This window comes from Molothrus ater, chromosome 14, assembly GCF_012460135.2.
Source record: "Molothrus ater isolate BHLD 08-10-18 breed brown headed cowbird chromosome 14, BPBGC_Mater_1.1, whole genome shotgun sequence".
Lineage (NCBI taxonomy): Eukaryota > Metazoa > Chordata > Aves > Passeriformes > Icteridae > Molothrus > Molothrus ater.
The window spans coordinates 10,770,238-11,023,119 of NC_050491.2; the positions used below are offsets into that span (position 1 = coordinate 10,770,238).

Below are 252,882 nucleotides of genomic sequence, written 5' to 3' on the forward strand. Positions count from 1 at the left end.
TACTCTCTATGAATACAAGGAGTGCATGTTTTAATACAAAACTAACGCAGTGATCTTAGAGGAGTCAGTTCTCCTGGTTCATTCCTACAATGTGACTGAACATTTCCCTTGACTTTCCTCACTTAACTTTCATGTTAGGGCTGGCCCTTTCTCAGTTACAAGATTTGGTTGGTTCCCAGCCAATGGCAGAGTCACTTCAAATACTTGAATAGTTCAAATCCCCTGAAGTTCTTAAGAATAATTTCATGTAGTAATTTGAGATGGATAGTTACAGGACTACATGTGAGTCTAAATGAGCTCCAAAATACTTCACAATTGTTGTTGGGAGACCTTATGCATTACTATGGCATTTTAGTCTTTTTAACACCAATCAACAACTTCAGAAGCCAGAGAGTCTCTCCGGGTTCGTAGCATGCTTTCCATACTGCTCAGACTTTCTCTTCACTGATCTACTGCTGGATAAAAGCAATGTTGAAAAGACATTAAAGCAACAGTCGAGATCTGTAGCTACATTAGTCATTCTGTCAGAGACCTGGAAAGAACCTCACTGAAGTTAGGCAGGAAAACAATTTGCTGAAGCATCTGCTGAAGCAGTGAGTCGCAACTCATTCAAATCTCTCTAAAGTACCTGATCAAGCAACTGCTGAAGCCCTGAAAGCAACAATTAATTCTGCAAAGAGGAGATACTAAAAAAAGCTTTGAACTCATCTCTAGTCTCTAGTATATGATAAAAACCTGACTGTCCACATATTTATTCCTTTAAAGCAGTCAGGTGGGGAAATACAGGATGAGTGGCGTTCCCCTAGTGCAGCAACAGAACAACCTGTACAAGCTGACAGTGCTCTCCTATCACTGTGTGTAACTGGCATTAGTTCCACTGAACTGAGCCATTTTGGACATGCACTGACCCAACCAAAGGAATTATTTTGTAACAGTTTTACCTGAACCTCAACCAATTGTTCCCCAGGCCCAGAAGACCAAAGCAATCAATCATCTCACAGGTCTTTTTGCCACATATAACATTGTTAAGCATTGAATTCTACAGTAGAGCCTAAAAAAAACCCTTACCAAATAACTGAGGCATCTGAGGCACCCAGACAGGTGCCATAAAATCCCAAGCACCTCAATTGTAAATTGACTAATATAAAACCTGCTAAATTCATCCAATCAGGATATTTACAAGATAGGGAAAACTGTATAGGGCTTTATCCTAATCAATGTCTTGGCTTAAGGGTACAGTTTATCAGCTAACAAAGAGATAAATTTTGTAAAACCTCTTTCTTTTTTTTTTTTTTTCCCAAGAGGCAGGTGGAAAAAGGGAGCAAACTGTTGTTCTGTAATGCTTGTTCAAATCAGGTGTCAATTCCAAGTTCTTGACAGTTGATGAAAGAGATTCTGACAATCTGGAGATCAGAACAATTATCGCTGAAGGAAATAAAAGGTTATATCAGTTGTAAATAAGGCTTTTGGTTTATACTAAATATTAACTAACTTTGTGTGTGTTGTGCTCTCTGACAGAGAGGCAAAGGAACAAGTGAAATGTACCATGCTTTAAGCACAGTTTATTGTATCGGTTAGGAAATTTATGGCAGAATCTCCAGGATTTGACCCTGGATATACCTGAAATACAGATATACTTGATATATATTTGACCCTACATATACTTAGATATATTTGATTTGATCCTGGATACAGTTTAAGGCCAGTTCTGCCTTTCCAGGTGCTAGTGAGGTGGATGGACAGAGAGACTGGGGCAGGGGACTGAGGAGGGAGAGTGACACTTGTGGGAGGGGGCACTGTGACGGGATGAAAGCCCAGGGATTGCTCAACTGGGATTCTCCTCGGAGGCACCAGCTCGAGATGTTTAGGTGTTGCTGTGCCGGGAACAATGAGTGCAGTGTGTGGGGAGCCAAGTGGGGCACCCGTGATGTCCCTGGGGCCGCCATGAAGAGGCTTCTGTCCCAGCAGCGACTGTTCCTGGCGCTGGGAGCGTGACTGCCAAGGGTGAGACCGGTCCGAGTGGGAAGGTTCTCGAACGCCTGCGGTGGCACAGCAGGGCCCGCGGCTGCTCCCTTCCCTGAGGCGGGCTGAGGGAGGCAGGGCCGCGCGCGCACCGCCAGGCGGCGCCCCCGCCCCGCCGAGCGCGCGGAGCCCGGGGCGGCCGCGCGGCGCTTCCGGCGGCGCAGGAAGGGGCGGCGCGCGCGGCTCCGGTGAGCGGCGGGAGCGGCGGGGCCGCGGTCGGGGAGCTGCGGCGGGAGCGGCGGTACCGCCGGGGCCGCGGGTCGGGGAGTGTGGGGAGCTGCGGCGGCTCCGGCACCGAGCGCCGTGGAGCGGGGCAGGCGGGGACCGGGCTCCGGGAGGGCTCCCCGCCGGCCGCGTCAGCGCCCGAGCCCGTCCCGCCGCCTCTCGGTGCTGCGGGCGAGGATACGGCGGGGCCGGGGCCGTGCGGTCACGGCAGCGGAGAGGGGCCGGGGCACAGGGCTCGTGTCGTACCGTTACCGAGAGCTCCGACCGGGAACCTGGATGTCGCCACCGCTTACACCAGCCTTGTCCCGGTGCGGGAGATAAGGGAACTGCAGCTGGGTTTAGAGATTGAGGACTACATTAGAACCGTATGGAACCTGCACTAGTGCGCTTATTCCTGTGAGTTCTTACAGTGCGTCTCTTTTCTAGGAAAAATGATTTCTGAAAGCAGCTCCTTCATCAAGGGTGTGGTGCTTGGAGGAGTCTTCTGCATGTTGGTTACGCTCCTCGGACACATTAAGGTGGGCCATGGGACCAAAGCACATCACCACGAGCATCATCACATCCAGGCTCCCAACAAGGAAGATGTCTTAAACCTCTCAGAAGGGGAACGTGTGGAGCTTAGTAAAAACATCAATGTTTACTGTATCATCCTTGTCAAACCAAAAGATCTGGGGCACTGGGCTGCAGCAAGGGAGACCTGGAGCAAGCACTGTGACAAGGCAGAATTCTACAGCTCGGAAAAGGTCAAAGTGTTCGATTCTGTGGCCGTCAACACAAACGATATGTGGGCGATGATGCGGAAAGCTTACAAGATCACGTACGAACGCTATAAGGATCAATTCAGCTGGTTCTTCCTTGCATATCCAACAACATTTGCTATAATTGAAAATCTCAAGTATTTCTTACTGAAAAAAGACCCCTTTCAGCCTTTTTACATAGGCCACACTGTGAAATCTGGTGACCTTGAGTATGTAGATGGCGAGGGAGGGATCGTCTTAAGCATTGAGTCGCTAAGACGACTCTCCCGTGTTCTTGAAGACCCTGACAAGTGCCCAGAGCAGGGAGGTATGATCTGGAAACTGGCAGAGGACAAACAGCTGGCAATCTGCCTGAAGTACGGCGGCGTGTTTGCCGAAAACGCTGAAGATTCCGAAGGGAAAGACGTCTTCAACACTAAATCCGTGGGGGCCCTCATCAAGGAGGCCATGTCCACGCACCCGCAGCAGGTGGTGGACGGCTGCTGCTCCGACATGGCCATCACCTTCAGCGGGCTGGCCCCCAACCACATGCACGTGATGATGTACGGCGTGTACCGGCTCCGGCCCTACGGCCACTCCTACAGCGATGCCCTGGTCTTCCTGCCCCCTCCAAGCTCAGACAATGACTGATGGGGCCTCAGGGAAGGCCTGGAACCATGGGGTTGGCTCTTCTCACAACACACAGTTGTACTGACACACTCTGGTACTGGTGTACAGGTTCTTTTGCACACTGAGGGTTGGTAAAGCTCTTCATTTTAAAAGTGGAAGGAGAATTTTTTTCTAAATCTTTTCTAGAGAAATGCTTCTGGCTTTTGACAGTGCTGGAATGAAAATGATAAAAAGATGTTAATGTTTATTATAAAAGGAAATTAAGTTTATAGGGGGGGTTTGTACATGTAAATATTTATTAATGAAAACTGAAATGAACTTTAGTCTACTCTTAAAAATATATTTTTGCAAGACTTTGATTATTTCAGTTCTTCCAGGCATTTCTAGAATGTCTTTATATCTTTCTAAGTTGTACCAATAAAACTGACTACAGATTCAGTCTCAAAGACTGTAACTTTATGCTGTTTCTTTTACACTCAATACACACTCAATATCTTGAGCTTATATAGCACCTTCCACCTCATGTACAGCCTTCTAACAGCAGGAAGCAAGGTGACAAGAAATCTTGCAGCAGAGTAATATCAAGTGCCCTTTGGACTACTGTTTCTAAGCAGACAAAAGAAAAAGATAAACTGTATTTGAATAGGTATTAACATGGTCAGGGAATCTGTTAGCACAAGATTAACTACTCATTTAAAATTTCACTCCATCTATAAGCATGTTAGAATAAAGGGTCAGTATTATTTTTACTCCTGTTAGTGGATGCTAATAGTGTTCACAAGGAAGAAGTTGATAAATTGTCAGTACAATTTGGTGTTTGGTTTGGGGTTTTTTCATGCTCTTTTTTTTTTTTTTTAACAATAGAGGGCACTCAATTTTACACAAGTTCCTGGGTACCACTCCTACCCACCCACAGCCTGTGCAAACAGCACTTCAGTACTTACTCCATTTAGAATTCAGTGACCTGACATGGGTGTTTCAAGACTTGAGGAAGGTATTACATCCATCTGTTACATCTGTCACTGTCACAGGCTTTGTTGGTATTACAATATTCATAAAACACAGGAGCAGACTGTTCTCCCAGCTTTAACCAACCAGTTGTAACACCCTACCCTGAGCTGCAAGTGGGCAGGTGGGGAAGTGAAACAGCTGCTTCAGAGCTGATGAGAAAATCCATCTTGGGTTTTTTGTTTTAAGCATCAGATTTTTCACAAGGTAAGACTACTGCTCAGACTCCCATACAGGCTCCCACAGCTCAGCTGCTGTTTGAAAGGTGAGACAAGAAGCACCTTCTCATCCCCCCATCAGTCAGAGCTCAGCTGACAGCAACACAATTGCTGCCAAATCCTAGGTAAAACTTGTACCTTTGATGTTTTGCTCATCTGGTATATAAATTAAGCCTGATTTGACTTGTATCTCCTTACAGAATAATACAGCTGCAAAAACTTAGACAAAACCAGATAAAGCAAGCAAAACTTTCAGTATTTCTGATAATTAAAAACAGTTCTGACCCCCCTGCAGCAACAGCAGTCATAGGAGAATGAGTGAACAATTCCAACAAGAAAAAAATCTCATTTGTCACAGATTTGGGTGCTGTAGGACAACAGGAAGAGATAAGATGGAAGCAAACCACAAAAGGCAAGACTAGCTCATTTTACATGAAAAAAAAAACCCACCAGCACTGAAGCATTAACTGATTTCCCATAGTACGAGAAATCAATACATTTACAATGAAATCTTTAAGATGCACTGAAATGTTCACCAGCATTCTCAAGTTCTGAGGTATGATCAAAACTCTTTCTGCAACACTGCCTAAATTTTGTCTTCCTACATTGATAAATAGTTTCAGATTTACTCTGTCATTTTCAGAAGTACAGTCTTGTTAATAATTTTACAGAATTTTAAAAGCAGCATTCCTTCTGCCATGTCTTAACTTGGCTTTAGAATCAGATGGGGAACACCTTGGCTACTATCATCTGTAAAGGTCCAGGGTGGGCAAACCAAGCCTGCAGAACAGCACCACAAGGCACTGGCACACAAAGTTACATTCTGCTGCTGTAAAATGCATGTGTTAGAATAAAAACTTGAAATATTAATAAATGCTTCCAGAGACAGTTATGAGTGGTAGACCTTAAAAGTTTCCTTAATTTATTACAGTATTCCATTTTTCCATAGGCATAGCTTTGGGTATGCTGAACAAAGGACTGGGTTATCCAGACAGACACACAGTGCTCCTGAACCCATTCTGTAGCTGTACAGAGACATGTGGCAGTGTGCACAAGATGAGAGCTCTTCAAGTTCCACCTGAAAAAGTTGCTCCTGGCTACACTGAAAAACATGTTTTGCTGTCATGCCTTTATTTAACAGTGATTTTGTTTCTGCTCCTAAAATAAGGCGGCACACAGGGAGTAGAGAGCATCAGGCACCAGGGTGGCACACTCTTCACTGGCAGTGTGCCCACCAGTACTACAGACTCCTCTAGAAGGAGAGCAGTATCAAAGTGTTGGCAGGTAGAAATCTGAATGTACATACAGTCTTCAGATATGAGCCACCATAAAAGAATTTCTAATCCACATATCAGTCTGAGTTCATAAATCCTATACAGATAAATGCATATTAAAAAGAGAAAATCCTTAAGTAAAATGAAGTTAATGCTCTTAATAAGTTAAAAAATAATGTCAAAAAACCTGATTTCTCCACATTCAAGAAACTAGGTAGACTAACAAGATGTCAAGAAAAAATCTGAAATGCTTCAGAGGTTTTGTAAACCATATTTATATTTCACACACACTTTATATTATGCTTTTAGAAGAGCACAAAAATGTAAACATTTCTTGGCTTTTTACTCCTTTCCACTTGAAATAGTCTACTCACAGTCCATGCAGAATCTTTCATCAAATATCTTCAGTCACTGAAGACTCAGGTTTGAGACAAAACAAAATAACTGTAATAAAAAGAAATCTAGAAAACTATTGTAGCCTAACAGTACTTTTGCATTCAACTGATTTATTTAGCATAGCCACAGAACAAAATAATTTGTACATTCAGTCACATTAAAAACAAGGAATTACAAAGCAGTCCACATTTAATCTAAGTGCATTCCTTTGGAGTAACAGTTCCTGTTGTTTCACTTGTATGTCTTCATATGCCAAAGGCCATCATTTAAATAGTGGATATTCTCAATACCGATCCCTTTGTTGACCTTCTCACTGTAGGAGCAAAAACATACAGAAGTATTAGCTAGGTTAAATATGAGAGCACTACAAAATACATTATTTCAAGTAGAAACTGCAACATTTGTCAACTGGAAGGGGAAAGCTACCAATCACAAAGTCATTATCTTCCACAGCAGGTGGACAAGAAACAATATTTGTTATTACATGTGCCCACATTGATAAGAGGACAGTATTTGCCTTCCACATTTTTTCAACAGCTTTCCACAGTGCTTTTACTACTTCTTTGTGGGACACAGTTCTTCAGACAACACTTCTGCTACTTTTCTCCATTTTCACCATTTCTCCATCAAAGTAGCACAGCAATTGTGCACCTCCAATCCAACAAGATGACTGGAATGTGGAATCTAACAAGTTCTGGTTCCAAGTGTGCCAATGGCACAATCAAATGCAGGTGAGCTGCCTCACTTCTAGTTGCAGGTCATCTACCCACTTAATAAGGAATTAAAAATGCTAAATTTATGTGCCAAGGACTTTCAGCTTGTTTAGAGACATGCTATCCTCCATAGTATTGACTATCTTTTGAGTTATGTCATCTTTTAAAAATTACTGGTTTATGTCTGTGTTTATTTTTCCAGTTAAAAAAAAACCACAAATTAACTACTTTTGCCACAATAAACAAGACAAATCTCTTTCTGAGAGTGAGAACAAGTTTCATTCCCCTGGAGAATATAATTTACTCTATTTACACCAAGTGTTCCATTACTTACACAACCTATCCAAAAGTAATCAGGGAGGGAAATGCTACAAAGACGGTATTAACAAATTATATGTAGTAATTACACAAAGAGATTGAAATCCCACTGCCTAAACCAGAAAATTGTGGAAAAATGTTACACAAAATGAGCAGCTAACAGGCTGCAGAGAGGAGTATCATTTCATTTTCCTCTCCAGTTCATGTTGCTTTTCACAGGAACAGGATATTCAGCTGCAAGGCTGGTGGATTTGAAATTAGGTATACAAAGGACCTTGGTTTGCAATGATCAGTGTGACACTGCTCTCTTAGGACTGGGACACAGGTAGCTTTTCTTTCCACTTACTCTTGGAGTCTTTTGAAGCACCACAAAGAATCCTGAAGAATAGAATTCCTCAACAGCTACAGCAGGTCCAAATCCAGGTTTCTGCAGTCCCACTCTATCCCTGTCCTCCAAGACATTCCCCCCCTCTCTGCCTTGTGCTACTATTATGACTTAGGACAGGCTTGTTGAGAATTAACCACACAAAGAGTGACTTGTTTTCACCAAAAAAGCTTCCTCACTGCCCCAAGTGACAGGTCTGGAAACCAACACAGCCCAAACCTGCTGGGTGCACCTCACATCCTGCAAGATGTTAATAGAACTTAAAATGACAAAGTGATTTAGCTACTTATAATTTAGCACTATCTGAAAGCCAAGAACAACTAACATCCATTTCCATTTTCTGTATCTCTTTTCCTTCTCAAATAGTTTTCTGTTTATCCCAAGCAGAACTCTAAATTTCACAAGAGGCTCAGCTAAGTTAGTCAGCACATCAAGCAGGAGTGCTGGGCTGCATGTGGGTACACAAAGAAAAAGAGCAGGCCACAGAGAAAAAAACAAGCCTGGACAGGCAACCAAGATCCAGCAGGACTTGAGTCTCTGCTGTCCCTGCAGACAAAAATCTCTTCAATGTTTTCAATCCTCTCAAATCCAAATTACACCTCTTGCCTAGCCCAGGAGGTACTCAGTACTCAACACGTGCTGCAACAGCAATGCAGTAACCTTGACAGTGGTGCTTTTACTCCAAACTAACATAAGAATAATAACATGGGACAGGTTATATTTCAGCTTTTAAAACACTTACATGTCCTCAGCTGACATCTTCATTACTCCCACACATAATGCATGTTGTTTCCCCTCTGCCATAATTGCCTACAAATTACTGCTAAGGAAAAGAGAGTTCCTTTTAAACTATTTCAGAAAAGTCAAAGCAATATGAAGAAATTACTTCCAAAAACACTTTCAAAAGCCAGTGTTGAACTTTTAATCCTTTAGTAATTCTAGAGTTCCAGTTCTTAAAGATAAGCAAAACAATGCACTGAATTTAACAATTGAATCAGTGTGTAGAACAAAGCATGCATTTATGAACTTGGAACAGCAATTACAGAAAAAATCTCACAGCGCTAAATTTCTTCCTTTGTGTTTAATACAGAGATGACAGTCTCTGCCTTTCTGGAACAAAACAGCACATGTTTGTGGGGCCATTTTAGATTCCAAGGCACAGAAGAATTGAGACACCAATTTAAAAACCACAAGTACTGAAATCACAGGTGTCCTTTTCAGAGTTTAGCAACACGTGATGTTAACTGCTGATCTTGTCCAATGGCATCCAACTAACAACAAAAGCAGCACAGCTTGGTGTTATAAATGCTGTATTTGTTCAGGGTTCTTTTCTCAGTAGTATAAGGAGTGAATTAGCACACTTTCCTCATTTTACGTACACTAACTTCAGACACAGAGAGCAAGTCCTGATTGCAGTAAAGCTGATCCTACTCACCTTTACTAATTCCCTAAGAACAGGAGAGAATTCTTCTGAAGGGAATACAAGATTGACTAAGGAGGCAGGGCACAAATTGCACTGCACCTCATCTACTTTCACCATTCTGCATAAAATTACTAAGGAGCTCCACTTACCAATGAGATTAATGGAACAGCAGCCCACCCAACAGTACAGCAGGAATAGTTATGTGGTTTGGAACATACAGTAAGTGAAAAAATATGAACAACTTTAACCTTGCCAAGCAATATCTAAACCTCTGCAGCTCCTTTCTGATTACTAGTTATTTCATGAAATCCAATTAAAACACAAAGTAATACAGATAATAACCAACTGAGAACACAAGAACAGAAATGTAACTCATCTCACAGTGAGCAATAATTCATATTTAAGAAGGATACAACAACAGTGTCAACAGCAGCAGGGTAAAGCTTTGCTCCAGGAGATGTCAGGCCAGGGCACATTATATTAGCTCCACTCAGGACGAATTTAATGGCACCTTTATCAACCTGCTGATGCGGGAGAATAAATGGGTCTAGGAGGGGAAAGACACAGCATTGCCATTAATACAGCACCAGGACAACTTGAACAGCTCGCTGTAAAGTCAGTTTAAACAGGGCAATCAGACATAGAGTGTCCTGCAAGGGTAGGAAGTTTGAGAAACAATTACCAGAGCTCCTGCTGGGTGGTACCATCCCAAAAGGACACAAATACTGACCCAAAAGGACACAGGCACTGTCCTCCCAGACCACATCTTTATCTAAGAACCAAAGGTAATCCAGCACTTCAGGCTATGGCTCCTGCACACTCTCAGACCCATAGACTGAGCAACAATTTTCCCCTAGGGAAAACAACCACACAAGTTCCCATCCTAAGAGATCTTAAAACCAAGGGGTCTTAAATGCTGCAAACTCCATGTACTCTTACAAATTACTCCAACATGAAAGAAAAACAGTTTAATGTTAACAGAACAAAAAAGGCAAACACAGACAAAATTCATGAAAGCTGTCAGCTCTCCAAGCCATCCTTCAAGTGCAGGCACACTTGAAGCATTTCCAACACCAAGATCTGACTGAGTAACGTTCTTTGGGATTCAAAACAGAGTAACACAATCAAGCAGAACAGCAAGAAAAAAATTGCAAGAGTAAATTGTGAAAAGTAAAAAGCATGCAGCCCAAGTTCCTACAGGAGACAGATACTACCATTAAACTCAGGAATAGTTTTCTAGTAAGAACTTACAAGTATTTGTATAACAACAAGACTTGAAAGAAAAAAGATAGGGACCAACAATAGCAAACTTATATCTCTGTTCTAAGAGAGCCTCTCAAGATTTTTTTACAGAGCTTTACACAATTTAATTCTTAGTTATCAAAGTTCAGATTGCTTAGCATATAGCATGGAAGCAATTAACACAGACACGTGAAATAGAAAATAAATTCAAGTTAAGAAAGTATACTGTGTCTTTAACATCTATTCTGGAATATGCATATGCATGGAATACATGGAATAGAAGCTCTTTTTAATTTGTTTCTACAGATGTCCTGTGGAATCACACTGTCACCCTTCTCTTCCCAGCACAGCCACCCTCAGGAAACTTACATTTGTGAAGCAACCTTAGCGTTGGGTAAAAAATCCCTTCTCTTTGCCTGAAGAACAGCAACTCCCCATTCACAGTGAGGATTTCTATATGTTCATGACTGCAAGATTAAAAAAAAAGAAAATCCAAGAGCTACTTAACCCTTCTACACTTTAAATACAGTATTTTACTTAATGGAGCCTGGTCTATCTTAGCATCTGAGAATAAAAACAGTCAATTAGGAACAAAATTTAAAATAAAAACATTATCTTTTTGTATGACTTGTTCTTCAGCAGTGATCTCCTTCTTCCCCCTTTGAGAAAAAAGAAACCTACTGACCAAATACACAAACTGCATTTCCTTGGCATTGCTTTTTAAATGCAATACAAAGAGTAAATAATGAGGATTCAGCAAAAATATACTACCCTCTATTAAAAAAAAGGGAAAATAATCAAGGTAATACATGGGAGCCCAAAAATAGTACAAAATGTTACTGACAGGAATCCAAATAATTTTGAGCTTCCATGTGCATAAAGCTGAATGCTTCCCTTCAACAACAGGCTAATACTTGGAGAGACCCTGAGTACACTGCACATTAGCTACTAGGAAGCATTTTTAAGTTCCTCAAGCATCCTACCAGCATGTGCCTTTAAAGCACAATGAGCACATGCCAGCTTTCTAATCTGGCCATTACAAGGACTACTACCTATTAAGAGATGATGGATGCCTATCAAAAGTGGTAGGTTTATTTACTGTACAAAGGAAACATACAAAGGAGGCAGTCCTAGCACCCTGAAAGCAAAGTTTAACAGAAGAGATACTTACCATCTTACTATTTTGACTGGATCTTTCTTTGGCATGATTTGGTTTAGCCATGGTTCAATAACAGGAAATTGGTCTATCAGTTGATTCTTGATACCTTTAATAACTGAAGTCTTCAGCTGGATACAGTTTGATACATTCTCCTTTTCATCAAATCTGTCAAGTGAAAGTATTTTAGAAATGCACAATTCGCTGCACAAAATATGTATTTTCAGGAGCTGTCCTCAAAAGTGTTTATAAATTAACTACAGAAGTCTAATAGCAGACTGACTGTCCAGCTTTCAAATGTAGGATATTATTAATCTTAAATTTGTCCCCGGGAAACACTTGGGCTGGGGGAAGGCAAGGGGGTCCCCCCTTAGTAGCCTGTCTTCATCCCTAAACTTTTTGTACGGCCACAGCCCGTGTTCAGTCTCACAGATAAACCCTGGCCCACGGCGCTATTTTATCCAACTCCAAGAGTACTCTGCTGGCAACACAAACACCCACAGCCCTGCTCCTATGCGAACCCTTCACGTCCACCACGGAAACACGACCGGCGCTCTGTACCACCCGAAGTTGGGATAAGTTAATGACTCAGCTCCATTTACCGAGCGAGTGCCCAGGGCAAAGCCGAGGGCTGCGGGCGGCGCTGCCCGAGGAGGCCGCGGGGCCGCTCCCGCCAGCGCAGCGCCGAGCCCGGGGCTGAGGGGGCGCCGGGCCCCTTCCCTTCCCTTCCCCTCCCCTCCCTTCCCTTCCCTTCCCTTCCGCCGCGCCCCCAGCCCGGCCGCACTCACTTCTTGAACATCCTGCGGGCGGGCAGGCCGGGGCCGGCGGCGGGCGGGCGGCCACAGCCTCGGCGCTGCTCACACGCGGCTCCGGCCGGGCCGTGCCTCGCTCCGCGCCCGCCGGAAGCGCCGCTCCATCCCCGCGGAACGGGCGGGGCCTGCCGGCAGCGCCGGGGCGGTGCCTGTGCCGCCCGCCTCGGCATCGCCCCCTGCCCACCGCTGCCCCTCGCACAGCACAGTATCATTGTTGTTATTATTGGGCTTTCACAACCACCGGGTGCCTGGTACTTACAGGCACGGCGCTGTTTTCCCAGGTAATAGATCGATTTTTGGTAAAATGAGAAGAGCAAAGTGCTAATAGCTACTGGCATCATTTAAACACAAAATATGTTTCAAGGGGGAAAAACACAGCCATCTTCAAACTAGCAGAGCAGAAACTATCCTCCAGTCAGCTTCAGAGAGGAACACAAGATACTGCCAACAGCATTCTGTGGGAGGGGAAATAGAGTTCTTGTCAAACAGCAGATACTGGAGCCAGGCAGGGAATCAGGCCCAGGTGACAGTGCCACATCTCCAGCGTGGGGAGGGAACAGAAGCCTGGATTGCAGAGATCTTGAGTGCCAGGCAGACAGATGGATTCTGGTGGGGAGAGCCATCCACAGTGTTTATTAGAATCAAATTAGGTTTTGCCATCACGATGCAGCAATTATGAATAGAAAGCCATAGGCAGACAGAATTTATCACACTGCTTTTTCACTCTTTGAGGAGCAGACCTGTGTTTGTTCTTTAGGCTGCTAACTGCTATACAAACAGACGTGCAGGTGATTACCCAGTTTCTTTTTAGAGTCATGGAAATGCTACCACTGGCATAAAGGGGAGGGAGGAGAGGACATAAAACACCAGGTTACCATTGTGCTAACAACCGAGTTCTTTTTTCTATATAAAGCAATTTAATCACCTTTGATACTATAACACATAATTAAAACCTAATACTTAAGAGTTACATTAGCCAAACAAAGTAAAATCAAGCTTTATACATGGTATCATTTAAATAGTGCACTACAGCTTTGGGAACAACCACACTAATAACTTTTTAAAAGGATAAGAATTAACTATAGCATTACATAAATAGTCAAGCATTTCATTCATGAATGCCACCTTCATCTACTTTGTAGCATCATTAAAAATGCTGACTGATGATCAAGAATTTAACTTTAACTGAAACACAGTGACACTGCTCATCCCCAGGATTAGAAAATGAGAATGGGAGTTAATCACACTGAAAAACTATTCCATATGTTCTGGTGATCCTCAGAAAAATTTTCATCAACTAATACTTTGCTATGCAAACAACGACTTTTTTTTTAAATGTAATGAAAAGTTCATCATATTCTATCTCAAATTATAGAAACAAAAGGTAAACTTCTACTCTTCTTGAGAAAGCACATCTCACTGAAGTCACCTGAGCCACTGTTTTCACCCCTGCCTAAAACAGCAAGATTAGGCCCAAATTTTCAAAAATTGCCTTTGTCAAGAGGAAGGTCTTACCTCTACACTTCTGCTACCTTAAAGCACTGTTACTGTTCAGCCTCAACACCAAAAGGCTGGAGACATTTGCTCTGGTTGCAGGGTCATTTTAAGTACCACAATTTTAAAAGCATGGTACCTGGATAAGAGTGACAAAGCAAGGGGAACATCCAGCAACGGCTCTGAGAGAAACCACCCCTCAGGATCACATGCTAAATAGAAAGGACTTAGAATTTCACCCCCCATAAATTTTGGTCGAAAAGGGGGGAAATCCATCACATCTGGCTCCTTCCTGGATCTCCAGAATGTTACCTTGCCTCCACCTGCTCTCTCATATCCAAAAGCTGAATATTCTAACTGATGGGATAAAGTCATTGACTGTCCTGCCCCTGAATGATTGCACAGACAGCAACTTCAGGAAAAGGGACTCTTACTCATGTCTTTTTTATAAATCCAATCCTTTCAATGAACCAAGAATGTGTAGAAATTTGCCATCTCCTACATCTCTAGACCACTTATCTAATTTTGCATAAGTGAACATGACAGTTACTGAGGAACAGAGGAAAACTTTAGGCATACTCACCTAAGTTTTATTTACTTAGCAAACCTATTTCTTTCTGCTACATCTGACTTGGATTGTAATTCAGTAGCCTTGGGAACCATAGGCTGTTCTATGGCCAGTCAAAACCAGACTGAAGCTTTGTTTTGCTGGGTTTTTTTCAAATGTACTTTTCTGCACATCACAAGCATGACCTTCCTGGCCTCAGGAGTTATCTGACAGGGACTCAGTCATAAAACCTACTCCAGAAGAGCCTCAGTAACATGACATTCCTATCTCTATGTACCAGTTTCCATCAAGACAAGTTAGCCCATCTTTGCCCATCTTTCCCTATCCAACATAAAAGTGCCACTAGACTTGCCCTGCTGTCTGCTGTACGAGGTGTATGCTCTCGGCTGAATCTCCTGCAACAAAACCTCATCACTTGGTTTGTTACTTTTTCCACAGCCGTTCGTCAACAGTGTTTGAATCCTAACAACGTTCCTGGGGAGTTTACAGTCCCTTTGGTAACGGATCCACCAACATCCAAAAAGAGACTCTAAAGGCCTACGATTTCTGTTCTTGTTTGTAAAAGTTACAAATAAATAAACAAAACAAAAGCAAACCATAGACTGTAGCCCTGTACAAGCCTGTATGTATTAAAATCATATCAAAAAGCTGACGCTAAATTACTGTTTATAAATGAGTGTAAGAAAAATCATTTCCAAACCAAGCTAACAGGCCTCGGCCTAAGCCGCAGGCTCCGGGGGAACGAGCTGCTGCGAACGCCGCCGTGCACCGCACGGAGCGCGGCCGGAGCCTGCGGCGAGCCTGAGGCGGGGACGGGACGGGCCCGGTGAGACAGGGCGGGACCCAACTCCCCGGTACGGAACTCCCGCCCCAGGGGGCGGCCGCACGCCGGCGCGGGGGGCACGGAGCCACGATCAGTTCCGGTGGGGCCGAGGGCGCCGGCGGGCCGGGGGCGGGTCCCGGGGAGGATCCCGGGGCGGTCCCAGCGCTTCCCGGCAGCGCTTCCGTGCGCCGCGCCCCGTCATGCACGGCGGGCGGATGCGCCGCCATTTTTGCGCTCCCTCTGCCGTGCAGTGACAATAACAACCCGGCCGGGCCGTCCCCCCTCAGGGAGCGCGGGCACAGGCGGAGAGGGGGGAGCGGGGCCCGAGCGGAGCGGCCGCGGGGCGGAGCGGGAGCCGTGTGGGGCGAGGGGCTGGAGCCGAGGCGAGAGAGAGCCGCGCTCAGCCCTCCCCGCTGCTGCTCTGCGGAGACGAGGCGGCCGGAGCAGGAGGGGAGCGCAAGGAGAAGCCGGGGCAGCGGGCGGCTTTCCGTGGGGAATTCTGCGGCTGGAGAGGAGAATTGAAAGGAACTGGTGGGCGGCGAGAGGCAGGAAGGGAAACGCTCCGCTGGGAAAGGAGTAAAAGCAGAAAGGCAACGACAAACTACGAGAAGAACCAAAGTAATAAAGAAAAGGGGAAGAGGAGATAAAGTGATTGCTCCGATAAAGAAGAACGCGAAGGAGAAGGAATACGGAAGGACTCCGCTGATGAGAAGGAGGAGTTGAAAGCCCCCCCCCAGAGACAGCAAACAGAGACTGACTCTAAAACTCTCCCCCTCTCTTTGTCACACCACAAGGATTTGATGCCCCTCAGCCTGTTCACTTCTGTGTGTTCATGTTTCCCACAGGTTTCTCTTCCCCCAACCCCCCAGCTGCAGCCCAGGAGGTCAGACCTGCCACTGATGGTAACACTAGCAGCAGCTCCTCCTGCAAGAAGAGAAAGTTAAATAACAGCAGCAACAGTAATTCCGAAAAAGAAGAATTTGATTCCATTTCCTCCTGCACCTCTTCTCCTTCCAAAAACACCTCCTCATCATCTTCCTCTGTCATCACCACTTCCTCGTGCTCCTCCTCAGGGGTTGCTTCCTCCAACCATCACCTCCAGAAGAAGCTGCGCTTTGAGGACTCCGTGGATTTTATTGGACTCGATGTGAAGATGGCTGAAGAGTCTTCTTCCTCCTCCTCTCCTGCTGCCTCTTCTCAGCAGCAGCACCAGCAACAGCTTAAAAATAAAAGCCTTTTAATTTCGTCAGTGGCTGTGGGGCACCATGCAAATGGCCTGACCAAAGCTGCCTCCTCTACTGTTTCCAGTTTCGCCAACAGTAAACCTGGCTCTGCCAAGAAATTAGTGATCAAGAACTTTAAAGGTAACAGGCCATAATTTGTCACAACCTGTGGGGATCTGACACTCGACTTTGTGTTTTGTTTTCAGCCTGGAAACCGGTTCCTTTCAAATAGCCCCAGGTTTTGTGGGAATTGCTTTTCTGTGGTGAACATTTCTATACTTATGTAAAGGGGAATCATGATTTCTGGTGTGTGCTTGTCTGGTCATGTACACATCCTGGGCTACACTTTGCTGCTCGGAATTATTTTCCAGACTCCCTTCACTCTGTCTCTTGAGAAGGTCTTAATTTGCATGTTAGGTGTAAGGTTTTACTGCCTAAGTGTGTAAATCGCCTTTGTTTAAACTTTTAACATTTGATACCCCTTTTCTAGTAATCCTGATTCAGAACTTAGTGTATATTTTAGTCCAATTTATGATAAGTCTTTGCATAGAATGTGGATTTTTTTTTAATTGGCCTTGAATCGGCATGCCTTGTCTCTATCCCTGTTGTCTGTTTATAGGATAATCTGCCTGTGCTTAGTTTTAAATGTTGAAACTAAGGTGATTATCGGGCTATTATGGTGGATTTCCTTTCTGGTTTCCCCACTTGCCTTTAAAGTAGGTAGTTCAAATTTTTGCAGAGTTTTTTCCTTATAATGTCCTCGCTGTAATTTTTAACTGTAGTATCTTTTCTCTGTCTTAGCTTACTCTTACTTTATAAATTTACATTATTTTATAAATTCTCTCCAAACAAGTGTCCGAGATTTTTGAGTAGTGTTACTAGAGACCAAGGTAGAGAAATTAAACTTTTCTGATGTGATGCTGCTTCATTTTCTAGTAAATAAAAATACAAATAGGTAGGCAGAAAGCTTAGCTCCAATGCTGCCATTTTTTTTTTTCTATAACGATGAGGCTGTCATGGGCTTTTTTTATTTCCTGCTTGCTGTCTTCCACAATAGTCTACTACCTTGCTTTCTTGGGTTGCTTCTTTCTCCTCATGTGTATTGGTTTGTGGAGGGGTAAAAGATATTACCGAAATTAAAATTAATTTTTAAATACACGATTGACAGAAATGTTCTGTAGACATATTGCATTAGGTAAGGATTAGGACCCACTGTAATGTTTTGTCATGATCACAGTGTAACTCTTTGCTTTAAGGTTCCAATTCTCAAAAATGTTCTCTGCCCATCAAAGCATCATCATATCATTTGACTGATTATTTTAAAATAGAAACCTATGATGCATTATAGGCTGCTCTTCAGTTGCTTGTGCACTGTTATCTTTAAGGGAAGTTAACTTCTCACCTTTAAAATACCTGTTAAATGTCATGGATTGCATGGTGCTGTGATCATCACTGCTTATGAATTGGTATTTGAACCTTGCTTAAAAGGGATGTCTTGGTATTCTGACAGCCTTGCTTTTTATTTACTCACCGATACTAAACTGAATAATGATCTTAAGATTTTTGTCTTTATCTTAGTGTGATAGCAATAATATCCTTTACAAGTTAAATAGCTTCCTAAAATCCATAACCTTGGTGTTGCCTGCTGAGCAGCATAGTCAGGAGCTGCTAGTGAAAATAGGCAAGTCCATGGTCAGATCCAGATCAGGCAGCTAATGTTGGGATATTGCCAAAATTGTAGGGAAATGCTTGGAAGAACAAAATAATTACTTCTCTCTGTTAGTTATTTCTAAGGAAATCATAAAGCTTTAAAATTTGTTTTTTACTTTTAGGTGTGTAAAAGTCAATTTTAATAGAGTATAAACTCTGGGCCAGTTTCACCTGTTGGTAGCATGAATGTGCATGTGTCATCTTCCTCCTCAGATTTTCTTCTTCTGTCTTCTCCATTTAGGAATGTCCTTATTAGAAGAAAAATGGTCACTTTAGGTAGTTACAATAATATAACATTTTTGAATAGTCCTTATATTCTGAGGATGTGACTTGGGGAATATCTTAGCATGTTGTAAATGCTGTGGTCTTGCTGAAGGTGCTGCAGAGCAGGGACATCTCGAGAAAAGAGACAGAAAAAATAACTGAGAGGGTCAGATCTGGAGCTGTTTGAACATTAAAAGAGGCTTAGCTCTAAAAAATATCCACTGGCCAAACCCAAGAGAGACATAAATGGATTCCTTTAAAATTGGAAGGTTTTCCTTGGGACCATAAAGCCTGTACAATAATTACAGTGTTTCCATGAGTGTTTCTTGAGGAGTTCTTTCCAACTGGTAATACGGAGCAGAATTAATGGGCAGTAAATAAAAAACTGAGATACACACAACTGTGTATCTTTTAATGCATCATTTTTGCCTTTGATGTTCCTTTCTTTTGGCTCTGCTGTCCTAGTAATGAGAGTTTAAGGAAGGTATAGATCATTCTTGCTGCTTTTAGCCCTTCTTGAGCTGCTCAGGCCCAGGATTGTGATTTTTGTAAACCACAGATACTGTTTGGGCTACAAGTGCTGTGGTGTGTATATCAAGAGCAATGCTGAGTTTCTTCAATATGTTACTCTTTCAAATGTGAATAAGATACTGCTTTTACACAAATGCTTTCTTTCCATGTAAGTATAAATTAAAAGCTGGACCATCAGCCCATACCTCTTTCCCCTCAAAGCTACATCCTTTTAATTTCTGTTAAAAGTTCTGCTTTATTTAAATACATTCTCAAACATTATATAATTTATTTTAAAGATAAACCCAAATTGCCTGAAAACTACACAGATGAAACCTGGCAAAAACTGAAAGAAGCTGTAGAAGCTATCCAGAACAGTACTTCAATTAAGTACAATTTAGAAGAGCTCTATCAGGTAAGTGCATTAAATAAAAGTAATGGGTTAGGGCTTTTCTGTTTTGTTCTCAGATGTTTTTGCTTAAAACACTTGATATGGTGGTAAGAATATGGCATTTTGCTTGGTAGCTGCTTTTGTCATTGAAAAACTTGTCACCAAATAGTTTCTTCATTTTTCAGTCGTGAGTTAGAATTTCACAAGACCTAGCATCAAACTCATGTTCTGTTTTGTTTTTTTTACTTGTCTCAACAAAACCCAAGGTATAGTTTCCCTTGCAGCAGTTGATGAGAATTAACAAAGGCAAGGAGCTATATTCCCTTTTCTTTTTAGGGGTTATGGTGTTTATCTGCTAAAGATTAAGAGGTTAATCTGCTAAAGATTAAATCCTCAAATATTGGTGTTTAAGAATAAGGTGATTTACAATAAAATACAATTTCTTTTCTGAAGAAAGTATCTGTTCACAATCAAGTATCACAAATCACTCAAAACCTGAAACTTTCTATTGGCTTCTAGTAGGTAAATAGAACACCATTTTTCCTTCATGAATTGTATTATTTTGGTTTGATTGTAATTTTCAGTCATTCTAGCATTCATTCTATTCTAACAATTGAGAATCCAACTTTATTGCCAGCAACAACTCTGATTGTGTTTTCTTAAATACTTTAGGAAGTGATCAGATTGAACTGCATTTCCTAATGTTTTTTATAAGCTCCACTTCTGCTTTTTCAGCTGAGTGTGCTGGGGAGATTTCCCCTGCTTACCTTTTCCCTACTAACGTCACTTGCAGTTTTAGCAGCATAGCAGTGGTGCTGCTTTAGCTGGGCATTAAGAAGCACTTGAACTTTTTCCTCTTCTTCTAAAGCCTTTATTACCTGGTTAGTTGTTTAATTTGTTCCTCTGTGTGTGTATATAGCCTTCTCACCACTTCTTTTTAGTGTCTCTTCTTCCCCTGCCCTCCCCTTTTCAACAAAAGCTGCATTTTGTATATGAGGCAAAAATCCTGTTTGTACAAGGCTTGGGGACAGATTTAAGGAAGAATTAATTGCTTTTCCTCAGTCCACAACATTCTTAAGATTACTATAGTCTTTTGAAATGTTCAATTAATTAACTAAAAAAACTGTTTTTAACAGTTTGTCAGAATAATAGATAGTATTGTTATTTTTGCAAAACTTGGTGCAAGTGATAGCAAATTACAACCAATCGTACTGGGTGGTAGTGTAAATTTCTTACTCTAGACTAATGGGGCAAATAACTGTTAATTAAGAGCTTGAAGGCTATCCAAAATTGTTAAAAAATACAGAGTTCTATTGAAATACTTGCTTCTGTTTAACAGTGTTGCTTAAATTTTTGCTCAATCTTACCACAAGCTTAATTTAATATTACTTGTGACCAGAAAACAAAAAATAAGCTTTTTTTGTTTTAAATCTCAGTGTTTCAACATTGTTATTACTTAAATACTTCTCAGTGAAATAGAGTGCAATGAAGTATGATTTTTTTAAATATAAATCTAAAAATAAATGTCTTGATTTAAAAATAGTAATAGGAATCACTAGTGTTTTTAGATGCTAACTAAACTAATGTCATTTCTGAACAGCTGCTTGGTAAAAGGATCTGATCCCAAATATGCCTTGGCAGACACCATTATCCATCATAGAGGGGAATTAGAAAAGAGTCTGCAAAAGTTCTGCTGTGCACCTCAGAAGAGGATAATTATTTTTTTAATGGAGTTAAACTTCTTGCTTTTGGTTTAACTCTTGTCTCTGCTAGAAAAATCCCACTAGGCAAACATTTTGAAGCTTTATTTCTTTGCAGGACCCAAGCTTCTTACTTGCTTTGTTCTCCCTCAGCAAACAAAATTATTCCCATCTTGGAGTAGCTGAAGTACTACAGAATTGAATGCTTCTTTCATAGAATAATTTTCCTTATATTATCTTTGGTACCTGATACATAGCTATTTTTTTTAATCAATCAGATTCAAGTACTTCAAGAAAGTTCTGATTTTCTCTCATCAGAGTTGTGTTCAGTTCTTTTTCCGTACCACAGACACCCAGGTGTGGATGCTGCAGTTAAAAGGGGAAAAAAAACAACCAAAAAAAACCCAAAGAAAACCAGAAAACCACATCTTACTGCATATGTTACACAAAGGAAGTAGGGCTCTTCAGATTTTCTCACCATCATTAGGTGAGATTCCCTTAACAGAAGCATTTTTTCCACTAATTCAGAACAGGATAATTTTGTGAACTAGTGGCCCTAAAGTTTTCACATGTGTTGATGTTGATACATTTTAGATACAATCAGTATTGTCTAGCACTAGTAATTAAGCAAAGCATAATATTGCAGTAGGGGGTTAATCTCTTAAAAATTAAAGCATTTCTGTATATGTCATCAACAAATATGCAGAAGTTTTGTACTTTGTTCAAATACCCAATCCTAGCAGCCATGTTTAACACTTTGGAATTTCTGGTAGACAAATGTAAAAGCTGAGCTTTATGTGAACACTCCATAAAAGTAGGTGTATGTTAATACATGCTTATCTCCCTCAGAGTTAATTGTATGCATTTGTCCATCTACAGTGCAGAAGCTAATTCTTTTAAGGATTTAGAGCAGCAGTACTTGTTTGATAGCAGCAGTTGTAACAGTGTTGGGGTGAGCTGACCAGAAGTCCAGGACAGAGGCTGCTGGTGTCCTGAGCTGGTGGGTTGAAGGCAGAGTAGTGCTGGTTCTGCAGGTAACAGGCAAGTTCCATCCAAAACATCCCTCCCAGCTCTCAGTTGGCTTCTCCAAAGTGGAAGAAATGAAGAAGCCTAGGAAGATGGCACTTGCTGAATTTCTAATCAGGCTCTTCAAGCTCAGTGTTTTCCATCCCCTTGGTGTACTGAATTAAGTATCAGGTTATATCCTGGTTTGCTGCCTGATCCTGCTTGTCCAATAGGAGGATAGAGTTGAGCAGTGCTCATATTCTCCTCTGACCAGTGAGCTATAGAACACATTTTCCTATCACTTTATTCTATGTTTGGTGTTTCTTAAGTGTTGAGGCTGAGTCAAACCTGTTGCTGTTTCCAAACATTAAGATGTGTATACTTGGGTGTTAATTCTGGCTTTCCTTATTTCTTCATTCAGACCTGTTTTGGTTAATTGGCACTTTCACTCTCTTGCTATACCTGTTTACTCCTGATACTAAGCTCATGCAGGTTTGGGGAGTTTTGTGGTTATTGTGTGGGATGGTTTTGTTGTGGGGTTTTGGTTTTCATGAAGGTTTGGTTTGTGTTTGGTTGGGGTTTTTTTAACTCCTCTGTATGCTAGAGCCAGTATTAGATGTAGTGCACTTGCACTCAGAGTCATTCCTATTGGTATTCTGGGATGAACCCAAGAACTCTTGTTTAGCTGTTTGGATTGTTGCTGTGCTTTCAGTGGTGTCTGCTCACTGTGCTTCCATTTGGACTGTTGGGAAATATTCTGGGGTAATGACATAGAGCTGCTCTATGTCTGAGCTGTGCTGTCCCTCCATGGTTGCCTGCAGGTGCTGGGAAGCAAACTTTACCTTCCAGTCCTTTTTTTCCCAAGGAGATGGTTGTACTAGCAACTGAAATCTTTTCCAATAAGTAAATAATAGCACAAAGCATTAATTGAAAATCAAGTATGCTTTTCCTCTAGCTTCTACAGGTGTTTTACAGAATAATCTCTTACTGTGTGTTTCACCAGCCTGCAAAGAGTTAAAGTTGTTTAGTTGCTTTTGAATTCTGGACAATGGGTTTGAATTTTAGAAGTCTTGAGATACACTAATGGACTTAAGAATGATTGTTTTCTTGATCAGTCTCCAAGACATGGCCCCATTAAACTTCTTTTCATTTCTTACTGTGAGCACAGTGGTAATTCTTCTAATACTTGATGAGATCTAGAAATCTGGGATTGTCTCTTTAAATGTAGTCATGCTACTAATATTCAGGATTATAATTAAACTTACTCAGGCAGGGAGTTGGTGGAAGGATAGATAAGATAGATAACATATGTATACATATGTACTTTTGGGGATGAGGGAAGCTTAATCAAGGAAAGGACTGCAAAAGGAAATTAATCTGGCAGTGCTTTTCCACTAATATCAGTGTGACTTGCAGAGCACAGCAGTTAATAAAATTATACCTTAAGTGACTGCTTTGAGGTATGAAACCCAGCTACTGGAAGATATTAAAGTACCATCCTTGATTTTAGAGATGCCAGTCCTGCAGTTCCATGGGAGAGACTGACACTGCAGCTAAATTGATGGTCTGTGAGCTGTTCAGGGCACAGCCTGCCTTTATCTCCTGTTACATTGCAGTGCCATGTCTGTCTCTGGTGTTTGTATGCAGCAGTTAACTGGGTTAAAAGCTGGGAGAAGCAGAATTCTTTTCTGGGAAGGGATGTCCTCCTTTCTTGTAAAACCACATGTAAGAATATAGCAAGATTTGTTTGTTTCTCTTTCTCTTTACTTCAGGCTGTTGAAAATCTCTGCTCCTACAAGATCTCTGCAAATTTGTACAAACAATTGAGGCAGATCTGCGAAGACCACATTAAAGCACAAATTCACCAATTCAGAGAATATCCTTTTCTTAGCTGTTGACAAGCCAAAATTGTTTTACCTGCAAGTATGTAGTGATTTCTTTGACATTAGGCCATGATAATCTGAATTCCTTGGCTTTGTGTAATTGGTTTTGCTTTTATTTCTTTGTGGGACCTAGGAGAACACTACTTGTTCCTTTATGCTTGTAACCACTGAGAAATTTCTGACAAAACTTCACTGGTATTTTTGAAATGCTTTGACATCTTACAGAAATCTGTGTTAGATTTGCAGCAAGGCTTAAAAAGCCTTTATTGGCTCTATCATGTCTGCCTTTTTCATATTGAACTTGCCAAGGTTAGATAAAATTAAAAGTCTTCCAACAAATAACTGTTGGGTTTTTTGGAAAAATAATGGTGATCTGGCAGCATGTCAGGTTTTGAGGATCAGGATGTTTTATTTTCAGAAATTTGGAGTTGCATCAGGTTGACGTCCTGTTAAGTGGATATTAATTAGTACCAGAACTATACAGTTAGCTGAATAAAAGATGAATTTGAAGGATAGAATTTATTTCTTAATGTTAACTCTTAACATGAGCTGAAATTACATTGTAGTGGTAAGCCCTTACATGTATTGGGTACTATTGGGTTTTGAGGTATGGGGATATGTATGTTTGTTCCATTCCCCAGGGATGGGGATTAAACAAAATATTCAAAATTATTTAGATAATTTTTTTAATTTGTTCAGATAATTTTGATTTCTCATTATTAACACAAAGACTCTCATTAAAAATAAAAATAAATGTGTTGCCAGGAATTACCTGGTAGTTCTTTCTGAGAGTAGGTGAGTTTGTTGTGCTCCCTGCTAAGTGTCTTTAAAAAATAATAAAGTTGGTTCATTTCATTGTTTACACCATCTATTAATCTTGATTTTCTTAATGATTTCTTCACGGATTCATTGGATAGTGTCCTTTTTCTAAAGAAAATAGACAAATGTTGGCAAGATCACTGCAGACAAATGGTAAGTTTATCTTTTTAAGGAAAGCCAGTTGCTTTGTCAGCCTGTTTTGCTTAACTTTGATTTTTTTTTTTTTTTCAAACTTCTGAAATGTCTTAAATTTATGTAAGGTTTCTTTGTGATATACAGCTGTATCTAGTTTGTTAGAAATCAAGCCTTGAAAATAACTTGCCTGTAGTGTGTTTCCTGGCATATGGGTCTGATCTTGGACACAAAGACACCCTAATTTCTCATTGTCAGTTTTATGCAAACCTTTCTCCTTTATACCTATTTTTAAAGGAGCTGCTCTGTAATACAGAAATATGCAAAGTGTCACATTGATCACCTTGCAGGGATTGGCAGAAGATGTTAAATAAATCAACAGCATCCAAGAAAGCACTGCCTGAAACCAACTGGTGGGATTTCTAGTTGTTGTTGAGCATAATTGGTGTTGCTCTTCAGTTTCAAGAGTAAAATGATTGTGGCTGTTTTATTCCTTCTCGTGACAGATTATGATTAGAAGTATCTTTCTGTTCTTGGATCGAACTTATGTCCTTCAGAATTCAATGCTGCCATCTATTTGGTAAGGGCACAAAGAATTAAATTATTTGGGGGGGCAGAAATAAAATTATTTGGGGATGTGTTTCAACTATTGCTTATATCTTGCTGATTTTCAGATGGATTTTTTTAAATATAAGCCTCATAGTGACCTTTAAATTACATGGTGAATGCATGAGTGCTTGTTGCAAAGAGGTTTTTAATTTACTTGCCATAAATTATAGGATTGTTCTGGAACAGCTGTGATCCCAAATTTCAGTGAAGTAGATATCAGCCTCCAGTTTGTGCAGTTAAAGGAAGGGATCTGGTCCACAACTGAAGTGCAAGGGTTTGGGGTGCCCAGTAACTGCCTTAGCAGGCACAGTATTTCAAGTTGGAAAGAGTTATTTAAAATAGAAGCAAGATATGCTTTTTTGGACCTCAACTTCTGCTCCTCTTATTATTAATAATTAGTATTTGCCTTACTGTTCTTTGGTGCCTGAATTACTTTGGAAGAGGTTGATGGAGGGCCTGACTTTTCCTAAGCGTGACCGTACCCATAGTTTCAAATTCATGGAAAGTTTTAACTGGGATGGTCATTGCAGAGATCCTTGTCTGTCACATCACTGAGTTCTTCTAAGCTGTGCCTAAGAATTAGAGATGAGTAAGTGATGGACAAAAAAGGGATATTGTCCAGCACCATAACCATGGAATTGGAACCCAGGATGATATTTTTCTTTTCTCATGAAGGTTGGTGTTCCAACATCCTGTCAACCAACTGAAAAATAAGGATGTTGCAAAAGTTACATGGCTATTTTGCATTGGTGCTTAAAATGTGTAGCTTCATGGTGGTGCAGTGTCATGGTTTATTCTAGTGTTCATATATTTGTTCATCTTGAGTGATTTGGAGGCAGAGGAATGAGGAATTGGAAGAATGCTGGTATTGGCCTCTTTATTAGATTTAGATCATGTTTTAATAAGAGATATCTGGGATTTATTCTTAAACCATTTATTGAACAGTCTTTGCTTTCTTTGTAGGGATATGGGACTAGAATTGTTCAGAACTCATATAATCAGTGATCAGAAGGTTCAGAACAAAACCATTGATGGCATTCTGCTGCTGATTGAGAGGGAAAGAAATGGTGAGGCTATCGACAGGAGTTTACTGCGAAGCCTTCTGAGCATGCTTTCTGACTTGCAGGTGAGTACACCTGTTTCACCTTTAAACCAGTAAATAGCTCAAATTCTTACTTGGTGCTCAGTAAGCTTTACCCTGGGTTTGTGTCATGTTGTTTCCCCAGATTTATCAGGACTCTTTCGAACACAGATTCTTGGAAGAGACCAATCGCCTGTATGCAGCAGAGGGACAGAGGCTTATGCAGGAGCGAGAGGTATTTGGGATGTTTGCAGTGTTTGTTGTGCCTATTGCCAAAGCACTGTCAGGGAGTAGAAATACTCTGCTGCCTCAGTGTACAAGGCAGTAATGAGACCTTTGTTTTTAGTATTCTGAAAAAGGAAATGCACGTGCAGTTGCCTTCAGTCACAGTGCCAATGATTTTTGACTAAAACTGGAGCTGCTACTTCTGTCAGACCAGTACTGTCTCTTTTTCCCTTCTTGTTGTTTGTTTTCTTTAACATACAAAACTACTCTGGCATTTTCAGGTTCCAGAATATCTTCACCATGTCAACAAGCGCTTGGAAGAAGAAGCAGACAGAATAATCACTTACTTAGATCAGAGCACACAGTAAGTGCAGTTTCTCTTTGCCTGGTGGTATGAGCTGTTTGGCTCCTCTTCTGCTGAGGGCCATTTAAGTATCTGCAATTTATTTCTGTTATTGACTGACCATCAAATGCTTTTCACTTCCCACGGTTCCATGTTTACAATGAAGCACTGTCTTGGCTCACACAGCTAATAGCATTTTCTTCTTCTAAGTCACTGTTATTTTGGCATAAATGTTGTTAAGTATTTGCATGAAGAAGAATAGGCTGCCTCTCCCAGCCCAGATGTCTCTTTCCTGGTCAAATGTAATTAGTCAACTGTTGTCCTACCTGAAAAAGATAAGACTTGGCATAGAATATTCTTAAGCTAAAGCCTCTGAATATTTGCAAAAATTTGCATGTTGAGTCTGGGAAATTTTTAAATAATGTCATTCTCCAATCTTTTGTACTTAGAAGCAGGATTTCCTCCAACACAGTCAGGTGGAGGCCTTCTAACATAAAGCTACAGCTGTTGTGTCTGAGAGAAAATGTAGGTCACTGATATCAAAACCTTTCTGAGAGAGAGGTGTTTTATTGCTGCTGTCATACATTTTGATTTCCTTCCTCTTTCAGCTGTTAAAAGCATTTAGCTTGTTCAGTGGCTTTCTTCTTCCACACCAGTATTAGTGGCCAATTCCCTGTTTTGTTTTAATACCTCTTGACTTGAGATCTGTCCTTGGTTTGTCTCCCAAGACATGAATGTCCTCCCACAACACAGGATTGGGCACATTATTGGATGAATTCTCCCCAACTTCTTAACTGATGGAATCATTGTCCAGCTGCCTGCAGGTCATGTACAGCAGGCTTATTGTGTGAATTAAAATCATTAGTCAACAAACAGAAGAAAATATTGTTTACTGGGGAGAAAAAGGATAAATGTGTATAATCATTTTAGGTCTTTGGCCACAGATAATTAGAGCACTCCCAATGATAATGTAATTAACATAATCTCAAAAGAAGGATTTAAAACTTTCAGTAATGGAAAAAAGAAAAGTAATTCTAAACATTTCTTCTGTAGGAAGCCACTAATTGCTACTGTAGAAAAGCAACTTCTAGGTGAACATTTAACAGCCATTCTTCAGAAAGGTAATCTTTCTTCTTTATGGAAATGTTTCTAATTACTGCTTTGGGGCTTTCAGCTCCTGTGCTGAAAGAAAGCCATGGTTGCTGGGGGAGGACAAGCTGCACCATTCCTTAACTCCCTTTGCTCCTCAGTGCCCAAAATAGCACTGGCCATTCTGGTTGCAGATAAGGGGACACTGTGCTGTCTTCTGATAACACAGCAAAGCAAAAGGAAAATTAGAACAGGAGACTCAAGCTCAATGTATTGAGTGGCATTTTGAAGTCTTGGAGGTAAAGAAAGGAGTACACTTTGAATTATGGCTGTAACAGAAAAGGGAGATACTGAGTACTTGCTGCTGACAAAAAGCAGCTTATTTTAAAAATGTAGTATAATTTGAGCTGTGGAATAGATTGCCTCAGTTCTACAATAGTCTCTGTGGAGTCAAGTGACCCTCTGGTGATCTCAGAGATACTCTGGAAATAGAAACAGATGCAGCAAGAGTTGAATAATAAACAATCAGGTCCTTAGTAGCCAGATTCTGAATGAAGCAGGTATGTGAGCATCTTCCTGCAAATGTGTAACAAACTCTTCATTGAGTGGAGTATCAATGTTTACCCATTTGAACCTTGCTCTAGAGCATCAGACTGTCTCCAGAAAGTGAAAAACTGAATGGTGAAGATATTTTTTGAAGCTGATTGCCTTCAGGCATCTGTAAGATTTATTTTACAGCTGGAGTTGAAACTCAGAGCTGTCTTGCCAAGGAATTTTTCCTGCTGATCAGTACAGTGTAAACTTTTCAAGTCTTTAGGGAATAGTAAAGCAGTAAGCAAAGATGTAGTGATAAGGTTGTTATATAAAGTACATGTATCCTAAGTGCAATAAAATCATGTGCAGTAATAAGATTCTTAAGGTTTCAGCCAGATATTTCGTGTTTCACTGTTAAATTAGGTACTTTAAAATAAAATAAAAACCCAAAAACCACCACTACTAATGGTTTGATTAAAAAAACTAGTTTTGAAGAGGCCTCACTGTGGTAATAAGCTGTGCTTTCTTTGGGTTACTCTGGTTTTAATTTCTATTGAAATTCTCCCATTTGCAGGTCTAAATCACCTTCTTGATGAAAACCGAATTCAGGACCTGTCTCTTCTCTATCAGTTATTCAGTCGTGTGAGAGGTGGAGTACAGGTTCTCTTGCAGCACTGGATTGAATACATAAAGGTACTGTTCTAGAGCTCTGGAACAGATACCACTGCTGTATCACTGGGGTTTATACACACATACCTGAGTCATCTCTAAACTATTGCATTTTTCTAAAAATTGAAGATATTTGCTTATGTATTTAATAGACAGCTTTTGAAACATCCCAGGAAAGGTACAATAACTGTTCTAGCTCTCTTGAAGAAAACAGTGAATATTCAGTTCCAAATACATTTGAATTTTATAATCTTGCTTTTAGTTAGTTTGGGACAGCCATATTTCTTCAGTAGTTATTTGGGTAATGGCAGAATGTTTGTTCTTCCTAATAAAATTTCCTGTGAGAATGAGTGGTTGTTTAAGTTACCAACCAGATGAGGTACAAAAAGCACTTGAATATCAGTTAGGATGATTCATTTTATTTCTCAGTGAAAAATGCCACAGAAAATTTGGTTGTTGTGAAGGAAGAGTACTATAAAATAAAACTCAGTTTAGTGGGAGCATTACCTATGTAAAAGCTGAGGATATAGATGATTAAAAACGATGTGTTAATTTTGTCATGCAAAACTTAATTTCTTTAGACAGAAGTTCTGAATCCATTCACTTTTTCATCAGTTGGTTTTGAATCAATATGCAAGGCCTAGGGATGATTATATTGTAAATACTTCATAATACAGTAATACATAATAAAGTAATACTTTTGCTGTTACTGGAATAATATGAGTACCAGAAACAACACATTACAAAGGTAACTTAAGATTTTAGAACTCTTGTCATTTAAATTAATTATTCAGGCTAATTGAAAGATATGTTTTATTTTGCAGGCATTTGGTAGCACCATAGTAATTAATCCTGAAAAAGACAAAACCATGGTCCAAGAACTTCTTGATTTTAAAGACAAAGTTGACCATATTATTGATGTTTGCTTTCTCAAGAATGAGAAGTTTGTAAATGCCATGAAAGAAGCCTTTGAAACATTCATTAACAAAAGACCAAATAAGCCAGCTGAACTCATAGGTATTTTTCTTCAATTTCTTTCCTGTGAGAATTTGGGTGCTGAGTTGCTGATGCACTTACAGATGGGATATGCTGGAATTTTGTGTTAATACATGCACAGTGCACATCAGCCTGGGGATCTGCTGTGCCACCTGATGCAAGGGATTGTTTGGGAGGGTAGCATCAAACATTAAAAGCAATCTGGTCATCACTTAACTGGCTAGGCTATAAAAAAAAGGGCAGAATATCAGAATTTGGGCATTCCAGCAATTGGCTGGTGTCCAGACATGAGAATACTGCTAATAATTAGAATTTTTCAGAAGCTTACATAACTGTGCCACCAGCATGTGTGCACAGGGCTGTCAGGGCTTTAATACATGAAGGGAAGAGAGCTGAGGATGCACTGAAACTCTCATGGTGTGTGGACAGAGTCTCTGGTTTGCAAAGAATGTTACTTACAGATTTGTGCATTACATTCCTGATACTCTGCATTGGAATCATTTCCCCACACAATGAATAATAAGTAAATAAAAACCTGCTTTGCAATTGGTTGTGCTGTTAGGCTTGTGGACTGATGATTTCTGCCCTCCTTTTTTATATTAATTCCCTAACTGTAATGTGCTTACCAGCCCATTTGAAATTAAAACAAACAATCTAGTTCGATTGAAACTGGAAATTAAAACAAAATAATGATATGCTAGAGAAATTCAGCAGTATAGTCAACACATTTAAATAACTGATTTACATATTTTTATCTGATTTTTTTGTTTCTATTACAGCCATGTCAATCTGCAACAGCAGTGACTCTACTTTGAGATCACAACATAAACCAAGATTTTTTTCCATAGACAAAATGTTTTTTAGTTAAGATGCAGTCATTGCTTATCTGAAAAAAGATACTAGGCTGTAATGTTTGTATAACTTTATAACCTCTATGAAAAAGTATCAAGGTAGCTATTATGAGGCTGATAGACAGTGATTTCAGGATCCTTTCCATTTTCAAGATTTCATAATGTTAGATTTAGAGGTTTTGTTTCACTGTGATATTAAGCATGTGCTAAACTCTATTCTTCAACACTCTTTTAGCTAAATATGTAGATTCAAAGCTTCGTGCAGGCAACAAAGAAGCTACTGATGAAGAACTTGAAAAAATGCTGGATAAAATTATGATCATATTTAGATTCATATATGGTAAGTATTGGACTTTTTTGGTGGGGATACAGTTGTTTATCCAGTAACATGAAGGTACTTTGAAATTATTTTTACAATCTGGTTACATTTTCAGGTGTTTGTTCTCTGTGGATGTGTTTTGTTGGTGTAGTGCTGTTTAACTACTTTGCCTGTCAAATTGCAAATAACAAAACCTGTGGAGATCTTCATATGAAGGCCCTTTTTGTTTTTCTGAGCTTTGAATCGGGTCTGTTGTAGGTAATGTTTGTTTAAAACCAGCAGTGCTTTGTGTTCACTTTCAAATCTCATCTCTTACAGGAAAAGATGTCTTTGAGGCCTTTTATAAAAAAGATCTAGCAAAGAGACTATTAGTTGGGAAGAGTGCATCAGTAGATGCTGAAAAATCTATGCTTTCAAAACTCAAACATGGTAAATATCTATCTATCTATCTATCTATCTATCTATCTATCTATCTATCTATCTATCTATCATTTCTATCCATCAGCTCTTTTTTAAAAGTAGTATTTTTAACAAGCTTTCACAGAAGCACTGTTGATATTTCCCCTTTCCATGAGGGCAAAAGCCACCGTGCAGGTCCTGAATGACTGGTGGGTTTTGAGGAGATTCATTTGTTTTTAGTTTTGTAATCATAACAGGAAAAGCCAAAACCCAGGAACTTTAAAGTGCACAGTGTATCTTAGCCTGTGGGATAGAGTTGAGGTTCCCTGCTGATTAAATCAGTGATGTGCTCAGAGAAAAGATGACTTCCAGTTGTTATTCACTGCCAGCTAGTTCTTCTCTAGTCTGGTCTTCATTGTTTCATTGGATGGAGCCTTTGGGTGGTAAGGGTGAGATTTTTAGAGCTTGATCTAATTCTGCCATCAGGACACAGTTTGAAAGGCAGCTGATAGGGATTAGAATTTCATCTGTGTGACCAGTGGCCACCATAGTAAAAGGATGAACAGTCAGGTCCATGTGGTAAAACAACTGGGTTGCAAAATAGCTACCACATCAAAACATCTTCCTTTTTCTTCTTTGTAACCTTATTCTGTTCCTTAATTAGAATCCAGGTCTTTATGTAAGAAAATCTGGTGGAAAACGTCATCTTGCTTAGAAGTACATTCTGGCACTGAGAATAAGTACTCTGAGGTGTTGAAAATAAACAGATTAATTTCTTATATTTATATTTTCTCTTTTATAGAATGTGGAGCTGCTTTCACCAGCAAACTTGAAGGAATGTTTAAAGATATGGAGCTTTCAAAAGACATAATGATACAATTCAAACAGGTACTGAGGGAAAGCCCTGTCTTGTCTGTGCTTTTGAAAATATTACTGAATTTATTAAAGGTTTTTCCTTTACAAGGAAGGAAGCTTCTCCACAAGGAGACAAGCTTCTTCAAACAAACAAACAACCCACAACAATAAGAGAATTGTAAACTTACAAAACATTTTAACACCACTGTATTCTGGTGCCTGGTTTGGAAGTTTTTGCACATTTAGTTCTGGTGATTTTGTAATGTTTTGATTACAAACAGTTTTTAACATTCTTTCCTCTATTCACACTTAATTAGATCTTCACCTCAGTCTGCTAAAACACTACAATTGCTGTTTTCTTCCTCTGTGGAAGTGTCTTTTGAACTTCAGAAAAGTGCTTGTTCTTACCTGCATTTTCTTGTATGTAACTTGCAGTTTATACAGCAAACACTTCGTGTGGTCACTTGTCTTCTCTGCTCTTGCAATCCCTGTTCTAACTTTTCAGTTCTACCTGAAATATGTATAATTAACATAGCTCTATTTCAATTTATTTTGTTTCTCTTTGCAGTATATGCAAAATCAGAATGTCCCTGGCAACATTGAACTAACAGTGAATATTCTGACTATGGGTTACTGGCCAACCTATGTGCCTATGGAGGTCCACCTGCCCCCAGAGGTAATGAACTTCATGGGTTATACAACTATTGGCCTGTCAGAAATGCATCTTGGGGTCCACTGACACTTGGTTTTCAATATGCATAGAGAAGGAAATGCAAGAACTATCTTTTTAAAATGAAATTTGTTTTCTTGCAATTCCCTTTATCATTCTAAGCCTTGATTTAAGGCTTAATTGATTGTGGAGGAGGGAAGGATGCTTTTAAAGTAGAAATTGTGTTTCAGTGTTTTGGGATTTTTCTTTCTTTAGATGGTAAAACTGCAGGAGATTTTCAAGACCTTTTATTTAGGAAAACACAGTGGTAGGAAACTTCAGTGGCAGTCAACACTAGGACACTGTGTGCTAAAAGCAGAATTTAAAGAGGTGAGTCTATTGTTTCTATTGCTCCTGTTGTGTTGTTGATTGCAAGTCTGGGTTGTACCTTAGGGATGTATGGGGAAGCTTTTTTGTGCTGTGATGGAAAACTTAACACTGTTTCTGCAATTACTTTTAACCTCCTGCTATCTTTTCCAGATATTGGTAGTTTCTGAAACAGATGTGTTAATGTCTAAGAAAATTCACTCAATTTCTGTATTGGTGGGGAAAGAAAAACCTGTTGGGGAAAATATCCACTGGCTTTAGCTCCAAATTAAAAACTGCCCTCATTTTTATAGTAGGGAGAAAAAAAAAAGGAGGCCATGCTTCTTCAATGGCCTTACTTCATCTGATAGCATTAAACATCTTCACAGTAAGCTTTTCAGTACTGAAATACAAAAAATTTCTGGATTGTACAAGAACACAACTGTTTTTAAAGGGTTTCCAGTTATTCCCCTTCAGCATTTCTTCATGGACACAAGATTCTCATGAAATAGCAATGCTTACCACAACAATTTTCAGAAAAAGTTAATGGTAAAACAAGTATTATCAAACTTGGTTGTTTCAAAGATTCTATGGTTCTTTACACTGTGTTCCTTAAACTAATGTTTGTGTTAGATTTTGACTTAAAGGCCTTCCAAATTGTAATTTTAAGCACTCAGTGCTTTAAGTCATCTGATGCATGTCTTGGGTGAGTTATGTCACTGATAGAATAGTCCAGCCTTGTGGCCTCAAGCTTGTGCTGCATTTCACAGTAAATACAAGTGACCAGTACCTTCTATTCTTCCATATTCTCAAGTGAATAAAATAACACCCTGTTAGTGAAATAACTGACATTCAAGAGTGACTTGTTTCTCATGTTCCCCTCATTCCTTTCCCTCCACCCCCCAGAAAAAACAGCCTAGTGATGTCTGTTTATTTCCCTTGTGACAGGGCAAAAAAGAACTTCAGGTCTCCCTGTTCCAGACACTGGTGCTGCTCATGTTTAATGAAGGAGAGGAGTTCAGTTTAGAGGAGATAAAGCAAGCCACTGGGATAGGTTGGTATCAAAAACAGCCAAGTACTTCCAAGTGTTCTTACTAAAAAAACCTAAACAACTTGTTTCTGCTTTAGAGGATGGAGAGCTGAGAAGGACACTTCAATCTCTGGCTTGTGGCAAAGCCAGAGTACTGACTAAAAGCCCCAAAGGCAAAGATGTGGAAGATGGTGATAAATTCACATGTAATGATGATTTCAGACATAAGCTCTTCAGGATAAAAATCAACCAAATTCAGATGAAAGAAACGGTATATTTTTTTTTAATCTCTGGGGTTTAGATCCTTGGGTTAAGAATTTGTTGCCTGCCCTTTTACAAGCTTTTTTCCTCCTGGTTGTCATGTACATACTGATATCTCTGTCAGAGTTACACGTGTAATTTGGATGACAGCACATACCTAACAGTGATTTAAATGTGTGCCTCTGTACTAAGACACCAGTGATGCTGGATGTCTCTAAGTAAGGTTAGAGTTCCAATTCTGAAATGCTCTTTTCATCCTTTATCATTCCATGGAGCTTTACTGACCATTTGTGAACATGGAAAATTCACTGTGGACTTGTTTCTCTGACAGCTGTCCAATGTAAAATCTGAGCAAAAGTTTAAATCTTGGTACAAGTGTGTTTTTCAATAGACAATCAGTCTTCGTATTTGTATAGGTTTTATGTCAGATATTTGACAGCAGGCATTTCGCTGTCTTGCACTGAGAATTGTCTTGGAGACTGAAAGAATTGTTTTGACAGTGCTGGTGTTGTCATTAAAGCTGTTCTGAATGGGTCCTTCAGGTGGAGGAACAGGCAAGCACTACAGAGAGGGTGTTCCAGGACCGGCAGTACCAGATTGACGCCGCCATTGTGCGGATCATGAAGATGCGCAAGACGCTGAGTCACAACCTGCTCGTGTCAGAGGTCTACAACCAGCTGAAATTCCCAGTCAAGGTGCTGTGCTGATTTTAATACTTCTAAAACTCTATCAGTTCTTTTTATCTTCCCTGGCCTGGCCTCAGTTGAACAGTGCTTCTAAAATATGCATCTTTTTAGTATTAGAAAGGGCAAATAGTCACTTTCAGGAGGTTTTAAAGTGCCAGTTGTTACTAAAATCTATTTCCAAAGGATTTCAGCCCTGAAGTTTGTTAGCAGTAAGGGAGCAGCTGGCTCTCCTTGTAGGCTGTTCCACTGTTTGCAGTGTTCTGGCAAGGTACTCTTGGGCAAAGGAGAAAATGCTTCAGATCTCAAAACCAATTCTGTGTTGCAATCTTAACTTGGTTGATGCTTTTGAAGTACAGTGGTTTTTCTGGATGGATTATACTGGTTAATATATATACTCACATGTATAGGAATAAAAGTAAAATTGGTGAATGTCTCAAAGCTGAAGAAGCCCACAGTTGAGATATAAAATGACTGGCTTATTGTGTACAAATGGAAATGGGATTTCAAACAGACAGTGATGCATTGTTGGAATTCAAATATATGGTGCTTTCTATCAGTGGAATTGTAAAACAAAAGATCCTGCTATTTAATTCCATTGTATTACCATGTTGAGTGCCTGCAGGTCTGTAAGTATTACATAAATTGCAGTTGGGCTGTGTAAGATTATAGCAGATCATTTAAATAATTTTCCTCACTTGTTATCATGAGGCATTTTTATAAAGTTCCTCCCCCAACAAAATCACAGGGCACACAAACTATTGCACAACTCATTTGCTTCAAGAGGAAATGAAACTTGTACTTTTACTGGCTAAAAGTCCAAAATAGAAACACTTTGGTACATGATGCACAAACTGCACTTATTTAGAGTTCAGTTCAAACAGCAGCAAGTATCTTCCCTTCCTGTAAAAATCTGTTTAGCTGCAGGTGATAGCTAACTTTGTAACTTTCTCTTCTATCAGTTATACATTGCAGACTTTAGAAGCTCTGATACTTTAAAGGATTTTAAGTGGGATTTCTGTTTCCTCAGCCATATCAAACAATATAGATATTTGGCTCAAGTGGAAAGAAAAGAACCAAGAAGCATTGACTGCAAAGTAATAATGCTGACATGTGCTTTGTTTTACAGCCTGCTGACCTTAAGAAGAGAATAGAATCCTTGATTGACAGGGACTACATGGAAAGAGATAAAGAAAACCCGAATCAGTACAACTATATTGCATAAACATATGTTGGCCTTTGTTTTACTGCACACTTGGTGTCCTACACAGTTGCCAGTGGATAAAGTAGCCTCTTGATCCCATTAATTGACTTTTTATACTACCGATGATTGAATGAAAGCAGTGTAATGGAAAAGTATAGTAGAGTGGACTTCTTTCAGTGGTTAACATGCCCATTTAAAGAGTAATATTTACATTTTAAGAAGAATGCTGTTGAACTCTTTGCATGTTATTTAGTAAGATGTGCAGAAAGCTGAAAGAAAGTACCTGGTCTTTCTGATTCCATTTGTCTCTGGGTCTGAAGAGGAGTCCCTTGATATATGACAGATATCTTTCACATCTTTAAATGGAAACAGAAGGTTCATTAATATAAGAAAATAGCCTTTAAAATGCTTAAACTGCATGCAAACTTTTAATTTACTGTACAGAATGCATTTCAGTTATACATACCATTGGTTTGGTTGATGCCCACACTTGGATTTGTTTCTCTTGATGGGGGAAAATGGGGAATAAGCCAAGCTATGCTTATTGCTGATCTAATGGCAAATATTCTTGGTTGCAATTAAGACAAAATGGTGCCATTATAAAAGGATGTATAAAGTTTGCAGTGTGGGCATATATACTGTATATACAAACACCATTCTTAAATAACTGCTACAACAAAACAAGTTCAGATTAGATTTATATGGCTTGCCTATGAGACTTGGTGTTCACCTTTGGAATTTTAAGCATAAAACAGCCATAATGGAAGAAGTGACAGTTTTTACTAGTCATGGGTAGAGGAGGCCTTCACCTCTTGGCAGCAATACTCTAGAATAAAGATAATCTATTAACAGATGAAAAGCCACACTGTTACTGTGGTAAAGCTGTAAGAACAAAAATTGCAAGTGGATTTTAATACTTGTTTTGCTTTGCAACATTCTAAACTTGAACTAACCTCAAGGTTTAGACAGGGCAGCTCTTCTAAGACTGCCCTGCTTTGGATTGCTTTAACTTAAAGCTTTAAGAACTCAGCCCTAGAGCCTAGCAGGCCTCCTAGAACCCAGAAGCCTACCTCTCATATAGTAAGTTAAGTATTGCTACAAGGCATCTAAAATATATTTTCTTAGATGACCAGAGAGCATTCTTTGCATCTTTATAAGACATGGGAGAGTAAGTCACTTGAATGTAGAGCTTTGTTTCAACAAAATACATTTTTTATTGCTTATAGCAGCATGTACCAGGAATATATGGAAAAAAAAAAGACGTCAGCAGAAAAGGAACTCCTCCACGTACCAGTTCTTCCTTACCCAGCCAGGCTTTGTACCTATGATCAGCTGTGTTGCAGAGCACAATGAAAAACCTCATCCTCTTTCAGGCACTGATAGTCCTGGGGAATACCAGATATCTCTTGAAAGCAAGATGTTACTTTTGTTTAGTGGCAGTGTAACTTAGCTCTCTCTGACTCTAACTTCTATCACTGTGATCCCACATTCAGGGGTGTGCATGTGAGAGTGTGTGTGTGTTTTCTATCTGACACATCCCATCCTTAGTGCTTTTTTTTATCTGCTGTTTAATTCCATATATTCTCCAGCCATGTTTTCTCTCAGGCTCTTTTGTATGCAGTCCTCAGCTGACAGATTAAACAAATGTGGGTGCTTTTTTCCCTACTAAATTATTTGCAGTCACCCTCAACTAACCATCATACAGCTCTGTGTGATCTGCAGAAAATCTGCCTTGCCCCTTGACACTATTGCAGCATAACCACTGGTAGACATCCAGGGCCACCCCTGCCTCTGTGAGACAAATACTGACAGTAGAGTTATGTGGGAAGAACCTTGGAGACTCCTCCTGCAAATCTTCAAGTACTAGCTCAAATTGAGATCCACTGGGGAGGAAAGAATGCCTCCCACCATAAAAAAAACTTCTGTGTTTTGCATTCAATGTTCCTTTTCTTGTATGTGTTTTGTATCTTCAGCCAATAAAAGATTCCTTTTAAAGAGAAATGGAGAAGAAGCATAAGACTTAACTCTTTGGGAGACAGGAGCTGATGCATTGAGCTGGTTCCATTCAGTCTGTTGTAGCATATAAATCTACACCACTACACGTGTGAACACCCATTGTGGCAAAACCCTCCCTCATTACACAAGTGTCACATTCACTCAAACAAACTGCAAAGGACTGTAGGTTTATTTCATTTTTATCCTGTCTAATGCAGAAAATATTATACAGAAAATGTCCTGAAATCTCATCAGAATTCACAATCTGAGGCAGACCCTAAGCTCAATCCAGTTAAAGCAACCCAAAGAATGGACTTTGAGAACCCTGGCCAGACCAGGAGAGGGGTGAGCGAGGGGAGGGGAGAAGGCTTCTCCTTGTAGCTTCGTGGGTTTTCCCCAAGAACTTGTTCATCTCTTCTGCTAAGGTCTGGCTCATTCCTGGTTCATGACAAAGCTGCAGCCAAGATTTGTCGTCGTACAACTCCGCAAATTCTTGCTGGGATCATGTGCCTGCTTCTTGAGCCATATATATCTCTGTAAGAAAAAACTGAAATGGGCTTGGACCACAACTCATCTGGCTAGAACACAGCTTGTCTTTTGGCCACACATTTTTAATCTTGACTCTTGCATGCAGTTTATAGCACCTTGTTCATAAGAAATTGCAGTTTATTCTTAGAAATATATATTTTAGGTTTTTTAATCTTTATACCCATAAATGGACTATTTTTTTGTCTTGGCTGGTTTCAAAAGTGACCATTTTGTTTAAATGCTGTAATTGCAAATGTGTTGTAAACGTTGTTTTGTTCTATAGTTTACACAAAGGTGCCAAAGTAAATAGTTAATAAAAAAAAAAAAAAAACAAACCCTAGCAAATTGTTAAGTTGCTTTAGCTGTTCTTCATATTTTGGTCTCAGCTTTTTTTTTTTTTTGTCAGCCTTTCATTTTTTCCTAGACATATCACTTGCCCTAATGCTTTCTTTTAAAACAAAAAAAAAAGTGCATCTAAAAAAATGTTCAAATACCACTCTTTTTTTAGTGCTCTCATATAGTAGGAAGAACATTTTCTTTGAAACGTTACACTAAAATTGTAAGAGTACAGCAGCATTCAAAAATGTAATATACTTTTTGTATAACAGTCTTGAGAGTGTGTCTGGAGTGGGGGGGAAAAACTAACCCTGTTACTTTTCAGAAGCCTCTTCCCTCAGCTACCAGAATATGAAAATGTGCTTTTTCACAGCATCAAAAACTTATAGTTTATGCAGACTTGCAAACAGGGCATGTATCACCGTTGCATCCTTCGATGCAAAAAGCAGCAAAACCTTTTTTATGTTTCATAAGTCTGATATGGGTACAGAGAGTCTTTCTTAAGTTGGTAAATAATGTAAATACATGTCCTTTCAGAGAGTGAGTCTGTTATCTAGGTATTTTGTGTCATTTAATAAATATTAAACAGTTTTGTGTTGATAAACTCTTGTGTGTAAAATGCCTTCTTACTCCAAGTTCTGTATGTTGGGCTTACTAATGTTTATGGCTTCTTTAAATTCTTTAGCTTGTGCTTTGATAGCAAAATACTTGTTTGCTACTTAAATATAATAAGTAGTTCTTTATTCATTCAGTCATTAAAATCCCTTGAGTTTTCTAAGTGGCTTCCATTCCTGAATTTTTATTATTTTGGGTTTTTTGCTAAGTCTTCTATGGTTCTTGGAGGGGAAGGAAATAAGCATCCTCATAGACCCTGAATTGGAATTAGAATGTGTACAAGTGGCAGAATTACACAAAAACACCAGAGGTGGTGCCTTGTTGCTCCTGAAGGAGGCAAGTGAATATGCTGTGACTATTCCTTGTCTCCCACTTTATCATTATTTTAATGACTCTGGAATGATTATTGAAGCGTGAAGGACAGAGCGTTCCCTCATTCTCCAAAATACAGAATTTGCTTCTCATATTAAGAATGGCGAATTGGCCATTTCTTGATTTTTCTCCTTTGCCCTGAGCAGCTGGGTTAAATCTGAGCAGAAGGGCTGTGTCCAGCCTGGCCCTTCCCAGCTTAGGAGCTCTGAGGACTTGGTGGAGGGAGGAGATGGAGTGTTTTGGATTTTCTATTTTAATCCTGGAAACTGGGATAGCTGCAGCAGAGCAGGAGCTGATCCTGTGAGCTGTTCTGGGAAGGCTGGCAGTTCCCTGCACTGCTGGAACCACACAAAGGCCTGAGGCAGGTGGGTTTAGATGCGTCTGGGAAGCATCTGCCACCAATCTTGCTCAGCTGCTTCCTTCCTGTCTTACAGCCTGGAGGTATCTAAATGCACGGGAGGGTTTTTCCACCAACACTTTCTCCTTAAGGAGAATATTTCCTACATTCTTCAACAAAAAAAAAAAAAAAGTCCTACAGGAACAGATTATTGCTTGGAGACTGACAGGTTATCTGTCTACTCTGAGAAAAACAAAAAAACCGGAGCAGTAAATTCTTTCATTCCTTTTCCTGTGTGAGGTGCAATATATGCCACTGTACTTTCTCCTGATTGAGAAAAACTGATGACAAATCAAATTTATGATGGTAGTTTTGGATTTGCCTTTTTTGTTCCCCCTTAAAGAGGCCAGGGCCTGTAGACATACTGTGGAATTTAAACAATTGACACCTCAAAACTTACTGGAGTGGTGGAGAGGCACTGAACTTTGTGCAAAGGGTATCTTGTAATACATGGAATTAACTGGGAAGAGAAACAATGGATGTTGGTTAATCTACAAAGGAGTAGGTTTTTCTCCTGGTTAAGTAATTGTTTCCTGGTACAAGGTCACCTTTCAAATGACTCACAGTTTGTCCTGCTGCTGCTTATAGAAAATTAGCATTAGGATATAAATTAAACAAAAAAAGTAACTTTGAAAGTGAATTTTCTAGAATCAGTAGGACATTGCAGCACTGCAAATAAACCTCTTAAGCTGAGGAAAAGTAGTTCACATCCAGCAAATACTAAATTTTTATCAATTGCTAGAGATTTACACAGACCAGTCACAGTAACTGTGTCTGACCCTAGGACCCCACTAAGAATGCCAAGTCCAAGTGAATGTTTCCAGTTAGTCTCCTGTCACTTCTTTGGTTGCAGCTCAAACTGGTGCCTCTGGAGAGGGACCCCTACCCCAATTCACACCTCAGTTATATCCCTGACACTCACCACCCAGGCCAAATCAAACACAGAATTCTGGTCGGTGGATTCTTGATTTCTTGCTGGGTTCCATTGTTGCTAGGCTGGCCACCTTCTCATGTAGCTTTTTCTCTTGGAATTGTCTTCCTATCAAATCCCTTCTGCTTGTATCTGCTGAATTCCAAGAGACCTTCTGCTCCCAGCATTGTTACATTTGTTAGATCAAAAGTTTGGTCAGCTCTTGCAGCCTAAGGAGACTATTCAGACAGGAGAATACAAATAACATAATTTTCTCTGTAACTGTTGATAGATCCTTATCTTACTACTTAAAACAATCAGTTGTTTGTCTGCTTGCAATACCTGTATGTTAGAGCTAGAGGAAAACATGATGGTACCAGGTGCTTCTGTGTTAAAATGCCTGAGTAATCATAACTTGGTATGAAATTCTGTCTTTTCAAAAAGATAAATCTACAGATTCTGTTCCTTCTAATGATATTTACAGTAACAAGGAAGTTGCAGTAACTGCTTTCAGTAGATCCAACATTTAGATGTGTTATGCAATTAAGGAGTGTAGAGGGTCACTGCCCAGGCCTTTGCAGGGCTCAAGGGCTCCTGTGCTGCTTTGCAAAGCTTAGTCACTATGACTTTGCAGAAAGGGGCTAGCATGCAAGTGAATTGCATCTGAAACAATAAGGAATAGATTGCTTATTACTATTTGGAGCAATAGTAGTTTTAATTCAGTGTGAAATATCAGGGCTAGATTATTAGCAACATGTTCACTTAATATATAGCTTTATTTTCCCCTTCCTGAACTTCCTAGGAAATTATCACTTTGCCTGCTCTGTTTCACCCTTGTGTAGTCTCTGAAGTTTGAGGTATAGCTGAAAAAATTCATTATCATGGCCAAAACCAGATACCTTTCTCAAAAGCAGGCCCTTAATTACATCCACAAAGCCCTTCAGCTGGTGCTAGTTTTAGGCTCAAGGCAAAGCTGCTCTTTAATTAATTAATTTTCAGTGAAGGCTGGGCAGGGCACTGCACAGGCCAAGTTCTGCCATCTGCATGCTGGGGAGAAGGTGCAGCTCTCAAGCATGAGACAGGAACAAAAATTACAAAACAGCCTCTGCAGAAGTGAGCTGAACCTTGTCACTGCACAGGTAGAGCTGGTTTGTAGGATGTGGCTGGGGAGTAGGTCAGAACCGGTTCTGCAACCACAGGGCTGCGATTCTGTCACTTGCAGAACTGGCACTGTGTGTGTATCCCTTCAGTTTCTCCCTTTCTATTGCTACAGCAGCAGTGGCTGCTTCAAATCCCCCTCTAAAAGCACAAAGCAAACACAGAACATCAAACTGGAGAGGGATCATTCCCCAAAGAGCTCTGTTTCAGGACAATGCAGTGAACAGGCATTAGCCTGGTGTGTGCCAGACCCGGTTTCTGATCTCTGTCAGAGCTGGAAACTATAGACTAGCTACAAATATCATTATGTTCTCTGTAAAAGGGATGAAATGTTATTCTAGGTCACAAGGGATCCTGGAGCACTGAAGTCCTGCAGTTAAAATATCCAGTTAATGACTGTATAATATCCAGTTTCCCTCCCTGCCTTGTATTTTGGATGTAACTTCTTTTCCTGCTGAAATCTCTCAGAAAATGTTACAGCCAACACATCTTTCATAAGAGCTGGAAGTGGGCGGTGCCTTCTGTGCAGAGCCGTTTTCACACAATAAATTCTGCTCTGAAGCTGACAGATGTATCTCCAGCAAGTTAGCACTGTGTGCCGATCAAACCACAAAAGCCAGAGTATTGACACACCTCTACTTTGCTGGAACAAGCCCAAAGAACATGTTGTCAGTCAAACAAGTTCTTTTTTTTTTCTCCACATTAAACAGAGCTACATCTACAAGCAGCTTGGTCTGACTCACAAAATGCATCAATCTCATCTGCTGCCACATGTTAACCCAGCTGCAGCACACACACATCACATCCAGCAGCAGCTGGAAAGGCTTTCAGCACCGCGGGGCATCCCAACACCTGCACCCCGCAGCGCCGAGGGGCAGCGAAGGGAAGGGAAGGGAAGGGAAGGGAAGGGAAGGGAAGGGAAGGGAAGGGAAGGGAAGGGAAGGGAAGGGAAGGGAAGGGAAGGGAAACCATTGGGACAGCGAAGGAACACCAGTGGTACAGCAAAGGGATACCAGTGGGACAGCGAAGGGCCAGCAAAGGGACAGCACGGTGCCAAGGCCCAGCACGGTGCCAAGGCCCAGCTCCTGCCCTGCTCGCCCCCCTGAGCTCCATGCAGCCCCGCCGAACCGAGCTGGGTTTCTGTACCAGCCCGTGCCCATCGCCGCTGCCGCCGCCCCCAGCCCGCCCCGGGAATGTTTTTCCAGCTGCGTCGCGACACGAGCGGTTTTACAGGAAATTTCGCAGCTCTCTGCTGCAACCTGCTCTCTGATCCCTTCACCTCCCCAGCGAGGTTTCTTTTTTTGGCTTTTCACGTGATTTCCCCGGTCTTGACTCAGCAGTTTCCCGCAGAGCCTTTATTGGTTTGGTTTCCCAGCGCCACCTCCCCGCAAAGGGCTGCCGGCCGCTCGGAGCCTGCGCACGGCTTAGATAAGAAGGGTTCGGGGTTTTTTCGGAGCGGTCCCTGCTCCCGAGCAGAGTCACACACGCAGCTGAGGCCCTGCAGATGTCACCCTGTGCTGGACGCTCCATGGTTTTCATTGCGGTGGCCGGAGCCCCAGTGCTCAGTGCCCAGGCTGCTAAACCGGGCTGTGTGAGAAGAACTCGTGAATAACGCTCAGCTGTTGGCACAGCCCCAGGAAGGTCCCTGTGGTTCATCCCTCTCTGGCCAGCATTAATACATTCCTCTTTCCACCCCTTCCATTGAAATGGAACCAAATCCTTTCCCTGCCTCCTGGGAAGGAATAATTGTTCTGCCATAATCTTTTCCCTGAAAAAAAACCCAGGAGTTGCCCTTTTGTTTAGAGATATCTAAAAGAATAAATAAAAATACATTGGAATAAAGCCATGATTACTACATGTCCTAGGAATTATCTCTTTCTTCTTTTTATCACAACCTCTACTTTTCTGCACCAGGAATCAGAAACATTAAGTTACTCAGTGCTTCATTAAACAGTGGACACTTTGCTTCTGACCACACACATCCATCAATTCTGGCAAGTCCCAGGGCTAAGGAAAGTTTGATTACAGAAATAGCATCTAAACTGCTGAAACTGCTAAAGGATTCACGAAGGATTAAGCATATGATGCAAATGAAATTAGGCATGAAATTATATTCCTCAATGAACTAAAGCTTTAAAAAGAAATTATAATATTTTGATATTTGCTCTCATTACATGTCAATACCTTCTTAAAACAACTGATGTCAGGCAGTATAACATGCAGTAAAACTGTAATGCTGTACAGAAACATTACAGTCCTCCTTCTCACATCCAGCAATAAACATAAGGAATGTGAATGTCTTAGAAAACCAGGATCAGCTAAATTAATAAACTATACTGCTCTTTTAATCCCACATTGCTTGCTATTTTTCTTGTGTTATTACACAGAAAAGGATTTGCTTGTTATGTTTGCTGCCATTAGATTTCATTTCAAGCTTCACTAAATTGGCATAAAGGAAACAAGTTAATCAGCCTTCCCATTATGTCTGCAGAACATCCACTTGGTTCAGAGCCCATTTCCTACCGTGCAAGCAAGAGATCCAAACACTCAGAATTCTGAACAAGGGAGTGTTGGAACATATCAATTTATATTCATAAGTCCAGAAGTAAATATTCCAGCAGATGCAAAGGGTGCCATTCCACTGCATGAACTACCTGAAAAGACCAATCATTTTCTCCTCTTCCAATTAATTAACACTTAATTCAATGTGTGTGTCCTAATAGTCAAATCCTCCTAATTTGATTGCTCCTAACTCCTTGTGAGATCACTTTTCAAAAAAAGTACTTTGTCCTGAAGGAGTGAAGCCTGAGGAAATACAAAATCCCTAAAGCAGGACTCTCCCTAGCCTCTGAAATGCCCCACTCTTTGTGGTGGAGCTGAGAAAGACTTGCTGCTTTCAGAATTCGTGGTTTCATCTGTGCTGCTGTTACTGACATTTCCCTCCAGCCTACAGCAAGTCAGTTATTAAATATAAAGTTTATTTCTTCAAATAAATATTTGGTAATTAAGCCTTAAGGATAAATATAAATTTACTGTGTTTTGAAATTATGTGAATCTGAGAGTCACATGCAACCATACTTAGACAAGTGCATGTGCAGGTATGTAACACACGTGCTGAGTGGGCTCTAGGTGTAGTTACTAAGCACAAAAAGAAATGCAAAGAAGCAGTGAACTTCTCTGAGCACAAAAGCCCTTGTGTAGGACCCTCATTTGATTGATGCCCTGATTTCTGTGGTGGCCCTGACACACCAGTGTTGGTTCTGTGACACTCTATGGGAAAGTACAGGATTGCAAGCATGCAGCTGAGAGAAATTAACTGCCCTTTGATAACAAATTATTTCCACTTCCTCCAGACTGCATAACTGCTCCCCTATCAACCATCTACACTCCAACTGTCCCATTATCAGGTCAATGTGTTTTATTGTCTTCTTCAGACTTCATCTCCCCCCATGGCTGGGGATGTCTCAGAGCCCGACCATTGAAAATCCTCAGTTCTTCCACAGCATCACAGACAGGAATATGCCATTCCATTAGGCTCTTCCCTGCTGAGCACAGAGCTCCTGTCTCCTCGGGCCATCTCCTGGCTGTCTCCCAGCCTCAATGCCTTCTTCATTTCCCCTTTCTCTACCAAGCCAGCCTTTCTGACTTGTTTTCATCGGCTATGGGGTTTTGCGGGTTTTTTCCCCCTAATCAATAGTGTCCATCAATCCAGCATCCATCACACTTTATACACACTTTATTCCACCTTCCAGACCCAAATCCACCGAATTTTTTCTCCAGCCGTCTTCTCCCCGCTTTGCACCGCAGGCTCTTCTCTCCCTCATTCGCACCAAACTCCTGTCACCTCCCATCGTTTCCTGCCCCACTTTCTGCCTTTCAGCACCCGCAGAAAACGCATTAAAGCTCGGGGTGCAGGGTGCCAATCCCTCCCGCCGCAGGGGCCGGTCTGGAGGGGGTTTCTGCCCGGCCACCGGAGGCACCGAGCGGCCCTCATGGCAGAGTGGATGGACAGCAGCGACAGCCATGGCAGGACAGGGGCACTGAGAGCCCACTAACCCTTTCTATTTATTGCAAACACGGGCAATATCTTTATTCTTTATTTGTTTTTCTCAGTGAAAGCCTCTGTATTAAACTTCCCTGGATGTGCACCTCTTGTAAGGTACCTCTTCCCAGACTGGAACAGCGCCAGGGCACACCGCAAACACTGCCGAGGGCCAGAACAAGCCGCCGCTACCCTGCCCCTGCAGAGGCCATCGCTGCTGTCCCCGCTGCCGGTGCCGCCGCCGGATCGGGGCTGGGACAGGAGCGGATGAGACAAGACCAGACCCGCCCGCCCGAGGCAGCGCGCGGCGAGCGGCCCGTCCGCGATCCACGGAATCGAGCGGCGGCGCCGAGCGGCGATTGGCGGCGCGCGGGCGGCCCCGCCCCGCCCCTCACATGACCGCTAGCGAGGTTTTTGTCGCGCCCGCTCGCCCCGGCCGCTCGCCGTGCCCCGGTGTCCCCGCCGCCGCCGGCAGCAGCAGCACCGCCACCGCCATGGGCCCGCGCCGCTCCGCCGCCTCCTCCTCCCGCGGCCGCCTCCTCCTGCCGCTGCTGCTGCTCGGCGTCTCTGGTGAGCGGGGCAGCGCCGGGGCCCGGGGGAGGGGAGTGGGTCTCGGGTGTTCCCGCAGGCTCGCGCCGCTCCCCGCCCCGTCACGCGCGTGACGCGGCGCGCGGGCACCGGGGGTCCCGGGGGGATCCTGGGGCCGCCTCGGCCCCGCGGCACCTTCAGGGGGCGGCCCCGGGGCGGAGGCGCCGCTGCCGCCCCCCCGCGCCGCCACCCACGGGAGGGGAGGGGACAGCGGCGGGGCCGGGGAGGCCGGGAGCCTCGGGGCGCTTCCGCCCAGGGCCGGGGCCCGGCGGCCGGCACCGCGGGCCCACCCGCGCGGCCCGGCCCGGCCCGGCCCGGCCCGGCCCGGCCCGGCCGTTCTGTCAGCGCTGCTCGGCGTGGGGCCGCGGGCACGGCAGCGTCCGTGCCGGGAGTCACCGCGTCGGGAACACAACAGCTGGGAAAAGTTCTCTTGAAAGGCAGAGGGGATTTAACGCCCGTGTGTCTCGAGATGGGAATGGTGGAAGCGCAGTGAAGGCACTGCCGAGCCCATGTCTTGGGGGTCAGCTTGAGCCGTAATCACGGATACAACACGTAAAATAATAAAAATAATAGACCCCGGTCTACAAGCAGCACATTGTTCAGGTGCTGTGTTCATGCCCTTTGGTTTACCCACTGTGTCACCAGAAAGCTGATGCTTACTTCAGAGAGTCAGAATTCTAGGTTGGAAGGGGCCTCAAGGTTCAGCTGGTCCAGCCTTTCTTGGCAAAGACACGGTCTAGACAAGATGGCCCAACACCCTGTACAGCCAAATCTTAAAAGTGCCCAGTGTTGGGCAGTCAACACTTTGCGATTATTAGTTTGTCAAGTAAATAGATTATAAAACATTCTGTCAATTTTTGCCAGCTTTGACAGCTTTGTGGTGTGCTTCTATTTTTGATGCTTTTTAGAAATCTAGCTATTCTTTTCACTCTCTGGTAAATTGGATATGGTCCTGACATAATTTACTGCTTTGTGATGAGCTGTCCTCTAAGTGGTTCTCGAAAATTAAGAAAAATCAATGTCTTAATAGCTGATAATCATATCTTACAGGTTTTTTCCAGTCCTATGCAGTTGAAGTAGATATAAAGGATGCTTCTAATGCTACATGCCTGTATGCAAATTGGATGATGAGTTTCTTGATAACATATGAATCAAACAATGGTGATTATGTAAGTATTTAGGAGTAACTCTTGCTGAGAACTGGATTTTGACCTGGATTAAAATTTAAGCTCTTTTACCTAGGGTGTTTGATTTCTTACTTTTTTTTTTTTTTTACTAAGTCGGTTGAGAGGAATATTCCTATGTAGTCCTTATAAAGTAAAGAATAAGTTCTCAGTCATACAAATTACTGAAAGTACTCTGTTGCTCTTACTTAAATGATGTACACAAACTCACCAAGTCTAACCAGTATCAGTGTAGTTATGTTCTTAACCCAAGCAGTAAATGTAATTGCAGCTCAACATAATCAAGATTTACAGCCAAGTTGGAATTGTACTTTTGTACTTGAATCTGATACAGCTCCTTTCTCAGGCAGGTGTCAAGGAGTCTTTACCATAATTTTCCAGAATAACCTAAAATAAACTCACTTATCTTGTGCAAGGTTTCAGCTAACTCCAGCAAGTTTATAAAGTTGTCATGGGGAAGAGCTGCATGTGAATGCGTTTTTAATTCCCCTTTTCTTCTAGAAAAACACAACCCTGAATTTGTCACCCAATGCGACACACAATGGAAGCGTCTGTGGCAATGACACACAGGCTGCCCTTCTGGCAGTGCAGTTTGGAGAAGGTCATTCTTGGAGCATTAACATCACAAAAACCAATGAAACTTACCAGGGAGACTTCATCACACTGACCTACAACACCAATGACACAGCTGTGTTTCCTGATGCTAAGAGAAAAGGTAACATTCAGTTCAGAATCTGACTTGCAAAGCAATCTCAGCCAGAAGTGTCAGACCTTGTGTACCTGACCTGGCTTGGCTCTTTCGAAGTAAGGAGCAATCCAGGAGTTAGTAATGAATGTAATGAGTTCTGTACCACGTGCTGCCAGCTGCTGTTCCTTGTACCTGCCTGCTGGGTAACAGTGCAGGCCAAATGGCTTCACTGGATGTGTAATTCCTGTAAGTGGAAGAGAAAGAGAAGGATAAACAGCTTTGATCAATGAGGTGGACAGCAAGCTCATGGAAGATTAATTTTAGTGGGCACTGCTTGACCTTCTACCTTGCTAAGCAATACAATGTTAGGCTGTGTATTAATGCCTACTAATAATAGAACTATTTTCTCCTTACAAACTTAAGTAAAAGGGTTCACCTTTATTATGGCTTGTCTAGTTCTGTAAGCTTGGTTACTCCTAGCTTTACTCCTAGCATTACCTATCACTTCAGGTCAGGACATACAGGGAGAACATTCAGGAGAGCTTAAGATTGTTAAGCTTAATTATCGCTTAGTCTTTGTCTTATGAAATTATAGAAAATGTAACACTACCTCTAAGTTCTTGTAGTTCATAATGCATTAAAATATTTGTGCTTATTTGTAGGACCAGTTACTGTTCTTATGAAGGATCCTGCAGGTCCAGTTCAGCTGAATACTGTCTTCGTGTGTCACAATTACTTTGTTATTGAAGCAGAAAATATAAAACAGATTTTCTGGAATGTTACTGTGCAGGCTTTTGTTCAGAATGGCACAGTCAGTAAAAAAGGTGAGCATTTCAGTTTGTGAAAGAGCTTTTTTGTATTGCACCTTAGTGCAGGGAGCAAAGTCCCATAATAAAAAATCCACCAATTATAAGATGTGTTGTATTTAATAATATCCATGTAAATATCCTCTAGTATTTCTTTCCTTGTTCCTGGAAAAATAGCTTAGGAGAACGGATTTAGTAGTGTGCTGTACTATTGATTGTTTGCCTGCCAAGGTGGGATTCTTCTCAAGTGTGTATTCCAGTAATTGGGGTATTAAAAATAAGCACTTCAGAGCTACTGTTGCTGAGTAAATCATTTGGGTTTGAGGGGTTTTAGCTGACTGCCTTCCACTTGCAGTGGTGGCCTCTGCTGTTGCATTTGAGTAGTCCAGAGCCTGATGTCTCATCTCATAGCTCAGGAAAGAGACAAGCACAGCATCCTGCTGCATGTAGCCTAATAGGGTCACTTACTTGGCTGACAGCAAATACACATCACACTTTTAAAACAACTGAACTGTCTTTGTGTTTTGCTTCCATGTGTCAGAGGCAAGTGGTACTGAGTGTGGATTTAAAACTGAGTGTTACAGGATTTCTGAGAATAAGTGGCAACTGTACTTTGAGTAATGGGACTTCAATAAAATTTCAGTAATGAGATGGTGATTAAAATGTCTTTTCAGAGACTAGATGTCCTGCTGATAGACCTACTTCTGCACCTACTGTTCCACCTACTATTGCCAATGTAACTACTGCACCTACTGTTCCACCTACTATTGCCAATGTAACTACTGCACCTACCACTACTGCGTCTCCTGCTCCAACTCCTCCCAAGCCTGTAGAGAATCCAGACACAGGAAACTATTCTCTTAAAAGTGGAAATAAAACGTGTTTCCTGGCAACTGTGGGGCTGCAACTGAATGTTTCCCAAGACAAGGTGCTTATTTTTTCTTTTGAAGAGTAAAAGTTGCCGTAGTTATTTGGTGTGAAATCTGAATGCAGGGTATTGCTGTGTGCACTGCTGGCTGTCTAGAACTGCTTCTAAGTATTATATGTAGCACCTCTCTGACATCAGAATGGTTTTGTTGCATAATACAGGTATTCAAAAACCTTACATGGATTCAACAGATCTTTTTATTTGGAATACTTCTAACATGATTAAAAGTCTGGAACTTCCTTAGCTGTTATGGCTCTTATTCCCTGCAGATATTGTCTTTCCCCTCAGAGGGTAGCCTCTTGTGTTTGGGAACGAAGTAACACTTCTCGAGGAATTTGTTTGTTTCAGTACTGCCAGCATGTAAATTTAACTCAAACAGCCTTGGTTCCACAGCAGCCAAGCTCAGCTCTCCCTGCTGTCATATTTATGACAAGCTCTTCTAACCCAAAACTGTTCCTGACTGAGACAATGTATTCCGAAGGCAGCTGAATGTCTTTGATGTGCTTTGTCTGTATTTCAGCCTCTTCTGATCAACATCAATCCAAAGACAACTGTCGCAGATGGTGCCTGTGGTAACACAACAGCCACTCTGAAATTGAATGATGGAAATAGCACACTGATTGGTTTCACATTTGCTGTTGTAAGTAACTTCTTTTATTTTAAACTAAATTTATCATTTAACAGCATGCATGGTGATCACTTACAGTAAAATCCTCCTGTTGCTTGCTGGTGGTTGGCTGTTCCCATATGGGAAGTGTAGCTGGCCAGCTGAGTGCCTCAGGACAAATGGAGAACTGGGTTAAAGTGGTAGAAAATATAAGACTGGTAAATGTGTTGGCTTTTGTAAAGCATGTGTTCTTAAAATTTACAAATGCAAAATTGCACACTAACACTTGGTTCTTGCTTCTTGAACAGAAAAATGCGAGTGCAAGTGTACAGAAATTTTATCTGAGGGAGGTGAATGTTACTCTGCTCAACCGTCTGAATGGTTCTGGTAAGAAACAGTATCTGCCTTAAACAAGGGTAATACTTTATTCACTATCTGCATCAAATAATTCTGGCTTTTCTTCAGTGTTGCTCATGCTTACTGTTAGCTCCTACTCTATGTCTAGAAGTTGGTATGAGCAAAAATAATAAGCAGAAAGAGCTGTAAGAGTTACTTTAAACAGTGTGGGAGCACTCTACGATTTCTGAAACTTCTGCTAATGGAGTCACTGTAAATCAGGAGGGCTTCTTTATAAGTCTTTTCAGTAATGTAATTTTTTGTGGTGTGAAATCTAATTGTACCAACTTCAAAGCTTTTTTCCTAAACCAGTTGTTGTCTTCTTTGTTTTAAGATGCTGCTGTATCTTCCAACCACTTGTACTCTCACTAAAAAAAGGCCAGTCCTTCAGAAGCTAAAGTATACCTTTTCCCCAACAAACATATGTTTTCTTTTTTTTTAAATTGCTTGTCAGAGCTACAGCAATTAAAGAGCATTAAAGCTAAAGCACTTGCAACCCTGCAGCACTGAGATCAGTGGAGGTATAAGGAAAGCCTGATGTCATGTACATGTGAAAGAGAGGTTACTGTAATAACTTCAGGTTTTGATTTCTGGTTAAGCTGATCATTCCCACTTTGCACTACTTTGTTTTTCAGACTAGTCAGTGTTGAAGTGTTGGCCCCTCTAGATTCAGCTACTCAGTCTTATTATATTAGCAACTGTCTTGCATCTTAAGTGAACATGCAAATTCTTTCTTTTTTTTTCCTTCTTTGTTTAGTCATTTCAAGTGCAGATAACAACAACTTAAGCAAGTGGGATGCTTTCCTTGGTAGCTCTTACATGTGCCGAAAAGAGCAGACCCTTCAGATTAATGAAAATGTTCAAGTACATACTTTTAATCTATGGATTCAGCCATTCCTTGTGGAGGCAAATAAGTTTGCTACAGGTAAGAGTTATGGTTTTTTTTAGTGATGCTTGCAAAATTCTCACTTGCTAAAAAGCACCAGCATTAGGTACAAGCACTTTATCTCAGAAGCTCTTGTTCCAATTTTTTAAACTATGTTTAGATATACATGGAATGAAGAGAAGTTCTGAGAGTGACATTCAAGTTCAAGCAAAGCTTTGTTCTCACTTAAAAAATGTCTGCTAACTGTGTGGTTCTTCTTCACAAAACTTGAGTGAACTAGAAACACTGAATAGGGACTTAAGGGTTGCTGTGCAGAATAGGTTAGAAGTTACTTGATAACATCTTGACTTACAGCATTTGTAGCTCAGATATGTAAGAAAATTGGACAGAACTTTTGCAGAAGTTGACTTTGGGAATACTGTTAGGTGTTTTGTTTCTTTTTACCTGTCAGTCTGAGGAATAGGAGTGTTGGGGAAGAATGAACTGTCAGGACTTCCTTCAGAGGCAGTCTTGAGTATCCAGAACGAAAGAGATCCTGAAAAGTTTGTTTGCTGCAATATCTTGATCTTGTCTGGAGAAAACTGAAATGTCTTAAATTACCTCTTAATATTTAGTGCAAACTGGTCTTTTTGCTTAATGCTAATACTTGCAGCACAGTCTTATTGGACTAGACTGATCTGTCGACACATAGATTGAAAAGTTCTGGTTTTAGACAGAAGTAAGATAACTCCAGATGTGTGTAGGATAAACAGTTTAGTCTTTCTAAAGAATTAGGGACCCATTTCACTCTGTAGTTAAAGTTGCAGCTAGCTTTCTTCTAGTTATTTTATCTGTGTAACATGTATTTTTTCTGGATAGAGTTTTGATACCAAATCTAGGTCACTTTTTATCCTTAATGAGTGAAAGTACCAACCAGACTTGCTTTAAGTATGAAATAGATAAGCCTGGTTTGTGAATGTAGAAGAATGGCTGCTCCCTTGCCTGATACAGATCTTGTGGACAGGAAAACTTGTACACCCTTAACTTGCTGTAGGTTATCAATGCTTAAATTAATTAAAATGTTTAAATATGCTAAATGTATTGATGAGACCTCTGCAGTTCTTTCTCTCTTAGTTTAAATAATACTTGATTTTTTAACACCTTCATATTAAGGAAAACAGATTTTTATACCACACTTGGCAAGTGTTCTGTCTTTATTCATTCCTTATTGCAACCTTTTTCTCACCTACAGCCCAGGAGTGTTCGCTGGATGATGACAGCATTCTAATCCCAATTGTAGTTGGTGCTGCACTTGCTGTCTTGATTGCCATTATAGTGGTTGCTTACATAATTGGCAGAAGAAAAAGCTATGCTGGATATCAAACTTTGTGAATCTAAGTGTGATTCCTGTTACAATTTCACTCTAAACAAAGCAAGTGCAAGTTCTGAAGTCCAAAAAAGACCCAAAACTTAGGAGTAATTACTAGCCACAGCTAATTGGAGTTGAGAATAAAGGGAGAATGTTTATCTCAGATGAAGCAGAATTACACTTTGTTTTCCTGCCCTAAGAAGACCATGTGGGTTTCATAGCTGTCTTGAAGATGTCAAATCCTGGATGAGTTGCTAGGCTAAGGATTTTAGCTTGCAAAAGTCCTAAAGCTTTTAGGATTTATTTCTGCTTTTTACAAATACTAGCCTGAAACAATAACACGTTCTGAACTGATGTGCATTGGGCATCTCCCAGAATAGCATAGAATTTGTACTTGCTTCTCTCCTCTGCGTTCCTTAGTTGTTGTTGTAATTGTGGGTTAAGCTGGCAGCATTAGTCACTCTGTTGACTTGTACAGTATTTAACAAGGATTGTCTAATGCCCAATAGCAACTTCGTTTTCCATAGGATTGAACTTCAGGCTGGTGATTAAGCGATCTCTGGAAGTGGCAGCAGTAACTTACTTGCCTTTGTTAGGATTTCAGTAATTTACTCCTGCCTTGGTGTAATTTCAGGAATCATTCCTATACAGTGGCTGTACAAACAAAATGGGTAATTTGCCAAATGGTGAATATATGGGAAGACTTCAGTGCCGTTTCCAGATGCTTTCAAAAAAAAACCTGTTAGGCACTGAATTCTTTGTTATACCTTGGCAATCATCTAAAATACTCACCTAAGGCAGACTTCTGCTAAATTAATGCAAGCTTTTTTTTTGCTGGCATCAGTTTAAAGGGAATAACCTTTCTAAATATTCCAGAACTTTAAAGTGCACTTAACTTCATACCATACTCTGCACAGAACTGGTCTGTCTTGTTGCTTTGAATGACCTTTAAAGATGCTTTCATTTAATGAGCCAGTATCTGTTGTTGCAGCTTGAGCTGTTTTTAAATCTTCATCTTGAATGGTTCTCTGCCAGTCAAAGTTCACATTGTAGCTGCCCGCCATTGGCACTCTGAATGTTGAATGTTTGTGTTGGGTTGTTTGCAGTGTAGCATTTATTAATGTTAAGAATGCAAAAGCCAAACAAGTCTGAGATGGACCCACAACACCTGTTTTTCCTTGCTGTATGAAAAGAATAGGTAGGTTAAAAAAGTGCAGTGCAACTGGAGTGTTCTTTAACTGCAGCTCTGTAGAGACTAACCCTTGATGCACAACTTTGCTCTGGGCTCCTTGTGCATATTCTTACTGCATGGAAAAAAAAAAAAGTCTTTTAGACTTTTAGATAATTGTGGCTTTTTTGCATATGTCATAACATGAGCTGCCTAAGCTAGTTATTTAATGAACATAACATTGTCTCCCCATTTAGAATGAGTTTAGCCTGCATCAAAGCTTCTCTAGTGTTTTATTAGTGTTCTCTAGGGTTGTAGAGATGTCTGTGGCATGTTTGTATACAAATCATAAAATACACTTCTTTCAGTAATGGTTTCGTTTGGTTTTTTTTTTTTTTTTGTAAAGACAGTTTACTCTTGACACTAGCCAAGGAAGCATGTATGGGTGGATAATGCTTACTATAGCTTGTAGTCTACAGCTTGAATTTTGCATCAGTTACTGAAATGCATTTTAATGAAAGTGGGGAACTGCTATAAGTTTAATCATGAAACAAGCTTCAAGACTTACCATTTTAATTTTTAAAAATGGATCTAATGACTTTCATATTAATATATCCTCAAATGCAGAAGTTCATATAGATTTTTTAGCCTTTTTTTTTGTGAGTGATGTTCAGTGGCACCAGTTAAACATGCATCTCTGTTAAGGAGTAATCATCACACTATTCTTCTGACCTTGCAAATTTTTGAACTGTACAAAATTTCCAAGTGATAAAATAGAAGATTCATGCAAACTGCTTCCTAAAATCAGCACTAGAAATACCATTGCAAAAACCTGTAAGTACATTGGCTCAGAGTTTTAAGTACTCCTAGACTGATGTGCAGGTAACTGGTTCAAAAAACATCAGTTTCACCTGACTTCCTGTTGTTATAAAACCACTAGTTTTCCTGTATGTATTGCTCCATAGGGAACTGTCAATCTGTTTAACCTGTGCTCTAAAAAATAAAGATTGTTCTATTTCTTAAGGAAACTTGTTCACATTTTTTAACTGATTTGAAAACAGACGTCTTGTATTGTCTTTTTTTAAAGAAAATAAACTCAATGAGTAAGGTGAACTCTAATCAGTCTGTATCTGAGATTCTGTTACATAGCTGGTTTTGTTCTGGTCTGTGGAAACAGCATTTAAGTTGTGGATGTATTTAACGCCTGTGGATGTGGAATATTAATGTGTGTAATCTATTACAGAGTGTGGTTGGTTTTGTACCTTATACACAGTTTACTAAATATTGTATTCTAATGTCAGGGTTTCTGATATTTTAGATTAAAGATGTCATGCTAATAGTCTCAAAAGCACCATTTCTAGCCAGTGAATGATGGGATTTAGGTTTTGGAAGGGGCATTTTGTTTCTTCATTTGTTCCTTGTTTTGGTTTTTTCTTTGGCTGGTTTTTAAATTTTTTTTTTTTTTTTATTTACCACAGTGTTCTCTCTTCCTTAGCATATGTTAATAAAACACAAACTCTGGGGCTGTTAGTTGAATCTCATGATTGGAATTAAAAGGGAAGGCAGCTTTTGTACTGGGCCTAAAAAAAATTTGGGCCAAAAATTTCTGACTTTTTTGAATGGAGACACATTCAGCCACGTCAGTCGAAAAAGCTGTTCCTGCTGGCCCTGCTCTGTGTTGGGCTGCAGTTACCAATTCTGCACCTGAAGACACCTCTGAAGCTTCTAACCACTGTACGGTAACCATACCTGGATAGATGTGTGCCAGCAAGGATGGAATGTTCCTGGTATGAAGCCTTAACCCCTTTTTCACCCTGGGAATTGCCTGTAATGGTGCCACAGTGTGATGTGTGCTGCAGCCATCTCCTTCCTTTGAAGAAGAGAGGGAATTTCTGTCACTCCTGCTGGGCACCTTCATCCTTAGCAAATCCATTCATATTTAGTGTTAGTGTTTAGTGACCCATTATCCAACATCTAGCAAATTGTCTTGTTAATATTTAGTGAACAAGATGACTAAATATCAAATGTATGTCTCTCTTTAAGGTGTTTAAATATTTTCTCGATCAGAATTTCTTGAAGTAGCTGTATAAGGTACATAGTTCCTTTCTCTTGTTTTTTTTCTTTTCCTTCCAAGTGTTGCTCTACTTGGCATTAGGTGCTCTCAGATAATCTGAGTTCAGTATTTTCAGCTGTTGAGCCTCCACGTGTTGTTCTCCTTGCTCTTAGTCAAAGGCTTGGTATGGTATTTCAGGGAGGGGCCATGGCAAGTGTGTGCTGGACTGTCATAAGCTAAAGCAGGACAATGCATTTCCCATAATTAATGCTGATTCAGTGAAAAACAGCAGCCAACTTTTGAGGAAGCGTTGACTCTGTGTGTGATGCTGTGTCCTCATTAAAAACTCAAACAAAATCATTTTACCAGGGGTGCTGCCTTATGAAATGCATCTAAAGCAGGCACTGTTCCAGTGCTGGAGAGCCAGGCACGGCCTCCTGCCTCACCCCACCTCTCCTGGCGCAGGCAGGTGGAGCTCTGCTCTCCTTGCAAACAGCTGCGGTGCCAAGCCCTGCCCCCGAGTTGGAACCTGGTTCCCAGCATGGTTTGCTAATCATCGATGGGTGTTTGTACCAGCAAGGAGCTCCTCACCTTTTACAAGCTGTGTGTTAAAAACCACTGTCGTGTTACAGATGTCTCTTCCATTTTCCCCTCTGGTGTGGATTTCAGTGAGGTTTGTCTAGTTCTCAGCTGAAACTAATAACCCTTTTACATGGAAAATAAAGTTACCCACCCCAACAGAGCCTTCCAGTGTTTTCCACGCAGTGCCCAGAGGCACATTTATCTTGGCTGTCTCTTGCAGGTCTCAGTAAGTTTCTGCTTTGTTACTTGGGTTGTCCCTTATGCCTTCATGTCTAGAACTCAGAGCAGTACTGGTGACTCCAGGGTTGGGAAGACCCCTGGACAAGGCAGCACTACAGCAGTGTGGGGTTTTTGTTGCTTTATTGCTGCTAACTCTGAGGTGTGATCAACTAATGCATGCTCAGACTGCTGGTTTGTCCTCACATTTCTAATCTATCCTCTGCTTACTAGAGGAAGCTGAAATTAAATGTACAAATCAGAAGTATATTACCAATATAAAGGATGTGTGAAGTAGGATGTATTTAAAGAAATCAATCTTTCCATCAATTCTTTACTCAATACTGATTTTACTTTACATGCATTATTTTATCTAATACAATGTAATTTCTCAGAAATGCCTGTTTGCTCCTTGCTTTCTTTGGTTTCTAATGCTTGATTTCCCTTACTAATTTATTCTCCCTTGCTTTTTTTTTGTTTTGTTTTTCCTCTTTCTGCAGCTGAAGAATGCATTGCTGATTCTGACCTGAACTTTCTTATTCCCATCGCAGTGGGCGTGGCGCTTGGATTCCTTATCATTCTTGTCTTTATCTCTTACATCATTGGAAGAAGAAAAAGTCGTACTGGCTATCAGTCTGTATAATCTCTTCATTCCATCTCTGTTGCCCACCTTCCCTGTTCTTTTCCCTTTCCCAGACTTCCTGGCCTGCTCCTTAAAAAACAAGAAAAAAAACCAAATTAATTCAAGGTTTCTTTATTTAAAAAAGTTCAAATCACTTCATGGCAGAATAACAATCACTTCATGACAGACTAACATGCCATGAGTCTGAAGATGAGTTGCAGAAGCTACTGTATGACTTTGGAGAAAGTAAGTGTTCTGAGGACCAGAGAATTGAACAGAGTTGGTGTGTCCCTGTGGGAAATGTGATTATTTTTAGTAAAGAAGACATCTACAAAACTTTCTGTCGTTTAATCTTTTTGTACAAGAAAATTTCTAGATGCCTACAGCTTGTCTTGGCTAATGCTACAGCTAAAACTATAATTAAAGGTGTGAATGCTGTGTCAAAAGGGACTGTACATGCAGTGGGAAAATGAATACCCAGCTCTCAACAGACTTCTGTTGGGAGCTTGGCATATGGCTGTTCTTATGAATCAGCCTGAATTTCCTATTCCTTCTGAATGTAAAAGTAGTACCTGATCTCACTAATACCCTGACATAATATGAGAAGAACATCTGATTCTTCTCGTGAATTACTTTGTTTAACATCCTATGGAGAAGCTGACTGCTAATGTAAGTTGAACAGCTTTGCACTACCCTGGTGTCTAATTTGCCAAGATAAGGTTCAGGTCTGGAGAACTTCAGCTACTCAGAAAAGGCAACAGTCTGCTGAAGGAAATGTCTCCTGTGCTATTTTGTTGAGCTCCATTTTCCTTTTGTTCCGAGCTCAATTGTGAGATGAGGGTGGGAGGCTGGAATTTCACTGGCTGCAGTTTCTCTCAGCTTTGATTCTGAACATAAAAGAAACTACACAGCGTTGGTCCATGTGAGGACCAAAAGTATTTTGAGAGCACTCAGGCTGGCTGAGAACACAGGTTGCTCAGAGATTCCTGCAGTTCCTTTGGACAGCTTGCATAGGTTAACAGGGCATCACTGAAAAACTGTGATCTCTGAAAGCAAGTGGAGATATGAAACCTTTCAGGTCTGATAGAATTAATCTGCTTTTAACCTCCTCATTATTGCTGTCTCAGTGTAAGAGCACAAAATTTCTAGCATGAAGAATGCTGATCATAAAGCAGGAATGAATATATGTGTAGTGAAGAAAGTGACTTCCAAAGGAATAAGAGCATCTTTTCTGTTTGAAGATGCTTTCTTTGTTATTAGTGCCATACCTTTGCAATTCTATGTTCCATATCTAACCTGTATCAAAATCTAATTTAGTCATTGTGGTTGTGTTCTGCTTCGTTCCCATCGGGTCCGTGTTGATGGAATGAAAGAAGCCTCTTGCTCTTCAGACCTTCTTGGTCCATCTTGGCAAAAGCCTTTTGTAGCCAATAAACCCTGAGGGCACACAAAGTTTTTCCTCTGCAGCAAGTGTTTACTAAAGCTGCTTCAATATTTAATCTCCCTGTACATTGACCCTGTATCCATGTTGTGGGGGAAGCACCTTCAGTAATTCACACACACAAAGGTGACAGTCAGCGCTGATGTTTAAGTAACTCACAATAGCTGTGTATCCAGGAAAGGGAGTTTTCCAAAGAGTTAGTTCTGATGTTTGAGAAATACCTGTGTATTCAATTATTCTTGTCCTCACAGTGACCAAAGATACACTCTACCTGATTCTGACAAAAGTGATTCCATAGTACAAATGGGCTCTTGGAACAAGTTGTCCTATTTTTATTTTTTTTTTTAGGAATGTAAATCAATGCTGCTGGACTGTATGCTTTAGGTTTGGTTGTCTTGGTCTCTTGTATCGTACCTTTGCTCTTGCAATACTTGATTTCTCTGCCAGTGTTAAATGGAGTTATTTCAGGTGGCATTTTATGAGTACACCCACTTGCCAGTGTGGTGCTTCTCTGCCACCAGCAGATGGATCACAGCTATGTTTTCATGCTGAGATTGCAGACTGAAGTATTTAATATCACTTTTGCTAGGCTATCTTAGTGAAATGTGGTCATTTCCTAGATGCAAACACATACATACATATATATATATATATTGTATATACATAGAAAGTATTATTTTGAGCTTCAACAGAAGTCAAAAATTGATCCAGCACTTTAAGGTTGTTGCAGCATGAAGAGTGGTGTGTAAAATTTTCCAGATCTTAAAATGACTGTACAAATATGCTGACAGCAGAATATGTGTATGGAAAATAAAGTTAATTAATATGTTTATTAAGCTTTGTTTCAGTGTAAGTAGACATGAATGCCATTTCTGAGAGCTTTTCCAGAGGGATTGTCAATGTGCTTGGATCTGGATGTTTGTGGAGAACCAGAAGCTTTTGTTTCTAAGCTATTCACACATTTACATCCAAATCAGTTGATTTTTGTGTTGATTTGGTCAAAGCATGGGTCTAGCATCTGCTAAAGGACCTCCTCTTCCGTCAGAATCCTTCCAACAGACAGATAGGGAATAAATATTAAATAAAGCTTTATCTTGGTGCTAGTGTGAAGGCTGTTAATTTGATAGCATGAGACACAGTGAGTTTGGTTTCCTTTCAAGACCCCACAAATACAAATGCTTTAAAAGAGCTAAAGGAATTGGCAGACAGAGAAATGCTTGTGGGTTTAACTTATTTCTGATGTCAAAAGCAGAGCCACTCCCCCAGCAGCATCCTCCTTGGCAGAAGCCAGTTTCTGCTGGTCAGAAGATGCCCTTGCAGATAATTTGTGCAGGCAGAATGAATACATTGCCCTGGTTCTATCAGTGCCATCTGGATAACAACAACTGAACAGAATTAGTTCCTAAACTACCTCTGGTTCAGGTATTTAATAGTTCTTAATAAATCCTTTTTGCCAGATGGTTGTGATGCTTGGTGAAGAGTGAGTCTTACTGTACTGAACTCTTTGGCCTGGGAAAGTTTATCAAGTGCTGAGAATTCCAGGATATTGTTACATGCTGCTTGGAAATTCAGTCCCTAACTGGCAGCACAAACTGCATCTCTTAACACCGGTGTTTCAAGAGTGCCACCATAGAGTTAATTTTACTGTAGTCACTTTATTTTAAATAGAAAAAAATCACTTCTTAGAGACTGATATAGATCAGGAAATGACAGCAGATGAAGTTCCTTGGCTATGGATGTAGGACAAGCATACCATAATGCCCCTGCTCAGGCAGTAATTTTAGTAAGTGTGCTTTCCCAGTAGTGCTTTACCCCAAGGTGTCCTGTCCTGCTGTGTTTGTAGCTCCTTGCAAGCAGAGTGCAGCTGGTCTGTCCCATCGAGGGAGGCTCAGGCTGCTCAGGGCAGTGCACCCTGTGCTTCATCAGCCTTTGGGGGTGACAGACTGATGCCTTCACTCACCCCATAACTGACCCCTTTACTGTGAGAGGACTGAGCATTTCCCTGCATTTTGCTGCAGCATTACAGCTGGGACCTCTCTGGAATGGGGAAGAACAGGTCTGAGAGCTTTGGGCACTTCTATGCCCGACCAGGAGGCACTGCCAACCTATGAGGTGTGACAGGAGAGCCCCTCTCACTCATCCCTGCCCAAGAGACGGGGTGAGGATTCCTGGGGCAGAGAGGAGTACTGGAGTGAGGAGGGGGGAGGGAGAAATGCATTCATCTTCCCACTTCAGAAAGGAACAGCTGGAAGGGTTCAAGGGCAAACGATTTTCTGTGGCCTTTGCTCAACACCTTGGGTGTGATCAACAAGCTGTGTAAAATGCTGCACTCAAGATGCTTCTGGGGCTGGAGATCCTAAAATGCATTTTGAGAGCTGACATTTTCACTTTTCCACTCTGTTATTGCAGGAATAATCCAGAATTTTTGCTGTTTATTATTTTAACAAGAATGGTGCTAATAAACTGCCTCCTTTTTAGCTTTTGCCTGAGAAATGTATATAAAACTATTCTAAAAAAATAAAATTTAAAGCCAGGAAAGATGCATTCCACAGAGATCACTCATAAAAGACCTTATGAAAGTAGCATTTGGATACCAGAGGTTTTTTTCAATCAAAAGTGAAATATTTTGAAGGTTCTCTCCCCAGAGGAAAACTTCTAATATTTACTAATAATGATTTACATCAGAAGATGAAAAATGTGGATCCACGCTCCATTGTATCTTATTGGTTTCCTAACTATGAACAAAAATAAATTAACAATAATCTCCATGTGCCTGTTTTTCCTAGCAGAAAAAATGCTGTCTTGATGCTTTAAAAAGGAAAAAGCCTCTGATTGACTTATCCTAAGTGCCTGGAGTTGGCAGGGGCTACTTCCCAATGCTGAGTGTGAAGATGATTCGGCCCAGGAAGCGGTCGCTGTTCAGGTCGTTGATAATTCCTTTCCCATTCAGACTGCACTGGATGGGGACCAAGTAATTCCTCTGCACATCTGTAAAGTGCATAGCCACCAGTGGGGAGGTGTAGTTGACCTGGAAAGAAAGGAGATTTAAGTGTAATTTTTGAGGGAGCAGACAAACAAGCAGGGCTTTTATGTTCAGTAAAATAATTTGTAAATGGTTCATGGTTCCAGCACGCTGAGCCTTTCTGTGCCTGTGCCTTAGCAAGATGGATCACTGCACATTGCCTCTTGGGGTCATTGCCCAGGACAGCACCACACCATGGGACTCACAAACGCTTTCTGCTGTCCTAAAAACCACACACACACTCACACACTCTTACACACTCACACACACACAGAGTTACACACACATTTAGTTACACACTCACACACTGTTACACACACGCACAGTTTGTCAGAGACAGAAATAGAGCTCTGTAATCCCACAGCCCGTGGCCTCTGTCCTGCCCACATCTGCCCAAAATAGCCTGACAGCACATCTGGAGCCTGTGCAGCAGCTCCTGCCCTCCCATTCCCAAGGAAGCAGAAAGAGATGCCAGCCCCTCACTCACGTGGGTGAACTTGCCATAGTAGGGATAATACATGAGGTCAAATGTCCCATTCCCAGGGTAGAAATCCACTGACCTGAGGTGAGTCTCATTGCCTTTCTGTGAACAGCAAAAAAACAGAGGCACACACACACATAGGACACAAAATACAGCTCCCCTCAGAGCTTGTCTCAGAGCAAATGTCCCTTGCCAGCCCCTGGCAGTCACTGCCCTGCTTCCAGCCAGGGGAGAGTGGAGCTGTGGAGCCATGGGCAGGGTTGCAGTTTGCTGCCTGCTGATTCTCTGCTGTGCCTTTGCTCTCCAAGGCAGTGATCCAGGAGCTGCCTGAGCAGGGGGAACCCTTCCTTCATCCCATTGCTGTTGGCTTGCAGGGTGCCCCCAGGACTGAGGATGCTGCAGAGCAGCTGGAGACAGAAATGAGGAGTTCCCACATCTTCCCACTGAGCTCCAGGCTCCAGCTGGGAGCTGGCACCCAGCCCACAGGCTGCCCCAGGGGCTGAGCTTGGTGGTGCCCATGAGGCTGCAGGAGCAGAGTGGGAAGCAGGAGAGTGGTGACCTCTGTCACTGTCAGCAGATTGGCCTCCGGTTGTGCCCAGACACATGGGCAGCTCTGGGTCCCGTGGGTGTTTGGGGCTATTATGAGGACAAGCTGTGCTGAGGTGAGGTCCCTCAGGAGGAGATGTTTGTCCTTGTCCCCAGCAGGCTGCAGGGCACAGAGGAAAGCAGTACCTGCACTTTGCACTCCACGCTCACGGGGACACCGGCACCAGGGCGGTAGCCTATGATCTGCAACAGCAAAAAACATCCATGCTGGTGTGAAATGCAGTGCCAAGCACGTGCTGCCTCCCTTCTCCAGAGCTTAAACCTTTCTGGGTGCCAGCCACATTGCTCAGGACAGGAGCTGTGTGTCCCTGCAGCAGGGTCTGCACCCCACACCATGCAACCTGCCCATGGCTGAGGGCCAGATTGCTGCCTGAGAGCAGGGGCAGAGCAGAGGACACAGAGAGGGTCTAGACCCCCTGGAGTAACACAGCCTCTTCCCCATACAGTTCACATCCTCCCCATGCTTATTTTCCCAGCAGTGAGCACTGAACCACCATGATATTAAATTAAATTCTAAGAACATTCCCATTGTAAAGCATCTGGGGTCTGGGGTGTTCCCCTAAAGCTCAGTTCCTCATGAAGAAGGGACTGGCAGAAGACCCCCCAAGCACTAAGGCCTCAGCAAATCAAATAGAACAAGTTTTATAGAGTTTTTTTTTTCATGTTTTCTAGCAGATATGGCCTGCAGGTTTGGGGATTCTAGTTCCCTTTCCCCCTGGGCCTGAAAAGTGAAGGAGTTTCAGTCCCTGTGTGGTGTTCATCATACTGGAATGCCCCAAAGGAAGGAATGAAAAGAAGCAGCTTTCTCTGTACCCTGTTCATCTTCAGCAGGATGCAGGGCTGGCCTCTGGAGTAGCCAAACGTTGGGTCCTGGATGCCAGAGCAGTTCTGCAGCAGCGAGCGCTTGAACTGGCAGGCCTTCTTCTCCTCACTGTCACTCCCCCCTTGGATGAAGTACTGGCCTGGGACACACTCAATATTCTTCTCCTCCTGAACTTTGTCATCATAAGCTGGTGGAGACCAACAGTGTTGTATTTGTGGGGTTCCCAGACGAAGGAAGGAATGATGAATCTGAATCCATGTTCTTAGAAGGCTAATTTATTATTTTATGATACTATATTATATAATAGAATGCTATACTAAACTATACTAAAGAACAGACAAAGGATACTTACAGAAGGCTAAAGGATAATAATGAAAAACTCATGACTTGCTCTTCAGAGTCCAGCACAGCTTGGCCATGATTGGCCATTAAGTAAAAACAATTCACATTAAACCAATGAAACAACCACCTGTTGTAAACAATGTCCAAACACATTCCAAAGCAGCAAAACACAGGAGAAGCAAATCAGATAATTATTGTTTTAATTTTTCTCTGAGGCTTCTCAGCTTCCTAGGAGAAAATCCTGGGCAAAGAAATTTTTCAGAAAATGTGACGGTAACACAACACACTTGTTAAAACCCCCTGAGACCTGCACAGACCCAAACTCTCAGAGAACATCCACATGTCAAGGGCATTAGGAATACCGTGGAAAGGCAAAGCTCCCATGACCTTGTGAGCGTCTTTTTCCAGATATGGCTCATGAGGTGCCCAGGCAGGAGACCCCTGCACTGTGTGCATGTATCCATGGATAAAAACACCCTCCCCAAGTCTCCCAGGGTGACACAGAGCTCACCTGCTAGGAAGTGGTGCATGTTGTCCACGTAGGGCTGCCACGTGCTGGGCTGGGAGACGTTGAAGGCAATGGTGAAGCCATTCAAGTATGGTCTGATCATCACTCCTGAAGAAGGAGACAGACCCTGGTAAGGCAGATGCAGGTGCAGCATTCATGGGCTTGGGCTGTGTGCTGCAGGGCTGGTTCATGTGACTGGGCTTGGGCTGGGCACAGGCATGAGAGGCAGTACCAGATCACAGATCATCTCTCTCCTCAACCCGCTGATCCCTCACCTTCATTTCACCCCCAGAGAACACCATACACATCAAAATATCCCAGAAAACGTGGCAGATGTGGAGAGCCTCAGTAGTGTTGTGGCTTGGTGATGGGCTTGGGGTTGCACAGAGTGGCTGCTGGTCCCCTGTGTCCCCAGTGGGCAGTTCCAGACAAGGAGCAGGGCAAGGAGCCCTCTTCCCCACCAACACAAAAACATGGGGAAAATGCTGTGTCTGACACAGGGAAAGGATTTGCTGAACATTCTCTTGCCAGAACTCCCCCAAATAATAATGCATAAAAGCAACTCTCAATTTGCATTTTATTTTGAAGGCATGAGGTATAAAGAGCCAGCAGCTGAAATGCATCAGCATCACCTATGAAATACCTAAACTTGGCTTTTGCCTTAAGAATAATGATAACAATAAGCAGTGCAATGAGAATAACAATTAGTATCATCAGGGTGAATGCTTCTCATGGGGCTTTTTAGGATGTCTGCTCCTGTGCAGAGAACCTGCAGCTCTGCCAGTGCCCTGAGGTGAGAACACCCTGTGCTAGGGAGGGCTGGGTGACTGTAGGAGGGCACAGCTCCAGCAGGGCTTTGCCTGAGGTGCTGGCCATGCCATTTCGGTAGGACATGGGTGGCAGAGGTGCCATCTGGCTGGGGTACATACCTGGTGGGGACACACGGTCCCGGTACCTGGGCGTGTAGGGGCTCAGCGTGAGCAGCATCACATACAGGCAGAAGGCAAACATTCCCGCCAGGCACGTGTAGAAGATGAAGTAAAACAGTAAGATCAAGCCTGCAAAACAGACAGGCATGCTGCTGTTAAGGCAAGCAGAGCACATCCCGTGGGATGTGTCCCACAGGGATGCACAGACGTGCTCAGCACGGCGTCCTCTGCAGCCCTCAGTCCGTGCTGGAGGTGGGAGCTTGCAGCCCAGCCCTGCACACACACTCTGCTGTCTGTGGCTGCAGCACTGCCTGCTGCTCCAGTGCTGGGGTAGCTGCTGTTTGGGTCTGTGTCCCTTTTGCTGCATGGCCCTTCCCAGAGCTGTGTCAGGAGCAGGTCTGTGTGCCCGCCTGCCTCAGCTCTCTCCAACAGATGAATCCAACATTCCCTCCTGCCCTTCCCACCCCCTCCTGGCACGGTAACATGCAAAGGTACCCAGTGGCTTCAGCCGAACTCCTGATGGGGCTGTGGGGTGATGCTCCTGCCCTGGTTCCTGCCCCCTGCACGGGAGGGACCCTGTGCAGGCAGCATGGCTCAGGGCTGCAGCACCACTCACTGTTTCGTGGCCCAGACGTTCAGGGAATGGGTTTGTTTTTCCTCTGGACCAGGCTGTTGGCTGAGGATGTCTCAAGAGGCCAGAGCCTATGAATAAAACCCAGCAGCTCAGAAAGCAAAGCGAAGCCCTAACCCAAATATTTCCCAGGAGAAACGTTGCGGCAGCTTGGAGGGAGCCCTGGGAACACAGATGTGCTCTCCTGCAGTGCCTCTGCCAGGGCCACCGTGCTGGGAACTGCTGGGGCTGTGTCCTGCTGGGGGCTGAGCTGGGGCAGATGGGCCAGCACCGTGCTGGTGGCACAGAGGGGACAATGTCCAGCCCTGCCAGAGGGATGCTGGATGGTCCCTCTGCCCCAGCCTGGAAGCAGAGCTGGTGCTTGTTGGGACATCTTCCCACTATTGCTCCCATTTTCGTGTTTCCTGCAGTGCAGCAGGGAGGAAAGCAGCCTTTCCTTCACCAGCAGAGAGGGGGTGCAGCCTTTCCCAGGGGCTGGGGCCTGCAGTGATGACCTTGTGGCCAGTTGTGTCCCTGCAGTTGGTGAGTGCAAGTCCCCTGAGGCACCCATTTCAGGGGACACCTTTAAAGCCAGCACAGGGGAGCAGCCCCAGGCTGGGCAAATTCCCTCCTCTCCACCCATGAAATGAGAGTGGAAAAGTTCAGCTCCACTCACCTCCAAATGCTCTCACTTTAAAATAAATTTTGATTTTGGTAGTAGCTTCTCCTGCCCCCATGTAGAGACAAGTGAGCACACGTGTGTGCACCAAGGGCACGTGGGGGTCACATAGCACAGCACAGTGACCCCAGGGGACAGGAGGACGCTGCACCCACCCCAGTGCTGCCAGCACTGCCAGCAGTAGCCTGCCAGGGTCACAACCACACCACACTGAGCAAATCCTCTCACAAGGATCTTCTCAGGACCTGAGGAGCCTCCAGAAAACCAAACCTACACCACTAAGGACTCACCCTGCTGCTCCCACACTTTGGTCTGTGCCTTCCCATCCAGCAAAGAAGCAGAAAAACTGCCCTGCCTCTGTGGCCAGCAAAGGGCACAGGAGTGCAAACATGAATGTCAAGGTCTGTCCCAGACTCATGCTGGCAGGTTTTCAAACTCCTCTGGTGCTGGTGGGCAGCTTCCTTTGTTTCTCCCAGTTGCCACCACAGGCTTTGCAGAAGACCCAGAGCTCTTGGCAGGGGCATGGGAGGGCTGTGGGGTTTGTGGTGCATTGCCAGTGCCAGCCAAGGGCTGCAAGCACCCAGCAGCAGCCCCTGGTAGTTCACAGCCTTACACTGATGGATGTGCAGGTGCCTCTGGATCAGGCTGGGATTTTCCCTCTGCCAAGGGGGCTGGGTGCTGGCAGCACAGGGCTGCAAAGATGGGTGGCACCATGTGTGCTTATGGCACCTTGATTTTGGATCAAGCCTGCAGCAGCACTGACCCCACAGGCTGCTCTTAACCACCCTGGGCACCTCCAGACTCAGCAATAATTTTTGCAGGGCACGTGGATGTGGATAAAGCAGACAGGGCACTCAGAACCATCAGAGCTGGCACATCCCAGTGCACTGGCTCTGGCAGCACTGTGGGCCCTGCTGTGGGCACCCTGTCACTCCCTGGGGGCCGTGGGGTGACAGTGCTGACCAGCCCTTCCCTTCCATTCCCTTTCTAGAGCCGGGCTCGTTCAGGCAGGGAGGGCTGCTCTGCCCCAGGGTGTGCACCCTGCACACAACACCTGCCACAGCCCAGGCACTCTTCCCCACCAACCTGATGGCACCAAAGCCACTGTCCCAGGGGTCCCTGATTACACAGGCAGGGGCAGGAGTGCTGGTGGCAGCAGGGTGCACAGCTGCAGCACACTGACCTGCAGCTCCCCTGCTTCCTCAGGCTCTACACTTCTTTCTGGGACACAGTCTGGGCAGCCTGAAATCTTTGCTTTCACACTCTCCCTCAACATTCACCTCCTTCTGCATGGTTTTCTGCTTGTCCTCCTCACTGGTTATTTATTGCACTAGTTAGAAACATTTAACACTAAAGAAATGGGCAGGGGTGGTCAGTCCAAGCTATCAAGGACACTGACAGGCAGGTGAATCTGTTGTGAAGCAGAAAAGGCAACAACCCCCAGAAGAGGGGCTTGAGCAAGGACCTACCCCAGCTCTTGGCTGTTCTCCCCAAGCATGTTCTCTCCTCCGGGTTCCACAAGAATATCTTCATCTCCCCAGCCAGGTCTGCCCAGGTTTTGCTCCCCATGTCTGCCTTGGGCTCGTCCTTCTCTCTGTCAGGATCCTGGACCTTCTCCTCATGCTTATTTTCCTGGAAGAGTTGCAGAACACAACCCCCACAGGCAAGCTGAACTTCTCATTGGCCAAAAATAAATGCAAAAGCACTTAATATCTGGAAATGTTTCAAATTTCCATTTTCCCATCATCACTCTTGAGTTAAAGAGAGGCAGTTTTGGCTGTTCCAACTTAAGATCACTTAGAACCCAGCATCCATTTTTCCATTACATGTACGTCACTGCTGTCACACTGGGCACTGTCTCCTTGTGCTGGCACTTACAGAAACTCATCTTTTTCCACCTGCATGAACATGACCAGAGAAAACCTGTGGTCTGGGAAGGCTGGGACAGTTCCCACACTTCTGCAACATCTCTGAGTTCAAGTGCACGTTCTCTGTGCTGCCACAGATGATAGCAGGCAGCATTATTCAAGAGATCAACCAGCTTGTTTTCCTTGGCGTGTGAGCAAGAATTCAGCCTTTGAAGAAATCCCTGTGTTGTTACTCTTTTAATTACACCGCGTTCCAGGGAAAAGCATCTCCCCAGGTTGCAAGACTTTGTATTTTGCCTAAGGGGTGAAAACTTGTTTGTCCAGAACTCGGGAACTCAAATCCTGTGCCTGGGCCAGAGCCATTTGAGACACGGAAGCCGTCCCTAATTCCCTTGGATCCGGGCAGGTCTCCAAACGCAGGCGGGTGGGAGAAGGTGCTGACCTTGCTGCCAGCCCGGGGCAGGGCAGGCCCGGCCGGGGAGAGGGCGATGCTGTCCCCGGGACGGCCTCGGCACCTCCGGCGTTTCGGGGCGTTCTGCTGCCGGCGGGGCTCAGCGCCCGGGCCGGGCCCCGGCCGGACCCGCGGCCGCTCCGGGGCTGCTGACCGGGCACGGAGCCGCCGCTCCGCGGGACCGCCCCGGGGTCTGCGCTCCGGCACCGGCACCGGCACCGGGCATCTCCCGGAGCACGACCCACGGCTGTGCGACATTTGCAAGCCGTGGGCTGCCCCGGGAGAGCCGGGATGTGGCCGGCAGCTTGGCGAAAGCCTTGCTTGGAAACGCCTTTGAATTGGGGACGAGAAATTGAGCTCTGCTCAGACACACAAATACTGCAGCACAGTGAGAATGGGGGAAAATAGTGCCCCCAAAACGTGTACCCTGGAGAGCCTGGGCAGAGCTGGGGGTTGTAAAGCCTCCCCATCCCGCTGGCTGCCCTGATGGGCCGAGCGAAGCTCGGTGGGGCTCTCTGGGAGCGCTGCTGGCAGAAAACGCCCCCGGCTGCCGGCAGGGCCGGGGCAGCGTCGGGCACAGCCCCACAGCCCGAGCTGGAGCCCGAGCCGAGCAGCTCCTGCCTGGCCCGAGGGGCAGGGAACACGGGGTACAGGGCCGAGAGCAGCGGGGTTTGGAGCTGGGGAGCAGCAGCCCCAGAGCAAGGACGTGGGACAGGAGGTGTGGGGGCTGTGTCTGCCAGGACATGCACAAGGGAACAAGTGACCAGCAAAGACGGGGAAGAGGAGGTGTTCTTCTTCCCACTCTCCCCATTAAATAAAAGAGCTACCAGGAGATGTTTTGGAAACATTTCTTCAGGCTTCCAGGGCAGGGGACACTGCCCAGATGAACTCCACACTGGTGCTTTGTGCTGCACTGGGGAAAGGCCTTTGAGTCTCATACCAGCTTCTCCTGGAGGCAGCAAGAGCCCACACTCAGGAGATGCTGCCCATGCTCAGGGCTGGGGGGGATATGGGGACAGCTTCCCCTGTCATGGGGCCTCCCTCTGGGAACTGAAGGACGCTTTTGTAAGGAGAGAAGTTTCCAGCTCTCCTGGCTCTGTGCTGTGTGATCCTTCACCAAGTGAAGGGTCCTGTCCTGCTGGCTGGAAAGGCCATGAGGGCTCCATGGCAGCCCAGGGAGGCTGAGGAAGCCCCAGGCTCACCCTGTGGGGCAGCTGGGCAGGATGGGATGATCCCAGTACCAGGTCCCTGGCAGACGTCTCTCAGCTCAGGAGCTAGGTCAGGTCTGGAATGGAGCACAGGATGGTTTCTCTTTGCAGCCCAGGACAGAGATGGTCTTGGAACAATCCCTTGCACCTGGACAAGGGGCAGAAGGAGTGGCAGGAGCTGGGACAGGAGTGCAGTGGGGCAGGGAGAAGGCAGAGCCACAGCAGGCTGTGTTGGGACACTGGGCAGCCCTGAGTCACTGCCTGCTGTGACAGCTTGGGAAGCAAATGTGGGGCTCATCTCTGGCAAAATCATTCTGTGCTGGCTGTTGTGGGTGGCCTGGGGGAGGCCAGGAGCTTTTCCCCATTCTCTCCTCAGACCAGGTCAACTCTCAGTGTTGGATTCCTCCTGCTGAAATCCAGGTATGCAGAGGGTCACCCTGCCCAGTGTTCCTGTCCCTTCTAGTCCCCCTCACCACCCAGCACCACTGGCCAGAGCTGGCACAGCCCTTTACCCCCCCTCCCATACAAAGTGCTTTGCCTAAGAGACAAAGCAGCATTTCCTAAAGCAAAGTAGTTATAAATCTGTCAGCCACAAAGCAGGTCCTTGCAGCAGCTCCCACCTCACCTTGTGAAATGAGGCCAGTAGCCCCCAAAATACTCACCACCGTCTGCCTGGGGCTCCTGAGCTGGCCCTCCACATCACTGGTGCTGGCGTTGCTGGCCATTCTTGGGTGGGAAACACAAAAAAATGTGAGTGTTAGCACAGCAGCACTGTGGGTGTGGGTGCTGTGTTGTGCTGGCTCTGAGAGACTCACAGACAGCCAGAGCCCCCTCCCCAGCACTGCTCCCCAGCCCTACAGCACCCCCTAAAACAGCAGCTGTGCCGAGACTGTGGCGAGCAATTCTGCTTTCCCTCCCTACCCTGCAGAACCTTGCTGTCCAGGAGTGGATCAAAAAATAACTTGTTTTCCTAACGGGGGTAAGCTCAACGCAGCAGGATCCTATCTTGAGTCCTCTGGCATCTGGTGCCCTTTGCAGCACCCTCACCGCATCCTGCCTCATATTTGAGCTCCCATCTCTGCCAGCCAACGCCCTACATGGGGAAGCCAGGCTGTTCCCCCAGGAGACCGAGGAGCTGTGAATAAACATTAACAAATCGCTGGGGCTTCCGATGGGAGAAGCGTCGGTCAATGTGTGCCTGTCAGTCACAGTGGGGCCGGGTTAAATTGCGAAATCTCTTTTGCGGTGGAAGGGGTAGTGAGAGGAGAGGGGCAGGCAGGTCTATATTTATCCCCGAGAGCAGACAGGAGTTCACAGCCCCAGGTTTAAGAGCTACCCACAGCCTGTCAGACACAATCCAGAGGCACACCTTGCCGTGCCACCCTCAGGCCGGGGCTGGGGAGGCTCAGATTTTCCTCCGTCAGTGAATCTCAGGCAGGAGATGATGCACTGGGGAATCGGGGTGGGTGCTGCGCTCCTGCTGCTGGAGCAGCTCCAGCGTGCGGGGCCGCCCTTCCCTGGCCGTGTCCACGCAGCTCTCGAGGAACAGTGGGGCTCGTTTTACACCTCTGTCCCAGCCTGAGCTCGGCACCATCCACCTGCTGAATCTCCTGGCCCCTTTCCAATGGGAGCGGTGACCCTTCCTTTGCCAGAGAGCCGGGCCCCGTTCAAGGCCGGGGAAAGGCTGCCTTGCCCCGGGCTGGGACCGTGCCCGAAGCACGGGGACATGGGGACATGTGTGCCAGCCCCCGCAGGGCTGCACGGTGGCGAGGCACCGTTCCTCCCTCTCCTCTCCTGAGCGTGGCTGAAAGCCGCTCACCGGCTGTGCTGATAAATGGGCGCAGCGGGAGACAGAGAGCTCTGGCAGCTGCCCCGGGCTGGCCGGGGCTGCCGCTCGGTACCGGTGCCCGTGGCCGCCGCAGCCAGCCCGCCGGCAGCTGTGCCCACAGCTGTGCCCACAGCTGGATCTCCGGGCCAGGCTGGCGCCCTGGGGCGAGGGTCCTCTTCCCGAAGTTCGGCAGGTGGAATGGGATGCAGCCAGGCTCTCGCAATGCTGTCAGTGTACACTTTCCCTTCTCTCCTGGGAGAAGCTGGTCATTATGCTCTTATCCAGTGAAAGTGTGGGGGGTTTAAAGCAGAGATAGTATTCGTTTCTTTTAAGTTGATGAAATATGGTTGAAATTATTACACGACTCGTACTTAGCACCTCTCAGCCCAGGGCATTAGAGTGATTTACAAGCAATTACGAAGCCTGCTGGGAAGATGCTTTTATCCTCATTTTGCGGATGGGATGTGGAAACAGAGGTTGAAGGCCTGTTCTTGCTCCTTGGCCATGGAGATTGCAGATGATTGCTGTCTCCATGGAGTAGGGCACAGACAGCAACAGGCATTGCCGCCGGAGCGGAGATCTCGAAGTGCCGAGAAATGCAGCGCTGGGCCGGGGCGGTGTCGGGGTGGCTGCCCGGGACTGTCACTTGCACCTCAGGGAGGAGGGAGATGGGGAGAACGGGGCAACAGAGACGTGCCAGGGAGATTTTGCGAAGGACAGAATGTCCTGGAGCCGCTGGACTGGAGGAGGGTGGGAGCTGCTGAAGGCAAAGGGATGGTGAAAGATGGGGACAGAGATGGGGAGCCGCTCTGGCCGAGCTGTCGGTGCGCGTGCCGGATCTCCCAGAGGCGGGACGGGACCTCTGCCCTCTCGGAGCCGGGGCGGGAGCTCCGTCCGTCCCTCCCCGAGCCCCCCTGGGGACCGGGCTCTGCGCTGGTCCCGGCGGCGGCCCCGGCTCCAGGCAGCCGCTCCGGCCGGAGCCGCTGACCGCTGCTCGCTCGCGGGGAGCCGGGGCGGCCGCGGGCGGAGCGGAGCGAGGCGCAGGCGCGGCGGGGCCGGTGCCGGTGCCGGTGCCGGGGCTGTGCCGCCGCCGTGGCCCGGCGGGCTGCGGCGGGAGCGGCGGCAGCATGCGGCAGTCCCTGACTCAGCAGCGCCCGGCCGGCGTGGCCCTGCCCGACTCCGTGGGTGAGTGCCGGACCGGGGGGGATCTCGGGGGACGCGGGGTTGGCCGCGGGGCCGTGCGGGGCGCCGGGATCCCGGGGACCCCTCCGGGGCTGCGGCGGCCGGGCCGGCCCCGCCGTTCCCCCCGCCGTTCCCGCCGGCCGAGCGCGGCTCCGGCCGGGTGTCCCCGCAGCCCCGGGCGCTGCGGCGGGACCCGCGGCGGGGCATCCCGCACGGAGGCGGCTGCGGCCCCGCGGAGCATCCTCCGGAGCGGGGCGGAGCGCGGCCGCTGCCCCCCGCAGCCCCAGTGCGGTCGGGGACCCCCCGTCCCTCCCCGCGATTCCCCCTCCCTCCCAGCGGCCCCGAGCCCCGCAGCCCCCGCCCGGGCCAGCCGGGCCCGCAGCCGGAGCCGGGGGTCACAGTGAGCCGAGTGACGCGATCGTGGCAGAAAAATGGGACGAAAGGAGAGGGGCTGGGAAGAGGGAGGCTCGGTGCCATCAGCCCCCAGCTCTCCCGGGCTAAAAGTTGGAGCTGGCTTCTTCCTTGAGCTGCTACTCTGTGCCTATTCTTCGCTTCTGGCTCTTCCCCCAAAGAACAAGATGGAGAAGTCGGTCGTGTTTCTGTGCCATCTTGTCCATTTTCTTCTAATAATCGTGGGGAAAAAAAAAAAAAAAAAGTGACTCAAGGGCAGTTCAAAGATATACATTAATGCAAACTTTTAAAGTAATCTGGAAAAACCTGCTTCAGCCTTATCTTTAGAGTGGCTTATAGGGCAAATAGAACAAGAGGATGTTTCTGACGCTTAAAAGAAAAACGATCATTCTAAAACCAGTGCCCGTTTGGAGTGCCATTTTAGCAAAAGCAATAGCCAGGCTATGGATGGCATAAATTTCTTTACAGCTCCCTAACAGAGCTCAGTACAGTGTTTTGGATCACCTTGTCTACTTATGTTGTGGTAAGCACTGTAAGTTTTGGGGTATCTGTTTGGGATAAATCCCAGAGAAAAGGCTATTGCTGCCTCTTAAAAGCAGAGATGGCAAAGCTGCCGTAGCTCAGCTTCTGTGGAAAGAACTATATCAAGCTCAGGAGCACACAGGAAGATGATCTGATGGGGAATATTTTCAGCAGAAATTACTGTTGAGGGAGAGGATTTTGTCAGCAGCTATTAGAGATATACTGGGTATGAGTCTGTATGCTGAAGCAGCTGCAGGCATCCTTACAGAAGTACAAAACCACTTCCTCTCTACACGCATAGCAAGGTGTTTTCAGAGAAGGAAAAAATGTAACTAATATCCCAATACAGAGGAGGTAGTCACCTTATCTCCTCAGTTTCACATCTCTTTTCAATATCAAGTTAGAAGATTATGGCTGTTTTTGTCTGAACTTGAAATAAGAGCTTTTAATTTTTTTATTTTTTGGTAATCTATGAGAAATATTGAAAAGCTTTGAGAAAATTTCCAGTTGAAACCTTATGTTTCTGTTCTCTATTGAATATTGGTGTGAGCCAGTCCTAAACTGGGAAACAACATAGAAATTAAGAGTGAAAAACACAATGGCGCTGAAACAAATACAGCATCTGTACATATTGGTGTTTCAAGACGCTCCTTTTAGAGTGGTTTTCATGGTAACTTTTGGCAGCATTTGTGGTGGCAGTACAGGAGCACTGGCTGGGGTGTGCAAGTGGCACCCCCCAGCCCGACCCTGCCCACTGGAGCTGTGTGAGGAGCACCTGGCTGGGCTGATTTACCCTCTGCTCATCTGCCAGCCAAACCACAGCAGTAATCACAAATTCGGTGATTCTGTGGAAGCAAGATGAATTCATCCTTTCTCGCCTTTCAGAACTCATCTATGTAAGAAACAGCAAATTTTCTCCAGGTTTGGCCCCACTGTTATGGATTTTTTAAGATGTTTATGGGACACTTGCATTTAAATGGTTACATTGAAACTGAAGTGTAGCACAATGATAGCATTTGTGAGGCAGTACATACAGAATGGCTTCATCTCTTAATGATTTTGAGTGATTTAGAAGCCTACATTTTCTATTATTAACTTATTTGGCAGATGTAGGAGAATAACCCCAAATGTGACCTGCAGCAAACAGTCACGTACCTTTATCTCCAGCCTGTAAAACATGGCTTGAAAGACTAAGGATCATTGATAAAATACCCAGCCTGAATCTTGGGGTTCTTGAGCAGTTATTTAATTTGTTTGTTTGTTTGTTTGAAATTAACAACTACCTAGCTATTTAATTTAGCTATTAGCAACTATCTAGCTATTTTTTTTGTTTGAAATTAGCAACTATCTAGCCAGTTGTCAGGCTCCTTGCTCTTAGGACCAGTGATGTCCCAGTGGTGCAGTCAGACCTGTGCTCTGGAACATGAGCAGAATGTTTGTGGGTGGAGAGCTTTCCTTCCAGAGACACCAGGTCAGTCAAAAAGGATGCTGCTTTATTTTGTTTTACAAACCTCTCTTGCCTTTCAGGTAGAGCAGGCAGGTTGGACTAGATGACCTCCAGTGGTCTTTTCCAACCTTACCCTTCTGGGATTTTGTGCTCTCCTTCTGTTGGGCTTTTAAGGCCCAAGTTTGGCCCTTGTCTGTGATTTCAAGCTCATCTGTGGGTGAAATGATCCAGCCCCGTGCCCATGGCAGCCCAGAGCATGGAGAGGGATCCCTGCTGCCAGCAGCACAGCCCCTGGAGCTGGAGCTGGTGTGGAGGAGCAGGGGAGCTGCTGGCTTTTTCCCTGTGCAGAGCTGTCCCTGGGGAAGAAGGGAGATCATTTGTAGCAGCCTGTGTGGGCTGGTGCGGCTGCATCATTGTTGGGGTGAAAGGATCTGCTGGGCATAAATACAGGGATCCTACAGAAGGGCCTGGGGGCACCTGGGCTGTGCATCTGTGAGACAGAAAGCTGCCCAGCAGGGCCTGGTGTGCTCCTCTTTCTGGAGAGTTTGGACCAGGAGGTTGTGCTTGGCTTGACCAAGTTTTCCCCCAGGGCCTTTCCGCAGCTGTTTTACTTTTACCTCGCTGTGCCCAGGCTGCCAGGGAGCCCATGGGGATTCCCAGGGTGGTTTCTTTAGGGAATGCCACCATTTCACCACTCTGCAGTGGTGAAAGCTGCTCCTTGCCCTTGGAACATGTTCCTGCCCTTCTCTGAAACTCCCAGAGAAGTGCTGGGAGCTGGGAATGCCCTTGCCTGCTCCCAGGGCCTGCTGGAGAGCCCCAGGCTCTGGGAATGGGATCAGGGTGGCCCCAGCAGCCCACAGGCAAGGACCCCTACAATCCATTATCCTCCCAGCCATCCTTGCAGGTGCTGGGTAGTATCTACGTAATAAATGGAATATGATCAAAAGGATTGTTCCACAAAGTGACAGAAAGATGGCAAAGCACATACAGACCAAACACACCCCTGAAGATGTTGCTGAGTGTAGTGTCACAGCCAGCTTTCCTCTTGGCTGGTGGAATCACTCTTATATGTTTATGCTCATTTGGGAGATCTATAAATATAGAAAAGAAAAAAAAAAACCCTCATCATCAGGCAGCTGTAGATGAGTTTTACTAATCCACAAATTCATTATTCAAGCATCTAAAAATACCTGGTCCTTGCTGAAAGTAGAGGAGAAGTGGCTGTTACTGGTGATGTCTTATTTGCATGGAAAACTGTGGATGCCTTATGATTACAGTCAAAATTCCCCTCTCAGAACAAGCAGCATGCAGTGGGGTTATTTAGCTTGATGCAAGTAGACAGATCAGAAAGTATATAAATGTCTAATGTGAATATTTCTCATTAGCTCAATTGCTCCAGGCTAGAGGGGCTGGGAGACTCCAGTGTGTCTAAATGAGCTTTGCAGAGCTGCAGTTCTTAAGGCTCTCTTCATCTACGTCAGAGCAATGTTAGTGAAGGTGAAAAGTGACAGGCAAACCCAAAAATATTCTCGAGCCAGTAGAAGGGAAATTCACCGTGGCGTGGTTGGCAGTGGGAGGAGAAATTTGTGGTGCCGTGACTCTCCCCAGATGGAATCAGCAAATTCTGTTGTGTGTGTGTGTTTTTAGGGTCATTCAATAGAAGAAAAAGAAATTCCCTCTACGTAACTGTGACTCTCCTCATTGTGTCAGTGTTGATTCTAACGGTGGGCCTAGCTGCTACAACAAGAACCCAAAATGTGACTGTTGGAGGTTATTACCCAGGGGTTATTGTAAGTATAGAACTCCTAGGTAGGTCTAGAAAACTTATTGCCTACAAAGTCCCTCGTAATGCTGAAAATATTATAAAGGGTGATTTTGTCCTGAATATTTTGCTCAGCTACTTCATTACCATTTGATTTATTTGTTTTGTTATTATTTTGCACCTGCTGCACATTCCCATGCAAAAATCCCATCCAAGTGGCAGCTTCCTCTGAGCTTAGGTAATAACTTGATTTTGAGCTAGTGGGGAGACAGATAAATAGATTTTATGTCAGTTGAAGCAACTTTAGAACTTCTTTGTTTACATAGATCACACTAAGCAGAAGTAAGGCAAAGAGGGACCTTACTGCCAAAAGCAGTTGAGAGACCAGGTTTTGAAATACTAGTAACATGAACTTGTGGTCATAAAGTTTACTTGCAGAAGTGTTTAACAAATTGGAGTCCCTGGATGAGGAGCTGTGGCAGCTTGCCAGGGGAGCCCGTACATCAAAGCCACAAGCACATCCATTTCTTCTTTTTTGTTACCAGCAGCTGAAAATGGGAAAGAACCATCTTTTAGCTTCACATGGCTTAATTCAGAGAAGACCACTGGTGTCCAGCCTTCCTGCCATTAGATCTATGCTCTCTTACAGAAGCATGAGGGGCAGGTATGTCACAACCCTCCTGGCATGGGCAGAGGTCTAACATGAGCTGGACAGCAAGTCCTGCTCTGTTCCTGTGCATGTCTGAGACATGCTGAAAAAGAAGCACTGAACTGCAATCAAATTAGGTGCCTCAGTAGATTAAATGCAGCCAGTAGCCCCAGCTAGAGGCTCCTGGTGTAACAGCTGTAGGATGCTGTACATTTGATTTGGAGCCTTGAATTTGGAGGTTTGAAACCATTCCAGAAGACCAGGTGGAGGCTTGTTCTTGTCTTATTGCTGTTTGATTTATTTGCCATGCATTGCTGATCTCAGGGAGGTTTATACTTTCTGTGCCCATGTTCTCTTCTACAGGTGAAGAAAGCCCCTTTACAGCCATTGCAGTGTGGAACATTGTTACAGATTATGTTGGGCCTCTTTGGTTTAGAGTTTCTGGCTTGTCCCAGTATCTCCTGCATTTAGGCCTGATCTTTTTTGAAGAGAAGTATAGAAGGAAGGTGTTGAGAAAGATGACAGACCAGCTCCAGACTCTCCCCACCTACTCTGCACTGTGCCAGCCCGAGCTGAGCCTCGTGCTCCAGAGCAGGTCCTGCAGATGATGCAAATGTGCAGAGTCTGCTGCTCACGTCCCCTTGACATCTCTGAGCTATTTATGGCCCAGGAACGTCAGCATCCCTTTTGCTTTTCTAAGGCTTTGTCTGCTCAAGGAATTAATGAAGTCCTGGGCTTGGGAAGGGCGTTGAGTTTCTTTATTCAGAGGCACCCTGGCAATTGATGTTTGTCACCAAATTCCCAGCTTGGTTCATTAATCTGCTCTGTGGAAATGTGTGATGACCTCACCTGTCTCGCTGCACATTTCTGTGTGCTGCTGGGTGCTTCAGAAGGTGCTTAAAATAGCTGATGTTTCATAACAAGCTGGGATTTCTCCCTTTACTGGGGAAAAAGGGCTGGCTGCAGTGAATGAGTGTTCCATGAGCTGTCCTCAAGCAGATAGAGCCAGAAGTCTCTTTGTGTGCTGGGTGACTTCTCTGTGTGTGGAGCAGTTCCATGGCTGGAATCATCTTATGGAACATAGAATCATAAAGTCATAGGATACTCTGAGCTGGAAGACACCCATCAGAATCATCAAGTCCAACTCCAGGACAACCCCAGGAATCACAGCATGTGCTTGAGGGCATTGTCCAAATTCTTCTTGAGCTCAGACATCAAATGTCTCATTGCTGCCATGCCTAAACCACCCTTCTTTCCTCCTTCAGCTTGTGTTTCTTGGGCAAGCACCTCTTGTGAGAGGAGGAGATGCAAAGATGTGTCCTTCAATGCAGTGGATTATCTTCCCAGGCCTTTGCTTCCAAGGAAGGACAGAACCAGGCACTGGAGACCTTCCACACATCAGTAGGATTTTGTTTGGTTGGGTTTTTTGAGGGTTTGAAGTTGTTTTTTCTCAAGCAGCTCAATTCCTCATTGATAGAACTGGAGAAGCTGAAGCAGAGGGTTCCATGACGTCCTGTAGCCAGGGTGCCTTCACTCTCCTCCATGACCACCCACACCTTCCCAGCTGCATCAGGGAATACCTGAGCTGTGTCTGTGTGGGAAACGTCCTCACCTGTGGCTGGATGAGCGAGCTGGCACAGGGGAGCCCAGAGCACAGCAGTGGTGTTCAGCAGACAAGAGTAATGCTCAGGTGCAGAAGACAAGGAGCCCTGTGGAAGTGAGACTGAGATCTGTGTGTGTTGTCTCCAAGTTACAGCAGCTGCCAGAATCTGTGTGAATTACTGACCTTTCTTGCGCTTGCACTGGCAAACCTCTTCTGTGATGGTTCCTTGCCAAGGATGTTGGCTTGGGGCTTTACTCTGGAGAAGCACATTCACTTTGTGTCCTGTCCTCCTTTCAGAGAAATATCCCAGGGGATCACATCCACCAGCAAATAAATGATGTAACTGAGGAACATTACTGAGATCTCTTTGTCCCATCCATGGAAAAATGAGTAGCTCTTCCATTAGTGCAATGAGAATTCCTGTTAATTAGAATCCATCCATTTATTTGGTCTTCACCTGCTGGATGTACAGACTTGTTCTAATTTCTTCTTTTTGAATTATCTTAAATTATCTAAAGCATTTCACTTTTTGTTTTGAGGCTGCTCTGAAGCACCATGTGGCTATTTCTCTTAAAGCTCCAAGGACACAAAACATTTTTCTTGAGCATTTGCCTTAGGTGTGTGTTACCACACAAGTTCCTTCTGCTAAATATCACCAGACTGAAAATTACACCTGAATCCACATCACTGTTAATGCCTGGATCTCCCAATTTTTTTTGCTTGGACTTGAACTATAAATCTGTTACTTTAGGAAGGTGGGGGTGTTGTTTGCCTGAGCTAAATAATAAGCCCAGAAGCACTGGCAGGTCAGTGTGGGGCAGTTCAGCAGTGCCCTGGGTCTCTGCCCACCCCAGTAGTAAGCAGACCCTGGCTTCACTGCAGTGCTTCCCACCATGGCAGCTTGTGCCTGGCATGGGGACAGGGGTCTCAGGGGCTCAGAGTGCCAGCCAGGCAGGGGGGCAGCAGCAGCCTGATCAGCTGCTCCACTTTAATCCCTGCTGCTCAGCCAGCTGCCCTCCCTGCCTGCAGCACTGCACCAAAGGTTGCTGGGCTCAAGCAGGGCAAGGGGAGACTGAAGCCCAAGTTTACATCCCATCTGTGTCTGCTGATCTCTGCACGTGCCTCTGCCCGTTAGTACTGGATTCATCAAACCTTTGTTTGCTATTCCTGCATCTCAAAGTATCGATTCCAGGTTAGTTGACTCATTTTTAATCTCCACAGCTTGTCTCATGCCTTGTTTTTCTTCCTGGGGAGTTGGCCAGTTATTGGGCAGTCTCCCATGGATCTTCACTGGCCCTTGCTCTGTTGTCTGGATTTGCACCTCCTTAGTATGACAGATCCAGCTGCAGGACTTTTCCAGTATTTCTCATTTTGCCAGCCCATGGAAGTGGGGTTGAATGTCCTCTACACCAACCAGTGTGACACAATTCTATTTTTGCATCTCCCTTCTTAGTCCATGGTTCCTGCTTGAATTCCCTGATTCTGTCCTGGCTGAGGTGTGCTCTGTCCTAGAAACTTCTTAGTGTAGCTTAAGGCTATGGAGAAAGGAGGGGGGGAATTGCTCTCCTGGCTGACTTCACTGAGCTGAAATGAGTGTTGTGAGTCACAGCAGCCAGAAAAGATGATATTTTTGCTGCAGTGCCTTATTCTGTTGGGCCAGTGTGAGCTCTTCTGGTAGAACACCCTGGTTGATGCATCCTCATCCCTGGAAATGAGGGAGGAGTAAGAGAAGACAGAAAACTGCTACAACTTCCAAAGTATAAATGTCCTTTATTTCATGCTTCACATTGAGGAACTCTCTGAGTTGAGAGCTGAGGTGGTTGCTCACAAGCTCAGTCACAGAATCCTGGTCCTGGGGTTTTAGTGCACTGGTCCTGCTAGGTTTGCATCTGGAGGCTACTGAGTGTTTGCAGGGTTGCTCCAAGACAGCAATGCACATCCTCATCCACCAGCCATTCCTCAGCACCACTGGGGGCATGGAATTCAGAACTCATCCTTTTGGTTTTACACACGCTTTTAGCGTCATATGTGGGTTACACCTGATAGTTCCTGCTAGTGGGAGACTCCACTGATTTCTTGCTGAAGGAAAAGAGCTCACACATGGGCAGAATGTTCTTTTGCTGCTTCTGGATTTAATTGTGTTCTGTCTGTTTGTAAAATATGTTGGGTATCATCCTGAACTAAATGCTAACACTACATTGTTTTTCAGCTTGGTTTTGGGTCGTTCCTTGGAATAATCGGATCAAACTTGATAGAAAACAAAAGACAAATGGTAAGTTCTTTATAAAAACTTTTCTAAAAAAATGGCAGTAACTCAAATACTGTGTGTAAAGAGTATTATTTTAGGTTTTCCTAACTCTTCCAGGGTAGTGTTGCATACCTCCTGAGAGCTGGGCTGGTTCCTGGCAGCCCAGGAGCAGCCCCTGAGGGCACTGTGCCTCCTGTCTCACTCTGGGGAGCAGCTGCAGCCCCCCTGGTGGGTGCCTGCCCCAGGCCCTGGCAGTGAGATCCCTCCAGCCTTGCTGCCCTGGGGCTGCAGAGGGCCCAGGGGCTGGGGCTGTGCCTGCAGCCTGTCCTGCTGAGCTGCTGGGGCAGGGCTGGAGGGGGCTCAGGGCTCAGGTTAACCCCTTGTGCTGCTGACCAAGGCCAAGGCAGGTTCTGCAAAGGCAGATGGGGGAAATTCCTGTCCAAACCCAGAGTCTGCCTCGGCGCTGCCTTTGCTTTGCACATAGCATGCTCCCTGCAGGGCAGGAGGAGAGGGTGAGGCAGGAGACCCTGCAGGAGATGACATTTGCCTTTCCCACAGTCAGACAGGGTGCAGGGGAGGTGGGTTTCCCAGTGGGTATTTTTGTTGTTTTCACCCTGGCTCTGCAAGAGCAACATACCCCTTTTCTTTCTGTCCTAGCAGGGTTTCAGCCTCTTGCTCATCGTGTATTAGCAGCATGGCAGTGTCTGGTTGAGCAATGACCACATTGTGCCAGTCCTGGACTCTTCACAGGAGTGCCCACGAGTGACAGTGTGGCTCTGACTTGTTTGATTATTCTGAAGAGCCCTGGGTGGCCTGAGCTTATTCTTTTAATCTCTCTGTCATTTTGTGTCCTAAAAAACATTCATGACCCAGCTTTGCAGGGATTGCATCACTGCTGCCTGGGCTGGCAGCGAGCTGTCTCCACTCTGATGGCAGAGAGGACATGCAGTAGCTGTCACTTATTGTCCCTGTGCTTTAGTCACATGTCCTCCTTACCCAGGAGCACTTCACAGTGGCAGCTTTGTCCATTGCATGTTTCTGTGATACCACTGGCTGCGGAGGATTTATTTTTTTCAACCTCTCTGCATTTCCCCTGTGTCCTGGTTTGCTAAAAGGCAGCCTTGGCCTGGCTTGTTGTGCAGCTGAAGGCAGAAAAGCCACAAGCAGCTTGTGCAGCTGTGTTCTGGTGCAGGTTCCTGTCTGTGAGGTGACAGAACATCTGTCTGACTCTGGTGGGTGTGAGGAGTGGAGCCAGCCAGTGTGGCTGATGGGAGAGCTCCCCTGCAGGAGCACTCCTCACTCCCCCAGGCTGTGACAGTGCAGACCTCTCTGGGTTTTCTCTGCTTTTTCCCACCCAGGTGCACTGACTTCCATGCCATGGCCCAGAAGGGAAGGGAAGGGAGAGAGCTTTTGTGCCCAGGCAGCTCTGGCACACAGAGCAGTGTGGTAGACAGAGCCACTGCCCACTCAGCAGCTTCCACGTGAGGAGTCAGCAGTTTACACACCTTCATGGCAGTCAGCTGTGCCATGGAAGAGTAAGAACCAGCCCCTTCACAGCTCATCTGGGGCTGTACCATCACCTAAAGGGAACCTCAGCCCAGGACACTCCTGCCCTGTCCAAACCAAGTTTGTCTTTTGTTGTCTGAGTGCTGCTTGGTGTGGCCGACCTCATCTGGAGTTACACAAGTGAGGATCAGTCAATAACATCTCACAGCTTAGAGAGGGACTTCTGCTTGCTACTGTAACAGTATTATCAACCCCTAATCAAAAATAATAATCTTGTTGACAAGTTCAAAACTGGGATTTTTAAAATTAATTTTGTCAACAAAATTAATCCACAAACACTAGGGATTTATGTCCAAAAGGAGACAGAGGAGTCCTGTAGCTTTATTGAATAAAAGGAGAGGCCATGGGTCATTTCTCCTGGAGTCTCTCAAATTTTTTAGGGGATGCGGCCTCTTTTTTATCCTCATTTCCCTCTCTTTTTCCCCATTGGCTGAGGTACATGAGAGGTACAGACTTCCTGAAACACCTAATAATCCCTTCTAATGTATACCCCCCCTGTTTTTCTTTTTCTTGTGTCTCTGTTCTTTCTCTCTAAATCCAGAGATTCAGCACAGTCTCCAGTGAGTAACAGTCTGTGTCAATTAGTGGAATTCCTATGGAATTTATGCTTCTCCCCATTGCTTCTTTCTCCTCTCCATATCTGGCCTTATCTACCATCAGGCCTACAGTTTGTTTGTAAAAACATTCTTTTTAAAGACATTTCTTCTTTTTCATTCCTTTCCATTTGTATGTTTCTATTTGCTGTTTGATTTTTTCCTCTGCCATAAATTTGCAGCATTTGGTTTTCAGGCTTTTCTTTCTACATCTGAGAGGGAGAAAACTGTGTGTAAATAAAGTGAGCATCAGATACCTCTTGGTAGGGCTGTTATGAAAGTATCATTACCTTTGTATTTATTTTAAACCACCATATTAGCAGCTCCTGTCTGTGAGCAGAGATGACTGACAAATTCCCTAATTGTATATATTTTGTGTTTGGCTCGCTTCCCATCTCTAAGGCTCATGCTATTTAGGGCAAATATCCTCTTTCATGTGTGTATGAAACAAAAGACAGTAAACCCCATGTCTTCCACCAAAAGTGGACTTTCTGTGCCTGTGTGGTTTCCCTGGTTTGGTAGTGAGACAGTGTGACCCTGTAGTGGATGGTGTGAGTTGGGATCCAGACATGCAAAGGGTGGGGCTGAGTGGGGAAGAAATGCAGGAGTTCACAGCTGACAGAAACGGGGTCAGTGTGGGATCTGGTCCTGGAAAACTTGTCACCTGCTGCCATCTGCAAGTACTTTGTAGCACAGCATCTGATATTGCAGGAACAGCCTGTTGTGGTCCTGGCACCTTCACGGGGTCCCTGGGATCCTTCCACAGCCTGCTCTCTCTGCTGCTGCAGGTCCAATGAATGTTGTGCCTTGAATGCTTGTCTCATCTAGAAAACCATTTTATCTTCTCTCATTTTTAAATAAACCATTTCCACTGCCCCAAGTGAGCCCTCTGGGGTCTCCAGTCATTGTCCAACTGATCTGGTCTGTACATGAGGTTACTGGAACAAGATCTGTTTTTACCTAGGGAGATGTAGATAACACCGGTGTGATTAACCTAAAAATCCTGAGGTACTTTAAAAACACACATAGGATCCTTCTGGATTGTATTTGCCTGGGGGGTCGGCTCTTTTTTCTGAGAGCTGGAGCCTTGGGCAGTGGCAAGAGCCAAGGTTTTCAAGCAAACTTAGTACCTGGCTCTTTAAAACAAACATCCTCAAGTCAGGAGACCTGAGGTATCTGTCAGTGCTGGCAGGGATAACTGTTGGCTTTGTATTTGGACTGTAAAGATATTTGCTATTGCTTACAGCTCCCCTATGACCAGAGTCACCTTTGTTCTCATGGAGAAACAGTTCTTACAGCTGCCAGCAGCTGACACTTGAAGGTTTCAGTCACCAGAGTTGGAAAGCCACCAGGGAGCTTCCCATTCTTTACACCGAAATACTGTCAATATATTGAAATAACATATTTCAATATATGTGAAGTAATATTGAAAGCTGTTCCCCAAGCTGCATTTGGTGACCCTGGCTGTCTGAATGCTGTGCTTGCCCTCCCCCTGCAGCCCTGCTGATACCCCCAGTGTACTTTGGCAGAGGGGACGGGGATCAGTGCTGGGAGCTCTGTGTGTGCAGAGCTGCTCAGGAGCCCAGGGACAGCAGCTGAGCCGAGTCCAGGTGTGACAGAGGCTGTGTCAGCACTGGGGCAGGCTCCCCCAGCTGAGCAGGGCTCTTATCAGAGGTGGTGTTTGAAGTGGCATTGTGGGAATAGACTCTGTTTCTCATACCTGGATTGGAGATTATTTCTGCTTTACCTGCTGAATGCTTTCACCCTAATTTTAAGAACGGGCAGGATGGGGCCACTGGAAAAGGATCATGCCTGTCTGACTGCCCTTGTCGAGCTGCAGGTGGAGGGAAGTGTCTCTGCAGTGGGAGCTGGATGCACTGTGCTTGGCACAGCCTGGCACCAGGAGCCCAGCCAGGCTGCTGTGAGGGAGTGCAGCACCCACGGCACTGGGCACTGCCCTCTGCTCTCTCTGTGCTCGTGCCTCATCCAGGTGCTGCTCCCTGAAGGCACAGTGCCAGCAGAGAGGTTCACACACTGCGGTCTCCTGCATCCTCACAGCTCGGGAAGTGCCCACAGGAGCAGCTCCCCACAGCACTGCAGGGTGAGGAGAGGAGAACTCCTCTGTCTCTCCAGGGGAGAGTTAAGGACAGCAGCAGCCAGAAGAGGAGCTGTATCCTCAGCCCAAGTTTAGCCTATTGGCGTGATGAAAAAACCTGCATTACTCCACCAAGTCCCCAGAGAGCCAGTCTGGCACAATGCTCTTCTGCTGCCACTCTGCCAGGGCAGACACACACCCCGTGCCTTCAGCCAGGGCAGGCTGTGCAGCCCGGGCCAGCCTCTGGGTCACTGATGGCTCCAGGGCTCATGGACTGTGCTCTCCACAGCCCTGTGCAGAGGGCACTGATCACTCGGTTGTGGAGAGGCAGGTGATACTTTGCTTTGTTTTCCTTTCTCAGCTGGTTGCATCGATCGTCTTCATCAGCTTTGGTGTGATCGCCGCGTTCTGCTGTGCCATTGTGGACGGCGTCTTTGCTGCCAGACACATCGTAAGTGCTGCCAGGGAAACACAGTCCTGCAGTGCTTGCACTCTGAGAAAACAACTGATGGGTCTGCAAGCCTGTATCAGCCCACACCAAACCCTGCAAATATGTATCATGTGCTGAATGCTGCTTTAAATCACGAGCTTTAGAAAATTTGTATCATTTTTTTAAAAATAGTTTTAAATTAGTGGAAAGCACTAAGATCTTAAAGCTTTGCTTTGGGGTTTTTTTTTGGCTTTATGTGTTTATTGAGTATCAGAACACTTAAGATGTAATGTGAATTACAGCTATTGCCAAGGGACAAGATATGAGCAGTAGCATTTATTTTGTTTTAAATGTTGGCAGAGCTGGTTCTTAATGCAGAGGGAATCACTGGATGCTGTAGTAGAATGAAGCAATTTGATACGAAGCTCACTGAAGCATTACAGTATAAACAGGAAACATTTGCAGTAGGTTCTCAGTTTCCATTTGGTGAATTAAAAAATTAGGAGCTACTGCTGTCATGACCAATCCCTAGTACAGTAGGATGTGCAGAAGCTTTAGTTATTATTATAGAAATAAAAAGACACAATTCCATTTCAGCTTTTTGATTGAAATTTGTAACTGCAAACAGTTTTTTGTCCTGCAACTCTGCAGTTTGATGACTTTTTTTGAAATTTTTGGCAAAAGGGGGTTGAAAAGACAGATTTGGAGTTTATTTGTATCAGAATGGAAAGGAATCTCAGAAGGTCAGAGTTACCCATGAGATGGAAACTCCCTGTGTCAGCTGGCTGGTTATGCTCCTTGTGAAGCTGGCTCTCCTTTCCTGCCCCTGAGTATTCCAGTGTGGAAAGGTTGGATGGCAGGATTTGCTGGCAGAGCAAAGGGCAGCTCCTCTCACGTGTGTGATGGGTGTCCGTGTGTCTGTCTGAATGAAACCAGCAAGTCTGGGCCATCTCTGACCCCCTTTGGGAGGGTGTGCCCTCCTGGGTTGGTTTGTGGCATGAGCTGGCAGCTCCTCCCGGCTGGCTCTGGGGGTGGCTGCGTCTCTGAGGCCAGAGCTGAGCAGCTGTGGTGACAGAGAGAGGCTTTGGTTTCTGCCTCTTGATGAACAGGTGGGCTTTTGGCCTCACTGTACCACCTGACAGTCCTAAAATGTCACCACCTTGCTGAAACGTGCTCCTGCCATGCCAGCACAAAGGATTCTTCCTGTTGCCAGCTGCTGCCACTGCCCTGCCAGCCTGAGCTTTGGCTCAGACACCTGGAGAGCCAGTCTGGCTGCTCCTGGGAAGGGCTGGCTGATGTGGGTACACGTCTGACATTGCTTTCCATGAGGTCTTGCCTTGGAGATAAAGCTGCCACAAAGGGGGACATTAATGCGTGTTTGCAGGCTGGAATGTTGATAATCCTCCAGAGCTTTCCCACAAAACACTGAAGAGCACAGGAAGGACAAATTTGTGAGGAATTAATAATAAATTGCTGATTCAGCAAGAAGAGCCCTCAGAAATAGGTCAAACACACTAGGGATGTGTCTGTTCAGGTCAGGATGGCCACTGTCACCCAAAGAGCCCAGCTTAAGAGACTGCATCTCCCATGCTGGCTATAACAATTCCATGCCTCCAAGGTCCAGGGTTAAACATCACCCAGGGCACTGGGGTGGAGGCTGCAGGGCTGTTGCTGCATTAGGGTGCTGGTGTGAGATCAGGGTCCCTCTAAAGTGTGTTCCCTTTCCCAGCCCCTCTGGTGAGTTTGGTTTTGCTGCAGGGCTGAGCCTGGTGCTTTCTCTCTGGCAGGACCTGCGGCCGCTGTACGCGGGGCGCTGTCAGTACTACTCCAAGAGCACCACCCCACCTGAGGTGAGAGCAGCTCCTGCTGTGCCCTGCCAAGGGCCCAGCTGCTTGGAGCAGGGGCAGGAACCTGCTCCAGTGTCCTGGAGGTCTGCACAGTGAGGAGGGGGTGAGAGGCTGGGCCTGGGGTGGGAGCAGGGTGCTGGAGCACTCGGGACTTGGGTTCTCCCTGTACTGCCCAGTAGTGACAGAGCAGATGGACAGAAGGGGGTGTAGGATAGGAAAATTCACCAGTTTCTCTAGGTCTTCAGCTGTGCACCCATAGAAGCTGGGTGGTGGGTTAAGGTTTCAGACAGCAATAATTTCTGTGTACTTGAGCAACAAGTACCAGCACCTCTCCTGTTGTCTTCTCCAAAGAGAAGCCTGCTGGGGATGGATGATCCTGCCACATACTGGTGGTGTATATGGATGTCTGCTGCCTTTGCTGAGCACTGATTGTCTCTCAGAGCTTTCCTCACAAGTCCACAGGTAGTTAAGTAGTTCTGAATAGCCATTATATACCAAATAAGAAGGCCTGCTTGAGGGTGCAAAGCTAAATGCTACACAGCAGCGTGGGAGTGGTCCACTCTCTTTGCAGGCTGATAACTGTCCATGCGGACTCGGGTGTTACCACCCTCAGACATGCACAATTAACACTTTGGTCAGTTCTGCACCACTATTGGAATCTGCTCTCAGTTTGGGCCCATGCTGTTGACAGCTCTTTGCTCTGCCTTGCCCTGGGGTGAGGTGGGTTAGCTCAGCAAGGCCCTGGCTGCTTGCAGGAGTTGCAGAACCTCCTTCCTCTGCAGGTACGTGCTTGTCTGTGAGCTCCCCATAGCAAAAGGAAACTGCTCTGCTCCAGCCGAGAGCATCTCTGTTCCCATAGGAGGGCTTTGTGGGAGCAAGATAAGGAAAGAAAAATCTGCCTGGGGCTAATGTGGAGATCACTGAGAATTCTACATGTAGAGCAGGCCAAATAGCAGCAGAAACTGTCTTTGGGGATTGTCGTTCTGCGCTTTATGTGGTTTTTTTTCTGTATTCACACAGGCGGTCTGTCACCCACAGCGCCGTGCCCCCTGCACACCGAAAATAAAAACCAACACCTGCTTCTGCTGTGACCTGTACAACTGTGGGAAGTAAGCCAAAAATGCCACTCCTGGCAGTGGGAAGGGGAGCAGTGGTCATACTCCTGGCAATAGCTTGCAGCTCGTTTGCAGGATAGTATCAGTTAATGGCAGTGGCTGTGGGAAGGGACCTTGAACTGTGTTTGTTAGCAAGGGGGAGTCCCAGACAAAAGCTAACCAAGTAAAGGTGGGTGTGAAATACACCAAGGCCATCCCGGCTATGGGTGAGCCCAGCTGGAAAAATGAGAGCACAGGAATTTCCATTACTTTCATGCTTGGTGTCCTCCTCAAGTTTTCCACCTGTTGAGTGTTGCTTAACACCTCCCTTCTCTGTTGGCACTGGGTTTTGGTTTTTTCTTTGACAATATCGAAGGTGCAAAAAACCTGGGACACTGTTCTTCTTTACCTTGCCACCATTCCATCCCCCACCCTGCTGGCAGAGAGGAGTTAACAGGCTGGTGCCATCTGTGCCTTCATGAACCAGTGTCCTCCCTGCCCAGGGAGTGTCTGCCATGCTCTCACAGGGATGGAAGGTGAACCAGCACTGTGCAGTGAGGCAGAAGGTGGTTCCCAATCCAGAACCACTGCAGAGTGATCACACCACTGAGATCTGGCCTAAGCCAGCTTAATTTACAGCATGTGCTGCTTATACCTTGTGGAGTGTCCAATGTGTGTTAGCAAGGCATTAATAAATTGATTTTTTTACTGCTGGCTCTTGCCTGGGGCTGTTTCAGGCTTGGCATTTCTCTCAGTACTTAGCTGGGCTGGCCTCCACTTAAATCATTGATTGTGGTGGAGGAAGATCAGAAGCTGCTGCTGGGAGAGGGTGGGTGGTTCCCTGTGCTGGGAAGGGTGGTCTCGGTCTCTGCAGGACTTGTGTGTGTGAAAGAGGTGTGAAGCTCTTGCTTTCCTTGGGTGGTTTACAGATCACAATCCCTTTTTACTAGCTGAAGAGAGGATACTGATTGGAGAGAGAATTGATTGGAATAGAAAAGCTTGACACTTTTCTGTATTTCTTTTGTTTTTGTTGGTATTTTGGTTTTCTTTTTTTTTCCCAGTCCCGGTTCTGGGACCCGCCCCTGACCCATTTTCCCCTCTACTGATGAAAGATATCAGTTGTTGTTATTTTAATCTTGCTTAGAACCACACAAACATGCTGCACGGAGGAGGTGCTGGATGGTGTCTCAGTAAGAGAGGCACGACATTCCAGGCTGGTGAGTGCACATGTAAAGGATGGGAATCATGGCAAACGTGACAGCAATCCAGCCTTGCTCCTGAGGCTGGGAACCCTGGCTCTGGCAGAGGGACAAGCCTCTTCCTGCTGCTCAGGACCCGCTGAACAACGCGGGACGCTCTCACTGAGGGATCCGGGCCCTCTCAATCTCCTCAGGAACGAGCGCTTGCAAACAGCGCACGCAGGCTTTGTTAGAGGGTCACGGAGAGCTCGGGTTACACAGAGGTTGTGCCAGCCAGTACACCGGGTTTTGTAACCTGTGGTGCCTCGATTCTGCTTGAATTCCTCATCTCCTGCAGTGGCCTCCTTAAATGAAATGTGGGAGTAAAAAGGGTAAAGAGGCAGAAGTTGAGTAATCAGCAGAGGAGGGTGACTCTTGTGAAAGGGGCAGTTTCCTGCAGGCCTTGTGGAGTCTGCTGAGGAGCTGAACCTGGATCTCCTGCTTCTTGACCTTAAATATGAGCCAGTTCTTCCCCCTTTCCCCAAAGCTCTCATGTGCTTTGAGCCTACCCTGCATGTGAGCTGGGAGATAAGTCATTCATGAGCTCTTGGTGCTGCTTGTCCCTGATAAATATTTTCTGAAGGGCTATTTGCTGCAGGCCACTACATCTGATAAGCTGTGCTGATAAGCCTGTTCCCCACCCAGCAGTCAGAGGGGTCATTCCTGAAGAATTCTGCTGCAAGACTTCAGCCCACGTGCTGCAGAGTTGCTTTTCCTTTTCCAAAATAATGACCTAACCAGATTTGACCGAGTTTTCTCTCTCTTTTCTGTGTGTGGAAAAGGTTCAGAGTGCGTGCAGAAGGACGAGGTGCCAGGCTCCAGCCAGCCCAGGCTGTTGTAGAGCAGTGAGGGGCTGGAGCTGGAGCAGGGCATGGAGCTGGAGCTGCTTGGTGGCCAAGTCCTGCGGGCCAGGCAGGAGCTGTGCTGGGCCCTGGATCCCACCCAGCTGCCCCTTCCTGGGGCTCTGGGGAGCAGCCAGCACTGCCTGGGGGCAGCTGCTGCTCCTCGGGCACACTCTGATTTCCCAAGGTAATTCCAGCACCAGTTTGTCCTTGGTAAGCCTCCAGGACCTCTGTGGAGATTTCAGATGAAAGAAATAACAGGCAGGTTTAGACACAAAGTCATTTGTTTCAGAACAGAGCAAGTAATTTGTTTCAGATCTCCCTTTGTGCAGGGAGCTGGATGCCAAGCATGGGATCCAGGAGGGTTTATCCCCACTCCCTCAGCAGCAGGGCCCAGGTGATCACTGAGCTGCAGAATGCATTTTACTGTCCAGCAGTACTGCTTAGGTTTTATGATATGTTGTGCAGTTTTTTATCATTACTGTTGGTTTTTTTTTCCCTAATCTAGCAGAGTAGAGATTTCTGGAGGGTACTATGAGTACATTGATGTCAGCAGCTGCCAGGACATCATCCACCTTTACCACTTGCTCTGGTCGGCAACAATTCTGAACATAGTGGGGCTGTTCCTAGGGATCATTACAGCAGCAATACTTGGAGGCTTTAAAGACATGGTAAGAGGATATCAATTTCTCAGTGCATTAAAGAAAACAAATCAGGCAAATTGCCTTTAAAAATAATCATGGAAACTATTGGTGTTTCAGTGCAAATGATCTATGCATTACTTCAGTCAGGGTGGGAAGAAGGGCAAGAAATAATTATAATGAAAAAGTGGAAGTGATTCACTTTTCTGATTTTGTCACCATCTGAGCACACTTAGAAAATATTAACAGAATTGAGAGACTCTATTTTCAAAAGGAGCTATCAGAGAGGCATTGGCAATATCAGGATGATTGAAAATAAGCTCTCTCTTAAAAATTGATCTTCCTTTTCACAGTGTTCACATTCTACAAGGAAAAGTGTGGCAGTTGCTCATTAATTGATGATTTTATAGTAGCAGTCTGAGCTTTACAGACTGTTTTAGGCTGAAACTCTCCATCTAATTTCATCATGGTGCAGAAGGGTGAACTGGGGATCAAAACCAAACTTCAGATAACAAAAAAAAATACTGTTCTAACAATGTGAGCTTTGAAATACCTTCACTTAACCAGGCTGCCTGTTACCTTCCATACAGTTTTGTTCTAAACAGCACAAATGAAGGAATAGAACTGGATGTTCAACAGATACATTTGGGGCTTTTTCAGTTGCTTGTGACCAATTTGGAATAACACAAAAATATTCACACAGAAAAGAGATTTGTTGTCCTGGCTATATGTTTTTCTTACAAAGAAATCTTGGGCCCTGCACTAAGGATACGTTGTTTCAGAACTCTGAACTCTTTTCAGACTCACCAGTATCTTCCCAAATAAAACAGGAGACACATTCCCAGCTGTGCATCACAGCCCTTTGAGATTTAATCCACACCAGAAAGCCTCTGCAAACAAAGATTTATAGAAATGAATAGCAATGCACCAAATAACAGAGTAATTTTGAAGTAATGAATAATTTCTCCTACTTGTGAAGAAGTAATCTGTTTTGTGTGAGTGCTGGTGTGCACTTGCTGCCAGCTTGTTTGGAATCTGAAACAATCAGAGGCTGTGGAATGAAGTGACCTTGGAACGTAGCTGCTGCCTGAGAGGGAACTGGATTGCCAGTTGCTAATGCAACAGAGTTGAGATCTAAAGACACACAGTGCTCCTTTAAATAATTTCTGCTTTCATTCAGCTCTGAGCTTTCTGTGATTGGGTTTGCAGCCTCATACTCTCTTTTTGTTTTGACAGACTCCTTCCCTCCCTACGCTGAACTGCAGTGTTGAGAATGCACACCCTTCAGTGACCTACTACTCCAGGCCACAGGTGACATCCTACAACTCCTACTACCACAGCACTCCTCACCTGCCTCCCTACTCTGCTTATGACTTTCAGGTGGGCAACTTTACAGGATGTTTCCTTGTTTAGCAGCAAGGTTAAATCCAGGCAGTCTGCAGGACTCAGGGGGCCTGTCTTCCTGTCATTCACACAGTTTAATTTTCTTGTTCCTGCAGAAAATACCAAATTTTTCCTACTAGGCATTGGTCGTTGGCAGTGCTCTCTGTTACTAAGGCAGTGTTTTCCTGAAAGCTGTCCTTGAAGTGAAGGCAAGAGGGAGGACCTGCTGCCTGCCTGCCTGCCCATCACTTACTAGTAGAGATCACATTAAACATAGGCACTGCCTCTGCTGCCTCTGGCACTGCAGTGTTCTGAGGAGAGAGGCAAAGCCAGGTGTTCAGGCACTAGATTTTATTAGGCCAGCTGCTGTGTCTGAGAGAAATAGAAGAACTTTTGGAAACAAGCTATTTGAGCTCCTGAAGACACATGATGCCTGAAAAGCTGATTTGTTGTGGTTATTTTCCACATGCTTCAGCTGGCCTAAGAGGGGACCCTGCAAACATCCCCTCTGCTGTAATGCATCCCTTCCTCTTTGAGCTATGGAGCTGTGCTGTTGGAAATGGGGATTTCATGTGAACCTTGCTGTCAACATCAGCTTTCACTTGTTGAGGCAGATGAGGACATTTCCTCCTCTGCTCTTCTGGCAGGTGGATGTTACCACAGGGGTGATGTTAATTAACATATCACACAACCACCAGGACAGGAAACTTCTTTTTTTAATTGAGAAGAGTTTAAGCTCTCAGTCATCAACAAAGAGGTGTGCTCTGTGACAGCCACCACATCCTTCATCATTAGAGGAAACCAAAATCTAAACCTTCCTGGGTCTGCTGTTAGTGCCACTGGACAGTGCTGGTGTCAGGGCTCCTAAATATAATTGAACACTTAAGTCAGAACTTCTGGGATGTATTTGTGACTCATTTTTGAGACTAATGAAACCTGGGACAGTCACTGGTGCTGTATAACTTCCCGCAGTTACAAAAATGCCAACCTCAGTGCATGCCAAACCAAGCTCTGCTACAAAGTCCTTTTCTCAGTTTTTCAGCAGCTCTAAGCTCTGTCTGACCCAGAGCTTGCCAGTGTGGCAGCCCCAGCACCTGCAGAGAGCTCAGCATGGGTGATTTCCCTGCTTTGTAACTGGAAGTACTGCTGGGCTCTGCTAGCACAGCTCAGCCAGACAGATCAAAGTGTCTGGGTCTCACCGCTGTGAGCACAGGTGCTGGCTCAGGAGATGGCACAAAAGCTGGGCATAAATTCAACTCATCTAAATTTAATACAGCCAAGTCCCTCTTTAACATGAAATTCCAAGTCTGAGCCTTGCATATCTTGCAGGGAACTTGGGACCTGCATGGGAGCATTAGCTGAGCCTCTGCTGTGCAGACTCCCTTGCTCTGAGCCCCACTCTGCTCCAAGCAGAGACTGAACCACCCTGGCCCCTCTCCCCTTACACCCCACAGCAGGTGGAGCAAGCCCTGCCTCTCAAACCCCTTCCAAAGGATGCACTCCCTCTGAATGCTTCCCACTCATTCCACACATTTTTCACAGGAGAAAAACAACACACCAGAATTCCTAAGGAAGCCCGGGCCCTTGCAAAAACCTGGCTTTCACTCACAACTCTAAAATGGCAGACCCAGTTCTCTGGCTTTTGGAGCAGCTCATTCACTGTCGCTACTGGTTGATGTATGACACCCAAGATTTGAGAGGAATTCGTCAGTTTTCAGTTGTCCAGTCCTTGTGAAATACAGCAGGCACACAGAAGTGATGAGAATTTTTTTTTAACTATCTTCAGTTTTGGATCTAAGGAGCCTCATTTTTCAAAACCATTACTTACAGGCTGTGCTTACTTTGAATGCAACAAGTTATCTGAAGTGTTATTTGTGTGTGGTGAACCTTGAGATGTTAATTTTGAACTGTTTGGTAATGAAGTGTCACTTTGATACAATAATTTCCATTAGGGAATGGTTACATTGCATCCTTTGCTGTCTCCCTGCAGCATTCCAGCGTGTTTCCAGCCTCCACTCCTTCTGGCCTCTCGGATGACCCCCAGGCCCTGTCACCATCCCCCAGCTATATGTGGGCCTCCAATGCACCCCCTCGTTACTCACCACCCTATTTCCCACCTTTTGAGAAGCCACCACCTTACACGCCATAAAGAACGTGGGAAAGAAGAAAAAAACGTATTTGCCATCAAAATAAGTGTGAACATTTTGTATTTATATTTTACTGTGGGAGGGAGCAGGAGAATCCAGAAGATAATTGCAAATAAAAATATTAGATTGGACTGTCCTTTTTTGCAAGACTTATTTCAGAAGTTTTAACGATGGCCTGAGACAAAGGGGACAGACTTCTGATGTTCTAACGAGTCACTGAGCATCAGATGCCCTAAATTTCAGCCTCTTTGGTTCATGTAGTCCTTGATTTTTAATCTAGTGATCCAACACAGATGACAGATTCTGGTCTGCCTTACTCCATCTTGTGCCAAGCTGAAGTAAGGGTAGCCAAGATCAGTAGTTGCTAGAGATTATCAGTCTGTGTGAGGTGAGGATGCTTGCAGGCAGCACCACTCAGCACTGGTTTTGTTTGGCCTTTGGGCTCCAGTTGCTGGGATTCTGGCTGGGAGGACACAGGACCTAGCTCACATTACTTGCTGGCCCAACACACTGGAAAAATTTTGGGGGGAACCATGACAGTGCCTCAAAATGTAACCCTGTTGAAAAGGATAACATCATAGGATAGCCTCATGCATGTGTAGCAAAATAATCAGAATATTGCATTTTTGAGGGGGGCAAGCTGTTTTTATTTCAGGTTGCTTCTAAGATAAAAGATGAAATGGAGTTGTCTCTGAATTCTGTGTAGGTAATGCTGAAGTCAAACAGTTTGGGTGGTTGCACTGCCTAAATTGTCCTTGTATTCCTATAAAAATCATCAGGAACCGTCTACAAATCACTGAAACAGTGCAGTAAAAATGTTATTTATTTGTTTGTTTGTTCGTTTACGTTTCCTGTGGTTGGGAATTTCTTTTTAAGCTTGTACTTTTAACTTTTTTAATGGACTGAATCAGCACCCTGAATAAGTACTGGTTTAGTAGCTGTATTATGGGCTGCACATAAGGAATATCCACTACTAGCTCTCCAAGATATAAGTCTCACATGGATGAAATTCAACACCCTGTAATATAGGACAAAACTGAGGAATTTGCAATTACTGTTGTGACTTTCATTTAATCTTCAGCTGATGACTGTGCTGATTGATTTAGATTCCAGCAGATTTTGCATGCATCTTGCATAACAAAAGGTCAGCTTTGATATGTGACACACTGACCTCTAAAGTGTGGTTCTACTCCAGGAAGTGATTTCAGATGACAGTGTTCAGATCTGACCTGCTCAACCTGAGCGTTCTCAACTGCTTACTTCAGGGATAAAAGCAACATTAACATTTTACTCCTTATTTCCTAAAGATATCATTTCCTTGGCATCAGTTTGTTGACCCTAATCCTCAGTTGCCTTCCTTTACTTGCAACTGATGCAGACAAAAAGGCACCTAAAAGTTAAATCTGGCTTTTAGAATCAAAATGGAATACATGCTGGTGGGTTGGGGGAGAACCCAGTTGGATTTTAAACTGTGGCACCTACTTTTAATCTATAAAAAAAATTTCAAATGCTGTCAACATGAAAAACAAACACTGAAGTCTCTGATCTCACTTTTCAAAGTACACCCACACTTTATAATGCTGTTTTTAATCCTATGCATTTGCAAAGCCTTTAGGCTAGACTATGTATTAACTTTATCATTTCCACTGTCAAATACTAATCAGTATATTAGTTCATTAAAGGATGACACTTTATCCAGAAGCAAGTGTGACTTTTCTCCAGTAAGAAGGGAAATAAAACAGCTGGAGAAAGGAATGCAGCACACAGGATTTAAAGCAGTAGTGTATGTAGAACATATCCCGGTGGCATTTTGTTTTACTACAGAATGTTGAAGTGCAGCTCCTATAATTTGTGTACTGGATATAAATTTATTTACTGGGGCATCCTCCATTTTATATTACATTTTATTGAGTTAAAGAGAGATAAAGAATCTCTTGATAAAGAGATCATGGGCAATTTCAAAACAGACAGTACTTCTCTTGATAAAACTCCCCACAAAACTAGAATCAGAAGGGCACATTAATTTAGTATCAGAAAACATTTTATTGCTTTATCTTTGAAATAAAAGCCAAGAGTCCTGTCCCACTTCTGACAAACACTGTACCATTTGTGCCTGTCAACCAATAGGGCTAGAAGGACTTAGGGACACCACAGGACAGGACTGAACATCCTGAAGAGAACATAACTTAGTGGCAGAGAAACAATTAGGAGATGAATTGTGTCATTGGTTTTGAGTTGAAAAATACTAACCTTAGGAAATTATCCAAATTCTCTTTTTTTTTCTAAGGAATATTTCAACAAAAATTACATTGCTGCTTTAAATTCACTATAAAAGGACAAGTACATTTTCACATTTAAAAACTTAATGGTGGTATTTTCTGTTGAATTACCTGTTTCATTCTGCTTGAGTAAAACAAAGCATTTAATGTAACTGCAACATTCTGCACTGTATTTGTCATTTCTTATGAGAATGTCAAGTTTGTGACTCATATGTACCCTTTTATTACTTTGCCAAAGTAAAATAAAATTGTGTGACTTTTGTAAACATTTACCAATTCTATTTTACATTTTAGCAACCTTCCTGTTTTACAAGCATCTTTAAGGGTTTTTTTAAAAATAAGTGAATAAAATTTAAAGAAATCAAAGAAAAAAAAACCCAAAAAAAAAAAAAAAAAAAAAAAAACCAACCCAAAAAAACCCAATCTCTGTTCTCTGTATTTGAGACATATTTCTACCAGGATTAGCCAAAAACTCCTTAAGTTCTGCTTTTGAAGGCACTAATGCCGCCGCACTTGATAATTCTGCAGTTTTACCATAACGTGGTGCCCTGACCTCAAGCCCTCTAACATTATTACTGCTGATTTTTCACTGAACACAGATCTGAATAATCAACCAATCCAATCCAAGTGCAGTCTTGGTGTCTCCTTTGCTTACTTTGGGCATATCCTGTCCTGATGATGTCAGCAGAGTGAGGCAGAAGCCCTATGCCACAGAGATGAAGGCATCTAGGACATAATTTGGTACGTTACTTATTAAATTGCATTCCTACATGCAGTAAGAAGTCTACACAAAGCAAGTGACTATTTCCTGTTGGCCCCAGGTCACCAACAATGGAACTCTCACAAATCACAACCAGTCAGCAGCTGGGAAGGAGAGCCCAAACCACGAGTGAGCTGAAAGCACAGCACTGGTCCCTGCGTAGGTTTTACTGGTCCCTAGGTAGGGTTTTGTTGACTTTGAGCTCATTTGCAGTGCCACAGTTGGTCAGAGTATTGCACAGTCTCAGAGTTCCCATCCACCCCATCTATCACAGCACTCAGCTCACAGCACACTGGGGTTCTTGAGCTGATTCGCTTTCTTGGAAAGTGTTCAACAAAACCAATTAAACAGCATCAAAACAAACAAACAAAACTAAAGCACAAATAAAACCACCTTGCCCTGTTCCCCCCCACAGTGGGTTCCCTGCTATTCCCAAAGACATGGAAAAGGAAGCTACAAAAGTGTTAGACTGTAGAAACAGAGTTGTCATCAAAAAGAAACATACTGTGCTCACCTTGAGAATTAAACTTTTTTATTTTTGCCATAGAAAGCTCTAAAACTAATATCACGTGTTGATTAATGAAAAGTAGAACACAACTTTAAAAAGTATGTTAAGGAAAGACTGTACAACTATATACACCACAGACTGGGGAAACCAAGGAATGTTCACATGGAACATTTCCTAGGCAACAGCTGTAGATCTCAGAATTCAATGTATATAGTTGTCAGCTTCTGCATCTTTTTATAAGCTGCATGCCTTAACAGAACAAAATAAATAAGCAATAGATGTTATTCAATATTTATTTAGTTCACAGAGTGGAATGTTATGGTATGTATCCCCAAAGAAACCAGACAGTGAGGATGCAGCCACCATTACCATATTCTGCAGCAGATCTGTAAATGGTTTTATATGCATAACAAACGACTGAGAGGTTTGCTACCTTAGTCTGTTGAAATTTTTCATTTCTATATAAATGCTTTGTCAGATTCAACCTTTTTCTTCCATCATCCCAAAGCCAATTTCTTAATATTTACATAAGTTTTTTCATTAAGTTAAAATGGAAGTTAAATGCTTACAAAAACAAACAAAAACACAAATGTAAGTGCAATAGCCAGAAATCTAAATATAAAAGCTTACTCATGGCCCCATAAAAAGTTTTCAAAGAATGGATTTAACATGTTTCCAAACCAATAAATACTGGAAGTGAAATTAAAGAAATGCTTTACATACCTCTGGACTTTGGATATTAAAATCACTTCCAAGGAAAACTGAAGACCCTGAGACACATGCAAGCACGAGTCTTCTAGCAAAAATAGTTACAAAGCCCTAATTTTCCAGTTTTCCTCCAAAAAGAGACCTTTACTAGGCACAGTTTAATTTAAGGTTTTAAATATATCAGCAGCAAATAGTGATAGCCATTACGTTTAATTCTGTACTCTGTAATGTATGCTTAACTCCAGATCCCAACACAGGCCATTTACTTAAGAGTTGGGCTCAATGATCCTTGTGGGTTCCTTCCAACTCAAGACTATTCTGTGGTTAAACATGTGTCATATCAATAACAAAAATAACATTGCATTTGTCTCCACAAAGTTGAGGAAGTCCCACCACAGCACCTGCCAGCTGTGCAACACAGGCAATCCACACTCACATCCATGAGGAAAATGTGTGCCTGCAGAAATGCCACCTCAGTTACACTCCACATTTAAAGCACGACCCATTGTATTCAAAGGGGTCTGCAATATGATCTGGAAATAATCAGGTATATCATGTTCTTGGCTGACAAAGGAGAAGTGCTGAGCATCACATGCACCACATAAACAAATCCTCCTCCCATCGGTGCTCACATGGATTTCTGGTATCGTTTTTGTAGGTCAACTTAGATTTGAACTGTTTCCCATTTAAGTGCCTTTCTGTGAAGAGTACTGTGTGTCTAAAACCTTTGAGAGTCATAAAATCAAGATACTAACTTAAAACATGAAAAAGAATAGAGAAACCTGTAACTGCAATTTAAGCAATTAAAGGTTTCCATAACTAGTACTATGCACAATAGTCCTTCCCAGTCACCTCCAGAACTCGAGTTTTCATATTACCATTTACAAAAATTCAACAAGTCACTAACTCTGAAATGCTAAACTAGGACTCCAGCAAACAGCTGTTTTTCTCTACCATTTCCTGATCAAGTTGGACATCTAATTCATCTTTTAACTGTTAAAACAGGCACCAAATGAAAGGAGAGTAAAATGGCAACATAATAAACCCAAACCTGGAAACACCTGACAACTAGACAATTGCAAAGAAATTATACTTTGGGTCATGGTGAATAAAGGGTATTTTCTGGTTGTTGGTTTAGTCCTCATCTTCCAAAATGTATAAATGGGGGCAAGTGTGGGGTGAAATCCAAATCCCTGTTACACTTGAAGATCTAGCCAAACAGGCATACAGGATCTTCAGCAGCCTCATAGTTTTGAGAAGTCTTCAGCTAAAAACAAATAATAGTTTTATCATTTCAAAATTCTGGACTGAAGCCCTTCATCTTGAAGTGGAAAAAAAAAGGAACAGCACTTTATATCAAACTAATTACTGGCATTTTCTCCAGCAGTAAGAAAATGCAACAATATTTCTCAAGCTGTAAGGTAAAATTATCTCCTTCCTAAGTGTTCTAAGCTTCTTCACTATTCAGCTTTGTAGGGTTGGTTTTTTCCCAATGCAAAAAGAGTAAAATAACAAGGTCCAGAACACTGAATACTTAGCTCACCACACTGCCAAGTGTAAGTAAAATTTGTTCAAGTTAGCCCTAACTGAGTATTGCTTGTTGACAAGACTTTTTGCATGAAGACAGATGATTCATAATATTTATAAAAGCAGAATTAGGATGCTAGCTCAAAAACAGACTACTCCAGTGTAGTAGGGGATCGTGTATTTTGGCCCCTTGTTCACAAATGTGAGTTGTGGGATTATTTTTTTTAAATGGTTCCATGACCAAGAGACTATGATGAAAAAATCTTACTGTTTTCTTGGTTAACATCTAAACAGAATTCAGCATTAAAGTGCTAACATGAAAGAAAGGATTTACATGGTAAATATGGGTACAGGAAATACCTTAATTAGTTTAGAAATATTTCTAGCTCTTTAGAAGGAATTGTACATTTTCAAGCCACAAGTCCTCATGTTTTGATCAAATTTAACATATCTGAAAACTCTGATAGCGCCTTAGAATGTCTCACTCTCTATTCAAGTAAATTTTCTGATTAATTGCTTCCACAAATCACTGCAGTTAACATGGTCCATCTAAGTGTTACCATTTGGTTACTTGGTAGAACAACTTCTTTTGACTTTAACCTTTGATTTTACAATTTCAACAGTTCAGTTAAAACAGCTGCAATGCTCCTGCACTGGACCCTTTTTTCCAGCATTTCAAAGATTTCAGTAAGATTCTGGTATCACAAACTCAAATTCAGTACTTCCCTCTGACGGGTTTTGTTTAAAAATCGTTTCATTTCCCTGTGGAACGAAAATGTCATCCCAGGTGATTTGTTTGGCTGGAGAGTTGGAGGCTGTTCCCTCAGTGCCATCCTTCCCTGAGCCAACCCGATAGACAACTCCCCCCTGGCTGATGCCCGGGACGCTGCTGGGGCGGTCGCTGATGTAGGCGTACTGCCGGATCTGCAGGGACCTGCAGGGGTGCAGCCGGTACAGCTTGGTGTCCCCAGAGGGGTCCTGGCTGTGCACGGATCTGATGTGGGAGATGGTGATCTGGTAGTTGATGAAAGATTTGCCGCACGTCAAGCACTGGTACCTCCGCTCCCCGGTGTGGTGCAGTTCGTGCTTGGTGCGATACTCTGCGAGGGCAAAGACTTTGTCACAGTAGCGACAGGGGTACTTCTTCTCCCAGGAGTGCACGTTGAAATGTCTCCGCAGGCTGGTCAGGCACGCGTAGGACCTCTTGCACACGATGCAGATGTAGTAGACTCTGCCGTCCACTATGAGCTCGTAGTGGTCGTCGTGCTTCACTTTCATGCGTTTCCCCTTTGGAGATTCCTCACCAGACTTTTTGGGTGTGTCATCGGGCTTGGCTTCCCCTTCCTCAGAGTCACCCTTCACAGGGATGACTATGTCATAGGTGTCCTCGCCAATATTTGCATACACCTTACAGCCTGTGGATAAGCCTCCTATTTCAGTTGCTGTATCTAATGTTATGATTTTCTGCCCATCTGCCACATTCTTTGATGTTAGACCCGAACTTAATTCCTTGTTGCTTCCAGAAAGGACATCTGAGATTTTTATTTTCAATTCTCCAGCTTTAGTAGATGGCTCTTGGGAAAATGTAACAACCTGTTTTTTCTGTACACCTGATCCTTCAGTGCTCCCTGCCTTAGGAACAGAAGATTGCTGAACCAAAGAGCTGTTGCTGACCAAACCAGGACTAGAGGAGCTGATGATATCGACATCATCTTCAACAACCTCTTCATCATCAACAGCCGTTGCTTCCACTTCAGTTACGGAGCCATTATTGGATGGCTGCTGGTTCTCCTCAAGTAAATTAATTGTAGGAGTGACATGTGTTTGATGCAAGGAGCTGGTACCGAGTGAGGAGTTAAGCAGAGGCTTGTTCAGCACGATGATATTAGGAGTAAAATGCTGCGGCGTTGCCGAGGCAAATGATTCAGCACCTGACTGTGTTTGGCTCGGGCTCAGCTGAGTGGCAGACAAAGTGAGGTTCTGAGCTGCTGGGCTGTTTGTCAAATGGGGAGAGCCACCACTGCCACAGGATTTTTGGTCAGAAGCTCCAGCTGGACTTGAGCAAGGCTGGTTCTGGCTTGCAGCATTTTTGTCTTTAGTACATTCTTTTGGAGGAACGATCTCAGAACAAAAAATGACATCATCATCCTCCTCATCTGAATCGCTCACTGTAATTTTTGTAGTCTCATATTCTATGCCATGTAAGGAGAATGACTGTGTTATAACTGGCATCCCATCTGCTGCCTCTTGACCCTCTGGCCTGATTACAGTCACCTGTGTTTCAGCATCTCTTTGATTTGGACTAGAAGCTGAAGATTTTGAAGCACTGTCTTTGACCTCGCTGGGCACATTCTTGCCTTCAGCTGGAGGGATGCCCAGATCAGCTATGAATTTAACACCCAGCTCCTGCCCTGATTTAATCAGTTCATCAAGTAAATCAGACCGGACACTGATTATTTTGGAACTATAAATATAATTGAGAATTTCTGCAAAAATTTCTGCTCTAACAAAGCTCAATTCAACCACTTGACCAGCCACTGAGAAAAGCTGGTGAAAATATGTGCTTGAGGCTGAAAGGATGTTTCTGTGAGCTCGAAATTTCCGGTCTTCCACAATGACTGTAACATCACAAAAAAGTCCATGGCCACGTTGTTCATTCAAAGACTGAAGGAGCACACTAGAATATTGTGTGTCTGTTGCAGAAATAAGTTTTTTCCCCTCCATTCCTACAAAAGGAAAGCAAAAGATATCGAATTAGTAAAAATGCAGATTTACAGTTTTAACCGCATAACAACATTCACATATTTACTGTCTACTCCTTCTTTAGGAAAAAACAAATCTGAGATACTGTTCAGAAGATTATGTGCTACTGCACTCTGCAAATTTGTTTCTTATTGTTGTTTGTCCTTTCCTCTTCTCCACAAGGTAAGTGGAATTCTGAATATATCCTCTGCTCTTACAAGGTGAGGAGCAAAGAAACAACACCTCATCCTAAGCAACAGCAAGTAAGGTTGATGCCGAATTTTGCCCCAAAAGGCGAGACTAAGCTGCCCAGAGACTGGATTTGAGGTCTATAGGCAGGAGGTATTTATTGGCAACGCGTTGGAGAAATCGCTAAATGGATTTCTGCATTATGTACAGCAAAAGCAGGTTTTTATACAATTTTGAAGAAGGATTACATCATTATTACATGCATATTCATAGGTAGGCAGGAGTACAGGCGGAGTCTTCCGGGAATTCTTGGTCTTCCTTAGTTAAATTTTAAGCTTTTCCTAATTTGGGCAGTTTCCTGTTATTCTTGGCATGTCTTTCCATGGCTTGGGCAGAAGTTACTGTTGTACTTGGCTTGATTCTAACGGCTTGGCAGGTCACTTTAACTTATTGGCTTCCATTTCTGCTTTTCTCTTCAAATATTCTAATTCCAAAGTTTCTTCAGTGGTTTTTTTTGGATTATGTATTAACTTATCTAGATATCTGATCAAAGTTAGGGCTCCCTAACAGTGTATTTTAGGCTATTTATTAACTTCTGCGATTCCCTTGATATACTTTTAAGTGTCTTTTAATTCTTTTATTTCTCAAAAACTATTGTTCAATATAATAAATGGCTTCAAGGTTAATTGTAAAACCAAGAAGATGGAAGCTTTGGGTCCCGAAAGCAGCTTTAAACATTATTAGTAATTTATTTTTAATTGTGAATTATTCCATGGATTGTTATGAGAAAGCCCAATACCATGAAGTTATTTATGGCCAGACACCAGAATCTATCTGTGTGTCTGCATATTACCAGTCAACTGAGTTAATGAAAACACTATGGATAGTGCACTTCCTTCCCCAGAAAAATAAACTTTTCTTTCCTCAGAAAAATAAACTTTTTTTAACCCCATATCATGTATTTGCAAGGCTATGTATGTCAAACTGAGGCACTAAAGCAGCACCATAGCAAAACATATCTGCTAAGTCAAAGTAACCTATCTGCTATCACTGCCCAATCAAAGCCCCCCAATAAGCCGCAAAAAGCAACATCAAAATACAGAATAGCGAGCCACGGGCTCTAATTTTATCCGTAAAACTTTTATTTCCGCAGGCCAGGCCGGGCCGGGCCGGGCCGGGCCGGGCCGGATGAGACGCCGATGCCGGAGTCCCGCGGCCGCCGCTCGCCAGCCCGGGGAGCGCGTCCCGCCCGGCTGCCCCGCGACCCCGGGGGGCCCGGCCGTGAGAGCCGCGCTCCGAGCGGAGCCGCCGCCGGGGCAGCAGCGGCCGGTCCGCGGCCGGAGGCCGAGCGGGAGCGGCGGCGCTGACAGCGGCGGGCCCGGGGAGCGGCCTGGCAGCACCGGGCCCGGGCTGACGGGCGGCCCCTCCGCCGCTCCCCGAGCCGTGCTGAGCCCCCAGCGGGGCGAGAGGGGCAGCCGAGCCCGCCGAGCCCGCGTTACCTGCGCCGCGCTCCGGCCGCGGCCCCGCCGCCTCCCGCACCTCCGGACCCGCCGCACCGCCGCCGGAGGGCGCTGCCGGCGCTGCCCTCGGCTCTGACCCGAGCGGCCTCGGGAACCGTCGGGCCGGGGCGGGGCCGGGCCGCGCTCCCGCCGCTCCCGACCGGGCCGGGCCCGCCCCGCGCTCCCGCCGCCGGCAGCAGCCCCGAGGCCGCGGGGCTCCGGACACCGCCTGGGACGCACCGCCCGCACACCGCCCGCCGCCTGCAGGAGGCCGCCTGCCGAGGTGCCGAGCGTGCGGCCCCGACCCCGCTCCAGCGCAGGCCGTGGGACGCCCCGGGTCCCGCACACGGGCCTTGCTGCGGCCTCGGCAATTCCCGCCGGGCTCCCGGCTCCCCCGCGTCCCGGCGGCGGCAAAGCCCGGCACCTGCCCTGCGGCTGAGCGTGTGGATAGGGCCGTGCAGACGCTATTTGCCGCTGAGTGTCATTTCCTTCCCGGGGGTATCGGCGCTGCTCTGCCAACGCTGACGCAGCCGGCACCTCCGCCCGGCTCCGAGGGGAGCTCACACCCACACCTGAGCTCAAAGCCCCCCCTGCTCCTGCTGCGGGAGCATTTGTTTGGAATCCTCTGCGCCACAGAGACACGTGTTAGACTCTGCCAGCACTGTACGGACATGCACGGCTTTGACACAAAGTGCCTTTGACCAAAATGACTTAAATGCCCGTGCGACACGTGGCCACCAAAGTGACACATCCGCAGCGCAGCCTCTTGGAAACTCTTTCTGTTCAGGAATGCTCCAAGAACACCAAGATCATAAAAGATATTTTGCGTCTTTGGTTACTGATTTGTTCCTTTTTTTTTTTTTCCCTATGCATTCTGTGGACTTGAACCACAGGGGTTCCTGATTTTTCTTAAGATTCAAAAACTTTGACAAGAATAAATGTTCTGTCAAGTTCAACGAAAAACGTAACAGGCCACAGCCACTGGCAGACATGACTGCAATCCTTCACCTCATAAATCAGCAATGAAATGGTCCTCCCTAGGTTTATGAGCAAGAAATACATAATAATCTTTCTTCTAGCAAGAATAATAATCTTTCTTCTAGCAAGAAAATCACCTGCCAGGCTCCCTGTATTTGTGTAGTTAGTAACAAAAGTTCCTTTTTGAGGTGAGCCTTCAGATTTTAAATGTTACAAAAGCAGTTTCTGTTTATTTATAGGTTTTACCAGAGAGTCAATTGGATGAGGATAAATAGAACACACTCATCAGGGAAAACATAGGCTTTTCTTCCTCATATGACCCTTCAATTCTCTTCTCCTTTGATACAGGTTCTTCATAATTTTTAAACAGGCGGCTACATTAAATGAAAATAATACTATAATTGTTTTAATATTTAATCCAGTGCTTTTTTCCTCCTCCAAAAATGTGTGATGGCCCAAATTAAACAATTTCTTAGCCTTTCATCCTCCAGCTTTAAGGACTTTTCTTCTCACTGCTTCTTCCCATACTAAAAAACTAACAGGAATATTTACAGCTACAGATGAGCACTGACTTGGAAGGATCCCTGCTCCTGAAGCATCACCAGATCTCAAAAATCAGGTTTGAACCACTTATTCTGAGGCACAGAAATGCTGCCTGATTTAAAAGCTGCTGGGAGAGCTGCACCATCTCCTTGGCTTTTACCTTTCTCACAGCAGCTTTTCTCTATGGCAACTCCTTCTGTCAGACATAAAATCTGAACCCCCTGTCACATTGCTGCAGTCAGGGCACAGAAAATGCTCTCCCCAGCTCAGCCAGTTTGACTGAAGCTGTCACCATCTTGCTGCACCTCAAAGCTGAATTTCAATGTGCATTTTTTTTTTGTCAACATGCATCTCCTATTTTAGAGGCTGTTTTTTCCACTTTTATGTTTAGATAAGCCAAGAAAGTGTTTGGTGATTCAAGTCACATAAAATCTTACAATGTAAATACCAATATAAAAGAACCATTTTATCTAAGATACTGACAAGAAACATCTAGGATACAGAACTACATGTCGTCTTTTGGAACTGAAAAAATAAGAGACCCAATAGCAACTTTTATCTTAATGTATAGAAGTGATCAAAAAAACTTTGGGATGGAGGCTCTGAAAATATGAAGTACAAATTTAAAGAAATTTATGTGCAGGCTTTTGCAAGAAGACAAAAGAGTATGCAATTCAGTAACAAGTTTTCAATTAAGCAGTTTGAGAAGCTCTTTTGTTTTTAAAAAACCCACTTTGTGAGAATAGAAATTTTTTTTAAAGAGCTGAAAAATTTGAGAAACAAAGTAACATAGTAACATTCTTCATCATGAAAACATGTATTTTACATTAAAGTAAATTAAACTTTATAAGCAGAACAGTAAAGGGTTTTCAATAAAATTGAAATTCAGTATTATCCTACCTAAGACTACCTTTAAGGACAGAAATATTCTTCCACTGTGGGAATTTCAAATAAAACATCACTGCTTCTGACTCTAAAATACAAATTTCCACTGTTTGTGCCTTGAACAAATCTCTGAGAGTATTTCTCCTGCCAATCCCATTATATAAAGCCTCATATAACTGAATTAAGAGTCCAGTGATCCTTTTACTGACATTAGTAGTTGTTGTAGATGCTCTTATGTACTGCATGACATTATAACTTGTGCACTTCAAGTCACCTAACAATATTAGCTAACACAGGTGCAGAGTGCTCCTGAGGCAGATGTTTTAGTCACCATTTAGTCAGATCTAAAATCATTTAAAATTAGTTTGTCAAAATAATCCAAAGAAGGGAGAAACTGGGCTGTGCCCACACAGACACAGGTGGCAGTAACACCACACACATAGACAATCTCTGGGAAATCTTTTCCCTCCCTGTTATGCATGTGGTTCTTTGCACCCAAAAAAATACACAATTTAAATAGGCTTCTTCCATCTTGCAAAAATTTTTATGCTGCTTATGGTAGGTTTGGGAGCTAAAATACCGTTTAATTTGTGAAAAAGAGCTGGCATACCTTGACATAATTTCTACACAGCATAAACCAGCATGGGTTTCCCAGGGTGGAGCAGCTGTCCAAAATGTCCCGTTTACCCGAGCTGGCCAGACCCAGCCGTGTTACACTGCACTTCCAGAGCTGAGCACAAACTCGGGTTCATTTAAGAAAGCTCCGTGGCAACGTGGTCAAACCTGAGGGGGAAGGGCGCTCACAGAAGAGTGGGTGTCTTATCTGAATACATAATTTGTATCATCTTTGTAGATAAAGGTTAAGGAAAAGACTTAAGATCATCAACTCCAACCGTGAACCCAGCGCCAGCCACATGTTCACCATCAAACCATGTCCTTAACTGCCACCTCCACAGGGTTTTTAACATTTCCGGGGATGCTGACTCCACCACTTCGCCGGGCAGCCTATTCCTGTGCTTGATAACCTTTCCCATGAAAAAAATTTCCTAATACCCAACCTAAACTTCGCCTGACGCAACTCGGGGTCGTTTCCTCTCGTCCTGTCAGCTTTGCCCCGAGCCGCCGCAGCGGGACGGCGCCAGCGCCGTGTCAGGCCGCGCTGGGAGGCGCCGGGCGCCCGAACACCGAGACCGGGCCTTGCCGGGCCGGGCCGTGTCAGGCGGCGCCGGGCCCGGGCAGGGAGGGGGAACCCCGCCGGGCACGGTGAGCTGTCCGCGGGGCGGTGCTGCTGCCGGCCCGCCCTGGACAGCTCCCGGGGCCGCGGCCCCGCGCCGGTGCCCGCGGAGCGGGGCGGAGCCGGGCCCGCGCCGCCACCGCCCCCCGCCCGCAGCTCGCGCCCCGTCGGTGCCTCACCTTCCGCCGCCGCTGTGCGCGCGTCCATCGCTGCCGGGCGGCCGCCGCGGGGCACAAAAGGAGGAGCCGCCGCCGCCGCCACCGCCGCCGCGTTGCCGGCCGCGCGGGTGGGGCGGTGACCCCACGGGCGGGGCCGCCCCGCTCCCGCCCCGCTCCCGCCCGGCCGGGAGGGCACCGGAAGCCGCCGGAAGCCCCTCCGCTTCCGCCATGGCGCCCGCGTCCCGCTCCCGCTCCCCGCCCGCCGCCAGCTCCGAGCGCCGCGGCCGCCGCTCCCGGTCCCGCTCCCGGTCCCGCGAGCGCAATGGCCCGAGGCGCCTGAGCCACCGGCGGAGCCGCAGCCGCTCCCGCAGCCCCGGCGCGCCGCGCTCCTCCGCGCACCACGGGCACCACCACCACGGCAAATGGCCCGAGTACTACGAGAAGGAGAAGGAGGAGATCCTGCGGCAGAGGTGAGCGCGGGTCGGGCCTGCCCTGCCGGGCCCCGCTCCCGGGAGGGCCAGGTGCCGCGGGTGCGGCCGGGCCTGGTTCCGTACGGCCCCGTCACGGACTCTCGGTCCCCTCACGGGCTCTCCGTCCCGGGGGGACGGCACGGAGCTCGGCTGGAAGGGGGTACCAGCTGCTACCGCCGATCCTCCGCAGTGCGCGGAGCTTTGCTGCCAGACCGCCCCTGCGAGCTTGCTCCTTGCTGCGAGTTGTTTCTTATCCTTCCTGCCGCTGATTCAGGCGATTAGATACACTGACGTGTAGGACTTTAAATGTTTGTGTGCTGGGTGTTGCAAAGTAGGCGCCAGTGACGGTGTTTTCCTTTACAGAAGACTCAATGAGAGAGAGAGAATTGGAGAACTGGGGGCACCTGAAGTCTGGGGACTGTCACCAAAAGTTCCTGACCCAGAGTAAGGCATATTCTTTCTTCATGTTTTTTATAATATTAATGACATATCAGTTCAGTTTATAAAAATGCTTTATCCCTGCATTAGTCATGGTGTCACAATACTTATTGTATCCCTTCTTTTCTGAAGCAACGCAATGAGACTAGTATTTTTTCAACCAAATAATTCCAACATACCAATTATGCAGTATGTGATTTATCGTAGATCAGGTGACTGTTGTGTTGTGGTTCTAAATTAGCTCTTTAATATTTTACTCCCTTGCAAAGGTTGACTCAAAATGTCTTTGGTCATATGTATACCTTTGATCTTGAGTACAACAAAACAAATTTTAAGTAGCAAACTGTTATTTTATCCAGTTCTGATGAGCACACACCGGTAGAAGATGAAGAGGCAAAATCTAAGAGTAGTTCTTCGGATTCCAGCTCAGAAGGTATTTTGTTTGGCTTGCACAGCTTTTTTGAAAATGGGAAGCTATTGTGGTTTAGAATCTGCTGCTGCTGCTTGCAGGAGGTTCCCTGGCTTAGATGGGTGGAAGTGGCTGGGGTGGGCTCCAGCTCAAAGGAGAGCATTGCTTGGGGAAGATTAGGGAATATATATGGAACTAGATGCTCTTTGTTCTCTAATGTTATGTTTGAAAACATTCTAGAGGAAAAGAAGAAAAAGAAGAAGAAAAAACAAAAGAAGAAACGTAAAGCATCCAAAAGAAGGCGCAGGAAACATTCTGAGGACAGCGACAGTGACTCAGAGTCTGAGCAGAACTCCAGTGGTAAGACAAGAGGGTTTCAGCTTGCAGTCTGACCTCAGGAAAGGGGATTTCTGAATTTAGCATCCACTGGGCCTCTCATGCCAGAGATCTGTTTGATATGTTCTCATACAACCAGTACTGTAGGGAGCTTTCTACTAACGCTTTCCCAGTATAAACATGTCCTATCAGGGGGTGTACTGGGGCATTCTGGTGGAGGCAGTTAGTGCTGGGAATAGGCTCAGGGTTAGGGTAGTGGTTAGGTTAATTGGTAGGGGTAGTGGTTAGTGTAATTCTTAGCAGTAGGGTTAGGGGAGTGGTTAGACTTAGTGTTGAGAGAATAAAAGAGCCTTCGGCTCCAAGAGCACTGGGACTGGAAAAGGCATGCCAAGACAATCCCAGCAAGGCCCCAGCATTCTACATCTACATATTTCTGACCTGGAAAACCTATATTATTGACTTTGGATTAGGGCTAGGGCTTAGGGTTAGGGTTGAAAGAGTCAAAGAGCCCACAGCTCCATGAACACTGGGGCTGTAAAAGGCATGACATGTTATTCACAGGGCAGTAAGCCACTTAGTTAAAACTAATAATTTCTTTTTGATAATATATACACTTTCTTTTTTCAGATGAAGATAAAAAGAAAAGCAAGAAGAAGAAAAAGAAGAACAAAAAGTAAGTGTCATGGTTGCTGTGTCATTTTGGCTGTTGTTGGCTGGAGGGTGGCTCAGTTTTCTTCACAGGACCTGAGGGAGCCTGAGGACCTTGGGTAATTTGCAAGAGCTGGCAAATAATATTAATTTGATGGATTTTATTTAAATCTACACAATTGTGCAGCACAAACAACTCCCTGTAGAGCCACTTTCTAACACTCTGTGAAAGTTAAAACAGAACATATATATTGTCTCGGCTTTGCTGCAAAGTATGAAACAGCAGACAGCCATTCTTCCTATAGGTGGAAGTTGCCTTGAGAAACTAATTATTTGAGTATGATTCCAAGCACCTTCTTTAATCTTAAATTTTGATAAATAGCATGTCTGTCTGGCTTTATCGCAGGAAGAAGTATAAGAAAAAGAAAGCTAAGAAGAGCAGGAAGGAATCCAGTGATTCAAGCAGCGAAGATTCCGATGATGAAATGCTTCAAGGGGATGATCTCTGGATAGAGAGGTCAAGTAGGTTCACCTGACTTTAAACTTGGGTGGAAACTTCTTGATGTCCTTTTTGTGGATTTGTTGTTAGGTGTTGCTGACCTGTGTAACCCTTCTGATAACAAAGAACAATGGACACAAGATTAATCTTCCTCATTATTTGATTGTTGCAGAAAATACTGAAGCTGATAGTTTGATTGGACCAGAGGCTCCCAAAACTCACGCATCTCAGGATGATAGGCCTTTGAAGTGAGTAGCCAGCTCTAATGGTACTTGATCAAATCAAGTAAATGAAGTGTGAAAGTTACTGTTCAAAAGGGCTGTTGCAACAATAATGCATGCAGAGGGAGAAATGCTGTGCCAGAAATTCACAGGCTGGTTCTAGTGGTGCTAGGCTTTCCCCTGGCCTGAACTGGGGTAGAAGAGTCTGGTTTATGCTTTTTAGCCTTGATTCCTAGAAAAATCAATTGTAAGTGCCTTTATTCTAAAGGTCGGCAGTATTGTGACTTTGTAGTGTCATCAGAATGAGCTGATAATGTAAGATACTGTTGCTAGTGTTGCCATAAGGAAGAAACAGGTCAATATGTGGGAATGAATAAGAAAGTGTTTAAAAATGCAGCTGTATATAGTAGTGAAGAGGGAATTTGGATGTTTAGCTCAAGCTCTCTCTATCTGAAGCTACTGACATCACCACTCTTGTTTTTTAGCTATGGCCATGCCCTCCTGCCCGGGGAAGGTGCAGCCATGGCAGAGTACGTCAAAGCAGGGAAGCGCATTCCCCGCAGAGGTGAAATCGGCTTGACCAGTGAAGAGATCGCTTCATTTGAGAGCTCTGGTTATGTCATGAGTGGCAGCAGGTATGGTTTTGATGATGGCAATGGTTCAGTGGAATTTTCAAGAGCTGTTTTCTCTGTTGGCTGAACAGAAGACTGCTTCAAAGCTCTGCTTGCAAGCATGGAGGAGGTGCTCTACTTGCAATAATCTACACTAAGCTCTCCATCGCTCTAGGGATGGATAGTGAGTTTTTCAAAGACACTTTCTCCTCAAGAGCAAAAGTTCTTCATAAGCAATACCCTTCTAATTATTTCAAATGAAGAGGTGCTTGTGTCAGGTGGCTCAAAAGTGCTCTTTTTGGACAGCCCTAGGGATGCGCTGGCCCTTCAGCAGGAGACAAATCAATGTGTGAGAGGTTGGCTGCACTTTTTTCTCTATGACCAGCAGGAACCTCACTTAAATTTTAGTGAGCCAGCAGCTGACACCCTGGGGGTAGGGGAAGCTTCTGGCTAACTGCCTGAGAACAGACATCCCCAGAAATCAGTTCCTTGCAGTGCCACACTCCATCCTGGGAAGGTTAGTGTGCAGTTTGGATTATCTAGTTTAGGTACCTGTTTTGCCAGTTGGCAGGGTCAGCACAAAAGATTCAGATACCAACTTCAAGGACTAAGTATAATTTGCTACAGTGAATTTTCTACAGTGCAAAACTGCAAAGAATTACAAAGGATAAGCTAAGTAATTCACCTAATCATTACTGCACAAGATTGCCTAGAGTGATTAAGAAAGATACATCACCAGTTACCCTAATACTTTACCATCATTCAGATCTGCACATGAGCTGGGGAGCCCCAGTCACAGCAAAGGATTGGAGAACCATTCCTGGGAATTCCTACATGGTGTGTCCACCTGTACGCAAGGCCTCCATCTTTACTGTGAGAGGGCCCAGCTTTTAGACTGTAGAATAAACAAGCTTACACAACTTCTAGTGCAGGAACATCTGGTTTCATCCTCCTCCTGGGTTCCACCCACAACCTGGCCAGGGCTCAAGGAGGAACCAAGGAAGCTGGCTTTGATCATATACCTTCAAACAAGGCCAGATGCCTGATTTCATGCCTTTGTCTGGTTTCTAAATGCAGAAAGACAAGTATATTCTTATCACACTGCATGTTTCACTAATGATCATGGATATTACCTTAGTGAGTGGATACAAATATAACATTTTGTTGGGAGGTTCATCTAGAGGTCAACTTTGGCTCAGGACCTGTTGTTCAGGCCCTTGGTACTTCAGTATCTTTATTTAAAGCCCCTGAACACATTCAGGGCTGTTGATGGCTGGAAGCTGTGCCAGGGCACAGCTGATGTACCCCTGTTCCCCCACAGGCACCGGCGCATGGAAGCTGTGCGGCTGCGGAAAGAGAACCAGATCTACAGCGCAGATGAAAAGAGAGCTCTGGCATCCTTCAACCAGGAGGAGAGGAGGAAACGAGAGAATAAGATCCTTGCAAGCTTTCGAGAGATGGTCTATAGAAAGACTAAAGGCAAAGAGGAAAAGTAATCCTTCATTTGAGCTGTACACCATAGCTTGCACTGCATGGCAGCTAATGCAGTCCAGCTGTGATTTGAAGAAAGCTGCAGGTGCTGCAGCACCTTTCACCCAACAGGGCCAAGCCTCAGGAGTGGATTACTTGTGTCAAGGAAACAGAGTTATTTTCATCAGATTTTCTTGGATGGTTTGTTTACCATCTACAAGGAATCCCTGTAAAGAGAAAGGCTACATGGCAGGAACAGGCGGGGAGGATCAGAGGTGTCAATGTTCTGCACGTGCTTTGAATCCGACAAGCCAAAGGATCCCATGGGAAGGTTTTGTTACCTAATGTCTATAAGTTGATTTTTTTATTCCATTTATTTTTATTAATCATAGGATCATTTAGCTTGGGAAAGACCGTTAACAAGCTACTAGCACCAGTAGTAAAAATGAAGGAACTCCTGAGTTCCTGTTTTAAGATCCAGAACAGTCCACTATTTTTTCACAAGTCTTTTAAATTTAGGCTTTTCCTCAAAACAGTTGAGTTTGGTTTGTGATTCAAACCAGACATGTACATATTTTGTAAATTAGTTTGTAATTTAATACAGATGGGCTTCAGTTACTTTAGAGCAAGCAGATGGCAACTGAGGTGTAAAGTAACAGTAGTAGGAGGGTCTGATATTCAATCACTGAAACACATGGTGAAGAACTGAGTTGCTTGCTTCTTTTTCTCCTATGTTATACATAGGCATCAGTGCAGTGGGGTGCAGTGATTGGAACCCCTGGATGTACACAGGTGGTAACAAGGATGTATCTTTCAATTTATTTGAAATGTTTTTGTTTATGGAAGTGTTCTAGATTAAACCCTTGTTTTAACTCCTGTAGTATTTTACTTTGGTCTGTTTCAGCAGTATTACATGGCTTGCTTTAAACTGTGCTTGGAGGCTTTGCTCAGGCAGTGCTTATGTGATGGTTATCGTTGATTCAACTGCATATTTCCAAACATATCTCCTGGAACTTCTTTTTCTCAAATGTTTCTTAAAACAAAATGGGTTTTAGAGATGGGTTGTTTCTTTTTTTGTTCTCCTAATTTATTTTTTTTTTCTCTAAGTCTAGCAACAGAGATGTCTTTTATATTTGTATCAAGAAAATAAAAGTCCTATAATGTTTTCCCTGGAGTTCCACAGACCTGGCATTCACAAACAGCAAATCCTGCCCAGGTACCTCTTCCCATTCACACTGTGGAACCTGGTTCCATCCTGCTGTTCCCACCAGGGACTGTCACACACAGCCAGCTGCCATGGCAGGGCATAGCTCATTTTGCACAGGTTCAATGCTTCTTATCTATCCACAAAGTAGAAATGCTGCTAAGGAAGAGCTTTTTTTTTTTTTTTTCCCATCATGTTTATTTGGTTCTCCACAACAGAGGACTGGTAATAGTGAATTGGTGCTGCTCATCGGGAAGCAAGTCTTTCTGCACACACTGTTTTATTTTCAATTATGTCCTGAAGCCACTTTTCTCTAAACTCACACTGTTCTGGCCTGGAGAATGGAATAAAAAGAAGGTAGATTGTAAGCATAGTACTGAATCCAGATTTGGCCAGGTGAGAGCTGGCCTTTATCCACCATGTAAGGCTATCTGCTGCCCCCCACCTAGACCCATATAAAGCAGGACAAATTTCTGAGAGTGCAGATGCCCACAGGGTAGCTATTCATGACTCTGGGGGTGAGGCTAGTGATAAGCAAGGTCTTCATGGAGCAAGATTTTGACAGCTTCCACTCCTCTGCTGTTATTGCAAACTTATTTACATCGAGCCCCCTGTTTGGTTTTGGAATGGGAAAGCTTGCTAAATCAGAAGAGTAATAACACTTACCTCCGAATCAGCCTGCTGGACTCCAGTCTGTAGAACACCTCCACAGGTGCAGTCTGCAATACAGCAGAGACAGGGCAGAGGCCAGGTACAGCCCCTCAAAATGCAGACATTGTAATTAAGTGAGAGCTACTGTTTACTTTAAAAATAATCTGGATATTTGTTTGGGGCAGAAGGGAAGATGCTGCTCAGGGACTGGCTGGACATTGGTTGGCGAGTGGTGAGTAATTGTTTTCATTGGCACCACTTGTCTTTCTTAGTGCTTTTTTCTCTGTTTTTATTTTCCCCAATTTGTTACTATTATTCTATTTATTTTTTAATATTATTACACTTTTTTTACACTTTCAATTCTCTCCCCCATCCCATGGTGTGGGGAAGGAGTGAGCAAGCAGCTCTGTGATGCTTAGTTGCCAGCTGGGGTTAAACCACAGAATATTATTTGGGGATCCATAGCTGTTAAGTAGAAACACTAAGGTTCAGTATGACTTAAGCCTGGAGGTAAGAAGTCTCCTCAGTGCAATTGATTGCATTTTTTTCTCTTGAGTTGCAAGAGTTCATTGTACAGGTGCAAACTTCAGGCTGATCAGGAAAAGGATTCTGAGACAGCTTGAAGAGTGAAGTGCCGCTCCTCTACTGAGCCCTCATTCTGTAACTCACTCACCTCTCCTTAGCACTTCTTACAACCGCCCAGAACAATTGTGGCTTGGAAAGAGAAGATGGTAAGAGCAGAAAGGCAGATGTAGGATCCTGCTAGATTCTGTTTGTCAAGTTCTGTCAGTCAATGATTTGGGAACTAACCCAGCCTCCTGCTCTGTGCCTTGCTCCCCTTGCCAACCAATGCCATGTTTCTATTAGGCTACATCTAAATCTCCTGCCATTGTTCTGCCAATGTCCAGGCCTTGTCAGCATCTCCACAAGAGCTGCTGGCTCCTTGCCAGCCTCTCCACTGTCCTGGCACTTCCCTGCCTCAGGAATGCCACTGTACTCTTGTCCCTTAAAGGATTAGTCCATCCCCGCCATTGCTGAGTACTTACGTCAGGTTTGAGTTTGGAGATCACTATAACGAAGTAGACACTCGCTGTTGCTCGTGGGATGGGTTTTCTGTGTGTTGGGAGGCCCCAACAAGCTCTGTAATGGTACATCTTGCTGTCCTTCAGTTCTTCTTCCTCGAAAAATTCTGAGTGGTGAAGCCAGCTTTCATGAATGTCCCATGTCTGTTGAACAAACACATCACACTAAGACTCCCTATGTCTAGTAGAGCTGACTTGAGTGTGGTGCTAAAAAAGAACAAAGGTGCTCTGCTTTTATTTTTCATACTTCTTAACAGTGAGAAAGTGTGGCCTTCCTGAGTGGATGGAATTGTGACTCACAGAAATTAGTTCTTCAATTTGCTGCTGTCCTATCTCCACTGTGAAGTTCTTAGCTGTAGTCCACGGGATATTTTTGATGACATGCTTGCTTTCTGAAACAGATAAAATGCTAACAAATCCTCCTGAAAAGCACGTTCTAGTAGAGCAAACACAATACCTTTCTCTTTTCCCTCGTCCTCTGGGAGACATTCCTCTGTACTGCTGCTCTCATCTTCCGGGGGGATGTGATCTTTTTCCTCACTGCCAGCTTCTCCCTTTTCCTCCTCCATTGGTTTCACCTTTAGAGAGATAAACGCACAAACATCGAGCGAGCAGTGGTCTGAGAGCTGCAGGCCCCGTCTGAGGAACACGGGCAGCAGCGGGCAGTCCCTCACCGCGGGCAGCCCCTCACGGCCCCTGTTCGTACCCCGGCCCTGCTCACCCCGCTTGGCGCTCCCGGGCCGGCGGCTGCTTCTCCCCCGCTGCCCGGCCAAGCCGGGGGTCCCCAGGCGCGGCGGGGGCCGGGCCCCGGGGCGCTGCAGTCCCGGGGTGGGTGTGGGAGCCCGGGGAGCTGGGCCCGGGCCCGGCGCTGTCCCCGCCGCTGTGCGCGGCCCCGCGGGCACGGGCGGCGCGCGGTCACCATGGCGAGGCCGGGCCTGCCCGGCAGCCACTGTCTCCCGGGGAGGGAGGGCGGTGTGAGCAGGAAAACAGCTCTGGGATCCAGGCAGCTTCTCTGCCTGTCGTATTTTTGCCACTCGGGACAATTTGGGAGCTAAAGCAGCCCCCAGTCTGTGCCCTGCCGGAGGCTCTGTCCAGCCCGGTGCGCTGAGGCGCTGCAGGCTCCGAACAGCAGCGCTGGCAGCACACAGCCCCTCAGAGGGAAAGGATCACTGGGACTGTGCGGGAGAAACCAGAAATGTTTTAGCAGACCACAGCAGATCACCCTATTCCCAGCTGTTCCTCTTCCAGCATGACAAGAGGCCGTGGGGCAGGGGGTAGGAGCAGAGATTGCCCTGCAGCCTGTGTTGCCAGGCCACGGTGAGCTGTGTCCTGGCAGGTCCATGAGGGAGCAGAGATCCACCTGCATCCCAGGAACGATCCACGCTGGAGCAGAGGGATGTACCCAGGCTGTGACCCCCCAGAAGCCCATGCTGGAGCAGAGGGATGTACCCAGGCTGTGACCCCCCAGAAGCCCATGCTGGAGCAGGCTCTGGCAGGACCCTTGTGGCTGTGGAGAGAGGAGTCCACTGGAACAGGTTTGCTGGCAGGAAATGTGACCCTGCTGCAGCAGCTGGTTCCTGAAGGACTGCACGTTATGGGAATGTGTGGGACCCATGCTGGAGCAGTTCACGAAGAACCACAGCCCCGGAGAAGCACACACAATAGAGAAGTTAGCGAAGGAGTCTCTCATAGGAGGGACCCCATTCTGGAACAGGGGAAGAGTGTGAGGAGTTCTCCCCAGAGGAGGAATGAGCAACAAAAATATGGGATGACATTGACCACAACCCCCAGTCCCCATCGCCCTGTGCAGCTCAGCAGGGAGGAGGGAGAAAATATCACGAGTGAAGCTGAACTCAGGAAGAAGGGAGGAGTGGGGGGAAGGTGTTTTATGATTTAACTTCTCATTACTCTGCTGTTATCTGACAATACATTAAATTAATTTCTCTAAGTCGAGTCTCATTTGCCTGTGACAGTAACTGATGAATGGTCTCTCCCTCTCCTTGTTTCAACTCATGAGCCTTTCAATGTATTTTCTCTCCCCTGTCAAGCTGACAGGACCGACAGAGTGGCTTTGGTGGGCACCTGGTGTCCAGCAAGGGTCACCCCACCACAGCAACACAAATATAAGGGTTGAAAACATGTATAGCTTTATTTAAGAGTTAAATCATTTTCTATAGACAGATGAATTTTTCAAAGTGTTGACACCTTCAGTTTATGTTCTCCAGACCCTGAAAAAGAAAAAATAACAGCTACATATTTGTGTCATTCTTTCCACTAGTGTGCAATAGAGCATATCTGAAAATGCAGATTTTCTAACTATATTTAATTACCCAGGTCTTAATTAGAACAAAATGAAAATGCACATCCCCAGAGGCAGGCCAGCTGCAGGCACCGAGTGAGATCTGACAAGAGCGACCAGTGCCCACCTCAGCGGCCATGCCAGAGCTCGGGGATGGGGGAGCAGCCCTGGGTCCCGCTTCCCTCGCGGTACCTGCCCAGCGCCCCCAAACCTGCCTTGGACACGTAGTGTTTGTTGACACCCGACAGCCGCCGGTCCCTTTCCAGCAGCGTCCACTCGTAGGGATAGCGGGCGATCCTCTTCTCCTGCAGGCACAGAACTGCCCGTTAAGGGTCGGGCAGGGACTCCCGAGGGAAGGCGGGGTAAGGGGAGCCCCGGGAGGAAGGGATCTCACAGGGATGCAGGGACTGGGGGATAAGGGCGGCCCCGGTGGGGAAGCGGAGCCTCAGGGTCCCGGATCCGGGGACCTGCCGCCCCGCCCCGCGCTGACCTTGCCGCCGTTACACAACCGGTGCATGAAGATGGTGGCCATGCCGGGGATGCTGAGGCAGACGCCCATGATGGCCATGCCGGGCAGGATTTCGTACCACATCCCGCCGGTGCTGGTGTCAGGTCGGTCGGTGTCGGTGTCGCTGCCCCTGCGCCGAGTGCCGGGGTACTCCCGGCCTGCCCCGCGCCCTTCCCGGCCTGCCCCGCGCCCCCTCACAGCCTAGCGGGCCCGAGCGGGCAGCGGGAGGGACGGCGCTGCCGAGGAACAGTCCCTGGCAGGAAGTGAGGCCGTGTCCGTGTCCCGGTTCGCCCGATACCGCTCTCGGTGCCGGTCGCTGACCCCGCCGGTACCAGCGGTGGCGGGCGCAGTGCACTCTGGGAGTGGTAGTCCGGCGGAGGCAGCGGCACCTTTAAGGCGCAGTCTCGCGAGAGGCGGCGGTGATTGGGTGCGCGCGGCGCAGCCCGGGCCGGAGTCAGGAACGGGATCGGGATGAAGGAGGACAAGGAGAACGCCAGGCCCAAGGAGCGGCGCGGGGCCTCCGCCGGGCCGGGCGTTCTGCTGCCCGCGGGACCGGGCTCGGGCCCCGCCGCCGGCACGGACGGCAGAACCAACGCCGCCGAGCTCGATCGCCTGGAGCGGCCCAAGGACAAGAAGGAGACGCTCAGCAAGGTGGGGCCTGCGCGCCGCCGGGCACGGCGCCCTCCCCGGTAACGGGGCTCACCGTCTGTAACGGGCCCCTCCTCCCTCCGGTAACAGGGCTCCCCCTCTGTAACGGGACCTTCCCCCGCTAACGGGCCGCTTGCGGGGGCCTCCTGGGACGGGACGTGTCGGGGGAGGCGCGGTAATGATTCGTCCCCGGCGCTGCCGCCGCCCTGAGCGCCGGTCCTGCCGTGCCGCAGGTGGTGATCCGCCGGCTGCCGCCCAGCCTGACGAAGGAGCAGCTGGAGGAGCACCTGCAGCCTCTGCCCGAGCACGACTACTTCGAGTTCTTCGCGAACGACTCCAGGTACGGCCGCCTGCCCGGTCCGGGCGCTCCCGGGAGCCGCCGCTACCGCCAGCCGGGCCCCAGTGGCGCCGCCGCCTCGTCAGCGCAGCGCTCTCGGTTTGTGTCTCTGCAGCTTGTACCCGCACATGTTCTCCAGAGCCTACATCAACTTCAAGAACCAGGAAGACATAGTCCTCTTCAGGGATCGCTTCGACGGCTACGTTTTTGTCGATCACAAAGGTAAGTGAACGGCACTCGATGGATGTTGCTGCTTCCCTGCTGTCTGTGCCGTGTGCTGGCTGAGCTTTGGGGGGGGTGGGATGAGCAGCCACGTCTGACTTGTTTGTGTTTAGTGCCTCAAAAACAGTTCCAATACCTCTAGAAATACTTACATACATAGATCTGATAACATCTAAGTCCTTTAAATGAGCTGGTTTGCAGTGTAACAGCACACTGTGTTTGCCATACCCAGCTGGATTCGTGCAGCCACAAATGTAGTGTTCTTGTCAGAAGATAAAGCTTTAAAGCCTGCTTGTCTTGTGTTGCATTCTGCTATATTTTGTCAAAAATTGAGATTTGCCTCAGTTGTATTAGCTTAAAATATTCTTTCTTGCACAATGAATGCAGAGTCTGTAGGATGAGGCCATTACATGGTGTGGTGCTGCTGAGGTGGTGGAACTGACAGTCATGGGCAGTCTTAAATCTAGTATGTCCTTCTTGTCAGCCTGTGAGTTTGCTGTTTATTAGTATAGTGACAGTGTTAAGGTAAGGAATTCTGCTGTCTGTAGAGTGGTTTATTTTTTTATTAAATGGTTTTCTAAATACAATAATGTTTTTATGCTGTGTAAGTAGTCTCTTCTAGTATTGCATATTTCTTGTGAGACTCACCTTTCTGCTTTAGATATGGACAATATAATCTATTTTATATCTGTTTCATCTTTATTTTAATGTATTTTTTCTCACAACAGGTCAGGAATATGCTGCCATAGTTGAGTTTGCACCTTTCCAAAAAGCTGCAAAAAAGAAGAGTAAGAAAAAGGATGCCAAAACTGGAACTATTGAAGATGGTATAACAGCAAGCTAGTTTGTTTTTGCATGTGTAGACTTGAAACTCTTAGCAGTAATTTGAATGTAATGTTTTTACTGTGACACTATAGTTCCACCAATAGGATGTTTGCTTAATTATATGTGAAGTTTATGAGCACTGCTTTGTCAGCTAGAAATCTATTAAATATGATTGTCCCAGACAAACATAATACAGCAGCTCATTTGAGCTGCTAACTTGTGAAAAGGTGGCATATAAACAACCCAGCTGAAGTAAATGTAACTGAGCAATGCATGATGTAAATACTTTTCATGCTACAGTATCTCTTCTTCCCCCCCCCCCCCCCCCCCTTTTTCCCTTCTCTTCTGTGTAGATCCAGAATACAAGAAGTTTTTGGAAAGTTACAGTGCAGATGATGAAAAATTAACCTCCACTCCTGAAACTTTGTTGGAGGAAATAGAGGCAAGAAACAAAGAGCTAATAGGTATGGAAATCTATGTACTATAGTTACATTTTCCTAGGTCACAAAGAAACAAACATGTTTTGTAATTTGAAGCTCAGCCTGGAGGAGACTGAATTCTTTTGTGTGCCTGCTTACTATTTGTTAAACATTTAGGCTAATATTATTCTGTGTTTTGTTTTGTTCCAATGCTCTAAATTCTTCTGTAGGCATAGGTTTTAGATGACAAAGTTCCTTCCTGTTGGAGATATATGTTAGCCAGAGCAGGCTGTGCAGTGGCTGCATTTCAGTGAGATGCAGTGGTGTTTAATGCACAGTGCTGTGATCATGATGTTCCATGCAGGCACAAGTTGAGATAGTGTGGTTGGGTAAAATACCACTAAAAATGGCCAGGTTGCTTTAAGTATCTTACAGGGATCTCTTTAAAAATGAGAGTGTCTGGGAAAAGCCTAATGCAGACTGAATGTAGAGAGAGGTGTAAGGAAAATCCTGTTAGTATCCTAAAGAAGTTTATAGAATCCTAATAGTTGCCACTGTTTGGAGATAGGTTTGGAATACTTTTTTCACTGCTGTGTTGCTGTATATGAGAGAAGGGAAATGTATATGACAGGCAGGGGGATGTGTAAGGCTCTGTCACTTTATACAGAACTCTGTTGTAGGTATTGCAGTATTGGATAAGGCAAGATATTTACATTTGTTTTATCTATTCTCCAGCTAAAAAGACTACTCCTTTATTGAACTTCTTGAAAAATAAACAGGTAAGACTTACCTCCAGAATTTTCGTGTTGTTTGCAAGTACAGTTTGGTCATTGTATGCTGATACATTTCTGCCCTTCTTTTTGAAGAAGGAGATTTTGACCTGACTTGTCAACTTCTGGTTCATATATTTTAAAGGAGTGTTGAAATGATGGTGCTTTGGATACATTCTGCTCACAGCAAAATACCTCTTTTTGAACTGACAAAACAGATTCATTGTAGAGCTTCCATTTTTAGTGCAATATGGCTGAGGTCCTTGTAAGTGATCGTTCTCCTGATGTTATTTTAACTTTTAGCAATGGAGAAAAGCAGAGGTGGGGCAGATTTAATTAAAGTTGGAATGATAAAGTTTGAGGCCACTGATGTATTTGAGATTTTTAAGACAAATTAAGTTTAAGACAAATTAAGTACAAATTAAGGCTTATGAGTAAAAAAAAATACTGCTGCAACATGTTCAGGTTCACAGCAGCAACAGAGATGACAGGACTTTTTTTTTTCCTTTTATAATAGAGGCAGCTTTGAGGTGAGTTGTTTGATGGCTTAAAGAGATGTTTTCTTCTGTGGAGAGACACTTTCTCTTTGTTTTTGCATACACAGAGACTGAGAGAAGAAAAAAGAGAGGAGAGGAGGAGGAGAGAATTAGAAAGAAAAAGACAAAGAGAAGAAGAAAGAAGAAAATGGAAAGAAGAGGAGAGAAGGAAGAGAAAAGAAGCAGAAAAATTGAAGAAAGTAGACAGATGTCCAGAAAAAGAAAGAGACAGATCAAAAGAAGAACCAAAGATTAAGGTCTAGAACAGTTCTTTATTATAAACTGTTACACTCCCTTTTCCCCTATTATTTGTATATCAGTCTCAAAATGTACTTTGGGTATTGTGTGAAGAATCATATGAGTTTGGTGTTAGTAAATGACCAATTTTTTGTAATATTCAGTAATAGGCATTGTAAAGGTTTACATGCTGTAATGTTTCATAGTAATATTTAAAGTTTTTGTCATGTGACTGTTGTACATGCTGCGGTAAACAGGATTGTGAATTCACTATGGAATGGAGACTATTTTTAAGCTTTCTAAAACAGCCTGGTTTAGGAGAAAAATCTTAGTCTGCTGTGTGAATAATGCTTACTCATACACTCCAGCTTTTAGAAATACTGTGATTTGCAGTAATATTTCCTTAATGTTTACTTCTTACTGGCCTGTGGTTCCTTTGATGCAATTTCGGTGTTGTGCCACACAATATGTGTTAGAGTGAGCTTTTTAGTTGAGACTTCTGTTTTCTTTGTAGCTACTTAAGAAGCCTGAAAAAGATGAAAAAGACTTGGAGAGAAAAGAAAAATCCAAGAAACTGGAAAGAGAGACTCTGAGGGAGGAAAAAAATGCGAGTAGTGCATCTGCCAAACGATCTGATGGGGAGACAAAAGAAGAGAAGGCAAAAAAGTATTCTAGTACTTGCTATAAATATATATGTATCTATAACTTGTTTCCTGATTGTACTGAGGCTTAGGCTGCTCTGCCATGACCATGTTTTGAAATTCCTTTCAAATGCTTTTTCTCATATAAGGCATGAGCTGTGTTCTCTGTGCCAGTGCACATCCCCATGATTACAGAAAGCTCTGTGAATTACCTGGAAATTCTTCATTAGTGGACAGATTTTAATATTTTTACAACTCATTATAGGAACTCCACTAAGGAAGCCCATATGTAGGTGAATGCAGCAGGCTGTGAGCACTGTCCTTGCAATGAGATAATTATTATAACCATGGCAAGAGGAGAAGTGTTCTCCAGTTACCAGTTCCTCTAAGTCTTGTAAAAAGTCAAAGTGGAAAGTGTAATTCTCAACAGCTCCATGATCTGTTTGAGGTTCAGTTCTGCCATGTGAGAAATACAGATAAGACAGACAAATTCAGATGTTTTTTCAAAGCTAGAAGAGATTAGGCTGGGAAGCTCTAGAGGTCAGTGTCCTCTCTGGCTGTCATGCATGACTTGGGCTATCACAGCCTCCCAAGAGCTCCCTAGTACCTGCCAGTGTGTCATCTTCCTATTGCACATTTACACCACTATTACATTGATCTCCCAACTCTGTTTGATGAATCTTTTGAGCTTAATTTTCAGTTTTGTTTTCATACAGATCGGAAGATGAGTGTGTAAAGGACTACAGGGACCGAGATAGAGATTTTGACAGAGACAGAGAATATGAGAGAGCACAGAGAGAGAAACTGAGGCGCCAAGAAGAGGAGCGTCGGAGGCAGAAAGAGCGCTATGAGAAAGAGAAGGTTTTTAGAAGAAAAGAGGAAGAGGTGAAAAAGGAGAGAGACTTACTCAGAGAAAAGGGAAAGAAAAGTGATCTTACAGACTTTACCAGCAGCACGGACAAATCTGAGAAAGTAACCAAAGATGATAAAAAAGAGGATACAATTAAGAGGGATCGTATCAGAAACAAGGTGCTGGATTTCTTTAAATTCATGTGTTGATTCATAGGGATCTGTGGTTTTTAGGATAAAAGCACTTCAAGGAAAGAACCATGTGGTTTCTCTGTTGAAACTTCTCCCTGTTCTGCAGCAAACTCTGCCATTGCTAGAAATGTGCACTAAAATTTGCTTAACAGTGGTATTTCTTGTCACTGTGTAAGAACTAATCCAAGAAAACATGGGTTAAATTGTAAGACACTGATCCTTTTTTATTTGCTGACTTGTGCCATAGGCTGTCTCTTTAAGGTGTTGGTAGAGTATCAGTAATCTGTTTGTGTCTGCTGATCTTATGATGCCTGAAAATGCATCTCAGAGTGGGAGTGTGATTGAACAGGTTCCTTAAAATAGGAAACTGCAACTTGCAGAATATGACATGTGCTCTAGTTTCAGGAAATAATGTCTTGAGTGTAATTTTATGTACTCTAAAAAATCTGTTTTTGCAGTATCTCTGCGCTTGTTTTCTGTATCACTTAAGACATTGTCTGGTACAAATGAAATTCAAGGTTTTGAAACTTTGAAGTTGGCCTCTCTTCTGAGAGGATGTTAGCTGAACTCAGCAGGAAACTCGTTACAAATAACCTCAACTCTGAGCAGTGTTCATTGTGGTTTGAACAGGGACGTTGCTTTTCAACAGACAACCTTGATTTGGGACATTTGAAGTTACTTTGCCACCACTGTGGAATAATTAAACTTAGCCTGAAAAGTTTGAATTTGAGCCATTTCTAATACCATAGAAATGATGCCATAATAACCCTGAGAGCAGGGAGTTATGAAAGAATCTAAATAGTTTTGATTTATTTCAGGATCGCCCAGCAATGCAGCTGTACCAGCCCGGGGCCCGAAGCCGGAGCAGATTGTGTCAGTATGAAGACAGTGCTGCAAAGCCCCCAGATCAGGGAGTGGATAAGAAACAAGAGGGTGAGAGCAGTCACACGAAGGAAGAGGAGTGACTGACGTGCCAGCCTTATGTGTTCTGACTGTCTGTGCAGCCAAAGAGCATGTACTACGCAATCCAGAAGTGCCTTCGGAGCGAACAAGGAACAAAGGAAGACAAGGGGGCATTGTGCTGTTGGATGTTTCTGGTTAAAGAAACTCAGTTGTAGATTCCAAATTTGAAATGTGTTCTCATTGTAATATTTTCAGTTATTTGAACTTATTTTCCCAGCATCTAACTACAGCAGAGAAGAGAATCCTTGCGAAATACAAAGACTTTATGGCCTTAAGTTTGATAATAAATCAGCTGTGGTCAGGAGGGAATGACACCTGGATCAAAAGCCAGAGCTCTACTCTAAGGCAATTAGAGCCAGTGTTGGATGCACTGAAGCAGAGCAAGCTTGGAGTTGCCTGGAGTTAACACAGGTGTTGCTGTGTTCTGTGGTGCTCCTGCATGAGGCAGTGAAAGCTGAAGTGTGTCAGTCTGGCACTGAGACACATACACAGGCTGGGGCTGTTGAGGTACCAGTGGATAGGAGCCTTTTGGCACACAAGGAGCAGAACATCTGGCAGTGCAGTAACCATGTTAGGGAGGGAGAGACCGTCCTCTTCAGTGGTTCTCTGGATAAAGTAACTTAAGTTGGAGTGTATGAATAAGCTGGCTTAATAGTTGAATATGACTTGATAAATTCTCATGTAAAGTCTCCCTACATTGAAATGCTTATTTTTCATCAAATGTAGCTGGTTTGGGCATCCTGTTCTTTTCCAGCATCTTCCCTTGACTCAAGTCTGAAATGTTTCTGAACTCCTGCCCTCTCGGAACTGCTTCCTCTTCCCTCATAACTTGAAGTATTGTTTTACAGTCCAGAACGAGACTTCGCCAGTAGCAGGTCCTCCCAAGCTAGCGAATTTTAGCCATAGCTGTTTTTTGTACTAAACCCAAATAAACTCGCACAAACTAGCTGGGCCGCCGTCCCTCTGTGCGTGCGGGGCCGCCGGACCGGCAGGGGGCGCTGCGCCCGCCCCGCCGCCGCCGCTCCGCCCTTTCCGCCTCCTCGGACGCCGCCATCGCCGGGACGCCGCGCCGCTCCGCGCCATGGTGAGACATCCGCAGCCATCCGCGCCCTCCCGCCGCGCCCCGAGCCCTCTCCCTGAGGCCGCCGTGCTCGGGGGTCCCGCGGGCGGGCGGCGGGGTGGAGGGAGCGGGAGGGAGCCGGGGGCGGCGTTCCCGGCTGGCCGAGGCCTGGCGGCTGTGCCGGGCTGGGTGAGGCACTGACCGCTGCGCTCTCTTGCAGTCGTCGCACAAGACATTCAAGATCAAACGCTTCCTCGCCAAGAAGCAGAAGCAGAACAGGCCCATCCCGCAGTGGATTCGCATGAAAACTGGCAACAAGATCAGGTGAGGAGCTCGGCCGGGGCTTCCTGAGGAGCTGCGGCCGCGCAGGCTGAGCTGGGCGGCCGGCGGCCGGGCCGAGGGCGGGAGCTGCTGGCGTTTGTGCCGGCCAGAGCGCGGTTTGTGCCGGCCAGAGCGCGGTTTGTGCCCGGGAGGGCCGGGCAGGGATGGTAGGGCAGCCGAGGCTTCCACGCCATTTTTTTCTGTAGTAGTTTTGCGCCAGTTCTCTGCAAGTGTCCACAGACGTTCAGCAGTGGTACATGTAAAGTGAAAAACTGAACTGTACGTGTGGATGATTTATTCCAGATTTTGTCCTCTGGTAGCTTCTCTGTTCGTGACGTTCCCCTTCCCAATACCTGTCTTCTCTCATAGCTGCCTCTTTGGGCTCCTGCATTTTCAAGGAATGGTTCCCGAGCATGAGTGCTCTGGAGTTCAGGGAGCAAAGGAAGCAAAGGACTTGTTGGGTGTATGGGAAGTCAGATTGATAGTATGAAATGCTGGCACCTGACTGTAGAATTAATTTGTCATAGTTCCTTGCTTTCCTCTTGTGTTTGTTCTCGAGCATTGTGCTTAGGGAAACGCTGAGTGCTCTGACACACTGGGGGCACGTGGGCCATGCACATGGTCGTGCCTGTCCAAGCCCTCTGGTTGAAAACTTGCAGCATAGTTTTTTATTTCATACACTTCTTCGTCTGGGCTTCTTAAGGCAACAGAATTCCCTCTTCTCTTTCTCTCTTTGTCCTAAGTAGTGAGGAGAGCAGCAGCAGCACTGGCTGGCTCAGGCAGTGGCCCAGCACAGCATTGCAGGGTTCTGTTCCTGTAGCTGCTCCCAGCTTGTTTCTAGGTGGGATCAATGGTGCGTGCACTCAGTTGGATCCTTGTGTGCCAGGTTACAGCTGGGTTCTGTTTCAGCTGAATCACAGTACTCTGAAATACTTGACCATAGGAAAAAATCACAGATCTTGGTCTCCTGGCTTGAGTAGCTGGGCCATGGGTTCTGTCCAAGCTTTGTGTTAAAGCAGGCTGCAATTGCAGTGCTTCCTGCTGTGGGAGTGCTGCCATTTTCCTGCTGAGAGCAACTCTGTTAACACTGTGCTTTCACCCACACCCTGGTGAAAGCATTTGTTCTTAACATGGACAAGTACATGCTCACAAATTAGTGTGCTTTCATGGAAGAGACTTCTTCCATGTGCTGTTCTGCTTTCATATTTAACAAATGTGTATGTGCACTTTGCTAATTCACTCTGCTTTTGTCTTAGGTACAACTCCAAAAGGAGACACTGGAGGAGGACCAAACTGGGCTTGTAAGAGAGACTGTCCCAGGAGCTCTAATGAACATTGGTCTTTCTGTGTCAGATCCATAACAGCCTCAAGTCATTCCTTCTGTGGTGCTGGAGTGCACTCCCCGGTGTGGGAGTTTTTATAAGCTGGTCTGGGATGTTGATGTTAACTGGGAAAATCTTTGTATCTGAAACATGGAGACTGTGTTCTATTAGTGTTCTTTCAGGCATCACCGTGAGCATTGGCACTGCACAGGCTTACTAATAAATATGGACCTGAATGACTTTGGTTTTGGAAATTATTTCATATGTATGTGGTGGGATTGTAGCAATCAAATTAATGGTAATGTTAGTTATATTCTCACTTAATATGAGGAACCTTGGCAGCTCTTTTCAGGTAGAGTAGGCTCTGTCTTCCTTTTCACTGACTGTAAACCTTCAGGAGCAAAGCACCAATTAAAAAAAAAGTCAAAATCAGACCTGAAGAAAATCTCCTACAAAATGCAGTACTGTAGAGTGCAGTGCATGTCTGTGTACTCCCTATAATATTAACATGAGTTTTGCTGAGGAGTCTGTGTTGGTTTGATAAATCAGCACCAACCACAGGTGCAGCTTAGTATAAAACATTCTCAGCAGACAGGTAGAAATTTAAGATGGGGTTCAAAGGGAGAGTTTGCAGCTATTAAAAAAGGGGAGAGGAAAAAGGGGATTAAGGGTCTCTGGTCTCTGGCACTCCAGCTCCCCTGTGCTGGTATTCTCTGCTGGGGCCTGTGAAACCAATTTACTGCAGGGGAGTGGAGGAGGAGCTGTGGCTCTGCACCCAGTCCTCTCTGTTCACTGCTCTGAGCTGGGGTGGCAGCTCTGGTCAGCAGGAAATCCCTGCTGCTGTGAGCCTGTCCTGGGCTGTGGCCAAGCCCATCCTCACACTGAGGGCTGCCAAGGTGCTGCTTCATTCCCGGCTTCAGCCTCAGCTCGTGGGTCTGTCCTGAGAGGCAGCTTCCTGAGGAAGCCTCAGGTTGCCATACCTTCTGGGTTGCTGCTTTTCACACTGAAGGTAAATAGATTTATCTCCTATGTATTGCAACTCTTGAGAAAATAATTCTGGTACAGCATGTGCCAAACAGGTAAATGCTCAGAAATACACATCTCACTCAGAGGTCATGAGGTGCCTCCTTCCTAAGGTGTGCTGCAGGGTTCTGTAAGTCAGGGTGAGCAAGGCTGGGATTTTTACCAGCTTCAAGATACTTCAGAGGTATCCTCTAGCTCCATATCCTGTCTGGAAAGAGTCTGGACTCCATCATCAGGGGGAAGCAGTAAGTCACTGCAGCAGGAAAGCAGCAAACAGCAGTGCCAGAGGTGTTTGAACAGAGGCTCGTGTGCTGCAGCCACTCTGACCTCAATGATTTTGAAAGCTTTTCTGCACTCTTTTTGAAGTGAGTGTTCAGGAAATAACAGCACTGCTGAGGACTGGAGCTCTGCCTTGGCATCCAGCTTACCTCCTCCAGCCTCTCCACACCATTGCTGGCAGGCAAAGCTGTTCATAGAGTTTCTCTGTAATTGTGTCTATGGGGATCTGGCTGAGGAGGAAAACAGCAATTTTATGGACTTGAGAATGGAAAGAGACAGTTTTTTCCATGGCATTTGTGGGAAAACTTTCCTGAGCAACAGATTGGACAATTTATTACTTTTTATTAGAAAGTCTCCCTATTACTATCATGACTAATATTTTTATTAGGTGGAAGTAGCTTCTATTAAGGAACTTTTGGAAAATAACTCCTTGTATTATTTTCCCTATATGACTGAATCTGCTTTTCAAGCTGGACATTAAGGCATAGCACAAAGTAAATTCAGTACAAATTAAAGTTAGGTTCAAGTCAATCCTCTGCAGAACCCTAACCAAACAAATATCTCTGGGTCTGAATGTTTTCTGTTGTCTGTGGCAGCTCTTTTTGCCCTCTCCTCCCTGTGAGAGGGGATCAGGAATCTCTGCAGAACTGAGCTAACATATGATAACTGAGACATCCGCAGAAGCTTTAAAGAAAAAATATTTGGATATTTTAGTCCATTGATTTTTGTGGACATATTTTGTTTTCTGAGTGAAAAGCAAAGTTGGAGCTGATTGTATACTTGAGGAATATTTTTCTAAACATGTCTCTGTATCCAAATCAACTGCAGGTATGAAAATGAACCGAGCGAGACAAAGGGATGGGTCACTGGAAGGAAATATTTTTTTTTTCTCAATGGAAAGGGACCCACCCATGGCAGGGGGTGACATGGTGAGGATGTTGTTACACATCTAGAGAAGCAGAGTTCTGGTCTTGCTCTGAAGTTCCCACCTAATTTGTCTCAGCACAGAATACTGGGTCAAACCCATGACCAAAAGATGAGGGCACAAGCTGTCTTTAGAGGGTTTTGGTTATCTCTCAAGAGGAGGTAATAACTGAAAATCATTTTGTGGTATTTAGGTGCAGCATTTGTCAGCAAAATGTTACTTTCAAATGGAACGTTTAAGTCCATGTTTCTGGGTGGAGCATGACTAAGCCACAGGTACTATTGCCAAGGAAATGGCTCCTTCAAGGAAATTTTCTATTCCACTGTTTACTCTGTGTCTTACTCAGAGGAGGAGGTAAGAGCCATCCTGTGCCCCTTCCCTGACAGCTGTAAAAGGGTAACAGAAGACTAATAGGTAAAAAAATATTTTGTTGGTCCTGTCTGTCTTATCAATGGCACCTTGGTTACCAGAGCTTGACACCAGTGCTGTTCATGGAGTTTGTGCTGGCATGAGCACACTTGTGAGAAGCCAGCCTGCTCTCCCATGGCATGGACGTGGCCACAGCAGTTCAGAAGGAGCTGCATTGTCAACATCTTCAATCTATTAGAGCTAAAGCATTACAAGACTGTTGTAGATCAGGCATTAAATCTAGTTCTAGTGTGTTTTGTATGTATCTGCTGCTGACCTCAGGGGTTAAGACATCCAGACACATCTATATATCCACCCAGGCACCTGGACTGGGCATTATCCAGTCACTGGATCCCTGTTCACTCATGTGGAGGCTGCTCTTCCACATGTCATTACTGAGGACTGGGTTGGTTTGGTGTCCAAGCAGTCTGAATATAACTGGAGTTTACTCAGGATCTGTGAAACCCCCCAGCTCTAGTTCCCCAGAGGAAGTCACCTGTGTGTCTTTGTGTGTCTTTCTGCATCAAGATGCAAATGCACCTGTGTAGCCAGGCCAGATCACCTTGAGTCCCTCAGTCACCCCTGCAGGCCCCCTGAAAGGCAGCTGGAAAGAAAGAAAACCACAACTGCCCCCCTAAAGGAGTTGTCCCTGCAAGGGCTGCCCTGGGGAACAGAAACTCCCCAGTTCCTGTCTGAAAAGCATTTCTCAAACACAGCTGCTATTTAAGGGTGTAGGAATAGTCTCATGCTGATGAGAAAGAGGAAGGGGCTGTTGTTTTTCTGAAGATATTTTGAAGCAGTACTGGCCTTTGAGAATGTAAAAAGCAAGTTGAAATCATCAGGGCAGAACTTCATTTGGTGAAGAAAACACAAACAGGTGAGCAGGAGCAGAGGCTTTGCCCTTTTAATGCAGTGACTCAGACATACATGCACTGTTACACTGCTACAGCAATGTTCATCAGTTTCATTTTTCAGCATGACTTCAGTAGCAATAAAAATAATCTCAATCTCACAGCCTTCACATACCTTTTCCACAGTTTTTGAGGATGAATCATCTTTCCAGAGCTGTTCCTGAACTCTAATCCCCACAGCAGCCACCACATGCTGCCCCCCTTGTGTCCTTCCTGCCTCCTTTGCTCTGGCCCCCATTCCTAATGAGGTTGAGCATTTCAGTCTTCCTGGGATGGAGATCTCAAGGGAAGGGCTGCCAGTGTGAGTTGTTTTGCAGTTTGAAAGGCTTCTCTTGGCCTGGACTCTTCTAACAGGGCCCTTAGCTCTTACTCTACTGAGAATCAGCTTTATAATCAGCTGTCATAAACAAACACCGACCCAGAGAAGGTGCCTATGGCAGAGATCAGGAGATCTCACAGGGAGCTGGAAGGCGTTTGCAACATGAGATCCACACATGGTGGGTCAGCATCCTCCTGTGGGCATGCAGGGTGTTGGAGCAGCTCCCCACAGCACAGCTGACACGTGAACCCCAACCATGGCAATCTGCTGGGATGCAGCAAGGAGTCCCCATCCACAGGGGCACAGGGCACAAACCCATCTGCAGACAGGCTTTTTTGGAAAGGCTGTCCCAAGGTACTGCTCCCAATGGCCATGGTGCTCCACACACACACTGGAGTAGCCCCAAAAGACCACAAGACCCAGGGTGGCCATGGTGCCATGGCTTAACCCCCACTTGGGCAGGATTTTGAGTAGCCAAGTTCTCAGCTCCCTGCAGGTTTTTCCAGCTGCTATCCAGCATGGGTTTACTGGTGAATGGAGCCAGGAGAGCTTCAGCGCTCATGGAAGAAAGCAAAGGCCTGTCTAACAAAGCCTCGCAGGGTCGACAGGCCCCAGGAGTGCTGGGCAGCTTTTCCCTCAGCCCCAGAGTCCACACAGTCCTGCCCTGCCCCAGCCTCTCTGGATGACTTACAATTGTTGTTGGTGTTGTGAGAGTGCAGCTGGACCAAGTCCTCCTCCAAGGCCCCTGCCAGCTCCTTCAGGTCCCTGGAGGTGTGTGCTGGCAGGTACTGCCAAGCCTTGCGCCCGTTGTGGTCCCTGCAGGTGGTGTCTGCCCCGTAAGCTCCCACCAGCACCTTGATGAGCACCTCGTGTCCCTGCAAGGCAGCCAGGTGCAAAGGGGTGAGCCCGCCGCTGGCTGTGGGGATGTTCATGTTGACAGGGTAGCCTTTCTTCTGGGCATGGGAGATGACCTGGATGAAGCTCTCATGGTGGCCGTGCTTGGCAAGCCAGTGGAGAGCGGTGAAGCCTGTCACAAAGTCTCTCCTGGTCAGCAGGCTGGGATCCAGGTCCAGCAGCTTGATGATGCTGTCCGCATCACCCTCGGCCACCGTCAGCAGCCACGCGTGCTCCAGGGGGTCAAGGACAAGGGGCAGCAGATCAGGGCTCTGCTCAGGCTTCTGCTCTTGGTGCAGCCCTGCAGGAACACTGCTGCTGCTGGATGTCTTCTGGGCAGTGGCAAACCGCATGGTGCTGCCAGGACTGTTGCTCTGCAGGAGGATTTCCTTCAGCTCCTTCCTCCGGGTACTGCTGGGGCTAACGAGAACCTGCCTGAAGTCCTACCCCAGCTCCCCAGGCTGTGCCTGCCCCAGTTGATGTTTTTGTTGGTGTCCATCTTCTGTAGCGTATGGAAACGCTCCAGCGTGGCTGGCCAGAGATGGGAGCTGCGGGCCGGGCCGCCCGCTCGGGGCTGGGCGCCATCCAGGAAGGAGAACCTCCCGGAGATGCCAGCCACCTTCTGCTCTGCCTCGCCCTTCTCCCGCTCCTGCCGGGCCATGGCGGTGCCTCTCGCAGGGCTGTCCCCAGCAGGGCACGGCTCACGCTGCCCGGCACTCACCCCGCGCTTCCCCTGCCGGTCCCGGGCGAAGGAGGAACCGATCCGCACGGCGGCGGGGCATGGCGGCGGCGGGGCGGTGCGGTGACCTTTGCTCGCTCACGCTGTGTCCGTGAGGCACGGCTGGAGCACAGCCGGCTCTGCCCCCACGGACCGCCACCCTCCCGAGCCGGCACCGAGCGAGAGCTCCGGGCTGCGGGAACGGGTACGGATACAGGGAACGTGTGGGAATACAAGGAAGGAGCGGGAATAGAGGGAGCGTGCGGGAATAAAGGGAACGTGCAGGAATACAGGGAACATGTGGGAATACAGGGAGCGTGTGGGAATACAGGGAAAATGTAGGAATACAAGGAGGGAGAGGGAATACAGGGAGCGTGCAGAACCGCAGGACCGGACAGAGGCACGGGGGTCCTGGGCAGCTCAGTGCTGACGCTACAGCAGAAATTGCTGAACTGTGTTCTCCTGCCTGAACGCTCTCGTTTAGCACTGCTGGCTCAGCATTAGCACCTGAAGCAGCCAAAGCCTTGAGCTGTAAGAGCTGACCAGACATAAACTTCTGATAAAATGATGCTGCTAACAAAAAACTCTTGGAATGCAGCAGATATGAGCAGAATGGAGACGATAAGGGCTAAGGAGACTATCACAGGAGAATAAAGTAACATCAGAAGGCAGCCAGCCCAGCTCCAGTGAAACCCAGCAAGAAATCACGATACTGCCAACCAGAACTTAGTGATTGATGTGGATTGGGTAATGAGTATCAGGGGTATAACTGAGAGGTGTGAATTGGGGTTGGGGCTCCTCTCTGGAAGCACCAGCCTGAGTGTAACCAAAGAACTAACAAAAGACTCATTGGAAACATTCACTTGAACCCAGCATTCTTTGCAGGGTCAGACCCTGTTACATTGTCTGGTGTATGTAAATCCATGACACCAGTCCCAGGACACTTCCTCTGACCCCAGCAGCACCCCAAGGTTGTCTCACTGAAGCAATTGCCTTACAGCCCCCTGAAGCAGCCCCCCATGGCTGCAATGCTTCTCCTTGATGCTGTGCTCAGGAAGGCCCAGGTTACTGCCTCCTGAGCCCATGTCCCAGTGACTGGTGGGCTTCTCTGATGTAAGGGAAGCCCAGCCTGGGACACTGTTTGGCTCCTTGCCACCCAGTGTTTCATCCCACTGCGAATTTGGTCTTCCTCTCTTGCCATAATCCCCTTTGTAGCACAGCCCATGCCTGATGTTGCTGGCAGCTGCAGCCAGTAGTCTGTACCCTAATTTTGTTATCTATCAGGACTAATTCTTCTGCCCCAAAAGCTCTCAGAAGTTTCTCTCCAGAAGTTTCTTATCCATGACTGCTCTGACACACCCGTGGCTGAACTGTCACCAGGTGGTTTTGCAGCTGGTCAGGCAGCTAAAAGCCACAACAGCCCCTTGAAGCTTTTTTCTTTGCCTGCCCTAAGCTTTAGCCCTGCTCTGACTTGCCCTGAGCTGGTCGTCAGCCTTGAGGGCCTTTGCCTTTTTCCAACCACTTGGACCAGTTTTTCTGGGATGTGTGGGGAGTTGGCGTAGTCTCAAACCCCAAACAACTGGTGGTAAAATCATAATTGCCCCCTTGTTCCCTTTCTGGAGCTGCCTGATTTTGTCACTGGGTTTTGGTGGCTTCTGTGGGCTCAGGGAGGCAGAAAACTTGAACCACACAGCCATGAGATCCTGGTGAACAGTTGAAAACACTTGGGTGGCATCCGGGGAAAACAAGGAGGGAAATAAGGAGCTGCTCTTGGGGAATGAAGGCATTAATGGTGCAAAGCAAGCCTCCCATTCAGGGCCACTGTGGTCATGCCTGCATTAGGGACCGGACTCACTGGTGAGCTCTGACCATGATAAAATCAGGGTGACAACCTCGGGAGCCCAGGGGCCAGGAAAGTTACTTTGGGGAAGGACTGAGTTTCCTCTCCCTCAGCCTCGTTTGGTGCTTGTGCTGCCATCAAATGAAGGGAAACCCAAGCAGCACCAGCTACAGCCTCGAAGCTGCAGCTGCGCTCAGACAGGCCGGGAGCTGAGGCTGCACCGCCGGGCCGAGCGGGGCCGGGCAGGAGCGGCGGTGCCACAGGAGGGAACCGGGCCCAGCCGCACTCAGCCGGGGCCCGGGCGGGCCCGAACCGTCCTGGGACCTGGGGCAGGGCAAGTGCGAACCGCACGGACATCCCGCTTGAAACAGCAGCTCATCTGCTGAGCCTGGGGGACCCGAACGGCGAACCCCAGCCCAGCCTCGGGGCTGCACGGCTCGGCCCCGGGCCATGTTACCGAAGGGGCCGCAGGGCAACGGGACGGGTCCCCCCGGGCCTGCCCGAGGAGGCGGCGGGGAACAGCTCCCCGCGCTGGGAGCGGGCAGCGCGCGGGGCAGGCGGAGGACCCGGTGGGCCGGGGCTCGGGACCCCTGGCCGGGGCTCGGCGCTCGCCTGGCCCCTCAGCCGCCGCCCCAAACCTCCGCCCGCCCCGCCCGCAGCCCGGGCTGCACCATCGCAGGCTGCTGCGGGGAGGGACCGGCGGCCCCGCTCCTCACAGAACGCGGCGGCAGAGGCGGCGGGACCGGCGGGACCGGTGGGGCCGAGCAGGGCGGGGAGGCGGCGGGGCGGGGCGGGCAGCGCGGGCAGGGCGGGCTCGGGGGCGCGGCGGGGCCCCCCCGCGCGGTGCCGCGGTGGGCGCGCCCGGAGCCGCCCGCAGGCCGGGGCGGAACGTGCGGCGGGCGGGCAGCGATGGCGGCGGCCGAGGTGGCGCGGCAGGTGCGGGCGGGCGCGGGGCCGCCGAACCGCGGGGGCCGGCCGGTACCGGGGCGGGGGGCCGGCAGCGGGGGCCGGCAGCGGGCAGTGCCGGGGCGGCGGGCGGGAGAGCCGGGCATGGCCCGGGGCGGCGGGGCCGGATCAGGGGGCGCCGGGCGGGCTGCGAGGACACCGGCCTGGGCCTCCCGCGGGTTCCGAGAATCGGTTCGGAGCGCCGGCGGCGGCTCCCGGAGGGTCGGGCTTTGGGGGCCGACCCGAGGGGAGCTGGGGTTACCTGGGGTAGAGGATGTTGGGGTCCCCCCCGCTGCAGCCCGGCCCGGCGACCTTGGGCTGCCCGCAGCGCGGCGGGCCGGGGGTCCTGCCCCGCCGGTGCCCCGGGCCCGACCCGGCTACGGCCGGACCTGCCGCGCCGGCCGGGCTGCAGCCCTGGGGAGGCCCGGCCGTGCATCCCTTACCCCGGGCTGGGCGCCCCTCGGCACGGCAATGGCATCCCTGCCTCTCCGAGGATGCTGCTCTCCTCCCAGAGAAACCCTCAGCCCGTGCTCGGTGCTGCGGAAAAGGGAGCTCTCCGGTCTGGCTCCGTGTCCCGCGGAGGAGCTGCGGGAGCCAAACACCAGCCCCGTGTCCCCGCTGCGCTTTGTCCCCGAGGGTCCCCGGTCGTGCCGCCGGCCGCTGCCGGGCTCGCCCGCCTGCCTAGCGCGGCACGAGATCCCTGTGTGTGTGCGGAGAATTATCCAGAAGAGGAGCAGAGGGAGTTGAGCCACCTCTGCGCTTGTCAGAGACATGTTAAGGAGGCATCTGTAACGCGTTTGCATGTGGAAAGGTTTTGTCTGTGGTTTGATGGGCTTCCAACTTTCATGTCCGTGTGTTAATACAGAAGTAATAGTTGAGGTGATGCTTTCCAGTTTCGTCTTCAAAGCAGTATGTTTTAGCATGGTCCTAATCTTGCTGAACGGGTAGATGTAGCCATTCCTTGCCAGTTTGTGATGTTATTTCCTCCTGGACATACCCATTGCCTTGTATGTGACTGCCAAAATATGTAAAGTGACTCAGTTGCTCCCCTGTCTTTTAGAGAAATTGAGTGTTATGCTTTCCTAAGATAATGTACGGGAGTTTGAGACATCTGCTTGTGGCCTGGAATGAATTTATGGTTCTACACAGCCTTGCTTTGGAGGTAAAAGGGAAAGCTGGCTGTGAGACAGACTTGAAATTAGTCCTTTTACAAACAGATAACTTGTCAGCCAAGGTCTTGGGCATCTGGTCATGTCTGGTTTGTGGAGCAGTAATGTCCTGGTGGTGCAGCGGGCTCTGTGCGTGCCAGCAGGGTTGAAGGTGTGAGAGCTGGGTCTGGGTCTGGGGAGGAGCTGGAATTACCACCCTGCCATTGTCCCAGAGAACCCTTGATCAAGCCCACACTCACTGCAGGGATAGTCAGTGAAACCCCCTTCTCCCCAGGTGGGCAGGGTGGCCTTGTCACCACCAAGCTGAGTCCCTTCTGTCCTCTGCCAGCGGGGAGGATGGGGGCACAGGAGCCTCTTGCCAGGCACTGTCCAGCTCCCCGTATCCAGCAGAGGTCAGAAACATGATTGAGACTGCTGATAGTGATATGTATCTTCTAACTCCTGACTGCTCCTGGGAATGTATCCAAACTGCGTGGCATTTCTGCAGCCTTTTGTCAGAGGCATAAAGAAGTGTAATCTTAAGAGCTGTCAGAATTTGAGATTTTGGAAGCACTTGACTGTTTGTGAATGTTGAATGGCTGAGTGATGCAGTGGGTCTGGAGAGGGTGGTTGATGGTCAGGACCTTTGGTGAGAAACTTCTTGCTCTCCATGGGGCCTGATTCAAAACTATTTCCCTCCCACTTTACTGGTGTTTTATGTTCTCGATGATCTTTTATCAGCTGAGCAAGGAAAAATAACAAAGTCTTTATCTAGACTTTACATTCCTGATTTACATTTATCTCATAGAGGATAGAGGATGTTTACACTGTCTGCTGGATAATTCTTTCATTACATAGGAGAATTACATACTTGTACAAGTGAGAAATAATTGGTACAAGTGTTGCTCTAATTTGCTGTTTAATCAGAACCAAATGCAGTCTGGGGAAGTGAATGCCATAACTCCAAGGTCACGAGAAGGGATCTGATGTTGTTCTGGCTTAAAGACAATGTGAAAAACTGTGGTGTGGAAACCTGAGTTCAGGTTCTGCCTTGCTTTGCCATTTCACTTCTTGTGCAAGAGTTGTCTCAGGTTTGGGGTTGAGCCCCAGGTTTCAGCAATAAGGGCAGCAGAGGGGCAGGAGGTGGCTGCTGTGAGCCCTGGCAGCAGTGGTGGAGCTCTGTGAGCTTTGCTTTATTTGGTTTTGTTGCAGGATGGTGCTGCTGTGTTGGTTGTGGCAGTTTGGAAATCTTTCTAAGGGAGTCTCCAAGGCCTCAGGGTTTGAAGTGGGAAGAGGTGAGAAATTGTGTGAGAAGTACTAAGTGTCAGTTGTCAGTGTCCTAAACAGAAACACTCAACTGATAAAATATTGTTCTGCAACCTCTGAGAGCAGTTTTGTGCTGTGTGGGCCTCATTTGGACACTGGATCCCTTGGGTTCAGAGCTGTAACATTCTTTATTTTCTTTGCTGTGCTCTGCCTGAATATCACCAAGTGGAGGCCTTGCCTTTGCCATGGAATCCTTTCTCATCATTCCTTTAGACCTGGGCACAGACACAGTCCCAAATGTGCAGTGTTGGCATTTGCAGTGAGCAGCCCCATTGCCTGTGCTCTGCTTTAACTCCACAAAGAGGCAGTGGCTTCTCAGGGCTCTGGGGACAGGAGGTGACAGTGCTGTACCTGCTTGTCCTGCTAAGCAGATCAGGGCACAGTTGTGCATTCAGCAAGATTTCCCTCTAATCGTATTGTCATCCCAGGGACCCTGGAGTGATTGAAACACCTGAAGACTAAAACTTGCCCCTTTTATGTAAACTGATGGTTAATGGATGGTGCTTTCAGGCTTGGGACCATTCATTATAACATCTTTGTATTTTCCATACGATTCTGATAGTTTTCTGTAAGAATTAGAGTAGGTGGTGGTGGCTTCTGTGGCATGGAGAAGCCCTTACAAAAGGCTTTATAAATCCTTCTAAGAAAGGAAAAAGTAAAATAGCTTATCCAAGTGGCTGCTCCTTACTCTCCTTACTTTCACTCTGCAATAGCCCTGCCTGGTAATACAGCAAGAGAATATGTTGCTCTTTTTGTTTTTTTAATCTTGTTTGTGACAAACACACTTTACTTCCTCCCAAGCAACAAGAGCTCCTTCTGTCTAGGCAGGGGGCACTCTGTGTGTGTGGGGAAAAAAAGGCATCTGGTATCTTGGTGTGGTGCCAGTGTTCACACTGGCTTTCCAGAGATTCCATCTTTGTCTTCATTCCAAGAAGATGTAACCTTAAAATAGACAGCACAAAGGGCTCTCAGCCATCCAGCACTCACTGATGCTCCTGGAAAAAGCCTTCAAGCATGCAGTAGTTAAACTTTGCTTACCTTGTTGGTACCTCTTTATATGTTTTAAATTTGATCTGGTTTGGATGAATGATGGAAGACCATCTTGAACACCTTATCAGCAAAAAGCTTATAAGCTTAACTTATTCTCCTTCAGTGTTGAACAAGGGGATCCAAACCTACATTTAATATACACCCAGGATGACTAATCAGTGTGTTCATATGTTGTTTATGGTGGTGCTGTTTATATATAGCAGTGCTCCTGTACAGAGACACAACTTGGTGCTCGAAGACTGGTGACTTGCACTGTTTCTTGGTGGATCACACAGAAAATGTTTCTTTTCTCTCCACTGGTTTGGTAATTACTGTCAACTTTCTGATGAGTGTCAAAACCAGGCTGATCTTAAAATGTTATTTCTTTTTTTTTTTTTTTCCCCCACTGCATCCAGTCTCTTGATGCCTTGGCCAAGGAGGCTGTAGATTTTTAGGCAGAGTAGCACAATCTACCTTATGGCTGTGTACTTAACATGGAGGCTTAGCTGCTGTGACTGGAAATCCCATTTTGCAGTAGTTGTTTCCTGGCCTGTACCAGATGTGAACTGTGGTTTAGCTGCATTGTAAAACCACAGGTGACTAGAAAAAGAACCTACAGGAAATTACTTGCATGCTGAATTCTGTGTGATGGCAAATGCCTCCTCTTAGCTGAGAACGGTTTAACTTCCACAATTTATTTTGTTCCATCTGGATCACACTTATATTTAGGGATGAGGGGATGATTTGTTCTTAATGAGAGCCCACACTCCTGCCCACGCTTCCTGGGGAGAGTAGTGTTCAAACAGTCTTCCAGTGGTGTGGTTTTAGGGCTGGGTATTTCAAGTACACTTGATATTTCTCCTTCCTCAGGAGGTGTCTCAGGTCGTTCTCTCTCGCACCTTTGTGGGCTCTGTCCCTCCCTCTGTTCTTCACCAGGACCTGGGGCTGTCACTGCAGATCCAACACTGCCATGAGATTCCCCAGGGCTGGGGTTTTGTTTGGGTGAATGCAGTTTAGGAGGGTTTGAGTCACAAAATCTGTGTGTCTGACACTCTCACTTTCTTCTGCTTTAGCTGGTTCTGCATTACTGGGCCTCACAGCTGCATTGTCAGTAGGCAAAACCAGAATCTGCTGGGCAGCCTGAGTGCCTTCCTCATGAACATGTCATTGGGAGGGAAGGTGCTCAGGAATTAATGAAGTGCCATATTTGGTGAACATCTTGTCAAGAAGAGTCAGACTAATACACAAAATATGGCTAAGGGGAAACATATTTACACATCTCAGGCTGGTAAATGTGGTTAATTATTGAAGTGTATTTGGAGCCTCATATCTGAAAAAAAAACATTCCAGACCCACAATAGCAAAACAGTAACATGACAAGAAAACATACTGACAGGCTACTGTAGTAAATGTACTCCTTGGGGATGTTTTCCCAGCCTAAAATACCAGTGCCATTAGCAGAAGAGGGAAAACCAGTACTCCTGTCCCTATAAACAGGCTTTCAAGATATGTGAAAGAATGATTGTGAATGAATAAATTCAAAATCACACCCTATAAACTACTGCCTTTTGGCTGTAGTATTTTTTGCAAATTGATGGAAGGCTGGAGGGGAATTTTCTGATTTTCACACTAAAATACATTTTTAAGAAGAGTCTTTGCTTCAGAGAGGGAAATACCTTTTTGGGGCTGCAGGAGGACAGCTCTCCAGTACACACCAATACAGGGGTGCAGCACGGGCTCCTCATTTTGTCTGGTGCCATTTCTGAGGCTGAGCCTCTGTGTGTTGTGTTTTCCTGTTGGCTGGGCAGGGTTGGCTGCCTTGGCACAGACTGGCCAGGTGAACATTCCTCACCCTCTCCCAAAGCCCACGGCTGTTCTGGGCATGGAGCACCCCGTGTTCTGCTGGGCTGTGGAGACCAGGTTGGTGGTGTTGAGCACAGGAGAGAGCAGAGTGCAGGAGCAGCTCCTCAGGGAGTCCTTTGGCTGGCTGGGCAGGAGCAGCCCTTGCTCCCAGCAGGAGGTTTGAGTACCTCCACTCCCAAACCCTCTTTGCAGGCTCCTTCAGGCCTGTGGGGTTGTGAGCAGCTCAGTTCTGGACACTCTGCTTGGTTTTCCTGTAGGTGCAGTTTCCCTGATTTCTGTAATTGCAGCTGTGAATGGGAATTACATGTGAGTTCCAATTCACATAAAGTGAATGGTAATAGGCTTGTAGGAGGTGTCATTAATACATTGCTTTGCACACAGGATTCTTTTTGTTTTCAGTATAAGGTGAGACTTGAGTTTCTGCATATTTTTTGAAGAAACAAGTGTTTTTCACCTCTTCATTTCAGCAGCTGTGTTTGTGTACACGTTTTGCACAATTTAGTGTTATTCTGTCTCGGCTACCGTCAAACATTTGACAAATGACATGTTCTATTTGTGCCTCCTGGAATTGTTTTAGAGAGGAGTGAAGCATGCTGACATGATTGATAGATCTCTGCAAATCTCTGCTTGGACTGTGCAATTGATTCCACTTGGGAGGTCGTAGGGGTTTATACAGAGAAGTGTATTTTGCTTGAAAGTGACACAAGTATTTCATTGTATTTCAGGGTGAAGGCTGTCGCACTGTCCCGCTCTCTGGACACGTGGGATTTGATAGTTTGCCTGACCAGCTGGTTAATAAGTCAGTTAATCATGGGTTTTGTTTCAACATCCTGTGTGTGGGTGAGTATTTCCATTTTGGGAAGTTCTCTTGCTGAAAAGTTTTCTGCAGCTGGATGTAGCTCATAGCTTACAGCACTAACAAGGTAGCTTTGATTTCAATTTCCCCAACTGTTCTATTTTCAGTAACAAGATTTTCTGGTGCTCTGGGAAATCCCTACTGGGGTTCTGCAGTATGGGTTTTTACTAAGCAATGAAATAAAATGCCTAAAATCACAGGCTGTTATTATGATCTTTCTTTTCCTTATATGTTTGAATTTCACATTTTTAAAAGAAAACAGGTACTCATACCAGAGTACTTTGTTATGAGGTCTTGTTTGGTTTAGTATTGAATTATTATTATAGTTATTTTAACAAAATACTAATCATGCTTCTCTTAAATCACTAAAAGCTATTTTTTTCTCCTCATTTCTGTGCATATTTGAATTAAGATAGTGTCTGGCCAAGCCTTAACTCTTCTGACAATAATCCAAGCTTCCATGTGGTGTGGATCACAGCTGGGGCCTGGCACTGTAGCAGGACTTGGTGTCTGTCCCTGCAGCCCATCTCACAGGGTTAAGATCCCAAATAATCCCTTATCTTAGGTAACGGAAGTAAAATCCTGTATGGCTTTGGTACTGTACTTTAGGAAGGTTAATTAGGAAGTTAAAAATGGTGAATTAATCATTGATGGGTTTGCTGCTGATGCCCTGCCCTGGGAAGCAGGAGGCTGTATGGCCATGGCTGTAGATGATCCCAGCAGTGCCTGGTGTGCAGGGGCAGAGCAGCAGCTGGGGATATCTCCTGGGGACTCAGCTGCTGGGCAGCCCTGCATCCACACAGAGTTTTCTGTCCCCTCCCATGAGAGATGCAGCTCTTGGGATGGACCTGGTGTTTGCCCACAACAGGGTTAAGTCTGAAATGAGAGTAGTGGAGCAAGGAGAGGAGAGCTGAGCCCTGTTAAACGGAGCTGAGAAGACAGTTTTCCTTACAGCCACATCTTACATTCCCCTGAGATGATAAACTTTGCTGACAAGTGGAGGTCACTGTCAGGCTGAGTCTCTGGGTGATTTCCACAGTACATGAATGTGATATGACCTAAGGAAACTCCCGTCCCCAGGACTGAAGTCTAAAACTGTTTCCTTTTCCACTTACTGGGCTGCAATGTTTTTTTTACAAGTTCTAGGTATAGCAGTGGGTGCCTCCTGTAGTTATATCTTCACTTTGATGTGTGGAGAGGAGTTGAATGCCTGTGCTTTCTTCTTTGCAGGGCAGAAATTGAATGCATTAATCACTTGTTGAGGTGAATAACAAGGACTCGCCAAGATAAATGTACATTAGTTACTAATGTCAGTTTTTTAATTAATATTAATAACACAATCTTGAAATAAAGAAACTTTATAGAAAAATATAATAAACTTCATTAGAAAAAGATTTGCAAATCTTTACCCCCACACTTAAACATGCTGGAGAATAAAAACCAAAAATTCCCAGTGTTCATCTGTCATTTATTCTGTGGGATTTCACTTGTCCAGCAGAGTTTGGGATGAAAAGTTGAAAGAACAAGGAAGCAAATGAAGATTGGATGAGGATCCTGTAGACAGCCCACTAAGCATGATAGAAAGGGACTTCTTTCCCCCCATTTTTTCAGCTGTGTGTGGCATCTGTTGGAGGAAAAATCCAGTGATAATTCTACTCTGTGTCATACTGGATCTGAGCCACTGATTCCTGCAGCTCTTGCTGGAGAAGCCAAGGAAAGCTTCAGAAATGACTCTCAGCAGCATGTCCAGAGTGGAGCAGTTTTTAGCTCTTCCCATGCTGAGAGCTGTCTCCCCTGTGAGCCTAGAGCCAAAGCTAGAATGAATGAGAAAACCTCTCATTAGATGTTAGGGGTTGCAGATGGTTTCTCTGCTCTTCTCAGCACAACCATTTTCTTCCTAAATCTTGCATGATAAAGTTTTAGTTGTCTCTTAGTTCAGTGCAAAGGCTAGAGAAGTGTTTAATGGCTGGGACTTTCTGTGCTGACTGTATTTCTCAGTGAGATAGGGGGAAAAGAGGAGGAACAGGCTGCTGGTTTTTGATGCAAACTTTCTCAGTTTTTGCCAGGGTGGATTGTAGTTGCATTAAACTAGTATCCCAATTTAAGCAGGATTTTGCTTCTTCCTCTCTCCCGGGATTTGCAGGGAATTTGTTCTAACTGGCCTATTCAGTGCAATGAGAAAGGCTGTTTTGTGGCAGAAATACTTCTCTCTCCCCCAGGACTGTTTGAGGTCTGTCTCTCCAAAGGAGTGAGCCTGTGATGTGCAGGGCTCTCACCCTGGGGAGGGAGGGAGGGATGTGCACAGGATTCCTGGTGCTCTCCAGCAGGCAGCTCTCTGGGGTGATGAGCTGTACAGCCTGGAAATTGCCCAGTGCTTGTTTCTGTGGTCACTGGTGCAACCAGCTGAGGAGAGAACAGTTTCTCTAATCAAAAATCCATCTGTCTCCTCAGCCTCAGCCTTCTCCTGCCCAGTGCCCTGGGGTGGACACCAGGAGCTGGGTGCTCCCCTGAGCTGCTGTTTCAGTGTATTTTGTGAGCCCTTGTTGCCCTCCTTGCCCCTGCAGCCCAGCCTTTGCCTGGCTGTGGGGAATTGTGTGGTGTCTCTGCCTGCCTGTCGCATGGAACAAACTATTTTCCCCTCTCTCCTTGAGAGATGGCCTTATCAGTCTGAGTTGCCTCAGGGCTTGTCTCAGCAAACCTGCTACATTGGATTAGCTCCCATTTCTACACATGAAAAGGCTGTGCATGCATATACATTTTCTTTAAAATTGAATTATTTGATATCTGGAGCCACAGTTGTTAATCTTGTGAGGGGCAGGTGCTGCTCTCTCATGAAAGGAAGCTCTTGTGAAAGCTGCTCCTGCCTTAGAACAGGGAAATACTCCAAGGACTCCTCTGTCCTCCCACAGAGTCGATTGATGATGATGTGATTGGGGCCTCTTAAATCCTGAGTGTTGTGGGAAAGGGAGGCAGTGAGCAGTTGCTTGTTTCACTTAGCACATGCTAGGGAAAAGCAAATTAAATTTCCAGACACAAAAGAAGGAGGTACAGCTTTTGTGGTGCATAATTCAGCTCACTGCTGCAGCTGCTTAGGATGCTAAACGTTCTGTGAGAAGAAGCCATGACAGTTCATTCAGCAGGAAGATGCCTGTCTTGGTTTGGGGAGTTAGGAGCTTGTCCCAGCTGTAGGTTTGCAAGTGGTGCCACCACTGTTCCATCACTGTGGGATTTGGTGAGGCTTCCCCAGAGCAGTGAAGGTACCACGTGCACGTGGAGTTGGAGCAGGGAACATCTCAGGAGAAGGAGAGGCTCTGTGGGGAGCCCAGCACAGCCAGGCTGTTGGGCATGAAGAGTGGTTGGTGCTTTCTGAGCACTGATGTAGGGCTGCTGCCTGTCCAGAACCTGCAGTGGTGGCTCTGGCCATATTTTTTTAAATGTCCTTGAAAATTGTCAGTCTTAACAGCAAAACTCCATCCCATGATGAAAGGTACAACACTCAAGCTTTTCCATTGCTGTCACATCTTCCTGGTGCAGAACTCCACCAGTAAAGGTCACTCTCTCTGCCCTGTCCTCCCCAGAGAGCTTTGTCTGCCCTGTTTTGGGACAGCAGACCCTGTCAAGTTGCATAATCCCTAAGTACGGTTTTGGAGATAAATCACATGTGTCCATAAGCCTGACATCAGGAAATAATCTCCCTGCCAGGGATGCCTCTCAGTTTGTGTACACTGCTGCTTTTTTTCAAAGTAATTCTGCCTCTTTTAATCCCTGTTCATCATTCCTGTTTTTGGGGAAGATTCCAGTGCCATTGGCTGCAACAAGCACAGACCACTTGTCCTTTTTATCAGACCATCTGTTCCATCTGGACTCCTGTCCTTACAAGAAGCAGTTGGCACCATTCACTTCTTTCAGCCAGCAAAAAGTTGCCTTTGTGTGAGGCAGAAACTCACAGAAGATTCAAAAATTCTTCCTTCTGTCGATTTGGCCTTCAAAATAGCACTGCTCCCTATCTCTGTTCATATTTAACACAGCAGAGCACTTTATTAGTGTCTTCAGTGTTTTACTATTTCATGTCACTCTGTCAGTGCTAACATTCTTTCAGCTGAGACAGTCTTTCCTCTCTACTCTGCTTTCCCTGGCAGGCTTTAATTCTATGTCAGGTCAGTGGGGTTACACAGTGCAGGGACAGGGGTATCTGCTGGCTCAATGTAAATTTGGGAGTGCAGGCTTCACATGAGATGCCATGTTAGTGCCTGGATGTTTTAATCATGAAGGTGTTTGGATGGGCATCTCCCACCTGTGGAAAAATGCCACAGTTCTGATCTTCCCCTTCCAAAAGGAAAAACTCAGTGGTTGAGTTCAAAGTTGCCTTTGCTGGCCCTGTGTTGCTGGCTTGAGGTGGGGTGTAGAAGCATGTTCTGCATCTCTTAAACACTTCTCTTCCCTGACAGTTAAAGTCACTCTGCTGGAAAAAACACTTGAGATGGATTTAAGTAGGCAATTATTAACAGGTTCAGGATGCGCTTAAACAATAGACTTGGCCTCATGTGAACATCTTTCACCCAAAAGGAGAGAGGCAGAAATGAGAGGTGATTTACTGTCTGCCCAGAAGTCAGTGTGGTTTACAGATGACCTTGTGTGTCCTGCAGAGAGCAGCTCCCTGCCCTGTCACTGCTGCTGCTCCCCTGTCACCCTGTCCTGTAGCCTGGGAGCTGCTCCAGGGCCTGCCAGGCTGTGGGGCAGTGCCCCAGGAGGAGCCTTTGCAGGACTGTGTGGGGGTGATGCTCCTGCACTGCAGGGCTGAGGGGCTCCCCTATGCTGAGATGTGCCATCAGGGTTCCTGGCATTCACAGGCAAGCAGCCAGCTCACTGCTCTGTCCCACCCATCCCTTGGCAGGGGCTTTGGAAATGCTGCAGCCTTCTCAGGCTGTTTAGATTTTTGTCTGTTTTTACACTGCTGTTTTCCTGGAATCCCTGAGAACGGCCTGGGAGGTCATACAGGCTGTTGCTGTTAACTCTCAAAATCCCTGTCCAAACCATGGCAGTGCTTTGGCCTGATTTGTGCACCTACTCTGTTTTGGAGGCCAGTGGTCCCTGACAAGTCCAGGCAATGAGATTCCAGGTCAGTGAAGGGCTTGTTGGAGCAGCTTATTCTTCCAGTGACAGAGGTAACCTTGTGCTTTGCTGGGTCCCCCTCCCTTGCTCTGGCCAGAGCTGTTGTAGCTTCAGCTGATGCACTGAGGTGCCACAAGGGACTGCAGCCATACCAGCTCCTGCTGCTGACTCCTTCTTCTCCCCTTTGATTGAAAGACAGATGGGTGCAAAGAGCAACTGCCCTGGTGAGTGTTCTGGCTGTAGTTGGAGTTGATTGGTGATGGAGCACAAGCTCTCAGCTGGCTCCCAGGCAGTTCTGCAGCTCAAGGTGTACACTGACTTTGAAATATTAATGGATCTTGCTGCCTCTGGATGACATCCTGGCAATCAGGGACTGCTCAGTTCCCAGAGCAGGGGATCTGGGGCTTGGAACTAGACAATCTTCCTTCCAACCCAAACCATTCTATGATTTTATAATTCTGTGTTTGCCTTGCTCTGCCATGTACTTCAGCTCTGAGTGAGGAAAATCCTTCTGAGGCCAGAAGAGGAATTTGCCTGCCTGCAGGAGTGAGGCTTGGAGATTTGGACATTTGGACGGGGGAGGATGGGGAGGAGTTTCCCCTTCTTGAATTGGGCATTTCATGCAAGTTTGGATCTGTTACAGAGCTCTAAACCTACAAAAATAAGAAGCTCTTTTATTCTGAGCAAAGTGGGAAAATGGTGAAGTTGTTTTGGTTGGGAGCTGAGGGCTGGAGGAAGGAGGGGAATGCTCTTGCAGCCAGACACAGTCTGCCTGTGGTCCCACAGCGGGATGGAGGAGCAGCCTTCACAGAGGGTGGGGTTCAGCTGCTCCTGAAGTTTCTCCAGAAGCCATCTGGGCAGCTCAGAAATTGCTGTTTCCCCAAAACACAGCAGCCCTCAGAGGGCAGCAGACCAGACTGTGTAGGAAGTCAGGTCCTGTGAGCTTAGAGAGCTGGCTCTGTTATCAGAGCCTGGTAAGGGAGGCTGCCCTGTGGAATGTTTGCACAGGGGATTTGTTTTATTCTTCCTGGGATGTATCTAAAACAAATTCAAGACTGGTCTCTGGGATTTGTCTCTTCCTTCCAGACAAGGGAATAGTTGCCCGTTGATAAATGAAATCCAAATAGCAGTACAGTACTGATAGAATACTAGCAGAATACTGACTAGAAGAACTTTTGGAAGCGGATTTTGCAATATTTTACAGCTTGTGTAGCCTCTAAGGTACAAAACCAGATTATTACAGAAAATGCCCCATCCCAGTGTAGAAGGCTGATTGTCCAACTTGTGAGAAACCAACTGCACAACTTGCTGTGGGATCCAACCAGCTCTCAGGGCTTCTGCATGGAAGGAAGCTATTTCTGTGGCTGCTTATTAGAGACATTGATCTGGAGCAGCTTTTTTTGGAAATGGCAGTAAGCCCCATTTCCTCTCCTGTTTTTTAATGAAAACAGCATCTTCTGTAGTGTAGCTGTGGGTTTAAGCAGGATCTGAACGATGCTTTCCCCTTCGCCTTTTCACCTCTTGCTTTTCATCTCTATTTTCTAATGACATTAATGGCCATTAGACTGTGAAATGTAATTTGCCCAGAATACAGAGCTCCCATTGTTCATGGCTTTCTGTTTACCAGACGCTCCCTTGGGAGCATGAGATCTACTTTCATCTGCTACAATTTCACCCCTGTTAATGTTTGGAAGCTCAAAGGCCAACCCATATTAATATTCAACAGAATGTTTCAACTCTCTTTTTCTCCAATAGGGGAAACTGGCCTTGGTAAGTCCACCCTCATGGACACCCTTTTCAACACCAAGTTTGAAGGTGACCCAGCATCTCACTCACAGCCTGGGGTCCAGCTGAAATCCAGTACCTATGACCTGCAGGAGAGCAATGTCAACCTCAAGCTGACTATTGTGAGCACTGTGGGCTTTGGGGATCAGATCAACAAAGAGGACAGGTGAGTGTGAGGGAGAGAGGCTCTATTGTGACCTGGCTTTTCATTCTCCCTCTGCCCTAGTTGGGCCTGACTGCACTGCAGTTTTCCTGCTTGCTTCTTAGGAGTTGTCCTTGTCACCTCTTTGGGTTGGGGCACGTAGAAGAGAGGACAAAGGCTCTGGAGTGTCAGCACTGCTTCAGCTATAAAGCAGCTTTTATCATGCTGTCAGAGCAATTTCTGCCCTGCTGGCAAGCTTCTGCCCAAATTCATCTGGTGGGGAGACTGAAATGCTCCAGGGCATCTGGGCTTGTTTTGGTTTGTGCTGACCTCAAGCTGCTGACCAAACCACTAGTGTGGTTTAGTGTCTGCTTGGCTTAATATCCACTTTTGGCAGGTCTCTTCCACGAAAAGAGCCAAAGGAAGCACAATAAATGAGCAGTGAGATACCCTGGGGGAGTGTCTCTGGCAGCTCAGATCCCAGAGTGTTGGTTAAGGGATGTGCAGTTACACCAGACAGTCTCCAAGGTGCTCTGCAGAGACCTTGCTGATGGGATTGCTTTTTTGTGGGTCTGCTAGATATTTTTTTTAAGTTTGTTTAAAATGTCCTTTACTTACATTATAGCTCTGGCAGGCTCTGTACTGAAGGCCTTGCAAGGGAGTTGCAGGAATTTCCTGCCTCAGAGCGCTGGGCAAAGGTGGTACTGAATGAAGCTGTGTCTCCACCAGCAGCACTTGGGGCTGTGAGAGCAGCAAGCCATTCACTCCCTGAGTGCTGCAAATGAGTCTCCATTAGCCTTGCTTTAGAAAGTCTCTCACCCTCACATTTCAGAATATGGAAGTCTGCTTTCCCTGGAGAGGAGGGTGCATCTGCTGTCCTCTGCTAAATCCCAGTGCTGTGCTTTGACAAACAGGCTGCTAGAGTCTGATGTAGGACCATGTCTCCTTGTTAGCAGTGCAACTTTAAAATTTCTTACAGGTGGGGAGCAAGGGAGGTAGAGAGATTTGGTCTCAGAAAGTGGAAAATGGAAAGTGAAATCTATCAACAGCTCGTTTCTTAAAAGCAAGCCAGGGGCATTGTCCTATTTGTTTAGCTCTCTGACTTTTTAGGGTTTTTTTTTTTTCCTTTCACCAAAGCTACAAGCCCATTGTTGAGTTCATTGATGCTCAGTTTGAAGCCTACTTGCAAGAAGAGCTGAAGATCAAAAGGGTTTTGCACAACTACCACGACACCCGGATCCACGCCTGCCTGTACTTCATCGCTCCCACCGGCCATTCCCTGAAATCCCTGGACTTGGTAACCATGAAGAAGCTCGACAGCAAGGTTGGCACAAGGAACTCTTACTGGGCAGATTTACTGTTTGCATAGTGGAAAGGCTGCTGCTTTTCCAGAGATCTCCCCACCTTGGATAGCCCTTCTGGTGGAAGTGGCTGAGTTGGCAGATAATTCTGTAGATTTACTGAGCATTTACAAGTTTTTGAAGGTTGTATTGCAAACTTAGAGAAACTCCCAGGAGCAAAGTTGATTACTTCTTACCTATGTTTTTTTTCTAGGTGAACATCATTCCCATCATTGCCAAATCTGATGCCATTTCCAAGAGTGAGCTGACCAAGTTTAAAATTAAAATCACAAGTGAGCTGGTCAGTAATGGGGTGCAGATCTACCAGTTCCCAACAGATGATGAATCAGTGGCAGAGATAAATGGGACAATGAATGTAAGTGCCTCAGTTCTTCCTCCTCTCCCAGAACAGCACTGTCAGTGTAAGGGTTGGTGGCCATCTTGGGATATTTCTTAAATCTACTTTCCCTTTCATTTTGTTTCTTTAAAACAGAGGATTTCACAAGAATCTCATCCTTGCAGTGTCATCCTAGGCTAGGAGAGCTTTGTGGTAGGCTGCTGCCTCTCTGGTGGGCTTTTCTAGTCAGAAAACAGACTTTTAATACCCTCCTTGTCCTTGTGTATATCTGTTGAGGGACATGTCAGAAATCAGTGTTTAAATCCTTTTCAGCTCAAGGGTTTGTCATTATTCCTGTCCTGTACATCTCCTGATGGCCTTCCACCAGTAAACTTCCAGCAGCAAGGAATTACACAGTTTAACCAACAGGGTGTGAAAAACAGTACCCAACCTGGGCCAGACATGCCTTGAGGTGCCTGCAGGTTCCCAGCTGGCTCTGGCCTCCCCAGCATCGTGGGTGCCAGTCTGTGGCTCCCTGAGGATGAAACAAACTGTCCCTTGCCTTTCTGGCAGCACATCCTGACCATGGTGCCTTTTTCCAGAAGGCTTTTCAAAGGAAATCGAGTAGGGGAAGTTGATTGCTTTACTGCTGTGGGTGTGGTAGAGGTTTAGCTGATGTGCATTTGTGCCACCTCTTGATTAAGTATTAATAGTTGTAGAGTGTTCTGCAGAGGCCTGGAAGAAACATGAAGTTTGTCCTGATGTAGGAGCTGTGGTTTCCTGGTCAGAGCAGTTCAGTGTTAGCCCTTCTGAGGGTGGAATGAACCTCTGCTTGTCTTTCCTTTCAGCCATTTACTTGTCTCCTGGGAGGGAACTGCTGTCTTGGGTTGCAGACATTCTGGGCTGTGTCATTTGCTGCACAGACAAATAATTTCTTACATCCTCTATTACAGTCAGAATTACCAGGTTTATGGGGACTAAGCAGGCCAGAATTTGACCAAGGCAATTTTGCAGGTCTGGAAAACTTGTATCCAAATACTGATATTATTAGAAACATAAGACAGATACTACTCTTACTCTGTGCGTGTCACATGTGAGAGCAGGGGACTGAGGAATACAGGTGGAAGAGCCCATCTCTGTGTTTTCTTTCTGGCAGTTTTGCTTTGTTTGCAGTTTGACTGTGTGAGCCCCACTCTGAAAGCAAAAACATCATCTCTGAAATCTTTTGCTTGTACCAGCTGTCATGAACTTGTCCAAATTTTTGGATAACCCGTGGAATTCACTTCCTGCTCCTGATAGCCATCCAGGGTCACTGATCTTCCATGGAGTTGGCTTCCTGAGGCCCTTTCAATTGTCCAGAATTTGCTGCACTTTAAAAGCTTTGCTTAACACATGTCACTTCACAAAACTCAGCAGAAAGTGTTGGTACAAGGAGCTGGAACTCAAGGTGCTGAAGCTTTGCACTTGACTTCCTTGCAGCTTGGCAGAATGCAGTATAGCTCCAGGAGCAAGGGAGGTGGGGAGAAATCTCACTCCCCCAGTGCAGCAAAGTACGATGGCAATGTCTGGGGGGTTTGCTTGGCTGCCTGAGTTTTGGAAATGAGAGGACTGTAAGGTGAGATCTTCAGAGCCTAGATAGGTGTTGGGAGGGTTTCAGTTCCAATTTTGCTGAGCTTGCACTGGGCAAGTCTCTTTTTGCCTTCTGCAGAGATCATCTTTACTAAGAAGTGACTGTTTCTGATTTCTGAGTTTTTGAAAAGAAAATCCCTCTTGTTCTTAGTCAGCCTTTTTGTAATGTGGAGTGCATATCTCAGCTTGAAGAGTGTGACCTTGGGTGACACTGGACACAGTGGCTGAGGACATGTTCAGCCCTTCCTCACCAGGGCAGAAGCAAGCTGGAGTGAAGGATGGACTTCCATGTCGTGATCTGATGGAGCAAGGTGTCTTGTGCTCCAGCATGAGCTGAAGGAGTGGTGGGGGGATGAAATCAAGAAGGCTCCAAGACCTCTTACTGCTTCTGTGCTTGTGCAGATGTTCTCCTCAGGCACGGCAAGCCCTGGGACAGCAGCGCAGTCCGAGCCGCAGCCCTCTGTTCCAGCTGGCACTCTGATGCCAGTCTTGCACTGGCGCATCTCACCTGAGACTCTGTGGCTGGGAGGATCAGCCAGGTAGAGGATATAGAGTGGTAGCACTAACAAGGTTTTCAAAAAAGGATCCACCCTGCTACCCCTTGTCTTGGACTAGTGGCCAGTGACTAGACTCCCTGAGATTAGCATGTGCATAATGACTGTCTTGCTCAGTGGCTGTGCTCATCTCTGTGTGCTGCTGCTCAGCCAGGTGTGAGAGGGACTAACATGGATCTCATCCAATGTGTTCCAGGCCCACTTACCATTTGCAGTGATCGGGAGTACGGAGGAGCTGAAAATAGGAAACAAAATGATGAAAGCTCGTCAGTACCCTTGGGGCACAGTGCAGGGTGAGTTGAGCCTTGGGATTTTCATGGCATGAATGGTGACACTTGTGTAAGGAGGCAGTGGGCATTCATAAAAAGAGCAAAAGCCTGCTGGATGTGATCATCCATGGGGAATTATCCTGTGTTAAATCCTTGTGTCAGGCCTATAGTGCCAGTTTTCTCTGCTTGGAAGGGCTGTTAAACCTGTTGGAGGAGTAGACAATTGAGGAATGTGAGAAGAGATCTTAGTTTCTGTCCCCATTTTCCTCCTTCCCATGCATTCCTGCAGTGGAGAACGAAGCTCACTGTGACTTTGTGAAGCTGCGGGAGATGCTGATCCGCGTGAACATGGAGGACCTTCGTGAGCAGACCCACACTCGCCACTACGAGCTCTACAGGCGATGTAAACTGGAAGAGATGGGTTTCAAGGACACTGATCCAGACAGCAAACCCTTCAGGTGAGATCCCTGGAGGAGACAGGAGGGCTTGAGAGAGGCATTGTGGATGCACTGTGTGCCTGTGTGTGTGTGTGTCCTTGGGGGAGCACGGAAAAAACCAATGCAGCAAGAAAAACTGCCAGGTCAGATAAATCCAGACTTCAGCAAAACTCTGACTGGGAGAAGGTGAAAATACAGGGAGGATCTGCAGGACTGACTGTGAATCTGCAAGTATGGGAGAGAAATGTCTGTGCTGCAGAGAGGCAGTGATGCCTATTTTGAGCTTACCTAGAAACAGAGGCCAGACATCCTTTTAACTTAACTTATCCTTTTAACTTAAAGGATAAAAGTGGATATATTTAATGAAGGGCCTCCAGGTACATTAAGGGCAGACGAAGCCTCCGCAAGGGGCTACACCCAAAATGGACAATGGTCATGAGGTTTTCAGACAGATATAAGTTTGGTCTATTTACATATCAGGTGTTATCCTCCAATTATGGCTTCAGGTAATGAAGTCATAAACCCCCAGTTTGCTCCTCCCCAATTCACTTTTGTTTTTACTTTTACCCTAATTTCACTTCTGGGGCCTATAGGGTGTTCTTGGATCTCAGGCCCAGAGGGATTGTTTTGTCTGACCAAAATGTGAAGACAGTTAACTAACACTTTATATGGACTTTGGAATTACACATTAATGCAGTACAGGATTTAAAAATATAAAGGCTGAAACCTTAAGGCATCAAAGGCAGTGTTCCTCTGAACTAGTGTTGCCAGCTGGTCTCTTTGAATTGCCCAACATTCAACGTACAGAGAAGTGCCAAAAGTCATTGGATAAAGAAGACCTTGGGCACATGGGGGTAGTGAGTAGCAAATGTGTTGTGCAAAGCAGTAGTCATGGTGAGGGCCTGATTTCAGAGGGTGAGGGAAAGCAGTTTGTCCCAAGTCTTATCACTGGCCTTTCCTTCCTTTTCAGCTTACAAGAAACTTATGAAGCCAAAAGAAATGAGTTTCTGGGAGAACTGCAGAAAAAGGAAGAGGCAATGAGACAGATGTTTGTCCAGAGGGTCAAGGAAAAAGAGGCTGAGTTGAAGGAGGCTGAAAAAGAGGTAAAGACTGCAGTGCTTGTGTCTTCATGGCTGTGAGTGATGGATTCACTCCCAAGTAGGTAGTTGTTGCCAAAGCACTTTCTTACCAAGAAGTCTAAGGTTTAACTTGGATGAGGATGTTAAGGTGTTCAGTCTGTAGGACAAAACTGAATCACGGTGCTTGTTCTGCACAACTTACTGCACCAGGAAAGGACCAGAGTCTTGATTCTGATGGAGAGGTGCACTGTGGTAAAAGTCAAGGAGAGAAGCAGCCCTTGAGATGAACTTGTTTTACAAAAATGCACCCACCATACAACTTTCCTAGCATTGTGAAAAATCCATTAATTTACTGACCTTTAAAGAGGAATAAGGCAGAGACCCCTGAAGATGGATTAGGGGTTTTTTTTTACACTTATGCTCACCCAATCCTCTGTTCTCAGTCTGCACAATGATGCATTACTGAACACTGCCTGTAAGTTGTTGTGGAAGGAGGCTTTCCCTGCCCTTTGTCAGGTAGTGCCATGTCCTGCTCACCTCTCTCCTTTCCTTTTAGCTGCATGAAAAGTTTGATCGCCTGAAGAAATTGCATCAGGATGAAAAGAAGAAGCTGGAGGATAAGAAGAAGTCTCTGGATGATGAAGTAAATGCATTTAAACAAAGGAAGACAGCAGCTGAATTGCTTCAGTCACAAGCTCAGCAGGCTGGAGGATCACAAACTCTTAAAAGGGATAAGGAAAGGAAAAAGTAAGTTGCTAACCCAGAGGTATTTACTTTTGGTAATGGTTCTCCTTTACTATTTTTCTGGCTGTTCATATCTCCCTCCAACAGAGCCAGTCCTTATCAGGGGCAGGCTTGCAGCCAGATTTAAACCCCAGTAAGGCTGAGCAATATCTGGAAGCTTGTAACATCTGCTGTCATCCTGAAGAGCAGGGAGCAGTACTAACCTCCCTCTTTGCTTTCTGGCAGCATGGGAGAAGATGAACTTGTTTTTATTCCCCAGGATTCTGTGCTCCTCCCTTGCTCTCTCAGTGCTTGTAAAGAAGTGGAACCATACTAGCTGCCAAGGCTAGGGTGTGGGTAGCAGGGGTGTCCCATTACCCTCAGAGAGGAGTGTGTTTTAGCTCAGGTTCTTACTTGTTTAGCTTGAGAAAATTGTGGAAATTATTCAGGCAGACTAACAGTCTTGAATTCCAGAATCTGCAGAATGTGAGACTGCAAAATGAGGGGACGGGTCATAGCACCTTGTTAGCACTGGTACTGTTCTGCTGTCCTAAATCAGCTTTTTGCCCTCCACAGCAGCAGTGGGAGATACTGCATGGCTGTAGCAGGGGATCCCAGTGCCAGGGACTGGTGTGACAGGATCCAGCCCCTCGTTCAGGGATCTGGGCTGTCTGCAGTGCCTGTGCTAGGCTCCTGCAGCTCTGCAATTGCTCAAGAGCCGCCAGCAGTACAGTGAAACAGATCTCACACTTGTCCCAGCACTGAGCAGTTCCCTTCCTTCTCACTGTGGCACATTTCCCAAAAGGAGCACTGTGCCACCTGTGCAGGTGTGCAGACAAACAGGGGTCTGGTTTTGTACCACTGCCATAATCTCCCCTCTGCACAGCCCTGAGGCAGTCCTTGCCTGCTCTGTGCAGTCCTGAGTGCATGAAGCAGTGCTGTTAAACTGGACAGTATGGGGCATGCCCAAAGTGCTGGCAGCACTGTTTGTCAGGGAAAAAACCTGTGACTGTTAAGCTTGGGATCAAATGAGACAGAGGACGAAAGACCCCATTACAAGAATGAGATCCTGGCTTAGTCTTTTAGTTTAAAGCTGAAGCTGCTTCAACATGAATGTTCTTTGTGATGAGCAATTAGTGCTGCACTTTTCTCACTTGCCCATTCCTTTTTCCACTGTCTGATTTGTTCATTTGAATCACATTCAGGGGGTTTTAATATATTTTCATACTGAGGAGTCTGAGACTGACTGGGGACAGACTTCTCTCCCCAGGCTGGACTGTGTGAGGAATACCCAGCTGAGTTCTTTCATGCTTAGAGCCCTTACACATCTGCTCACTCAGGACTGCAGATTTCAGCCTTGAGATCAGTCAGGGTCAGGAATGCAGAAAAAGGAGGCAACAGCCTTATAGTATCAGCAATTAGTTGCTATGTCCCAAGTCAGACTCTTGGTCCTTGAAGTGGTTCTCATCTCAGAACATCTCCTTGACACCAAGCATGTCGATATGGAAAAGCTTTAGTATTGTCCTTATCAGTTAAGGGCACAGAAAACTCCATGACAGAGATAGGTCAGTGCTTCAGTCAGGCTTGGGAAGATAATAGGAAGCTTCTTTGGCCTCTGGGAAAATTGCTGTGCTAGAAGTGGTGCTGCTTTCTTTGCTCTGTAACTGCTCTGAGTATCCTTGATAGTGGATTTCAGTACTTGGATCATATTTTTTTCTTAACAATCCATGAATTTTGCAAGCTGGAGCTTAATTGTAGCTTGTTTACTACTGGCTGGCAGTACAATAACCTTTTTCTTTCACAGGTGACTTGTTTAAACCCAAGCTCTGTAATTTGCACTAATCATGACTCAGTTATTTTTTTGTTGTTGTTGTTACATCATTATCATCATTATCAGGCCTCACATGTGTGCTGTTTTACAGTTAGCTGCTGTTTGGCTGCATGGTGCATGAGGCACATTGTCCTGGTAAGCGTCATTAACTCATAGAGCCTCACAGTGGGATCACTTTTTCCTAAAAAAAGCAGACCCTGTGCAAGTCCTGAAGCTTATAAATATTATCTCTGTCTTCCCCTGCTTTCACCCCACTATACATGCTCTACCAGTCACTCTCTACATGTGCAGTTGTAGAAAAAGTATGTAATTATCTTTAAATATTCTGCAAAGTTTAATTCAGAGACTTAGGATATGGAACATAGAAAATTAAGGATTATGTCTTCTTCCTTTTAAATCTTCCCAGCACTTCATTGGCTCTGTTCTCTTTATTCCATCTCCCTTAAAAATAAATTATATTCTTTAATCACACAGGCCACGTTGACACTATGGCAACAATTGCTATGGAGATGTGGTGCTGATGATACAGCCCAGCTAGCCATGAAAATGTCTCTGTCTTTGCTTGCTCCTCCTTCCCTCCCACTCTCCAAGCTGTAATGTTAACTTGTGGTTACAGTGAAGGTAGATGCAAGACTAGTTTCTGTCATCCTCATTAGGGTTATTAGTTAAACTGCTAATGACAGTGTTCTACTTACAGCTAGGTTGAGTGGGTTTAATTGAGCATTTTTAATTTGCTGATGATTCTCTGGTGAGAGGAAGAGGAAACCTCCCACAGGAATGTCTTACTTCTTGACAGAGCAGCAATACTCATTATCCAAGACAGTGCCCCAGGGGCTGAGGGGCACAGGCCTCTCAGAAAAGGTACCCTGTTGGAAATAAACTATAAAACACCCTAAAAACTTATCCTTGAGTCCACCCTGCCCTGCAGACAAGCTAAGACTTACATTCTCTCCTGGATAGTCCAAACTAAATTACAGTCTACCCTTAAACTGGGTGAAGCTGATTCCAGGATTCCTTCCCTCTTAACTCCACCAAGGGAAATGGCAAAGCAAGCAAACATTATGCTGCCAGTGAGAGGCATTTGAATGTAATTTAAATGGGACCTTCCACTTAACAGAAGAGCCTCAGAAGGGTCTTGCACTGCCTCGAGCTGGCGCTTGCAGTCGTCCTGAGCTGCCCAGTTGAGTGAATGTCTCTGCTGCCAACGGTAACTGTAGAACAATGGGAAGAACAATTCTCTGCTTATCAGGCTCTGAATGTGGAAAAATAAGCTCAAAGAATAACAGTGTTCATTCTGGTGCTGAGTACGAAGGCACAGCTAAAGTGCAGCTAGAGTGAACATTACTGATTTTTGTTGGTTTTGGATTGCTTTTGGCAGTCCTCATAACTGTACACTGTTGTGTGCTGGGCTTTGAATCAAATGAAGTTCTTTGTTCCCACTACACAAATGCAGACAGTGCCTTTTTCAATGGGCATTTGTCATTGCTAAATTAAATATGTATATGTGGTACTTTTCCAGGATTTAGAAAAATACTCTCCATATTGATCCATAAAGTGTTGCAGGGCTTCACTGTTTTGCAAGGATACAAACAAGTCACAGTTGATGAGTCCTGTAGCTTGCAAAACTGTGAAAGGATTGTTTTAGAAAATAAATTTGGTTCATCCCACTGCTGAGAATGTGTGTGTGTGTCTGCATAAAGCATGTTTTGTAGTCAGATTAAACCTTATTAACACTTAGCAACATTTTCTTTTGTGTGTGTGTGTGCCCATTAGAAAAACTTGTATTTTTATTTTGTTTTTTTGTCATTAATCCATAAAACCATTAACCTGCCTTTTTCTTTCATTTTCAGTTCGGGTTTCCTGTAGAACCTTTCCCTTGGCCCCAGAGGCGAATGCCCCACCCTCGGCTGTGCCTGTTTGCTCACCTTTCCCACTGCCCCTTCTGCGCTCACCAAGGGCTCAAACCAGAGCTCTTGGCTGCTGAGCTGTTCCTGTGAGGGACCCTGCTGGCCAGGGGGGTTGTGCCAGGCTCCTCCTGCCCCTGGGCAGCAGCAGATGCCCACTGCTCCTGGCCGAGGGTCCCCTGTCCCATTGCTCAGCTTTTCCCTGCTCCTGCTGTCAGAGCTGCTCGGGGGTGCATTTAGCTCCTGCTGGGGTGGGATGTGCTCTCTCCAGACACTGGCTGCCCTCTCCCCGTGGTAATTTGCTGTTCCTAAGCCCTCATTACCCCCTGTGCTGCCATGTGTGACTCAAATAACTTTCAAGGACTTTCTGCAAAACTTGACATCCTCACAGGCATGGGCCTGAGTCCAAACCTCTAGTTCCCAGGCTTGAGGAAATCTCAAATTTGGATCCATGGTTTGCAACTAAGTGTTCTCTGAATGCTGCAGGGGTCATGAAGGATCTTTTGCCTGGTCTCCCTCTCAGTGTGCTGACCTGGATGCACATCCTGGATCCAATCTCAGGGAAAGCTGGTCACCTTGCTGTACATATCAGTGTTTCTGAAGATAGACCATGCTGTTTCATTGACTTTCTTCTCAGTGATTCCAACAATTCCTGGTTTTAATGCAAAAATACCTTTATATTTTTTTTATCTGATATCTCTTTAGAACTGTATAGATGTTGACAGGTTTCTTCTCATATTTTCTATTCAGCAAAAGCCTTGTTTTTATTGCAAGATTTGCACTAAAAAGGAGGGGGTTTTGCTCACTGGGCCAGGAGCTCACTCTGGCCAAGTGCAACTGTGGTTTGCCTGCAAGTGTCTTCGCTCTGTATTTCTGGCTGAGTTTTGTTTTTAAATAAAGAGTTCATCGGACAGTGAATTCTGGTTAACATTTACTTCTTTTGTTTTTTGTTTTTTTGCCCTTCTTTTTCAGTAACCCATGGCTCTGTACTGAGTAATTACCCCTGAATACAAGGCCTGGAATGGACCTTCATTTACTTGTTAAATCGGAGGGTCTAATAAAACATGACAGCATTTCAGCTGTGACCTTTCCAGGGTGTTTTCCTTGCTCTCTCCTATGTCCTCGTTGTGATTCTGTCTTTACTATGTACTGGTGGTTATTGCTTTTATTAAACAATGTAAAATTAGTCATAACAAGGTTCTGGATGCTACAACTTTAAATCCTGCTATTCCCCCCCCCCCCCCCTTACGATTAATGGATTCCCCTTTTTCCTGGTCTCGTTCCACCCAGCTAAATAAGGGATATGAAAATAAGTTCTGTGAGTTATTTTTGCTGGCAAAATAACAACGCAGTTTAAATATATTTATTGATGACATTAAAATGACAACACCATCTTAGTTTAATTATCACATAGTTCAGAGATAAAATACTCATTTCTCATTCTATTTGTTGTCATTTTCATGACATCATCTGTCTTTTTTAATTTGCTTTTTTTTTCTTTTACTAATTCATGCTATCTGAAGACTAGCATGTAAATCCTGGTTCCCATTTCAGACTTGTTTGTTGTGGCCCCATGCTTCAGAGCTCTGTCTGTGTGTGCTGAACCCACCTGTCCTGCCCCTGCTGAAAGATCAGATGTGTGCTGCCTGCCAGCCTCCACAGCCCCCCAGATCTTTCAGAAGATGAGCACACTCAGGCCTAGCCCTGGTGGTGATGCTGTTCAGTGCCAGCTGCTGCTGAGGTTTTACCTGCTGGGGTTTTACTGAGCAGAGCTCTGTGGTGCCAGGGCTCAGGAGCAGTCTCAGCCCTGGCTCAGCCTGGCTCCTGCTCACAGCTGCAGCCCCAGGTCAAACCACGGCTCCCCCTTCCCAGCAGTCAGGGCAGCCCCAAGTCTTGGTTGCAATTATTTTCTCAGGTATTCTGTTTCACCATAAGTACCATTTCATTTCTCATAGAGCTCTTTGATTGCTTTGTGGTTTGTTTGGGATTTTTAAGCAATATTTTCTTCTTCCTCTGCTTTTGAATGTTTCCCTGCTCTCAAAACCAGTCAATATTAATCTGTCAATGATTTCGAATTATCTGCTAAAAGGACAAATGAATGTGACACTTTTTTACCATACTGCAGGTCACTGTCTGTTCTTCCTGACCATTTGCCTTATTAGAAAGCTATTTAAAGTTATGTGAAATCTTTTTAAAGACTTTAAAGAAAGAAAAGATTTTACTTGTGTGATTTTGCTGAAGTACTTGAGATACCACAAGGAGGTTTCATCTCTCCTCTGTCAACTGTTTCCATGTTGCATCTCTTTTTCTTGCTTTTTGAATGTCTTTCTCTTTTTTGCTAATCTTCTGTTTTTTCTCTTTTTTCCCCTTTTCTCTCTCTGTAGCTTTTTTTAATCTGTCTTCGCCAGCTGCACTGTGTCTGAGGGAGAAGACTGCCACTTCTAGAAGAGTCTAAGGGTCTTATGTCTGGGGAGGGGGGAACAAATCTTCAGTGTTAGTGACTTGGAAAGAAGCTCTTTTACTGACTTGCATGATACTTAAAATTGAAGTGTCTTGTAATTTGTGTGACAAGACAGGGCGATGCGGGGGGAACCGATGACCTGGAATTTTGAAGAGCTACAGAAATGTGATGTTGGGACTAATGATGTAGCGAATACATTTTCAAACGTTGTTATGGGCATATGTTTTTTCTAATGTTGTCTTTAATAATATAAATGTCACGGGCTTCCCTGAGGTGTGAAGCCTAAGAAATATTTTCAGTATGCTGGTGGTTTGATTGGTTTTGGAAACCTTGCATTCAGAGTCAAAGCAAATACAAACATGGTGCAACTTGCTCTGTTGGCAGCCACAAAATATTTAATTTTATCAAAGAAATAAAGTAAGAACTGTGTGTTCTCACTGGTGTCCTGCTGTGTCTCACCATCCTGTTAACAGAGCCCCATCGGCTGGTGGACGTGAGTCAAGTGGTGTTCTCCCCTTCCTTACCCCACCTGCTCTTGTTTAAAGTTAGGGGCAGCCGGCGGTGCGGGGCGGTGCGGGCTGAGCTCCGTGCCCGCCCTGAGCGGAGCTGGGGCCGCCCGGGCCCCGCAGCCCCCGAGCCCCGGCCCGGCCTCGTTTGGGCTGCACGCACGGAGAGAACGGCACCGGCACCGCGCTCGGTACCACACAGCAACGGCTGAGGAGCCTGCACTGTTCCGCTGTCACCTTTCTAACTTTCACGTACATTTGAAATAAAAACCACGAAAGCCAGCGCGGCTGCTGTGGTGTATGTGTGTGTGTATGTGTGTGTGCGTATGTGTGTGTATGTGTGTGTATATGTGTGTGTGTGTGTATGTGTGTGTGTGTGCGTATGTGTGTGTATGTGTGTGTATATGTGTGTGTGTGTGTATGTGTGTGTGTGTGTGTATGTGTGTCTCTGTGTGTCTCTGTGTGTGTGTGTGTGTGTGTGTGTGCGCTGCCCTTGAGCCCGGCGCTCCGCACAGCTCCGGGCGGTCACGGGGAGGCCGGAGCCCGGTGGGGATGGCGGATCCCGGCCCCGGGCAGCGCAGCGCCGCCCCGGGGGCAGCCGCGGCTGTTCGGCAAGGCCTGGGGCAGATCCCCGGGGAGGGCGGGACCGGGGGAACCGGGGGGACACCGTGAGGACACCGTGAGGACACCGTGAAGCTCGGGGCTCCCCCGGGCCCGCTCCGGCCGCGCCCCCGCTCCCAGCAGCGGCCGCCAGGGGGCGCTGAGGCCGCCGCGCTGGCCCCGCCATGGCGGCTCTTTCTCGCGGCGTCTCGCGCGATCGTGACGCGCGGCCACGTGACGCGGCGCCGGCCGGGCCGCACCGTTCGGCCCCGCGCGAGTGACGGGAGCGGAACCGGGAGCGGAACCGGGACGGCACCTGCGGGGCGGGGCCGCCAGGCAACGGGGCTGGGCCGGGGCAGGTGACGGCGGAGCTGAGGCTGGGCCAGGCCGGCGCTTCCCGGCGGCCCGCAGCGAGCCGCGGCCTGGTCCACACGTGGGGCCTGGTCCCGCGGTTCGCGCCCGGGTCCGGCGGGTGCGCGCCCCTGGCGGGGTTAGGCCCCGCGGCCTTTGCCCGCCATGCCGCCCCCGGCAGAGCCGGAGGCGGAGGCCGAGCCGGCGCTGGAGCAGTGGCGGCAGTACAACGAGACCGACCGGCAATGGGCGCTGCGCCGCCGCTTCATCCTCCGCCACCTCCCCGCGTACCCCGGCGGCGCCATCGACCAGCTGCTGGCGCTCTCCGTGCTCTGGACCAACCACGTCTTCATGGGCTGCAGGTGAGCCGCGGGCGGGCTCTCGGCGCTCGCTCTCAGCCGGGGTGCCCGCAGGACACCGGGGCTCGGGGCGCTCAGCGGGACGGGCCGTGCTGCGGGCAGGAGCCGGTGAAGTCAGGCGGGACGGGAGCCCCCGCCGGGAGAACGGGCTCAGGCTCCCGTGGTGGCCAAATCTCCCTAGATGCGCTTTAGAAAGGAGCCGCAGAACAGCTGGGATGAAGGGGCTGAGGCAAGAGAACTTCTGTCCCTGGCAGGTTTTGTTGGCTCGAGTATGCCGGTGTTTGTATGTGGAAGGGAGCAAGCCGCTGGAAAAGTTTATGGGTGTTTTGCAAGTAGTTCTTGATGTCCCGCCCCCAGGACTCGTTAAGCTTGCGGTGCTGTGCTGTGTCATTTCAATGAGCAGAGAGCTTCCCTGGGAGCACAAAGCAGCCCGTGCAGTCCCCTGAAGGCTCAGCTTTTCGTGGAGAAGGGAAGGGGAATATTTTCATCCGCCGTACCGACCGTAGCCAGGTTGTGGAGATCTGCGGAAACGTCACCCACGTTCACAGACGCCTTTAATGATGAGATTGTTTTGTTTTTAACTGGACGGAAGCAATTGCTTAACGACCAACTTCTGCAAACTGTGGCACAGAGATGGACTTTTAATAATGCTCCATCCCGCAGCCTTGTGGGGGAATATTTTCTGTCATCTCTACAGAGCAAAATCAATATCTTTAAATACACATCTGCCTGTTTCCTTTCCCCCCGCCCGCCCAGGTCAAGTACTAAACTGTTCTGCCCTGCAAGCACCAAAATTTAACATCGATTTTAAACAGTTTCAAATTTCAAAGCTTGAGCAGTATGTTAAAATTGAGAATATATATGTATTCTTCATATACAGTCATATACAGTGGTCCATCCTAATGTGTTTGTGTGCTGTCTTAATGGGGACCTTCTCTGTGCCAGGGCTTTTGGGAATGGTGCAATAATCACCTACAGGGTGCTGCTAATAGAAGTGAAAACCTCTGTGGGAAGGTTTCGAATCCCAAAAACTGCTGCAGTTTAAGCCTGTCAGTGCACATACTTTCTGTGATGGACTCCTTCACCTGCAGCTCTCAGGGGAGATGAGATTTGGGCAGGATGCAGTCTGGAGCCATTATCAGTGAAGATGTTTCCCCAGAGCTGGTGTGCCTGGCTGGGAGCACTGCAGGGAATGTTCTGTGCTGTTAAAACAATTCTAGCTTACAGTTGCCTGGGGAAGGACCTGCAGCATTCCCTGGAACTGCCTTTGGTGTTTGGGAAGAGATGTTGTTGATTTATCGAATAAATAGCTTCAAAGTTTGAGGGATTTTTGTTGTTTTCCCTTAGGTTTGTTGGCTGGTGTTTGATTTGGGGTTTGTTTGTTTTGTTTGTTTCCTAATGCTGGTTTCTTGCCAGCTGTTTGTCAGAGCAGCTCAGCTGGTTAGAGTAGGGTGTTGATAATGACAGTGATGTGGGTTCAGTCCCTGTATGGGCCATTCAACCAAGACTTGAACTCGATAATCTCTGTGGGACCCTTCCAACCCAGTCTGTTCTGTGGCTCTGGGAAGAACAGATCAGAGTCTTTGCTATGAAATCTGACTGAGTGTTCTGCTGGGAGATGATGGGGAGAGCATCCAGAAGGCTCAGAACACATGGTCTGTGAGGAAGGGGTTAAGTAAAAGGCTTCATTAGTTTAGGTGTGGATGAGAGAAGGTGCTCCTGTTCCCAGATGTGTTAAAGGTGGCTGAGAATGGGGGCAGTGGTGCAGGAAAGCATTATGCTCCAGAGTTACAGGGATCAGGGTAAGGGGTAACCTGTGAAAGTCACAGCGGGGAGACTCCCGTTGGGTATTGGAGGCGCTGGGTTCCTCTGGCCAGATGAGACAAACACAAGTTGAGACTGGCTGATCTCCCTGCCCCCAGCTGAAATATGAGCCCCAAAGGTCTCCATCCTTTGTGAGGAATGACAGGTGTCAAATCTGACACTGCTCTGGCACCCTGCTGGAAATGGACATTGCCCATCACAGGTAATGATGTCATCTTGTCCCTGTAAGTCAGGGAGAGATTCCCACTGCTCTCCCCTTTGGCTGTGAGAGGATAGGGGTGTGTCCTGGTTTGCAAGAAGGCAGGAACCTCCCTTGGAACGGAAAATATGACCCCTGTCCCCCTGAATTATTAACACTTTGAAATTAAGGGGCTTTCAGGCAAAGGTATGGGGAAAGGAGCAGCAGTTCTTTACTAGAATGTGTGTGCACCCCCCAGAATGTGTGTGCACATCCCGCGTGTGTGTGTCCATCCCCATGTGCACGCACCGTGTCCGTGTGTCCATCCCCATGTGTACACCCCATGTGTGTGTCCATCCCCATGTGCACGCACCGTGTCCGTGTGTCCATCCCCATGTGTACACCCCATGTGTGTGTCCATCCCCATGTGCACACACCGTGTCCGTGTGTCCATCCCCATGTGCACACACCGTGTCCGTGTGTCCGTCCCCATGTGCACACACCGTGTCCGTGTGTCCGTCCCCATGTGCACACACCGTGTCCGTGTGTCCATCCCCATGTGCACACCCCGTGTCCGTGTGTCCATCCCCATGTGCACGCACCGTGTCCGTGTGTCCATCCCCATGTGCACGCACCATGTCCGTGTGTCCGTCCCCATGTGCACACCCCGTGTCCGTGTGTCCGTCCCCATGTGCACACACCGTGTCCGTGTGTCCGTCCCCATGTGCACGCACCGTGTCCGTGTGTGACGCCGCCAACAGCCGAGCCCGAGCCAGCCCTGCCTGCCCTCGGTGCAGTTCCGGGCACGGCCGGCAGGGGCGCTGCTGGCTCCCGGCCGGCAGGGGAGCGATGGTTCCCCGGGGGGCAAAGAAAACAAAACAAAATAAAATAAAATGTAACAGAAACTGCACAGCCTTAGCCGGAGCTTCGGGGTTGGGTGGACATGGAGTGCAGGGTTAAAGTGTAGCAAAAAAGCCCAAGGCAGTGCAGCAAACACCAGGGCTGGGCAGTCCTCCTCCCATGCCAACAGCTAGAGAGGGAGAGGAGCTGAGCCCAGCCCCTCACCCCTGGCCAGAATCTCATGGTATCTTTGCCCTTCCAAGAGAAAAAAACCCAGGTAAGAGAGTAGCAAGCTGCACACTTCCCTCACCTTGCCCATTTCTTTAGTCTCTCTTGAATACTGGTCATTATTTTCTCTTAGTAACAGATGGGACAATATTCCATGAGAGAAAGAAACAAAAGGAAAAATCCTAACCCCCAGCAGGGTATCACCACAATCTCATCTCCCTTTGATCCCTCCTGGAATTTTCTTCCCATTCCCATTCCTGGTTCCACTGCCTCCACTGAAGGCTGAGCTGTGCTGGTGAAGCAGGGACTGCAGTAGTCTGTGCTCAAGAGTTCTCCCAGGAGTTTGCATGGATCTAATTTCTGCCTGGTCCTTTAAATCAGGAGCTTGAGTAGATTTCCAGAGTCCTTGGAAGAGCAGTATTTAGAAGCTGGTGCAAATCACTGCAGCCCTGGCTGTTGGGACAGTTGTGGGCTCCTGTCTGTGGGCAGTGCCCACAGGTGCTTCCTGACTTTGGAAGGTGAGCATACCATGGAACAGATCTTGCTCTTCCTCTTCCTCCTCTCTGAACCATGGTGTGAAGCTATCAGAGGGTAGTGTCAGGCTGTGTTTGTAGGCTCTCCTTGGATAGAAAGGTTTGGGTTTCTTTCCTGTTCAGCCTCAGCATGCAAATGGCTCAAAATGTTGTGACAGATCCCCAGAGCAATGGAAAACTGAGCTGGTGGGGGATGGAAGGCCTAGAGGGACGGGACAGGGCTGTGCCATGCATGTCCTGCTTGTGTGGGGACTGTGGGTCCTGCAGCTGGGTCAGGGTTTGCTCAGAGCTTGTCACAGCCACCTCACCTCTCTTGTGGTTCAGGAACCTAAAACACTTCAGTTACAGCACCCAGCCAGAATTTAGTTTGGCTTTTCAAAGAGCGGTCGATGAAGGCTGAGCAGTGCCTGTGTCACCTGACATGGCAGTTGTGATGTTGTTGGTGACGTGCAGGCTCTGGCTGCTGCCCCACACAGGAACTCCACTGCCACTCTGAGCTCCTGTGCTTGATTCACTGAAGCTGCTGCTCCTCCTTCACACCCCAGTGTTCATTAGTGCTCCTGGCAGCTCTGCCAAATTCTGTATTTTGTCAGATAATGTATTTAAATTTCAGTTTAGCACACTGTCAGTGTGGTGGCTGCATGGTTTAATGAGAAGTGGGTTCGTGCAGAGCCAGGTCAGGGTGTGTGTGGCTGTGTGCCTGTGCCAAAGCAGCTGTGGCAGGGGGACAGTGGAGGAGCAGAGGAGCATCTCCTTTGCACCAGCTGCTGTGTCTCAGGCAGCTTTAGTTCTGTTTTACACAACAAAAGCTTGTGTGTGCCTGTGTGCTGCCCCTGGGGCTGGCTCTGAGGTGTCCTGCTGTTGGCCCCTCACAGGTACGGTGTGCAGGTCATGGAGAAGGTTCTCAAGATGGCTGAAGGCATCGACATCGGGGAAACGAGGTGCTACGAGCTGGTGCCCAGCAAGAAGCTGAAGAGATACCGCTCTCCATCGGACAGTGAGTACATCTGCAGTGTCAGTGACCCTTCCCTGTCCCTGTCCATGTCTGGGGGGCAGCCCTGGGAGCAGGGGGACGCCAGTGTGCCATGGGGCTGCCTCTGGGACAGCTGGCACAGCAAAATGGGGGGAAGTGCCCATGGTGGGCTCTGCTGGACTGCAGAGCAGTTCCCCCTCCTCTGCTGTGTGCATGATTCACACACAGTTCTGTCTTTGCCTAGGAAAATACCATTTTTCATTTCAATTGTCAGGTAATTGGTTTCCTCTAGGACTGGTGTCTGGAATCAAATACCTGTCTGGCTTTGTCTGCTGTGGTGAGGTGTGATGTTCTGACCCTAGGAAGGGTTGTACATGTACATAATGACGTTCAGCTCATTGATTTTGAGTTACAACCTGCCTGGAGCTTTGAGGGAATGGAGAGTAGACACGATGTGTAATTTTGGAGTTTTTTTCCCCCCTGCTGTGCCTGGAAGAGTGCTGTATATGTCAGCCCAGTCCATGGTCTTAGGGATCAGTGTTCCAGCTGTAGCTTTTCCAGTGGAGGACATGCAGCAGGCAGGGAGTGCTGGCAGTTCGATGGCTCCGTCTGCTGGCTGCTCCATGGCACCTTCAGAGCTGCTGCCCTCCCTCTGGAGAGGGGCGGGAGCTGTGCAGGCCCCTGTGTCAGTCAGCAGTGCCTGTGGGAGGCACAAATGGCCAGGCAGCACAGGACTCCTCTGGGCTTGGGTAGAATTTCTAGCTCTGCCAAAGTTGCTTCCCTTACTTTGCCAGCCAGCAGTCTTTCTGTGCTTCCATGGGCCAGCTGCAAAGCTGAGGAGATGCTGTTCTTCTGTGTTTTGTCTGTCACAGGCAGCACCCCGAGCGTTCTCCAGGGCTTGTTGCACAATGAGCTGTTCTGCTGGCAAGAGCCTTTAGGTGCTGCTGCAGTGCAGCCATCAAAAACAGACAGGGGAAGAAATGCAAACCTTGCCATAATTCATCAAAACTGATGGGCAAAGGATTTAATGTACAAGAGCTTTGTCACCTGATATCAGCAGGAAGGAAGGAAGGGCTGTTTGTGCTGTGTGCAGGTGTTGTTTTCACCTGCAGTGAGCTGGGTGGTGATACCTGTGCTGTGGTGGTTGATGTCTAGACAGCCTGACCTACAGCAAGGCCAGCACATTGGCACTGGATTAGGCAGCACTTCCCAGCACTGAGCTGGCCTTTTGCTCCTCTGATGAAATTACACACATGGACCACGTCAGCATGTGGGTGCTGAATCTTCCACAGGAGAAGCCTTGTGTAACCATCTCTTAGATGTAACATATTTGCTTGTCAGCTATTTGATTCTCCCCTTCTGCAGTAGCTGTGCACGCCAGGATAGTCCGTCTCATTTGCATTTCTTCTGGTGGAGAAACAAGAGGTCAGTCAGTACTGGGGCCCTCAGTCGCTGCAGCTGTCCCTTGAGGCTCAGGCAGATTTCTTCATGTTTGCTGCCCTTTAGCCCAAAGCAATTACACTGAGAGAAAATGTCCTTCTATTAAGGCAGTAACAGCCCTGTGTGTTTTGGAAAGGAGGGTTTGGTACCACTGTGTTCCACCTCAGATGAGGAGACGGGATGATAAAGTAGTTTATCTGACATCATCCTGCAACCCTGCAGCAGAGTCAGAGCTGAGGTACTAGTCCTGCTGTAGTGTTCTGTCTTGTTGACCATAGTTTTACTTATTTTAGTAGATTTGAAGGGATTAACTTCAGAAATGACCAGATGGGTCAGTGGGCAATGCTGGAAGGCAGCGTCATGACCCAATATGTAGAGATTTTTGTGTGGTAGCTGTGAAAGTGGAAATACCACTGTAGTGACCTGCACAAGAATGACTGGTTATCTTTGATGAATTGTGAATGTCTTTTGGAAGGAAACCTTTTGGATTTTGACTAAGGAATGCAAATCCTGTGTTCAGAGCTTGCAGGCTCCTCTTGAAGATCACTTTCTGAAAACACTGTCTCCCTGACATGTTGGTAACTGTGTAATATTCTTCCATGTCATAGGTCCAGAGCCAGAAGAGACTCCTGAGCCACCCAAAAAGGTGGTCCCCAAGTTCCGAGTGCGACCACGCTTTGAGCCCATACATTTTGTCACCAGCGCTGAGAAGGATGGCAAGAAGGACAATTCTCTGGATAACCAAAGGCAGGAGGTGAACCAGGAGGCAAATACAAACAGCATGGCACAGCCAGCTGAAAACTGTACAAATTCTTTTGTGAATGCACGAGAGGCGAATCCCCAGCTCTCCAGCTCAGCTGGGCTTGGCTTTACAGGCCCAGCAGCAGCAGCCAAGAAGGCTGTGAATAGTGTGGACTCTACCACAAGCAACACCGTGCAGGTTTCTGTTTCCCCCTCAACTGCCCCATCTGCATCAGAGACTTTCCCTCCATCAGCAATAATGCTGAAGCAGAGCTTTATGGAGAAACTGTCAGCAGCTGTCTGGAAAAACCTTACTAATCCGGATGCAAACACTGGGACAGATAAAATTAACTTCACGTATCTTTTGACGCGTTCAATTCAGGCATGCAAGACAAACCCTGAATATATTTATGTTCCTCTGAAAGAGATTGCCCCTGCTGACCTGCCCAAGAGCAAGAAGCTCCTGACAGACGGCTTCGCTTGCGAGGTGCGGTGTCAGAACGTGTACTTGGCCACCGGCTACGCGGGCAGCAAGAACGGATCCCGGGACCGAGCCGCGGAGCAGGCAGTGAAGCTGCTGAAGAAATCCGTGGAAGTTCGAGTTGTTCAGCGGAAGTTCAAGCACACCTACCACGAGGACCTGGTGGTGTGTGAGGCAGGTGTGTGTCGCCCAGATTTCCCTCCCGCTCTCAAACCTCACGAGGAGTTCGTAGTTGCCAACAGGGACTGTGTCCCAATGCAGCCCGGTACTGAATCCATGAAGGGTTCCGCAAATGCCAACAAAGATTGGACTAGTTTTGTCCTCACAGAGAATGCCAGTGATGCAATAGGAATACTTAACAATTCTGCCTCATATAACAAAATGGCTGTTGAATATAAGTATGAATTAATGCCCAACCGCTCGTGGCGTTGTCAGGTGTATCTCCAAGATCACTGCCTGGCCGAGGGATTTGGCACAAAAAAGACCAGCAAGCACGCGGCAGCTGAGGAGGCACTGAAAATCCTGCAGAAGATGCAGTCAAATATAGCATCCCTCAAAGTGACCCAGGTGCAGAAAGTGGGCTGCTCATCACGGGGCTCTGGGAGGAAGAAGGACCTGAAGGACCTGGTGATCTACGAGAACTCCACTAACCCGGTGTGCACCCTGAACGACACCGCCCAGTTCAACAAGATGACGGTGGAGTACGTCTTTGAGAGGATGACAGGCATGCGATGGAAGTGCAAGGTGATGCTTGAAGATGAATTCATTGCAGAAGCAGTTGGAGTGAAGAAATCTGTCAAGCATGAGGCAGCAGAGGAAGCCGTGAAAATCCTCAAAAAGACTCAGCCAACTGTTGTTAATAACCTGAAGAAAGGCACTGTTGAAGACGTCATCTCCAGAAATGAGATTCGAGGTCGATCAGCAGAAGAGGCTTTCAAACAGAAGATCAAAGAAGACAACATTGGGAACCAAATTTTAAGAAAGATGGGCTGGACAGGTGGTGGCCTAGGGAAGGATGGTGAAGGGATTAGGGAGCCTATTTCAGTAAAGGAGCAGTTCAAAAGGGAAGGACTTGGGCTTGATGTGGAAAGGGTGAACAGAATCGCTAAGAGAGATATTGAAGAGATCATTCGAAACTATGCACGTTCAGACAGTCACATTGACTTGACTTTCTCTAGAGAACTGACCATGGATGAGCGGAAGCAGATACATCAAATTGCCCAAAAATACGGTCTTAAAAGTAAATCCCATGGGCAGGGACACAACAGATACTTGGTGGTGAGCAGGAAGCGGCGCAAGGAAGATCTGTTAGACCAGCTGAAGCAGGAAGGCCAGGTTGGGCATTACGAGCTTATCATGCCCCAAGCAAACTGAGGTGAGGTGTCCCCTTAGACCAGAGACTGAGTTTCCTGGACACTCGACTAAAGAAAGAGATGCTGCATTTTTCTCGTGGGTAATAATGACATTAAAGTCTTTTACTTTGGCAATATAATTTCTAAAATGTTGTTAGGTGTTTAGAACCGACCAAATTCTGTTCAAGCGCATTAGCACAACCCAAAAGCAGTAGTGCTGTTCCTGTATGTGTCTTTGATATTACTTGTTCCTTCACATTTTACTAGTTTTGTAATAGCAAACACACATGTCCAACGAGAAGGAATCTGACATAATTTAAAATTATAGGTCCCTCGCTCTTCTTGAGCAAGGAAGGAGAAAAAAAAGCCTTTTTAAAAAAAAATTTAAAAGCAAAGGAAATGCAGTCTGGGGGCATAAACTTGTATGTAAAATTGGTATTAATTACAACAAAAATAAAGTTTTATTTCTGGAAAAAAAAAGGTTTTGTCACACTTTGTATTAAAAAAGTGTGAAAACTGATTATTCTTGAGAAATACATATATCAAGGTCTTGTCTCTGCTGTGTTTATGTACAGTATCTAAACCTTAACCAGTCTAGTGGTAGTTTTATTCATAGATTTCTACCTTGAGTCTCCCATTCTGAGAGTCACTGACGGCGCCTTCACTGCCAGCGAATGGGACTGAGAGAATTCCAGCATTCCTACCTTGGAGAATGGTTGACATGTGCAGATACCATGGTGAAGTGTGAAATATAAAAACTGGAGGTAAATGCAGAGCCCACGCTCAAAGATGCTCATGTAGCTTGTGGGGACTGTTACATAACTTATTTTTTTACTTGGAATATCAGCTCTTTAATCCTGAACAAAACTGAATCTGTGCCTGGTTATTTCTCTGCTCCATCCCTGTACGGTGCTTGTGTCTAGTGAGGGGGATTCCCCAGGAAACTTCTGGCCTTACTCTGCCCACGTGTGCGTGTGGAAGCTCTCTAGGGCTGGAGAGCTTATGTCACTGTGAGGGCAGAGCACTCCCCTCCTTTCTGGGGAAGCAGCCTCTGACCGCCCTCTGCGCTGCTCTGCTGGCAGGGCTACAGGACACGGTGCTCTGTGAGCCTTGGAGAACACTCCCTTCGAGCTTAGGAAGCTTAAAGGATAGCAGCTGACCTTGGAAGAGCCAGGAGTGATGCATGCCTAGAGATGCTGGTTATTCTGTCAGCAGTGGGGGCTGCAGATGGGGTCTTCATCCCTGCAGGGTGATGAGGAAGAGGAGAGACTGCCCTGGCAGGTGAGACTCAGGAAGCAGAGAGCAAGAGTCCTCTCGTCTCTGGCTGCAGCACAGCTTCTGCCTGCTTGGTCTGCTGGGTAACAACTTGCTGCTGCTGTGAAAAAATAATATGGCAGTAAATTCTGAAAGTAGTTTTTTCCCTTTTGTTTGGGGTTGGTTTTTGTGCATTTCTCTCCCTGTGTCTGAATTCTGCTCTCAAGAACACTGGACTGTAGCAGATGGTGCTGTAGGAGTGGAAGAAGCCTGGTACTTTCTAGGGAAAGAAGTGAAGCTCCTCCTCCCTAGCTTGGGTCTGCACCAGGTGCTTAGAGCTTGATGCTGCCAAGGAAGGCAGCAAGAGCTCCACCGGTATTCATGATGAAAAATGCCTCTTTTGGGAGAGGTGGGGCCTTGCTGTAGTCACGGTCGCTCAGCAGGGGCAGCAGGCCCAGACAGGCTGTGCAGGATGTTCCTTTCCTGTCCTGGTCGTGGCTGTGACCCCTGTGCCACACACGGGGCCTGTGCAGCACCTGGTGGGGTGTGCCTGGGGGCTGCAGAGCCTCAGCCTTCAGGAGAGGCACCACGGGGCCATGGTGGAGGCTGTGGATAAAGGCCTTGCCTGAGCAAGGCTGAAGGTGGGATCGATTTTCTTTGGCAGCTCTGTGCTGCTCATTTCTGGCTGCAGTAAGAGCCCACTCTGTTGTTTTGGGTTTTTTTTTAAACTAGTGAAACAAACACAAGAATGGTGGGACTGCTACAAGGGCCTCAGTGGCCTTAGAGGGACTTGGCTCCTTCAGAAGGGGTGGTGGCATTACAGCTGCTCCAGGTAAGGCACAAGGCTGTTTCAGAGTACAAACTGTCACTGCAGGTAAAAATCTGCGTTAAGTTTTTTGAAAGAGCCCAGCTACTTGTACAGAAACCAGCTTTTGTTATCTGCCACTCATCATAAATGCTGTTCTCCACCTGCTAAGACAGGAGGAAAGGAAATGCAATTCCTGTAATAACTGAGCCAGCCCTGTCTCCATCACTGCCCCTCCCCTGCACTACCCCAGGCACGCCTCTGCCCACAGGAGGAAGTATCACAGCGCTGGAGCTTCCCCCCACACCCAACTGCTGGCAGCCCAGTTAAATAAGCACAGTTATACACTTCTTGCCTATTTATACAATAAGCACTAAGGTTACACTTTATTTACAACTTTTGAAAAATGTACAGTTTCTTACATGGGTTACTTGTGCAAAGTTATACTTTTCAACTAACAGACCAATGTGCACACAAAAGACACTGGAACAGTGGACAACACAATTGCAGGTTCCATCCCACACTGCTGCTTAAGGTTCTGTATCCAAAGGTACAAACTTGCCTTACAAAAAAAGTGACTGGACTTACAAATGTTTTTTTCAGAATTGAAAAAATACTTCCATAAAACTGAAGGGAACGAACTCAAGCATGCAGCAGTAGCTCACACAAACCACGCTGTCATCTACGAAGAGCAGAAACTGCAGAGACTCGAGTGCCTACCCTGGACTTAATTCAAACTTCCCACAAGACAAAGTTAGATCCAAACAACTTATCTTTCTCAGCTAAAGATAAGGGCCAGGAGAAAGACACCGAAGGAGAGTAATTCCATCGCTGGAACAGGTCAGGTTTTACCTCTTCCTTAATGTGGAAGGCCTTTTGCTGAGTACCACAGCTCTGCCTGGTTTTGTCCAGTAATGCCTCGGTGACAGGACTATAGAAACCTATAGGCATGTCCTTTAAAATAGTAATAAAAAAAAATAAAGGGCTTGTTTCTCACCCTCAGCAAAGATCCAAGTACCACAGCTGTAGTGATTTATGTAGATCTGTACATAAATCTTGCATGTGAAGTGCAGAAGTAACAAGCATTCCAGGGTCTTACTGAATCTTTGAATTGGAATCAATCGAAGAGTTGATTTTTTTAACATGAGTAAAGGAGTTGATAAACCAATACAAAAGGGAAACAAAAGATGATTTCTTCACCCAGTACTTAGAAACGCAGTGGGGTATAAACCAATAGTAGAGGTGAGTGACCAGCCCGGACACATCAGCACTTTAGTTAATATCAGTTAAAAAATGTGTATGTATATAAACATCCCTTTTATCAAGCTACACATAAGCATCACTGTGTATAACACAATTACAATTAAAAGCTTAGTGTACACTACAGAAATGCACAATACTGCCCTAAGACTGGAGAGGGACCACAGAAAATGAATTCAGCATCAGTAACTCTTTTGCAAGTAACCCAAGTACAGAACGTTTGACTTCAAAGTGGGTGCGTTCTGATGTCCAAGGAGAAGAAGCTTCAGCAAGGGAGGGTGGCAACAGCACAACAGCTATTTTGCTTGCAAAGTAAATGCTAGGAGGAAAAAGATGACTCGGACACTTTGTTTATTTTCCTCATCAACAGAGTGTTCATTTGCATCATCCTGGGTCAACAGTCACGCCAGCTCTGTTCTACTATTGCAGAAACCCGTTTTTCATATTCCCGCTTATTCTCTTGGTATAGCTGAGCTGCCTGGCTGTTTGCTGGACTGTTCGGATTTGGCTCATCCAATAGGGACTGTGCAAAGAGAAAAACATCCTTAGGCACTGCCAAGTACAGTTTCCAACACACCCTCTGAACTGCCCATGCTAGTCAGAGCAGAGCTGTTAGTCCAGGTGCATCCCTGCAGCTGGAAGGCTTTAGAGGCTTTGGCCACCAGTGTCACCCCTGCACAGTGCAGGTGACTTGCTGTGACAGCCAAGCATTGCTGGGGGACCCCTGCAGTGACCACCTGTGTCACTGCCTGGCCAGTTTACACCTGGGAGGGATTCACACTTTGCCAATATTGTAGCTGCTATACTGGCTCTTAGGAGAGGGGGAAAAAGTTTCCTGAGCTGTTTTTGTCAAAGCATCCTAATGTAATTCTGTCTCTTCATGCAGAGTTCTTTTACCTGTATGGATGTTAAGATGGAGGAGACATCGTAAGTGGGGCTCCAGCGATTCTGAAGGATATCCAGACATATACTACCGTCTGCATAGACTGGAAAGGGTCAAAAAAACAGCTTGAAACACAACTTGTACAGCCACTGGCTTTTCTCCCTAGTACTGCCCACTCCTGAAAACTTGTGTACAGACACATTGCAACAGTCCATACTGCAAACAGGCCTCTAGGTAGGAAGCACTGAAGCTCCTCACCAACAGAAACCTGAAGTATTTAAACTCAACCCCTGGTTATTCTCTCACAAACTTCTCTGTGTCATTGCAACTGCCGCTGTGGAAAACCATGAACAGTTTTAAGGCAAAAAAAAATTTAGCTACCCAGAAAGTGAACCAAAAAGAACACCCACAAACAGTTGCTCACACTCAAGGTTTCCCCATGAAGTCTCTGCAACAGAGTCCAGTCACCTTACTCACAGCAGCTACATGAGAACCTTCCCTCCCTGCACCGTACCCACACTTGCCATGGTGGAAGGTTTCTGGTATTTCTGCACAAAGGCAAGGAATACCTCTCCAGCCTTTAGCTACCAAGGAAGGGGAGTAATTAAACAATCTTACTGTCACTGGCTGTAGCTGGACCCTAACACTACATTTCATGGTGTATCATTCTTACAGGCATTTAGAGGAAGTGACAGATGACAGCTGCATTCACCGGTGTCACTATGCTATGTCTACAATACATACAGACAGAAGTCCAAAGCACTGCTATTAAAGTACAAAACATTCTTCTGTAAGGCTTAACAGGCAGTTGAGTGTCTCATCAGTACTGTGCTGTAACACCTGAAAGGTAAGAGGCTCCTTTTATTGCCCCTTTCTTTTCAAGCCTGAGCACTGCTCACATATCCATCCTCACCAAAACTACACAACTACTGGAATTGTGCTGCCTTATTAGTGGAAACTTTTATAATAAATAGACCTTTTATACAGCAAGCTATAACAAAAAACATCCCAGCCCTCTCTTCCCCCCCATCAAACCTCCAACAGAACAGCAAAACTAAACCCAAGCACTGTCTAAGTACTTACCATTTGGATGAAACATTTTAGAGACAAATCTGACAGTAGGTGGCTTATTTGGGTATTCTTCTGTGAATTCTATTGTAAGTTTGAAAGTTCCTGGAGTTGAAAGAGAGATAAGCAACCTTTATTCAGCATGAATTTACACAAGGGATGAGTAAGTAGCATTTCCCCCACAATACACACTGACACTACAGTGCTCACACAGGCATGATGGGCATGGAACACACATTGTGCAATCCCACAGCAATTCCTTTACTCTCGTGGAGTTAATGATTAACGCTCAAGTCCCAGACAGTACTGGTACAAGAGTATTTCCTGGGACTTACTTTTATTAAGCCAGTCAAAAGGTTTATGTAGGGAAATAAATCTGCCCTTGGGGGTTTATTCCAGAGAGCCTAATCCCAGTACACTGTACAAACAACAGCAGTGGGTGTAGAACCATCTGTGTACATAACGTCATTCCGTGAGTCCTATCTATGGAATATGCTGTCAGAGCAAGGACCTTGTAATTTATTTCCTCTAAATTAAAAAAGGCCTATTTCTCAACAAATGTAAGGTAATCAGGTCTTGCAGAAAAGTAGTATTGAATGCAGCATCCAAATCTGACACTTCAAATATAAACCTGACCACTTCCTTCACGCTAACTGGTCATCCTTAGTTAAAGACTGAGCAGAAACAGAAAACTGTAGCTGAGTCTCAATCCAGCCATTTTAACAGCCTGCACCAACCTAAGTTATTTTAGCCCTTCTCCTCAGGCTATAACAATCTGAGAATAAGAAGTCTGTCAACTAAGCTGCACATATGGGTTCAGGGGATTAAGGCCTACTCCTGATTGAGCTCGGTAACCAGGGAACTCTACCTACTCCACTGCAGACCATGGGAGCTCCTCCAGCCACGCTCCCAGCAGGAGCAGCCGGCCCCAGAGGCAGCCTGGGATGTTCCTGGGTGTGCCCAGAGAGAAGAGCTGAAGCACATCCATACAAACACACAGCTCTCCTGCAGAAGGACTGCACCTGACACTAAAGCTGGAACAAGCTGCTGGTGGGGCACGTTGCCTTTTTTGAAAGGGCATCCTTATGTGTCAGTGATGGATGAGTCAGGTTCCCCACATCCCCCCCACGCTACGTGTCCTTGCTTCCTATTGTGAGGGAGTTTTCCAGCCCCAATATAATGAAGTTATTCCTTTGGCTAGCAAACCTAGCAAACATGTGCCAATAACTGGTAAGCCAGAGAACAGATTTTTGGTTTTCCTTTTTTTTTTTTTTTCCCAGATCAGCAAGGACCTGCAAGATTTCCCAGGGACTCCTTTCTTTATAAGGAGATAAACTGTAACACTGAGTTGCAAGAAATGAAGGTCATTGCTTTGACGTTCCAGTTAGCAAATGAAGACACAGCACAGATGCTTTAGCACTTTCTCTACAGCAGTGGGAAGTCTCAACACCCTAAAAATAAGTTTATGCATGTTTGGTTTTTTTATTAGCAGCCTAACAATGTAACAGCAGAGAGCCAACACTATGCTATCTCACTGTGAAACAAACGAGCCAGAACAGTAGAGTTAGGATTGCTCAAATTAGTGGAAGTCTGCAGTGGGGTTTTCAAGTTTACTTCAGCTTAGTCCAGTGGCACAGAGCCAGGTGTGAGGTCAGCCTGAAACCCAGGACTGGGGAGTTAGAAACAACTTCTACCAGCTGCAAACATCAGCCCCTTAGAACCAAATGCTTAGAGATTTGACTCTAGATATTCTCAGCTCTCCCTGCCCCAGTTTGGTTCTCAGGAGCCTCCTCCTGAAGGAGGAGTGACTAAGCAAGCAGTAGGCTGAAAACCAAGCACAAACCACCACACAGGTTCGACAGTAACAGGAGCAGTTTGGTCTTAGAATCTATTTAAAACCACTGTAAGAAAGGGAAGCTATTGTCCTACCAGAGACAGGACAGCGCTACTTTAACACAGATCCGAGCAAGGGGCTCCCCTGCTGCAATACCCAGCTGGAGCATCTATCTACCTACTGGGATTTCCAAGTCAGAGCCCAGAGTGGCAATGGCTCTTTGGAAATGCTCCACCGTATGCAAACCCTCACTACTGAGCTTTATTAAAGGGCAAATCCAGAGATTTGATGCACCAAAGTCCAAGGGTCACCCACACTGAAAGCCCACAAAGGTATCACAGCACACTGCTGGGGATGAGGCCTTCAGGGTCCAGTCCCTTCTGTCACTAATTTTAATGCTTTCAACTAATATTTCTCACAACTTACCCTAGACAGACATTTTAAAACCACGAATTATCATATTTACTGTCATTATTGATTTTGGGATCAACACTAATCTTAGGCAAACATTCTCTTTTCTGCCCTGTACTTACCTTGTTGATCACTCCTACCTCAGGATTTGAGACCCTGACACAGCCAAGAGAGGTTTCTGCCCAGCCTGTGCACCAGCCCCAGCTACTCCAGAGAGCAGAGCCCGTGTCCCTGCAGGGCCCCCTCACTGCAGCCCCCGAGAGCAACCCCTCCATTCCACTGCCCAAAAACCAGGGACAGGCTCTTTCACTCCTGATACAGGATCCATATTCCATGAGCAAGGCATAAACCACACAGAAGACAAATGCCTTGTGTTCTCTGCTCAAGCCTCCTGCACAATCACAGCAAGGCAGGATACAATGGCTGAGCTACTTAAATCTGCCCGAGCCAGGAATCCTTACCCTAACCACAGCATCATCATCCAGCTTCAGAGAAACAGGACTGGGACAGCCTGGCTCTCCATGGCTGTGCCAGCATTACCGCTTCAGATGCCACACACAAAGATTCTTAGAAACATGGTGGAGGGAGGATAAATATCCCCAGGGTCCCACTGCAGACACCTGCAATTGAATCCTCTTAAACCAGAAGATGGAGGTTATGCTGCTGGTCTAAATTAGTGGTTGCTCCTAAGCTGAGCCAGCCTGCACACTGAGTTGTGAAAACATCCTCCAAGTCTGGGGGTGGAGAAGGAGGGATATCAGCTGCAGAATGCTGCACAGCAAGTAAACAAATGTGCTTCAACTTCAGGTTTGCAGCCCAGACAAACTACACCAGCTCAGAAGCTGCCAGCAGAGAAGGGCCTCACCAGAATGATGATAAAGAACAGTAACTCTCACGATGTTGGCATCATTATAGCTCCAGAATAACAAACCCCCCTAATTTCACAGGCTTCTTTTACAAGAACTAAGCTATCTGAAGTTTTACAGTATCACCACAGAGTGAAAGAGCCTAAAAATGAAAAACAACACTGACCTGCAAAGGCTTCATGAGAAAGATTTATAGAGTTTCAGTGTATCTTTGAGTTACAAGGGCCCGTGCAGTTGCAAAGCCAGTCCAAACTAACATGCTGTTAAATTAAAATTTCCTTATTACCTACATGAAGCTGAACTGCATCTGGACTGCACTACCATGATCTGAACTGTGCTACTTCACCCACTGAGTGGGAAAGCACAGCTGAGGCACCAACAAGCCCTATCTCCAGGCTCCACTTAGTGCTTTGTTATCTGGGAAAGTAAGATCCATCCAGGGCGAGGAGATAAGCAGATATCCTGCTACACAAGACACATCTGTTTTCCTGAGCACACAGTGTGAAAACACAGACTTTGCTAAGAAAAGAGCAATCCATCACACCTTGAGGCTACAGATGACATCAGCCAAAGCAGCAGGACAGCAGCAGCAGCCTCAAGCATCTGTCTGAACCTCAAACTGCTGTGAGTGCAACATGTCCTCAGTACCCAAGATAGAGACACAATGCTGCCTCAGGAAGCACAGAGGAAATCAATATGTCAGGGCTCTCAAGAGCAGCCCTCAACCTTCTGCAACTAAATGGAAATATATGGAAAAAAAACCCTTAGAGCATCTGTTAACCACATGCTGAGCTGGAAGAGCCTGAGCATGGCAAGAACCTGCATTTCAGCACACTGCAAGGAGACAGCTTTCTGCTCCAAACAGTGAATCACTCTATTAGCAGCAGTGCTCCAAGAGCCTAAAGCAGCTCTAGCAACCCCCACAGAAGTTTCAGTGAGCCCTTCTTTAAGGGTTACCAGATGAGACAGCAAAATACATTTAGTCTAGCTGCTCTATTATGTGATGTTTTAAGTCCAAGTTCTAAACATCAGACTGCTGAAGCAGCTACTCCAGCAAATTTCTTAACTAATGAAATACATTAAAAAGAAGTGAGTCTTCAGAGTTTTCTTAGGCCTGAAATATTTGAGGTCTTCAAAATGTTCACAGAGAAATACAGTCTGCAATTTAGAGGCACATCCACAGGTGCTACCTCCACGGATAAACAAAGACAAGGGAGTTAGCCAAGAACAACATAAGAGTTAAGGAATTTTTCCTATGCTTTTGTCATGAGTCATGGAGATCTAAGATTAATTATAGCCTACACTGAAAAGTACCTTAAAAATGCATCACTGATTTCAGTTAGACAGTATTTCACGTCTAACAGGTTTTCACAAGATGCTGAAGTACTCATACAGCATCAGTAAACCTATCAAAGTCGGTAAGGCCAGAGGGAAACTACAGGTATGTCACCAGGACCTATTTGGTCAGCTTTTAAACTTAAAAAAGTCTTTTCAGTCTCAAGCCCTGAATGATACCAATTGTAGCAGAGCAAAAATCAATGACAAGAAAAAGCCACTCTTCTGAACTTCCTCAATCATTCAGCCCATTTCCTACTTCACCTGACTCACGTTGGAACTCGCTCACAAAACACTTCCAGCATCAGAAAAACACAGAACTCAAACAACAGACAACAGTTCTATGCCAAGTTATTGATGGTTACCCAAACATGAATGTCCCTAAAAACACGATCCAAAGTTCAACAGAAAAGTTTGTAGAGACCTTTATAATGACTGATAATAGATACAGCTACTACATCCAAGACTGTACAAGCTAATTTGTATGTTTTTGTAAGTCAACACAGCTATCTAAATCTACAACACTTTCTGAGAGTAGGATTAGAAAACTAATATTTACAAGAATCAGGCACACATGTGTGTGGTCAGGTGAACATGCACCCACTCCCCCCCCCTCCAAGCTCACACCTGTTGCAGAGTCTATGGCAGTGACACCAAGGCCGTGTCAAACCGCAGCAGTTTACCCCGAAAAGCCAAACACCAGCCCCGCACGCCGCACTTACCGTCCTCGAAAGGGGTCCCCTCGGGCCTGGAGAAGGGAAAGCAAAGCACAGCGTTACCCCGCTGGCAGCCCGGCTCCGATCCCCCGGCGGCTGAGCGGCCCCCCGGCCCGCCGCCCCCTTCCCCGCCAACTCACCCGAAGATGACGGCGTTCCACACCATGATGTTGTTCTCAGAGGGGGCCCCGCTCACCCCGGCCGGGGGATCCTCCTGCAGCCTGCGGGGCACAGGGACGGTGAGCGCGGCTGCGCCCCCGCGCTGCGCAAACGCCGTAACCCGGCCCAGGAGCGGCCGCCTGCGCAAACGCCGTAACCCGGCCCAGGAGCGGCCGCGCCACGCAAACGGCGTAACCCGGCCTAGGAGCGGCCGCTGCGCAAACGGCGTAACCCGCGGCAGGCAGCGCCGCCCGCGCTACGCAATCAGCGGAGCGCGCCTTGCCCCGCCGCCATGTTGTGCTGCCCCCTCCTCCCCCGGTAGCGCTCGGCCCTTCGTCCTCCTCCCGCCCGCCCACCCCTTTCCCCTCGGCCCGCGGCCTCGGTACCTCTTGAAGTCCCGCATGAGGCGCCTACGGGCCGGAGTGGACATGGCGGGCTGAGGGTTATAGCTCAGGCATACACTGCCGGAGGGAGCGCCGGGCGCGGCTGAGGTTCGAGCTCCGACTGAGGCGGCGGCGGCGCTGACGGACAGGAGCGATCGCGGCCTCTACCACTACGGCGGGCGCGGGGGGGGGGGAGCCTGGGCTGCACCGACTCCTGCGCCGGCAGCCCGACGGTCCCGGGATGTACCAACGGCGCGGGGAGAGGGGGGCGGAGCCGGATGTGGCTGAGCCCCCGGCCCAGCCTCTACCACCACGGCGGGGGGCGGGGCCTGGGGGCGGCACCAACGGCGGCGGAGGGCGGAGTGTGACGTCAGCAGTGGCGTCACGGAGGGGCGGCGGCGCTGCGGGATCAAAACAGTTCGGAGGGGAAAGCAAAGGACGGGCCCAGGAGCGAGCCAAGGCAGGGAGCGCATTCCCAATTCCTCGCGGCACGCAGGGCTCCATCGCACCTAATGGTGCCTTGGGAAGACAAATACCATCATTCCGAATATGTCCCCCTCCCTCCTTCTGTTCCAGATTTCTGTGCTGAGGATGAGGCCCCATGGTCTGGGACATCCCTGGGGTCAGTTGGGATCAGCTGTCCTGGCTGCGTCCCCTCCCAGCTCCTTGTGCACCCCCAGCCTCTCGCTGCTGGGGTGGGCTGAGGGGCAGAGAAGGCTCAGCTCAGGGTAAACCCTGCTCAGCAGTAAAAAAAACACCTCTGAGTTATCTGCATCCAGCATAAATCCAAACCACAGCCCTACACCAGCTACTGTTAAGAAAAGTAACTCCATTGCTGCCAAAACTAGCACAACACTGCATTTTCTGCTTCCCCAGAGAGTGCTTTCAAGGGAAAAATAAGTTATTTTATAAGTTTCTTTAACAACTTTTGGAAATAAAGAATCTCTCAGCTGTCGTGTAAAGCAGGCTGGCTGGGCTGTGTTTCTTGAGTTTATCCTCACTTGTAATTTCATATAACCCAGCTGTGCGGAGAGGCGGCTGAAGAAAGAGACACGGCAGAAAACCCCGCGACAGAAAGTTAACATTGTTATCACGGCCGCACTGCGAGCCTGCCCGTTCCGGCCCTTCCCCGTTGCACCGGCCTGTGCAGTCAGAACCGTGCGAGCTCGGGGTGATTGTCAAGAAGGGCTCTGTCCCGTTTTGCCGGGCCTTTAGAGGCGCAGGAGCTCCGGGAGCCGCCCCGGCGGGCGGGGCCGAGCGCGGGGGCCGGGCTAGGCGGCTCCGGGCCCGCCGCCGCCGCCATGCCCAAGGTGGTGTCGCGCTCCGTGGTGTGTTCCGACACCCGCGACCGCGAGGAGTACGACGATGGGGAGAAGCCGCTGCATGTCTACTACTGCCTGTGCGGGCAGATGGTGCTGGTGCTCGGTGAGCCGGGAGCCGGGGCACGCCAGGGCCGGGGCAGGGACAGGCCGGGGCGGGCAGGCCGCGGCCCGGCGGAGCAGAGGGCCCGGGAAGACGGCGGCGGGGTGCGGGGTGTGGGTCCGGGATGCGGGGTGCGGGTCCGGGGTGTGAGATATGGGTGTGGGTTGGGGATGCGGGATGCGGATTGCGGGTTCACGTGCGGGTGCCCGCCCGGCCCCGTCGCCAGCCCGGCCCCTCGCTCCCGCAGATTGCCAGCTGGAGAAGCTGCCGATGCGGCCCCGGGACCGCGCCCGCGTGATGGACGCGGCCAAGCACGCCCACAAGTTCTGCAACGCCGAGGAGGAGGAGAGCGTCTTCCTGCGCAGGTGGGCCCGGCCTCTGCACCCCCTTCCCCCTGACACCGGCCCGGGGAAGGCGCTGCCCTCCGGCCTGGCTGGGAGCCGCCAGCCAGGCATGGAGACAGACCCTGTGTGGTGTCCGTGTGCTCTGCTCAAGCGCTGCCTCTCTCCCCAGACCTGAAGGCATAGAGCGGCAGTTCAGGAAGAAGTGTGGCAAGTGAGTGACCTTTTTTAGTCTTTTGAGTGACTTTTAGAATCTTTTTTATAAGGAAACCATAGGAACCCAGAATCTGGGTTTGCTCTCAGCTATGTGTATTTCTGTTTCCAGGTGTGGACTGCTGCTCTTTTATCAACACCAACAGAAAAATGCTCCTGTGACGTTCATTGTTGATGGTGCCGTTGTCAAATTTGGCCAAGGTTTTGGGAAAACAAACATATATACTCAGAAACAAGAACCTCCTAAAAAGGTGACTGGCTTTAGAGAACAAGGATACCTTTGCTTTTCTAAAAGTGTTGTGTATAAAACAGCTTAATGGTGAAGGGAGAGGGGAGAGAAAAGAAAAAGAAATGTACCTCTGAACAATAACTCAGTTTGGTGTCTTGTCCATGTCTGCCTTAAATTTCCCTTGACAGAGGTCACTGCAGCTTGGAGTCCTAGCACTAAAGGAGAGCAAAATCAATTCTAAAATCTATACTGTGCCTGATGTTTAGGCTCAGTTAACAGAAATTTTCCAGTTGTAAGTAGGTCAGGTTGGTAGTCTGCACAGTGATTCTCAAAGTCTGGCTCATCTACTGTATATCAGTGAGCTTGTTTCTGGTAATGACACCTTTAAGCCTAGAAATCACTGAGCATAATTCCCCTTTGCCACCCACAGAGTTCAGGTAATCTTGATGGCTTGCATAAGAAGCCTTAAAACCTTTGGAAGGAAGAAGCAATCCCTGCTGGCACAACTGTTGGCAAGGTTTAACAAAACATTCTTGTTTTTCACCCAGGTGATGATGACCAAACGGACCAAAGACATGGGCAAGTTCAGCTCTGTCACAGTCTCCACAATTGATGAAGAGGAGGAGGAGATTGAAGCGGTGAGTTTTGGATGCCCTTAGTGGCAGCCACATCTGAGCTGGGCAGAGCCAGCAATGGTCTCACTGTTTGGATGAGATGTTGTTCCTCTGGGGTTTGCTGTTGCAAGGTGACGTGTGTCTGTTTCAGAGGGAGATTGCAGACTCGTATGCACAGAATGCAAAAGTGATTGAGAAGCAGCTGGAACGCAAAGGCATGAGCAAGAAAAGGCTACAAGAGTTGGTGAGTTTTTCTTTGGTGCTGAACATAAAGCTCTGAGATATGCTGGCTTTGTACATAAAAGCTATCTTGCAGATCAGACTGCAAGTGTAGAGAGGTCCTGGTATAGTCACGGGCAGCTTGCAGCTTTGTGGGGATGAGATTTCCTTTACAGGTTTTATAAAGATGTTCTAGTCCCCCTGAACTTCAAATTGCATGCCATTGCCTGGAGAGCTAACTGAAGAGCAGCCAGCAGAGTGCTTGCAGGGAGGCTTTCTGTGACCTGTTGGACAAGGAACAAGGGAAGGAGGGCTTTGCCAGCCTGTGCTCCCATGCCTGCTTGGCCGAGCAGGTCATTGCCATGAGGCTCCTGGGCAGGATCTGCAGCTCAGCTGCTGCTGCAAGGGGCACTCAGAGAATGAATGGCAAGAACATCACAACTGATCTTACCTCCTGTGGCAGGAGGGTAGTAGATGAAAAGGGGGAAGGAAATGTGCAGCTTCCACCTGAGGATAGAAAGTATGAAATTGCCTCTTGGGCAGTTGGTCTTGGGCTTTTTACAATTTTAAAGATGGTCCTTGTTTTGTACATCAGCAAAGCACTTGAGCTACTCTTGCTTCTGGTTTTGGAACTGAAATGTTTGCTTGGTTAGACAAGAAGAGCAAACTTAATTGGAGCACTGAAAGGAAAATTATCCAGACATGATTTAATTCTACCTTAATTTTCCTATTCAGGCTGAGTTGGAAGCCAAGAAAGCCAAGATGAAGGGAACCCTGATTGATAACCAGTTCAAATGAAATGCTGTGTATCTGCTGGGTATTTGGAGACAGGAGAAAACTACCAAGAGCTATCACAGTTCTGTCAACAAAGCAGAAGTAACAGACAACGTCAAGAGTTGCACTGTGCTGCAGCCAGTTTGGAGGATGAGAACCTCTCTGGATCCCTCTGTATAAGTGATACTCTGGGTACCTCTGGGTACCAGTCTTAACTCCAATGGCACTGGACACTTTGCTCAATCTGCACTTCTCTACAGACCCAGTGTTATGAGCAGGCTGTTCCAGGTAGAATATTTATTTTCAGAAAAATCTTTGCTTGGTGCCTTCCCAAGTTCACCTTTAGATACTTGTCTTTTTATTTTGTAGTTTTCAAATGTGTTTCCTTGAATACATTAGGACAATGGGTAACTGTACAACAAAGAAATCCTTACAAAAGTAAGCTCTATGCCTGTTGTTCATTTTAAACATTTATTTTAAACATATCCAAAAGGTGCAGCAGCCTGAGCCATGCCACTCCAACATGGTGTGGAATGACTGGGATGCAAGGCTTGGGCAGGGTGCTGCTGCTCACCCTGACCTGCCAGCACAGACTGGGCTGCTGCACTGCAGTCTCAGCTCCTGCTGAACATCACAAGGCTGCAGTTGTACAGAATTACACTGTCACAACAGACACATACCAGAGTGTAAAATCCAAGCCTGTAAACTACTGTAAATAAAACCTGCTACTAATGAGTTCAAATACATGGTTGGAAGTTACTGATGCAGCCAGTGATCATTAAAGAATACAACTGCACATCTGAAGTAGCCCATTGGGCAAAACAGTATCACTATTTGGAGTTGTGAAATGTGAAGGAAAATTGTTTTGAATGTACTGACTACTAAGGCCTTGGATAGACAACATTACACACCAGTTTTTAAAGTACCTTGTTTGGGTAATGGTACTTTGTGCCTCTTGCATGATGTAATAGTGCTCTCTAGCCCATATCTTCATTGCTCTGCATTGGATTAAATATCATGTTACAGATTTGAACTAAAAATACCTCTCCTGAGATGTTATTGCTCTACCAAGTAAATGCATCATAAAATGCAAGCAATGAACAAGATGATTCCATCTCCCACAATTATTATGGGAAACTTTCTATAATCAATAAAGATTTTTCATCTGGCTTTATAACCCTGACTGGGAAAACTCAGATCTTTGTACCTAAGGATCTATCCTCTCTTTCTCAGGAAAACAAGGAATAAAAGAGGGAGTGAACTCTGCCCAGAGCTAGCAGAGATGGGTTGGTAGATCCTGGGACAATTTAATGCCAGGCTGGTAAGCAGGTGTTCACATTAACTCACCCAGTGCTGATCTTGTTCCCTGCTCATCACCTCTAATCTGGAGCCTATTTCCAGAAGCCTGTGGCCAGAGGCCCGTGGTGGTGTGCATTACTTGGGAAGGGCAGAAGGTGTGTGAGTACAGAAGGCCCTTTCCCAGTGTGGTAGCACAGTCCAGCCAGGCGAGGGCCTCAGGCTTCCTCTGGGAGTGATCCAAGCCTGAGGGAATTGCAGGTCACTCTATAACAATTCAGACTTTTTTTCCCAAGCAAAAGACTTTGACATCTGAAAATAGGTTTGGAACCATGTGAGATGTGCTGGGATGCAGATGCTGAATCTCCAGTTGTCCAAGGATGAAGTGTGGTCTTGCTTCAAGTGACACCAGAACAAGAAGCTGACTTGGGGATGGTGGGATTTATTGTCAGGGTTAAGGCTGGGAGGGACAAAAGCTGAGGTGGGCTGTGAAGGGGCTGCCAGGTGGGGATAGGACCATCTCTGCAGTTTGCTGAGGCACAAAGAAAATCTGGTGAGTGCCCCAGCTCAGCACAAGCTGTCCAAAGTAGCTGTTACCAACTGCCATCACCTCCCTCAGCTGCCTCCTGGAGCCTTGTGACAGCACAGACTTCTGGAAGGCCAGCCCGTGTTCAATCAGTGTTTGTCCTTCTCATCATTGGAAATCTGCCTACTTTGGCTCAGGACTTGTGCATGGACTCAGTCAGAAGGGAAGTGCCTTGTATCTTCTGAGGTGCTTTTGATATACCCTAGTTATGCAGGCCATGGCTGAAACAACTCCAACACAGAGAATCTGATCCAATACATTATTATGTATTTCTTACTTCAACTGGAGCTAGTTCACAACAATGTAAATCAAGTTGGGTTTTTCATTTCTAGATCTAAATGAATTAAAATACATTAGCTGACTGTAGCAACAGGAAGCAGGGTCACCAAGTTCCAACAATTGATGAAATGTCCTGTTAAAATAGATAAAACCCGCTGTCCTGCAGGGTTTCCCATACCCTGTGGCAAGTGGGCAATCTGTAGCAGAGTTCAGACCAAAGTCAGATTTCATGTTACAGTCAGACACGTAAAAGTCAACATTTGTTTTTATAAATCTCTAGATACAGGTAAATGATAGATTTGTTTGTTTAACTGAGCACCATATTGTATGTAAGAACTTGTCTAGATGCAGAGGTATCACAAAACGTGAAATAAAAGCGAAGGAGGGAATCTGTTCCAAAAGTAATGGCACACATGGACAGACTTACCTTACAGTATTTCATGACTTGGTTCAGACCAGTTTCCAAGCACCTTCACAAAACCCTAGTCTGATTTATGGTGTCAGAACAGCTCTGGATATAACAATGCTGCCTGGCTCCCCATAACCTGTACAAAACCTCCACACAATTTGTAAACACTCAAGAGAAGTGGTAACAGTGAATCCAACCTCCTCCCTGTTCATCACAGCTGTGCCTGGGGAGCAGCATGGAGTGAGGGGAAGTTTTAGGGTCAACCCTTACAGCTCTCCTTGTGCTCCATGTTTGTGCCATTTTACTCAGTGCAGATGGCTTGTTCTGACTCCCTAGACTGTTGCATTGATAAATAATGTGTATTACAAAGTGATCAACTTGGGAGCAGCACTAACTGATCAGCCTGAATGTCAGTCTCAGCTTTTGCTGGTGCTATCCTAGAGGCTATGGAACTTTGCCACATCCAGGCATTTTAAAAGTATAAAATTATGGGCTTGTTTAAAAGGCTCCAGGGCTGGGCTCCAAGGGTGGAATGGAAGCCTTGTAACTAACTCCCTGCTGAGGAATCCTTATGACCCTGGCTGGCCACAGCACCCTGTGGGATTTTGGGTAGATTTCAAGGCACAAGCAGCCAATCTCTCTTTTGTTGTCGGCCAGAAAAACTCAATCCCCACGCCAGCAGCCAGGGCTGTAACTCCTGTCAATCCCAGCAGGATCAGAAAGCAACAAGCAGCAAACCACTGGTGGGATGACACCTCCCAGAACCTCCCTGATGCTGCCAGTCTTGCTGTGGGGTCTTGGCAAGTCCTGAGGACTCATTGTTCCCAAACCACCCCCAGCAGCTCAGTATGGCTGCAGGGTGTGCAGAACTGGGGCTGTGTCCTTGCAGGCATGCGAGCACAGCTCTGTCTGTCCCCACAGCCAGGCCCCCCATGCAGTGCTTTGGGCAGCTGATGGGGCCACCCTGCATGGCTGGGCAGTGGCAAAACAAACCCCACTGGGAACAGCTGATTTTACCCTGCAGGACAAAGCCTCTTGCCCTGCCCCTCTGCACCACACCCTGCCAGTCATGCAGGCAGCACATGAAAGATGCTGGGGCAAGGGTGACAAGGGTGACAATGCCATAGAGGCAGGGGCACTCCTGGCTCCATCCAAAGCCCAGAGACACAGCCTGGAGTGACCCAACGACTGCTGAAGGGGACAGTGGAGAGGATGAGGTGGCACTCTGGCCTTTTATAAGTCAAGTCCTTGGGGTGGGATGCTCTCCACTGCAAGACTGAGCCAGGCACAGCCCAGCTGGGGCAGGCTGGTGCACGCTGAGCCATTCCAGCCATCCCACACCAGTCACCACCTGCCCCAGGCACTGACAAGCATGTCACACGATCCCCTGCACAGCTCTGCTGCGTCAACACCTCCTAAGCCTGGATTTATGGCTGCTGGGCAGGGCTGAGACAGAAGCAGCATTACAGGCATTCACCATCCCTGTCCACCAGCAAAGGAGCTGATGCACCAGGCTGGACACAGCTCCTGTGGAGGAAATCACAAGGTGTGTGATGTTCAGCCCTTCCCACAAGAGAATCACACTTAAAAGGAAAATCCACCCCCCTCCATGTCATTCTTGGGGCAGCACAGCCCAGCAGACAAAATGCTGTGTTGGAGGGACTGCACTCAGCTTGCTGCCTTGACACTGGTGGGCCCCAGTCCTTTTCTCATGCCTCAGCTTCCCCACAAGAACAAAGCCCCTAATCCCTGAACAGTGTGCTCCTGTGGCAGGCAACAGCAGCAGCTGAACCCCTGGCCTGGTCCCCAGATAAAGCTGCTCTCAGGGAGCTGCCAGGAGGGCAGTTAAAACCCCAGAATGCCTACCAGCCTGTAGTACCCAACAGTGGAGTGCAGGAAAAACCCCTTGTGGGCTCTGCACTGCATCTCCCACCTGCCAGAGCTAAAAGAGCTGTGAAACACATTCTTGTTTCCTGAATTTCCAAAGCAGTCAATAGGGCAGGTAACTAAAACCCATTTCATTCAGTGCCAGCCCTGCATCCCAAGTCCAGTGCACAATCTGTAGGTCTTAAGGACTTAGGGATGTCCCAGCTCAGCTCCTTTGCAGCCTGGCACAAGAGCCCAGCTCAGTGCCTCAGTCACCCACCACTGTGTGCACGAAGAAATGATGCACTTATCTTATTGTGCCAATGGCCTGGCCATGAAACCCCTGTGGAGGAAAGGACAGGAAAGGATGCCCCATGCTCAGCAACCAGCAGCATTTCAGAACAGCCCTTGAAATCCACGAGAGCTCAGCAGCAGGAGGCTGAGAGCCCTTACTTAATAAGCTGGCACTTGTACAACAGGAGAGGGCTCCCTGGTAAAGCTGCCCCGTGGCACAGTCTCCTGCCAAGCTGCTGCCTGTGCCCCAGCACTGCCCACTGCTTGTGGCATTGCTTCACATCTCACCTTTACAGCCTGTTTCATTTCCACAGCAGGCACTGGGGGATCTCACACTGCAGCAGCCCAAGGGCAGTTGAAAGGACAGTTGGCTCAGCTGTGAGGCACAGGACTGTCTCCCATCAGGAAGGCCCCTGCCCACTCACAGGGACCCTGGCAAGCCAACCCCACCTGCAGCAGGAAGGTGCTGTGCTCTCATGCCTGGCTGCCCTGCTCAGATTCAGCAATAAAAACAACTCTCACCCTTTGCAACACAAGGTCTTGTTTAGCTGCCTTGGGCAATGGCTGAGATTGGTTTCAGTGATTGAAATCAACTGCTTTGAGCAGGCCTGGGCAGCCAGAAAGGACCAAAGGCATGGGGAAAGTGAGGAGACTCGCTGGTCTGAAGGGCAGAAGACCAGGAGAGCATCTCCTGACCACTCCAGATCTCCAGGCAGAAACCAGGCAGCTTTGCTGGGGTGACTCACAGACCTACAGAGATATCTGGGTAAAGGCCACACCACACACCTTGCAGTTTTCCCCAAACTGTCCCAGCAGCATAAAGGAATTTTCCCCTTCCCCTGGAATTCTGAACCTTAAGTTCCAGGGGTAAGGAATGAGCCTGGGAATGCACCTCCCTGCCTAGCAAGCACAGCTGGTACAGAAGCTGTCTTTGCTCAGCTGCTGCACCCCCACAGCACAGCACCCTCTGTGAGAGCAAGGCTAGCCAGGGAAGCTGCAGAGCAGCAGCAATTAACTGCACTTGTGTCCTCTGGCTACCTACATACCCAGTCAGGTAGCTCAGTTTCTAAGGCAGAGAACATGACACCAAGCTCTGCTCCTCCAGGGAGCAGGAAACACCCCCTTAGACACTCTTCCAGCCTCCCAGGCATTCAGTGCTGTAGGGAGTGCTGTGCTTTACAGACAGTTTAGGCACTTGGCACCATCAAAATCAGGTTTCATGAGCTCCAAGGAGCAGACAGGCCAGAGGCAGGACTGTGGCAGACACTCAGTCCATCATCTCTGGTTAGTGGAGTCTCAGGGAGGTCAGCTGGGTGAGCACTTCAGAGCTGCCAGTCCCCATTCCAGCCTACACCACTGGCTTCCTCTGGGGAGGAAACACTACCTAGCTTCCTTGGCAGCCTGCACTGTGTTTACCTGCCAGTACTTAGCAGGTATCAAGGCTTGTAGGATGGAGGTGGCTCATCTTCCTCCATCTCTACAACTGCTGAGCTTCCCAACCCCCTCATACTTCAACTGCTGTAAGAACAAACATGAGATGAGGAAAATTGGTTTCAGATTTTTATTTCTCTGTACTTTTTAAGCAGGAGTGACTGAAATAGAAACCATCATGAGTCCCATCGGGGGAATAGTTTGATAAAGACAGGGCAAGCAGTCACCCCTGCCCCATGCCAACCTGTACAAATATCAGCTGCCACTGTTTAGTAACTAGATGGTTTTCAAACAAGTCCATGAACAGTCATAGACTACATAGAACAACATGCCAGTTCACAACAGGAAACAACTTATGTATACTTCTTGATTTCATCATACAGGACTAAGACAAAAGCACCACCCATTCCTCGGAGTACGTTTGACCATGCACCTTTGAAAAAGGCCTTGGAGCCCTCATCCCGGGCAATCTTCCGCCAGCAGTCAAGAGTGCCAGAGTACATTATGTCAGCTGCAGGAGACAGACAGCTTTAGGAACTGGATGCCCACAACCCCCAACATCCAAGTCAGAAACAGCCACATCTATCTACTAGCTTTACAACCTCAAGTGCATCCCATTTCTTGGCTGACTTTCTGCAATACTAGCACATCAGAGGACAAGACTGCCCAGGAGAGATGGTGCTGCTGCTGCTGCTGCATTGTCTCTGGGAGACACTGGAAGGACCAGTTCAAGCAGAACACAGCAACTCCTTGTTTTGACAGCAACACTTCCAAACCCAAAAGCTATTGCACAGTTGGCCAGGCTGTGCCTGCTATGGAGGCTGTCTTTTCTTGTCCCAGAGACACTGGCTTGCAACATCCAAGGGTGAGTTCTGCTGCTCCTACCTACTGACATATACCTGACTTGTGCATGCCACCTTACAGGTGTGCTGCACGACCAATTTGTGCCCCTTCCTGTCACCTGCTTCTGCAGCCCCTCCTTACAAGAGATGAGGATATCTACACAGGCTGATGAAAGCCAAGCCACTCTGCCTCCCCTCAGCTCCACCACCAGCTATTGACTCAGGGATGCCCAGTAACTGTTACACAGGAGGAGAAACTCACCTCCTTTCCGGCCAGACTGCATCATCATGCGACGACGAACCGTGTCGAAAGGGTAGGAGACCAAACCAGCGACAGCAGTGACGGTCTGAGCAATCATCCAGCTGACAACAATGTGGGTATTCTTTGGGTCTGGAAGCATGCCTGCAGGAGAGAGGCTTTGATGAGAATGGCAGGTAAGCCACCAGCACTATCGAAATGCACTTCAGGCCTGCTGCAGCCCCGCATCTCCGTTTTTGTGCCGTTTGAGTCAACCTACCCTTGGCGGTGTCGTAGATGCCAAAGTAGGCGGCTCTGTAGATGATGATGCCCTGGACAGAGACACTGAAGCCCTGGTACAGGCCCCGAAGGCCATCTGAGCGGAAGATTTTGACCAGGCAGTCACCGAGCCCACTGAACTCCCGGTCGGCCCCGGCTTTACCCACATCCGCTGCCAGGCGGGTTCGGGCAAAGTCAAGGGGGTAGACGAAGCACAGGGAGGTCGCGCCGGCGGCACCCCCGGATGCCAGGTTACCGGCGAAGTACCGCCAGAACTGGGTTCGCTTGTCCACGCCGCCCAGGAAGATCTGCTTGTACTTATCCTTGAAAGCGAAGTTGAGGGCCTGGGTGGGGAAGTACCGGATCACATTGGCCAGGTTGCCGCGCCAAAATGAGAGGATGCCCTGCTCCCGCGGGATGCGCACCACGCAGTCGATGATGCCCTTGTACTGCTTGTCGGCGGAGATCTGCTTGCTGGCGTGCTGCACCTGCAGGGGCCGACACGCCGCCGTCAGCGCCGCTCCCCCGCGAGCCCCCGGCCCACCGCCGCCGCCGCCCCCCTCTCCTTGCGGCGACCTTGGGACGGCCCCGGCCGCCGGCGCTCACCTGCAGCAGTAGCTTGACCCTCTCGATGGGGGCGACGGCGGTCTTGGAGATGGCGGCCGCCACCCCGCCGGCGAGGAAATCCTTGGCGAAGGACACGGCCGCATCGGTCATGGCGGGAGCGGCGCGAGCGGGAAGCGATGCCGGGCGAAGGAGGCGGGAGGCGGCGCTGAGGGGGCGCCGCAATGGCCGTTAATATAGGGGCTGGGCGCGAGCGTGGGCGGGGCGCACGTCCCGCGCGCCCATTGGCTGCGGCAGGGGGCGTGGCCGCCGCAGGGGGACGGGGCCGCCGTTGGAACTGGTGGGGGGCACATGGCCGCGGTGACGGAGCGGAGCGCCGCACGGGGAGCCCGGCATGGAGCACACCGGGACGGCACATCCCGGGATGGAGCACACAGGGACAGGACATCCCGGCACGGGGCACACCGGGACAGGGACATCCCGGGATGCGGCACACCGGGACGGGACATCCCGGGATGGGGCACACCGAGACGGGACACCGCGGAATGGGGGATCCCGGATAAAGCACACCGGGACCCGGCATCACGGCGTGGAGGATCCCACCAGCACCGCGGGCAGGACACGTACGCGGCCCCGGCCCGGTCACACCGCCTGTCCCTGTCCCTGCCCCGGGCACAGCACATGGCGGTGACGGGGCCATTCGGGCCCTCTGCGCCATCCCAATGCTATGGCGACAGCAGCCGGGCTCAGCACAGCTGGAGCGGGGCGGGCTTGAGGCTGCCTCATTCACGGACACGCTGAGGCCCCATCTCCGTCCCCGCAGCCGAGACCCCGCTCTCAGCCCTCGGGCTGCTGTCACCCCGCGCACAGCAGTGACCGAGCTCCAGGTCGCCTATATCCTTGTGCAGCCCCAGCGCTGAGCTCAGCTGAGACGCTCGGCACAGCCCAGCTGGTACCACCCGTCCCCATCACACAGCGGCAGCCAAACCTCACTCGAGTACAGCTTCACCTGTCCGAGAGTTTGGCCTTGCTATTGACTGGTTCTTCATGGTCATACACCATTGCACATGTTAGTGATCCACTGATGAAGGGCTTTCTTTCAGTGACATCTTAAATATTTTAGTGCTGCCTTTGGGGATTTATCACGTGTATTTGTGATTACAAAGGACAGGCTTGGTTGATAAAAGGCTAGTTAGTGCCTGATAGGTCATAGGAGTGCACTACGATACAAAGGTGGTAGTAGCACATCAGAAACAAGTTAGAGATAACTTTTTGACTCACTTGACTCTTACAAGGTTTGAAGAGTTGATCAGACATTCATATGTACCCATTCAATATTTAAAATCTATTTAGAAATACAGTGTTGGTACAAAACATACAGGTATGCTTGGACAAGGCGAGAAATCCTCTCCTCCCCAACATGCTTACAAATCACATCTCCACATCCATACATGTCCAGTAAGTCTCAGTATTATTACCTGTACTGTGCCCATGGGAAAACTGAGGCACAGAGAAAGAAACATGATCACTAGGCAGGCTGATTAGAACCAAAAGCACTTACAGCCTCAGTGTGATGCATGAGCCACCAGATCTGCTCTCTACCATCTTAATTTTTTTGCTTTCTATGCCTGCATTTCTTTGCTGAGAAAAAAATCAGTATGAAGCACCACTGCAGCAGAACAGAGCAAGTCCATTAAGAGAGACACTGCAAGACTTCAGCTGTAAGATACATCAACAATTAGTTCTAGGTGCAAGGCAGGCCTTAAGTTATCCCAAATCTTTCTGCAAGTTTCTCTCCACAGTTACAGACTGCTCTTGCATGGATTTGCCAATGCCTCATCCTGCTGTAACATGTTCTAACCGAGCACTTTCTGAGATTTATTTATTTTCACCCATCAGGGGTTACAAACAGTGCAAAAACACAGCTGAGAAGCTGTGTAAAGCAGCAAAGGCTGTGCTGAGCCCAGGCTGCTGCAGCTCAGGCTGGAGCCAGTGTGCACACACCTTCCGGGCTGCTGTGACTCCCGTGCTGCCAGGGGCACAGCCAGCTTCCCACATGGACATGGGCTTTGGGTTTTCTATCAGAAGGCACTGGGATGGGCTGCTCCACAGCTGAACTTCTACACAGGAACTGGAGCAACACCATGGCTCCTCAGGTATAATATGAGATAATATTTTGTTGTCCAAAAGCTCCCAAGAGGCCCATCTGTGGCAGTGGCACTGGCAGTAACCTGGTGCTCTTGCAGAGGTTCCTTCCTACAGGACCTGTGTGCAGCCCCTGGAGCCCAGGGTTCCAGGGATCAATCACAGGGAGTGTGCATGGTGCTATTCTCTGTGCAAGTTCAGGGCAGCATAGTAGGCTTAGGTCTGTGCACTGGAACTAAAAGTGGTTTAATAAAAAAATAGAGCTTTAAAAGTACCTAAACAACATGACAGAGTTTGTGGCTCTGAAATATCTAACACATTTAAGAACTGCATTTTCCAGGAAATATTTCAGTTAGAGGACTTCAGGAAATTATTTTTCAAAGTGTGAAGTAATTCACATACATGCAGTAACAATGCACGAGAAAGGGAGGAATATTTTTGAGTATGCACTTAAGTTTTCAAGATTGTCATTCCAGTATATTACAGTCCATTTTGCACATTACAGTTCTGTCTTAGCAAAAGCACAGCTGCAGCAGCATACATTCATCTTTGTGCTGGAGATTCAGATAAAAATATTATTCTCAAGTACATCTCAAAAACTAAGGAGTGGATTTGGGAGTGTTTCTGAACTAAGACTAATTCTGACTCTGTAGAATGCCATGTCCACACAGTATCACTAAAAACCCTGGAGATTTCAGTAGAAATTCTTGCATGTTGCATATGTTTTATTCTGTTTTATTATTTTTGGCTGACTTGGTATCTCAGATTGCTTTAAGCAAATCCATTTTCTTAATGCTTTTGGAGACAATTTATACTCCCATCTCTATTCTCTTGCCTTTCTGCACCTGGTTTAATCTCAAATGGCTATTCAGTTTTAAAAAGCACCTAAAATAATGCCATTTCAAATTCAGTAGTACAGAGTTTTCAAACTAGTTGCATCTTTCCTCTTCAGTATGTGCTTGCCAGACATATTCTTTAAATCCATTCAGCAAATACAATACAGATTTATTTTTTCCTGTCACAGGTGTCTCACTGAAGTCCACTGAAATGTCAGTACCTGTAGCTCAGCATGTCTTTCTTGCAAAGGTATTTCTGTATCTGCAGTGGACACTCTGATGTCAGTTTTCAAGTGCTGATTTCCTTGGCTCAAAATTTTCCCTTCGGAGGAGCTTTAATTCTCTCAGTTCTTGTGGGTGTAAGCTCTGGTCAACACCAGGTGTTAGCTTGTAATTTAAAGGAGATTGAATATAACCATTTCTGTAGAGACAAACCCGCTTGCAGAATTCAAAGGTGCTAAACATAACACCAAAGTATGGCACAATCTGATAAAAAAGCAATAAAAGAAAAAAAAATTAGACTCACTAGCAGCATCCATAGCTTAGATGTTTTAAAATAAGGGAACTTCTAGGACTTCAGATCTGATCTAATAATAGACCTTGTCCTCGTTTATATAAAATCAGTCTCATCTCAAGCTATGCTGGCAGCTGCAGTGTGCTAAAAGTAGGAGTTTATTGTTGTTACATAACTAATTATAGCAATACTGGGAGAAAGAAGGTCTATGCTACCCAACAGATTACCAGAACTTGTCAAATACCCAAGTACATCCTAAGCATCTCAGCAAATCCTAGCAGGAAATGTGGAATTTATTCTACATACACTGGAGTGACTCCACAATTTTCTTATTTTGCCCCATGCAGAACCAGCAGCTCCAGAGCCACTGGCTTTGTATCAGCCAAGGTAAGGCAGTCACAGGCAGGCCATCACAATCAATCCTACTGTCACTCAATTAGCACTCATTAGCTGACCTGTAGTACTCTGTGTAGGTAATCCTCATCACAGCACTGTAAAACGTGTTTATGTAAATTAAATTACCTTCTGTTTAAGCTACCATGCCTTATTTCATGCTTTCAACTCAGCAAAGGCTGCAGTAACTGATACACATGCATTAAAGAGCTGGCTCAAAGCACTGCTTTGGACTTCTGGCCAAGTGGCTTTTACAAGCACACTTTTTTTTTACAGCTCACTACAACATGTCAAATGACTGAAGCTCAGGTCAGAAGCAGAACTTGTTTAGCTGCCCTAAGTGGATTGCTTGCAATCCCCCATCCACTGCACACCTTGTGTGCTAGGAGCACCCACTTCTTCAAAGATGTTGAAATGAACTTTCAAGTGGTGACATCTAGAAACCAAGCTTGGATTTGGGGAAATACAACCAAAGCAAGTTCCAAGGCTGGTTTATAACCTGTCTTGTCACTGTCATCTGTCATCTATAAACTACTAAGTACAAAGGTATGTCATAAGCTTTCTATCCCAAACTGCCCAAAATGTCTTGATTCCTTCAGGATAGTATTTGACTGGATGAAAGCAAAACCTCACCTTGAGCAGACTGGGTGTGAGTCCTCTCCAAAGTCCAAGCACACCTTTGTGCTTCACAGTTTGCCGGAAGCAGTCAGCCATGCCAGTGAAATGGACATCAACTCCTCCATAGTGGGGAAGCCAAGGACTCTGGGCCTGTCAAGAGACACCCAGAGGGTTTAGAACAAGCAGAGAAAACCAAAGTAATTCATTATTTTCTCCATCCTGCTATATAAGGAACAGTCAACGGCAGGTTTCAACAGACAGATCTGGATTCCTCCCAAAAGTATCTAATTTGCATTAAAATATAAATTAAAAAGGGAAAGAACTCACTCTTTGATAGGTACGAAAGTGAACAGTAATTTCACACAGTGCCTCCCTTTTGTACCATGTCACTACTAGAAATAAATCCCACCCTTCTGAGGACAAACCATCTGAACCAGAGCCACATATCCCATTGGCCCCATGCCAGCTGCTCAGGTCCATGTAGAGACATTTCCCACTCCTGGCAGTGGAACACTATGAGAGGGAAGGTTGGAGCCACACTGCCTTCCTGTAACTGATCAAACCAGCTGACTTGTTCTGGCTGCTGAGGCTGGGTCTGCACTGCTGTGACCAGCAGGAGCTGCACTACAGGCTGAGGAGCAGCAGCCCAGCAGAGATGGAAGGATGGAGATTTCAGCCAGGCTGTTTGGGCCACCAAGGGCTGCAGGTGAGCAGTTGGTGCCCATGCTCCCACATCCATGTGCTCAGTTGATAAGGACTAGCTAAAGTTACCTGGGCTGAATCCTGCTGGCTGGCAGCTGAACTCCCAACTGCAGTACAGCGTCTGTTCACATGGAAGAAGTGTAGTTGGTCATTTTTAACAGCTAAATCCTTTCTTCATTAATCTCCTACTGCGTTAGCACAGACAGGATAACCTGACCTTGAATAATCCCATCCTCATCCATCTGTGCACATGCAGCCATGGATTTATTTTGCATTGACAAATCAGGGTTTCACTCAAACACATGGCAAGTGACACTTAAGTGTCAGGGGCCCCAGGACACAGATTGATGCCTTGCAAACCGAATATCCTAAGGCAGAAGTTTGATAAAAATGGGGCTTGTACAGTTAGTTGATGGATGAATATGGATATCATGATCTCCACATTGGTCTGGAACACCACATAGTGTAGTGATTTTTCAGTCCTCCTCTAGACTAGCCTGTAGCTCCTCAGAGCTGCTAAGCCTATGACAAGCCTCATCAACTGACAAGTGGTGATGAGATTTTCTAGGTGCCTTAGCTATAGCACTTCAAGTACTTGGCAACTGAGATGCTGGAAAGGCAAACAGATCAAAACTCACACTCTATGTATATAAGAGAAATTGCTAAATAAATAGTTATGGGCAAGTCTACTGTTAAAGTTTAAAGGCTGAAAAAAAAACCCCTGACAATCCCCCACACTAAGGGCATGTGTTCTTTGTCTAAAAAAAACACAGATCATAATTTTTTCTCATTTTTTTTCTGCCTGGTTGAAATGCATGTGAAATTCCTCTTATGGCAGGTAACAGGTAAAAACCTTGTGCACAAAGATTTTCATATCTGTACTGCAGAAGATGCTGAGTGCTCAAACTGAGACTTCAGAAACCGGTTTCATAAGAATGGTGACATTAGCACCAGCAATGCTTAGAAGAAAACTAAAATGATTAAACTATCCCTAAAAATGCAACAGCAGTCATAGGAGAACTGGACTCAAAACCCTGTTCTGCTTTCTCAAATGTCAGTCGGGTTCCACAAGGTTTGTTTTGTTTTTTTGTTTTTTTTTTGTAAATGAAGTTATAAGCAGCCAAGCAGTAAAGAAAGACAGGTTTCTGAAATGTTTCAAGAACACAAGAATGCTATTAACATGTGATTCCCTTCCTTTTTCAGTCCCTTTGTGGTAGGCAGGGCATGGCCTGCCAGAATTTAACTGTGTGAGTTTGACTTAATCCCCTTCATTACTCTACACATGCAAAGGCACAGGTCAAAGGTTTGATTACAGTACTCCTGCCTGCAGCACCAAAAGAAGTGACAAGCACAGTGCAGGTTTCAGTAACACAGTAAACACCTCCAGAAGCAGTTTAAAAGGAACAGGTAAGTCAAGCCTCTAGATTTCCAATCTGCCCATAGACACTGACCTTTTAAGAGATTTACTGAAATTATTTATAGTACCATCCCCCATAGAGAGAGCTGTTTCTAAGATTTCAGTCTGTGAAGTAAAGCATGTGCTGCCAGCATTTCTGCTCTACAGGAGCTGTATGCTTCTAGGATAAAATATAGCTTCTAGTAATTAAATAACAATTGTTCACAGAATTTCAGAATCACCTACTGCAAGAGGAAAATTAAAAACTGTATCAGTGTTGTAGTTAAAACTTCAGCATTTTGGAACACAGCTAAATGAAGTAAAAACACATTAATTACAGAATAATACTGCAAATGTGTTTCACTTGGCATTGTTAATGAAAAAAAGTAGCTGTGGGTTTTGGTGGCTTTTCATCTAAGCATGTCTACCGCACTGCAACCCTCACAGCCACCCTATGGCACCAGAGCTAGAAAATGGAAGGAACAAAATAGACCAAACTGGTTTTTCTACCTCTTTGGCAGAAACCTAGCATGACATACAAATCAAACAGCTAATCTCATCCCCAAAAGGTCAGGTTTGTGACAGAGAATTTAATGCACCTCAAAGCAGCTGGAATTCCTTGCTTTTGACACCCCTTCACACTATGGGCTGCTGCATGGAAACCTTTCTCTTTTGAAGACTTCCTTCCTCCCAGCTGCAGCTGTCTCAAACTGCAGGAGGCTGGGATACAGCTCCCTGTGCTGCTAACAGGGAGCCAAGGTGCTACTCATAGTAGTAGCAGGGCTAAGTTGCTTCTCTTTTTACCTCTGATGGACAGTGGGCTCTCAAAATGATTAAAACACATCAAATGCAGAATTGCCTTCACCTGATCTCTCACAAACACAATATTTTTACATCCAGAGCCCACCAAGTTGATTTTGTCACTGCAACACATCCACAGAGGTAGCACTGTTCTACTGCAACACCCTAAACTCAAGAGAGACATGTACCAAAAAGATGCCCAACTACCTGCACACAATATTCTTTTAAAAGAAACAAAATATTTAAATAAGGGTGCAGTGTCATGGCTGCAGGTGAATTGTTAGAGGTAATTGTTACCTGAAGACTCTTCAGACACCATCTCTCCCATTGTCTGCATTAAGAGGTGACTGCCAGAACAACATAATCCCATTTTGGGAACTGATCTCACAGACCTTTCCAATGACCTCCTGCAGCCCCTCTCCTGTGCAGATAAAAACTTTTCACTTGCTTTTTGGGACATTTTGGTTTGCAATTATTTGTAGTCACATGTATCAGAGACTATGAATTCATGTATTTAATTCATGTACTTCCCTCCCTTTCCCTGTTAATAAAGTTTGTTGGTATATATTTACCTTTACATATATTACTTTACATATATTACTATATGTATATATATACCTTTACATATTTTACTTTACATATATTTACTATTTATTTTTGAGTATGCATTACTCTTGGCACAGAGTATGGAAAATAATTAACAGGGAATAGCTGTCATCAGTGGTATGCTACCCTGATGGTGGATAGAGTAAAACTGCTTGTTATTTACATATTTTTAGCAGATTCAGGTGTCCTACATTTCTGATTGCTTAAAAAAAAAAGTACGGGAAGACAATTTACACACAGCTCAAGAGTCCACACTCTTAATCTGGAAGCTAAAAAAAGAAATCTTTGCAGTCTGGGTTAATAAGGGCACATGCAACAGGCAAGTGCAGCTGTAGTTCAAAGGAAACTGAAGGTGAAAGATTCAAGGTAATACCACTCCAGTTCACAGAAATTTCACTCAAGTGAAGACTGGATGCTTGAAATGTAGTGGATTTCATTCCACTACAATGAAAAAAAAAAGATGTAAATATGTGTTAATATTTTGGGGAAAAAGGCATCCTCTTGGGCTTAATCAATTCTTGCTCCTCAAGGTCAGCCTTACTCAGCAGTCATTCCCTGTCAGTGGTTTAGTAATGCTGACTTACCCCTGGTTAAAGTCCACCCAAAGGTATTCAGGCACAGAGGAAGGTAAACCATGGCAAGCTATCAGGAAATCAGTTCAGAGCAGCACAGTACAGCTGACCTCTAGTGTACTGCACTCCAGGAACACCTTGTCCCTTCCTCTGTAACCTGAACTGGGAACAAATCATGCCTTTCTGGGAAGAATGGCACCAAGTCAGCAAAACAGCTTCATGCTTGGTCAAAAGCTTGACTCTTTGCTTTAACTATATATCACCAGGCCTGCTATACCCTGAGGCTCCACGGTTTGTTGCAGAATTCCTCCTTTGTTGCTGAGCCTAAGCTTCCTCTGCTTTAACACCTGCTGTGTGAAGAAGTCTTTATACAGAATACAGAATTCTTGTTCCTCAAGGCAGTGCAAACCTCTTGCATGGGCAGCTCTGGGTGGCTTCCAAATGCCTCATGATGGTTCAGCTCAAGCCCTACAAATGGGTGCATCATTTTCATGCACATTAACACTAATTTATTTAATGGTGCAAACCCCTAGGCAGACTGCCTTGGTCCCACACTTCACACAGTGGATGGCATCTAGTTCCTGCATCTCCTGCTGCCTATCTAGGAACTGAGGAGAAAACAAATTTTTAACAGGACTGGGGCTTTTCATAGGTCATACTTTCACTTACCTTATGTGGATGAGGTAAGCATTTACCCAAAATCAAAATAAATCACCTAAAAAAGAATCACAGAATGAACTAGGTTGGAAAAGACCTTTTGAGATCATGAAGTCCAACCTATGATCTAACACCTCATCATCCCATGGCACAAAGTGCCAAGTCCAGTCTTTTATTAAACATGTCCAGGGACAGTGACTCCACCACGCCCCTGGGCAGATGATTCCATTGCCCAATCATTCTTTCAGTGATGAATTTTTTTCTGACATCTAGCCTAAATTTCCCATGCAGAGGGGAAAGTTTAACTCAGTCTTAAGACTGTGTCCTCTTGTTCTGTCAGCTGTTGCCTATGAGAAGAGACTGACCCCCATCTGACTACAGCCACTTTCAGGCAGTTGTAGAGAGTGATAAGGTCATCTCAGAGTCTCCTTTTTCCCAGGCTGAACAACCCCAGATCCCTCAGTTGTTCCTAACAGCTGTACCTCCAGAGACATTATTGCATTACAGATATGTCTGTAATAGCTGTGTGTGAGCAGCTGTGTGTGACCTGTGTCAGGTCCTGTCTGCTGGGTGAGTTATGGAGTTTCAAAAGGTGGGCTGAGTTAACCCATCTGATCTGTCCCAAGCAGATTACAGAGCTCTCACTCACACCACACTGATGACAAAGCTGAGGCACTGTAAGGGGCTGGCAGACATGATCACCTGGCACTACCAAATCTCAGTTTGGGGCATGGAGGCCACTTTAGTGTCTGGGGAGATAATTTGGAGAGAGTTGCATTCTGCCATCCCTCAGACTTCCTGCACTTCAAACAGCTGCAATGTGTTCTCCTGCTTTTCTTCAGCAGGCCACTGTGTTGCAGTGCAAAGCTAATTTACCTCAAGGTATTACATAATTATTACACCACAGCTTTTTGGATGAAAAGGTTTAGAGTGAAGGCAGACCTCACAGTTAAAGCAGCCCAGTCCTGCTTCCAATTCTTGATCTACAATTTCTTCCTCTTATCCAGTTTTCCTACTAACACTGTTCAGTGTTCCAACTTGTCACAGTCAGTCCTCATGCTTTTCTCCTGTGGAAGTCTGGGGATCTAAGAGAAATGCTTCTGAGATTTGTTCAGATTCATAAAAGCTGATCTAGGCTGTTACAGAAGGCAAAGCCTACATTATGCTCCATAGCTTTTTTCAGGAATTGTCTCAACCATTTGCCAGACCAAATACTTCCCTAAGCAGCAGAGCAGCATTCTCCAACAACTTGAGAAACTGGTATAAAATATCTTTGTAACAACATCAATGAAACAATAAAAATTGCAGGTAGCTCAAAGTATTCAGATATAGTATAAAAGGAAAGAAGGGATTTTGTAGAAACATTACCAGTGCTTCCTTAGACCCAGACTCATTCAAAATAAAATTTCCCTGCTAAAGGCAGAAAAAAACCCCTCAAAAACTGAAAAAGAAAAAAGTGTTCTTGTATGTAAGTCTGCAAGGTAAAAAGGGCAGTACTTGAATATACTTAGAAACTGGATTTACTATATTGTGAGGTAAGGAAGGAAAGCCAAGAATAGATATGAATATATATGACAGTCAGAATGATATAAAGATCAGTTAGATTTTGTTCAGAAATTGAAACATCATAAAAGTAAGTCAGCAAAACACTTACTATAGACATAACCCTCTCTTTCATTAATCCCCTCCTACAGATGCACAACAAAAGCCATATTTCCATGCTGAAACATGCATACAGTACCTCTGAATTCTCTAACATGCCAATCAGGAGCAAAGTGAAAAAGGGAAGACAAAGGAATAAAATTAGGATAAGCACAATATAGAGGACTCAAATATTCAGTAAGACTCACTCATATTAGTTAACATTTATTTTAAGAAAAACATTCAAGTATATATAGCAAACACAGCATCTTTTTTTAAAGAATAAACTTGATAAGGCTAATTCTAACAGCAAAGGTGGAAGAAGCCATGGTTACAGAACAAATCTGACATCATAAAGCATCACCAAAACACAATTCTTCCTCAGAAGAGCTGAGGAAGCAGGAGCTGACAGTCAGCTCCTACTCCCACAGCTGCCAGTGACAGAAGCAGCCAACGTCAGAAGTGTAGAATTCAGGATTCAGATATGTAAGGTAAGAAAGGAGGAAGCAAAATTATTACAATGGAGATCAAAAATAGCACCTTATCCTTATGAATTCTCCCACAGCAGAATTCGTTTCCTAGTCTATGTGAACAATTCAAGCACTGTCCAGAGGAGATGAATGGAGCTAACTCTTCTAAGACTGCCTAGCACATCAGGTAAAGATCTGAACGGGATGTCCTGGTCTCCTGCTTGTACTCTTGCCCCAGAATCAATGGAGACAACCTTCTGTCCTAGTTTCTCAGTTTTTGAAGCTCCTGAGATTGTCTTACAACTCCCTGGCTCCCCATCACCAGCAGCTTCACTGGAAAAACCTTCTTTAGCAACATACTCCCTCCATTTATCAGAATGGTGGAACAAAAGGGAGGGGAAAGGAATCTGATACCGACCTCCAAAGTGTGCTGGGTTCCTCTTCATACACCATAAACCCAGCATTCACTGCTTCAAAAAAAGCCCAGCACTTCTCCATGTGCACTGCAGAGCACACACAAGGCTCAGAGGTAGCTGAAGGCTTTGGTAGCCCCCTCTTCCCATCAGCCAGAAAGCTGAATCACCAAATAGAAGCTGCTCAGAATAAGCTGTCTGAGAAAAACTAATCAGAAGTATCTGCTCCCCTATTTTCTACAGAACTCTGAAATGTCTTGAAGTTCTTTTCCTTTTCTTTGTTTTCTCTTTTCTCATTATACTTTTCCTGGTGTTGTACTAGGCATTTCTCTGTTCTCACCAGCACCCTACAAACTGCACAGACCAGCAAGCACAAAGCAGAGCAGTTCTCTGCAAAGCTGGGCCATACCCTGGTGCTAATTGGAAAACCCCAAACTTCTTGGATAACCTTGCAGGAGTTCCAGTGCACTCTTGGTAACAACGTGGGTTGCAATTTCCAACAACAGGTCTCTTTTCTGGACAACTCTACATGAATTAAGTAATTTTCAGTACCCAACAAATTACAGGACTTCACACCTAGGGAGCTTGCTCTTTTGAAATATCTTGCCTTCTCCCATGCCTTCAGAATAAATCACTGAACAGGAGGTGTTTCTCTAAGCTCACAGAATCACTATTCAGTGTTGTAATGCACTTATGAGGAAGAACCCTCTCTGCTGATGAGCGTTTTGTTTTCACACGAAGTATTTTTAGCCTCTCCAAGTCCTACGTATTTAGGCAATAAATCCAGTTCCCGTACTGCTGGAAGTGCCGAGCAGATGATTAAGCTCCCCTCGGTGGAAGAGCACGGCCTGGTGGCAGGAAAATGAAACGCGGGCCTGTCCCACTTCACATGCCTGTCACACCCCATCGCACCAGTTACAGCCAAAACCTACTTTTGAACTGATTACAAAAGCTGAATGCTCAAGTAACTGTTTCATCGACAGAAAATATTAAAAGGGAAACAGCACAGTAAAAGCCTTTATTTTCTTTTATTCTTCAGGGCAACACTATTTCTGTGAGCCTAAGGATAAAAAGTAAAAGAAGGCTTGTAAGGAGTATTTGCTTTTCTTAGATCCACTGGTATAGCTGGATAAAATGATCAAGTTTTTGTGCTCAGAATCTTTCTTGTCTGAACTATTTTATAAGATACCTGATGAAGTGCTCAGTTTAACCCTTGACTTCTGGACACACCAGCTACATGAGCTGGTCTGATAAAAGCCCCTTACTCCTCCTGCTGAGGTTCTCTGCTACAAGATGGAGAGAGGGCAGTGAAGGCTTCTCTGACAGCATCTGTGCCCTGTAAAGGGGAACTCAGGCAGCAGGAGAGGGAAGTGCAGAGTTTCACTGACCTTTTGCTACCTTGTGACTTGCCAACCAGGCAACCACATGATGAAGGGGGCAAGGACCTATATAAGGCTGCCACAATTAGTGACTGTTTTTTTAATAAGATCACAAAAGCTTCCCATAAATCTGCATTCCCAGGAATTGGGCTGAAAACCCAAACTCGTATGCCCCTGCCAGAGAATGACCATAAGATGAAAGCTATTCACTGGCTCTCTACTGATCAAGTTCTAAAGAAAAGTCAACATCAGCAAGTGAATTATATCAGTGAGATGGAAGCTGTGGGATAATGGTTGTTTTGTGGGGTTTGGGTCTTTTTTAGATCACTATTGTTTAAGTTCTGGAGAAAAGATCAGGAAGATATAGTAACTCTCATTTTGCTGATGCTCCAGGAAAACAGCAGCACCTGCAGCTGGTAAGTCACTTGTTAACCAGAGGAGTCAGAAATAAGAACAAGGATAATGATCCTTCAGACTTAATACTGAGCAAGTTTGTTTTGTGGTGAGGCATAAATGGCAGACACAGAGGCTCTGAAAATCACATGGACCTCATTCATCCTGCCTACCACCAAGGGGACTGAATTTCTTCAGCTGGCAAACTTTCAGCCTGTATTTCACTGAAGATTTGCCAATTCTGAATTTTGAGAATTTGATAGAACTGCTATGGAAAAGGAAAGAAATAAAGATACAGAGATGGAGTCTGAGAGCATACACATATCCCATGATAGTACTTGAGCTGACATTAAAGGTGTAACAGCCCATTTGTAGCAATGATTTCCAGAGTTTAAAAACAAAACAACAAACAAACAAAAACCCACTAATGAGCAAAAAACCCAACAAAACAAACCCCAAAGTCTCTGTAGCCTACTGGTAAGGGAAATAAAGTGACACCCATGATCACCTGGCCGTCTTGTCCCAAGCTCTTGCACCAAGCACCTACGACAAAGAACTGGTAACATGAATGTTCTGTACCTGCATCTTCCTCTTGACAGTCTCAAAGGGGAAAGAAAGTGTCTGTGCCACAGCAGCTGCTACACAGCCATTTACAAAGTTCTGAAGAGGAGTGAAACGAACTATGGGTTCTTGCCAGATTGTGTCCAGACTGATGTAAACAAAGAATGAGCCTGCAGAAAATGGAACAGCACCTGGAAAGCAAACCAGACAGGATTATATCAACACACTGCACACAAGGAGAGGAGAGCTGCCCATCACATGACTAGAAAGATGGGAGGAGCTGCTGCCAACTTCCACCTCACATTCCACAAACCCAATCCAGATTTTGAAGAACTTTACTCTTTAGTTCCTGGTTTACCACCAAACAACCATATTGTACCAACTAGATATGCTGTCAGGGGCATACATTTACCTATTAAAATGTGCATGTTGTCAGAATTATTGACTGTTATAGTCTCATGACAGGTCAGGTGTTTCTCCAGGTTCTCTCCTGGGACAAGCTCTTTCCCAGTCCAACCCAACCCTAGCAGTGGCACAGGTAAACAGAGCTATGTCTTCAGTCAGGCTGATGAGGGATACTTCTGGCCTCTTTTGCTTGTTTCATGCTCTCATTAGTTTTATAGTGGGATTATACATTTATTATTATTGTTATTACACATTTTACATAATGTCATATTGCGAAAACATGGACTCAGTTAAATGGCATTTTTAAAGGCTATGCAGAGTAAACAGATAATTAAAAATTAATTTCAAGTAAAGAGAGAATATAATTAATCTTCATTTTTCACACCTATTATACACTACAGCTCACACTGGTTTCACTGAACAGCTCAGGAGACACTCTCACACTCGACAGGAATTACAAGCACTCTGTGTGTGTATAAATGTGTTTTAAGAGTTTAATGGTGAAAATTGTGCATCCAAACACAATGAGATAATCTATAAAAGAAGGAAAAGAGTACTTTCTGAACACTTAACCATATATAAAATGCTACACACTAATTTGAAGTAATAAAGCTGCAGCAAAGGTTATCAGTGTTGCAGTGCCTTACAAATCTCCACATCTTCTACAAGAAAACACTCCAATTTGCTCTTGAAATCCAGTGAGCAAGTGAAGACACTCCAGAGCTGCAGTGAGGTATTTCAGCCCGGTGTTGTTTTACCTAATAGAGCTGGTGAAACACCCCGGTAGAGTGCACGGAGCCCCTCCTGGTGATAGATCTTGTAAAAGGCGTGGAGAATGCCTTGGTAGGACGGCTCCAGCCGGTTCTGCACGATGAGCCGGGTTTTAACCACGTCGCTGGGGTACGTCACGGTGGTGGCCACCATGCCAGCCAGGCTGCCTGCCATGATGGCTCTCCAGTGGGAAATATGGCCCAGCTCATCCATGAAAAGGGTAACGAGTCTAAAGCAAACACATAAAGGAAGTACTGTTAATGATACTATGAAGAAAACACATGAAAAATTAAGGCAGGTGATTCTTGATGCAAATGTTCTTCTGTCCACAAGCCACTTCAGCAGCAGGAATTGAAATTTTAGCATGTGATTCATCCAAGATCTTATTACACGTAACACCACACAAGCATCTGCCTACAGGATGAAAATCTTTCTTTCGTATTTCCACATACAGGATGAAAATTGTCATGATTCAAAACACATCTGCAAGAAATTATCTGATCATCAGTTAAAGACATTGGTCCAACCTGTCAGTTAAGGTTATCATGTAAGAGGAAATATGTAGATAATGACATCACAGGCCTTCTGAGAGCAACTGAACCTTCTTCTGCTACTTATCTTGGGACAGGAAGGTTCCCAGGGACACGCCTCTAGAGAAGACTTTTGTCCAGGCACTATTATGCTTATAAGTTTAAGTCTTAATTTGAAAATTTGAAATTGAAGCACAGTTTTAAAAGCTACACACAAGTCATACATTTGTGGTGCATTGAAGGACTTTTCTATGACAGCAAACTCCTACATCAGGGACTAATATCCTGGAGGCAGCAAGAAGCAAGTAAAAACACTTCAGAGTTTTATCTGGAGGTGAAGAAATGTATTAGTATATTTTGGTAGCATTAACTGAAACATCTAAACAGCACATCTACATTTAACCTGCATGGTGTAGAATGAAATAAAGTGCAAATATTTACAAGTCACTGCTCGCTCAGTCAATATTTTTTCATTTGAATGTGCATTTTCTACTGCATGACAAATCCCTGCATCTACTTGCCTTGAGCCCTGGGAGTGCCCAGGGCAGAAAGCCCAGCCAAGCAGAAGCCAAAGGGCATCAACCTTTCTTCCTGTGTGTCTTATGCCATTCCTAAACCCACACAGCCTAATTTTCCTGCGTGTGGACAAATGCTTGGAGAAGGTGGTGGGGTGTCTCCAGGCACTACCTGATAACATTTAAAACTGCCATGGAAAGACAAGAGTCTGTGCAGAGTAATTGCTGAGGGAGCTGATTGTGCTCAGTCCTGCTCCTCGTGGGACTGTTTACCTAAGCTGCCCTGTAACACTTCTCTTTTTGTGTTTCTTGCCTTTATGTACACCATTCTCCCAGTAGAAAACACTTTCCAGAACCTCCAAATAGCATATCAAGTACTAAGCATAGGCACCTTGTATTTAATTTCCTGGTAGCCTACTTCCACCCCTAATTCAGAACACCCTGTACAAACTAGACACAAACTTTAGCCTTGCAAAAGGAATACACTGTTTCAAGCTGAACAAACAATAAAGTTATTTTGCTCAAAATCAACTGCTGTATGTTGGTGCAAAATACTGCCTTTTCTGTGACCTTTAAATTATATTTAAATTACTCTTTGTACCTTCTCACTCACATTATCTTGCTCTTTGTTTGACCATCTATTATGGCACAAAAAAGCTGCCCAGTTTTAGGGTCACTTCATTTGTGGTCTCCTGAAGGGCTTAGGCAGTCATGGGCAGATGACTTGCTGGGACAGATGAGTGACAAACCCAGCAGGTTGGCAGCACCAGCAGGGCTGTGCTGCTGCCCAGAACAGAATAACTGAGCACCCAGCTGGGTGCAAATGTCATGTGCTACCATGAACAGCTGACTGCAATTAAAAAAAAAAATTAAAAAAAATCAAGCCCAGCCCCCAGAGTGGCAAAACATTCTGGTGTGTGCAAACAGTCAGGCACTCCCTGCAAAGGCTGAGAGATACTGGCAGCAGAAGGGAATCCTAGGAAACAGCACGGCTGGCAGAGCTCCACCAGCACTGCTCCATGTTCATCCTGCTGCAGTCCTATCAGCACTCACCTTAGTTTAATATCTGTGTATTATCAAAAACAAGGTCTTAAAACAAACAACGTCACATGTCAACGTCAAGACCAATCAAATTTGCTTAACAACTCCTGCATGATAGGGTAAAAATATCTGACTTGTAATTTTGTTAATTTTCTTTGATACGGACAACATAAATACTTGAGAGTGTAAAAATTAATTAAACAAAATTGGTTGCAAAGAACAGATGTGACAGCCACACCTGCAGGTTGCACTGTAATTTCATTTCCAAATGAACCGGAGCAAAAGAATTTTAACAGCCCATCAACCCTTCCTCATGTGAAGAATCCCTATGATTTTAGAAGCAGCTGCTGGCATATCACCAGGCCCTAACAATCGCTAGGCGTTGAACCAATTAGGCAAATAAAATTACAAGCGAGGATCCGGATCTTTGGGCAGAAGGGGCCTCTGCACACCCGGCAGAGACAGAGCCATCCGACTAAACCCGGCACTCTCCATCCCTCCCCAGCTGTTCCGAAGGCCGGCGGGGGAGCGCAGGTCCCGGAGCCCCCGGAGCCCCCAAGCCCCGCGCGGGCCGCTCGCTTACCGGCGGGAGGCGGCGAGCTGCAGGGCGCTGTAGGGGCAGAGGCGCAGGCAGGCCGTGAGGTTCCCCTTCCAGAGGGCCCGTACGCCCTCGGTGCGGCACAGGCTGCGCCCGGCATCGCGCAGCCCCCGCCGGCAGTGCCAGGTGCCCACCTGCGCCAGCACCGTCAGCAGCTCCAGCGGCGCCGTCAGGCTGAGGCTGAGCGCGCCCGCCAGCCCGGCGCAGCCCAGGCGCTGCAGGGCGGTGACGCGGCCGTCCCGGCGCAGGGTGGCCATGGCCCCGCCGGAGCGGAGCGGAGCGCACGGAGCGGCCCGGCCCGGCCCGGCCCGGCCCGGCCACAGCGGCCACAGCCACAGCGGGGCGGCGCCGCCCGCCTCCGCCGCCGGGGGGCGCTGTGGCGCGGGGCTCCGCGCGCCCCGGGTGCGCGTTGCGGAGGCGGAGGGAAAACCCGGAGCGGAGCCCGAGCGGAACGGCCGGAGCGGAGCGGCGCTGCCCGCGGGTGAGCCCGGACAGTGCCCCTGGCCCTGTTCGCACCCGAATTCATGGATTTTTACATTATTGACACTTATGGAAATTGGGGGGACTGGAAAAAAATGCCCTCGCAACAGTGACCCAGCTGCACTCAGGAGACGCCCCTTTCTCCTTACAATTAAATGTATTTCTGCAGGAGCGAATGAGGCAATGGCACGACTACACAAAAACATCGAGTTGAGCTCCTGAAGCACTCTGTGTTGGTGCTGGAACTGCGTAACTGAGTGATCATCATTAATAAGATTTACGAGGTCAATTAGTTCAGGTTTTCTTGACGTGTTGCCTGAGGAAAAAAAAAGGCACAGGGAGAGGAGAGACGAAAGTGAAAAGGAGAGACAACTTGAGACCAGAATCTGTGGGGGGAGGAGATAACAGCCAGGACGGAGGTAGTAGCAGAGATTTGCTCCGAAACGGGATGTTCTGTTTCTTGTAACAAAAACCCCCAAACAAACAAACCAAACCAAACCAAAAATCCTCCCCCCCAAAAAAAACCCCCCCGCAAACCAACAAAAACAACCAACCGAAAAATTCCAGTCAAACTGAAAGCTATGTTCAGTATCTTCTTACAGTGCAGCCAACAGAACAGTGTCAGATGACTCAGTCTGCATTCTCTGGCAAGAATGCTCTGCTGCTGATCCAATGGACTATTCCTAGATCAATAAAAGAGCTAAAAGACAGCTCTCTAGAATTGCATCTCTTTCCAGGAACTCAGCTACCTTATGGTGTTGTATTTTCTTGATGAGAAGAAAGCATTTAACATCAAGGAGGAGAAAATCAGCAATAAATGGGTATAACTTGCTTAACACGATTAGTGCTTGGAAACAGAAGATTTCAAACACTACTTCAAGACTTCAAAGAAAAGGGTGATATTCTTCCAGGGTTTTTCTTTTGTTGCACAAGACAAACCTCAAGATTCTTACTGAGCACTGGTATTTTCCATACAGTCTTCCCATTTCCATTACTCATTTTGGGGCAAGTTTTTCCATACTTGTTCTGGCTGATAAAATGAATCATCAGTTGACCTCAGCCTCCTGCAGCAATCCTTGGAGAAGGAGGTGGTTGGTGTGAGTCTGTTATTTTTTTCTCCTATGTAAAGGGACCTGCTAAAATAAAACCAGTCATATACTAAAAAAATGGATACGTTCAAGGTCAGGTTGGATAGAGCCCGGCTGCTGTGGTGCTCGGGCAGCCCAAGCTGGGTCCACACCTGCCCGGGGTCCAGAACGACCAAGGCAGTGGGGACGGTACCATCAGGACCACACGGGCTGCACCACTGGGAGCCGACAGCCGCACCATGCAGAGACAGGACAGCGCTTTCCCACCGGGGAAACACCAACAAGCCAGTGCTAAACCAGGGAAAGGCAGGCATAAACCCTCACACACCTACCACTGGTGAGCAGTGATGGATGAACTACCTTTGCTCCAGGACAAAGGAAAACACGGCATTGCACCACAACCAAGCCTTTGCTCTGCCTGAGCGAGGCAGCTCCGAGGAGTAACTTTCTCTCTTTGGCTTATTTTTAATACAAGGCACACATACGATGCCCACAGGCCGAAGATGCCGGCAGCAGGCGGCTGCAGCCGGGGCCGGGCCGGGCAGGAGGAGCAGCCCCTGGCACCTCCTGGGCCTCGCTTCGTGAGGATCACCCGTCAAAGCGCTCAGAGCGCCCGGCGGGCGGGCAGGGGCCGCGCTGCGGAGCGGGCGGAGCGGAGCGGAGGAGCCGCGCCCCGGGGCGGGCCCGTGGGCGAGCCGCGCTCCGCCCCGGGTGGCGGCCGCAGGGCTGGCGGTGCCGCGGCGGCCGGAGGGTAAGGGCGGCCGGCCCGGGGAGCGGGACGCTGCCGGCGGAGGGCGCTCCGGGCCCGGGTGGGGCGAGCCAGGCCGCGGTGCTCGCTCCGCCAGGGAAAGTTGTCGCGGCTGCTGGGGTGGTTCCCGTTGGCTCCGCTGGGGCTGCCCGGAGCCCGCAGGCCTGCCGGGACGGGCGGGCCTCGCCTCCCTCCGCTCCGGTGCTGGGGGGAAGGCGGCGGGCTGGGCCGGGGGAGCCCGGCCCGTGCGGAGGGCGCGGCGGGCCTGGGCCTGGGCGTTCCTGGAGCGGGAACTGCCCGGCCCGGCCCGGCCTGGCCCGGCCCGGCTGCTGCGGCTCTCGGGCAGCCCGAGCTGGGTCCGCACCTGCCCGGGGCTCGCAGCCGGGGCGGGGCAGCGGGGACCCCGGCCGCGGCTCCCGCTGAAGCTGCCGAGGGCTGAGCCCTGCCCGCCGGGTGCCCTCGGCCGCCTGCCGGAGCTCGGGGGACTGCGGCCTTCAGTGGCTCCATGCATTGGTCTGGGGGTTTGTGTTATCCTCACCTCAGCGGTGCTCGGAGGGTTCGCTTCAAAACGCTCCTTTATTGCAATGTTCGTGAGAGCAGCGGCACTTCTGATCATCGCTCTTTTCAGTTAATTTTGCATAGAGCGGGCTAGATAAACTCATTTTTTAAAAATCAGTTTAAAGCTCTTCTCTAGACTTCTCCAAGTGAGTTTCTGGTAAGTGCTTGTCATAGAATCGCTAGGGTTGGAAAAGGCCTCTAAGATCACAGAGTCTAACCAGTAACATTTACCGTGTTTACTGCTGAAGGATACCCCCAAGTGCCATAGCCACAAACCATTTGTAGGCTTCCAGGGATGGTGTTTACAGCCTCTTCCAGTGCCTGATCACCATTTCAGTGAAGTTTTTCCTAATATCCGATCTAAACCTCCTCTGATGTAATGTGAGGCCATTCCCTCTCACATTACTTGAGGGAGGTGACCGACCCCCACCTGGATCCAGCCTCCTTTCAGGTGGTTGTAGAGAGCCATAAGGTCCCCCCAAGCCTCTTTTTCTCCAGGCTAAACAACTCCAGCTTTTTTCCCCTGCATGATGAACTCTGCTCCTGGGGATCAATACATACAGATGCCACATTGCATTAGCTTATAGTGCTCCTACATACCCACCTCTGCAGAGTTGAAGTATTTCCTCTGCCTTGAGCTTGCCTTCACCTCTGCTGGTGAGACTGCTCAGGGGCTACACTATCCATGAGAGCATGAAAAATAACCTAGGAAAATATGATTTTTTTTTCTCTTTAAGATAACCCTTTATCCTGACCTGGTTGATGGTATGGTCTCTGTTGTGATGGCCCAGGGCCTGGCATGAGTGACCAGCTGGGAAACTGGGGATGGTAAGAGCTGTTTGAGCTTGCAGTACAGTGAGCAAATTTGAAGGGTGCCTTTGGAACAATTATTCCCACTACTTGCATGTTGCTCATATGAACTATGTGAGTGTTTCAGTTAGATATTACCAGGTTGTTAATTTCTCACAGAAGTGTAAATTTGTTTTAAAGTATGAATTTAGGTTACACAATTTAGCGTGTTGTAAGATAAGGACAGTTCAGCCTTCAGTTATTGCAGTAAATCCTAGTGCAAGGGCAGATGTGTTCCAAAAGTTTTTACCATGGCAGAGTGGCAAAAAAGGAAATAATAATCTGATAAAGGGGTTGAAAGTCAAATTCCTTGTGATTTGTCACTTGCAGCAGTTAAGGCAGTGGCTTATTGATATGTCAGGGTTGATTCCAAAAGGCCATTCTCCTGAGCAGCAATTCAGTGGATCAGCCAGTACATAATTCTATGCCTTGTTCACAGTTATGTAGAGAGAAGTTTCTGATGCTTGAAGAGCTCCTGGCTCTGAGCACAAGTGGGGAAGAGCAGGGGTAATGGTGTGCACTAGCCAACCACTGTAGCTTACTCAGCTCTATGAAGAGAGTTTAGGGCTTTTAGGTGATTTATTGCATGTGGTTGCAGCTGTGATGGTGTAAGGATATAAATGAAAGAAGATTTGCAAGGGCAGGATAATATATCAGTTGGATTAATAGAAGATGCAGTTGCAAAACAGAACAAGAATTTTGTGTACACCAGGTGGTCTCCAGACTTGACATTCATATCTCTGCAGGTTGTAACAACAGAGTCCTGGAGGTTTTAGCCTGCTGCACCACAAATCTTAGTGGGTGGCAGAAGTTTGGCTGGCACTAACTTGGTGGAAAGCTTTTTATCTTAATGCACAGTGGGCAGAAAGGACTTTAGAGATCACTCACTGCTTCAGTTTTATAGAAAGTGATTGGGTATCTGCTTTGCTTATATGAGACACTGGAGGTGTGTCTGTGTACATACACAGATGTGTGAAGAGATTAATCCTGAGAGATTCAGTCGTGCCTGACAAACTTAAAATTAACTTACAATTAATTCTGGGTGCATTTGGCTGCAGTTCCCTAAGAGGAGTGATTCTGTGCCGTAGCTGCTGCTGCCACAGATTCCTGGTTATTTTATGTTAATGTTAATTGCACTAGCTTTTTCTTCAGTACATATGTGGGTTTTTTTCTTTGTCATTTTCAATAAAGTGTAGTCACCCTCTTTTATCAAACAGTCTCTGAGCTTGTCTTCCCTTGCACATGCTGAAAGCAAACAGGCATTTTTCAAGTAACAGTATAGTTTATAACCACTTCCCCAGGGCAGGCAGGTGTTCTGCGTCCCCAGGACAGCAGGGCTCCACCCTACAAAACAGTGACTTGGGAAGACAAACACCATCACTCCACATGCCCCCCTTCCTCCTCCTCCTCCAGCTTTATTGCTGAGCATGAGGCCGTATGGTCTGCGATATTCTTTGGGTCAGTTGGGATCAGCTGTCCTGGCTGTGTCTCCTCCCATTTCCTTGCTCACCCTCAGCCTCCTCACTGGTGGGGTGGGTGAGGAGCAGAAAAGGCCTTGGCTCTGGGTAAGCCTTGCTCAGTGATAACCCCTGAATTACTCTTGTAATACCTCTTAAATGGGACCCTCCTGCTAATCTGTAGGGGAGATTTGTTAAATTAAGAATTAGATCCAAATGATTAGTCTCTAGTTGTGTCCTTGGGGACAAACAATCATGTGATGCTGTTGTCTTGGCTGTGCTTATAAAGAAAACCCAAGAGTAGAAACTTTTTGAAGAGACAACTTTCTAACTGTGGGGATCAGCTGGGTGTGTGTAATTTATGGTTTTTTAAAACATGTTATTTAAGCAAACGACATTCCCTGTTAGCCGCATGTGATTCTTGATGACTGCTTATTATTAGCACTTCAAAAACTTACATCCAATTCCCCAGGATGCACAATGTAAAACAAGAGTCATCTAAATTGTCCCATATTGATAATTATCTAGAAAAAGACGTGGTGATGAAAAGAAGTTCAAGAGAGAAAAAGGAAAGCTAAGCACAAGAGGAGAGAAGAGAGGCAGATAGATGGAGATGAGGAACATCCCCCAAAGCAGCAGAAGGAACCAGCTGAAGAACAGCACTGGCCAGAGAATATGCCTGAATGGGAAGAAAGGAAATCCCTGCTAGCTCAGAGAAGAGTGGAGTCTGTCAGACTGCTTACAGTGCTGTTAAATCGAGTGAAAGTAAGACGATTTTAAAACGTATTTTAAACTTTTAAGGATATCTGTTAGAGCTTGAATAATTCACTAGACATTTGATATCTTGATGCTATTCAGGAGACTGCTTTGGGGCTGACTGGACACTGAGAAGGACCTGAGGTCCTTATTTTGTGACAATCTGTTCTCAGTCTTGCCCTGAGAGCATACATAGTGCATTTTCACCCAGAAACTTTGCCTTTGGTGCTTTTTCAAGACCTTGTCTTTACTGAGTAAAAAATAGGGCTGGAATGGCTGTTTTAGCTCTATTAGACTTGATCTAGTGTTGCAAGCAAGGAATTTTGGAGTGGGGACATAAGTGATACTCTCTCTGCTTGTTTTGGTCTCAGGTCTACAAGTGACTGAACTAAATTGGTGCAGATTATACCCTTTGGATTTCTAATAGCCTCTTCTTTTTTCTTGGCCAGCACTCATTACCAGGCTTATTTGATTCAGATAATGTCTTGAGAAAGTCAGCAGAGAAGTGATAAAAATTTGAGTGTTTTGCACACAGATTAATGTTTGCAAGTTTAATTTAGTGCTTTGGGCAAAAAAGGTTTCAAATGAAAACAGGGCTTTTAATTTCTAATATGGCTTTGTCTCCACTATTTGCAAAGAAAAATTTGCTTGCAGCTTTTAACAAGTGTGTAATGTAAAAGATTTCTAAAGGACTGTAATTTACTATGAGTTGAAGTCAGAGGCTACCCTTGCCATTCTGTGTGAATTTTAGGGCCCCGTTACATCTGACATTGGCCTTCTTTAATTACGAATGTGATGTGTTAAATAAATCTCTATTTTCTTGGTTTCGCAGTTGGCAAGTCAAAAAGTGGATCCTTCACTGGGTGTAAAGAAGGACAATTCATTTTCTGAAACAGCATTTAAAGACATACAGCAGGAGCTGATTAACTCCCTTTATCATACGCACAAAGAGCTGAAACGTGTGGAGTTTAAGTGCCCATTAGCCCCAAAAGGTAGTGCTTTATGCTGTGAGGAAGGAGATGTGAGTAACTTCCATGCACCTGCTTGTCACATAGTCAGGACAATTTTAAATGATGCCTCTGCAGCCCCCAGCTCTGATGGACTGCCTGGCAGAGATGTGTGCAACTCCTCCCCCAGAGGCTGCGCGCCCCTGCTGATCACGGTCACCCAGCACGGCAGGGTCATCCAACCTCTCCCTGGAAGGCACCACCCAGCCCTGGATGTAGTTCACACCCAGACAGTGTCTGAGGAAGATGATTGCAGAAAGCAAAAGGTTTATGAGACTGATGAATTCATCCATTATTTACTAAACTACTATCAGACACCACACTATGCACGTGTTTGCTTAGAGCCAAAAACCACTGTGAACAAGTCCCGGTGGAAGCGAGTGGTGTCTGATGATGGTGGTGGGTTTGACAGCAGCTTGAGTAACAAACATGGTCAGCACTTCAGAGAACTGAGTCCTGTACAAAACCTCCACAAGAGAAATTGTAGTAGTGATAGTAATTATAGCCTGGTGATCACTCTTGGGGAACTTGAGTCAACAGACAAAGTGTTAGAAAGCAAGGTCTATGGGGGCAAGCTTGCAAAAAAGCTGCAGGTGCAGAGGAATGACTCACTCACTGTTGATACTGTACCACATGCTGGACTGAATCATTCTTTGGAGTGCACTACTGTTACTCATAATGAGGAATTCAAACAAGAAGATGGTAAAGATGAAGGCACTGTACCATATGGAACATGTAGACCTGCTTGCAGATTAAAGGATTTGCTGGAAGAGATCAGTGATTCTGAGTGCTTTAGAGAGGCATGTGGCAGCTCAGTGAAGAGAGCAGAAAGAAGGTATGAAGAAATTTACAGCAGTTGTAATAAAGGGTGCTTGTCTGCAAGAGCTGGGGAAAGAGAATTACTGGTTTGCCATAAAAATGTAGCTCTGGAAGGTCAAGAGAAGGAAATCAGCCAATGTAACTCCTGTTCTAATTCTGTCCATGAGGGCTTGGCAAGGCAGTATGAACGTAAACTTAAAAAGTCATGCAAGAGGTCTAGTAGTAAATTAAGATATGAAGGAAAGAAAAGTGAGAGACAATCCAGGGAAAAGGAGAAAAATGCTCATAAAATGAAGAAAAAGCGAAAAAAGCTTTCTTCTAATCTTTTATCTGATGAATGTGGCTTTTCAGAGACGGACAGTTGCATGCAGCTGGAGTCGCTCAGAAAGATACAGAGAAAATGTAAGAAAATGTTGCACAAAAAAGTGAAATTCAAGACACATCACACCTCTATGGCAGAACCAGATGTTACCCCTCATGATGGCTCACCCCTTCAGGAGACCCTCCAGAGGAGAGGTGAGAGAGGGGGACACCACAGCTAAGGGGACTCAATTTGACAGCTCTGTGCTGGTGAGGTTGCCACAGTTCTTACAGTGATGAATGGTTTTTGATTTTAAAAGGTGTAAGAATGGCATTAAAAAAAAATCAGTGCAACTTCTCTGCAATTAAGGTTTTGTTCAGTTTAGCTCTGAAACATGCAGCTGCAGCTCAAGAGTAGTATTTGTCTAATTAACTTAGCACAGTATCTGTCCTGGGCATTAGCAGATAGTGGTTATTCTGGTAACAACATGCATGGTAACAACATGCTTGAGACAACTAAAACACTGATAGACAATTCAGTGTGTGGCTCAGCTGTGTAGGAAGTACTGTCTCAGGTGAGTAAATTTTTACACAGCTAAAATACATCTGATGTTCATACAGGATTGCTACTTGCTGTTCTTACAGCCTTTTTTACAATTTGCTGTGCTTCCAGTTGGTTGGTGGATACCCTTAGAGCCTGACAAACTCATTTCAAGTAACTTTTTCTTATCTACAGGAGATGAGAGGAAATTAATGTTGAGAAGAGAGATGGATGCAGATGTCAGAGGATGCCCTCTATTTCCTCTTGAGATAATTCAGACAAACCCCTTCTCAGATACTTTCTGTGGAGGAGAGCCCAGAAGAGGATGCTGAACAGCTACTGTATTATAGCGCTGAAGTTTTTATAAACAAGTGGGAGAAGAAAGCCCTTTGATCATTAAAAGAAATATGAACTACTGGGTTGGTTTTTGATTTTTTTTTTTACATAATTCCTTTGGTTAGAATATCTAACTGGTGAAGCAAGCCACAGAAGCAGAATTTGTGTTTGCCTTTTGGATAACTTCTGGACCAAAACTTTCCCCAGAGCCAGAACAAACTTTCATGGACTAGTGGCTAAAGAACTTAAAAGGACACAGACTGAGATCTTGGAGCATTACACTTTGATTGAATGCAGAGAATCATGTAAATTACAGTATTTACTAATAATGAGTCATTAGGAGAAAACCTAATTGTCAGTCTTAGAGCAAGCATATGAAGTGCTTCCTCTATCAGATTGTTATATTGGTGGGACTGGAAGGTGGGGGGGGACATTTATACTCAATTTTAAGAAGTAATAGATTTCCAAATGTGAAAAAAGTCCCATCTTCTGGAAAAACCACACTAGAAGAATCCTTGTTTTCTATTCACAATTCTAGAGGTGTTTCTGAAAACTTGCTGGCTTTTGGAGGATTTCACTGAACTTATGCTTGGTGTAGTGCTCCCAGGAATCTGAATGGTTGTCTAAGCAAAGCTCTGGGTGTTAGATAATGAAAGGGCAGTGCATCTCAGCCTGCTGACAGTCCCCATGTAAATGCAGATTGACAGTTCACAAGATTTTGAAGGCACGTATAGTGAGGTAGCTGTTTAGTATGAGTTTGCCTACAAATGCTTTCCAGAGGAATTGTGAAATGTTGTCAGAGTTGTGCTGCATGTAAGATAAAAATGGGAAAATGCAGTCTAGGAGCTTGAATTATATCCGTATTTATTCATCTGGCTATATCTAGAAGACAGCCACAATTGCTTTTGGACGAAGTCCCTTAGCAAGGTACAGAGTTGAAGTTCAATACACTGATTATTACAGCTTTCATTTTATTATGCTTTATTTATTACGTGTCAGTAGACAAAGTTAATGTGAAAATGTTGCCTTCATTACATAAGATCTTACCCATGTTTGTAACTTCTGCTCTAATAAATAGTAATAAAAAAGAATAATTGTAATTGCTCGTGGTAGATAGATTTTCCCCCAGTCTTCAATTCTGGTGATTCCTACAGGCTTCTAAGCCAGGTTTTATCAGTCTTTCTGTTCCTATGTTCAGATGTTGAGTGCCTTTTCAGGGTCATGAATGACAAATGGTTGCTACTCAAAGTAGTGTTAATCTATTACTTTAATCTAAAAAAATGTTATTTTCTTGACAGAAATATTTTTGACTATTTTGGAGAACCTTTATGCCCCTCTTAAGTCTCCCCTTTAGTATTTTATACAGCTATAATGAAGAGGGACTATTATATTTGGTGACCATGTAAAATGTTTTCAGTTGCACTGATGTGACATACCTAGGGTGTTTTCTCTATATGCAATATTTGCAGATTAAAGATAACAAAACCTCCCCCTTTGTCAATCTATACAACACAGTTTTATGTCCATGAGTACCCATTTCCCATGAGACAGGCCTTTTGGTGACAGGTGAGGAAGGAACTAAAGATTTCCTTCAGTGTAAATTTCTATGTTTTATCAACATGCTGTCACAACAACCAATAACAAATAAATATTCCATTCCTGTAATTGCTTCAGGCATTCACCTGTATTGACTGAAATTGATAGAGGATTTGCTTTGTCTCCCAAGTCCTCATTCCATGTAAAGCATTGTTAGTTAATAAAATATGCATGCACTTTAAAATGTGAGACATCATTGTAATCTTCACACCCAAAGAGAACTTCTGTGTTTCCTATTTGACATTATTTAGAACCTGATTTCAGGTGTTTAAATAATAATTTCACTTTTCACAAAATCATAGAATGGTTTGGATCAGGACCTTAAAAACCATCTTGTTCCAACCCCCATGCCAAGGGACAGGCACCTTCCACCTGCTCCAAGCAGTGTCCAGCCTGGTCTTGAGCACTTCCAGGGATGGGGCATCCAGTTTCTCCTGGCAGCCTCTGCCACAGCTTCCCCACACTCACAGGGAAGAGTTTCTTTTTCCTGTCAGCACATTTAATATGAACCCCACCTTTTCATACACTGGACTACTTAATATGATTTTATTATCCTGAAGCCTAATCTTTAAAGATACATGTAACAGCTTGCTTTAAAACTTTTAGAATGCATGGCTTTGTAGATTGGATTTTAGTTGTTATAGATACAAATGTCACATCCCACGCATGAAAGTTACAGAATGTTTTGGCAATTAAAATATTTATTAGATGAAAAGATGCATTAAAAGCAGTGTTTATATAGTTCAGCAATGGAAATGTAAAACATTTCTGGTATAATTTCACACCTTTCAGTTTGAACCTGACCTGTGCTGTTGTGCTCAGCTGCTGTTTCAAGAGGCTGCATGCTTTTTATTGAAACACTGTTTACTCTGACATGTATGAAGTTGAGCCTGAGACTGCAGATCTTGCTATCAAATCTAATTTTCTGTACAGAACTAGCGAAAATGCCTCCTCATAGAGCTGGTATGAAGAGAAGTGGGCTGAACAATGCTTTGTTACTTAAAGTACGTGACCTGTGGGTAGTATGTACCTTGTGCTGAATGCTGAAGCCAAAATCCTACAGGCTGGTTTGAAAGCAGAAGTACACAAGGCCCATTATTAAATCAGTCCATCTGCTTGAAATACAATACAGCAATTATGATATAAAGCCTTTTCTTCTTAATCCAGGGATTCCAGGCAATGCATAGAAATGCCTCACCTTTCATAAAACCCCTTACATAATTTTCAACAGAAGCATTCAATACTGAACTTCTTTTTTGTTTAACTGAAACAGCAGGAAGTAAGAGCTAATAAAGGTGATTACAGGCAGGTGAAGCCGAGGTGAAAGAATATCTGAATTTTACAAAGCAGTTAACAGTATGGTTGAAAATAAGATACGACTCAATTGTTTTGATTTGTCCTGGAATAGATCTTTGTGACAGGTGTTGGACACGTCACATGAGGGAGATTAGTGATATTGTCTGCCTTGAATTGGTCATCCTGTCCTGCCTGGTTAATGTACAGCCTGATAAGCTGCCATGGTTCTTTTTGCATAGTCATTGCTGCCAGTCACTGTTGAAGGAAGGGTTCAAGTTGTAATGAACAGACTAAAAAAGAAGCTAAACCCCATCCATTTTCTTCAACACTTTGGAAAGAAGTAAAACCCATGCCTGCTGCTTTATGGACATCTTTTGTGACACACTTCTCCTTTCACAAGAAATTTTCTCCTTTCCTTGAAAAAGTAACACTCTTACCAAAGTGTCATACCTCCTCCCAAGAAGTATAACAATGAGCTTTGTCTTGTGTTACTGCATGTTTTCGGCATAATTTTTGTTGCTATTTTTCTTTGTGATGCATAATGTTCTGATGTACAGACTAATCCTTAAAAATAGTTTTCAGTTCCTCAGAAGATGTTACAGAGTAACTTTAGAGTCAGGTGGTTGAGTCCACTCAGGTTACAGTCTTCCAAAGCTCCAGCTTTTGCTCAGTATTAACAATTACTTGGGGTTTTTTTTCTGCAATAGAGCATGTTCTCTATTTAATATTCTGTCAAAATTTTACTAGCAAACTGCATTTACAAGCATTCCATTAGAACATATTTTACTCAATCTATGCATTGGATAATGTGACAGATCAGAGAAAGACAATATAAAACTTGAAACATTAGGGGAGTATTAAATATAATAATAAAATATAACATTTGGTTGCAGTAAATAAAAACAAACTCCACCGTTATGCAAGAGTATTTTATTTTCTGCCTTAAACAAATAAAAGCCCATTTCCAATTTGAGGTAAACCATTAGTAGTAGTTTGCAAAGAGTATGAATGTCTCTAAAAATAAAACAGCAACACAAAGGTCATGACAAGGCCTGTGTGTGTCTCCAGACCTTTGTCAGGTAGTTCATACAGTACCACTTTACACAACTCTGGCTCAAACAACCTTGCTCTTCATTGGAAGGCCCAGTGCAACCAAAAGGAAATCCCAGGACGGTGTTGGGACTGAGGGAGAGTCAGTTGTCCTCACCACAGATGTTCTCAGGCACTTTAATATGTTGTGTCAACTCGTTTATGAAAGCTGCTGTTGTGCAACACACTCTACTTCGGAACACTTCTGCCTAGTTTGCACCTTCCCACCCAGGACTCAGTTCATCCTTTTGGGCATGTTGCCAAATTGAAACAACCAGACAGTCGAGTCAGAGAAATGAAACAGAGGGAACTACACCAGACAGGCACCCTGGACATTCTGCACTAGCAGAATCACCTGGACAATAAACAAGTTCACAAATGATCAGGAGATTGTTAGTTATCTTGGAATTTTTAAGTTTTACAGAAGTATTTTGGATGATGAACATTTACATTTTTCCTTGGTCATATCCATTTATCCAGCCCTCTCTGGTAGGAGGAGGTCACTTAGAAAAAAACCTAATAATTAAGCATAGAGGTAAGCCAAGAGAGCAAATAAGTAAAAAGCAACTCAAAGGTCAGGTCCACAGGTATAGCACTGCTGGTTATGCATGAGATTGTGTCATTTCTTTGAATGGCAACATTCCAAACCAACAAAGGCCTCAATGCAGAAACAGCTTACACTGTTTTACTTCGTACAGGAAACTTCTGTAAGTTACATTGACCAGTAATGTTTTTTCTGCTAGGTAAAGGTGCATGTACAAGAGCACTTGCTAATCATGCCATACCAGCAACTTCTTGGTTTTTAGGCCTAGGAATCAAGAGCAGCTGATCTTCCATGTTTAATATAATTCCATTAACATTCATAGGAGCACTTTTTGCTGAGAAGAAAATCAAATGAACAATAGTCAAGTCACACTCCATGGTGTACCTTTAGGGATACCTAGTTCCACTCATTATCTAAACTTTTGTAACACTATAAATGTACTTTAAAAGTGAACAGAGAATATTAGTCTATGCAGAATTATGCATGTTGAATACATCAAGCATTCATCAGTCTTTATTAAATACTTAAAAGTGATTTAACCTCAAAAAATTCCTAATCTTTTTTAAAAGCAGTTAGTGTTTCATCTGTAAATCACTAATGCAATGACTCAAAAGCCAAATTATCTTACATAATAATGAATTACACTGCACAACAAATAAGTACGATGCTTTGTGAACAAACAAAATATAGTCCCTTTTCTAAAGGAATTACAACCCAGGTAAGATCTGTCAGATCCTGCAGAAGCTAACACAAAAGAAGATTTAGTGGTGTTTGTGTTGCATATGTGAAATGAGTCATGTGCTTGTCTCCACAGTGATAGGTTGATAATGAAAAACTTGATTCCAACCTATTTTGCACTAAGGGGTGATAGCAGGAAAACAGTCCTTTATTGCCAAAATTGCAGTTTACTTTTGCACAGATATTTGTCATGCATACTTCTTATGTGGGTTTAAAGGAAGACAGATCATAGACCTTAAGAACCTTCCCACTGAATTTGAAAAGGAAATCTTTGAAAAGAAACCATTCACTGTACCTCTGGACCTTTTGTAAGCCTTGCTGCTGCTGCACCTTGTGAAACAGAAGTGGAATGTTACAATTGATCCATTATGGTTCAAAAATAGATTGTTCCACACTGCAGTATCTACTCTTTCTTTGCATCCTGGGCATCTTTCTCGTCTTCATCAGAGTAGACAGTGGGTTCCTCCCCCTCCTTCAGCAGCTTACCAACATGATGATACTTAACTGGGGAAAAAAAAACCAACCAAGTAATTTTCTGTCCTGAAGAGACACGTTTATAAACTCCTCCAACTGTTTTCTGAATGAATAGGATAGCTATATTTCAATAAAAGAGCTCTGAGCAACTTGTTCCAAACACTGGGGGAAAGGAGAAAAGCTAAGATCAACTACTACCTGAACTACTATTACTGCTGTCATAAGAATCATGTGAAGTGAATGTAACTCCCATTTTATTGCCTAAACCAAAAGATGAATAAACACAAACTGAGGGAACCACCCAGCCAAGGAAACAGAATCCTGGATTAGATTATTTCTCTTGCCAATGTTAAAACCAACGGCACTGTTAGAATATTTACATTATTAAACATGCACATACATATGTGCACACATACACAGCTTGGAAGGGGTTTTATTTTTTGTAATGTGTATTACAAATATTCAATAGGACAGAAGGGAGATAATTTCTCCCAAAGATAGAGATGGGTCTGTTATCTGATTATGTGATTAAGCCTCTGATTTATTTTCTATCTCCTTCTGAGCATGTAAAAATGCCAAGACATGTAAGGACTGAGAACTATATTATGTTGCCTATCTGTCAACTTCAACAAAGCAAAAGAACCCCCTGATTTCAGGTATTTCAGACTAGCAATGTTGTTATAACAATTTAAAGCAACTATTTGCCATATTTAATAGCAACACTAATAAAAACAGTGGACTTCACTGTCAGTCCTGATGCTTAACACTTGCAAAGGTAGATTTTAACACTAGCTGAAGTCATACATTTGATAGCACAGTTCTGGTTTCTGCAACAAGCTTGTTAGCATAATAAACCAGCCATTCAGTGTGGCGTGATCAACAGTCTTAATTAAAACAGGAAGAGGGCCAAAATAGTAGGGGCACATCAGGTCAGGATGGAGATTTCTAATGACATCAAGTGGAGAAAACCCCATTGTAGCTGGTTATAGTAAATCTTTCAACACTAGATTTAAAAAGAAAACATATTTTATTTCCACTATACTAGTGACTGGTATATGCAATTTCCATCATTTATACATATATATACACATATATACGTATATATATATATATATATATATATGTATATATATATATATATATGATGCTTCCAGCTGGTTACAGCCTTTTAACTATTGCTTCCCCTATTACCAGTGAATGACTTCTTTGTAAATAGGTTTAAAATTGCTTACAAGTGAATTGTGACTCCCAGTCCCTCAAGGTCTCTTGCTGTGTAGCGTTGAGGTCAGAGAGGTCATCATAGGTATCCCTCAGTGCCTCCTTATCCAGGCAGAAAGTGGCAAGACCTCGGGATGCATCTCTTCCAGCAAAAATCCATAAGGGCCCTCTTTGAAATAAAAACATAAGCAGCATTATTGCAGAGGCAATGGAAACTATGTTATCTTCATGAATCAGAGTCCCCAAACTAAAACAGGTGATGAGTTTCTACCATGAGCCATGCACCAGATGCCTGAAGTTTCTGAAATGCTTTAAAGTTTTATTCTAATTGGTAATAAGAGAAAACAGAGGAAGAGGACAAGAAACAAAATAATGGAGAAGGATACTGAGGTTTGCTGAAACATCAGGACAATGAACCACACAATGGTGCATGGCATATATAAACAGGGTAAGGATAAGCATACAGACTGGGACACACATCCTTAGAATAAGGAACAGAGGAAGGATTTCTATGTCTGGGGTGAAAAGAAAATTTTCTAATGGATACTTCTGATTTGAGATGAAAGGATGGCTTGACAGAAAATATAGTGGAACTACGAGAAATTACCAAGTTGGAGGAAACATCTATTAAAACAAAATGTAAGATGAACTCAAATGATCAAAACATTAAACTCACAGTAGATAAGAGACATCAAGATAAACTCTTGCTAAACTTCATTAATGATTGACTTGCTTGCATGACAAGCCAAAAATTGAGATACTGCATGTTCAACTAGACATTCAAAGTTCTTCTAAAAGGAGCTTAAAGAAGTTAGATGTGAACTCTGGTTATTGCAGAGCACATGCCAACTTCCAGAGTGTGCTTTTTCCTAAATTAATCAAAAGAATCTTATTTTTCCATTAAAATGAAAATCAAACTAGCCAGACATTGTGATGAGCCATTCAGCAATTACCAAATCAGATGCAACAGACAGCTTTTACTGTTATCAAGGAAGGCAGCATCTAAAGCTTGGACCTTATGTCAACTGGATTTTAGGTTGAACAAATACAGAACTGCACATCTAACTCACTGTACATATCATCCTGACTGCTGCACAATGCAAAGTTACAGCCTGGCATCATTCAGTGACAGTCTCGTCTATGTCTGGCCCAAAAGCAGTAACTGATAACACTTCCAAAAACATGATGTCTCCTGCATTTTTCTCCTTGTCTCTTAAGTAGCACTGGCAGCTCACTACTGCAGCTACCAGGCTGTCTGGAGAGCTCGAGAGTGGTTATGCCAGGCAGATCCTGGTACAAATCAGCAAGCCTCAGTGACAGTTTTAACAGGCGGTCTCTGATAAAAATAAAACCCCATGGCCGCATGGAGGTGATAAAACTCTTTCATCTGGGTCCACATAGTCCCAACCACCTCATCACAGGCTGCTCTACGAGCATAGGTTATTCAATCTTTGCACGTTTGAACTATGCTCCTGGTAGAAAGCTGTTTTAATCTAAATTGCCAACTATTTAGTATAAATATTATGCAATAGCGTGATAGACACTGAAAGTTGGGAATGGAATGTCAACACTGAGAGAATACTTCGCTTCTGCTGCCTGCCATCAGGCGAAGGCAACCCAGGCCGACAAAGCCGCCCAAACTCTTATGGTACGTGTAGCCTGCCAGGGGCAAACACCGAGAATAATGAAACAACGTAAAGTGGCAAAGCCGGAGTTTCTACAGCACCGGGACCCGACTCCGCCCGGGCGGCAGCAGTCACCCTGCCCGCCGCTCACCGGCTCGCAGAGGCGCGCAGCCTTCCCGGCGCCAAGCACCGGCCGAGCCCTTCCAAAGCTCCGCATGGGGACCGGGGTGGGGTGAGCGCTGATCCCCGCCGAGGGAAGGCGCTCCCGGCCAGCACCGGCCCTGACCCGCCCGCGCTTCCCCGGCCGGTGGCCCCGGGCACAGCGTGCGGAGAGCCCGGGCCGGGCCCGCCCCGCAGCCCCCGCCCTCACCGGGCCCGTAGAACTTCCTGGCGCGGGTCACGTCGAAGACTTTGCCGTTGACGGCCATGAGGATGCGCGGGTCGCTCACGCCGTCGAAGGGCCGCAGCTGCTCCAGGGTGAAGTCGCGGCGCTTCATCTTGGGCAGCGGCGGCGGGTCCGCCTCGCCCGCGGGCGCCGCGGGCCGCTCGCCCCGCAGGATCTGGTAGAGCAGGAAGAGGCAGAGGCCCAGCAGGCTCAGGTTGAGCGGGGAGCCCACGATCTCCAGCAGCAGCCCTCCGCCCTCGCCCGCCGCCGCCTCCTCGCCGGCCACCGCCACCTCCTCGCGGGCCATGGCGCTGCACTGTGCGACGGCTCCGCGGGCTCGGAGCGCGCAGCGCGGCACGGAGCTCGGAGCTCACCCGGCCCGGCGGGGCGGACCGAGGGGCGGGCGGTGGGCGCGGCGGGGCTGAGGCGCGGGCGCGGGGCCGCCCCCAGGCCGGGCCGGGCGGGCTCGGCTGGGAGGGCCGGGAAGGCCGGGCGGGCTCGGCTCGGCGGCTCGGCGCCCACCGCCGGCGCTAGGTGGTGGTGCGGGACCGGCCGTGGCCGTGGCTGCCCGGCCGCTGCTCCCAAGGTCGGGTCAGGCCAGGCCGCTGCGGCGGCACTCGGTTGCACAGAAATGCCGGAAAAAATAACCTCGGGGTGGCGTTAGAGCCGTGTCGAGGCTGCCGCGATGCGCTGTGCGAACCGCCCTGCTGGATGGAGGATGGAGGCAGGCTCAGCTCCGCGCTGCCAAACACTGAGACAGGAGGCAGCGGGCAGAAACTGATGCACTGGAAGTTCCACCTGAACACGAGGAAAACTTCTTTACTATGCAGTGATTACACAATGGAACCGATTGTCCTGAGAGTTCGTGGAGTGTCCCTCACTGTAGGATTCAAGAGCCATGTGGATGCAATCCTGTGCCTCTGTGCTGACCCTGCCTGAGCAGGGAGGTTGGACCCGCTGACCACCATAGTCCCTTCCAACCTGACCCGTTCTGTCACTCCCTACACTCTCTCCACCTGTGCACATCTTCGCTTTCTTGGCAAGGCAGTGACTTTTCCGAGTACTCTAGAAATGTCAGACTTAACATAGAAGAAAAGGGAAGAAGTTACCCAACTTCTGGGTTTTTCTCATTCAGGTATTACCTCCAGGCCCCACAAAACTACAGAAGCAGCAACCATGATGTACTAACATAACATAAAAAATAAAATTATCCTGTCACAGAGTTCTGTATCCATGTTTCTTTTCAGTGGAGGCTTTGGTGAATTAAAACTTAAGCTGAAGGAAATACTAACTTGGATGTATCGACTTGGTGTGGTGTTCATATGGTGGAGCAAATGGAGCCCCAAATACAGGTACAATATGACTGGTGACATCTGCTCCTTAGAATCAAGTGTGAGAAAGCACAAAGTGATGCTTTGGGTCTGACTAGTTGCCACTGCAAATTTTGTCCTTCAAAAAGAACACAAGCCAATGCCCTGCCAGAGTATCGTCATTGTCTCTACACGAGTCAGTACCTCAGGGTACACGTAGAGAAGAAATGCAGTGTACCAGCCTTGATCACAGAATCATTAAGGCTGGAAAAGACTGCTGAGATCACCAAGTGCCAACCTGATCTCCCATTATAGCTTGGCAGATGGTTCATATCCCTGCTTCAGGGGAAGCAGGCAGCTTTTACTGAACCTGGCCCTGGGACACGGAGTTACAGAAAACTGAAAGAAGTGCACTTCGTTTACTTTCTAATTCTCAGAAGGAATATTTTTAATAATAATAATAATTCTCAATAACAACAACAACAACAACAACAACAACAACAATAATAATAATAACAATAATAATAATGAATATTTTAAACCCTGTGGGTCACTGCAGATATGGATAATATTTTGTGATACACGCAAGGACTTTGACTGCTAAGATGTTTAGACACGTTGGCTCTTGGTGTTTGGTTCCACCTGCTGTCTCCTTTTGGAAGCTCCTTGTTTTATAGATCTGCATTTGAACTTAGATCTCTCCTGTTGTGGTATGCACTGACTTTTGCTTCCACCTGCTGCGTAACTTGAAAAACTCCTTGTTTCATTGATCTGACAGCTGAGATTTGTACTTGTTAATAAAGTAGCTCTGCATTTTGACCCTATTTCAGATACTAGAGAAATCTCTAAAACTTCAGAATTATTCAAATTCTGAAGCTATATTACCTAGTTAATTCTGCTCAGTGTAGACCTGACATTGTTACACTTCATTGTGTTGCTATTATGTTGTAGAGGAATAGATGTAGAAAAAAGGAAGAAATTTGGAGGGATATTTTACATTTTTTTTCAACAGCGACTCCAAGACTCCAAAACAATGCCAGCCCTGAATCTGACCTTGAACCAGACACTAATCTGGGAAAAGAAGCTTTGTTTATGCCTAATATCCAAGAGAAACGATTCAAGAACAGTTCATTCTTAGATTAAACAGGGCCAGGAAACATTGCCAAGATTGATAGAATCTCAAGTTATTTGCCATGCAAGTGCTGGTACTGGAAGTGGCCCAACTTTTCAGCTCTTTATAAAAAAATTCATATGCTTTAGAATGCATCTTAAGCAAAAAATAAGAACAGATATTTAGAGATAAAAGGGTATGAATAAATGATAATACATCGGTTGGAAATACCTTAATTCATGAACCTTTTATTATGCATTTCCCTCTGGCAAGCCTACTTGGCAATTCCTTTAAGCAGAACTGAGGTTCTAGTCAGAGAGGAGTTGGCCCCAGCTCTAGTTAAGCACCACTGGCATTAGCTTTGCTCCCACACAGGTTTCCCTCTCCTTTCTATAGACAACAATAGCTTTCTCCTTGAAACTGTTCTGCTTGCATCTATGAGATGGTTGATGGCCTCCAGCACAGTGTTCTAGCATAATGCTCTCTTCTTATTCATTGAAGAAAACACTGGAACTCAGACAGGTTTCATATCCTTGCAAGTCAGGATACTTCAAACAGTTTTAAAATACTCCTACTTGTATTTTTTAATAAGCAGCATTGATCTGTTAGAAATGAAGATAAATTAGTTCTGCTACACCTCATCATTCTTACTGTGCTATTTCCACATTGTATCTTGTCTGGTAGATTTAATGCATCTTTTAGAGCAAATATAATTATTCTAAACAAAATGTGCTTTGCCTGGGTTCCCCATGATTCTACTGTTGCCAAACTGGTTTTGGGCCTCACCTTCTCTCATTGTTTCTGTGGAAGCCCTTCACAGGAATTCTTCCTCTGACTTACCTGATGGATCATTTTAATTTAAACTGAGGCTGCAAGTTTGCATAGATGCTAATGCCTTATTTTTATTACTTGTGATTCCCAGAAGTGCTGGTCACCTGGAGCTATTGCTGGTTTTATTTGACCTGCAAGGACCCAGGGTTTCCAAAGCAGAGAGAAGGTATCTCAGTCTTTTAAGTTACTGAGAACTTGTGATGAAGAAAACCACTGGCAAGTTAGATCTTTGCTGCCCAGACTGAAGTCTGACTTGTAACTCCTATTTGAGAATTTGAGACTTCAGGAACATGTTGTAGGACTGCATTACAAACAGCTTGTGATACCATGTAGCCAAAGAGAGCCGATTTTTTCCTTGTGGTCCAATGGCCTTCTTACATGGAGTGGGTCTGTTCCAGGTGTGGAACAGGCACCTGACCCAAGAATGCCCTGAATGACACCTATTCCTCACATCAAAAGCACAGACCAACTTGTTGCTGGATTTGCTTTATTTATTAGTTTTTATTTTCATCTCCATCACATTTCTGTTTCTTTTTTCAGTTGCACCTTCTGAGTTTCTAGCTATGCTCTCCATCCAGTAATGTGCAAGGAGAAAGGGCTGTGGAATGTGAAGAAGACACTGTGCTGAAGGCTATCAAGATCCTGTCATTCCTGGAGATAAATGTGTAAACATCTGCAGCATAAAACAGCTCCAGATGGGACTTTTTACCAAGTTTCAGAAAATGTGTCAGAGAGGAGTTTTGGAAAGACAGACTGTTTGTGCTGGGGAATTGCTTTCCTCAGAAATATACTGTTGTGAACTTGCAGCTAAAATCTTTCCTTCACTGGCTTCATCTTCCCCCCTTCCAGGACTATTGGTTTCAGTTCAATCATGTCAAACAGGACAGACAGTCACTTGACAAGAAAGCTTGATTGATCAGTATGTATAGCAACCTCACTAGGAAGTTTTGGAGGTGTATTTTAACTACAGATGAAAATCCAAGTGTGAATTCTCAGTATTGGTTCCTTTTTTTTGAAAGGCAGTAGATGTCAAAACTAATCTGCACAAGCTGCAGATACTTCTGGAAGAGGTGAAGAAAAAAGAAAACATAAATCCACATGTGATTCTTGCAATGTAAGAGTCTTAGTATCCCTAGGAAGCCCACTCATTGACACTGAAAGAGTAAATGAAATCCCTGACTTCCTGAAAACAACAACTTGGATTTCCCTCCAGGTCTAATGAGCCAGAAGGATTTTATATATCAGAAGTAACTGGGTGATGTGAAGGAAAATTGGTGCATGCCCGGATCAGGTCAAACCAGTAGCACTGTTAGAAGGATTGGGAAATGTTGTCTCTGCTCCATTAGTGTTGGATATGGAAATGCTATTCATGGCAGGCACACGTGTTGTTCCCAAGCACCTATTTTTACTTACACTGGAGACATCCACTTTGCATTTTGGAGTACATGAGCTGTCTTCACTCGTGTCACTGCATCCCTGAAGGAGGACTTGTTACTTCTGTGCCACTTCTGCAACAGAGCAGGTCAGTCTGTTTCAATGGGAATTGGTAGCCAACTTCAACATTAATAGATTCAAAGGTTAGAAAGTGGGAATGATCAATAAACTCTGCATTTTCCCAGGTGTAACCTTGCAGTGTTTCAGTTGCAGAAATGCAACAAGATGGATGGATTCTCATCTCATTTATTGAGCTGAGATTGGTTCAGTCGCTGAACTTGATTTGACACAAACAAAGACACTACATAGTGATCCAGTAGAATCCAGTTTTCAACAGGCTAGGGAAGCACTTCATTGATTTCCCAGCCTGATGCATTTCTAGTTATACAATTCCCTCAATGGGAAAATCTTTCAGACCCTCAAAGCCATCCCACAGCCTGAACAATGTTACCTGAATCATGTTGCTGAGAGGATGCCTCTCGCTGTGCCTTGAGCCCTCCAGGTAATGTGCTGAGTGCTGACTTAGGTCAAGGTGAATGTTTTCCTGTGACATTGTGTCTCAGTAGCTGAGCCCCAAAAACTGTCGCTAGCATCACATGAAGCTGAGTCAGGGAAGATTTAGGTTAGATACCAGGAAAAGATTTTCCAGCCAGAGAGTGGTTGGGCACTAAAACAGGCTCTCCAAGGAAGTGGTTACAGGACCAAGCCTCTCTGAGCACAGGGAGTGTTTGGACAATGCTCTCCGGCACATGATGTGATTCTTGGGGTGTCTTGTTCAGGGCCAGGAGTTGGACCCGATGATCTTGATGGGTCCCTTCCAACTCAGCACATTCTGTGATTCTGTGGTCACGCCATGGTTGTGCCTTCACAGCGGGGTTGTTACAGGTGTCTCAGACTGGAGCCTGTACGATCCCATGGACAACAAACCAGGAGGAAACCTTGGAGGCAGCAGGGACTTCCCAGGGCACAAAGTCTTGAGAAAGAGCCAAAATTTCTTCAGCGTCAAAGGCAAAGTGTTTTGTGTAAGGTGCTCTCCCAGGCCAGCGCAGGCTTCGGGCAGTGCGTCCCGGCGGTGCTGCCCACCGGGCTGAGCCGCTCTCAGCGGGGCTCGGACCGGCCCGGGGTGTGTGCGCTCCCGCGGGAGGTGGGGCCGGTGCCCGGTGCCCGCTGGGCGGCGGCGGGAGGTGGGGCCGGTGCCCGGTGCCCGCTGGGCGGCGGCGGGAGGTGCGGCCGGTGCCCGGGGCGGCGGGCGCGGCGGGGCGCGGGCGGCGGCCGGTGAGTGGCGGCGGGGCCGGGGCCGGGGCCGGGGCCGGGCGGGGCGGCGCGGGCGGTCACCGGGACGGGCACGGGCCCGGCTCCCGGCACGGGACAGGCTCCGTGCCGGCCCCTCGGCAGCCGCCGTGCCGGGGCAGCTCTCGGGCGGCGCTGCCCCCGCGGAGCCCCGGGCCGGTGGCGGGGCCGGGATAACGCCGGTGAGCGCTCCCGGCGGAGCTTCCCGTGGGACGCTCTTGGTTCCAGTGCTGCACTCTCGGCTCCCTACGGCTGCGAACGCAGAGGCTGGCGGCTACATGGGCGTCCTCATCCCGAACTTACAGGCTTGCAGTCTTCCAGTGTCGGACCTCCACGTTTTATGCTCCAAATCAGGTTTTTAACCTATGATAGGTAGCTGGAGTTAGGTGGCTGGTTGTTAATATCAGCTGGACTTTATTTGTCTCTTATGTCGTTGGTAGAATTGCTGGAATTGGTGTCTGTCTCCCAGGTGTGAGGACTTAGCACCGGTGTGGGGGACTGGGAGAATCCCTGTGATCTCAGAGCTTCTGTGAGGAGTGAATGGAGAGAAGTAGCAGCGTCTTGTAAAGGCTCAGATCCATAAAGTGTTGTAGAATGAAAAGACATTGTGTCATTTCTTTCATGATTATTTTGCTGATACACTTAATGGCTTGATATTAACAAACAGCTGTATGCAGGAATAAAGCCTTAATCGTGTAACAACTTTGATGAATTTTCTGTGATAACTGTGCTTGAACAAGTCAGAGTGGCTGAGGTAAGGGCAGGTGCTTTCACACAGATGATGAGCTGCAGACAGGCTACGAGCACAAAATATCCAGGATCCCCTTCAAAACTCCTGCAGTCTTTTCTATTTCCTAGTTCAACTCCTCTTTTATAAATGCCATTCAAAGGGACCCTTTTCCCTTCCAGCCCTTGTGCTGTCCTTACACCACATCCTGTGGAGAGCTGAGTGGACTTCTCTGCCTAGAGCTGCGTACTGAGCAGAGCTCGTCTGATGCATGTTTGGATGGGGTCTTGTTCATTTCAGACCTGGTGTAGCAGACTGGAGAAATTAAGAGTTAGCCTAGTACACACACATTCTGGTCCACTTGGGATTACAGTGACTGGGGATCTTTTACACTTCATGCTGTCTTTCTGGTATTTGACAGAAACTGAAAGCAGTTACAGGTAACTTGAAGTGTACTGTTTGAAACCTTTAAAACAGAAAGGCAAGCTTGGTGGCCTTATCTTTTATTAACAGCTTCATGAATGTGAGTTTTCTATTTCTTTTTCCCTCACACAATACAATAGATGATAATTAGGACTCCAATACCTTTGCAGATCCATTGAAAATAGGAAATGCAAATATATGTATTTATATTGCTGCTGTACAACAAATACAATGAAAGCTTAATCCAGCATGGCATAAATTTTTGCACTGCTTGTTCAATTGGTTGTTTATAGTTTGGACTTCTAGCTCTATAATACATGGACCAGTACATTGCTAATGCTTCAGGCCAATTCCTGAAGAATATTGTACCAGAAAATTTACTTAGTGAAATTGCTCATCTGTTTCCAAAGGATGTCAGTAGATGATTTATGATAAGTAGACAACTTATCAAGATGAGCACTCTACATAAAGAAGCTACACTTCTCCAGACTGGGCTCCTATTTAGTCACAAGGAAACACAGCCCTATCACACAGGCAGTGTGAGGTTTGCAAGGATTCCAGAACTGTCCAGTCCAATGTAGAATTTTGGTCCATATCTGCAAAATTAAAAGTTGACTTGGTTCTCACTATAGTATAAGAAAGTGCAAAGCACTTCTTACCTTGGACTTGACCTGACTTGACTCAACTTTAGAATATATTTAGATATTTAGGGGATTTATTTATGTATATAAATGCTTTTTCTAATGTGCAAACCCAAATTACTTGGATGTTATATGAACAAAAAATAAATCTCTCAATTTTTTCCAGATCACTGTGAGTTGGAAGGCTTTTCCACATAAGCTGTTTGCTTATGATTCTGTCAAAGATTTGATGGAAGTTTTCAGAAAATGAGATGTCGGATTCCTGTGACCACAGATATGGAGACATGCCTAATGCAGATTTGATGATTCAAAACTCTTTGTCCTTTGGAACCCACAGTACAGGAGTTTTGACTGTATTCAGACATTTGGGAAGTAGATCCCCTTTTAGACTTATTTTTAGTTTTTCTGGGAGCAATTAAGTGCAGACAACTATCAAAAGTTAAATTTTATCACTTAAGAAATTTTACTGGCACTGGTTTCTGTTTCAAAGTTAATATTTTTTCCACTTGTAATGGTTCTTAATTTGAGGGTCAGGGAATTTCCTTCAGACAAATGCACTGCTCTGTTTTCTTTCTCCAGAAGATGATGTATGGCAGAGGAGAAACAAGTTGTACTTGGTCCAAAGACTTGCTCAATACAGGCCCATTTATTTAAATTCTAAACACATTTATTTCGAGATCAGTGGGTACTTAGAATATTTCACAAGAAAGCACTAGCTGCAAGTTCAAATACTGGAATCTTGCATAAGCACTAAGAAAAGGGCTAAGATGTTACTCAGTTTTGAACAGCTGTGAAAATGGGTACTCAGGGAGCAATAATTTGTGTGTGTGTGAGTGTGATATATTTAATACAAACAAACACATCTTTAGTTGTTCCTGCTTAATATCAGCTAAAATCCTCTACAACTTTGACTGGGATGTTTCCTGTATCTGATACTGTTGAAGTATGTTAGGCATTCATTCATAGGAATTTATTGATTTGTATGAAGTCTCTCTATATATAAATGAAAAGGAAGTACACATGGTATATATTAAACTGGGGAGCTGATTCTTTTTTTTCTGCTGAGGATTTTCAGTAATCCTTATGTTTGTGCTGTGGACAGTGTGCGTGGTGTGGTTGGTCTCAATATCTTTAGTTATGTAACATAAACATCAAGCTGTGCTGTAAGTCAAACAGGGGACAAAGCAGTGTGACTGCAGCCTCTGTGGTACATCAGTCTGCAAGCTGACTGCTGTGATCTGAAGAGTTGAATTTAGTGGAAAGGGTGTCATTGATTTTAATGAGCTCTGGATATAGCCCAAACTCAGGAATCAGTGGCTTGGTTTTATTGGAGTGGCACCAGCATCATGTTGAGTCATGTGTGCACAGGTACATAGACATCCTCTTAAAGTTTAAAAGGAGTGCCAATGCCACAAGCAGAGATGCCATTGGTATTTCATCATTTTCTCCTAAATGAATTCAAACACATTGCATGAGATTTCGGTTCTTGACACTGGGTTTAGTGGAAATGGCAGTTCTCATCATTCCCTCAGATGAGTTTCTATGCCAGTTCTTCTGTCTAAGTTCAATCTATTGTGTGGTTTAAACATAAACAGATTTCTCTCCATTTGGAGAGGTTTATCTCTGTGTCTTCAGCTACAGCTTCTGTGTGCAATGGGAAAGAGTGCTACAGGTTAGAACTTGAAACCACCTCTTTGGTGAGCAGCAGACACTCACTGATGTTATTAACAAGGATTGTTTCAACTGCTACTCATCCCTGACTCCTGCTGACTATTGCAGTTCTCCCCCAAACTCTCGTAAGATCTCATCAGGTCATAGCTCACACAGCCAAGTGATCATGCAAGGCTCTGAACATTATTCTGAGTGGCCAAAACTGCAGCAAAACTGCCAAAATACACACTCAGTAACAAAGCTTGAAAGCAGGATCTTTAATGATTCAGAAACTCAAAATGAAGAGAGCACCAAATATTATTTCCAATATACCCACTTGTTTAAGCTGTCTCCTAGTTTAGCTGCCTCAGGAATGCTGAATTTGGGGTGGCTGCACTATTCTAAGCTCTTAAAACTGCAGGAAGTAATGAGGATCTTACTTCTTGAAACTGCTGCTTAAAAGCCTGTGGGGGGCAATGGAGCTTAGTGTGCACACTCATTTTGCTCACAACTTTGACACCCTCTTTAGGGCTAACCTCAGCAGAATGGCATGTGAAGAAACCACACAGCCCATCCCGTCATTTCACTGCCATTCTTTTCATCTGCTGTTCCACTCATTTTTCTTTCTGCTGAATGTGCATTTCTTAGAATTAACCGATATTTGCCCATAAAAAAGGCTGCCATCATTCCTAGGAGTCTGTTAAATACTATTGGTACAATTTGCAGCAAATCACATTATAGTGCCTTGTGGTCAAATGCGTCCTTTCTTTTCTCGCAGTTAATGCTTCATGAGGCCATTTTTGTACACCACTAGGTTAAGTGGGAAGGGTATTTGCCAGCAAACAGAGGGTTAATGCTGCTGGATTTGGCTGGTCCAGTGCCAGTCTTTGCTCTCTTGAGTGCCAAGACTTTTTTTTGTGACTTTTTTTTCTTTTTAAAAGATGTGTAGCTTGGTAGAGTTGAGCTGCAGCCCTTACCAGGCAATATGGGGACATTTGTGTCTCCCTGAATCCTGGTGTTTCCCAAACTGGCCTTTTTTCCCAGTTCTGTCACTCACTGCACATGGCTGCAGCCAGGTAACAGAGATCTAAGGCTCTTCCTCACAATGTCAGGATAAATTTTATCCCATTGTTCAAGAAGCTATTTGTATTTTCCTAAGCACTGGTAATGACAGGAGGGGGAACTTTTGGAGAGGCTGCATTCTTTGGTCCTGTTTCTCCAAGAGTGTCAGGATTTCTGAGCTCTGCTGAATTTGCCCTGGTTTTTTAAATGATAATGATTTCATTATCTCAGGAGGAGGAAGTGAAAGGACAAGTGAAAGGAAAGAGTAGAGGTAGGCTGTGTGGTTTGCTTGACATTTGAGAAATGATCCAAGAGTTTCTCTATAAATTTAAACTATAGACCCACAGTATAACTTCCCAGAAACCTGTTAGGAGCAGGCAGTGTTTATCTCCAGGTAATATACAGAGTCCCTTGAGGACTCAGTCAGTACCATGCCAGGAAGGATCAGTTATATTGGCCTCTGTGTTGTGTCCAAAGCAACTGTTTCATGAGAGAAGCTGAGTTAGTGCTCTTGGGTGGGTGTTGATAAAATCTGCAGAAGGGATAGGTGACTTTTCAGCTCCATGGTGGATGGTGACAACTGCTCCCCTTTCTGTTTGGACCTGCAATATTGGCTGGCATTTCACTGTATGAATAGCTGGGTGGAAGGATCCACTCAGTAGCAAAGATGATTTAACACCTGATGCCAATACCAGTGGATCTCAAGTATGTTCTGTTTAAAGATTAGCTATAGGGGCTGCAGTGGTGAGGCTGAGAGTGGCATTTATCCTAGGAGAGCTGTAGGTATTCCCTGAACTCCATGGTAAAGCAGGGAGATACTACAACAGTGAACTTAGATTTGAAATGTCTCTTAGCTGCTGCTTTTTTGGCTACCACTGATTCTGGGATGATCACACATCAGACACAAATAGCTAAAGTGTGTGCCAGGCTCTGTGGCTGGGAAGGACCAAGCAGAGATTCAGTTTAAACATGTGATGATGTGACTTAGTGACACAGAACTGTGGTTTATTCAACACCTTAAGGTAAAATTCTTCTGCAATAAGCTTATTTCCTGCCTCTGGGTATATATTAGATATTTTCCCTTCCCCCTACTGTGAGGACAGTGCCAGCATATTTAAGAGACAATTGGGAGCACAATGGGATATTTGAAGATTGCCAGAACTTGTCTGAGTAATATGTTAGGCTGCTGTGTAAGAACTCTGATGTGCTATGTGTCTACTCTGGTGAAATTGGCTCAGTATGAGGTATTTTTTATTATGTGATGATTTTGAAACTCTCAACATGCAGGGCCAAATCATGTTGTGCAGTCACTGATTTCTAATTAAACTCAGCATTTTGATGCCAGTATTCCTGTATGAGTTCCCATAGCTGAAGGCTGGCTAGGGAACTTAAAGTTATCTTGGATATTTATAGGGTTGCTATTCTTGTAGGGTCTTTCTGGCTCTCCTTATTGAGCAAGGACTCATGGGGAAAGGCTCTAAAATACAGTTTCAGTCAGCAGGAACTTTTGAGTTCAGTTGCAGTTTATGGATTCTGGAGCAGTCACTGAATTACTTGTCCTCAGCTCTCCCCACTGTATCTGCAATATGGAATAATGCATTCTGTACAGAGGGGCACAGGTCTGATACCTCACAGATATCAAGTGGTAGGAATAAATTTATTGTTACTCAATATTTTCACTTATTTTGCTGATTGAGGGATGAACCAGGTACTATATTTATGCCTTTATACAGAGGGGAGGTAACAGAGAAAACACCATGTTACCATTGCATACTCATTTGAGTTAAATGTCAGGAGTATGAAGTTCTGAGTTTTATTTTTCTGTTTATTTCCCCTTGGAGAAATACAGCCTGCAGGCAGGACATTGTGGGACTTCCCTGCCTTTCTCTGAAGGTTAATGGTCACCTTATCTTTAGCCTTGTGTTTTCAGGCACTGGAGTCAGCCAGCCCTTTCCCCAGAGCTGTGCTTCTGTGCTTTCCTGTATGATTGCTGAGATGGAATCAGAGATGACCTTCACTTCTGAAGTTTGATTTCAGCTGCAGCTGGAATCCAGGATGTTGATGGTTTTAGGAATATTATTCCAGATGTGTGAATCCCTGGTTCTCCTCTTGTTTATACCTGTACAAACAAATCAGAAGTAAGACTGTTGGGGAGGTGGGCCTACATTAGTGTTAAACTAATATACATGGGAAGTCATTAAGCTTGATTGCTGCTCACAGCACAGGCATCAGTGGCAGCCTTGGTCTGATCTGTCTCCAAGGGAGCTTGGCAAGAGTGTTTGGAGGACATTAACTGGATCTATCCCTAGAGGGGAATTTGGGAAGAATGGTGTGTAGAAAACTCAATTCATTATTCACATCATCTCAGGATATTTGTTTAGACTCAGTAACTGTTACCTCTGATGTTTGACACTCAGAGCAGGCACTGCTCATGTGCCTGTAGCTACACACTGTGTTCTCACATTCCTTTCCAGATGGTCTCGTGTGTTGGTGCCTGCTTGGACACTGAGAAGGAAAAGTTGTGTTGTGGGAACTTTATATTCTCTAACATGGTATTTTTTAAAATCAGAATGTGGAGAAATAGAGCTCCTTTGTTCAACTTCTGCACCAACCCCACCGGGACAAAAGAACCACAGTTTCCCAGTATATAAAATATTGACCATGCTAGTATTTTCACAGGAAATACCAGCTCTTACACTGTGTCAAAAATAATCTGTTTTTCATTCAGATTATTTAAAATCTTAGATTTTAGATTTATGGTCCTGGATAAAAAAAGCAGAGATGTGAGAGGTCTGGTCTGTGTATACAGGGATGCTGTTACTTATCTAAAAATAAATTGCATATTTATATGCAAATAAATCCTTGTAGATTGTAAAATGTCAAACGAACAATTCTATTTCTGGATCTGTATTATTTTTTAGGCAATTGATATTTTCTGTCACTGAAGTCTGAGGTTACATCTGTGATCCTGTTGCAAATCTGGGGGAAATTACCTTTTGAATGACACATGGCCTGACCTTCATCTCCAGTTAATCCAGGAAGAGCTCACATTTGGCTGGGGGGACACAAAGGATAGATTTAGAGTGCCAGTATTTTTCTGGCCATATTTTAGAATTCAGTAATGCACTGGATAGCCCATACCAAAGTTTTTCTTCACTTCTTCCTCAGAGGAGAAGACAGTGTGTTTGTGATAAACTGCAAGGAACAATGAAGACTCAAAATTACCAAACACTGGAATCAAAGAGATTATATTATTGCTGCAGTCTTTGAAATATTCTTATTATTGAAGGAGATTGCAGGAAGTCCCTCTAACAGGGAATGACAACAACAAAAATCCCCCAAATCCCACATGTTATACACAAAGTGTGAAAACACACATAATTGGGGCAGCAGAGAGTAATTAGACTTCAGAGCAAGTATCATGGCAAATTCTTCTGGCATGAAGAACTTATTTGTACATGTATAAATAAATGCATTGAATAAAAAGCTGAAATAGTGCATATTTGGATGCCTCTAACTGCGCTCTTGACTTTCAGTTTCACAGATAGGCTTTGACCCTCATTTTCCTCATAATATTAATCACAGATGGATGTACAAACTCTGCAAGGCAGAAATCCTCTTATCTCCACTTCTTTGTTGTCTGCAGACTACTGTGTTGTTTCCAACCTTGTTTGTTTAAAGCTCTGATAGTGCAGCTTTTAACAGTGATGCTGTTTAGTTGTTTCTTTAGAACTGGAGAGTTTTCACAGAAAATTTCCAAGCCTGGCCAATTTGACAGCCTGTAAATCTCACTTGTAGGAAAGCTGAATCCCTCTCTTCTTCAGCAAAGTGTTTCTTGAGAGCCACATTTGTGTTGGCACTTTGCTGCGAAGTGTTGCTAGGGGTACAAATGCAACATGCTTGTAAGGAACACGCAGAATCTTCATGGCATAAAACCCAAGTGGCTCAAGGATCAGTATATGATGGCTCACCCTATCACAATGTGACATTTACCTTGCTAAGAAGTCATTTCAGAGACATCAAAATGTACTGGAAAACTAAAATGCTACGGTCATCACTTCGGTGTAGGATTTTTACTCCTACCTCTAAATCTATTTAGTGAAATTCTCAAATGAAACTTTCGTCCCTTTCTGAAAATAAATTTTTAAAAATGTAAACCAAAGACCCCTGCTTAAACACAGTTTGTGAAATGTGTGATTTCCTTACTGTGTGACCTCTGGTCCCTTCCTGCTGTGGTGTGTCCTGCTGCCATGCAAGCTTTGGATGAGCACTTTGCAAATGTGGAGTGTTTGCAGTCAGGGAGCTGTGGAGGGGCTTGTCCTTAGAGATCCAGTGGCAAGAGGCTGCAAGAAACACAGTAGCTCTGTTGGACATTAAATATATTCAGCATTGCTGGTTGTGTGTGTAGCTCCTTGCACCTCAGCTCTCAGGCTGTTGGCGTGTACCCTGGATATTTGTAATATTTGTGTATTTGAGTTTCCTCCTTTGGATTAGTGATTGCTGTTGGTTACTTCAGTTGAAGAGGTCTTTTTGCAATGACTCAAGTGCATGTGAAACAAAGAGCTTGATGATTTTAGGACTGTATTTTGGTGCAGGGATTTCTCAATGGTTGGCTGGCTGGACCTTGCTCAGTCTTGCCTCCCTTGTTCCCTTTGGAGAAATTAAGAAGCTTGTTGGGAAGTTTACCAGGCTCTGAGAGCTTGCTGCTGGTACCACTGTGGGAGGGCAGATTGGCCCTGGGACTGCTTGTTCTCCCTGAAGGGGAAGTGAGGCACATTTGGACATGCAGTGGTTTGGACATGCAGTGATTTGGATGGGCAGTGATGTGCAGGGGGCAGTGATGTGGATCGGCAGTGGTTTGGACATGCAGTGGTGTGGATGTTCAGGGATTTTGATGTGCAGTGATTTGGACGTGCAGTGATTTGGATCTGCAGTGATTTGGATGTGCAGGGGGCTGGTGCAATGTTGGGCTGTTGATGGAAAGCCATGATAGTGAATTTGAAGAAAGGCCATGATTTTCAAATGAAGTGGGCTATTTCAATCAAGCCAAGCCACAGTCTTTAGAGGAAATCCAGATCTGATTTCAGGTGTTTAAACTTGCTGCCTTCCCTATCTTTGAAGAACCATCTTTACCCTGCCAAAGTCTGTGGTTATTTGGTGTTCCGCTGCCCCCCAGCTGAAAAGAGTTTAAATAATTAACTGGCAGCAGAGCAGCTCATTCACTTCAGCCCTCTACAAGAGAGGAGCAAATGTCAGTGCAGGGATGTCTGGCTCTCAGGGCAGGTACAGCTCATACCTGCTTGCTTGCACTGATTTGCCTGTGGACATAGAGCTGTGATGTTGATCAACATCTAAGATTTCAGGGCTGTACCCAAAACTCTCAGTGTGTAGCCATTTGAAGCTGTGCTGGTGATAAAGAGGCAGAGGAGTGAATAATAAATCTAGCATGATGTGCCTTGGAGGATGATATGAAGATAGAGAATCAAAAAAATATTAAATCCTGAGGTGGGATAATTATTTTAATGACTGTTTACTAGTCTGTGCTTCTTAGAAAGTAAGGGTGTTTTGAGACGGTGCAATGTGTGTTGCTGCTGGTTGCTGAGAACAGGACTATGTTTGACCTAAATGGAAGCCAACAGATGAAATTTTGCATGTTCAGGTAAGTAACTTCAAGACAAAAGTGCATGAAAGAAAAAAATATTGAAAGTAAGCAAAGGCAAGCCATCTGAGAAGGTTTGGAGGCAGGAAATCTGCTTTATGTTAGCAAAAATGCTGATTTTTTAAGCTTCCAGGCTGTGTTCTATGCCAGTTAAAGTGATGAAATTCTTCCAAAGTCATCAGGATTACATCCTTCCACTAGCTTTAGGGACTGTGCCTTCCCACTGGAAGGCCATTTGATCTTTCTTGATTTTAAAAATAAATGTGAATTTCTCATGAGGTCTCCTTCATTTCTTACTGTAGTACAAATGTTTCTGTTGGCAGCATTTTTCTGAACAAAATGCCAGGCAGATTTCAGATGCAGTCCTACATCCAAGGTTTTGTGCTTTAAGCCAGTTAGAATGTTTCTCCAGTAATCTCCAGGAATTCCTTCCTGGTGGTGGTTGCCCAATAACTGAAGCCTTGATTTTGCTTTTTTTTTTTTTCTTCCTGTGGGCTTTGTCTGATGGATGGAGATTAATGCTCTCTAGTGATCCTTTTTCTGCTGGGATTAAGGGTTCAGTGTGAAGTCATCGTGACAAGTGCAGTAATTCCCAACAGTGAAACTCGTTCCAGTCAAACTTCCTCTAGTGCTACTGTATTTTTACTGCTTTGTCTTTTCCCAAGAGACAGAAAATGTGTTATATCTGCTTGAGGTCAGCTTTGATCTGCAAATGCAAATGCACTCTGATGATGGCACTGAAGTTGGCTGCTTGTAGAGGCTTTTGCTCTCCAGCTAAGTGGGAAACCAGACTAGAGTATGATTTGTTTTCTGTTTGTGATGGCCCTTGCACTTTTTGTCTTCTGATATTTGTGTGCCAGCTTTCCTTTGTCTGGGGGCCTTTATAGAAAATTGACAAATGGAGTTGTCCATTCAGAGATGTCAAACTTCTGCACTGTGAGAAAACTGCTGTAGCTGAGCCACTGATGGGACTCCTCACCAGAGGAGTGAGTCCCCATCAGTCCCACTGATGGGACTCCTCACCATTTCTCAAACTACATGTGTCTCTCATCAGAAAGGCATTAAAGTATTTTTTCCAAGTGTTCAAAAAGGACTTCTCCACTGTAGATCTGGTATTTCTACTAAATGTCTTGAAGAAACTCATATAAAAATATTTA

At 45.7% G+C, this 252,882-nt stretch overlaps 21 protein-coding genes and 1 non-coding gene across 34 annotated transcripts; 12 read left to right on the top strand and 10 right to left on the bottom strand.

Moving 5' to 3' along the window:
• Positions 1 to 2,192: 2,192 nt before the first annotated feature.
• On the top strand, positions 2,193 to 4,060 carry C1GALT1C1 (C1GALT1 specific chaperone 1). Of its 3 annotated transcripts, none has more exons than XM_036402141.1 (2): positions 2,193 to 2,210; positions 2,674 to 4,060. In XM_036402141.1, the coding sequence occupies exon 2, from the start codon at positions 2,679 to 2,681 to the stop codon at positions 3,633 to 3,635; it is 957 nt and encodes a 318-aa protein (XP_036258034.1). In that variant the 5' UTR covers positions 2,193 to 2,210; positions 2,674 to 2,678; the 3' UTR covers positions 3,636 to 4,060. The 3 variants fall into 3 exon arrangements, with proteins under 3 accessions (XP_036258034.1, XP_036258035.1, XP_036258033.1); XM_036402142.2 differs by lacking the exon at positions 2,193 to 2,210 and adding an exon at positions 2,234 to 2,263; XM_036402140.1 differs by lacking the exon at positions 2,193 to 2,210 and adding an exon at positions 2,312 to 2,555.
• A 1,669-nt stretch (positions 4,061 to 5,729) lies between these two features.
• MCTS1 (MCTS1 re-initiation and release factor) lies at positions 5,730 to 12,652 on the bottom strand. The gene is made up of 6 exons (XM_036402143.2): positions 12,536 to 12,652; positions 11,763 to 11,915; positions 10,961 to 11,058; positions 9,763 to 9,896; positions 8,669 to 8,736; positions 5,730 to 6,823 (listed from the first exon to the last, which is right to left on the bottom strand). Exons 1-6 carry the CDS (start codon positions 12,544 to 12,546, stop codon positions 6,742 to 6,744), a joined length of 546 nt encoding a protein of 181 aa, XP_036258036.1. The 5' UTR covers positions 12,547 to 12,652; the 3' UTR covers positions 5,730 to 6,741.
• A 2,996-nt stretch (positions 12,653 to 15,648) lies between these two features.
• Positions 15,649 to 40,881, top strand: CUL4B (cullin 4B). Its single transcript, XM_036401959.1, has 20 exons — positions 15,649 to 16,808; positions 19,451 to 19,566; positions 24,020 to 24,123; positions 25,033 to 25,102; positions 25,588 to 25,661; positions 26,654 to 26,816; positions 26,917 to 27,006; positions 27,278 to 27,360; positions 28,393 to 28,460; positions 29,537 to 29,655; positions 30,456 to 30,648; positions 31,714 to 31,818; positions 32,116 to 32,226; positions 32,999 to 33,084; positions 33,620 to 33,727; positions 33,977 to 34,090; positions 35,015 to 35,120; positions 35,195 to 35,367; positions 35,900 to 36,052; positions 37,170 to 40,881. Exons 1-20 carry the CDS (start codon positions 16,277 to 16,279, stop codon positions 37,263 to 37,265), a joined length of 2,664 nt encoding a protein of 887 aa, XP_036257852.1. The 5' UTR covers positions 15,649 to 16,276; the 3' UTR covers positions 37,266 to 40,881.
• A 7,111-nt stretch (positions 40,882 to 47,992) lies between these two features.
• LAMP2 (lysosomal associated membrane protein 2) lies at positions 47,993 to 61,946 on the top strand. Of its 2 annotated transcripts, none has more exons than XM_036401960.1 (9): positions 47,993 to 48,167; positions 49,236 to 49,354; positions 49,871 to 50,084; positions 50,720 to 50,881; positions 51,538 to 51,791; positions 52,312 to 52,431; positions 52,707 to 52,785; positions 53,552 to 53,719; positions 59,548 to 61,946. In XM_036401960.1, the coding sequence occupies exons 1-9, from the start codon at positions 47,993 to 47,995 to the stop codon at positions 59,688 to 59,690; spliced, it is 1,434 nt and encodes a 477-aa protein (XP_036257853.1). In that variant the 3' UTR covers positions 59,691 to 61,946. The 2 variants fall into 2 exon arrangements, with proteins under 2 accessions (XP_036257853.1, XP_054372269.1); XM_054516294.1 differs by lacking the exon at positions 59,548 to 61,946 and adding an exon at positions 54,906 to 57,315 and having other exon boundaries at positions 48,001 to 48,167; positions 53,552 to 53,713.
• Positions 61,947 to 62,745: 799 nt separating this feature from the next.
• ATP1B4 (ATPase Na+/K+ transporting family member beta 4) lies at positions 62,746 to 73,700 on the bottom strand. 2 transcript variants are annotated; one of them, XM_036401962.2, is made up of 9 exons: positions 73,559 to 73,700; positions 73,300 to 73,363; positions 70,580 to 70,742; positions 67,822 to 67,950; positions 66,896 to 67,000; positions 66,033 to 66,229; positions 65,346 to 65,402; positions 64,620 to 64,715; positions 62,746 to 64,138 (listed from the first exon to the last, which is right to left on the bottom strand). In XM_036401962.2, the coding sequence occupies exons 2-9, from the start codon at positions 73,360 to 73,362 to the stop codon at positions 63,977 to 63,979; spliced, it is 972 nt and encodes a 323-aa protein (XP_036257855.1). In that variant the 5' UTR covers position 73,363; positions 73,559 to 73,700; the 3' UTR covers positions 62,746 to 63,976. The 2 variants fall into 2 exon arrangements, with proteins under 2 accessions (XP_036257855.1, XP_036257856.1); XM_036401963.2 differs by lacking the exon at positions 73,559 to 73,700 and having other exon boundaries at positions 73,300 to 73,514.
• A 1,701-nt stretch (positions 73,701 to 75,401) lies between these two features.
• On the top strand, positions 75,402 to 100,716 carry TMEM255A (transmembrane protein 255A). 2 transcript variants are annotated; one of them, XM_036402336.2, is made up of 9 exons: positions 75,402 to 75,650; positions 79,675 to 79,817; positions 84,251 to 84,313; positions 88,905 to 88,994; positions 90,761 to 90,823; positions 91,841 to 91,929; positions 94,506 to 94,665; positions 95,872 to 96,015; positions 98,009 to 100,716. In XM_036402336.2, exons 1-9 carry the CDS (start codon positions 75,593 to 75,595, stop codon positions 98,165 to 98,167), a joined length of 969 nt encoding a protein of 322 aa, XP_036258229.1. In that variant the 5' UTR covers positions 75,402 to 75,592; the 3' UTR covers positions 98,168 to 100,716. The 2 variants fall into 2 exon arrangements, with proteins under 2 accessions (XP_036258229.1, XP_036258227.1); XM_036402334.1 differs by having other exon boundaries at positions 75,404 to 75,650; positions 94,503 to 94,665.
• A 1,003-nt stretch (positions 100,717 to 101,719) lies between these two features.
• Positions 101,720 to 112,318, bottom strand: ZBTB33 (zinc finger and BTB domain containing 33). 3 transcript variants are annotated; one of them, XM_036402337.2, is made up of 2 exons: positions 112,197 to 112,318; positions 101,720 to 106,673 (listed from the first exon to the last, which is right to left on the bottom strand). In XM_036402337.2, the coding sequence occupies exons 1-2, from the start codon at positions 112,222 to 112,224 to the stop codon at positions 104,632 to 104,634; spliced, it is 2,070 nt and encodes a 689-aa protein (XP_036258230.1). In that variant the 5' UTR covers positions 112,225 to 112,318; the 3' UTR covers positions 101,720 to 104,631. The 3 variants fall into 3 exon arrangements, with proteins under 3 accessions (XP_036258230.1, XP_036258231.1, XP_036258232.1); XM_036402338.2 differs by lacking the exon at positions 112,197 to 112,318 and adding an exon at positions 108,802 to 109,135; XM_036402339.2 differs by lacking the exon at positions 112,197 to 112,318 and adding an exon at positions 108,378 to 108,397.
• NKAP (NFKB activating protein) lies at positions 112,248 to 118,451 on the top strand. The gene is made up of 9 exons (XM_036402392.2): positions 112,248 to 112,645; positions 113,009 to 113,089; positions 113,443 to 113,516; positions 113,733 to 113,852; positions 114,456 to 114,501; positions 114,883 to 114,998; positions 115,148 to 115,223; positions 115,682 to 115,831; positions 117,129 to 118,451. Exons 1-9 carry the CDS (start codon positions 112,404 to 112,406, stop codon positions 117,301 to 117,303), a joined length of 1,080 nt encoding a protein of 359 aa, XP_036258285.1. The 5' UTR covers positions 112,248 to 112,403; the 3' UTR covers positions 117,304 to 118,451.
• Positions 118,452 to 118,551: 100 nt separating this feature from the next.
• On the bottom strand, positions 118,552 to 121,136 carry AKAP14 (A-kinase anchoring protein 14). Its single transcript, XM_036402381.2, has 6 exons — positions 120,936 to 121,136; positions 120,672 to 120,792; positions 120,515 to 120,606; positions 120,179 to 120,358; positions 119,148 to 119,200; positions 118,552 to 118,815 (listed from the first exon to the last, which is right to left on the bottom strand). Exons 1-6 carry the CDS (start codon positions 121,134 to 121,136, stop codon positions 118,728 to 118,730), a joined length of 735 nt encoding a protein of 244 aa, XP_036258274.1. The 3' UTR covers positions 118,552 to 118,727.
• A 1,202-nt stretch (positions 121,137 to 122,338) lies between these two features.
• On the bottom strand, positions 122,339 to 123,266 carry NDUFA1 (NADH:ubiquinone oxidoreductase subunit A1). The gene is made up of 3 exons (XM_036402085.2): positions 123,004 to 123,266; positions 122,729 to 122,818; positions 122,339 to 122,442 (listed from the first exon to the last, which is right to left on the bottom strand). Exons 1-3 carry the CDS (start codon positions 123,103 to 123,105, stop codon positions 122,422 to 122,424), a joined length of 213 nt encoding a protein of 70 aa, XP_036257978.1. The 5' UTR covers positions 123,106 to 123,266; the 3' UTR covers positions 122,339 to 122,421.
• Positions 123,267 to 123,461: 195 nt separating this feature from the next.
• UPF3B (UPF3B regulator of nonsense mediated mRNA decay) lies at positions 123,462 to 130,608 on the top strand. The gene is made up of 10 exons (XM_036402087.2): positions 123,462 to 123,672; positions 123,903 to 124,009; positions 124,122 to 124,228; positions 124,957 to 125,055; positions 125,407 to 125,517; positions 126,208 to 126,251; positions 126,847 to 127,035; positions 127,530 to 127,681; positions 128,373 to 128,685; positions 129,516 to 130,608. The coding sequence occupies exons 1-10, from the start codon at positions 123,493 to 123,495 to the stop codon at positions 129,660 to 129,662; spliced, it is 1,449 nt and encodes a 482-aa protein (XP_036257980.1). The 5' UTR covers positions 123,462 to 123,492; the 3' UTR covers positions 129,663 to 130,608.
• Positions 130,609 to 130,624: 16 nt separating this feature from the next.
• On the top strand, positions 130,625 to 132,599 carry RPL39 (ribosomal protein L39). The gene is made up of 3 exons (XM_036402086.2): positions 130,625 to 130,744; positions 130,941 to 131,044; positions 132,298 to 132,599. Exons 1-3 carry the CDS (start codon positions 130,742 to 130,744, stop codon positions 132,344 to 132,346), a joined length of 156 nt encoding a protein of 51 aa, XP_036257979.1. The 5' UTR covers positions 130,625 to 130,741; the 3' UTR covers positions 132,347 to 132,599.
• LOC118698929 (small nucleolar RNA SNORA69) lies at positions 132,054 to 132,181 on the top strand. The gene has a single exon (XR_004981989.1). It is a non-coding gene; the product is annotated as a small nucleolar RNA SNORA69 (small nucleolar RNA).
• Positions 132,600 to 135,876: 3,277 nt separating the features above from the next.
• On the bottom strand, positions 135,877 to 139,886 carry SOWAHD (sosondowah ankyrin repeat domain family member D). Its single transcript, XM_036401946.2, is given in 2 exon segments — positions 135,877 to 137,546; positions 137,549 to 139,886. Coding segments are annotated over 2 exon segments (1,002 nt in total). The 5' UTR covers positions 137,784 to 139,886; the 3' UTR covers positions 135,877 to 136,779.
• Positions 139,887 to 140,523: 637 nt separating this feature from the next.
• Positions 140,524 to 166,887, top strand: SEPTIN6 (septin 6). Of its 2 annotated transcripts, none has more exons than XM_036401945.1 (10): positions 140,524 to 140,616; positions 146,717 to 146,831; positions 153,715 to 153,910; positions 155,024 to 155,210; positions 155,441 to 155,602; positions 157,943 to 158,039; positions 158,305 to 158,473; positions 159,423 to 159,555; positions 160,088 to 160,278; positions 166,374 to 166,887. In XM_036401945.1, the coding sequence occupies exons 1-10, from the start codon at positions 140,590 to 140,592 to the stop codon at positions 166,381 to 166,383; spliced, it is 1,287 nt and encodes a 428-aa protein (XP_036257838.1). In that variant the 5' UTR covers positions 140,524 to 140,589; the 3' UTR covers positions 166,384 to 166,887. The 2 variants fall into 2 exon arrangements, with proteins under 2 accessions (XP_036257838.1, XP_036257837.1); XM_036401944.1 differs by lacking the exon at positions 166,374 to 166,887 and adding an exon at positions 164,962 to 165,175.
• Positions 166,888 to 167,808: 921 nt separating this feature from the next.
• Positions 167,809 to 177,723, top strand: NKRF (NFKB repressing factor). The gene is made up of 3 exons (XM_036402290.2): positions 167,809 to 168,269; positions 172,745 to 172,866; positions 174,891 to 177,723. Exons 1-3 carry the CDS (start codon positions 168,073 to 168,075, stop codon positions 176,876 to 176,878), a joined length of 2,307 nt encoding a protein of 768 aa, XP_036258183.1. The 5' UTR covers positions 167,809 to 168,072; the 3' UTR covers positions 176,879 to 177,723.
• Positions 177,724 to 179,273: 1,550 nt separating this feature from the next.
• Positions 179,274 to 188,086, bottom strand: UBE2A (ubiquitin conjugating enzyme E2 A). Its single transcript, XM_036402162.2, has 6 exons — positions 187,834 to 188,086; positions 187,429 to 187,509; positions 187,295 to 187,320; positions 182,142 to 182,231; positions 181,073 to 181,161; positions 179,274 to 180,698 (listed from the first exon to the last, which is right to left on the bottom strand). The coding sequence occupies exons 1-6, from the start codon at positions 187,875 to 187,877 to the stop codon at positions 180,570 to 180,572; spliced, it is 459 nt and encodes a 152-aa protein (XP_036258055.1). The 5' UTR covers positions 187,878 to 188,086; the 3' UTR covers positions 179,274 to 180,569.
• A 1,007-nt stretch (positions 188,087 to 189,093) lies between these two features.
• STEEP1 (STING1 ER exit protein 1) lies at positions 189,094 to 192,819 on the top strand. Its single transcript, XM_036402411.1, has 7 exons — positions 189,094 to 189,255; positions 189,500 to 189,617; positions 189,766 to 189,807; positions 189,919 to 190,057; positions 190,584 to 190,673; positions 190,801 to 190,893; positions 191,604 to 192,819. Exons 1-7 carry the CDS (start codon positions 189,132 to 189,134, stop codon positions 191,664 to 191,666), a joined length of 669 nt encoding a protein of 222 aa, XP_036258304.1. The 5' UTR covers positions 189,094 to 189,131; the 3' UTR covers positions 191,667 to 192,819.
• A 5,100-nt stretch (positions 192,820 to 197,919) lies between these two features.
• On the bottom strand, positions 197,920 to 199,943 carry SLC25A5 (solute carrier family 25 member 5). Its single transcript, XM_036402383.2, has 4 exons — positions 199,769 to 199,943; positions 199,164 to 199,650; positions 198,908 to 199,048; positions 197,920 to 198,314 (listed from the first exon to the last, which is right to left on the bottom strand). The coding sequence occupies exons 1-4, from the start codon at positions 199,877 to 199,879 to the stop codon at positions 198,157 to 198,159; spliced, it is 897 nt and encodes a 298-aa protein (XP_036258276.1). The 5' UTR covers positions 199,880 to 199,943; the 3' UTR covers positions 197,920 to 198,156.
• Positions 199,944 to 201,050: 1,107 nt separating this feature from the next.
• On the bottom strand, positions 201,051 to 217,968 carry SLC25A43 (solute carrier family 25 member 43). Its single transcript, XM_036402175.2, has 5 exons — positions 217,669 to 217,968; positions 214,987 to 215,228; positions 213,842 to 214,014; positions 204,248 to 204,382; positions 201,051 to 203,193 (listed from the first exon to the last, which is right to left on the bottom strand). Exons 1-5 carry the CDS (start codon positions 217,938 to 217,940, stop codon positions 202,990 to 202,992), a joined length of 1,026 nt encoding a protein of 341 aa, XP_036258068.1. The 5' UTR covers positions 217,941 to 217,968; the 3' UTR covers positions 201,051 to 202,989.
• A 1,964-nt stretch (positions 217,969 to 219,932) lies between these two features.
• Positions 219,933 to 228,402, top strand: LOC118698512 (A-kinase anchor protein 17B). 5 transcript variants are annotated; one of them, XM_036401845.1, is made up of 6 exons: positions 220,016 to 220,714; positions 221,295 to 221,385; positions 223,392 to 223,628; positions 224,452 to 225,461; positions 225,797 to 225,961; positions 226,482 to 228,402. In XM_036401845.1, the coding sequence occupies exons 3-5, from the start codon at positions 223,539 to 223,541 to the stop codon at positions 225,849 to 225,851; spliced, it is 1,155 nt and encodes a 384-aa protein (XP_036257738.1). In that variant the 5' UTR covers positions 220,016 to 220,714; positions 221,295 to 221,385; positions 223,392 to 223,538; the 3' UTR covers positions 225,852 to 225,961; positions 226,482 to 228,402. The 5 variants fall into 5 exon arrangements, with proteins under 5 accessions (XP_036257736.1, XP_036257735.1, XP_036257738.1 ...); XM_036401842.2 differs by lacking the exon at positions 220,016 to 220,714 and adding an exon at positions 219,951 to 220,002 and having other exon boundaries at positions 224,452 to 225,961; XM_036401841.2 differs by having other exon boundaries at positions 220,043 to 220,714; positions 224,452 to 225,961.
• Positions 228,403 to 230,429: 2,027 nt separating this feature from the next.
• Positions 230,430 to 235,972, bottom strand: PGRMC1 (progesterone receptor membrane component 1). Its single transcript, XM_036401846.1, has 3 exons — positions 235,567 to 235,972; positions 233,592 to 233,744; positions 230,430 to 232,389 (listed from the first exon to the last, which is right to left on the bottom strand). The coding sequence occupies exons 1-3, from the start codon at positions 235,892 to 235,894 to the stop codon at positions 232,289 to 232,291; spliced, it is 582 nt and encodes a 193-aa protein (XP_036257739.1). The 5' UTR covers positions 235,895 to 235,972; the 3' UTR covers positions 230,430 to 232,288.
• Between the last annotated feature and the right edge of the window lie 16,910 nt (positions 235,973 to 252,882).

Bases quoted from the DNA above. Each gene is read 5' to 3' on its own strand.
- CUL4B (XM_036401959.1), top strand. From the start codon at position 16,277: ATGTTTCCCACAGGTTTCTCTTCCCCCAACCCCCCAGCTGCAGCCCAG. The intron at 34,091-35,014 runs GTGAGTCTATTG...CCCTTGTGACAG, and splicing joins TAAAAGCAGAATTTAAAGAG to GGCAAAAAAGAACTTCAGGT. The intron at 36,053-37,169 runs GTGCTGTGCTGA...TTTGTTTTACAG, and splicing joins AGCTGAAATTCCCAGTCAAG to CCTGCTGACCTTAAGAAGAG.
- RPL39 (XM_036402086.2), top strand. The intron at 131,045-132,297 runs GTGAGGAGCTCG...CTTTTGTCTTAG, and splicing joins AAAACTGGCAACAAGATCAG to GTACAACTCCAAAAGGAGAC.
- PGRMC1 (XM_036401846.1), bottom strand. From the start codon at position 235,894: ATGGCCCGCGAGGAGGTGGCGGTGGCCGGCGAGGAGGCGGCGGCGGGC. The intron at 233,745-235,566 runs GCGGGGGCTGCG...TATTTCAAAGAG, and splicing joins GTTCTACGGGCCCGGTGAGG to GGCCCTTATGGATTTTTGCT. The intron at 232,390-233,591 runs GTAAGCAATTTT...TTTTTTCCCCAG, and splicing joins CTGGGAGTCACAATTCACTT to TTAAGTATCATCATGTTGGT.
- LOC118698512 (XM_036401843.1), top strand. From the start codon at position 223,539: ATGCCTGAATGGGAAGAAAGGAAATCCCTGCTAGCTCAGAGAAGAGTG. The intron at 223,629-224,451 runs GTAAGACGATTT...TTGGTTTCGCAG, and splicing joins TGCTGTTAAATCGAGTGAAA to TTGGCAAGTCAAAAAGTGGA. The intron at 225,962-226,481 runs GTGAGAGAGGGG...TCTTATCTACAG, and splicing joins GGAGACCCTCCAGAGGAGAG to GAGATGAGAGGAAATTAATG.
- ZBTB33 (XM_036402337.2), bottom strand. From the start codon at position 112,224: ATGGACGCGCGCACAGCGGCGGCGGAAG. The intron at 106,674-112,196 runs GTGAGGCACCGA...TTCCTTTTGTAG, and splicing joins GCGCACAGCGGCGGCGGAAG to GAATGGAGGGGAAAAAACTT.
- LAMP2 (XM_036401960.1), top strand. From the start codon at position 47,993: ATGACCGCTAGCGAGGTTTTTGTCGCGCCCGCTCGCCCCGGCCGCTCG. The intron at 49,355-49,870 runs GTAAGTATTTAG...CTTTTCTTCTAG, and splicing joins AATCAAACAATGGTGATTAT to AAAAACACAACCCTGAATTT. The intron at 52,432-52,706 runs GTAAGTAACTTC...CTTCTTGAACAG, and splicing joins TTGGTTTCACATTTGCTGTT to AAAAATGCGAGTGCAAGTGT.
- NKAP (XM_036402392.2), top strand. From the start codon at position 112,404: ATGGCGCCCGCGTCCCGCTCCCGCTCCCCGCCCGCCGCCAGCTCCGAG. The intron at 113,517-113,732 runs GTATTTTGTTTG...AAAACATTCTAG, and splicing joins TTCGGATTCCAGCTCAGAAG to AGGAAAAGAAGAAAAAGAAG. The intron at 115,832-117,128 runs GTATGGTTTTGA...GTTCCCCCACAG, and splicing joins TATGTCATGAGTGGCAGCAG to GCACCGGCGCATGGAAGCTG.
- STEEP1 (XM_036402411.1), top strand. From the start codon at position 189,132: ATGCCCAAGGTGGTGTCGCGCTCCGTGGTGTGTTCCGACACCCGCGAC. The intron at 189,256-189,499 runs GTGAGCCGGGAG...TCGCTCCCGCAG, and splicing joins GCAGATGGTGCTGGTGCTCG to ATTGCCAGCTGGAGAAGCTG. The intron at 189,618-189,765 runs GTGGGCCCGGCC...CTCTCTCCCCAG, and splicing joins GAGAGCGTCTTCCTGCGCAG to ACCTGAAGGCATAGAGCGGC.
- NKRF (XM_036402290.2), top strand. From the start codon at position 168,073: ATGCCGCCCCCGGCAGAGCCGGAGGCGGAGGCCGAGCCGGCGCTGGAG. The intron at 168,270-172,744 runs GTGAGCCGCGGG...GGCCCCTCACAG, and splicing joins CACGTCTTCATGGGCTGCAG to GTACGGTGTGCAGGTCATGG. The intron at 172,867-174,890 runs GTGAGTACATCT...TCCATGTCATAG, and splicing joins ATACCGCTCTCCATCGGACA to GTCCAGAGCCAGAAGAGACT.
- C1GALT1C1 (XM_036402141.1), top strand. From the start codon at position 2,679: ATGATTTCTGAAAGCAGCTCCTTCATCAAGGGTGTGGTGCTTGGAGGA.
- SLC25A43 (XM_036402175.2), bottom strand. From the start codon at position 217,940: ATGGCCACCCTGCGCCGGGACGGCCGCGTCACCGCCCTGCAGCGCCTG. The intron at 214,015-214,986 runs GTAAAACAACAC...TTTGCTTTCCAG, and splicing joins TGTTTCACCAGCTCTATTAG to GTGCTGTTCCATTTTCTGCA. The intron at 203,194-204,247 runs GTGAGGTTTTGC...CTTTTTTATCAG, and splicing joins TCACACCCAGTCTGCTCAAG to ATTGTGCCATACTTTGGTGT.
- SLC25A5 (XM_036402383.2), bottom strand. From the start codon at position 199,879: ATGACCGATGCGGCCGTGTCCTTCGCCAAGGATTTCCTCGCCGGCGGG. The intron at 199,651-199,768 runs GTGAGCGCCGGC...CGGCCCCTGCAG, and splicing joins GGGTCAAGCTACTGCTGCAG to GTGCAGCACGCCAGCAAGCA. The intron at 199,049-199,163 runs GTAGGTTGACTC...TCTCTCCTGCAG, and splicing joins CATCTACGACACCGCCAAGG to GCATGCTTCCAGACCCAAAG.
- ATP1B4 (XM_036401962.2), bottom strand. From the start codon at position 73,362: ATGGCCAGCAACGCCAGCACCAGTGATGTGGAGGGCCAGCTCAGGAGC. The intron at 65,403-66,032 runs GTACAGAGAAAG...TTGCTGTTGCAG, and splicing joins TCCTGCTGAAGATGAACAGG to ATCATAGGCTACCGCCCTGG. The intron at 64,139-64,619 runs GTGAGTGAGGGG...CTTTCTTTCCAG, and splicing joins ACTATGGCAAGTTCACCCAC to GTCAACTACACCTCCCCACT.
- NDUFA1 (XM_036402085.2), bottom strand. From the start codon at position 123,105: ATGTGGTACGAAATCCTGCCCGGCATGGCCATCATGGGCGTCTGCCTC. The intron at 122,819-123,003 runs GTCAGCGCGGGG...CTGTGCCTGCAG, and splicing joins GGTTGTGTAACGGCGGCAAG to GAGAAGAGGATCGCCCGCTA. The intron at 122,443-122,728 runs GCAGGTTTGGGG...TTTCTTTTTCAG, and splicing joins ACAAACACTACGTGTCCAAG to GGTCTGGAGAACATAAACTG.
- TMEM255A (XM_036402334.1), top strand. From the start codon at position 75,593: ATGCGGCAGTCCCTGACTCAGCAGCGCCCGGCCGGCGTGGCCCTGCCC. The intron at 75,651-79,674 runs GTGAGTGCCGGA...GTGTGTTTTTAG, and splicing joins GGCCCTGCCCGACTCCGTGG to GGTCATTCAATAGAAGAAAA. The intron at 96,016-98,008 runs GTGGGCAACTTT...GTCTCCCTGCAG, and splicing joins ACTCTGCTTATGACTTTCAG to CATTCCAGCGTGTTTCCAGC.
- AKAP14 (XM_036402381.2), bottom strand. From the start codon at position 121,136: ATGGTGACCGCGCGCCGCCCGTGCCCGCGGGGCCGCGCACAGCGGCGG. The intron at 120,793-120,935 runs GTGAGCAGGGCC...ATCTCTCTAAAG, and splicing joins GCCCGGGAGCGCCAAGCGGG to GTGAAACCAATGGAGGAGGA. The intron at 119,201-120,178 runs GTAAGTACTCAG...GCTGTATTGCAG, and splicing joins TCTCCAAACTCAAACCTGAC to ACTGCACCTGTGGAGGTGTT.
- UBE2A (XM_036402162.2), bottom strand. From the start codon at position 187,877: ATGTCCACTCCGGCCCGTAGGCGCCTCATGCGGGACTTCAAGAG. The intron at 187,321-187,428 runs GTGAGTTGGCGG...TCCCTTCTCCAG, and splicing joins TGGAACGCCGTCATCTTCGG to GCCCGAGGGGACCCCTTTCG. The intron at 182,232-187,294 runs GTAAGTGCGGCG...TTTCAACTCCAG, and splicing joins GGGGACCCCTTTCGAGGACG to GAACTTTCAAACTTACAATA.
- MCTS1 (XM_036402143.2), bottom strand. The intron at 11,059-11,762 runs GTAAGTATCTCT...TTAATCTTGCAG, and splicing joins CCAGTCAAAATAGTAAGATG to TCATGAACATATAGAAATCC. The intron at 9,897-10,960 runs GTAAGTTTCCTG...TTCCCCTCCTAG, and splicing joins GCTAAGGTTGCTTCACAAAT to ACCCATTTATTCTCCCGCAT.
- UPF3B (XM_036402087.2), top strand. From the start codon at position 123,493: ATGAAGGAGGACAAGGAGAACGCCAGGCCCAAGGAGCGGCGCGGGGCC. The intron at 127,036-127,529 runs GTCTAGAACAGT...TTTTCTTTGTAG, and splicing joins AAGAAGAACCAAAGATTAAG to CTACTTAAGAAGCCTGAAAA. The intron at 127,682-128,372 runs GTATTCTAGTAC...GTTTTCATACAG, and splicing joins AAAGAAGAGAAGGCAAAAAA to ATCGGAAGATGAGTGTGTAA.
- SEPTIN6 (XM_036401944.1), top strand. From the start codon at position 140,590: ATGGCGGCGGCCGAGGTGGCGCGGCAG. The intron at 140,617-146,716 runs GTGCGGGCGGGC...ATTGTATTTCAG, and splicing joins CGGCCGAGGTGGCGCGGCAG to GGTGAAGGCTGTCGCACTGT. The intron at 153,911-155,023 runs GTGAGTGTGAGG...CTTTCACCAAAG, and splicing joins CAGATCAACAAAGAGGACAG to CTACAAGCCCATTGTTGAGT.